The sequence below is a fragment of the Myxine glutinosa genome, chromosome 8, assembly GCF_964187855.1.
Source record: "Myxine glutinosa chromosome 8, kmMyxGlut1.1, whole genome shotgun sequence".
NCBI lineage: Eukaryota > Metazoa > Chordata > Myxini > Myxiniformes > Myxinidae > Myxine > Myxine glutinosa.
In genome coordinates, this window is record NC_136268.1 from 96,814,607 (window position 1) to 97,102,964 (window position 288,358).

The following is a 288,358-nucleotide window of genomic DNA, read 5'->3' on the forward strand; positions in this document are numbered from 1 at the left end:
GCGCGTGTGCGAGGGAGCACATGGAAGCGCGGTGTGGTAAGTGTTACAGAGGGTGTGACGGGAGAGTGTGCGCAAGAGTGTGCGCGAGAAAGGTGTGTGACGGACGGGTGCATGGGGAAAGAGTGCGCTGTCAAAGGCAAGGAAGAATGCACACCTGTGGTGAGTGTTACAGAGGGTGTAACGGGAGAGTGTGCGCGAGAAAGGTGTGTGGCGGACAGGTGCATGAGGAAAGAGTGCGCTGTCAAGAGTAAGGGTGAGTGCGCTGTCAGGAATGGAGGTGAAAGTAGTGAGAGTGACATGGAGCGTGAGTTAGTTGTGACAGGTGAGCGAGGATGTACACCTGGGATGGAAGGATGCACACCTGGAATGGTAGAGCGTGAGTGGGAATGCACGCTGGAGTTGGTGGTGAGGCACGTGGTTGGGTGTGCGAATGAGGGCACACCTGTGATTGTCACAGAGGAGGTGACCGAGGAGGGGGCGCGAAGCGGTGTATTGGTGAGGTGTGCGAGCAACGAATGTGTGCCAAAGTGTTCGGTGGTCAGGTGTGTGACCAAGGCTGTGAGTGGAATGGGTGTACCTGGGTGTGTAAGGAAAGGTACGAGGAGCATGGGCACGGCTGGATGTGTGAGCAAGGAACGGGCTGCGGGGTGTAAGCGTCCAGGTGAAGCATCGACGTTAGACGGGGTAGAGTTTAGAACGACTTATAGCCGAATCGGGCCCTCGGTGCGTGCTGGGCCTCGCTTTGAACGGCCGCGTCCGTGCTCCACTAGGCGGAGCGGGCAGCCCGATAGAAAGGGTCGTCATGGCGACCACTTTTTGTTGAGGCAGTCCGGCAGGTCGAGATCGGGACATTGGATGGCTCCGTGCCGAGATGGTGCGTGGGATCTCGGCACGGGTAAGCCCCCGTCCCTGCACCGAATGCCGGACGCATCCAGCCGCTGGCACGGAACAACCCGCATTCATTGCTCGGCTTTACGAAGCTGGGCTTTGGACAGGAATTGGCGCACCGAGAGGCATTAGTGAGTAGACTGGGTGATGAGGTTAGTGTTTTGGACCCAAAATTAGAGAAAAACAAAATTTGATGATTGGCAAGGGATTGGCAGCAGTGATTGGCAGATGATGGGCAGTGATTGGCAAATTTTTGATTTGTGGAAATTTGATGTGCAAAATTGGTAGTGAGCGATGGGCCCGGTGGGTAAGGGGGGCATCCCTGCCACCCTTCCCATGTGGGGGCAAATGCGCAATAGTTTATGGGGTGTATGGCAGTGAAAACTAGCCCGGGTGGGTTAGGTTATATTGTAGGGATCTAGCGAAGATGACATTAGGTGACGTTAAGTTTAGTTAGTGACTGATACCTGTAGTGGGGACGCAGGTAGATTAGTGTGGATGATAATGACGAGGGAGCGCAATAGTTTAAAGGGACGACTGGGAAGCGCAAGTTTCAGAGGGGAGTAGTTAGATGAGATGATGCTGTGTGAGAATTGAACAGGTGTGATTGCACAGGTGTGCAACTGGACAGGTGTGATTGCACAGGTGTGCAACTGGACAGGTGTGTGGAGCAGTGTGTGAGTAGTGAGTGTGTGGATCAGCGCGAATGCGCTTGGGGAGAGAAGGGTGCAGGTGGCACCAGGTGTGAGAGCACAGGTGTGCAGGTACAGGTGTGTGGAGAGAGTTGGAGTGAGTGGTACGGAGTGGTGTGCATGGTGCGAAGGTGTGAATGGGGGAAGAGTGGACCCCCATCACGGATACCCGGGGCGGGTAGTGTAAGTGTTAGGTAGAGGGTACAGGTAAATTGTGGTTGGATATTGGCATCTGTGGTGCGGGTGACAGAATGGTGTTGTGGATGGGTGCATTCGTGTTGTGGAAATGGCTGGGCGTGTAGCCTGTTAGTGTGTGTAGTTGGTTGGGCACTCCACCACTGTGAGGATGTCGGCCAGGTGAGGCCGCAGGTGGGCTCTGGGAGCCGGTAGAGTTGTGAGTGGGTGCCTGAGGATCCCGGGTGTGGATCGGGCAGCCCAGTGCCAGAGAGGGCACCGAGTGGGGAGAGTGCCAGAGGGCCTTCCCCAGGTAGTTAGGTTAGGGTAAGGAGCAGGTAAGCTCGGAGGCAACTGCAGTGGTGGAGGTGTGCAGGTGGGTAGACCCGCTGGGAGAGGTACACGCCACAGCCCAGAAATTGTGCGAGGGCACCGAGAGATGAATCGGGGGAGTGAGACCCCAAATTGAAAAGCACCACAGTTTGGCCAATGGGAATTGGTTTTTAGAACCCATAGTGTAAGAGGGCCAATGGTTTGGCCGGAGAAAGACCCCGGGTAGTGTAAAGTTGTTAAAGTCATTTAGGAAATAGTTAGGATTGATGAACCTGTCGCACCATACGCAGCCACTTACCTGTGGTGATGATGATGACTCCACACCTGTGTTTTCTTTGTTTTGGTGCAGGAAATGAGAATTGCTGTTGGATTTGTGAGACGCATCACGACGTGGATGAGACATTGGGGTGATTCCATCTCTCCCTCCCTAGGAGGGACTGATGATGAATTGGAGATGGCAAATTTTGATGAGAGTTGAAAATGGCAAATTTGATTGGTTAGGAGGGAGAGAAGACGAATTTGGTTTATGGGAGGAACGGGGAAGACAGTAGGGACGTTTGTTGATTTGTAAAGTAGATGTTTATGGGTAGTGTTGTGTTTTGTGGATGCAGTAAGGGGTAAGGGAGGGGCCATGTAGGTTACCTGGTGGGGGGGGGGGCGTACGATAGGAACGTACCTGTCTCACCTGGTTCCCATGTGCCCCCAGTGTGCATCATCTTGTATTGCGTGCACTTTTGCGCCCTTACCACCTTACTCACTTGTCTTCTTCTTTTGTCTCCCACCTCCGAGGATCTGGCATTGGGGTAGAGAGAGAGGAGAGAGAGGTGCTGGCTACGCAGTTGTGGGCCTGCACTTTCGCTGCTTGCTGCTTGGATCGATACACCATATGGACCGCAATGTTTGTGGCCACCCACAATGGACCGCAGTTCTTTTGCGGCCAAGCACCACCCGTGGAAGGACCTATGGGTCAACGTGGCACCTATGCCAAACAGGTGAACCACTCTTAGTTGGCCCCTGACGGCCACAATACAGAAATGGACGCGGTTGGCGCCTTTCTTGATTTTTTAAAGAAGTAAGAAGGCCAAGTGCACCACACGAAGGCAAGACCAGCGGCAGAACATCGGCCGGCTGCGACACCACACAATGATTTATAGACACTTTATTGGTGCACCGGATGGTGCTGACTGTGTGATGGGGTGGTGCTTTTGATGCTTGGAAGGGGTGCTCTGCACATTATTAAAGGCCGTAGGCCACAGAGCACTCGTGGGTTGGTGTATCGATGCTGGCATGCGTGCTCTCTCTATGCATAACATCTGCATGTGTTCCTCCAAAAACAGGTCCTGGATCGTAGTGTAAATATCAGCGTAGTCTTGTGTAAATAATGCTCCCTACCGGCTGTATGTTTAGTTTGAGAATTCTTTCCGCGATTCGGTTATCCTGTGGGTGTGTTTCTGTGAGGAGAAGGGTGCAACGTCGCAGGGGGACATATTTACTCATTTGTGAATATCTGTAAAACTGTCGCACTCAGGGTAGAGTTAATAGTAGAGGGAACTACATCTGCGTGCCACACTAAAGTAGGTAAAAATTTATCGGGTCGGGACGCCCCGAGGGTAGAGAAGGGTGCAATGTTGCGAATATGGCATTTGGCCTCCATATCCGCTTGTAAATATTCCCCTATTTCCCCAATACTCCCCAACTATCCCCAATCCCCCATTCCCTCGTCCCATTGCCTGTAAATAACACTCTGTAGAACCGACCTTCCCCTTTTTCCCCCATTAAATGTCGTGCCCAGGTCCACCGCATCTCACGTAGACAACTTTCGGACATCTTGCTAGTTATTCTTAGTCTATGTCAGTTAAGGACTCGTTTCCATTAATTCTGACTCTTCGTTGCACCAGAATGTGATTATATGGCACCAGTAGTGAGTTTAGGACCTTCCCATACCTCCTCCCATCTTCTTCCCCAAACAACAACAACAACAACAACTACAGCTACAACAACAACTACAACAACGGCGCGCGGGGGGAGTGTGCGTCCTCACACCGGCTCGGTTAGCCGCCATGACCATGCGCTCCACGGGGTTACCACGAAGGGGCTCCCTGTCAGCCCCTCATCAAGGGCGGAGCCGGTAACCCCCCCGCACGCACCCAATGAGAAGCAACGAGCCGATTCCATCTGGGGCGGAGCTAACGAGCCGAGGGCGTGTCACTCCCCGCCGGATATACGCGGCGACTTACCGGATGTGAGGTCAGATGCGCCTGAACTACGGAGAGCAGAGGAAGCCACCGCCACCCCCGCGCGACGATACCTCCCCGCATCTTTGGACCGGACCGAACCGGGTCGATTCTGCCCTGAGCCCAGGTGCACCTGGAGCCATCGATCCTGCCTTTCCTTGCCATCAATCCCCGTGTGAGTCAGTTTTTGTCCCGTTTATCTGTCGTCTGTTGGGGTGAATATAAGAGTGTGTCTAAGTGCTTGTCTTTCTATGCTGTCCCTCTTGTAGTTGTAATCTAACCTTCCGCCATAATATAACCTCCTCCGGAGGTCTTGAGAACTGAACCCTTGGTGTCGTGTCATTTGAACCCCAGCCGTTGTGTCTTTTTCCTTCATTGACCTAGCGTAGCGCGACTCGTCAACGTTCGAGCATAATCGGGTAAACTGTGCAGACGTGGTCATACCAAACCGCTCGGTAAACTAACATCCACAACCGCGTCTGTAACAGTATCAACGTCTACAGGACTAAAAGGTAAGGGGTCTAATGGGTAAGGGGTCTAATAGGTAAGGGGTCTAATAGGTAAGGGGTCTAATAGGTAAGGGGTCTAAAGGTAAGGGGTCTAATGGGTGGAAATAATCAACATCCACAAGTCTAAAGGTAAGGGGTCTAATACGTGGAAAGTCTAAATGTCTACAGGTCTAAATAATCCTTTGCAATAATACGTAATTAATAGACATTATTATGTAGACATCATGGAGAAGATTGTCATGGGGACCGCAGGGCTAACCCCCGCTCTAGCAGGGAAAATGGCCTTAAAATGCATATTGTTGTTGTTGTTTGTAATAGACATACTCACGTGGGTCGACCGAGGCTTCACACACACAGACAGATTTTCGGATTTATCAAGGCGTATGTATGGTGGTACTCCATATGTTATGTAGGGATGGCATGGGGAAAGATGGCCACCCCATCAAATGCATATCTTACTATAATTCACCAAATGTCCGTCCGTCTGTCGGTCCGTCCATCCGTTCGAATGTACCGCAAAACTGCTAAACCGATCGCAACGATATTTTGGGTGTGTAATCCTGGGATCCCCTAGACCTAGAGTAAAATAGGCTATATTGTTTTTCCAATTTCAGCTTTGGCCTCCAGCATTTTCAGGTTTGGACTCCTGCATAACGTTATTTTCCCGGGTGCCGCACAAACGGCTGCACCGATCGCTGCACAGATTGGACTCGGTGACCTCGGACAAAGACCTTTTATAAGGACATGGGTTGAATCCCTGCTTGAGAGAATGCCAACTCCCTCCCCGCCATCACGGTCGTCTCTCCAACTCGCAATCCCACGAGATATGCGGAAAGGACGACCTAAAACCAATTATCTTCTTTTTGATTCGTATATAAACATCATTAAAAGTAAATAATGACCTCGGCCAAAGTTCAAACGATGTGAGTTTAATCTCTACATGAGAGAATTCCACATAGCTATTTGGGCGGTGTATAAGCCAACAGATCGCTGTCTCCATCGACCTTGCCAAGGCCGTAACACCTATCGGCTCAAAATCCTTTTAACTTTTGACTTCGTAGTTTTTACTACGAAGGAACCATCAACAATGTTGTTAAAAGTTTATTTTGTGATTGGAGTTATGTTGTTTGGAATGAAAAAAGAGATATCGAGTTCAAGTGAATGGTGGTTTCTCCTTTCTGAACGTGAACTTCACAGATCGCCATATGCAGATTCGCCACGGACCCACAATCGATGTTTCTACACGTGAACGTACCCGTTTGTTTGCGAACGGGTACGTTTTTCATGGAAGTCCTTCACGAACTTGCTGCCCGTGTCTGACGTCTCTGACGTCCGTGTCTGACGTGCGACTGAAGGTGCTACAGGAATGTGGAATTTATTGGTTTCATGCTTTGGCATTCGCCATATCTGCATTGCCTGTTTGCTTCTGGCCTCCCAGCTCCCACCCGTGCGTCGCACGGGTATCTCACGAGTATATATGCATAATAAACTAGAACGGCACTCAGTAGAGTGCATACCTCCACCAGAATGAACAATTTACGTTTTGGATCCCACTGATAGGCCGGATCTGGATCTGAACCAAAATCTAATCCGGACCTGAACCAAAATCTAATCCGGACCTGAACCAAAATCTAATCCGGACCTGAACCAAAATCTAATCCGGACCTGAACCAAAATCTAATCCGGACCTGAACCAAAATATAATCCGGACCTGAACCAAAATATAATCCGGACCTGAACCAAAATCTAATCCTGACCTGCACCAAAATCTAATCCTGACATGCACCAAAATCTAATCCTGACCTGCACCAAAATCTAATCCTGACCTGTACCAAAATCTAATCCTGACCTGAACCAAAATCTAATCCTGACCTGAATCAAATTCTAATCCTGACGTGTACCAAAATCTAATCCTGACCTGAACCAAAATCTAATCCGGACCTGAACCAAAATATAATCCGGACCTGAACCAAAATCTAATCCTGACCCATACCAAAATCTAATCCGGACCTGAACCAAAATCGAATCTGGACTTGAACCAAAATCTAATCCTGACCTGAACCAAAATCTAATCCGGACCTGAACCAAAATATAATCCGGACCTGAACCAAAATCGAATCCTGACCTGAACCAAAATCTAATCCGGACCTGAACCAAAATATAATCCGGACCTGAACCAAAATCTAATCCTGACCTATACCAAAATCTAATCCGGACCTGAACCCAAATATAATCCTGACCTGTACCAAAATCTAATCCAGGCCTGAACCAAAATCTAATCCGGGCCTGAACCAAAATCTAATCCGGACCTGAACCAAAATCTAATCTGGACCTGTACCAAAATCTAATCCGGTCCTGAACCCAAATCTAATCTGGACCGGTACCAAAATCTAATCCAGGCCTGTACCAAAATCTAATCCTGACCTGCACCAAAATCTAATCCTGACCTGTACCACAATCTAATCCGGACCTGAACCAAAATCTAATCCTGACCTGTACCAAAATCTAATTCGGACCTGAACCAAAATCTAATCCAGACCTGAACCAAAATCTTATCCTGACCTATACCAAAATGTAATCCTGACCTGTACCAAAATCTAATCCGGACCTGTACCAAAATCTAATCCGCAACTGTACCAAACTCTAATCCAGGACCTGTACCAAAATCTAATCCGGACCTGAACCAAAATCTAATCCGGACCTGAACCAAAATCTAATCCGGACCTATACCAAAATCTAATCCGGACATGAACCAAAATCTAATCCGGACCTATACCAAAATCTAATCCGGACCTGAACCAAAATCTAATCCTTTTCAAAATTTTGGTACAGGGGTCTTTTGGGTCCTCAGATTCTTTTGGGTCTTTGGGTTTTACCAAAATGTTGGGTCTTCGGATCGTTTGGGTCTTCAGATATTTTGGGTCATTGGGGTCCATTGGGTCTTCAGGGTCTTTTCAGTCTTTTGGGTCTTTGGCGTCTTCAGTGTATTTTGGGTCTTTAACAGTCTTTTTTTTTTTTTTGTATACTGAATCGAGGCTCATGAAAGAGCTAACATTTACTTCACAAACAAATCAACCAGAAAAAACAAAATATATAAAAAGAGGGAGCGTAAGACAAGATGGGGAGAGAAGGGGAAGCACATAAACACAACATTTGAGAGCAGGGAGATGTGTGGGAGGGAGAGGGCTTGGGGGGAGGAGGCGTGGGAAGGGGCGGGGTGGGAGAAGTATAAAACACAAGGACACCAAGGACTTCCAGGACAGAAGTTGGTATTTCAAAAAAGTGGAATTGGGGTGAAATTAGCGGGGGTAGAAAAGATCAAGATCAGGGGTAGAAAAGATCAAAGATCTTTGAGGTATTTTGGGTCTTCAGGGTATTTTGGGTGTTTGGCGTTCATTGTGTCTTCAGGTTCTTTTGGGTCTTCGGGGTATTTTGGATCTTCAGAGTTCTTGGGGGTCTTCTGAGTCATTGGGTTATTTTGGCTCCTCTTTTATCATTTGGGTCCTTGGGATTGTTTGGGTCTTTTGGATCCTCCTGGTCTTTTGGAGCCTTAGGGTTTTTTGGGTCTTTGGGGTCCATTTGGTCTTCAGGCTCTTTTGGGGCTTCAGAGTCCTTGGGGTCTTCTGGGTGTTCATGGTCTTTTGTGTTTAACAGTCTACAGGGTATTTTGGGTCTTTTTTTTTTTTTTTTTTTTTTTTTTTTTTTTTTTTTTGTATACAAGATCGAGGCTCGTGAAAGAGCGAAAATTAATCACACAGAAAGACAAACAGATACATAAAACAAATAACATCGGGAGCGGTAGACAAGATGGGGAGAGAGGGGGAAGGACACAAACACAACATTTGAGAGCAGGGACCGAGAGACATGGAGACATCGAGAGATCTGTGGGAGGGAGAGGGCTTTGGGGGGAGGCATGTGAAGGGGGGAGGCATGTGAAGGGGCGGAGGCATGTGAAGGGGGGGGGGGGGGTGGGAGAGGTATAAACATATGGACACTGCCAGGATTTCCAGGAAATAAGTTGGAATTTCAAACAAGGTGGATCTGGGGTGAATTAGTGGGGGTAGAAAAGATCAAGGTTATGGATGGGGGAAGATAAGAGATGGTGGTGAACAGCTGTTTTAAAGACCTGGAGGGAGGAGAGGGATTGAAGGGAGTGTGGGAGTTTGTTCCACAGGCGGGAGAAAAGAGGAATGAAAGAGTGAAGGTGAGCAGAGAGCCGAGATTTCGGCAGTTTAACCATCAGAGGGTTGCTGGCAGATCTTGTGCGACCTGTAGGAATATTTGGGGGACAGAGCACGGAGAGAGCTGGGGGAGCAAGGCCGGAGAGGAGTCGGTAGAAGACAGAAAGACCACCTACCTGCCTGCGGTGAGTGAGTGAAAGGCCCTCAGAGATAGCTTCATCGCGGGAGATTCCAATGATTTTGAAAGCTTTGGATTCAACAGCGTGAAGCCGAGCCAGGTGTGAGGCAGGAGCACCAGCCCATAGGGGAGAACAGTATTCCATTGAGCTGCGGATGAAAGCCTTGTATGTGGTGAGGAGCTCAGGTGTGCCGAGGAAGGACTTCGCACGACGGAGGATGCCCAGTCGGCGACTGGCTTTGGAGGCCAGCTTGGAAATGTGGTTTTCCCAAGAAAGATCATGGCAGATAGTGAGACCCAAAAGCTTGAGTGACAGAACTTCTTGGAGAGGATTGTTGAGAAAGTAGATGGGAGGGTTGTCCAGTCGATCTTTTCGGAGAGACATAGTAAGAGAGTGAGATTTGGCAGGATTGAAAGACATGTTCCACTTGTTTGACCAGTCTGTGATTTTGTGCAGGTCTTCAGAGAGTGAGGAGGCTGCAGACTGCCTATCTGAGGGAAGAGGAATGGAGCGGCAGAGAGTGGAGTCATCAGCAAAGAGATAGAGAGGATTTTCCAGAGAGTCAGAGAGATCATTGATAAAGACCAGAAAAAGCACAGGGCCCAGCACACTTCCTTGGGGAACTCCAGCCTGAACAGGAAGGGGAGATGAGAGAAATCCATTCAGGGCCACACGTTGACTACGACCAGAGAGGAAGTCCGCAAGCCATGCATGGAGATTTCCATGGATACCATAGGAGGAGAGTTTGGTGAGCAGAGCTGGGTGCCAGACCGTATCAAAGGCCCTTGATATGTCAAGGGAGACAGCTCTGATTTCCTGTTTGGCATTCAGGACCTCCATCCATTGTTGAGACAGCAGAAGCAGCATGTCCAGAGTAGAGTGACCTGGTCTGAAACCAAATTGATGATCAGAGATCAAGCCATTGGAGAAGAGGAAAGATTTCATATCCGAAGCAATGATGGATTCCATGACTTTGCTGATAATTGGGAGCAGGCTGATTGGTCTGTAGTTGCAAGGATCTGTTTTTGCACCTTTTTTGTGTAAAGCGGTAATGTTAGCTGATTTCCAGGATGCTGGCAGATGACCTTGAGCAAAAGATAGGGTGAAAAGAAAGGAGAGAGGGTGAGATAGAGCGGCAGAGCAGGATTTTAGGACCCGTGGGCTGATGCCGTCTGGTCCAGTTGCAGAATCAGAGTCGAGGTTTGACAAAAACTCCTCCACCTTGTCAGGAGAGAAGGACACAGAGTCCAGGAGCATTTGGGTTCGACTGGGAAAGGTGGGAACAGAGAGAGATGGGTTTGGGACTAAGGATTTCGAGGCGAACACAGAGTTGAGGCATTCGGCTTTGTCACGTGCGATGTCAACTGTGTGGCCATTTGAGGTAAGGGAGGGGATGGAGGGGGAACAAACACCAGAAACGGATTTGACCAGACGCCACCAGGATTTGGAGGAAGGAGACAGGTTTGAGAGTTCATTCTTGAGTGAGGAGAGATAGTGCTTCCTGGCACTCCTGAGGGTAGACACACACTTGTTCCGAGCTTGGTGGAAGGAACTGAGATTTCCTTCAGTTGGATTAGCCTTCCAAGAGGCAAAGGCAAGTTGTTTCAGGGCAACTGCCTCGCCACAAGATTCAGTGTACCATGGACGGGAGGAAGGGTAAGACAATTGAAGGCGAGATGGGATAAATCTGTGCATGAGAGAGATCAGTTTGCTTTGGAAGAATTCCCAGGAAGAATTGATGTCAGAGGCAGTGGAGATGGGAGACCAATCCAGACGATTGATGGCTGCTTGAAGACCGTCCCAGTCAGCCTGAGTGAAATGCCAGACTCGTCGACGCTGAGGAGGCTCTCTGAGAATGGCCAGAGAGATGTCCACTTTGACAAGCACATGATCAGAAGAACCGATTGGAGCAGAAGAAGAGCAGCAGACATTAGCAGGGAAGTTTGTCATAACCAAGTCTAGAAGAGAAGATACTCCATTGGCTGAGATCCGGGTCGGGAAATTGACAGATTGTGTCAATCCCAGTGAGTCACAGAAGTCCTTTGCTGAGGTGCCATGACTAGTGAGAGAGGAACCCACACCCAACCAGGTGGCATGATGACAGTTGAAGTCACCACATATGAGGAAGAGAGAGTTGGGATGAGTGGATAGAAGTTGGTCCATGTTGTCAGACATTGAAATGTAGATGGAGTCATCACTGTTTGGGGGACGGTACAGAACACATATGAACAAAAGGTGGGAGCGGAGAGGAAGCCGTAACCAGAGGTACTCCTGCGGGTGAGGAGGAAAGAGAGCAGTGCAAGGAGAGTGAGGAAGAGAGTTTTTGACAAAGATAGCCACCCCACCACCAGGCCGAGGCTCAGGTCTATCATACCGGAGGAGGGAGTAACCAGGAAGAGATATTAAGGAATCAGAGACATCTTGAAGGAGGAAAGTCTCTGTTAAGCAGATCAAGTCTGGATTGTCAGAAGCAACCTGTATGGAGAGATCAGTCAGGTTTGAGCGAAGGCCCCGGATGTTTGAGGTCCATACCGTTAATGAAGAGAGAGGGGGAGCATCGGGTACAGGACAGGGGAGGGGAGGAGTAGGGTAAGATGAAGGATGAGAGGGGGAGGTAGGGAGAGCAGTTGATAGTGTTTCAGATGTTGCAGAAGAGTTCCAAGAAAGGGAAGGATGAGGAGGATGAAAGGTTTGCTGGTGAAGGGATGCGGCACAGTGAGGGGTTGTTTGAGGGGGGGCAGAGGAAAGTAGAAGGTTTTGGGGGGTGGAGGTATGAGATAGAAGGGAGACGAAGTGGGGAGGAGGCAGCTTGGAGGAGGAGGGTGGAGGAGAGAGAATTGGAGAGGAATGGTACGGGGGGAGAATTGAATGGGAGGGATTGGGGGGGAGTTTTGAAGGGGAGGAGTGAGGGGGGAGTTTAGGAGGGGAGGGGCAAGGGGGGAGTTTTGGAGGGAAGGGGAAAGGGGGGAGATCAGGAGTGGAGGGGCAAGGGGGGGATTAGGAGGGGAGGGGCAAAGGGGAAGTTTAGGAGGGGAAGGGCAAGGGGGGAGTTCAGGAGTGGAGGGGCAAGGGGGGAGTTTAAGAGTGGAGGGGCAAGGGGGAAGTTTGAGTTGAGAGAATTGAATGGGAGGGATTGGGGGGGAGTTTTGAAGGGGAGGAGTGAGGGGGGAGTTTAGGAGGGGAGGGGCAAGGGGGGAGTTTTGGAGGGAAGGGGAAAGGGGGGAGATCAGGAGTGGAGGGGCAAGGGGGGGGATTAGGAGGGGAGGGGCAAAGGGGAAGTTTAGGAGGGGAAGGGCAAGGGGGGAGTTCAGGAGTGGAGGGGCAAGGGGGGAGTTTAAGAGTGGAGGGGCAAGGGGGAAGTTTCGGAGGGGAATGGTACGTTTCAGTAGAAGGTGGCTTTGTCACGATTTGTGGGTATTTGGGTCTTTGGGTATTTGGGTCTTTGGGTATTGTGGGTGTATGGGGTCCATTGGGTCTTCAGGGTCCTTGGGGTCTTTTGGGTCCTTGGAGTCTTTTAGGTCTTTTAACCAGAGGACACACAGTCATGTTCAAAGATTGCCCATTAAACCCCCCTAAAAACCATTAAACCTAACCGTAACAGAGCACAGAGGGAGCTGGGGGAGCAAGGCCGGAGATTCTGTAATATTAACAGTGAATGAATGAATTGTGGTGACCAAATACTTTAGTCAATTTCAACTTATTTTGGAGAGAATTGTGAGTTATTTGAAAAAAGTGCAAGGGTGCCAATATTATTGGCCACAACCGTATCTACAAAGGCTCAGGCACCATAGAACGATTTTTTTAAACCCCAAAAACGAACTTTTTTTCTTCCAAATTTTCAAAAAAAAATTATTTGGTCTAAAACACTCCCCGGCACTCACTGATGAACCTCTGAAAGGTTGACGAAGATCAGTTCAGCCATGTCTGAGAAAAATGTCGACACAGACAGATAGTACAAACGGCTCTCCTAAAGTAAAGATAAGTGATTATCCAGAATCTATCGAGTCTATAATTATGATTTTATTACCATATATAATTTTATTGATAATGCATTCATGTATATGCGGGAAGCAGCTACTAACATAGTCACCTCCTTGTCAATTGATATAAAATTAATGAAAAAGTACACAGTAATTTAGTAATGTTTACATTTCACGCACATGCCAGGCAACTCGTTACAACTGGTTTTTTTTCTTTCTTTTCAGATATTAACTACAGTCATTGCTGAGTATATCATGGAAATATGCCAAAACGCTGTGCAGCATTTGGCTGTCGTGGGCAACTACAGAGGTGAGCCTTACAGCAGAGTAGTTAGTTTCCTCGCTGATCAAGTGGAACGTGCCGTATGGATGGACATGATGGCAAATAGTGCAGGCAGTCTTAATGGACGAGATGAACTATTTGTCTGTGCATCATAATTTGACTGCAAGTAGATCTCAGCAAGAGGAGGAGGAAAGCGACCTGTGGGACCTCCGACAGTTTTCATGGGAGTGCCAAAGTCAGGCATGAAGAAGTCGATTCCCTCCCCCAGGCCAACAACAATGACTTCTGCTGCTGTTCGTGAACAACTTTGCGAATAACACCTCGACAACAATGATAAGATTTGTAGCTTTGAAAAGTTCGCAGGAGGACATTGACAGACGTTATTCGGATTTCAGCATAAAGCGCGATGGAGATGATCTTTCCATGTTCATGGTGGACAGCATTGGGAGAATAGTGGTCCATTTTCTCTCCTTCAAGAGAGTACAGTCACCCTTTGGATTCCCCTGAATAATGAAGGTAGAGAAGTACGGTTATGAGATTTTGAAAGAAAAACTTCAGATGGTCTCAGATAGAGGAGGTCCTTAGTGTTATCAACAATCATGAAGCCACGAACACCGACCATCTGGCCAGGGTGATGAAGGAATTTAATTATATAACAGGGTTACCTGCATTGGTCATTTCTCCAAAAATCATATTATCTGACATCTCATTTATATATATTTTTTACATATAAAACGTTATAAGTATATATTTTTGTTTGGTTCCAGGGCCACAAGATAAATCGTACTGGACAAATAAGTTGCACGTGCCCGCAGGGTAGGGATGGAGGAGGCAAAAATCCAAATGGCGTCTTCTGTCATTGAGTTGGCAAGCTGGGAGCAACAATTCACATTTATTACCACATCTGTTGCAATTTAAATGCTCCTTTTGAAACTTTGTGCAATATATGTAACTTTTTGTGTCCATAATATAAACTTTGTATTGGTGTCAAAGCCAGTCACCAATTGCAAATCGATAGTAGGATATTTGCATCTATTGGTGAAAGGAGAAGTGTGTGTGTGTGTGTGTGTGTGTGTGTGTGTGTGTGTGTGTGTGTGTGTGTGTGTGTGTGTGTGTGTGTGTGTGTGTGTGTGTGTTAGTTATAACCACGGCTGCCATTAGCCAATTGTATTAACAGGAAATGAAAGGAACCTGACTCCTCTCATCCATGGATATTTCTCATATATCCCATGTTCTCATGTCAGTTTTATTTTCAGGAACAGAACAATTATGGTTATTATGGCACTCTTTCATCGAAATGCTGAAAAACTTGTTTAAAAGACTATTTTAATTTATTTTGTGCTAGCAACAGCAAGTAAAAAGTGCCCGGTGAGCCAAAAAAACCGGCTTGGTGTAAACACACACACAAAGCATGTGCAAAAGGCCTCATTTAGCATTCATACATCATTTTGAAAGTCCTGTATTGAGCTATGTAGGCCGTGAGTACTGAGTTTTCAATAATGCATGATTTTGAATGACAAAGTATGTTTATACTGTAGCTGGCTTTGGAGGTCAGCTTGGTAATATGGTCAGCCTTGGATTTGCCCTGGCTGGTGATAAAAATAAAACCTTTAGAGGCCATTTTTCCCCGCAAAGCAGGGGGTTGGCCTTTTTCGGGCACCGTGGTTGTTGTTGTTTTTGTTGGTCCCCTTTTTGAAGCAATGTTTTACGGCTGGATGCCCTTCCTGCCGCCAACCCTTTTTGTCGCCTTTTACGACAAACAGGGAATTACCAGTGAACTGGTACTCAATTAGCCGACCTCGGAAAGATGACAGGCTGAGTCAACCCCCCTGGCGTTAATTCAGCGATCGACCGGGATTCGAACCCAGGATCCTGGGATCCTATGCTGGCACCCTAGCCGCTAGCCCAACACCAGGCGTCATCATTGCCCTGGCTGATGATGAACCAGAGTAATTTGAGAAACTGTCTGTGACTAGAGAATAGACAGGTTGGATTGGTTGATGATAAACCTGATGATTATCCAAACATTCGCATACTTTTGCCACTCCCATTTAAATTGTTGGCCAGGAATTACCATCGCAGAACAGTAAACGACAGAAGCCTATGGTGAGTTATGAAACTAGATGAGATATTGATGGCCTTTTCTGAACAAAGTTCAAATTTCTGCCCGAGTCAGGTCCAGTCGACCGCAAGGCTTGTCCCCAGACGTTTCTTGAAAGACATGTGCCAAACTTCCCCCTCAACAAATGAAAAGGTGGGATTATGTGGGGGGGGGGGGGAGGGTTGTTAAAGTCGTTGAAGGGTTTGGAGTCATGCGAAGGGCAGAAAGGTAATACGATGGAGGTGCGAAAAGCAAAGTGGGACAAAAGGTGGATGTAAGAAACCAGGGAATAAATTATGAAACAAAGAGGAAAGGGTAGGGACACAGTGAACTTGTATGTACGCACATTTTTGGGTTTCAAAGCATGAATGTAGAGTATTTAATGTCATTTTTCATGCCAAGCTGCACATTATTGTCCCCCGTCGCACAGCGTAGCGAAAGGGGGACTATGGCTTTCCCCTCCGTCCGTGTGTCCGTGCATGCGTGCGTGTTTGCGTGCGGGCATGCATGCGTGCGTAATTGAAGGACCGCATTCGAATTTGGTGTGTGGGTGCAACCCACGTCAAAATCCAAGATGGCCGCCGCCATGTATGTCTGATGCCATGTATGTCTTAACCTTGTGAGATGAATATCTTGAAAAATAAGCGAAGTACCAACTTCTAATCTGGTGTGTGGGTGTATCTAGGCATAAGGAAGAACACTGTTTAAAATTGGGTCGCCACGTCAAAATCCAAGATGCCGCCGCCATGTATGTCTGAACCTTGTGAGATGAATATCTTGAAAAATAAGCGAAGTACCAACTTCTAATCTGGTGTGTGGGTGTATCTCGGCATAAGGAAGAACGCTATTGAAAATTGGGTCGCCACGTCAAAATCCAAGATGGCCGCCGCCATGTATGTCTGAACCTTGTGAGCTGAATATCTTGAAAAATAAGCGAAGTACCAACTTCTCATCTGGTGTGTTGGTGTATCTCGGCATAAGGAAGAACGCTATTGAAAATTGGGTCGCCGCATCAAAATTCAAGATGGCCGCCACCATATATATGTCTGAAACTTGTGAGCGAAATATCTCGAAAAATAAGCGAAGTACCAACTGCTAATCTGGTGTGTGGGTGTATCTAGGCATAAGGAAGAACGCTGTTTAAAATTGGGTCGCCACGTCAAAATCCAAGATGGCCGCCGTCATGTATGTCTGAACCTTGTGAGCGGAATATCTTGAAAAATAAGCAAGGTACCAACTTCTAATCTGGTGTGTGGGTGTATCTAGGCATAAGGAAGAACGCTATTGAAAATTGGGTGGCCACGTCAAAATCCAAGATGGCCGCCTCCATGTATATCTGAACCTTGTGAGCGAAATATCATATCATAGCAGGTTTTCCGCGTCTTCCACTTTGTCAACTCACATCACTTCATCGACGGGGGACCGAGGCGTAACGCTTGTTTTTCTTTTTGTTTAACCTCTCCCACACCCCCCCCCCCTTCCCGCACCTCCTCCCCCCCCTTCCCACACCTCCTCCTCCCAAGCTCTCTCCCTCCCACAGATCTCCCCCTGTCCCTGCTCTCAAATGTTGTACTTGTGTGCTCCCCCTCTCTCCCCATCTTGTCTCCCGCTCCCTTTATTTTGTCCTGTGTCCGTTTGTTTGTTTTTTGTCATTAATTTTAGCTCTTACACGAGCCTCGATCTTGTATACAAAAATTTAAAAAAATTTTTAAAATCACAAATGGGGGATAGCAACTTTGGGAGAGTTATACTGCCAGTCGAAAGTTTATGGACTTTACTGGTGTACTTAACACTTAAAAGTGTACTTAAACTTTTGACTGGGCGTGTATATTAATTATTTCTCTTACTAATTGCACGAAAGAAGCTTTGTTGTCCTACATCAGAATGCAACAGACTTCTTTTTCCTTTCTAACAGCCACTATTATCCCACTTTTTCTTGTGGGGTTGGCCGGGGGAAGCTTGGCCAGAGTCTCCTGCACCAGTTGGCCAAGTCTGACATTCGACTATTTATGGTTGGAATTTGGACATAGTGCCGGACACGAACCTACTATATCGACATGACATGGACATCAATGAATGAATGAATTGTGGGGAATCGACATGAATGATGAACTTCATGAACACGAACCTACTATATCGACATGACATGGACATCAACTTCATATAGCTCGCCTACTCTTCGAAAAGGACACCATGGAATCTTTAACGTCCACCAACTAATGGCGCCAGATGTTATTCTCCCTGCTTGTGAAACATGGGGGCTGACAGTGTATAGGTGAGTCGATCCAGGCTAGACAACATATATAGGCAGTGTGCATACCTCTAGGCCATCCTGCCAGCCCTAGAATGCGATAGACTACCTGACCTATAACAACTTGCACAATTGATCAATGGAACGCATTATTTTTGTCAGAATAACAAAGTAAGTAAAAATAATTTGGTGTGATTAAAAGTTGACCAGGCTTTCATGAGATTTTAAAGTTTATTGCAACTCAGTGTTCTTGCGTACCCACAAGGGGTAGCTGCAGAGCTGAGTCAGAGTCCAATAAATATACCGAGTGAACTCGGGTCTACTTCTACTCGTGTCGCTACACTTTTCCCAGCTACTGCAAAAACAGTAACACTCCAGGCTCTGGTAAGAAAGAAGCAATCTAGGAATGAAATGCTCCATTGTCACAATGGATAGGGCCATTTTGATTATATCACCACCTCTGCATACATAAGGGCTCTGCAGCATCCAACCCCAGTCTTTAGGCGATTGAGATACAGCCAAGTTGGTCATGTCTTCCTGGCTCCTTTTGGCAAGGACTCCTCAGGGTCAAGCGAGAGCTTCTGAGGTGTTGATTGCAGGTGCATTGACCAAGCATCTATCGTGCAGCTGTGGGGGTTTCCATGCGGGGGCTGAACAGCATGAAGGAAGCCATTCCTGCACTTCAACCTCTTGGGTGCTTGTTCATGTTGTTGGAAGAGTGGGTGGCGAGAATCATATTCCTGCTTGGTTCTTTCTACAGCAGACATTGTCTTTCATGCTTAATTTTTTTTTTCTGCTCACACATAATGATCAGGTATTATCACTCTGGCTATAAGAACAAATAAACATGAACCCTGGTGTTGGGCTGGCGGCTAGGGTGCCGGCTTAGGATCCTAGGATCCTGGGTTCGAATCCCGGTCGATCGCTGAATTAACGCCAGGGGGGTTGACTCAGCCTGTCATCCTTCCGAGGTCGGCTAATTGAGTACCAGTTCACTGGTAATTCCCTGTTTGTCGTAAAAGGCGACAAAAAGGGTTGGTGGCAGGAAGGGCATCCGGCCATAAAACATTGCTTCAAAAAGGGGACCGAAAAACAACAACAACCATGGTCCCCGAAAAAGGCCAACCCCCGCTTTGCGGGGAAAAATGGCCTCTAAAGGTGGTTTTATAAGAACAGGAGGCTTTCTGTGCGAAAAATCAAGGAACATACAGAAATGGATAAACAGGTGGAATTGCACCAGAATGAAATAACTCGTTGACTCTCCTGATAATAATAAAAGCAACAATAACAACATTGGTAAATGCATGTCCGAGAAATGGTCGAGGAAGTGTTCAATACTAGGTTTTTTTTAACAACTAAAATGGCCGCCAGTCGGCCATCTTTGATCAGATCGCACAATAAAGTAAGGTGCACATCTATTCCATCATGTACTGTGCTTGTGCCAAGTTTGAATATAATCCAACCATGCATATCTGAGAAATTGTTGGGGACATGTTGAAGTAACAAAATAGCCACCAGTCAGCCATCTTGGATCTGATCTAAAAAATAAATGATGTGCAAAAGTAAGGCATCATTCCTTATCTGTGTGTCAAGTTTGAACAAGATCGGTAAATGCATGTCCGAACAATGGTTGAGGACGTGTTCAACATTGGGTTTTTTTACAAATAAAATGGCTGCCAGTCGGCCATCGTTGATCGCATCACGAAACAAAATGATGTGCATATGTACACCATTATGTATTGTCTTTCTGCCAAATGAATAAAATCGGTCCATACATCTCCGAGATATGGTTGTGGACGCACGAACGGACGGAGGAGACCCAATCCATAAGCCCCCGTTTTGGAGTAAGTCCAACATGAGCTAATAATAACTTGAGAGTTCATAGAACATGATATCCTATGCAGTGTCCAAGTACAGTGCCTTCAGAAAGTATTCACACCCCTTGACTTTTTCACATTTTGTTATGTTACAGCCTGAATTTAAAATGGAATGAATTGATCTTTTTTTTTTGTCAATGATCGACACATCGTACCCCATAATGTCATATAGTGTAGCAGCATAGCAAACCTGTTGTGCATTTTGTGATACAAGCACCAAATTTGGCACAAATGTACATTAATATGTTGCGAACATTTTCAGATATTGGGCCACTTGAAATTCCGTAATTTTTTTTTTCAAATTTTTTCAAATTTCGTAATTTCAAATTTTTCGGGTGACACCGTCACAATTTCGGTCTTCGAGGCCGGCCGATATAGTGGGGCGGCTTAGCCCAAATATTCAAAAGAATTGTGCATTTTGTGATACAAGCACCAAATTTGGCACAAATGTACATTAATATGTTGCGAACATTGTGTGGTCAGCAATGAAGACGAGAGTCTGAATTACATGTATGCAAAAGACCTTGTGAACCAGTGAAGCAAATACACGGGTAAGCATGAATTAAATCTAGGGCATGATATAATTTCCATGATGTTTACCTCTACACTCAATGGTGGAAGGAGGTAATGTTTTGATCCCAGCTTGTCTGTATGTCTGTTTGTCTGTTAGTCCACAAAATTCCAGACAAAGCTTGTAGTAGTGGTAGTTGTAGTGGTAGTGGTGATAACAGAAATTGTTATATAGAACTGAACTTATATTATTATTATATGCAGAAAATAACTTCATTTCTATATGCCCTGCAGTGGACAGGTTAATTGGTTTATGCACTGAAGGGGTCACCCTGGTGTGCACTGCTGTGTTCTGCCTCACTGAGTTGTTCAGGTATGATGTACTCAGCACAAGCTTCCGGTCGGCCCGGAGGTAGGGGTGCGGGGCCTGTCACGGAACGTCAAAACAAAAGTCGGGCGTGAGGGGCGCGTCCACTAATGGAACGCCTCTCGCTTCCCAGATCGAGGGCCACGTGGTCAGGAGAACCTCGTCCCTTCCGGTCACACTTTGCCTGTCGGCCGGCCTCGAAGACCGAAATTGTGACGGGGTCACCCGAAAAATTTGAAGTTACGAAATTTGAAAAAATTTGAAAAAAAAAATTACGGAATTTCAAGTGGCCCAATATCTGAAAATGTTCGCAACATATTAATGTACATTTGTGCCAAATTTGGTGCTTGGATCACAAAATGCACAATTCTTTTGAATATTTGGGCTAAGCCGCCCCACTAATAGTGGAATTTTATTTTTTAGAAATTTTTACAAAATAATAAAAAATGAAATACACAAATATCTAATTTACATAAGTAGCCAAATCCGAGTCAATACTTTGTAGAAGTGCCATTGGCAGTGATTGCAGCTTTGAGTCTTCTTGGGTATGTCTGCATCAGCCTTGCACATCTGGATTTGTGGAGTTTCTCCTTGCAGATTTGTTCAAGCAATGTCAAGTTGGATGGGGAGTGTCAGTGAACAGCAATCTTCAAGTCTTTCCACAAATTCTCAATGGAATTCAAGTCTGGGCTTTGGCTGGGCCACTCAAGGACTTTCACGCAGGGCCGCCAAGAGCCAGAATGGGCTCCGGGGCAATACTAAGTCTTGGGCCCCCTTCAACCGGGCCCTTTTCCCAAAAAATTTTTTTAATCAACCTATACCTATGGAGGTTTCAATATTTTCGTCAGAACAAAGCACATGCCATGGTTAAAGGAAATTGGGGTGTCATTCATTTATTAGCAGGAGAACCCGGCGTTGCCCGATGATGTTCTACCTGTTGGCATTTTGAAGAAATCAATTTGTTAGGTGCCTAAAACACTCCCCTACCTGCAGCCAATAAGGAAAATTTATATTTAATTTGATATTACACACACACAAACACACACACATATAAACACACACATACACACACACACACCGATACACACATACATAAACATACACACAGACACACACACACACTCATATAAACACACACACACACACCGATACACACATACATAAACATACACACAGATACACACATACATGCACACTCATATAAACACACACACACAGACACATAAACACACACACACATAAACACACACACACACACACACATATAAACGTGCACAGACACACACACACACACAACCCATTTCTTAACCTTAATTTCGTTACTTAATCAATTTCATCCGGATGGCATTTGGCCATTGGCCAACTCCTGTGTTAATTTATGTCATTACGTCAATACCGCAATCATCATTATATAAATTCTACCCACAGTAGCTTATTCTATGTGAGAGGGTGGCAATAGCATAATACTCCCCATGGCAATGTATTTATATTTATAATGATACTTCCATAATGAAACAAAAAATTGAAAGAATAATTACGGGCCTCTATTAGGTCCGGGCCCCAGGGTGGTCACCCCCTCCCCCCTAACCCTCCCTCCACCCTCTTGGCGGCCCTGCTTTCATGTTGTTGTTCTGAAGCCATTCCAGTGTTGCTTTGGCTGTATACTTGGGGTCATTGTCCTGTTGGAATGTAAATCTTCACCGCAATCTAAAGTCTTTTGCACTCTGAAGCAGGTTCCCCTCAAGGATTTGCCTGTATTTGGCTCCATTCATTGTTCCCTATATCCTTACAAGTCTCGAGTCCCTTTTGCTGAAAAGCATCCCCATAGCATTATGCTGCCACCACCATGCTTCACGGTAGGGATGGTGTTGGATGGGTGATGAGCTGTGCTCGTTTCCCACCAGAGTCTTTGACGTACCTTTTGCAAACTCCAGGCGTGCTGTCATTTGCCTTTCTCTCAAGAGTGGTTTCTGTTTGGTCACTCTCCCATAAAGCCGAAATTTGTGAAGTGCTGCAGAGACTGTTGTCGTTCCGCCAGGTTCTCCCATCTCAGCCAAGGAACTATGTAGTTCTGTCAGAGTGGTCATTGGGTTGTTGGTCACCACCCTGACCAAGGTCCATCTTGCCCGGTTGCTCACTTTGGTCAGACGGCCAGCTCAATGAAGAGTCTGGGTTGTTCAATATTCTTTCCATTTCCTAATGATGGAGCTTACTGTGCTCTTAGGAAATTTCAACTCTAGAAATTGTTTTATACCCTTCCCCAGATCTATGCATCTTACTATAAATCACCAAATGTCTGTCTGTCTGTTCCCAGGTACCACAAAAACGGCTGAACCGATCGCAACGAAATTTTGGGTGGGTAATCCTGGGACCCCCTGGAGTAAAATAGGCTGTATTGTTTTTCCCAATTTTTCCATTTTCCAATTTTTCCAGTTTTTCCAAACACGATGGAATAATATTTACCGATATGAACAGTGATGTGGCTTTTATTGAAATTCTACAAATACTGTTTAGATTTTGATGATTTGTGTGTGATATGATTTAACGGATGTTGATCTAAATCGTTTAAAATAAAAAAAGCCTTCAATTTCTGATATTTTGCCTTTTCATTTGGGCCTCCCAATTGAAGCCCCGACCTTAGGGCGGGAACCGTTGCTGGTCCTTTCAATGCTAACTTGAAGTTCTATGGACAGTTCCTTGGACTTCAGGGTAGAGTTTCTGCTGCGACATAAACTGTCAACTGTGGGACCTTATATAGAAAATATTGTTTCTTTCTAAACCATGTCCAACCAATTGAATTGGCCACAGGTGGACTCCAATAAAGTTGTAGAGGCATCTCAAGGATGATCAAAGGAAATTGGATGCACCTGAGCTCAATTTGGAGTGTCATAGCAAAAGGGTTGAATACTTATTGACTCAAGATATTTCAGCTCAAGCAAGACATAAAAATACGATCTGACTGCGCATGTGCAATCAGGATGAATTCAAAGCTAAAGTACGGTAAAATGGCAAACTTTTCTTTCCATGCATGCTGTGATTCGTGTGCAAAATATAACATTTGATTTAAACAAGTTGTTCCTCGATTACAAAATGACGATCATAAACTGATCAGACGGACAGACGGACGCACAGACGGACGCACAGGAAACAAATTGCTTAACCCCACACTCTTTGCTTCACGTGCGCAGGGATATTCTCCAATGATTGTTTGTAGCCTTTCATTTTATCCAGGAATTACTCTTATAGCAGTGAAAAACAAATTACCCATTAGACAAGACTTTATGTTATCATGGAATCTTCAACTTCTCCAGACCATCCTTTATAGTTTATACCCTGGTGAGAATTGAATGCAAAACAGTGAATAGCAAAAAATTAATTGCAGTTATTGACTCAAACAGTTATTGAATGACTGAAATAATTTGACATGGGATGTACTTTTATTTTTGTAACATTTTGCACAGATACATAGTAATCTTCATAGAAATAATGCATTTCCTAACTAACTGCTGTATTATAAGAGATAACTGATGAGGGAAGATGTATTTTTAACTTATAATGTATTTATTGTGCATTGCAGACATTGAATCAGCTTTCATAGTATTAAATGGTTGGCTGGAAGAATTGTAGTAGTAATTGCCAAAAATAAAATTTGATAAAATAATAGATTATCTCTTGTATCGACTTGCTTTGTGGCCGACCTGCATCACTTCAAGGCATGGTCTGAGATGGTCTGATAGATCATTCCTGGGTGTGATGGGCAGAGTATGAGGAGGGAATAGTATGGTCTGGAAGGGTATGCATCAAAAGGAAAGGAAACTATTACAAAGTTATATATTATTATGTAATTGCATTGTTTCATCCATGATGTGAACAAGCTTGTGCAAATGGTTAGAGGTTTTCAAAACACTGGCATTGTGGACTATGTTAATGAAGGCCTTTGAAGAAGTTGGGTAATGCACCTAACCTTCAGTGACCTCAAATTGTTAAACTTCATCTAAAACAAATTGCATTGTTAAACTGTAAATGAGACTTGAATTCCTGGTTAAAAACAGGAATATTCCATAAACCATTTAATATTTTGTCACGTGTTATCATCACACTGTGGTAACTTTCAATAACAGTGCTATTATTTTCCTAAGAACTCGGAAATGATCCACCGACAAGGCTTCCATCAGCAGCTTGATGGAGTACTGCTCTCCGCTCTGAGCTGGCGCCCCTGCCTCACATGTTGCTCAGCTTGACGTCATGGAAACTAAGGCTTTAAAAATTATTGGATCCTCATGCGATGAAGTTGAAGTCTATGGACCTATCACTTTCCCATCGTAAACAGGTCGGTGTTCTCTCTGTCTTTGACCGCCTCCTTTCTGCGCTTGCACCCTCTACTGTTTCTAGTCTGGTGTTGGCTTAGCGGTTAGGGTGCCGGCTTGGGATCCTAGGATCCTGGGTTCGAATCCCGGTCGATCGCTGAATTAACACCAGGGGGGTTGACTCAGCCTGTCATCCTTCCGAGGTCGGCAAATTGAGTACCAGGTCACTGGTAATTCCCTGTGTGTTGCAAGAGGCGACTAACAAGGTTGGCGGCAGGAAGAGCATCCGGCCATAAAACATTGCTTCAAAAAGGGGAACACGGTGCCCGAAAAAGGCCAACCCCTGCTTTGCGGGGAAAAATGGCCTCTAAAAGTGGTTCTTTCACCCTCTACTCTTTCTGTGTTTTGTCCCTCCCTCCTCCCCCTCCCAGGTTTCTGCAGGGCTCACACGGACACACGGTCCACCATCAACCCCCTTACAGTGAAACTACATAAATCCAGGATCACTGATCATCTCCACTCGTTTGTTACTCTTTTTCCAGCTTGTGGAACCAACTGCCACATCCTCTTCAATATCATTCTTCCCTCTAGGTCTTCAAAAAAATCTGTTCACTCCCATCTCAAATCATCGCCAATCCAAAACCATAATCTTTTCTACCCTCGTTAACTCCGACCTCAATCCCTCCTCCTTCCAAATTTCCAGTTTTCCCTCCTGAGAGTTTCTTCTGTATCCATCTTGTCCACCCCACACACCCTCTTCCACCCCCAATTCCTCCCCACACCCATTGTTTGTCCGCCTACTCTGTCTTGGCCTTTGGCCTTGCTGATGGTATTTCCCCCCTCTTCCTGCTGTTCCTTTTGTCCTGTTGCATCCTGCTCTGTTCACTGTAATAGTACGAGCTCTTGCACCAGCCTCAACTATGTATACAAAAAAATGACAGGATGAACTTTCAACAACATCAAACTGGAGTTTACGATGTTAGGCAGCGATATAGCGCACATATTTTTATGTAGTTTTTGTTTATGACCGTTGGAAGTATATTTTGACTAAGTTGCGCATAACTATGGCCCATTGACCATGCTCTACCTTGAAACTTTTTGCTGTGAGTAGGGCACCGCACCACACTCAGTCTCAGCACTATCGAAATGCATCCATCTGAAGCTGCCATGGAGCCACTGGCTCTAAGTACAGCCTCTTCAGTGTGGTGCAGCGGTGTCACACCCCTACTGCAAGGTACAAAATGCACCAACTCTGTCCGTCTCGGCCACTTAGCATATTTCTGTCACCAACTAATGCCAAAGGACCTCTCAATGCATGGTTAGAGTAGGCACACAAAGTGGGCCTAAAGATGCACCTGTTTAGCGATATAATCGCATTGGGGCTCAAAACGTTTACAGCCCATTGATCTTGCAAGAGCAAGATAGTAAGAGATGAAGTCAAGCTTGCATGGTGTTATAATAATTATTGCCACAAGACCAAGGGTGGACACAGGCAAACTCAGAAAGGAAAACAGGAAAGTTGGAGAGAGTTATTTTTCATTTTGATGTACCATACTCTTCTTTTTTTTTGCCAAGCATTGGTGCTGCGGAAACAGTTTATTGGTAGGTGTTATACTTGGTGGTTTGCCATTGCCTTCCCAGCATTGCTTGTTCATGCTCTGTCCCTCAAAAAGCTGAGCATCAAGCAAGGAAGCAACACGCACCGTTTTTTTAAGTCTTTGGGATGATTCGGTCAGGGTTTAAAACACCGACCGCCCAGACTCGGAGCAGACACTCAAACAATTACGCCAGTCTGGTGGGGAGGGTTGACCAGGATAGAAAAGATCATGGTTTTGGATGGGAGATGATCTGAGATTATAATGAACAGCTGTCTTGAAAACCTGGAGGGAAGAATGACATTGAAGAAAATGTGGAAGTTTATTCCACAGGTGGGAGATTAAAGAGGAACGAATGAGTGGAGATAAGCAGTGATTCGGGAAGTGTGGAGTTTGATCAGAACGAGGGTGGGGTAGGGAGGGGGGGTTGGCGCCCTGCAGAAGCTGGGGGAAGGAATGGGGGGCGATGGGGAAGAGCATGGAAGAAGCGGAGCATGCAAGACCAGAAAGGAGGCGGTACAAAACAGAGAGACGACCAACCTGTCTGTGATGTGAAAGTGATCGGCCCATAGACTCAGCACATATAACAACTATTGTCATGTTTGTGTACCAAAATCTAAAATATCATAATCTTTGCTCCAGAGCTCAGATACTTGTATCTGAAGCTTGCTAATTTTATCACATGTATCATACGAAAGCTCATTATATGGTTTATTCTCTCCAACAATGCTCATGTTGTACATCATGCACTTTGCCAATGTAAGGCAATGCACCTTCACATCATCCCCTACTATTCTCTCAGTGTGTGAATGATGCAAATCAATGCCATCTGATATTGCAGCTTGAAAATGCTATCACCAATGACCTGGAGTTCCTTGCCATAATCCTGAGAGTCAAATCCTATTATCCTATTGCAGTTGAAGGCACAATACAGAAGCTCTCACAATTCCATGAGAGGTACACCATTCACACGCAAGCTATCATTCTTCAACATTACACTCTTTGCACACGAGCTCAAATATACTTCACACGTGTGGGTTTTATTCCAGATCCATGTCCTAGCAGTGTCCATGTGTTTTATACCTCCCCCCCCCCCCCCCCCTTTCCCATGCCTCCTTCCCCCCAAGCCCTCTCCCTCCTACAGATCTCCTGATGTCCCTATTCTCTCCTGTTGTACTTGTGTGCTTCCCTCTCTCTCCCCATCTTGTCTCCCGCTCTCTTTATTGTATGTGTTGTGTGTCGGTTTTTATTATTATTTTTTTTTTGTGTGATTGATGTTAGCTCTTACACGAGCCTTGATCTTGTCTTCAAAAAAAAAGGAAAAAAAAGATGGTTAATTCGCCTGGGCTTTTATCATATCTCCTTGTGTTTCGTTGTAAGCCCCTTAGGTTGGAATCCATGGAGAGCAGGAAATTCCATCTTGATTGTTCCGCTGAGTGCGGAGAGATTATTTTCCGATATCCAAAGTGTTTTGGAAAGTAACATCATTTTCCCCAATCTCAGCGGCTGTGTTTGTGGGTGAAGTCAAGCCTGGTTGTCTCATGTATTTACGTGCATGTGTGTGTGATTTGTGTCACTGCTCCTCCAAGAGCCTTAGAGCCTGCCATTAAATAAATAAATACATCTGTAAAAAGAACACATTCAGCCGATGCAACGGTAGCAAAAATAACATACATCACAACTTCAACCTGGACTTCCTACATGAAGATGATGATGTTGATGATGAAATTTCAAATTTACCCTGATCTCTTCCTTAATGTTGAAAATCATCATATCCTTCTTTTCCAAAAGTGTTTCTTTGAATGTTGTCAAGTTGTGAATCTGTCCGAAAACTGGGAAAACTGTAATCTGCAAGATAAAAAAAAACTGAAATTGCATTTTAAAATAGTAGATAAAAAAACAATAAAAAGATTTTTAAAACCTAAATCAGACTGATAGATGTGAACAGAGCTGCTGACTTTGACCACATTGCTACCCACCACTGGAAACCACCGATCACTTTTACAAATGAATTGTTCTTCAAAATGTTACACTGTTAAAGCAAGAACACCAAAACCACAGCATTCAATCTCCAGCCTATACAGTGGCCTGAAAAAGTATTGTCGTGTTCACCGGGGGGATTAAGATCCCCGAGGTGATGAATGGCCGATCGAGCTTTACACTCCGAGGCGTTCAGCCAAACTATGGCGGTGTTGCTTATACGCGTGAGGGTGTAGTGGAGGGCAGCGAAGCTTACCTGGACGGCCGGACGCGAAGCGGGTTTTCCGAACCACCAACAAATTAACGGGACAGGACAAGAAATTTAAATTCAACAATTTACAGGTTTAATGAAAATAATGCCAAGTACAAGTAAATGTGTGGTTATACTAATATTCCTAATTGGGGTGCCCCCACACGGACTCGTAAAACAGGCACAGGGATACATAAATGAAATTAATTATTGTGTGTGTGTGGTTAAGCCTGGTGTTAGCTTTGCGGTTAGGGTGCAGGCTTGGGATCCTAGGGTCCTGAGTTTGAATCCCGGTCATTCGCTGAATTAATGCCAGGGGGGTTGACTCGGCCTGTCATCCTTCCGAGGTCGGCAAATTGAGTACCAGGTTGCTGAGATGAATGATCCCGGTGTGTAGCCCGATTTAGAATAGGTACACCGTATCCCTGCGCATCGTAAGAGGCAACTAAGGGTTGGTGTCAGGAAGGGCATCCGGCCATAAAAACATTGCCTCACACAGGGAACCATGATTGTCATGGGGCCCGCAAGGCTAACCCCCGTTCTAGCGGGGAAAAATGGCCTTAAAACTATCATTCATATTCATTCAATTATTGTGTCTGTGTGGTGCGTTTGCCTGCGGTCCCCGAACTCCGCCGTATGTGAAGCGAGCAGGCCCGCACTCCTTCCTGCTCGGCTGCACCGAGCCCCAACGTTCCTCTCAGCACCGAGGTGAGACAAGGGAAGGATGCGTCCGCCGAGGGTATGCACGGACTGCGCCTGCCCGCGTTGCCAACCACAAACCAAGTGAGTCAGAGCGCACGAGCCGCGACTGTCTGCAGTAAAACCCAAAGCCAAGAGAGGGACCTGCGGCTGCACGCTATAAAATCCCGAGCCAAGAGAGGGAAAATGCGACTGCTTGCTTGAACACCAAGACCCGAAAGAGGGAAAATGCCGGGACACGTCCTTTTTACTCCTCAGTCTCGAACGTTCTCTGATGTCGTCCGCGCACGCTCCAATCAAAAAGTCCCACCGCATAGCTCCACAGCCATGACCAATAATCCCCTCTCGGGGTGGGGCCTCATGGCCCTTGTGATGACTCGGCTGGTGGCGTCATTGGTGTTTGAATGTCCTGGTTTATTTAGTGTTTGTTTAGTATAGGTTTGGTATAGGTGCACGGCTTATTTGGTATAGGTGCACGACTGGTGTTGCATATGTCATAAGGAACAAGGGAAAAACCCAGAGGCAATTTACATATAGGGAATTACCCCTATACCCTACGTACTTAACATAGCTCCACCCCTCTCATGGAGACAATCCAAACGGATTCCCCACTTAGTTGCATGGGTGTTTCTTCTTCTTCACGACAGTCGGAGCACACTACCCTATACAATCCTATCTGGCCCTAAGGTATTTCATTGGTACCCCCCACAAACGTAGCAGTATTCACCCCACACCCCATTCCTCCTCCAAAGTTTTCACATCTTGATGCCACCTGAGCTTATTTCACAATGCTTTCAAATCAAACTTATATAAAGAGCTTTCACAAACTACTCCAAAGTGATAAACAAGAAAATGCAGATAAAATGTGAATAAGTTAGATTAACAGAGAAAACCATATGATTCTCAGTTACATAAGTATTCAAACCTTTTGCCTATAACCTGAAATCACTTGAAGAGCAAATTATTTGTTTGAAAGTTTAAAAAAATAAGTATAATAGGTTTCACCTGAATGTATTCAGTGGTTTAACTTAAAAATTAAGCTTCCCCGCTTATCTAAGGAGTTTTAGGGTGCAACTCACTTAGTCAACCAACAAGGCAAACATGAAGAACAAGGAGCTTTCCAAAGAAGTCAGACATAAAGTGGTGGAGAAGCACCGTTCAGGAGAGGGTTAAAAGAAAATTTCAAAGTCACTCATTATCCCTTTGAGTACAGTGAAATCCATCATAAAGAACTGATCTATCCAGATCAGATCACCTATCAAAACTCAGCATCTGGGCAAGCAGGAAACTGCTTCGGGATGTCACTGTAAATCCAACAATGACTGAAAGATCTGCAAAGCTCCATGTCCGAGATGTCTGAGATGGGGGTCGACAACACCATCCCTACTGTCAAGCACGGTGGTATCAGCATCATGTTATGGGGCTGCTTTTTATCAACAGGGACTGCCAAGCTTGTCAGGATAGAAGGGACAATGAACTGTGCAAAGTACAGGAGAATCCTTGATTAAAACCTGCTTGAGTCAGCCATGAATGTGAAACTGGGTTGAAGATTCACATTTCAGCAGGACAATGATCCGAAGCACAAAGCTAAAGCCACACTGAAGTGGCTGAATAAGAAGAAAATAAAAGTTCTTAAGTGGCCCATTCAATTTCCTGACTTGAACCCAATTGAAATTTTATGGAGAGACTTCAAGACTGCAGTCCATCGACGATCCCCATCAAACTTGGCAGAACTAGAGCAATTTTCACTTGAAGAATGGGCAAATATTTCTCCATCTCACTGTGCAAAACTGGTAGAGGCCTACCCAAAAAGACTCATAGCAATCATTGCTGCCAAAGGTGCTTGCACCAAGTACTGGCCGAAGTGGCTGAATACTTTTGTAACCAGTGAATTTTGATTTGTACATGAGTTTTCCAAGTATTCCTGACATGTAACCTCCTTCAACTTATGTGGCATTATTGGTAGGGGATGAATACTATTGCAGGCCACTGTATATCTTCCTGAGTATATTGTCACAAACTTCCCTAAAGGATTTCAAGCTGTCCGCCCACCACCATCTTATGGTCTCTCCAATTTTCACTACTCAGCTTTGCTACATTCTATTTACACCCTTATCTGACAACTTCCACTCCTTGTGCTGTGGAGAATCCATTGATTGTCATCCCACTGCTTTCCTTTTGTCCAATTTTTCCTGTTGATCTGTTTTGCTCTTCCATGAACCTCAAAACCTGTACAATCCAAAAAAAAAAAAAGGTATCGCAATGGACAAATCTACAGTTGTGGTCTCAACTCCTTCCCCAGAGATGGTTTTCTGTAAATATGACACCAAAAGTACTGACTGTAATACAACTTTGAAAATTGTTTTGACTTCCTGCATGTACAAGAAAGCGAAGTTGTTGTTGATGTTGATGTTACTCCTCCCAGGGGACTAGGCTTCCATTTGGGGATGAAAAACAACAACATGCTATTCATAAACTGTGGTGATTGATTGTTGTAGCCCTTGTTAGTCAGAAATAAGTCTTCTGGCATCATTAAGTTAATTCACAATGTCACTGCCCGACAGAGATCATGAAGACAAAATAAAATAGTTGCAGTTCCAAGCTTGACAGCCTCACGCTCTGCCTCTCATTCCTGACAAGGCCCCACCCTCATTCACAACAATCACTTGTGTACTTGACAATGTGCCAAGTTTCACATTTTTCCATTCAGCAGTTTCCGAGAAATAATTTTTTCATTATTTGCTTTTCATCCAAGATGGCTAACATACCACGTGACCTATGATGTCACAATTATAATAAAAACATTCTGCATGGGTGTCACTCCTACCCTGAAAGTTTCATCTCAATTGGACATATGGTTGCTGAGAAAAACGAGGTTTAGCCCTTACGGACATATGGACGGAAGGATGGATGGACACGGACAACCTGAAAACATAATGCCTCCGGCGACTTTGTCGGCAGAGGCATAAATGGCGCGACAACTTCAAGTTGTTCTTGCTCCTCTTTACCACCGAGTTGAGGTTCTTCTTCATTTTCATTCACCTTACAGTTATATTTGCAATTGGGATTGTGCCCCCAAGGAATTGTACAAACGGGAGATCTTTCGCAGACTCCACCTCTTTCGCAGACTCCACCTCTTTTGCAGACTCCACCTCTTTCACAGACTCCACCTCTTTCGCAGACTCCACCTCTTTCGCAGGCTCCATTGCACGTTTTCAATCCATCGAACCTCAGACCAGATGGACCCACATTTCTGGCCGCTCCCCCCTTTTAAAGCCTCGGCTCTCATCTCACCCTGTGATGTCGCTGGGCCCTGCCCACTCAGTGCTTATTGGCAGGCCCTGCCTGGCGTGAATCAAGCAGAGGTCCAGGCCCTAAGCTTCTCAGCTCACCCCGAAGGTTTACAAATGGCGGAACCGTGCCAATACTTGTGCCTTGGTGGTTTTAAGGCTGCTACTATGCAAAGCACATTCAGGACAGATTACAAGTGATAATACATTAAAAGGGCATTATGGAATGACCGGTTTTAAACAAGCATTAGGAGCGGAGACGACAGGCTTTCCATACAAATACTGACTCATGTTCTATTACAATTAATCTACCCCTCATACGCTAAACATGCACTATGGAAATAACTATTTCTATGCTATACATTCTTAATCCCTAGAACCCATCTCCACAACAGTATGTGTGAGCTAATATGGAACAGCATGGTCTTGTAACAGGATATCACCACACCCGAAATGTAAAGTACAGTGGGTCACAAATAATAATTTGTCAGGTTGTTGGATGTTTAAATGTACTTTTTGTACCTGATGATGAAGGAAGAATAAGTTGAATGCCATTGCTAAGATTGAATCGTAGTGTCTGGCATTTTATATCTGTTAAAGGAAAAGCAACATTTTTAGTATTATTTTCTACGAATCAACTTTGAAATTATTTTCATCTTCCATACAGTATTTCTATTGTTTTTTTGAAAATAATCCTCAAATATCTGCCATTGAGAATTGCCAAAAAACGACGACAAACGAGTGCTATTATGCAAATAGTAAAAATATTCTTGAACATGGATATAAGCATTGTGAGCCTGGTGTTGGCTTAGCGGTTAGGGTGCCGGCTTGGGATCATAGGATCCTGGGTTCGAATCCTGGTCGATCGCTGAATTAACGCCAGGGGGGTTGACTCAGCCTGTCATACCTTCCGAGGTCGGCAAATTGAGTACCCGTTCACTGGTAATTCCCTGTGCGTCGCAAGAGGCGACTAACTGGGTTGGTGGCAGGAAGGGCATCCGGCCGCAAAACATTGCTTCAAAAAGGGGACCACGATGCCCGAAAAAGGCCAACCCCTGCTCTGCGGGGAAAAATGGCTTCTAAAGGTGGTTCTTCTTTTAAGGATTATCTGAAGCACAGAAAACTTTCAATTGCAGCTCGTTTGTTTGTGTTTCCTGGTATCACTTTCAACGGCCCTACAATGTCGTTTTTATCACTCCATTCGCTTCAACTATTTTTGGTATGATGTAGATTGTCTTCAGTCTCCAAGATATCATGTGTTTCTCCTTTTTAAATTCCTCATACTTGATTGGGTTTGCAGGACAGCATAGCTAGATTATGCACACTCGCCTCTCAGCTGTCCAGCCTGGGATCAAATTTTGTCCCAGGCATAAAATGCCACCTTGGAGTTTTGCATGCAGGGCAATTCATCAATGTGTGTGCCCTCCGTCGAATGGATGGTAAACTGGGCGTCCTGTCTGCCGACATTAGTTGGTCGATGTTAACGATCGCGTGGCTTCATTCACGGAAAGGTTGAGCAGTCAAGTCTCCGGCACACCCCAAATTAATTGAAAACTGGTGGTTATGCTCATTGGATGTGTGTTAGGGTTTAAAAAAAAATCGTAGTCCCAGAGGTTCAGGATGGGGGGAGAACCCCAAGTATCTCTTTGTAAATGTTATCATATATCGCCACCTGGCGGAAGCCGGTATTACAAGTCATTAATCATAAAAGTTGGGGAATTACCCCTGTCCTTAAAGATGTTTTTTTTGGTTAGTTCTCTCAATTTTTACCCTCGCCCGATGAGAGGGTATTGCATTTGAGTCCGTTTGTCTGTTTGTTTGTCTGTTTGTCTGTTTGTTTGTTTGTCCGCACAGAATAAATATGATTTTCTCTGCAAGCGTTGGTCCAATTGACAGGAATTTTTCACCATACGTACACCTCCACCTGTAGAATTATTTAATGATAATTATGACGTCATCGGTCACGTGGTTCTGCCGCCATCTTGGAAAAACCGAAAAAAATTTGCACCTCCATATCTCCGAAAGCGCTGAACAGAAAAAATTGAGATATGGCTCATTGTAAACAACTCTCCATGGGGAATAAAATATGTTAATGATGATGTCATAGGTGCCTCCATGATGACGTCATAATTTGACAAGTACAAAACTTCATCCTATCAAGATGAAATTTCTTGAGCGTCATCGAGGGATAAATTGGTGGAGAAAAAAATCAATGATGACGTCATAGGTCACGTGGTTCAGCCGCCATCTTGGAAAAACCGAAAAACTTTGCGCCTCCATATCTCCAAAAGCGCTGAATATAAAAAAAATTGAGACATGGCTCATTGTTAAGAACTCTCCATGTGGAATAAAATATGTTAATGATGATGTCATAGGTGCCTCAATTATGACGTCATAATTCGACAAGTACAAAACTTCAGCCGATCAAGATGCAATTTCTTGAGTATAATCTAGGAATAAATTAGATTAGAAAAAAAATAATGACGTCATCGGTCACGTGGTTCGGCCGCCATATTTGTTTTAACACAAAAGCCTTAAAAACCACTGAAAATACATCCTGGTGAGGGTTTGCAATCTCTGATTGCTCTTTCTTGTTGACATTTGTGTTTGTTTCAGCAATCTTCCTTTATCATCTTTGCACCTACTTGGACTGTTTTCCCTGACATTTATCTTCCGGTTGTTAATGTACAGTGTGGAATTATGTACGAATTTTAATGTAAAATGCAAAATCAGGACAATATGAAATGCGAAGAATGAAAAGTACACCTTCAGTTGAACTCGCGTAGCATAGATCCGAAGGCTCATTTAGTCTCGTCTTGAAGTAGTTGGCAGCATTCGTATTCTGTACGGTTGTTTTGTCCTTGTAGGTCTCCATAGCTCTGAATACCGTGTATCTGAAAGGTGAATATCAATAGAAATGTAAAGATCTTCAAACAGTTTCTTCAGAAGTCATGAATTAACAGCAAAAGTCACCGTTTTTGATAATAATCAGCAAAAGTTCTTTCAAAACGTAAAGGATAAAGACAACTTTTGAAACATGAGGATAAAGACAGGGTCATCTGGGTGAGATTTTACACTTTGGTAGGGTTGCACAAACACATACGTACTTCCTCCACAATGGGATGAGGATAGAGATGATGGATATTGTGCAGTTGTGAAAAAGAGAGCGCGTCACTGCGCCGTGCTGGACAGCCTCCGATACCATCCGTGCCTGATAATCCGGCACATTCACCTGGTGTTTCAGTGAAACATCCAGGAAGTCAATGCACAATTATTACAATGCATGCTCTTAACTGATGGGCTCATATTTCTGAGCATGTTGCTAATTATCTGGTCAAAAAATATAATTAAAACAAGTGCAAGTATGAACAGCACTGAAACAGAATGGTAGACCTTGCATTTTTATTATTATTTAAAAGATATTTATTTATTTATTTGGGTTTTTCAAATCTTGGACATTTTCTGCAATGTTGTGCAAAATAAAGTCATTGAAAGCATCTGCACAAGATTATTTTCTATCCATTTTTGGTGCGTTAATGTTATGCACCAAACATTTATTTGTGTTCCACATGATGTTTGATGTTTATGAGCTCCAAAAAAATTCCTATGTATCAGGACTTACAGCCATGATATGACTGCAGGCACAACTGTTATTCAAATAAATGTGAAAATGCCTGTTCAACAATACACCAGGTTCAAACCACATTTCAGAGTTGGCCTTCAAAGCAGGCGCTGACTATGCATTCTCTGTCATACAAAGTCCTTCTTTAGCACACCTGAATTCCTATCCACCTGCAGGGCCTCCATTCGCAGCTCGATGGAGTACTGTCCTCCCCTCTGGGTGGCTCCCCTGCCTCACACCTTGCCCCTCCTCAGGAAACCAAGGCCTTCAAGGTCATTGAAATCTCTCGCTATGAAGCTGAGTCTATACGTCTATAACTCCACCATCACAAACAGGTCGCTGGTCTCTCTGTCTTCCACCACCTCCTTTCTGGTCTTGCACCCTCCGCCATCTATGTGCTTTGTCCCTCCACGCCCATAGGTTTCTGCAGGGCACCCACGGTCCACCACCAACCCCCTTCTAGTAAAACTACCTAAATCCAGGATCATTGCTCACCTCCACTCATTTGTTCCTCTTTTCCCCACCTGTGCAATCAACTTCTACATCCTCTTCAATCTAATTCTTCCCTCCAGGTCTTCAAGACAGCTGTTCACCACCACTTCAGATCATCCCCAATCCTAAACCATGATCTTTTCTACTCTCGTTAACCCCCTAATCCCTCCTCCTCAACCGGAATCATTTAATCCAATCAGAGAATACAGATTATGGTGTTAAATAGAGGAAATCCATGCATGATCAAGGTGCATTTGTGATGGGATAAAGGTAGTCATAAAGATGCATTTTATAATATACTCACAAAATAGGTACATCTGTCGGTAGAGCCTGGTGAAAAGTCATTTTTTGAATCTCTTCAAAGTGCGTTGTCGGGTTAAAGTAGTTTATATAGTTCAATAGATTATAGTTGCAGGCAATGCTAACACAGTACACCTCCCATTTAAACATCCACGAGAAACCACACTTTGACATATGACGTCCAGAAAGATTCCATCACATGAAATTCCAAGGAAAAACTACACAAACTTAAACAACTACATCACCAGACCTGGTGGTACAATGGTTGGAGCTTCTGCTCTGGTTAAAGTCTGGGAGGTTGGCAGTTCGAATCCTGTCCGAACAGTACCAAAGACGTTACATTTTAAAGGATAGAACACAGACAAACAACAATAGCTTGGCAATACCAGTGCAGGCTCGATTTGGCCAAATGACATTCCTCCTGCAATAAAGTTCCTTGTAAGGAAACATTTATTACAATAATTTCATAACACCAAGCATGATTCTCTTTTCATGAAAAGGAATCCAAACAGCTTGGGTTTTACTCAGCCTTCTCACTCTGCAATGAACAATCTTCAACACATAATTCAATTTGAATCAGGGTTGGCCTCATTAGTTGTTCCCATCCGAAGCCATTGCTCATGATGCTGGGATCTCAGGTTCAAATCGCATTTTCCATTTCAATTTGGCCTCACGTCCTCGTTATTCAAAATTTGAATATTTGGCATCAACAAATTTTCATTATTTATCCTAATAATATTATTATTTAAATAATAACTTAAATTATTAACTTGGTTTTTATTACTTGGGTTTTCAATAATATTATATTGAATTATTAATTTAAATAATAATTTGAATTTATTAATTTATTATTTAAATTAATTTTGGTTCAAATTTGGCATGAACAATGATTTATCCTGCAAGTGATGTATTTAAAAGGTCCACCATGGCACTCTAGCTGGTATTAAATTTTTTTAAACCTCAATAAGATCAAATGGCAGTCTGATGTGATTGCCTTGATAAATACATGGGTACGTTTTTGTAAAGGTCATTAAGGTGCACAAACATTTCAGTATTACCTGCCATACATGGAAACAACCCAAAGTGAACAATTAAGGTTAGAAATGATGTCAAAACGGCTTCTGGAAGTTTGATTCCATCGACCTAGCATTAGTCGATTTATTTGACAAGACATCAGATTCCTTGGCTCGAAAATAATATGCCGGTACTTTCAATTGTGAATTGCCAAACACATAACCGAGGGTCGTGGAAGAGCTAGTGCGGGTATTGTTACGGATTCGTCACTTCCGTCTTTGTGGTTTTCATCCATTTGAAGCATTTTTTGTTTCATGTACTATTATTGTTACAGTTTGAGTGTGAAATGGAGATAACTGTCTTAAAAGATAAAAATTAGTGTTTCAAAAGAAAAACGAAATGGATCGGGAGAAACCGGAAGAGGAAGAAGAAGAAGAGGCTGCAGCGGATGAAGTGAGATCGGGAAAGAAAGGCCGATCTGCTTTGAGGTGTCGAGCGGACGCGGGTGGACATTGGTCATGAGTTAATATTGGTTTCCCCGGGAAAGGGATTCCTGTGACAGTGTCGCTATTACTGTGGCAGATAAACCTGCGGGACGGGTTTTGCTGTTGGTTCCGAAAGTGAATCATTGTTGGAGAGCAGGTACGCCTCCATTACGGGCCCGTCCGCCATTTCACCTCGCACCAGCCATTTCACCTCGCACCAGCGATTCGCCTGGTTCTCGTGTGTGTTGTGGATTTCGCTTGGGAATTCGCGGTTCTCCGCTTGGGAGCCGCTGATCGTTCATGTCAGCGTCATTGTCTGGTGAACCGAAGGTGTGAATTCCCAGTCGCCTTTTGGGTGAACCTTTGCCTGACCGACGTCGGCCCGACACCTCACCAGGCGGCTCTTCGGCAGCGTCGACTGTCGGCCGTCCTGGGTTCGGGTCTCAGTGCGACCTTTTTTCTTGTGATCACCGGAGCGTGAATCGACTTTGGCCTGGTGTCGTGACAGTGACTTTGGGGGTGCTACAGTTCGCTCACGTGGAGTACCGTAAGTTATTGAGTTAAGAAACTGGTGGTACCATCATAGGAATTATATGGTGTTTGTTGTGCAATTGAGGTTTTATTGTACTTGTGCAAGTTGTTATTATTGTGTGATATTAATACAATACTTGGTTTTGGTATCGATTGATTGGTGTGGTTTCACCATTGGTCATTGGCACACATAATAGCACATCTTTCTGCCGTGACTCCTTTCGGAGCTCGGAGGTACACCGTGACTGGGGTTTGGGGAGGAGCACGTAACAGTATACTGAATGGATCAGGATGCAACTGGACAAAAGGAACAGTAGGGAGAGGGGGGAAACACCAACAACAGAGTTGAAGGCTAAGATGGAGGCAGACTTGGACAAACAATGGGTGTGGGGAGGAATGAGGGGCAGGAGAGGATGCATGGGGTGGACAACATGGATACACACAAAAACTCTCAGCAGGGAAAACTGGAAACTTGTAAGGAAGGGGGGTTGCAGTGGGTGGCAGGGGGGGATTAATGAGTGCAGAAAAGATCATGGTTTGGGATTGGGGATGATGTGAGATGGTGGTCTTGAAGACGTGGAGGGAAGAATGAGATCGATTCAGGTAGTTTCACCCGAAGGGAGTTGATGCCCTGCAGAGACCTGGACGGGACAAAGCGTGGAAAGAGCAGAGGGTGCAAGACCAGAAATGCAGCGGTCGAAGACAGAGATAGACCACCAACCTGTCTGCAATGGCAAAGTGATAGACCCATAGATTCAGCTTCGGCACAGGAGATTCCAATGATCTTGAAGGCTTTGGTTTCCACGGCGTCAAGCTGAGCAAGGTGGGAGGCAGCGGTGCCAGGCCAGAGGTCTTCTTAAAACTAAAGCAGATATACTTGCTTTCTTTTTATTTCAAAATAATGACTTTGCACTTTGAGTTGTTTTTGCACATGTGATGAAAATGAGAATAGGTATACATAGTCCTTTTAGATATTTTTTCTATAAAATAAGCAAGTGATATGAAGTGTGCTTTGACAGGTATAGTTGATCATAAAACCAAAAACATAGTTCATAATGGCATATCTCAGCAGGAGACCAAGACCCCTGATCTGCTCTTCAACCAGCCCAGGCAGATTGATGGAGTTGAAGGAGCTGCGCTCCAACGCGAGTCGAAAGAATTGACGCGACCAAAGACGGAATTCGTCCGAGTTGCTTTATTGAAACAAAACAGCTCAGGTATTCTCACAAGCCCGTTTATCGGGCAGCAATATATATACACATTTATGCCGGGGCGTTTGCCCGGGAAAACCGAGACCGGGCATGCCCGGGTGTCAAGGGCGAGTCCTGGAAAGGCGAGTCTGGACATGCCCGGGCGGCCTGGCAAGTCGAGGCTGGGCGTGCCCGAGCGCTCTGGGCGAGCCCTGGAAAGGCGAGAGCGGGCATGCCCGGACGCTCTGGGTGAGCCCTGGAAAGGCGAGTCTGGACATGCCCGGGCGGCCTGGCAAGTCGAGGCTGGGCGTGCCCGGGCGCTCTGGGCGAGCCCTGGAAAGGCGAGAGCGGGCATGCCTGGGAAAGACGAGACCGGGCGTGCCCGGGAGGTTCGGGCGTGCCCGGGAACAGCGAGTCCGGGCATGCCCAGGAGAGGCGCATCTGGGCCCGTCCGGACGAGCCCGGCATGGCGATCGAGCCCTGGCCGCGTCCTGGCAGGTGCAAGGCGATTGTGTACATTCAGCGGGAACCGCTACACACGCCCCTCCAGAATCGACCTGCACCGGCAGGGTCAATTTAAGGGGGGTCTGGATGACCCGGCCGAAGCGACCCCTGGAGGGTCGTGGGGGGGGGGGGTCCGATCCGGTGGTGGGTGGTCGAGCAGGGGGAACTGTAGATGGGGGGCGGCCTCGCTGCGAAGGAAGGGCCAACCGTGGTGGTCGGTCGACGTCCACGTGCGCCGGTTTGAGGCGGTCCACAGAGATCCGGTCCGACCGGCCGCCGACGTCGACGACGACGGACTTGTCGCCCCGTCGCAGGACCCAGAAGGGCCCGTCGTATGGCGGCCGGAGTGGCCCCCGGTGCGCGTCATGACGCACAAAGACGTACTCCGCTGTGCGAAGCGCCGGGGGGACATAGGACTGGGGGCCACCGTGGCGGGACGTTGGCACGGGGGCAAATCGTCGGGCGGCCTCCTGGAGGTCCGAGCGCTGGTGTGCGGCGGCCCAGGGACTGGTAGCGTCGGGCACGAACTCACCCGGGACGCGGAGCGGCTGGCCGTAGACGAGCTCGGCGGCGGACGCCCGGAGGTCCTCCTTGGGGGCCGTGCGGAGGCCCAAAAGGACCCACGGCAGCCGGTCGGTCCAACCGTCGTCCTGAAGGCCGGCCATGAGTGCGGCCTTCATGGAGCGGTGAAACCGCTCGCACAACCCGTTGGCTTGGGGGTGGTAGGCCGTGGTGCGGTGCAGCGTGACCCCCAACGAGCGGGCGACCGCGCCCCAAAGTTCGGACGTGAACTGTGGGCCGCGGTCGGACGAGATGTCCGCCGGTGTGCCAAAGCGCGCGACCCAGGTGGCGATGAACGCCTGCGCCACATTGGCGGTGGTGGTGGAGGTGAGGGGCACGGCCTCCGGCCACCTGGTGGTCCTGTCCACCATGGTGAGCAGGTGGGTGAACCCCCGCGATGGGGGCAGGGGACCCACCAGGTCCACGTGGACGTGGTCGAAACGCCGTGCAGGCACGGTGATAGGTGCAAGCGGGGCCTGGGTGTGGCGGTGGACCTTGGCCCGCTGGCAGGCCGTGCAGGCGTTGGCCCAGTCGCGGACGTTCCGTCGAAGGCCGTGCCAGACGAAACGCGCCGACACCAGCTTCTGAGAAGCTTTCCGGCCCGGGTGAGAAAGGCCATGGATGGAGGCAAAGATGCGGCGCTGCCAGGAAACGGGCACGATGGGGCGAGGCTGGCCCTGGGAGACGTCGCAGAGCAGGACGGTGCCCGCGAAGGGGCTGTCGGCCAGGCGGAGGCCCGTGTCCGCCGCCCGGAGGGCCTGCACCGAGGTGTCGGTGGTCTGGTCGGCCGCCATGAGCGCGAAGTCCACGCCGAGGTGGACCGTGTTCGCGCTGGCCCGAGAAAGACAGTCGGCCACGGCGTTGTCTTTGCCGGCGACGTGCCGGATGTCCGTGGTGAATTCCGACACGGCGGAGAGGTGGCGCTGCTGGCGGGCCGACCACGGCTCCGTGACTTTGGCCATTGCGTAGACCAACGGCTTGTGGTCGACGAAAGCCGTGAACGGGCGGCCCTCCAGGAGGTGTCGGAAATGGCGAACGGCCAGGAATAGACCGAGCAGCTCGCGGTCGAACGTGCTGTATTTTAACTCGTTCGGCTGGAGCTGCCGGCTGAAAAAAGCGAGTGGCTGCCAAACCCCGTCCACCCATTGTTCATGGACGGCGCCCACCGCGTAGTTGGAGGCGTCCGTAGTGAGGGCGATGGGCGCGTTGAGCACCGGGTGAGCCAGCAGCGTTGCGTCGGCGAGGGCCCGTTTTGCGCTCGCGAAGGCCGCGTCCATGGCCGCGGACCAAACGATGTCATGCTTGGCCGGCTTGCCCCGGAGGGCCTCGTAAAGGGGCCGCATGAGCTGAGCAGCGCGGGGCACGAATCGGTGATAAAAATTCACCATGCCGAGGAACTCTTGTAGGGCCTTGATGGAACGGGGACGCGGGAACGTGGTGATGGCCTCGACCTTGGTCGGCAGCGGCACGGCCCCGGTCTTGGTGATGCGGTGGCCCAAAAAGTCAATGGTCGTCGTGCCGAAGTGGCATTTGGCCGGGTTGACAATTAAGCCGTGCTCGCTGAGGCGACCGAACAGTGTTCGGAGGTGGAGGAGGTGCTCGGCGCGGAACGTGCTGGCAACGAGGATGTCGTCCAGATAGACGAAAAGAAATGGCAGGTCGCGCAGCACGCCGTCCATTAAGCGCTGGAACGCCTGGGCCGCGTTCTTGAGGCCAAACGGCATCCTCAAAAATTCGAACAGGCCGAACGGCGTGATGACGGCCGTCTTCGGGACGTCGGCCGCCCGGACAGGTACCTGGTGGTATCCCCGTATCAGGTCAATTTTGGAAAATATGACCCGTCCCGCCAAACGGGCGGAAAAGTCCTGGATGTGCGGGATCGGGTACCTGTCGGGGGTGGTAGCGTCGTTGAGGCGGCGGTAGTCACCACACGGGCGCCATCCGCCCCCCGGCTTTGGCACGATGTGCAGTGGTGAGGCCCATGCGCTATTGGAGCGCCGCACGATGCCGAGGTGCTCCAACGCGTCGAACTCGGCCTTTGCCACGGCGAGCTTGGCCGGGTCGAGGCGGCGGGCCCTGGCGTAGACCGGCGGGCCCGTAGTGGGTATGTGGTGCTCGATCCCATGCCGCACTGCGACGGCCGAAAACGTCGGCCGCGTGAGGGCCGGGAATTCCGCGAGCAGGCGAGCGAACTCGTTCGCCGTCGGGAGGGCGCACGCCAGTTCGGTCGGCGCGGAGCTGCTCATTGTGCACGCCAGGGAGCTGAAGGTCTCGGCGTTGACAAGGCGACGACGTTTGACGTCGACCAGCAGCCCGTGCGCGCAGAGGAAGTCGGCGCCCAGCAAAGCCATGGGGACGCAGGCGGTCACAAAGGTCCACTGAAAGCGCTGGCTGCCGAAGCAGAGGGTGACGTCGCGTGGGCCGAAAGTGCGTATGGCCGAGCCATTAGCAGCGACCAAAGAGGGGCCGCAAACGGCGTCCCGCCTGTCCTGCTCGGAGGCGGGTATGACGCTCAGTTGGGCGCCGGTGTCACAAAGGAAACACCGCCCGGACGCTTTGTCCCGAATAAAAAGCAAGTTGCCCGAGTGGCCGGCGCTCATGGCTGGGAATGAACGCCGGCCCGGCCGTTTCCCGACTTGCTGAAAGTGCATGGGGGTCGGCACGTCCGAGCCTTGTTTCCGAACCTGGCGTGGTAATAACACCACGCCTGGTCAGGTGGAGGCCCCGGCCGTCGTGTCGGAAGCGGTCGGCGTGGCGTGGCGGCCGCCAGTTGCACCGGCAGTTCGGCCTCCAACCGCGCAGGGCGCTCGGGCGTCACCTCGGACGGCGGCAGGCTCCAGGTAGCCGCGCCGATGTGTTGGCCCGCAGAGGAGATCTTATTGGCTTCCCTGGCGAGGGCGCGGGGATCGGTGATCGACGTGCCAGCCAGGGTGAGGCGTACGGGTGAGGCAGCTGGCGAAGGAACAGCTCGCGGAACAGAAAATCCGGAGAGTGCTCACCGAGCAACGAGAGCATATAGTCCATGCACTCGGACGGGCGCGTGTCGCCGAGCTCGGGCAGGTCGAGCAGGCGCCGTGCGCGTGCCGCCGGTGAGAGGGCGAAAGCGTCGAGGAGGAGCGTCTTCAGCGCGTCATACTTGTCGGCAGCCGGCGGGTGCTCGAGGAGGCTCAGGGCGCGGGCCGCGGTGGCGGAACCGAGCGCTGCCACGACGTGGTGGAAGCGGGTGTCGTCCGCGGTGATGCCTCGCAGGGCGAACTGGGAGTCCGTCTGGGCGAACCAAACAGCCGCGTGAGCCTCCCAGAAGGTAGGCAGTTTAAGAGTCACTGCCGTGTCCATGTCGGTAGGTCACCAGTGAAGGAGCTGCGCTCCAACGCGAGTCGAAAGAATTGACGCGACCAAAGACGGAATTCGTCCGAGTTGCTTTATTGAAACAAAACAGCTCAGGTATTCTCACAAGCCCGTTTATCGGGCAGCAATATATATACACATTTATGCCGGGGCGTTTGCCCGGGAAAACCGAGACCGGGCATGCCCGGGTGTCAAGGGCGAGTCCTGGAAAGGCGAGTCTGGACATGCCCGGGCGTCCTGGACGCGGCCTGGCAAGTCGAGGCTGGGCGTGCCCGAGCGCTCTGGGCGAGCCCTGGAAAGGCGAGAGCGGGCATGCCCGGACGCTCTGGGCGAGCCCTGGAAAGGCGAGTCTGGACATGCCCGGGCGTCCTGGACGCGGCCTGGCAAGTCGAGGCTGGGCGTGCCCGGGCGCTCTGGGCGAGCCCTGGAAAGGCGAGAGCGGGCATGCCCGGGAAAGACGAGACCGGGCGTGCCCGGGAGGTTCGGGCGTGCCCGGGAACAGCGAGTCCGGGCATGCCCAGGAGAGGCTTGTCTGGGCCCGTCCGGACGAGCCCGGCATGGCGATCGCGCCCTGGCCGCGTCCTGGCAGGTGCAAGGCGATTGTGTACATTCAGCGGGAACCGCTACAGAGTCTCCCTTTTACAGCTCCTCAAGCTTCCCATCCCTCTGTCCTTCCCCAGCCCACACAGTTCACAAGCATTCTTACAAGATCCCATACCTGGTTACCCTCCAAAATTCCTTCATCCCTCTATTCTCTCAAATCTGTGAACCACTCCCTCTGTCTCGTTTTGTGCTCCTCCCTCTACCTCCTCCATTTCTTCAAGAGCGCAGCCGATATCGTGACGTCATGCTTTCTGCCATACCAACCCCTGCTCTCTTGCACTCGACCTGAACCTATCCTCCCCTTTCCCTCCACCAAACCTTTCTGCACTCATCCACTAATGTGTGACATTCTTGTCTCCCTGGTGTTCCCCCTTGATCCTCTGTCAGTTGTGTTTGGTGTCATCTGTCGTTTAGCTCTTCCACGATTCCTCGATTTCTGTTCAGCAAATAAACATTAAGAACACAAAGAAGGGTCTTGCACAAAAGAACACAAAAAAAAAAACTGCACAAAAGTCTCAACTTTAACTCAGTTAAAGTTCAAAAGTCTCAACTTAGTTCAAAGACAACGTCACAGCTCCAGCGCCAGGAGCAACATAGGAATTCTGGGAACATGGATGAAGACACAACACTTTTAATGGAAAAGCAGATGCCCGGAGATGCAGAGAAAGAATCAGTTGGAGGTGAGCGGTCTGTGGATTTTTTTGCGTTCTTACAGGTTTTTGTGTTCTTTTGTGCAAGTTTCCCCCTGTTTTCCAGGGGGTTCTGCACCCCCTGCTCTGGCTGTGCTCAGTCCCCCAAATATTCCTGCAGGACACACAAGGTCTGCCAGCAACCCTCTTCTAGTGAAACTGCCAAAATCAAGACTCAATGCCCACCTTCACTCTTTCATTCCTCATTTTTGACCAACCTATTTAATCCACGGCATGATGAAAGTCTCCCGAAACATGGACCATTCTGTTCAAATCAGTGCAATTCGAGGCCACTACACTCCAATTATATTTTTCAATTTCACTTCTCCATCTAATCTTTGATCTGCATCTAATTTTTCCAGAGCCTTCTTTAGGTTGCCAGATTGAAACTATTGCTGTCGGCTGGTTGTCGCTTCTTCTTGCGACGTGTCCAGCCCAGTTACATTTCAGTTTATGAATTTGGCAAAAAAAAAGGTGACCAAAAACAAAAAAAGGTGACCAAAAACAAAAAAAGGTGACCAAAAACAAAAAAGTGACCAAAAACAAAAAAGTGACCAAAAACAAAAAGGTGACCAAAAACAAAAAAGGTGACCAAAAACAAAAAGGTGACCAAAAACAAAAAAAGGTGACCAAAAACAAAAAAAGGTGACCAAAAACAAAAAGGTGACCAAAAACAAAAAAGGTGACCAAAAACAAAAAAGTGACCAAAAACAAAAAGGTGACCAAAAACAAAAAAGGTGACCAAAAACAAAAAGGTGACCAAAAACAAAAAAAGGTGACCAAAAACAAAAAAAGGTGACCAAAAACAAAAAAGGTGACCAAAAACAAAAAGGTGACCAAAAACAAAAAAAGGTGACCAAAAAAAAAAAGGTGACCAAAAACAAAAAAAGGTGACCAAAAAAAAAAAGGTGACCAAAAACAAATAACCTAATTTTCTAAATATACCTGTGGCAACAAGTAAGTAATAACTAATAAATATTGGAATTCCCAAGTGTGGGTTTTGAGATGATCCATGTGATGCAGCATCATTGGGGCCACAATGTGCCCGCCATCTTTGAGGGCATATGCTGTAAGCCCGTACTCCGTGCCACGTGTATACAACGTGCCTGGAATATGGTACAAGCTCTGAGAGATATTTACACAATGAAAGGTAGTTTCAGTAGTTGCATCGGATGGATTGTTTTGAGAAGGATTCAAATAGCAGAGGAAGACACGCAAAATGCAAAATGCAGTGACGATGAAAGTGAAATGATAAAAACATACACGAATACGAGGTAGGATGTCAGAATCCAGGAAAAGCTTGTTGATTGTGTAGGCCTTGTTCCACAACAGAGACCGAAAGCCTTCAATACATAATCCAGCTTCCTCCAAGTCTGAAACTGCTTCGCAAATCATCTTAAACCTCAAGGGCAAAGTAGGGAATTGGGGGGAAAACGTCAATCATACGATAAGCTGGAAATCGAATGCACCGATTACTATTTCTTATGCAGCCTGATGCTGCTGGTCGCATCATTACTGGAAGAGCGGCTGTGCCACTGATGCAGTGCCCCTGTTTCCAGTAAGCTGGTACTCATTTTTCTGACCTCAGAAGGAAGACAGGCTGAGTCAACCCACCTGGTGTTATTTAACGGCTGATTGGGGCTCCTAGTATGGCAGATAGGTGCAGAATTGTTCCTTTGATGATACAAGCATGGCATTTGGCACACAGTCAGAGTATGTCCTAAGGAAGACATTTGGCCAAAGGGCCATCGCAGATTTGTCCTTTTTGAAAAATGGCCGCCATTGTTGTCACAGGACAAATCTGCGCCCTATAGCCAAATGTCTTCCTTAGGACATACTCGAACTGTGTGCCAACTCTCGGGCTTGTATCAACAAAGGCACAATTCTCCCAAATATTTCACCTATCTCCCGTACTATCCAACTCAAGACTCGAATCAGTTAAAGTTCTGATTTTAGTAGATTAGATTTGGAGATGACTTTAGTAAAAGGTGAAAATAACTGTTTGTGAAGGAGAAAGGAAGACGCGGAAAAGAGGCCGGCAGAGGAGAAATAAAAAGTCGGCAGAGAGAGAAGGAGATGGCCATGAGAGAGATACAACCGTAAAGTCACATCGGGGCTGCGAGCGGACATTTTTGATATTGGTCGCGAATATCAAGTGTAATGATAACGTTTAACCTCAAATAAGCTGAAGATCAGACTTCTTCCTCTAGCCCCGTGGTTCTTAACCTGGGTTCGACCGAACCCCAGGGGTTCAGTGAGCCAGTCTCAGGGGTTCGGCGGAGGTCCTCCGAAACGCATTGCAATGTTTTTTTTATTAATTTTTTTGTATCAATTTTGAATCTATGTGTAACTCCTAGAGTCTAGGAACTGATAAAAAAAAACATCCGGGATGGAAACACTTTAACATTCATAATGACGCCATTTCCACCATTGATGTCTGTCTCTGACCACCAAGAACCTACGCTTTTCTTATAATCTCTCCAGAAAGTAGAACAAAAATGAAAAGGTTTATACACGTTTTATATTGATATTGAGGAATAACAAATACAGTCGTGGCCAAAAATATTGGCACCCTTGCACTTTTTTTTTTTTCAAATAATGCACCATTTCTTCCAGAAGATTGTTGAAATTAAAAAATATTTTGTTCTCAACATATGTATTTCTTTGGTTTTCAGGGGAACAAAACAAAAAAAGCTGAAAAAAACTACTAAATCTTAGCTTATTCCACACAGAAATCCTAAAATGGCCTGGACAATATTATTGGCACCTTTAAGAAGCTGTTAGAAATCATTCGATTTCAAGCAGGTGATACTCCTTTACTTTGGAATTGAACTTACCTATGGTGACTTGCAGGTGCCTCCAATATAAAAATCACTCATTCAACTAGTTTGAATAGAGAAAAGGAGTCATTCTGCTGTTTTGTGTCACTTTATGTACCGCAATGAGCATGGAGAAAGGAAAGAAAACCAGAGAATTGTCTGAGGAGGTCAGACACAAGATTGCAGCCAAGCATGGACAATCTCAAGGCTACAAGTCCATCTCCAGAGACCTTGATGTTCCAGTGTCCACCATACGCAATGTTATCAGGAAGTTTAAGGCCCTTGGCACTGATAGCCAACCTCCCTGGACGTGGCCGCAAGAGAAAACTTGATCGAAGATTGCAGTGTAGGATTGTTTGAATGGTGGAGAACGCACCTCGATTAACTGCCAAACAGATTCAAGCTGACCTTCAGACACAAGGTACGACAGTTTCAACTCACACCATCCGTCACCAACTCAATCGAAGGGGTTTCTATGGTAGGAGACCCAGGACGACCCCAATGCTAAGACAGCCCAACTGGAGTTTCCAAAACACACCTGAACAAGCCATCCTTCTGGGAGAATATCCTGTGGACAAATGAGACCAAATTAGAGCTTTTTGGTAAAGCACATCATCTCTATGTTTACAGAAAACAAAATGAAACCTTCATAAAAAGAACACCTTCTCTACAGTCAAACATGGAGGAGGTTCAGTGATCTCCTGGGGTTGCTGTGCTGCCTCTGGCACTTGGTACCTTGAATGTGTGCATGGAATCATGAAATCAGGAGATTACCAAGGCATTTTGGAGCGCAATGTTGAACCCAGTGTCAGAAAGCTGGTCTTCGTCGAAGGTCATAGGATTTGCAGCAGGACAATGACCCCAAATACACTTCAAAAAGCACCCAGGAATGGTTCCAGACAATACGCTGGACTCTTCTGAAGAGACCAGCAATGAGTCCAGATCTAAATCCCATTGAACACCTGTGGGAACATCTGAAAACAGGTAGTTGGGAGAAGGCACCCTTCAAATCTGGGGGAACTGGAGTAGTTTTCACAAGAGGAGTGGGCCAAACTCCCAGTAGAGAGGTGTAGGAAGCTCATTCATGGCTATAGGAAGCACTTGACTGCAGTTATTTTGTCCAAAGGTTGTGCTACCAAATATTAAGTCGAGGGTGTCAATAATTTTGTCAATGCCATTTCTTTTTATTTTCTGATTTAAAAGGATATATTAAGTTCTGAATCAAAAACAAAGGTTCTATAACATGAACATTGAAATAAAGAATTGTGGAAACCAAATACTTTTGTCAATTTCAACGTATTTTTAGAGAAGATTGTGAGTTATTTGAAAAAAGTGCAAGGGTGCCAATATTTTTGGCCACGACTGTATATATGCAAAATTAGGAGATTTTATGACACTAGAAAGATGCCGATGCCCGCACAGGATTCTAAGCAGGCGGGATCGGGATAAAGGAGGCAAAAATGCAAATGGCGTCTTCTGTCATTGAGTTGGCAAGCTGGGAGCAACAATTCACATTTATTTCCACATCTGATGCAATTGAAATGCTCTAATGTCTACAAAATGCTCCAATTGAAACTGTTTGTTCGATATATATATATATACTGTACATATTGTTGCGGATATGGGATTGGCATCCATCCATATCCGCTTGTAAATATTCCCCTATTTCCTCAATACTTCCCAACTATCCCCAATCCCCCATTCCCTAGTCCCATTTTCTGTAAACAACACTCTGTAGACCCGACCTCTCCCTATTTCCCCCATTAAATGTCGCATCCAGTTCCACCGCATCTCACGTAGACAACTATAGGACATCATGCTAGTTATTCTTAGTCTATGTCAGTTAAGGACTCGTTTCCATTAATTCTGACTCTTTGTTGTACCAGAATGTGATTGTATGGCACCGTTAGGAAGTTTAGGACCTCCCAATACCTCCCCGCAGCTCTTCCTCACGGTTCAGCAACAACAACAACAACAACAACAACAGCGGCGGCGGCGCGGGGAGTGTGCGTCCTCACTCCGGCTTGGTTGGTAGGGGGTGTTGGGAGGGCACCAAGCCTTTCCAACGAGCCGCCATCGAACATGTGCTCGACGGGGTTACCAAGTAGGGGCTCGCTGTCAGCTCCTCGTCAAGGGCGGAGCCCGGTAACCCCCGCACCCAATAGAAGCGGCGGACCGATCCCATCTGGGGCGGAGCCAACGAGCGGAGGGCGTGTCACTCCCCGCTGAGCATGCGCAGGAAGAGGGAGGTGACGTGAGATGCGCGCTAAGCTTGGAGAGAGAAGGACGCCACCTCCGAGCGCTGTGACACCTCCCCGCATCTCTGGACTGGACCGTGCGTTATCCTGTCCCTGAGCCAAGGTGCACCTTGTGCTATCGAATGCCTGTCCTTCCCTGCCATCAATCCCTGTGTAAGTCAGTCTTGTTCCGTTTGTCTGTGGTCTGTCGGGGATAAGATAAGACTGTAACTAAGTGCCCATCTCTTCTGTGTCTTTACCTCATTACCTTGTAATCTACCCCTTTTCTCCACCACTAATTATATCCTCCTCCGGAGGTCTTGAGAACTGTACCCCTGGCATCGTTTCATTTATCCCAGTCGTTGTGTCCTTTCCATCATTGATTTAGCGTAGCGCGATTTGGCCAACGTTTGAGTGGAATCGGGTGAGTTGGGGGTAATCGGGTAAACTGTGCGAACACGGCGGCCATTCCACTCGGTCAAGCAACATCTGAAGCCGTGTCCGTAACAATATATATATATATATATATATATATATATATATATATATATATATATATATATATATATATATATATATATATATATATATACATACATACATACATATATATCGCTTTTTGATGCATAGGATCAAATGTTTAAAAATATGTATTGGTGTCAAAGCCAGTGACTAATTGCAAATTAATAGTAGGCTCTATTTTTAGTTTGGGTACCACGAGGTTTTGAAAGCTGGTCAGAAAATAACTTGTTACTTTAATTACTTCTGTCTATACTTCCAAAGATTTCTCCAATGTGCGAAAATGTGCACTCAACTGACTTCTCAATTTCTCGAAAGAACTTGAGGTCATTGATGACAAGGTTCAGTGTAGATTGCTGCCTTTTTGAGCTGGATAGTTTTCTCTGAAGAAGTTTCCCACTCGTGTTGTCAATGGACATTGCAGACTTCATAGTGTGCAAATGAAAGCTGGATGCCTCAGGGCCAATCTGCTGACCTGAAATGTAACAGAAGAATGTTATATCATAAGACAATGCAAGTAAAACATTGAAAAACAACATCCCAGAGGAAACTTTTCGTTAAATTATGTTTCGATTTTTGTGGCAAATTTTTGAAAATATAATTATTTTTTTCAATCAAAGGAAGACCGAATACTGCATTGGAGTCATCAGAAGGAACCTGAATCAGTAAAGAGCAAAGATGGAGTCATCAGGAGGAACCTGGATAGGAATTGGGTTCAGCCGCTACCCCACAACCCTCAAACCCATCCAGGAGCAAACCCAAGTGAGCTTTACAGAAAAAAAATCGCTGCAAGAATTCACTTCTGTTTAGACAGATACAGAAAGAGAACACAACACATTTTGCACCTTCCTAATCATGTTCATGAAAACATGTGTCATAAGGTGACTTCTCAAGAGTCGCAGTCGTCACTCAGATAGCTAATTTACTTAAAATGCAATGCATGTCAGGCAATGCACAGAAGATGCAGGAGAGGAGAAGACACACTTCGTTTAAGTTGGTGGACGTTAAAGACGGTATCCTTCACAAGGAGTAGGTGAGCGATCGTCGGCACCCTGCCAAATTCCAAATTTCTGCTCTAACATACAGGGGGAACTGCATCAGCGGCACAGCTATGCCCCCAGCAAATAGTACTACCATCAGACATATGCTGCATCAGAAAGAAAAGGAGGAACCCTTAAACAAAGCAAAGGAAGACATTTTATGAAGACAAAAGAGAAAAGTGGGGCTCCGACATGGCTTTTCCTGTGCATTCCACCCATATTTCACTTTAATTTTCCAACAAAAAGAGACACGTTAATATATCACGTGTACAAATATATAACGATGAAATTTGCTCATTTGGATGATTAAATAGCAGAAAAGATGTCACAAGCTGGGGCCTCTGGCACGACTCCAGATGTCCAATCAATATATGGTTCGAAAGACCTCTTGCCACAACCAGTTAATCGCAAGTTTGGGCGAGTCCTTACAAACGCGGGTTGCCTAATTTGCACTGCTTAATGTCAATCTCACACCATGGATGTGTAGTAAAGAACAAACAGAGCCAGAACAATTGCAAAAATGAAAAAATTATACATGTAGTTGTAAAGACAAAGGGGGATTTGTTCCTGGGCAATGCTGCGAATGTCGAATCCGCAAATGCTGAGGCATTGTTTTAATGGGGAAAAGGGGGATAGGTTCCTGGCGGTTCGTGATTCATAAGGGAAAACCTTGAAATTTCACGAACACAAATGCAAATCATTGCAGCTTCATCAAAAATGCTTACGAATAAAAAACAACAGCAGGTACAGTTTACAATTTTTATTTAAGACAAGACATACATTTTGATGTGAGGATGATGATGATGAGTTAGAATCCAGTGAACTCTTCTGAAGAGGATGTCGGTGAGGGTGCTGATGAGTTATGCACCGGAGGGGATACCAGCTCATTTGCAGCCTTGAACCCCGATGCTGTCCTCTCTCGCTTCGAGATGAAAGTTCTGGTGTTAGATAGGTGATGAGCTGTGCTCGGATTTCAGACGTAGCGCCTTGCATTCCAGCCAAAGAGTTCAATTGTCTTCAATTTTCTTTTTCTTTGTGGGAGATGGTTTATGCACAGCTGATGGAAGATGGTTTTAGAACTGTTATGCATGTGGCTGGTAGGAGATACGTAGTTTATGCGTGACTGGAGGTAAAAACCGCGAATACGCGAAGCACAGGGCCGCAAAGGTCACATTTTATGAACCGCATATACGTGGGGTCCGCTAAAGTCGGGGTTTCACGATACTTACTAAACTTGTCCTTGTTACTTAACTCAAGTCATAAAGTAATCCCGTCATCATGATATAGCAAGGAATGTCAAAGCGAACTGAGCTTTTATTTGAAGTATTTGTGCATTGACATTGAAGCATGAGAGACATACAGTAAAATGATAACACATGGAAGGGATGTTTGTTAGGAGCTTCTTTCCTTTTACTGGCTGCTCGTTACACAAAAGAGGAAGGTGCCATGCATCTCAATAAATGCAGGATCAGGCAAGGAGGATGTTGGTGGGAGAAATGTGGGAAAACCTTAGCTCATGGTTTCTTCAGTACTATGTATCAAAACTGTCGATGTCAGCAACGCACAACCACTGCTGTGCTTTCTTCATAGACCCAAACTAGGGTGGGAAAACTGCCTATTGGGCACAGACTTGGCCAGATTCTCATCCCAGTAGGGCCCAATAACACCTCGGTCCCCCGCAGGCTGGGAGTAGATCACCTTGGTGAGGGTACTCTTATCCTGTGCTCTGGTCTTTCATGACCTCAACCTCACACTCATAATACTGCAACGGTGGACCGTGGGTGGACACGAGGTCAATCTTCCACAAGGATGGTCACCAATTTAGGGGCAAAGAGTCCTTGGGATCATCCACACCCCCACACCGCCTGCCCCCCACTACACCTCCACTTAGACCTACACCTGCCATAGACCACCCTCCCAAACACAATTAACCTTCTTCAACAAATTCCCTTCCCTCTAACAATTCCTGCAGTTTTGTCCCTTTCCTCAACTCTTCTACTAAATCCATTACCGCAGAAAAGACCATCAGTCACCCCAAACCCTGACACCACCTTCATGTAACACTGAATACACTATTTATAACCGCTCATGCATTTGTCCCTGGCCTTGCACGCATCCAGTGACATCTGATTCGTCTCGTCCTCTTTTTCTTCAGGCTTATACCCTTTGGTTACACTATCGGTGGCAGATTAATTATCATCATGCTCAATCGATTTGACATTTGAGTGACCTATCTCTCCGATGTCATTCTCTGGTGAGCACCAGTTGTGAGATAGACTCCATCCATGCTTGCCTTCATTTAGACACTTGACGTTCCAGAAAACAGAGCTGGACCAAAAAGTCTCTGATCAGGCTGAACAATTCTCCTGTCGGGAAGAGAGCCAGATCACAGCCCCGGGTGAGTCTGAAAAGACGCCACACTTGGACCTGCTGTTTCGCACAAAGGAAATCCCCATTGAAGCACCAGGTACATGTAGGCCAGAGCCCCAGCAAACACACCACAGCTGCTCCCTCCCAGGCCCAGCAGGTACAGACCGACTTGGTGATTCCAGCTCTGCAAAACGGCTCAGCGGAGCTGCTTTTTTGTCTCCTGGTGGCTCTATGGCCACTGCCGATGCCTTGTAAGGTGCTCTGGATTCCCTCTTCACCTTCATGGTATTGAATGTACCCAACTCATCATTGACTAAATGGTCAAATCACTTATTGATGGTGCAGCAGAATCTCTCAGGCATATTTGATGGCATAATGACTCGCTCAAGCGCAATATTGCACTCTGATTCAGTGTGTTCGACTTGTGCCGCCTTTACATGGTGCGATGCAAAATGGCAGCCACCCTGTCCAAGGCACCATAAACTTGTTTCACATGGGACAAGCAGGCTATGCTCCTCCTACACACGGCAGACAACAAAAGGAAGGGTTCTGGGATCTGGCACACAAAACCAGCACACCAATGCATGGGATCCGAACGGCTTCCCCTCCTCTGCTGTGATGACCTGTAGTTCGGTCACAGTGTAACGTTGCACAGCACATCCCACTGCTACATTCCCAAATCCCAACTTCCAATCCAAGACACAGGTTCCAACGCATAACCTGAAATATGCATGAACTCATAGTTCCCATCTTGTGTTCCTTTGCTGCCATGTCACACTCCTTAATACCTTCCTCATTTCCAGCCCATAAGAAAGTGTAAAATTTCTAATTTTCCTTCTCATTCATCAAGTGCAGCACATTTTTTATGAAGAAGCAAACACACACACACAAACACACATGATGAAGAAGCAACGGTAAACGGTAACAGATACAGTTATGCATAAGTAAATGCGAAATGGGTTCGGAAAGTTTGACTTGTACCCATTTTGTAATTGCCGTAATTGTTTGAAAATGTTAATGCAATTCCTTCAAAAGTAAGGTATACAAAATGTTTTGAGTTTTTTTTCTCTCTTATTTTATAGGGATTTAGATTATGTAGATAAAACAAAAGGATGAAATGTAATTTGATTTGTATAAAAATGTAATGCGTTTTCATGTATATTTTAAAGCGGTGAAGCCGCTTCAGTATTTAGCTATGTCCTTCCTTCCATCCCGTCCGTCAAAAATGAAGAACCACCTTTCTAACCATGTTTCCAAAGGGTTCGAAAGTGTCATTCTCGGGGTTTCTAAGGGGTAATTCTAATGGGCTCCAAAAGGTAATGCTAATGGGTTCTAAAGGGTAATTCTAATGGGTTCTAAACGTTAATGCCAATGGGTTTAAAGGGTAATTCTAATGGGTTCTAAAGGTTAATGCGAATGGATTTTAAAGGGTAATTCTAATGGGTTCTAAAGGGTAATGCTAATGGGTTTTAAAGGGTAATTCTAATGGGTTCTAAAAGTTTATGCGAATGGATTTCAAAAGGTAATTCTAATGGGTTCTAAACGTTAATGCCAATGGGTTTTAAAGGGTAATTCAAATGGGTTCTAAAGGTTAATGCTAATGGATTTTAAAGGGTAATTCTAATGGGTTCTAAAGGGTAATTCTAATGGGTTCTAAAGAGTAATTCCAATTGGTTCTAAAGGGTAATTCAAATGGGTTCAAAATGTTAATACTAATGGGTTTAAAGGATAATTCTAATGGGTTCTAAAGGGTAATTCTAATGGGTTCTAAAGAGTAATTCCAATTGGTTTTAAAGGGTAATTCTAATAGATTCGAAAGGGTAATGCTAGTGGATTTTAAAGGGTAATTCTAATGGGTTCTAAAGGTTAATTCTAATGGGTTTTAAAGGGTAATTAAAATGGGTTCTAAAAGTTAATGCTAATGGGATTGAAAGGGTAATTCTAATGGGTTCTAAAGGGTAATTCAAATGGGTTCTAAAAGGTAATTCAAATGGGTTCTAAAGGTTAATTCTAATGGGTTTTAAAGGGTAATTCAAATGGGTTCTAAAGGTTAATGCTAATGGGTTTTAAAGGGTAATTCTAATGGGTTCTAAAGGGTAATTCAAATGGGTTCTAAAGGTTAATTCTAATGGGATTTAAAGGTTAATTCTAATGGGTTTTAAAGGGTAATTCTAATGGGTTCTAAAGGTTAATGCTGATGGGTTTTAAAGGGTAATTCAAATGGGTTCTAAAGGTTAATGCTAATAGGGTTTAAAGGGTAATTCTAATGGGTTCTAAAGAGTAATTCCAATTGGTTCTAAAGGGTCATGCTAATGGGGTTTAAAGGGTAATTCTAATAGATTCTAAAGGGTAATGCTTGTGGATTTTAAAGGGTAATTCTAATGGGTTCTAAAGGTTAATGCTAATGGGTTTTAAAGGGTAATTCAAATGGGTTCTAAAGGTTAATGCTAATGGGGTTTAAAGGGTAATTCTAATCGGTTCTAAAGGGTAATTCTAATGGGTTCAAAAGAGTAATTCCAATTGGTTCTAAAGGGTAATTCTAATAGATTCTAAAGGGTAATGCCAATGGGTTTTAAAGGGTAATTCAAATGGGTTCTAAAGGTTAATGCTAATGGGGTTTAAAGGGTAATTCTAATGGGTTCTAAAGGGTAATTCTACTGGGTTCTAAAGAGTAATTCCAATTGGTTCTAAAGGGTAATGCTAATGGGGTTTAAAGGGTAATTCTAATAGATTCTAAAGGGTAATGCTTGTGGATTTTAAAGGGTAATTCTAATAGATTCTAAAGGGTAATGCTTGTGGATTTTAAAGGGTAATTCTAATGGGTTCTAAAGGTTAATGCTAATGGGGTTTAAAGGGTAATTCTAATCGGTTCTAAAGGGTAATTCTAATGGGTTCAAAAGAGTAATTCCAATAGGTTCTAAAGGGTAATTTTAATAGATTCTAAAGGGTAATGCTAGTGGATTTTAAAGGGTAATTCCAATGGGTTCTCAAGGGTAATTCTAATGGGTTCTAAAGGGCAATTCCAATGGGTTCTATGGAGGTTGTATTGCACTATATGGAACCCTATCAGTTGAATGCATCCTTCTGCGGTGGATATTTATATTCTATGAATGAGAAAAGATTGGCGAACAGGGAACAGCCGATAAACAGACAATTTAGAGGATGAAAAATTACTTGTTTATTGGATGCCATCATTATAATCTGTGACTCAGTTAAATACAGCTCTGCCTTGCTACTCACTTAACGTCTTAGTGCTTCTCATGAAGAGAGTGCTTGTGTTTATAGTCGAATTACAGGCCATTTTAAAATGCATTGAATGGTTGGAATGTGGATTGTAGTTAACAAACAGCATTCTTTTAAGCAAGCAGTGGTGTAGTATTATGGGGAGTGCTGTTCTTCAGTGTGAACAACAAACTATCTTGAAAGCATTTGTTGTGGATGTTCACTGCGGCATGACCTTTTGGTAGACAAACTATTTGTTCTGGTGTCCTGGTCAGTTTTTCTGAAAGGGTTTAGATTATCATCATACGAAAATACACAATTTGGTGTCTGTCTGTGCATCTTTTACCACGATACATTTGATCTCTACTTATCAAATCTCAACCAAACTTGACATGAGGATTAATTAAGGGTCACACCATGGAGGTTGTAGCGACTTCATTTCCTCCCCTCGCCACAGGCCTGTTGCCAGCCGGAGCATCCAGGGAGGGGCAAATGACATTCAACAGGGGCGTTTAAAAAAAACATCAAAACAACTGGAGACGATGGTGCTTCTGCGAGAACCCGCTAGAAAGGAGCTAGTCCAATAAAATTATACCCCTTTATACGAGAGTTGATGTACTAAAGATATGTTAACGCCGATGACAAAAATCAGAGCCAAAATCCTCCAAAAAAGCAATTACTCTTTCTCAGATTAATGAAGTTTAGATTTTATACCTGACACCATGGTCAAGCCTCATTCCATGCGAAATGCTCAAGGATTGTTCTCATGCTAACCTTTCTTAATCTAGGACGGGCAGATTCTAGAGGGGCGGAGCAATTCACCACATGTCTGTCCCCCTTCATTGGGGTAGGTTTTAAAGGCCAATCTTTTAACACGTGTGTTTTCACTACGGTCTGCTTTTGAGGGTAAAAGAAACTCGGAAAACATTTTCCATAAAAGACTAATTATGTCTCTTCTATTGGAATTGTAGACGGTGGCTTGCAAACCGAGCATCAAGGGCGGTGTACAGAGGCGTTTTTTTTTTTAAATAAAAATAAATACAGGGTGCAGTAAGGTGAAATTTGCTGCACGTGATGAGCAACACACGTAGAGTAAAACGAGTGTTTATTTACATCCTTAGGATGTCTAATAAATAAAGAAGATATAAGCACACCTGACACTAGGCCTCAGCCTCAGACTTTGGCATGCTCACGAGGCTACACCGTCGATTAAACTGTTCCAACCCATCATTTAAACCCACTTTATACGAGGATATTATGAACCACAAACACATAAACAGTCACTACCACTGAAAATACAAAACTGAAAGAAATCTGAAGGAATCCCAACATCCTTGAGAAATTATATGTTTATCGTGTCCACCATAGAGAGAGCGGAGCAGGGCCGAGATCGAATGTAATTGATATACCCCAGATAGGACAATAACATGATCCAACCGCTCCCGTAGGGAGTGGACATACTAGTAAATAAAATGTACAAATTGGGAGGCATGTGTAAATGCGACATTGCAAATTTGAAAAAGAAGAGTACTGTATATATATATTGTGTACAAGATCGAGGCTCGTGTAAGAGCTAACATCAATCACAAAAAAAAAAAAAAAACGGACACACAAGACACAAAAAAGGGAGCGGGAGACAAGATGGGGAGAGAGAGGAAAGCACACAAGTACAACAGCAGAGAACAGGGACAACGGAAGATCTGTGGGAGGGAGGCGGCTTGGGGGGAGGAGGCATGGGAAGGTGGGGGGGGGGGGGGGGAGTATAAAACACGTGGACACTGCTGGAACCTCCAGGAAAGAAAAAAGTCGGTATTTCAAGAAAAAAAGGAGAGTGGATTTGGGGTGAATTAACGGGGGTAGAAGAGATCAAGGTTTTGGATGAGGGAAGATAAGAGATGGTCGTGAATAGCTGTTTTAAAGACGTGGAGGGAGGAGTGGGATTGAAGAGAGTGAGGGAGATGGTTCCAGAGGCGGGAGTAAAGAGGAATGAAAGAGTGAAGGTGAGCAGAGAGTCTTGATTTTAGCAATTTCAAAAGAAGAGGGTTACTGGCAGATCTTGTGCAACCAGTCGGAATATTTGGGGGACAGAGCACAGAGAGAGCTGGGGGAGCAAGGCCAGATAGGAGTCAGTAGAAGACACAAAGACCACCTACCTGCCTGCGGTGAGTGAGTGAAAGGCCCTCAGAGTTAGCGTCATCGCGGGATATTCCAATGATTCTGAAAGCTTTGGTTTCAACAGCGTGAAGACGAGCTAGGTGTGAGGCAGGAGCACCAGCCCAGAGGGGAGAGTAGTATTCCATTGAGCTGTGGATGAAAGCCTTGTATGTGGTGAGGAGCTCAGGTGTGCCAAGGAAGGACCTCACACGACGGAGGATGCCCAGTCGGCAACTGGCTTTGGAGGCCAGCTTGGAAATGTGGTTTTCCCAGGAAAGATCATGGCAGATAGTGAGACCCAAAAGATTGAGTGACAGAACTTCTTGGAGAGGATTACTCAGAAAGTGGATGGGAGGGTTGTCCAGTCGGTCTTTTCGGAGAGACATCGTAAGAGTGTGAGATTTGTCAGGATTGAAAGACATGTTCCACTTGTTTGCCCAGTCTGTGATTTTGTCCAGGTCTGCAGAGAGTGAGGAGGCTGCAGACTGCCGATCTGAGGGATGAAGAATGGAGCGGCAGAGAGTGGAGTCATCAGCAAAGAGATAGAGAGGATTTTCAAGAGAGTCAGAGAGATCATTGATGAAGACCAGAAAAAGCACAGGGCCCAGAACACTGCCTTGGAGAACGCCAGCCTTAACAGGAAGGCGAGATGAGAGAAACCCATTCAGGGCCACACGTTGACTACGACCAGAGAGGAAGTCCACAAGCCATGCATGGAGATTTCCATGGATACCATAGGAGGAGAGTTTGGTGAGCAGAGCGGGGTGTCAGACCATATTGAAGGCACATGACATGTCAAGGGAGACAGCTCTAATTTCCTGTTTGGCATTGAGGACCTCCATCCATTGTTGAGACAGCAGAAGCAACATGTCCAAAGTAGACTTACCTGGCCTGAAACCAAATTGATGATCAGAGATCAAGCCATTGGAGAAGAGGATAGATTTGATATCTGAAGCAATGATGGATTCCATGACTTTGCTGATAATTGGGAGAAGGCTGATTGGTCTGTAGTTGCAAGGATCTGTTTTTGCACCTTTTTTGTGTAAAGCGGTAATGTTGGCTGCTTTCCAAGCTGATGGAATTGCTATTTTTTGTTGTTTGATAGTTATTTAGAATCAGGTTTAATTTGAAGTTTGTATGTTCAATAAATTATGAGTACACAGGGTGATTCAAAACCACATTGTTCACTTGTGAAATGGTTATTTAATGAGTGAATGCATTTTAATTTTATGATGCACTAAATATACTTGTCACAAGTGTCCAAGGTACCTTTGCATATATCTCTTTTTTAGATATACAGTGGCCTGCAAAAGTAGTTACCCCCACCCGTCCAAAGTTTTCATATTTTGATGTCACCTGAGCTTATTTAATGTTTTTTAAAATCAAACTTAAAATATCGAATCTTCACAAACTACTCCAAAGTGAAAAGCTAAACAAATGCAGCTAAAATGTGAATAAGTTAGATTAACAGAGAAAATCAGATGATTCTCAGTTGCATAAGTACAGTATTGAAACCTTTTGCCCCAATTAACCCAATATCACTTCAGAAGCAAATTAATTTGTTTAAAAGGTTACAAAATAAGTGTAATATGTTTCACCTGTATGTAATCAGTGGTTTAAATTAAAAATTAAATTCCCTCATTTAGCTGAGGAGTTTTAAGGTGCAACTCACTTGGTCAACCAACAAGGCAAACATGAAGAACAAGGAGCTTTCCAAAGAAGTCAGAAATAAAGTGGTGGAGAAGCACCGTTCAGGAGAGGGTTATAACTTATAAGATTTCAAAGTCACTCATTATCCCTTTGAGTACGGTGAAATCCATCATTAAGAAGTGGAAGACGTATCGTACCAACCAGACTCTACCCCAGACTCTGCCTACCCATAGTTTGATCTCTTCAGTTATGAATGAATGAATGAATGAATGAATGATCGTTTTAAGGCCATTTTCCCCGCTAGAGTAGGGGTTAGCCTTGCGGGCCCCATGACAATCATGGTTCCCTGTTTGAGGCAATGTTTTTATGGCCGGATGCTCTTCCTGACGCCAACCCTTGGCTCTTACGATGCGCAGGGATACAGTGTGCCTATTCTAAATTGAGGTACACACCGTGATCATTCATCCCAGCAAGCTGGTACTCAATTTGCCGACCTCGGAAGGATGACAGGCTGAGTCAACCCCCCTGGCGTTAATTCAGCGATCGACCGGGATTCGAACCCAGGATCCTAGGATCCCAAGCCGGCACCCTAACCGCTAAGCCAACACCAGGCACCTAGGATCTTCAGTTATGAATGATAAAGTCAATTTGCAAAAATTGTTTTTCCATAATTCGTAATTCATCTAAATCTGGCATTATTGGAAAGGGGTGAATACTTTTGCAGGCCACAGTATATTTATAGACTAGCAGATAACCCAGTTCCACTGGGCTGTTGGAAGGGTATTTGTTCCCAATAGAGTGTGAAGTATTTAGGGAGTTTGCTTGGAATATCCTTTGACAGCATAATAGCAGGGTCCCACGGAAATGCTGTGTAATGTAAAATTTGACTTTAAGTCAAAAACCCCTTTTGTGATTCTGATTATTTCAGAATAAAATCAGCTCTTCCTGTAGGTTTCCTCTCCAGGGTAGTGCATATTTTTTTTTTTTTTTTTTTTTTTTTTTTTGTATACAAGATCGAGGCTCGTGAAAGAGCTAACAATAATCACAAAAAAGACAAACCGACACACAAAACACAAAAAAACAAGGGGAGCGGCAGACAAGATGGGGAGAGAGGGGGAAGGACACAAACACAACATTTGAGAGCAGGGACATCGGGAGGACTTGGGGGGAAGTGGGAGAGGAATAAAACATATGAACGCTGCAAGGACTCTGGGGTGAATTACCGGGGTAGAAAAGATCAAGGTTTTCGATGGGGGAAGATAAGAGATGGTGGTGAACAGCTGTTTTAACCCTCCCATCTACTTTCTCAACAATCCTCTCCAAGAAGTTCTGTCGCTCAAGCTTTTGGGTCTCACTATCTGCCATGATCTTTCTTGGGAAAACCACATTTCCAAGCTGGCCTCCAAAGCCAGTCGCCGACTGGGCATCCTCCGTCGTGCGAAGTCCTTCCTTGGCACACCTGAGCTCCTCACCACATACAAGGCTTTCATCCGCAGCTCAATGGAATACTGTTCCCCCCTCTGGGCTGGTGCTCCTGCCTCACACCTTGCTCGGCTTCACGCTGTTGAGGCCAAAGCTTTCAGAATCATTGGAATCTCCTGCGATGTAGTCAACTCCGAGGGCCTTTCACTCACTCACCGCAGGCAGGTTGGTGGTCTTTCTGTCTTCCCTCCCTGGGAACCCTCCCATTTCACAGCAAAGACTCAACCATGAGCATCAATGAGCTTTCAAAAGACCTCTGGGATAAAGCTGTGGAAAGGCACAGCTAAGGGGATAGGTATAAAAAAAAAAAATTGAAAGACCTTGAATATCCCTTGGACCACAGTCAAGACAATCATTAAGAAGTGGACGCGTATGGTACCACCAAGATCCTGCCTAGATCAAGCCACGTGTGTGACTCTGTGTATGCGTGCGTGTATGTGTGTGTGTGTGTGTGTGTGTGTGTGTGTGTGTGTGTGTGTGTGTGTGTGTGTGTGTGTGTGTGTGTGGGTGTAATATTATACATATATATATATATATATATATGTATATATATATATATATATTCTGTTACGTGGTCCTCCCGGTGACTACCTGGTCTCGGTGACCCCCGGACCGTGAGAGGAACCCCGCCAGAAAGATATATGATTTATACGCTTTCGTAACGCAATCAATATGAATTCCAGTCAATAAGAAACCCCACACCAAGGATCCGGATTAATCAATAATATATTCCCAATCAATCAACAACAATCAACAATCAATCAACAATATTACTAAGATGGCCATCTCATATATTTCCCCCCTTGACCCCACTCACTGCACCCTCAATGGTCACTGTCCCTCACAATGTCTCTGGGCCCCTCCAGACCAAGGTGAAGGTCGACTTCTCCGCACACGGGTGGTTGAACGGACCCCTGGCTGACGTGCTCCAAACGTGCACGTCCCGTACCGGGAACGGCGGCTGCAGCGAACACCTCCTCAGGACGCCACCGGGGTCGGAGGCCGTATCGCGGCCTCTGGGCTGTGAACGGCTCGCAAAGCGCGCGAGGCCCAAGGTGCGACCCGTACACGCACTCGTAGGCGTCGAGGCGAACAGTGCCGGATGCTTGGTTCCTTCCAGGAACCCACGGCAACCTGACACGTAACAGGCAATCACCCCGCGCAGGTAACTCCTCTCGCCAGACGGGCTTTTCAAACGCAGCGTTCCAAAGCAGATAAAGATCGACTCAGCTCGCGTCGGAGCTGGTCGAGGATCAAGATGGCCGCTTCTCTCCCGACCTTGTCTTTTTTCTTCTTCCGGTTCACCATCCCGTTTCCGGTCTCCTGTTATCAGGAGCGCTTCTAACCATTTAACCACAACAACCTTTAATAGAATAAACATTAATAAGCAATGACCTGAATAGTAAGTCACATAAATCTGGAATCCGTAACAATATATTGTTGCGGATATGGGATTTGGCCTCCATCCATATCCGCTTGTAAATATTCCCCTATTTCCCCAATACTCCCCAACTATCCCCAATCCCCCATTCCCTAGTCCCATTGTCTGTAAACAACACTCTGTAGCCCCGACCTTCCCCTTTTTCCCCCATTAAATGTCGTGCCCAGGTTCACCGCATCTCACGTAGACAACTATAGGACATCTTGCTAGTTATTCTTAGTCTATGTCAGTTAAGGACTCGTTTCCATTAATTCTGACTCTTCGTTGCACCAGAATGTGATTGTATGGCACCGTTAGTAAGTTTAGGACCTCCCAATACCTCCCCGCATCTCTTCCTCATGGAACAACAACACCAACAACAACAACAGTGGCGGCGGAGCGGCGACGGCGCGGGGAGTGTGCGTCCTCACTCCGGCTTGGTTAGCCGCCATTGAACATGTGCTCCGATGGGGTTACCACGCAGGGGCTCACTGTCAGCTCCTCGTCAAGGGCGGAGCCCGGTAACCCCCCGCACCCAATAAGAAGCGGCGGACCGATTCCATCTGGGGCGGAGCTAACGAGCCGAGGGCGTGTCACTCCCCGCTGGACATGCGCAGGAAGACGGAGGTGACGTCAGATGCGCCTCAGCTTGGAGAGAAAAGGACGCCACCTCCAGCGCGACGATACCTCCCCGCATCTCTGGACCGGACCGGGTCGATTCTGCCCCTGAGCCAAGGTGCACCTTGAGCTATCGACTGCCTGCACTCCCCTGCCATCAATCCCTGTGTGAGTCAGTCTTGTCCCGTTTGTCTGTGGTCTGTCGGGAATAAGATAAGACTGTGTCTAAGTGCTTACCTTTCTGTGCTTTACCTCTTGCTGTGTAATCTAACCGTTCTGCATAACCAATATTATATCCTCCTCCGGAGGTCTTGAGAACTGTACCCCTTGTGTCGTTGCCTTAATCCCAGCCGTTGTGTCCTTTCCTTCATTGATCTAGCGTAGAGCGATTCGGCCAACGTTCGAGTGTAATCAGGTAACTTGTGCGAACACGGCGGCCATTCCGCTCGGCCCATCATAACATCTAAGTCGTGTCCGTAACAATATATATATATATATATATATATATATATATATATATATATATATATATATATATATATATATATATATATATATATATGAATGATCCTTCATTGCCTTACCAGGCTCCTGGGATTGTATCATGGGACGAAGAAACTTTTCAAAAGCTTTCCAAGATGTCCGATCAGAAATAGCCCTTTGAAAATGAAAAACGCTGATGAAGAAACTCTTCAAATTCAACCATATCCTTTCCTGTGTGGAAAAAAGAATTAAGGAAGGTAAAATGAAGTTTGCACATTCTAATTGCTGGGAACAATTTTGCCAAAGAGGTTGTAATGAGGGTGGGACGTGGGAGTGGGAGGGGGAGAGGATGGGTGGAGATAATAATATATGTCTGTCTACTTGATAAAACTCCGTCTTCCTTTTGAGTATTAGATAATACTAGCAACGGTACCCGCCCTATAGGCGGGGCTTCAATTGGGAGGCCCAAATGAAAAGGCAAAATATCAGAAATTGAAGGCTTTTTTTATTTTAAACGATTTATGTAAACATCCGTTAAATCATATCACACGCAATTCATCAAAATCTAAACAGTACATGGCGCCCATTTTGAAAAAAGATTGAATTCTGCAAAACGGAAGTGGCCGCTACACGTCTTTCTCAGTCGCACTTTTATGTGTAAAGAGTGCGCACCAAATCTGTAACACGGAAGCGGCCGCTACACCTGTTTCTCAGTCACTTTGTACATGCTGCCACGTTACTTCGGAGCCGCACGTTTATATAGAAAGAGTTCGTCAGGAGTCGATCTACTCTCTCCTGGTACGTAGAATTTCAACAAAAGCCACATCACTGTTCATATCGGTAAATATTATTCCATCGTGTTTGTAAAAACTGGAAAATTGGAAAACTTGGAAAAATTGGAAAAACAATATAGCCTATTTTACTCCAGGGGATCCTAGGATTATCCAACAAAAATATCGTTGTGATCAGTTCAGCCGTTTTTGCGGTACCTTCGAACGGATGGACAGACGGACGGACATTTGGTGAATTATAGTAAGATTGTTATGTGTGTGGGGGTAGGTAATGAAATACCTTAGTCGAGGTAGAATTGTATAGATTAGCGTGCCCCGAATAACGCGAAGAAGAATCTTCATGTATCTAAGTTAGGCCGACTGTCCGGTAAGATCATATATGTGTCTCCATACGAGGGGGGGAGCTATGCTAATTAGGTAGGGCTTAAGAATAATCCCCAGTGTGTAATTGCCCCTGTGATTTTTCCCTGTTCTTATAGAATTCACTCGGCCAGCCATGTAATCGGAACATTGCCACAACCACAACGACAAGCTCGACAGAAACCCAGCATATTGGCCGATCAGCCCGGGAGCCCCGCCCCCGAACATTCTCGATGGTGAGTGGTTGAGAATGTCCATGAGGTCACACCTCGAATGAGGATTGGTTGAGGAATGATTGAATCACGCTTGGTGATTGGAGCGAGTGTGATGTGAGAGGTAACAATCTAGAACGGAGGAAGGAAAGCGAAGGGATCGCCTTTGTTCTCTCTCTCTTGTGCTGGCTTTGTGGAGGGCGAACGCTGTTGCCTCTGGCTCTTGGCTGCAGCTGGCTCGTGTGCACCTTTTGTGAAGAGAACATTTCAGAGCTTTGGGGAGTCTTTGCCGCGTTGAAGGAGGGGAGGTTGTTCGACTTCTTTTTTTTTTTGTATACAAGATCGAGGCTTGTGTAAGAGCTAACATCAATCACAAAAAAAAAAAAGACGGTGCTCTTCAGGGGAGCTGGGGGCCGTGTTATGCTGGCTGGGCCGGGATTGAGCGCTGGGACGTTTGGCTGCCTGCTGCACGGTTCAGGGTGCTCACGTGATTGACCGGCGACATTGTTTGAGTGCTACGATGCGTGGTCCTCTCATCGACCGACCCCGCCAAAGTGCTCGTCGAGACCAGAGCTGAGTGCCGGCAAAAAGGGGGATTTTATTTTATCATTCCCTTGTCTGTAATTGTGTCTGAGTGGAGGATCCTCAAATTAGGATATTAGCAATTTACCTCACCGTTCATTTTTATTATTTGCTTTATTTCATTAAATTAATCTGTGTTGCCTTTTCAATTGTTTATTGTGTTTCTCCGTTCTGTGGGTTTCGGTTAAACCCCCGTCGTGTCCGTCTGTCCAGGGAAGGCCACGGGACCTCCGTTTCCCTCGCGCACCATACAGAGGAATCGCCATCGATTCGGCTCATACGCCTCGGAGTTGAGGACTGATCGGCCATCTGTCACTGGGGATCTTAATCCCCGGCGATACGACAATATCCAATGTTAAACCAATACTCAGAGGCTTTAAATAGACCGCCAACTTGCATGTGCAGAAGTGTCCTGCTACAGAAGTCAAGGTTTACCAGGAGTTGAAATTGATAGACATTGTCCAGGATACCAGAACTATTATAACTATTGGAACTGGAACTATTATTTTTATTCTCTGCTCATGTGAAAAAGTATGTACTGCAGCAATATCTCACCTTCTCATGCACTTCTACTAGTTTGGGTCGGGACACCTTTTTTTCAATAACCTGCACTGAAGGAGCTTGGTCAAATGTCTCCTGATAAAGAAGAAACCTTTGGGGCAAAAAAATGGATCATGCTCCACTAATAGGCACTTAAATAATTACATAAACAACTAATGAACACCACAAATGTGAACAGTTGAATGCACATTTTGTTACTCTGCTAGTTTGAACAGAATTTGCATATTGGGTCACTGAATTGGTTTACCAATCAAAATCTAGAAGCATATTGTTTTTCAAGGTCAAAAGGTCAAAGGTCAGGTTCACATAAAATCTTCTATTTTCATCTGATTGACTTGAAATTTTAACAGGGTTTGCATATTGGGTCGTAGCAGGAAATTTCATCGTAGCAGGAGATGTCATTCAGCATAGAACGCTTCAATCCGGTGCTGCTTTCCATTTCTGGGTCATTGTCGGAGATGATCTCAAGCACTTCAGACAACTTCAGGAAGACGTCAGTTAAGTCTTTGGTGCTCAGGAATCTCTCCGGCTAAGTCTCCTCTGTAGCAGTGTACTTTTGCGGTGCTCGTCAAGCTCCTGCAGCTCCTCGTTGGTTAAGCTGCTCCCATTTGAGGCCAGTAGCTCCACCACATCGTTGACGTCCACTTCCTGCAGCGCAGATTGGTTGAAAAACTGGACAATCTCCCTCCCTGTTCACTTGAACCCCGTGAACTCATAACAGACATTTGGCCACACCTTCTGCCACTCACTGTTCATGGAGATGTTGGTGATGTCCTCCCAACTCGCCCCATCAATGTTTTCAATTGCATTCCTGATGTTAAAATTCCTCCAGAACTGCTTGATTGACTCCTGACTCGGACAATTAGTTACGTGGAACAGCAGTCTGAAGGTGTGATGGAGGCAATTAGCCTTGAAGTTGGCGATTATCCCCTGATCCATGGGTTTGAGGAAAGAAATTGTACTGGGAAGCTATTTCAACAGCTAGGGGACTCTGGAAGCTGGTGAGGTGTTGTGGGTGGCCAGGAGCATTGTCCAACAGCAACAACGCTTTCACTTCGAGGTTATCTTGTCTTTTTTTTCTTCTTATAATTGATTTTTTTTAATATCATGTTTTTTTGGCGAGTTTCATGCGAAAAAGCGTTATCACAGACAGTGTTATAAGAGGTATGTCTGTATCACACGATATCTCCTAAGTATATGGACGGATCCTGACAAACCTTGGTAGACAGGTTGGGTAGACAGGTTGGGTGTGCGATAAGGACGAATTGTTTCGATTTTGATGACGATCCAGATCCCGATATGAGAATTTTTAAAATTCTTTAAATGATTCTTCATTATTGAGATATGCGGCCAAAAACGATGTACAGCATGATTTTTTCAAAAAGTTGTGGACGGTTCAGGCCAAAACTTGGTGGATGAGTTGGGTAGGGGACCAGAACAAGCCGATTAGATTTTGGTTAAGGTCCGGATGCAGATCTGGCCTATCAGGGGATACAAAATGTAAACTGGAAGCCTGGCAGAGGAATGCGCTATACCAAGTGCTGTTCTCGTTTGCTCTTGCTTTTCTCCCAATTATAGCAGGGCAGAATGATTAGGTGCAACAACATGTAATCACGTTGGATATAAAACATGTCATCAGGTTGTGTCGCAAGAGACTATAAAAGATCTGAGAGGAACATGAGGTGTCAAAGGATACTTTAGCATCACTTCTCGGAACATCATTTCTGCCTTGTCATGTGACCATTGCAGAAAGCTCTATGTTGGCGAGACTAAGCAACACCTGGCAGACTGTGTGGCTGAGCATTTCCGATCAATACGACTAAATGCAATGGGTATTCCTGCAGCAACACATTTCAATTCTGCCAACACACCAAGGACGATCTCCAGGTGTGTGTTTCGCAGAGAAAACCATATTTCAGCTTTATACTATACACCTACATGGCATTAAAATTACACTTTGGGCCTTTCCTTATACCAATACGTCATGCAATCAATTACACACACACACACACACACACACACACACACACACACACACACACACACACACACACACACACACACGCATGTACGCACACACACACACACACACACACAAGCTGGGCAATATACAACACGTGAATTACTATTGATAACTTCTTATGTCCATGCTTCCCTGTACGCCGACAGAGGGCGTCACCCGGAACTTCATATATTTTATTCACCTATTATGGTTAACATTTTAACCTTTATTTCTCCTTTCCCTTTTAATTCACCAACACGGATTATAGACACAGCATATAATATGTGTGTATGTACATGTATGTATGTGTGTATGTACTCTGTGTTACATGAGTCACTGTGTTACATGTTACATGAGTTACAGTGTATGTACTCTGTTATGTCACTGCTTATACATGTATGTGTGTGTGTGTGTGTATATATATATATATATATACACTGTGTGTATACATACTGTTACGGTTTTTAGAACCTTCACTAGTAAATTTTAGTAAATGTTTCCCTTATAAATGATCCCGTGTAAATATCCCCATCAATTGGCTTTGTTAAAGATCGCACCCTAGTTAGTCCATGTACAACACGTAGCGAACCATAGGACCTCTCCGTAGTTATTTCATTATTGTGTGTTTCAGTTAAGGATCTGTTCCCAATAGTTGAATCTGCGTTGCATTAATCAAATAAGATAGGCCCCTTTCAATTTCCCCAATCGTCTCACCCGCTCTTCAAAGTAACAGTAGGACAGCGTTCACTGCTCCTTGCCTTGATTCGGTTGTTGGCCCCAACCCGCCATTAAACATGATATGCGGTCTCAAGCCGAGGAAGAAGGGGGCGGGACCACAAGAACAAGGTGTGGCACGTCGACGCACCATCAGAGATGGAGCCAGCGAGCCCTTACCAGCCAACCAGGGCTGACGAAATACCATCACGGGCGTGGCTCTATGAAGTGCGCATTGATCTGGAAGCACGTAATATAAGCGCCAGCGCGAGCCTTTTGAGAGAGTCGACTTGGGTTGGAGACGGCGTTTGGTGGGGTCTGGCTGAGAGAGACGAAGCTGCGCGGAGCTCTTTGACGAGCTGCTTTGGAAAGCCCCTACCGCGTGAAACGAATATGTGCAGTTGCCGCCGGGTTTCGCCTCGAGCCAGGAGCGTGGACTGGAGCCAACCTCGACGCTGCGCACCGGCCCGGACCTTCCTACCCTATCACCTGCCTGAACCTTCTTCTCCTTCCAGCCATTTCTTCCTGCCATTCCCTGTCGTGTGAGTCTGTTTGTTTTGTCCTGGGGTATAATACAGGGTGTCTCAAAATACATGGAACCCATGTCACTGCTAATAATTCTGCCAATATTAATGTTCTTGTTCTTTTTCTTTCAGATTTGAAGAGAGGAGACCATGACAACTAATAATTTTATCAATCAAAATGCCTTGGACAAAGGAGGAAAAAATATTTTGCGTCACTACTTATTTGGAGACAAAATCATTCAAAATTTTGCAGGAAGTTCAACTTCTCAACAACTATCCCCAGAAAAACCAAATTTATCGTTGGGTACACAAATTTCAAGCCACTGGATCAGTAAACAACCTCAACAAGAAGGCAGAAACACCCAGTTCTGGCAGGAAGCTGACTGCAAGATCTCCTGACAATGTGAATGCGGTGAGACATTCTGTCGGAAGGAGCCCGAAAATGTCCATCCGAAGACGTAGCCAAGAGCTGGGTCTTTCACGTGCGTCAGTGCAAAGAATCTTGATCAAGGATCTTCAGCTGTACCCATACAAGATCCAGATCAAGCATAAACTCACACCAGCTGACATGGCAAAACGTGTTGTGATGTGCCGGTGGTTCGAGAACAAGATCGAAGAGGATCCTGACTTTCTTGATGATGTTTGGTTCAGCGACGAAGCACACTTCTTGCTCTGTGGGCATGTCAATAGCAAGAACAATGTGTTCTGGGGCACACAAGCCCCAGACGAGGTGCTTCAAAGGCCCTTGCACTCTGAAATGCACGGCCTGGGTGGCGATCTCAAAACATGGCATAATCGGACCGTTTTGGTTTGAAGACACAGACGAGGAGGCAGTCACTGTCACAAAGGAGCGTTACATTGTGGTGCTCAGCAAGTTCTGGAGGGGACTTGGGAGACGTCGTGGCGTGAATCGAGATGTGCAATGGTTCCAACAAGATGGGGCAACTCCACATACAGCAAACATCACGATGGAGTGGCTGGACCACCGATTCCCCGATCGGCTGTTCAGCAGGCGCTGCGAACCCGAGTGGTCTCCGCATTCACCCGATCTGAACCCCCCAGATTTTTATCTCTGGGGGTTCTTGAAGGACCACGTGTATGAGAATCGTCCTCAATCCATTTTTGAACTGAAAGTGGCCATCACCCAGAAGATTCGTGCCATCAGGAAGGAAGAGTGTGTCAGGGTGATTGACAACTTCGCTCGTCGGCTTCAAGTGTGTCTAAGGCGCAAAGGCGGTCATTTGGAACATGTGCTCTAATAAATGTATCCTTTGAGTTAGAGACCTCAAATCTTCAGTTTTTAAATTGTTATCATATCAGCTTCCAGGAAATGTAATCTTTTTTGGAGTTTCTTGTCTGAGTAATAAATTATTATCATGTTAATGGGTTCCATCTATTTTGAGACACTCTGTATAAGACTGTTTTAAGGTTTGCCCTGTGTATCTGCTTCTTCCTCTTCCTGTACAGTCTCACCTTTCGTTTCTTCTTCATTTCTTGTAGATAGTAAATAAACCTGTGTTCTTCCTTCACCCTTTTTGGTTCTTTGGCTTCCTCTCATCCAGTCGCTTTAGTCTTTTCCCCATTGAGTACCTGTGGCGCGATTTTGGCCAAATGCTCGGAGTCGGGTTAATCCTTTGTTAATGGCTCGAGCTGCGGATTGCTAAACCGCTCGGCATTCTTCCATCTTGTCCGTGGCTCGAGCAGAAGTAGCGCCCTGCTTTGCGGCGAGGTTGGCGAAGGTATCTGGGACTCCATTGACCAGTCACCCTGGTCAACCTCACTCCCCGCAAAGGAGCATGTTACCTTCTAGGACTCGGACGGCCAGTGTGAAAGACGAGGGGATTAAACCCCCCTCGGTAAGGGGAGTGCCGAAACCGAGATCCACAACAACACTTATACATGCACACACGTGTAGGCGCACATGCGCGCACGCACACACATGACGGAGGTGGATACTTTGAGACCTGGGAGGGCTCTGTTCCACCTTATGAAACCCGCATATGGAGATGACAACCAACAACAACACACACACACACACAGTCACACACACACACACACACACACACACACACACAAACAATATAATTTTCGGATGCATCATGATTTCACCATCTGCCAGATCATTTGTCATCCTTCAGACATGCAGGTGGGCACAGCAGCCTCTTCCCTCTCTGCAGACCTTGATAGAGTCAAGAACTGGTCCAACACTTGGAATATGTTTTCCATCCTCAGCAAGTCCCAAAACTCACCCTGTCCCTCCAAAATGACCGTCTGAAAAAACCCTTCCCATCTACTTCCTAAACAAACCACTTGAAGAGGTTATGCCACTCAAACCTTTGGGCCTCACCATCAGCCATTATCTTCCTTGGGCAGAGCATATTTCCAAGATGGCCTCCAAAGTCAGCTGCCGACTGGGCATCCGGCCTTCATTGTGGAAGGTCTTTCCATGGCCAATCTAAACCTTTGACAATCTACAAGGCCTACATTCACAGTTGGATGGTGTACTGCTCCCCCTCCCCCCCACCTTTGGACAGGTGCCGTGGAAAGTAAGGCCCTCAAAATAATTGGGACCTCCCATAACGAAACTGAGTGTCTCGGCTTGTTACTTACGGATCGTAGACAGGTTGGTTGCCTTTCTGTATTATACTGCTCCTTTTTGGTCTTGCACCCTCTGCCCTCTCTTGTCTCTGTCCCTCTCAGGTTTCTGCAGGGTGAACATGGTCTACCAGTAACTTCCAAAACCCAGGCTCACTCCTCACCTCCATTCGTTTATTCCTCATTCTTTGGCCTGTGGAATCATCTTCCCCAGTCTGTCCAGTCCCATTCTTCCCTCCAGGGATTCAAGGCAGCTGTTCACCACTACATCAGGTAATCCCCCATCCATACTCGTGATCTCTTCGGCCCCAAATTGCCCCATTCCCAAGCACTCTCTTTTTCGTGCTTGTGTGTAGCTTGTTCACCATCGCGTGTCTTTCTCCCGCACCCTTAATCGCACTCGCACCTCTACTCTGCTGTTGGTGCTTCTCCCTTTCCATTTTGTTCCCTTCCATTCTGCTCTAGCTCTTCCACGAGCCTCGATCATGGATATAAAAAGGCAAGTACAGACAGACGGACCAACCGAAAACATAATGCCATCGGCAGAAGAGGCATCATAGAGATAGATGCAATCCGGTAAAACAAAAAAAATACTTCTGGTTTGTCCACATTTTTTAGTTTTAAACACTGATTTTGTTAATGCAGGAAATGATGTCAATGTGAATGAAATTTCCCTGGAGAATAGTTCAGATTCCCACCAGTATGATCGTATCAATGGCAAGCATCGTGCCATTGTGTTAAATCTCATAAATAATCGTCTGGGGTCATACAGATGAATCTTTCTGTGTGTTGCAGGTTTACAGGTGCAAAACAATTCAAAGAAATGTTAGCAGGAGCAATTGTAACTTTTAGTGGTGGATGATGAGTATGGTTAACCAAAGAAATGCAAATCAATTTCACAACTGTGACGGTACGGATTCTGGAAAATGTAAACAACACAAAGCAAATAAAACATATTTTGTTCCATGAAAATTATCTTCAAATGCCTCATTTTAAGTGTTTGCAGCTAATTATGGTGAGTATCATGCTCAAGCCCATCGTAAAAGTGTGCCTACCACTCTCCATTGGGTGTCCAGCAGCTATTGTTCCCACACCCTGACGAGCATGTATAAAGAGAGCGGCAATTCTACAACTGAGTGCAAAATGGCATTTTGAGGGACAGTTGGAAGTTGCACAACTGATCTCAGAAAAAAAAGTCTTGTCACAATGTTTGTTTCTTTTAATAAAACTAGAATGACACTCTTAGACGTCGCAACATCCACCAATATGCCTCCGCCCACATTATTACATCATTATACTGTACATACTTGAACCAAGTTTGATTTAAATCCCTTCAGCTGTTCTCAAGTACCGCATTTTTACCTGACATGACCTCTGACCTTTGATGCCAAAATACAATCAGTTCATCATTGCACCATAATATATATGTACTTATAACAAGTTTGGTAAAAAAATCCCATCACTGGTTCACAAGTTAGCTTCGTAACATAATTTTTACCTAACTGGACCAATGACCTTTGACCTCTTGACTCCATAATCTAATCTGTGAATCTTTGCATCATGATAATGCTTTTACCAAGTTTTACCAATATTGCTTCAGCTGTTCTTAAGTTCTCGTGTTGTCGATAACCTATCACGGACAGACACACGGACGGACGGACAGCCGGACGGACAACCCTAAAACATAATGCCTCCGGGCGACTTCATTGGCGGAGTCATAAAAAAAGATCTTTCCACGTTACCATTTGTCAACCATGGCTTTGTAGATAAGTGTCTGAATCTTCATTAATTGCGAGTAAGTCGCGCTCTGTGTTTCCTGGACATCCTTCAGCAGTGGCGAATTGCAGTACAGAAGACCTGCTGAATGGGGATGAATGCAAATACGTAACTGACTGAGATGACCCACAGAGGGGAAAAAAAGAATAAGAACAAGTTGAAATATTATTTTCAAAGTTAAAATATATTGAGAGGGAGTCAAATGAAAACAGGACATCAATGGAAATTACCTTCAATACCTCTTTGATGTCTCCGATTCGAAATAGCAAATTCGAAATAATTATCTTTATTAACAGTAGACCCCTTGGTGAGGAAATGGGTCACAACAATGCCATCAGTCTTTCAGAACACCATCAGAATAAGTTTTCTTCGTGATAGACCGAATTATTAATTTTGAAGAAAATGAGTTGCGGTGCCCCAATTCCACGCTTGCTTGTTTGCTTTCCAGTGTACCGTAATGAATTCGCGTTTTGTTTCCAGTCATGTTCTGGTTCAGGAAGTCACCGCCTTCGGTCTCAAAACGGCAAGTCAATAAGTGTGCAGTGGCCAATAATCAGTTATTGATTTCATCAATAAGCTGTCATGAGGCCAACCAACCACATTTTGTTGATATCTAGCACCTCACTCATTATATAGTGCAGAACCATGGTTATTGTCAATTAAGGTGGCAATTTCCTCAATGGTAATGCACCATCTTCCTGGATTAGTTCTTCAAATTCATTAAATGCAAGTAAATGTGACTGCAATTACCTGTGGTATTACATCACAATGGGTTTGGCTGGAACGTAGTGTTTCAGCAACACTAATTGTCCCATTTTGGAGTTTATGCATCCATGCATAAATACTGTTTCTGACAAGACACTTTTCCCAATATGATGCTTAAAGCCTGGTGTTGGCTTAGCGGTTAGGGTGCTAGCTTGGGATCCTAGGATCCTGAGTTCGAATCCCGGTCGATCGCTAAATTAACACCAGGGGGGTTGACTCAGCCTGTCATCCTTCCGAGGTCGGCAAATTGAGTACCAGCTTGCTGGGATGAATGATCCCGGTGTGTACCCCGATTTAGAATAGGTACACCGTATCCCTGCGCATCGTAAGAGGCGACTAAGGGTTGGCGTCAGGAAGGGCTTCCGGCCATAAAAACATTGCCTCAAACATGGAACCATGATTATCATGGGGCCCACAAGGATAACCCCTGCTCTAGCAGGGAAAATGGCCTTAAAAGGATCATTCATTCATGCTTAAAGTCTTTGATAACTTTTGTTGCCATGCATACCCTCTGAAAGACTGCAATAAAGAAACGGATCATTGAGCACATCTCTTCCTTGAAGCACTCCATACCTGCTGCTATTATCTGGAAGGTTGTGCACGGTGGCCACAGATGGCAGTACCATCCAAAATGCAAGTTTGGATGGTGCTGCCATCGGATGGAACAAGACCAAATGGAATGAGATCTAACCCTCTACTTTTTTCGTGACATTCGTCATTGTCCGTTTTGTCCACCTTCCCTCTGACAAGATCGGAGACGGGGGACATTAAAATGAGCTCTGTCCGACTGACTGACCGATAATCTGTCCAGGTACTTTTGTGTAGGCAATATTAAAAAATTAGATTACAGCTGCGATTGCCTGAATTATGTTGCAATGACAGCCATCTCGGTAATTTTGCTTGTGTATGCGATATTGCGATATTTCAAAAAACATTCAAGATTTAGGTTTCATATTGCAGATATCTAATCCTCATACCACCCAAAAGGCAAGGGACCTAGAGTATCAGCTCCTTGTTTTCATTTGACTCCCTGGGATATTTTCCACTCAGTGCATGGCCCAGCTTACCAATGTCAGTATCTTTTTTGAAAAATGTTTGCACAATAGACTGTATGTCATCAGAGCAATATCTGCTCTTAGGAGCATTTCTTAGTTTCTCCAATGCATTCCACAGCTTCAGTGGTGCCTCGGCATCATAGATTTGCAAGAAGTACCGAAAAAATGCTGAATGAACTGGATGTTTCAAGATTCGCCGCAGATCTCTGGGGTAGGTGAGGCAGTTTAATTCATCAGTCATCATCAGGGATACATTTTCAAATGTCCATTCAGTCCATTTTGTTGTGATAAATAAATATATACCAGTCATGGTGCAAATTCAGATATATCCCCCCCACTCCCCCACAACCTCGTATTCTTCCAGCCAAAGAAAGCTGCATAAAACAACCAAGACAAGCGTTACGCCAAGGTCCCCCGTCGGTGAAGTGATGCGAGTTGACAAAGTGGAAGACGCAAGGCGGCCATCTTGGATTTTGACAGGGCGACCCAATTTTCAATAGCGTTCTTCCTTATGCGTAGATGCACCCACACACCAGATTAGAAGTTAGTAGTTCGTTTATTTTTCAAGATATTTCGCTCACAAGGTTCAGACATATATATGGTGGCGGCCATCTTCGATTTTGACGTGGCGACCCAATTTTAAATAGCCTTCTTCCTTATGCCTAGATACAACCACACACCAGATTAGAAGTTGGTACTTCGCTTATTTTTCAAGATATTCCGCTCACAAGGTTCAGGCATACATGGCGGCGGCCTTCTTGGATTTTGACGTGGCGACCCAATTTTCAATAGCGTTCTTCCTTAAGCGTAGATACACCCACACACCAGATCAGACGTTAGTAGTTCGTTTATTTTTCAAGATATTTTGCTCAAGGTTCAGACATATATATGGTGGCGGCCATCTTGGATTTTGACGTGGCGACCCAATTTTCAATAGCGTTCTTCCTTATGCCTAGATACACCCACACACCAGATTAGAAGTTGGTACTTAGCTTATTTTTCAAGATATTCTGCTCACAAGGTTCAGACATACATGGCGGTGGCCATCTTGGATGTTGACGTGGCGACCCAATTTTCAATAGCGTTCTTCCTTATGTGTAGATACACCCACACACCAGATTAGACGTTAGTAGTTCGTTTATTTTTCAAGATATTTCGCTCACAAGGTTCAGACATATATATGGTGGCGGCCATCTTGGATTTTGACGTGGCGACCCAATTTTCAATAGCGTTCTTCCGTATGCCTCCTTACACCCACACACCAGATTAGAAGTTGGTACTTTGCTTATTTTTCAAGATATTCCTCTCACAAGGTTCAGACATATATATGGTGGCGGCCATCTTGGATTTTGACGTGGCGACCCAATTTTCACTAGGGTTCTTCCTTATGCCTAGATACACCCACACACCAGATTAGAAGTTGGTACTTCGCTTATTTCTCAAGATATTCCTCTCACAAATTTCAGACATACATGGCGTCAGACATACATGGCGGCGGCCATCTTGGATTTTGACGTGGGTTGCACACACACACCAAATTCGAATGCCGTCCTTCGCTTACGAACGCACGTACGCACGTACGCACGCTCGCATGCACGCCCGCACGGACACACGGACGGAGGGGAAAACCATAGTCCCCCTTTCGCTCCGCGGTGCGACGGGGGACAAAAAGCTAACCAATGTAAGCCCCTTGCTATTTCAAACCCTACCCGGGTTCCTCGACAGCTGCAAAACATTCTCAAGTAGTACATACATGAAAATTACAATGCTACATGCCCCCCTCAGTCGCCGAAGGGAAGTATGTAGTATTGGGATTCTCATGTATGTACTACTTGTGAATGTCTGCAGCTGTAGGGGAACCCAGGTAGGGTTTGAAACAGCAAAGGGTTTACCTCGTGTGGCTTTTCTTCATTATTGTATGCAGCTATCTTTGGCTGGAAGAGCATATGGGTCGATTATGAAAATTCTAGCCACCTGGGGTAATTGATTAGGTAAGAGCTGATTGGTTATTTCCTCCAATTACGAGTGAGAAACGTGATTGAGTCTTGAAATTCAGATATGTATGCTTTTTTTTTTTAAATAACGATTATAATTCTGTTACCTTGGGCAGGTGGAAGGCCGATGAATCACAATGCTATTCTTGGTCATAACCTTCAGGTTAAACCTCTTCCAAGAATTTAAGGGAACATTTGCCTTTTGGGGGACTGCAGAATCAAACATTCATGAGTCAAAAATTAACAATGTAAAAAAAATGGGTTTTAACCATGTATTTAAAGCAAGGATGGAAGATCAGCAATTGCAACATTTGTCAATATTCAAATCAAATGAAGAAACACAACATACCTATGTAGGGTAAGTTGCTGCAGAACTGATGAAAGTTCTTGCTCAGCCTCTCAACAGCCATTGCTGGTTTGCAATGAACTAAGTCTCCAAGGGACATCTTTTCATAATCTGTAGATGGAATGTCAATTTGTTCGAATCAATCTTGAGGATAATGTGGATATAATATGGGGGATAATTCAATAATTCTTACAAATTAAAATGAATGTAACAGCGGGGGTCTCCAAAACTGCACTTTTTACAAACTTAAATCCCCAAATATATACTCACCCAAAAAATAAACTGTGCATGGATATAAATTGTCTTTGTTTTCAGACGAATCAACAGATAAAGAAAAAATTAAAAGGAAATAACCATTCAGTCACATCACCGCCCAAATATGTTGACAAAATGTCACAAAGTCTGAATAGGGTGGCAAGTTAAATGAAAGAGAGAAAGAGTTTGCCTCAAAATCTTGTGTCCCGAACCCATTTCTCTCTGTACCCACCTTTCCCAGTAGTCCTTGAGCCAACCGGCCATTTTTTGAAGTGAATGCTCCGGGGGGGTGGAGGGGGGGGGAGTAATTCTCATTATGATTTTCCATTAGACCAATGTCTCAAGTGTCAGAAAAGGTGTGATGGACATCTGAGAACGGTAGCTTAGTGCCCGGATGGACGCCATCTTTGAAACCACCCAGCTCGAAAATGCCCATTTGGTGGGGTACATTGTTGCACGTGTATCTGGACTTCTATACTAGCTATCGATGTGCGGTTGACGACTAAATATACGTCCGATGTGTACCGTCTAAATAAAAAATAATATGAAGCATTTTGTTTTAGATTAATTATTATAAAAATCAATTATCGAAAAAAAATCATATATTTTTCAATATTTTATTATTAGACTTGTACTTTTTTTAGTGAAACAACACTGGTATGATTTTCCAAATTATGCATTGTGCTACACCGTTTATCTGTCTATAAAAATAACTCAAAAACTAAAACATATCATCCACCACGAGTTTACACAAAAAATATATGAAAAGGCATGCACTTTCCACAAACCGAAACTATGTCAGTTGGAATTTCCCGCCGATAATCAACCCACAGAACCCAGTGCCGAAAGTGACGTCAGTCTATTCTATATCTATATTCTATATTCTATATCTCAGTCTGAGATTTGTTGCGGTGACCTGATTAATTTCTGAGGGGGGGTGGGGGGGGTGGGTGGCTTAAGAACTAAAAGTGAACATGTTAGATGGCGCCACATACAACTCTATTATAGAGTTGTATTGTGGCGCCATCTAACATGTTCACTGACTTGGATGAGTATGTCTATGTAAGCTGGCGAGCTTTTCGGATATCGGAGTAATCTAACGTCAGTCTTTTTGTTCTTTCAGCTGAGATGGCCGGTGTCGAGGCGAAACGGGCGAAGATTGAACCTGAGTCCGGAACGTGCATCCTGTGCAGCAAGAAGTCGCCACTCTCTGAACTAAGCAAGGCAGCGGGCAACAGTTCTTGGAAGACATTGTGTGACGCAGCCGCAGTTAGAAACTTTTATCCAATTCTAAAGCTAGTCCAAGAAGGCGCAGTTGAACTTCCTAATATTCCAATATTATACCATAGGGCTTGTAGATCAGACTTCACTCACAAAAACCACCTAGCTACTTTGACCAATGCAGCTAGAAGTTCTTCAGTTGATACTGGCGATGCTGTGCGACGGCGATCATCACGGGAAGAGACAGGATCAACTTCAACGGTCTACGATGATAAATGCATTTTTTGCCAGCGTGCTTCAAAATTCATAAAAGGCAGTCGTACCCGTGAAACAGTTGTCTTGGCTGTTGAACTTCGAGCAGATAAGACAATAAGAGATGCTGCGACAGCTCGCAATGATGAGAGAGTTTTGGCATTGACTACACGAGATATGGTTGCAGCTGAGGCTCACTACCACTTCTCCTGCTATAGAAACTACACACGGCCCCAAAAACCTCAAGTAGAAACTGACATTGAAGATAATATCGAGAAAAAAGAAATGATACGATGTATATTCAATTTCATTCGCACTGACTTGTTCTTGAACCCGAGGATTGTTCCAATAGTTGATGTTGCAACAGATATCCTGTCTTCAGATACATTTTCAGTTGATGTTCGTGACTCCATCAAGAAGAATCTGCAGCGCACATTACAAAGAGAGTTTGGAGAATCGCTCATCTTCTTCAATGTGAAACACCGTGTATACTTGATGCCCGATAATCTGACAAAGCGAGAGATTGCTGCAGAGTGCGTAAACCTGAAAGCAGAAGTGAAAGCATTTGAACGAACGGACGGTGAAAGTAACATTGTGCGTGCAGCTACTTCACTGCGACACCAGATCAAAGATGCTCATTACAATGAACGTTGGCCGCCTCAGCCAGCAGAACTCACTTCAGATTACGTGAAGATACCAGATTCTCTTCGTGTATTTCTGCATACTTTGATTTGCGGGAGTGGGGGTAGCTCTGCGCGTGCCGACACACTGGTATGGTCGATGGCTCAAGATATCATCAATGCTGTACACCGGGGTACCATCAGAACATCGAAGCATGTCCTACTTCCGTGGGTCATGAAAACGCTCACCGGTAATACAGAGGTCATCAGAATATTGAATCGACTCGGGCACGGATGTTCGTACACAGTTCTGGAAGAAATCGAGACAGCGCTATGCATAGACAAATTAGCAAGTGTGGAGAAAGATACAGTACCACTTCCGTCACATGTGCACCCTTCGGTCCCGACTGTATTAGCATTCGATAACATCGACAGGCTAGAGGAATCGCTGAGTGGTGGCGGAACATCGCATCGCGTCAACGGTATCATCGTCCAACCGAAGTCGCAGTCGTGTTTGCCGCCCCAACCTCCATCGGCAGTATCCAAAGCAGATAAGAAGCGATCTATCCCGTCATCCAGCGATTTAGTTCCAATATACAGCGGTGGGAAACGAGAGGGCCCACCTGCAATCAAGCCTGCAGATCTTTCTGACACTCTTGCAGGCGCAACATCCCTTGCGCAGCGCCGAAATCACGTATGGATTATGACTCGCATGCTGGAACCATGCGACCAGACAATCAGTTCGTGGACTGGTTTCAACATCATGACTAGAGATCGTGTTCAGGTGACGGAAGATGTAGTTGGCTACCTGCCGACTATAAACGCGCCTGCCACAGATATGGCAACAGTGCAAGAAATCCTCAGAGAAGCTCTGAACATCATGTCATCACTTCAGCTTGAGCGTATACCGGTGGTGCTAGACCAGGCACTATTTGCTAAGGCGACCGAAATAGCATGGAAAGATGTCGATCGATATGGAAGAATCGTGCTCATGATGGGGAACTTCCATACCATCTGTAACTTCATGTCGAGCATTGGGAAAATGTTTGGAGATGCAGGCCTTCGGGATGTAGCTGTTGAGTCAGGAGTAATCGCTGAAGGTTCCATCAACAGGGTTCTGGAAGGCAAGCAATACAACCGTGCTGTGCGACTCCACAAGTTGATGTACGAGGCACTAATGCGCATCATTTGGAAGGGCTTCCAGGTGTGGATAGAAAGCAATCATCCTGACAAGGAACCCCAGATTCGAAGCACTGACCTCAAAATTCGCAGCATCAAGGAGGATGTTTGCCACGAGACTCTCGCTGCTGCTCTCGATGATGATTCATGTGTACAGAGCTTTGACATGTTCGCGAAATACCTACATTTTCTGCGAACCAAACATGGAGACCTGGCTCGCTTCTGGATGATGTATATTGATATGGTAGAGACCCTGCTGGGGTTGATTCGTGCGGATAGAGAAGGCGACTGGATGCTTCACTTGGCTTGTGTCAGAAGAGTGATCCCTTGGTGTTTCGCAATGAACAAGGTGAACTATGCTAGATATCTACCAGTGTACTATGCACAGATGACGCAACTCCACGAAAAATGCCCCGAGTTGTACAGGCAAGCACTCGAATGTAGCCACGAGGAAGCAGACACGCGTATGTTTCTCCACGCAAAGCACGCCGCTACCCACTACAAGACGATCATCTTAGTGGCAGATGACACCGATGTTCTGATCATCAGTCTTCATCTCAGCAGAACCATCGATAGTCAGCTCTTCATCAGACGAGGAACAAAGGTTCGAGTCAGAATGATCGACGTTGGAAAGTTGGCTGCGGTATTGGGGTCTGGAGTTTGCAGTGCATTGCCAGGGCTTCATGCATGGAGCGGGTGTGACACTGTGAGTGCTCTGGCTAGCCAAGGAAAGATAAAGGCTTTGAAGCTTGTGCAAGCGAATGAGCTGTATCTTCAAGCATTCACAGATCTGGGATCTTCGTGGAATGTACCAACAGACGTCTTCAATAGCATTCAGGCCTTCACGTGTCAGCTGTACGCCAAGAACACGAAGATCGTCGGTGTTAATTCGCTCCGTTATCACATGTTCTGTGCAAAGAAGGGCCAGATCGAATCTGGACAATTGCCGCCTTGTGAAGACTCCTTGATGCAGCATACGCTTAGGGCCAACTATCAGGCGGCTATCTGGCGACGCAGCCTTGAAAACCTACCAGACGTCCCAACACCATCAGCAGGACATGGTTGGGAACTCGATGATGGCGGTTCGCTCACAATCCGATGGATGGCGGGTCTACCAGCTCCAGATGTCGTCTTGAATCTCATCTCATGCACATGCAGAAGGACGTGTCGATCGTCAGATTGCTCCTGCATACTGAATGGGTTGAAGTGCACTGTTGTGTGTAAGCTGCAGGGATGCTCCAACATGGTGCAGGATGATGCTATCGTGGCTCAGGATGCCAATGACTCTGATGGCGACTCTGATGATTAACTTTGTGTGCACTGTATATTGTATAGCATATGTTGTTCTCTATTATAATGCAGGCCAAATTGCCTGAAAATCTTTATAGACAGATAAACGGTTTAGCAAAATGTATAATTTGGAAGATCATACCGGTGTTATTTGACTAAAACATGACATGTTCAATGATACCTCCGCTTGCTTATTAGGAATATACATCGTATGGTGTTAAAATCAGCTCCATACGTCTTTCCAAACTCGAGTAATGAATAATTAATATAATTGGCGGCCATTTTGAAATCCAAGATGGCCACCAAAGTGCAGATTTCCTATGTAACAATTTCCGCCTGCTTATTAGATATCGTATGGTGTTAAAATCCTCTCCGTACGACATTCCTAACTTGCGTTATCGTCAGAATAGATAATGCCAGCGGCGGCCTAAGTCATTTTATGCCTCTTTACATTTATTTGTTGTAAACTCGTGGTGGATGATATGTTTTAGTTTTTGAGTTATTTTTATAGACAGATAAACGGTGTAGCACAATGCATAATTTGGAAAATCATACCAGTGTTGTTTCACTAAAAAAAGTACAAGTCTAATAATAAAATATTGAAAAATATATGATTTTTTTTCGATAATTGATTTTTATAATAATTAATCTAAAACAAAATGCTTCATATTATTTTTTATTTAGACGGTACACATCGGACGTATATTTAGTCGTCAACCGCACATCGATAGCTAGTATAGAAGTCCAGATACACGTGCAACAATGTACCCCACCAAATGGGCATTTTCGAGCTGGGTGGTTTCAAAGATGGCGTCCATCCGGGCACTAAGCTACCGTTCTCAGATGTCCATCACACCTTTTCTGACACTTGAGACATTGGTCTAATGGAAAATCATAATGAGAATTACTCCCCCCGCCGGAGCATTACTTTTGGTCTGGCTCAAGGACTACAGTCGAACCCAGCTGCTCCAGGACTCTGTGTCCTTCTCTCCTGACAAGGTGGAGAAGTTTTCGTCAACCCTCAACTCTGATTCTGCAACTGGACCAGACGACATCAGCCCACGGGTCCTAAAATCCTGCTCTGCCACTCTTTCACTCCCTCTCTCTGTTCTCTTCACCCTCTCTTTTGCTCAAGATCATCTGCCATCTGCTTGGAAATCAGCCAACATCACAGCTTTGCACAAAAAAGGTGCAAAAACAGATCCTAGCAACTACAGACCAATCAGCCTTCTCCCAATTATCAGCAAAGTCATGGAATCCATCATTGCTACAGATATGAATTCTTTCCTCTTCTCCAATGGCTTGATCTCTGATCATCAATTTGGTTTCAGACCAGGTCACTCGACTCTGGACATGCTGCTTCTGCTGTCTCAAAAATGGATGGAGGTCCTCAATGCCAAACAGGAAATTAGAGCTGTCTCCCTTGACATATCACGTGCCTTCGATACGGTCTGGCACCCCACTCTGCTCACCAAACTCTCCTCCTTTGGTATCCATGGAAATCTCCACGCATGGCTGGCGGACTTCCTCTCTAGTCATAGTCAATGTGTGGCCCTGAATGGGTTTCTCTCATCTCCTCTTCCTGTTCAGGCTGGAGTTCGCCAAGGCAGTGTTCTGGGCCCTGTGCTTTTTCTGGTCTTCATCCATGATCTCTCCGACTCTCTTGGAAATCCTCTCTATCTCTTTGCTGATGACTCTACTCTCTGTCGCTCCATTCCTCATCCCTCGGTTCGGCAGTCTGCAGCCTCCTCACTCCCTGCAGACCTGGACAAAATCACAGACTGGGCAAAAAAGTGGAACATGTCCTTCAATCCTGACAAATCTCACACTCTTACGATGTCTCTCCGAAAAGACCGACTGGACAACCCTCCCATCCACTTTCTGAATAATCCTCTCCAAGAAGTTCTGTCACTCAAGCTTTTGGGTCTCACTATCTGCCATGATCTTTCCTGGGAAAACCACATTTCAAATCTGGCCTCCAAAGCCAGTCGCTGACTGGGCATCCTCCGTCGTGCGAAGTCCTTCCTTGGCACACCTGAGCTCCTCACCACATACAAGGCTTTCATCCACAGCTCAATGGAATACTGCTCTCCCCTCCGGGCTGGTGCTCCTGCCTCAAACCTAGCTCGTCTTCACGCTGTTGAAACCAAAGCGTTCAGAATCATTGGAATCTCCCACAATGAAGCTAACCCCGAGGGCCTTTCACTCACTCACCGCAGGCAGGTTGGTGGTCTTTCCGTCTTCTACCGACTCCTCTCTGGCCTTGCCCCCCCCCCCCCCAGCTCTCTCTGGGCTCTGTCCCAAATATTCCTACAGGTCGCACAAGATCTGCCTGCAACCCTCTTATGGTTAAACTGCCAAAATCAAGACTCTCTGCTCACCTTCACTCCTTCATTCCTCTTTTCTCCCACCTCTGGAACAAACTCCCTCACTCTCTTCAATCCGACTCCTCCCTTCAGGTCTTTAAAACAGCTGTTCACCACCATCTCTTATCTTCCCCCATCCAAAACCTTGATCTTTTCCCCCGCTAATTTCACCCCAAATCCACTTTTTTGAAATACCAACTTCTTTCCTGGAAGTCCTTGGTGTCCTTGTGTTTTATACTTCTCCCACCCCCCCCCCCCCTTCCCACGCCTCCTCCCCCCAAGCCCTCTCCCTCCCACACATCTCCCGATGTCCCTGCTCTCAAATGTTGTGTTTGTGTGCTTCCCCTTCTCTCCCCATCTTGTATACCGCTCCCTCTTTTTATATATTTTGTTTGTCTGTTTGATTTGTTTGTGTGATAAATGTTAGCTCTTTCACGAGCCTCGATTCTGTATCCAAAAAAAAAAAAGGCTCGAAATGAACTTTGAAGGTCACAAAACCAATTAACATTTGCCTCTGCATGGGGTGCACGTGAAATGCTGGTTCCGTGCGTCACGTCTCGCTCATTCAAGTCATGCAGTGATGGAATGTGTTCAGCTGGGTGTGTCAGCTTTGTGCACATTCAGGCTTTTAAGCCTATTATGTCATATCAAGTTATATTTTCGTACATGATAATATCCTTAATTGTCTTCCACATCTCTATTACCCTATCCTGAAATTGCAAAATACAAATCAATGTTATTAAGGTTCTTTCTCATACCTTTCAAATCTGACTTCCTGAAATCTAACAACCTTGCCTTACAGTTATAAAATCCTTAGGATGACTTCGTCCTGACTATATTGTGATTCCTATCTCTCTCAAAAATGCTCTCCCAGCTCAACTCTGAAATGGTTGAATCATCAGCCACTGCGAACCTAACAATTGCATTATTAGGTACTAGCAGGAGTACCCGGCGTTGCTGGGTGGGGAAGAGGGGTAGGGGGAGGGAGGAAGCAGGAGAGGGAGGGGTGAGAAAGGGAGTGGGGGGAGTGGAAGGGGGAGGGTGCGAGAGGTGAGGGGTGAGGGAGGGGAAAGATATACTACATATACATCTATTGGGGGGGGGAGGGGGTGGCTTTGACAGGCCCCTCCGTTTTGGGGGAGGGGGGATGAGAAGGCGAAAAAATTTACCCATGCAAAGAGTGTTTTAACCTCAGTGTTTCCCAGGTGAAAAAGGAAATTGTAATACCCTCTAACCTTAGTGTTGCCCAGGTAATATAAGGAAATCGTAATACCCTCTGCCACTAACACCAGGTGGTGCTACACAATACACATTTACATGGAGAATTTACGCTCCTCTTCCAGTCCCCCACCCCCCCGCATGAGGCCGCGGCCACATAGCCTATGTTACCCCCCCAGACAAAGTTGTATTTGTATGTGTACCCCGAGGAAAGTATAAAAGCGTTTATAGCTGGAGTACCCGGCGTTGCTCAAGCAAAAAAGAAACATTAACATATTTGAAATGAGGGCAAATATAATGGAAAAGCAATTACATCCAAATCAGAATCCATCACAAATGTCAATCCATCATTTCACCTTTTTGTTGAATATCTGCTGGTGAATGTGCCGTTCATCACGTTTCTGAGTTAAGTATGATGACTTTCAGGAAGAAGAAGAAGCCTTACTACCAACTTTGTACACTTCCGGGATAGTTCGATTTATTTGTGTTCAAATGTTTGCAAATTGTTTTGTATTTATTTACGTGAATGTGAACTTGTATATAATTATAACTGTCATTAATCAAAAAGGTTTAGGCACTATAGTGCGATTTTTTTTTTATCCAAAAAAACGAACTTTTAATTATTTCAAAAAAAATTTTTTTTTTTGCCTAAAACACTCCCAGGCACTCACTGATGAACCTCTGAAAGTTTGACGAAGATCCGTTGAACCATCTCTGAGAAAAATAGCGACACAAGCACACACAGAAGTAGACGTGCTGTAAAAAAAAAATCTGAGTGAAGTAGCATTTATAGCACAGCTAAATTTTAAATAGCAGAGCAGTTAAGAGGAAGCATCGTTCATTTTTTCAGGAAAGCACCAAATTTGGCACAGATGTAGTATGGACCTATTTGTTTTGTTTTGTTTTCCTGAAACAATTGTTTTTCTGAGGGGCGCCCAAAAATTCAGAACCCCTGGTGGCCACCATATTGAATTTCAACATGACCGCCCTCTGTGACCTATTTCCTTCAATAACTTCTATACTATGGGTGGTCTTGGTCTTGTATTGTGGTCTTGGCAATAGCACACTACTTTACCTACCAGTCACACGGTGTGGAGGAACTCTGGATTGCCATTGGCACTGGTAAAAGCTACCGCAGCCTTGCCATCCATAAAATTGCCACCAGCCTTGGCCGCAGGAAGTCCGAGTCTTTGCCATTATTTCATGCCTTCACTGGCTGCGACACAGTGTCATTTTTTGCCCAAATTGGGAAAAAGACAGCTTGGAAGGCTTGGGAGGCATACCCCAGCATCACGCAGACCTTTCATGCTCTCGCTTATAGGCCATCTGTGGACGCTATTACTATGGAACTACAGAGCATAGAAAGATATGTTGCCATCCTCTATGACCGGACTACCGAGATAAAGACAGTGAATGACATGCGCCGACACTTGATCATGAAGAAGGCAAGAACAATTGATCACATTCCCCCAACAGCAGACACCTTCGAACAACACCTAAAACGTGCATGTTTTCAGGCTGGACACGTATGGAGTCAGGCACTTGTGCCCTACCCAGAACTTCCATCACCAGCTGATTGGGGCTGGATGAAAACAGGGACTTCTTGGACACCAATTTGGACCACAATACCACTGACACAGGAGGCATGTTCAGAGCTTACAAGCTGCCATTGTAAGTCGGCCTGTAAAGGCAACTGTAAATGCTCCAGGGCAAATCTGCCCTGCACATCACTGTGTGACTGCGATGGACAGTGCTTGTAGTACTACGCGTCTGTGCGAGAGCCTCCACCTTTCAAGTGCCCACAATATTTTAAGTTAAAACTGCAACTGTGTGTAACTTTGATTAATTAATACCATTCCATTGTTATCAGAGACCAATAAAACAATGTATATCACTTGGAATTGAAATTTTACCGAAAATACTATGAGAGATTCAAGGAAAATGGAAACACCATGGCGGCCATCTTGAAATTAAAGATGATGGATGCCAATATTTATGCAATTGATCCCATTGGATTCAGAGACCATGAAAACATGGGGTAAGACACTGGAACTGTGGTGTTATCGCTCATAGTATAGAAGTTATTGAGGGAAATAGGTCACAGAGGGCGGTCATGTTGAAATTCAATATGGCGGCCACCAGGGGTTCTGAATTTTTGGGCGCCCCTCAGGAAAACAATTGTATAGGTCCATACTACATCTGTGCCAAATTTGGTGCTTTCCTGAAAAAATGAACGATACGCCCTATTTTTCGGTCTTAATTGCCTAAGTAAAACTAAATTTAGATAAATTATAAACTAAATACATTTAAAACTCCACTAAATACGAGTATTTTCATCTTTCCTTCATGTTTTTTCCTTTGTTTATTTATAATATTGGCAACTACTATTGCCTAATACTATTTACTATTACTCCTACTAATACTAATACTATTTACTATTACTAATACTAATACTATTTATAATATTGTATATGCCTAACAGGTTAAAGTCTTCCACATAATAATGGCAATGTCTTTCCTTCTAACTTTCTTCCTCATGCAATTTACTCAATGTAATGGCAGTCAGAAACAACAATGCAGGATAACTTTACTGCTTCTGCTTTCCTTGATCTCAATCCACACTGTTTGCCCAAGATCAGATATTTCCTACTTTTGAAAAATGAATGAAGAGTGTGAAGGCTTCTGACCGTAAAAGTGAATCGTGGGTTCTTGTGGGTAGACGATGGAGCCCCCGTTGCCCAAATCCTCCCAAGCATTGAGCAACAAGTCTTCACATCCGACTCGATGATGATCTTCCTTTGGGTGGGCTGCGAGTTCAGTCAATAGCAAGGCCAGTTTAGCTTGGTGAAGTGCAGTAGTCCCTGAGCAATGGGCCCACTTTATTGTCCTACGATTGACCACAGGGACCTGAAGGAATAAAAATGTAATATTTTAAATAATTTTACACATCATCTACTTCTGCGGATCACAACAACCTGTGTTGGCCTGCCTCGCCACTACCCCCTCCCTCCCCGCTCCTGATATAAATGAATACAAACTGAGTAATATAACTGATTCATAAATGAATACAAAATTTCTGATAAGCCATCAATTGAACGGAAAAACAAAACCTCCCAATCTGCTGTGAACATGTGACCGGCGTTTTTATTTGCACTACTAACACCACCATTTTCACGAACACCATCTTTGTCTGAATCGCTCGCACAAAGCTCGAAACAACATGGCTCCACAATTCCATCGAAAGCGTTTCCATCAATTATTTTGTCTCAAATAAATAGTTTCTTCAAAATCCCACTGATCAGTTTCAACATACTGAAAACCTTCAGAGTTGCTCATGGCAGTGGAATCAGTATCGGAAACTGAGCTCGAAATACACTGTTCTCTATGTAAAGCCGCCATTTGGATCAATGTGAGTTCATAGTGTGACATCACTGGTGAAATAAAAAATCGACACTCTCGGGCTTTTTCTACACTTTGTGATTGGCAAAAAAAATTCCCTTCAAATTAGACCGTGATTAATGATTTTCAATGGTTTTCAGAAAAAGAAAATTGCATTCGGGTTCCCCTTTAAACAAAGAGGGACTCTCCATGGAGAATATTTTATTGCTAACTCTGAAGTCATAGGTCACATGGTATGGCAGCCATGTTGAATTAGTGGAAATAATTGGACTGATTTTCTCCAAAACCGCTCAACGAAAAAAATTGAAAGTTCGCATATGTCATCAACTCTCCATGGGGTATATAAGGTGATAACAATGATGTCATCGGTGAAGTGGTATTCCAGCCATTATGGGTTGAATTGAAATTGTTGTCCGAAAAATCTGAAACTTCATATATCTGATCTATGATCTGATGTAAGTGGATAATAAAATTTATGAGGTACATAATCAATGCCAATAAACTATGTGACATAATAGTGTGCATGGATAATAGGGGTATATGGGCCATAATAGCAGGGGAAAGAATAGTATCGTGTTCAGCTAAGGATGGTATTGTTGGTCAGAATGAACGCACGAGGCAAGACTATGCGATTTGCGAGTGCCTTTCCAGGTACTGAGTGTTTATTCGATTTTTTTTATTTTTTTTTATTTTTATTTTTGTATACAAGATCGAGGCTCGTGAAAGAGCGAACATTAATCACACAGAAAGACAAACAGACACACAAAACAAATAACATCGGGAGCGGTAGACAAGATGGGGAGAGAGGGGGAAGGACACAAACACAACATTTGAGAGCAGGGACCGAGAGACATGGAGACATCGAGAGAACTGTGGGAGGGAGAGGGCTTTGGGGCGGAGGCATGGGAAGGGGGGGGGGGGGGGTGGGAGAGGTATAAAACATATGGACACTGCCAAGACTTCCAGGAAAGAAGTTGGAATTTCAAACAAGGTGGATCTGGGGTGAATTAGTGGGGGTAGAAAAGATCAAGGTTTTGGATGGGGGAAGATAAGAGATGGTGGTGAACAGCTGTTTTGAAGACCTGGAGGGAGGAGTGTGATTGAAGTGAGTGTGGGAGTTTGTTCCAGAGGCGGGAGAAAAGAGGAATGAAAGAGTGAAGGTGAGCAGAGAGCCGAGATTTCGGCAGTTTAACCATCAGAGGGTGGCTGGCAGATCTTGTGCGACCTGTAGGAATATTTGGGGGACAGAGCACAGAGAGAGCTGGAGGAGCAAGGCCGGAGAGGAGTCGGTAGAAGACAGAAAGACCACCTACCTGCCTGCGGTGAGTGAGTGAAAGGCCCTCAGAGATAGCTTCATCGCGGGAGATTCCAATGATTCTGAAAGCTTTGGATTCAACAGCGTGAAGCCGAGCCAGGTGTGAGGCAGGAGCACCAGCCCATAGGGGAGAACAGTATTCCATTGAGCTGCGGATGAAAGCCTTGTATGTGGTGAGGAGCTCAGGTGTGCCTAGGAAGGACTTCGCACGACGGAGGATGCCCAGTCGGCGACTGGCTTTGGAGGCCAGCTTGGAAATGTGGTTTTCCCAAGAAAGATCATGGCAGATGGTGAGACCCAAAAGCTTGAGCGACAGAACTTCTTGGAGAGGATTGTTGAGAAAGTAGATGGGAGGGTTGTCCAGTCGATTTTTTCGGAGAGACATAGTAAGAGTGTGAGATTTGTCAGGATTGAAAGACATGTTCCACATGTTTGATTATTACTCTTCTGTATTTTTCTGAGACGTACTTGGTTTTCAAAAGCTAAGAACCCAAACACTTAATCGTGCTGCTATCTGCTGGATTTGACACCATCAAAGCTTGAAATAGTGGTCCCCCATCCTCACCACTATGGTCGTTTTCATTCTGAGACATTGCCTTAGTTAACACTAGTTTTTACCTGAAAGGTGGAAGAAAAATGCCATCAATAACACATTGCTTGAACGTGTTAGAAATAAACATCAGATGCACTTGATGCGGCAAGGTCGAGGAGACCATGTGCATTATTGGCAGAGAGTGGAATATTGGTGGAGAACATTATTGGGAGAGTGGAATATTGGTGGAGAACATAATTGGCAGAGAGTGGAATATTGGTGGAGAACATTATTGGCAGAGAGTGGAATATTGGGGGAGAACATTATTGGCAGAGTGGAATATTGGTGGAGAACATTATTGGCAGAGTGGAATATTGGTGGAGAACATTATTGGCAGAGAGTGGAATATTGGGGGAGAACATTATTGGCAGAGAGTGGAATATTGGTGGAGAACATTATTGGCAGAGTGGAATATTGGTGGAGAACATTATTGGCAGAGAGTGGAATATTGGTGGAGAACATTATTGGCAAAGAGTGGAATATTGGTGGAGAACATTATTGGCAGAGAGTGGAATATTGGTGGAGAACATTATTGGCAGAGAGTGGAATATTGGTGGAGAACATTATTGGCAGAGAGTGGAATATTGGTGGAGAACATTATTGACAGAGTGGAATATTGGTGGAGAACATTATTGGCAGAGTGGAATATTGGTGGAGAACATTATTGGCAGAGAGTGGAATATTGGTGGAGAACATTATTGGCAAAGAGTGGAATATTGGTGGAGAACATTATTGGCAGAGAGTGGAATATTGGTGGAGAACATTATTGGCAGAGAGTGGAATATTGGTGGAGAACATTATTGGCAGAGAGTGGAATATTGGTGGAGAACATTATTGACAGAGTGGAATATTGGTGGAGAACATTATTGGCAGAGAGTGGAATATTGGGGGAGAAAATTATTGGCAGAGAGTGGAATATTGGTGGAGAACATTATTGGCAGAGAGTGGAATATTGGGGGAGAACATTATTGGTAGAGAGTGGAATATTGGGGGAGAAAATTATTGGCAGAGAGTGGAATATTGGTGGAGAACATTATTGGCAGAGAGTGGAATATTGGGGGAGAACATTATTGGCAGAGAGTGGAATATTGGTGGAGAAAATTATTGGCAGAGAGTGGAATATTGGTGGAGAACATTATTGGCAGAGAGTGGAATATTGGGGGAGAACATTATTGGCAGAGAGTGGAATATTGGTGGAGAACATTATTGGCAGAGAGTGGAATATTGGGGGAGAACATTATTGGCAGAGAGTGGAATATTGGTGGAGAACATTATTGGCAGAGAGTGGAATATTGGTGGAGAACATTATTGACAGAGAGTGGAATATTGGGGGAGAACATTATTGGCAGAGAGTGGAATATTGGGGGAGAACATTATTGGCAGAGAGTGGAATATTGGGGGAGAACATTATTGGCAGAGAGTGGAATATTGGTGGAGAACATTATTGGCAGAGAGTGCAATATTGGGGGAGAACATTATTGGCAGAGAGTGGAATATTGGTGGAGAACATTATTGGCAGAGAGTGGAATATTGGTGGAGAACATTATTGGCAGAGAGTGGAATATTTGTGGAGAACATTATTGGCAGAGTGGAATATTGATGGAGAACATTATTGGCAGAGAGTGGAATATTGGTGGAGAACATTATTGGCAGAGAGTGGAATATTGGGGGAGAACATTATTGGCAGAGAGTGGAATATTGGTGGAGAACATTATTGGCAGAGAGTGGAATATTGGTGGAGAACATTATTGACAGAGTGGAATATTGGTGGAGAACATTATTGGCAGAGAGTGGAATATTGGTGGAGAACATTATTGGCAGAGAGTGGAATATTGGTGGAGAACATTATTGGCAGAGAGTGGAATATTGGTGGAGAACATTATTGGCAGAGAGTGGAATATTGGTGGAGAACATTATTGGCAGAGAGTGGAATATTGGTGGAGAACATTATTGGCAGAGAGTGGAATATTGGTGGAGAACATTATTGGCAGAGAGTGGAATATTGGGGGAGAACATTATTGGCAGAGAGTGGAATATTGGTGGAGAACATTATTGACAGAGAGTGGAATATTGGGGGAGAACATTATTGGCAGAGAGTGGAATATTGGTGGAGAACATTATTGGCAGAGAGTGGAATATTGGGGGAGAACATTATTGGCAAAGAGTGGAATATTGGGGGAGAACATTATTGGCAGAGAGTGGAATATTGGTGGAGAACATTATTGGCAGGGAACAAGTCGTGAATATTTTACAAGCAAGGTACATAAATAACTTACAACAGTGTTCAGAAATTTTTTCTTTTCTTCATTGAGAAACATCTTGTAGGCTGCTTGCAGAGCCTGCAAATGAAAAGTGGAGATGTTAAGCAGGACTACACACCTGACGTCTATCTTTGGAAATCTCATGAAGAACTTGAATGGCACTCTGTAGAGCACATACTGTACCTCCACCGGACCGAACAGTTTACGTTTTGTATCTCACTGATAGGCCGGATATGCATCCTGACCTTAACCAAAATCTAATCGCCTTGTTCTTGGCAACTACCCACCTCTAGATTTGTCATAATCCGTCCATAATTTTTTTTTTTTTTTTGTATACAAGATGGAGAACATTATGGAGAAGATGGAGAAACTCGTGAAAGAGACGTTTTGATATTTTGAGATATCATGCTAATATATCGTTTTTGGTCCCATCTCATGGGTGAAGAATCACTGAGGAAACAAACAATTTTCGTATCCAGATCCGGCTTCAGATGTTCATCAGAGTCGAATCAATTCGTCCATCTCACACACCCAACATCTCCATCAAGTTTCGTCTGAAACCGTCCACAACTTTTTAAGACATCCTGCTCACAGACAAACAAACAGACAAACAAGAGACAGACAGACAGGGGTGAAAACATAACCTCCGCCCACCTTTGGTAGCAGAGGCAAGTAAAGACTGTCAAATACAGATTCGAGACTTTCCTTGCTCCAAAATACTAAACCCAACACAAATAACCCTTCATTAGTCTGCACAAATATTTACAATTCGTTAGAAAAAGAAAACCCATTAGTGATAGATGTTGTATGGAAGAAAAATCATTTCATTTCTTCGGTGCCATAAAAGTATCACACACAAAAGTACTGGACGATGTAAAAAAAAAAACTTTTATGCACTGCACAGTGAGTTAAACTGCATGTAGGCATACCTGACTAATCCCGTGCTGAGTTGCACGCATTCGAGGCACTGTTGCACGCCTCGCACGATGACACTTGAGGCCCGCACAATGGGGCTGCTCCATGAGGCCAGGGGACTCGAGGCACATGTGGATCCGCGATGCCAAGTGCTTGCGGTACATAACTGCATCGCCCCACTGGTCACTCTGCAAAAAACATTGGCCTGTACACTTGCTGCTTCAACAATCCCTCAAGACAAACCTCAACAAAACCAATGTAAAACAATATTACTATGCCATTATCTCCTTTGGATCCCTCCGGATCACATCCCTCCACCTCCTTCTGTGTGTGGGTTTTGGTTGGGGTCAGGCATCCTTGCAATATGGCCTAACAATTCTACATGACACTTCATAATCTTTATGGCTCCTGTTTCGGGGTCGCCCATCGTTGCCCGATACGTTCCGATGTTATGCACTGCAATCATTGTTGCTTGTTTGCGATACCCAAGACGAATCTCGTACATCTATTGTTGGAAATAATTCAGCTTCCTTAATGGTTTATTCAATGGTACTCAGCACTCAGATCGAAAGATGAGTATTGAAAGCACATATGCTTGGCGTACCATCCACTTTGTGTCAATGCTCAAGTTCCAGCCCAAGAAGACAGGCTTCCTCAGAGCAGCAAAAGCCTTAGAGGCCTGTGCAATTTGTCACTAAGTTGGAGTCCATTATCCCAGATGAAGATATAACTGACCCTAAGTATGGGAAATAGTTGACTGATTCAATCACCTTATTGTCCACACACACGGGGGAACCTTCTGTTCTGCTGTAACCTCTCTTACCAGTTGGCATGAGTTTGCTCTTTAGAATACCAACAGGAAGTCTAAAGTCACCCACTACCAGTATATACTCTGTCGTGGCCTTCTCTGCTCCACATCTTATTGTTACTAGAAGCGCAGCGTTAGTGGCAAACTCGCAATGGGTCAGTAACTTCTGATCAGCATTTCTGCTCTATCTTATAAAAAGCTTCCAGTCCTGCTGGTATCTGAGATAGACCCCAACTTCCAAGATAGACCCCAACGCCAACTTATCTGAGATAGACCCCAATCCTTCCTTCCATATGGTGTGAACAATATGTAGCAGTAACTCAATAAACTAATCTCCCCAACAACCTGCTCTGACCATTTTTGGAAAAATGTCAGAGGCACCTCCAGCCTTGCCATTCTTGAGCTTGCCCATAGCCCTTTTCAACTTTGCCCTCGTCAGCCTCGTGGGCAGTTCAGCCATTTTTGCAGTTGAGCAGGTCTTTGACAGACTCTCTCTGATTCTTCCATATTGGATTGACTCTGCATGTTTAGAACTTTAGTGAAGTGTCTTCTCCACCACTGGTGTTACACATCAACTGTAGTGCATGGGTTGTGATCCTCATCTAACCGTGATAGTAATAACCCTCTTCGGCCACACTGCATATCTCTAATGCAGACTTTCTCTGCCCCCCCCCCCGCACCCCCACCAAACCTGCCTTGCTGAGCATCTTCTGCCTTGTTCCCAAACCAGGAGTTCTTGATTTCACTCACTGCTTGCTGTGCTTCTTTATGAGCTTTGCCAAACTTCTGTCAGTCACTCTCATGTCCACTGTTCAATAATCTCGAGTATAGTCGGCTTCTCTTTTGGAAAAGGGTCTTGAGAGAGAGCATGCATTCCACAGGAACCATTCTAGGTACTTGCGTTCCTCAGTGCCGAGTGCCAGCTCGACTGCTTCTATCAGCGCTAATCATAACTCTGACAGTTTCTCTTCTATCATCCTCCTTCCATGATTCCTTGGCTTTAGAACTCAAAAGTTCCTGGAAATGACCTCTGAGAGGGTTCTCTCCAATCTCACTCTTACTCAGACCAGACAACTCGGAAACAACAGACCTTGCCGAGGCTCAATCTCAGCTTCCATTACAGAGCTTCCTTCTTGTCATATTCAGCTTGATACAGATCAATCGATGGCCTGGACTCGATGACGGTGGCATCCAGGCACCTCCTGTGGTCCTAATGACGTGCAATGGCAAAGTCAACACAATGTTATTTTTTTCTGTTATTTTTGGTGCTGCCAAGTGTGTTTATGGATGTTCTTCTGTATGTTCTTCTGTAACCACGTGTCACAGAAAGGAGCTTCATTCAAAGATGGGAAGTTCAGAAACTCCTCTCCTGCATCGTCAATGTCACCGCAACCATGGGGACCTCAAACGCGTTCGCACTGCTGATTCTTCATATAACTCCCTGAAGCAACAACAGCATTAAAGTCGCCCAGCATTACATATGGCTCATCTGATGGCATCTCAGACAGTGCTTGCTGTAGATTGTCAAATAAATAATCGTTATCAGTTCTGCGAGCGGCGAAGGTTGGGTCAAAGCAGGACAGGATGTGTCGGCATCACCCCGATCAATCTGAAAACCCATGCCCTCCGATGTCCCCCCCAACCCCCTTTGCCTTCCAAGCAGCTGCATCTGTAAGAACCACACGCAATGGCCACACACTTCCTCTCTCTCCAAGCTGACCTTCCTGTGGTGTTTCTTTTGGCCAGTGGCCTGCACAGTACTATTTCCGACTTCATATATGGCTTCACTAAACCCTTGGGGTCTCCTGGAAAGTAGCAACTTTAATTTGCTGCTTATTCAGCTCTCCAATGGCTAAGTCATGTGACCTTAATTTTCCACCAATGATCTTACATTCCACGATCCAAAATTCTGCAACAAACATATGTTCCTTGTTTTACGGTGTGCAGGGTCACCTTTAACCACCTGGGAGGTTTGCTCATTTTCCACAGGGGGACACACGATGGATGCACTGAGAGGTGCCATCAGATGACGCAATATAATCCAAACCCGTATTACTCCTCGACTGCAATACCATAGCCCAGTTAGCCATGGGCAATGTTGATGATGTGGCCAATGTTGTATTGCTACTTCCAAGCAGATGAACAAACAGGAAGAGATGTATTCAAGTATAATGGGAAGAGATTGCAAAACGATATAATGTAAGAGATGCAAGTTTTCAATGGCCACTTGCTACAAGGTCTCATTTTCCTCTTTTCAATCATTATTAATTACTGCAACCCAAATAAATGCTCCTCCAAACATTGGATGGCATCAGCCTTGGCCAACTAAGGGGTGTAAAAAGAATGAGGAGTAGGGGGGAATGCATGGGGCGGATGAGATGGACACACAATCAAACTCATGCAAGGGAAAATCTGGAAATTTGGAAGAGGAGGGCTTGGTGGTGGGCGGTGAACAGTGGTAGAAAAGGTCATGCTTATGGATGGGGGATGATCTGAGATTGTGATGAACAGCTGCCATGAAGACCTGAAGGAAGGACTGAGATTGAAGATGATGTGGAAGTTGGTTGGTTCCAAAAGTGGGGAAAAAAGAGGAACAAATGCGAGTCTGGATTTTCGAAGGTTCACCAGAAGGGGGGTTGATGGTGGATCACGTGCGGCCTGCAGAAAGTTGGGGAGAGAAGGGGGGGAGGGTCAGAGCACGAAAAGAGCAGAGGGTGCAAGACCAGAAAGGAGGCGGTAGAAGACAGAGAGACCACCATCTTGTCTTCAATGGGAAAGTGATAGGCCCATAGCCTCAGCTTCGTCACGAGAGATTCATTTTTTAAAATTAAAATTCGCCCTGAACAAAGACGCGAGCCACTAAATGTAAAGGGCGACAGAGAAAAGGAAGAAGAGGAAAAACTGGCAAAACCTTCACCGAGTCCTGAAACAAGGAAACCTCTTCACAGGACCACTGTGCAGGAGGTGATAACGAGGGCAGGTGGAAAAATCAATTTTGCTACCCCCATTGGGTGTTTTTGAGGAGACACCATCGCCGAACTGAATGGCCATTGGCTCCCAAAGGGGGCTCATCCGCCCTTTGTCAGGTGTTGTTTTTAGTCCTGGCAGGTGTCAGTCACCTTCCCCACGAGCAAAGCCAGTGAGGGATGTTTGTTTCTTCGACGGCAACCCGACAAAAGAGCATGGAAAGGTGTGAGGTGCCAGGCAAACAGCAAGGTGTGAGGTGCCAGACAAACAGCAAGGTGTGAGGTGCCGGGCAAATAGCAAGGTGTGAGGTGCCAGACAAATAGCAAGGTGTGAGGTGCCAGGCAAATAGCAAGGTGTGAGGTGCCAGACAAATAGCAAGGTGTGAGGTGCCAGGCAAATAGCAAGGTGTGAGGTGCCAGACAAATAGCAAGGTGTGAGGTGCCAGACAAATAGCAAGGTGTGAGGTGCCAGGCAAATAGCAAGGTGTGAGGTGCCAGGCAAATAGCAAGGTGTGAGGTGCCAGGCAAACAGCAAGGTGTGAGGTGCCAGGCAAACAGCAAGGTGTGAGGTGCCAGGCAAACAGCAAGGTGTGAGGTGCCAGACAAATAGCAAGGTGTGAGGTGCCAGGCAAACAGCAAGGTGTGAGGTGCCAGACAAATAGCAAGGTGTGAGGTGCCAGGCAAATAGCAAGGTGTGAGGTGCCAGGCAAATAGCAAAGTGTGAGGTGCCAGGCAAATAGCAAGATGTGAGGTGCCAGGCAAATAGCAAGGTGTGAGGTGCCGGGCAAATAGCAAGGTGTGAGGTGCCAGACAAACAGCAAGGTGTGAGGTGCCGGGCAAATAGCAAGGTGTGAGGTGCCAGACAAATAGCAAGGTGTGAGGTGCCAGGCAAATAGCAAGGTGTGAGGTGCCAGACAAATAGCAAGGTGTGAGGTGCCAGGCAAATAGCAAGGAGTGAGGTGCCAGGCAAATAGCAAGGTGTGAGGTGCCAGACAAATAGCAAGGTGTGAGGTGCCAGGCAAATAGCAAGGTGTGAGGTGCCAGGCAAATAGCAAGGTGTGAGGTGCCAGGCAAACAGCAAGGTGTGAGGTGCCAGGCAAACAGCAAGGTGTGAGGTGCCAGACAAATAGCAAGATGTGAGGTGCCAGGCAAATAGCAAGGTGTGAGGTGCCAGGCAAATAGCAAGGTGTGAGGTGCCAGGCAAATAGCAAAGTGTGAGGTGCCAGGCAAATAGCAAGATGTGAGGTGCCAGGCAAATAGCAAGGTGTGAGGTGCCAGACAAATAGCAAGGTGTGAGGTGCCAGGCAAATAGCAAGGTGTGAGGTGCCAGGCAAATAGCAAGGTGTGAGGTGCCAGGCAAATAGCAAGGTGTGAGGTGCCAGGCAAATAGCAAGGTGTGAGGTGCCAGGCAAATAGCAAGGTGTGAGGTGCCAGACAAATAGCAAGGTGTGAGGTGCCAGGCAAATAGCAAGGTGTGAGGTGCCAGACAAATAGCAAGGTGTGAGGTGCCAGGCAAATAGCAAGGTGTGAGGTGCCAGGCAAATAGCAAGGTGTGAGGTGCCAGGCAAATAGCAAGGTGTGAGGTGCCAGGCAAATAGCAAGGTCTTTTGTACGATGGAAGATGTCCAGTCGGCGACTAGCTTTGGACGCCAACTTTGAAACGTGGTTTGCCCAAGAAAAATCATGGCGTTCACTCCATTTGTCTGCTTTAGCCCGATTTGTGTGCATATCTGTCTTCAATTTTTTTTGATGAGACCCACGTGTTTGTGTGACGGAACGTGCAGCAGTCTTCGCAGTTCTGCTTTCGGGCCCGAGACATGGACCATCAAATCAGAGCAGGCACCTGAACTCTTTCAATAGTCGCTGCATTAGGACCATCCTCAGTGACCAAGTACCTACCAACAATGGACAGAACATATCTCTTCTAACCAACTAACTGCTACCTCTGGAATTTTTAAAAAGTCAACACCTGACAATGTTATGGCACGCTGTGTTTGTTGGCTTGGACACCTAGGCCGCATGGGCTCAGATTGTATGCCGAAACAGCTGTTGTTTGGAGAACTTGAGAAGAAGAGGCCCAGCTGTGGCTCAAATAAGAGATGGCAAGATGGCATTGCATCTGGTTTACAGGTCATTGGGATCAAAGATAGATGGCATGAGCTTTCACAGGAATGATTGCAATAATGCACTGACGTAATTGGAAGAACTGTGGGACAGCACCATTGCCAAAATGCATGCACAGCCAACCAGAGAAGTAGAAAGGGCAACTACCCCTGCCTCCTGTCACAGGTCGTTTTGCCACAAAGGAGACCTCAAAAGGCACAGTCTGTGACAGTGCCTATGCAGCAACCTGGACATCCATGTCATTTTGTCCAGGGGCATTTCACCCTCAGACACCACTAACATTGCTTCACAATGGGTGGCCTCAAGGTCTGCGTGTGTATGTGTGTGTGTCAAAATGGTTAGTTAAGAGGACACTCAACAGTTCTGGTCACTTTTGAAACGCCCCTGATACATTTCATCTAACTTTTCCACATTGCCAGCAGGCAGTTCGAAACATTATTGAAGGAAAATGAGGGATCTCTCACTTTTTAAAATTTATATTGTTGTGGATTTGAGAATCTTGTTGTAAATATCACCCTGAGTAGTGTAATGAATTCTTTGTAAATATCTCCGTTTTGTGTGTAAAGGTCAAAGGTCGTCCTCTTAGTTAATCCATCGCATACACGCAGGCCACCATATACCCTTCTAAATAGTTATTTCTTTATTATGTGTATTAGTTTAAGGCTGTGTTTCCCATTAGTTGACTCTACATTGCACCGAATTCAAATAAGATAGATCCCCTTTCAATTCCCCATTTGTCCGCAATTGCCAACTGCATTCGCCCTCCATTGAACACGCGGTCGGTTCGGAGAAGAAAGGCGTGTCTCCGCCCTCGTCATCGGAAGGAGGAGTGAGCCAGCCCTTGCCGACCAATCAAGCACGAGGGGTTTGGCTTGAGAGGGTGGAGAAAGAACGATCGGGGAGGTTCGCAAAGATTTTAGGGTGTGGCATATATAACCCGTCACGCGACGCCCCCACCGAGATGATTGAGGGAGAGAGATGCACAAAAAGAGTCCACCGAGAGAAGGGAGAAGTTCATCAAAAGGAGTTTACCGCAGCTTTGAGCAAACCGCAGGTTTGAACAAACCGGAGCTGAACCAACGGCAGTTTTGACCACAGCAGCTTTGAGCGTCGAAAGCGGTTTTCGGCCGCGGCTACAAAGCGACGCCGCCGTGCGAACACGCCTGTGGAGGGGCGGCGGCTGCTCACTCCCGGCCCGACCATTCTCCTGCTCCAACTGAACCTTCCTCTCCTTCCAGCCATTCATGCCATTCATCCTGATCATCATTCCACCCGTGTAAGTCTGATTGTCGTCCGTCTTTTATGTTGTCCTGGGGTATAAGTAAGACTGTTTAGGTAAGTTAATATTGCACTGTGTCTTCTGGTCCTTCCATCCTTCTGTATTTATTTTCTTATCTTTCCTTCTCCTTGGTTACTTTTCATTGTGTACATAATAGTAGTAATAAATCATATTTGTTCTTCCTACTTTTGCCTTCTTCTTCTTCACATCCGTTCGTCTTTGAGGTTTCCACATTGAACACCTGTGGCACGATTTGGCCAACGTTTAAGAATCGGGTCAGTTACTTGCTAATGGTTCGTGCCGTGGCTGCTAATCCGCTCGGCAATTAACATCTTGTCCGCGGTCGCGAACGAGGTTGCTCACCTGCCTCTCCGGAGGAAGCTTGGGCAACTTCAGGACTCACGTCGGTCAGTCATACACAAGGGGATTAATCCCCCCTTCTTAAGGGGAAAAAGGCTGACGGAGAGATCCGTAACAATATATACAAAGTCGAGGCTCGTGTAAGACCTAACCCATTAAACGCAAAAAAGCATAACCGGACACATAAAACATAATAAAGGGAGCAGAAGACAAGAGGGGGAGAGAGAGGGAAGCACACAAGCACAACAGTAGAGAACAGGGACATCGGGAGATCTGTGGAAGGGAGAGGGCTGGGGGGGGGGGGGTACACGGTATTAAAAAAAAAGGACACTACAAGGAATTTCAGCAATGAAATCGGAGATTGAAAGAGGTGGATTTGGGGTGAATTAACGGGGGTAGAAAAGATCAAGGTTTTGGATGGCGGAAGATAAGAGATGGTGGTGAACAGCTGTTTTAAAGACCTGGAGGGAGGAGTGGGATTGAAGGGAGGAGTGGGATTGAAGGGAGTGGGGGAGTTTGTTCCAGAGGCAGGAGAAAAGAGGAATGAAAGAGTGAAGGTGAGCAGAGAGTCTTGATTTTGGCAGTTTCACCAGAAAAGGGTTACTGGCAAATCTTGCACGTCCTGCAGGAATATTTGGGGGAGCTGGGGGAGCTAGGCCAGAGAGGAGGTGGTAAAAGACAGAAAGTCCACCAACCTGCCTGCGGTGAGTGAGTGAAAGGCCCTCACAATCCGCTTCATCGCGTGAGATACTTAACCTAACAATTAAGTTGAGGAGAAAAAGAGAAAGTATGATCATCATGGAAGTAAACACACATCAATGTGCAGACTATACTCACTCATATGCAAGAGACAACAGTAAATGCAACAGTAAACATTACTAATATGCTCACCGTGGTAGCCAGTCGGCAAAAGGTTTCACATTCTTGCCAAAGGTCAAGGTTTGCAGCCTGCTTGTCCAAACCATTGTTCTTCAAGAAGCAATGGAAAGGAGATCCTGCAAGGCTGTCTGCAACCAATGCCATGTCTACTTCAGTCGGCATGACAAACACAATCTCAGCTTCTGATTTACTGAGTGTGATCTCTGATTGCAGTCGAATCATGGGAAATAATGTTTCCTGCAGAGATTCACAGCAGCAATAAAACAATATTATCTACTTCTACTAGTTCGACTACTTCTTCTACTTCCTGTACTACTTCCTCTACTACTACTACTACTACTACTACTACTACTACTACTACGACTACTACTACTACTACTACTACTACTACTGCTGCTCCCATTTATCCCCACATTATGGAGTCAGCCAAAGAACATTTCTGGCCCAAGTCTTTCACGAACCGGATGGCCAGGCCTGCCATTCCAATGAACGTAGTCGGAATTTGTTCAGAGTGCCAGCAACGAAGGCTGGAAAGGGTGGAAATGCGAATGGTTCGGTGGATGTGCGGAGTATCGTTGAGAGAGAGAGGAAGACAAATGATGAATTGCGAAAGATGATGGGAATATTGCCTGTGATGGATGCTGTGAAGAGAAACAGGTTGAGATGGTTTGGTCATGTGTTGAGGAAGGATGAAAGTGACTGGTTGAGAAGAGTGATGGAAATGAACGTAGAAGGAAGTAGAGGACGGGGAAGACCGAGAAAGACTTGGCTAAAGATGGTGGAAGAAGAAATGCGGGCAAGGGGGTTAACAAGGGGAGATGCAGAAAATAGGGCAAAATGGAGAAGATCGTCATGGGGACCGCAAGGCTAACCCCCGCTCTAGCAGGGAAAATGGCCTTAAAATGCATGTTGTTGTTGTTGTTGCCAGTGATAAATCGCCTCCTCGTCGCGAAAGACACAGTGTGATCTTGAATACCCACCAACAAGAAGTGCCGTTAGGCAAGTCCTGCAGCTTTACTTCCTTCCAATGGATGGTTCTCACATTAATACATCATTGCGCTTGTGAAATACCAGTTTATAGCAGGGTCGAGCTTCAAACCCAGGCCAGACACCTCAAACACACTTTAAGCTATCCTGATTATATTGATATATTTGTATTGGTATGTACCAAAGCTTGTTCCTGGCATTACGTAAATCAGGGTCTAAGGTGGTCTACGTGGGGTCAAAGTGGGTCCAGGTTTGATCCCCCAAAGTAGGTATTTGCTCTCTTCTCCAAAACTACATACTCGAGTTTGATGAAACTTGATCACAACCTTCATCACCCATGATGTATCAAAGTTTGTTCACAGCATTAGAAAAATCTGAGTCTGAGGGGTCAACGGGAGGGGAGGGGGGCTGGGAATAGGCCTGAAAAAACCCCAAAATAGTTTTTTTTTGTTTGTTTGTTTTAAGTTTTGTGATTACGTTGGTATGATACTACATGCTGCACTGTCTCCTAGCAACCATTGAAATTGGTTTAAAATACCGTGATACTGTTTGAAATACCTTTATTCGCTATGGTAGACTGCTTTATTCGACCAGGTGAGCGCCCAGGAGTATTGCCCCTATTTGTTACAGAATTGTTCCAAACCCCAACCATATTTTTGCAAATTTAATTATATGCAGTCCCTGTGACCGGAAATACTTTGTTCCACAAATGGGGAAATGCACTTAGCAGTTGGTCACTATTTTTTGGAGAGAAATGACAAGGGGCTTGAATTTATTGTATCCTTATGATTCACCTTGACAACAACAGTTTCTTCTTCTTCAGCCCCATTTGTGCTAACTCCATGACTGTCCACATTCTTCTTTCTCTTGCCAATGTCGAGGTGTCCAATTAGTTTCTTCATTTCAGTATCCCTCTGGTGATCCAAATCTCTCTCTGTTGCAGGTTTTGAACATTCCTGCCGATCTTCCACAGGTGAGACATCAAGGGGACTTAACCCACCGGGCTTTTGACAACTGCAGTGAATGTCGTGCACCCCAACCTGGATCTTGATGCCATGATAAGGGAACTGTGATGCAGTTTCTATACACGGGTTAAGAGGCTCAGAAGGGTTGCGAGGTTGAAGAGGAATCTTTGGCATCTCTGAACAAATGTGAAGCAGTAGCTGGGGCACCCAGTATGCGTGCAGTTGAGTCATGATGTTGCGCTGCACGGTGCGCAAATGCTCACCCAGGATCACAGTAGGCTGAGAAGAAGTTTCCGTGTCAGAATCTGTTTGGGACAAAATAAACCGACAGAGGCGAAAGTATAACAGCATTATGATTACTTACAATTTCTAGGCCTTTCTATTGTGCACAATAATCAATGTTTGTTACCCAGACAAATATGTTTGGAAATGGGGGAGACACAATTTTGGACAAACAGTTTAAAGATCATCCGAGTCAATGTGCTGTGGCCGCCATTGCTCTTTGACCATTTCAAAGGTCACTTTGAAGGCCAGGATTTGCTTATCCTGACAAGGTATGAAGGTCCTGGATGGGACCTTGAACCTCAAGCTTGGTAGATTTTTAAGATTCCCCCTATTCGGAGCTGCCTGGGGCTTTCGGAATAAAATTTTGCATCAACGAGGGGAATCCAAAGTACGCGGGGTTGACAAAACTTTTTGACCCTGACCTAATTTTAAGGTCATGACAATTATAGACTCTTTCACCATAACTCGACTAAGTTTTGTCCGGTCAGATCGAAATTTTCCTCTCTAGATAGTCGAGAGCAAGGTACATTTATGCTTAATTTACATCATACCCCTTTGAGTTAAAGGTAATTTATTTTATTTTATTGAAAATACAACTTCCCTCCAATTGTTGACATATTTGTTTTTAATATTGACCTCATTTTAATGTCATGACCCAATTATGGACATTTAAACATTTTCACCTTGACTCAACTAAGGTTTGTTTGATCAGAACTAAATTGGCCTCTCCAGATGACCTAGCATGAGGAGCATTTACGCGTAATTTACACCATACCCATCTGAGATAAAGGTCAAGGTCAAATAGCAGTCTCAAAAAAAAAACGCGTTCTTTTTGTCATCGTCAATTTGCCAACGAGAAATCCCAAAGATCACTTGGTCTTCCAATATGTTCTTGCATCGTAATAGTGTACCTGCACTGAAGTTGTGCACCTGATACTTCATTATTGTTGGTCCTTAACCTATTTTTTTCAGATCGTGATCTAATAAACAAAAAACACGTTTTTGATCATAACTTGAATAATTTTCCTCCGATTTTCATGATGTTTAGTTTTATGGATAGAATGTACATGGGGACACATTTTCTTAATCTACACTCTATCCCTAAATGTTGAAGATCAAGGTCATATAGCAGCCCAAAAAGAATATGGCCATTATTGGATTGGGAGTACCGGGGGAGGTTTACCCTTCGGCGATCACAGATATCTAGTGAAAGAGGTGGATGATGATGCGAGCAGCATAACATATTTACATCTGAAAGAGAAAATAAAAAACCCACAGGGAAGGTGCACCGAAGGTAGTAATTTGCAAAAATTAAAATAAAAAGGAGCAGGCCTTTCCACTTCACAAGAACTACGTTTAGAGGCCATTTTTCCCCGCAGAGCAGGGGTTGGCCTTTTTGGGGCACCTTGGTCCCCTTTTTGAAGCAATGTTTTATGGCCGGATGCCCTTCCTGCCACCAACCCTGTTAGTCGCCTCTTGCGACACACAGGGAATTACCAGTGAACTGGTACTCAATTTGCCGACCTCAAAAGATGACAGGCTGAGTCAACCCCCCTGGTGTTAATTACAGCGATCGACCGGGATTCGAACCCAGGATCTTGGATCCCAAGCTGGCACCCTAACCGCTAAGCCAACACCAGGCTCTTCCACTTCACAAGCTTTTGCAGTAATTTCATTCGAGATTCCAAAGGTCAACATTACCAAGGTCATTGTATTGCAGCAATCTCCTTCTGAGAATGTCATGCATTGAATGTGTCTGTTGCAAAGGCCATGCTGCGTCTTTCCCTTCCGTGTGATCTTTCTGCAGGCGGCTCCAATATTCAGCTTCAACCCAAAACACCAACAAATTTTCTCCTGTACAAAATGCAATGCAAAATAAAGATGAAAAATTATTCTTTGCATTCCTGTCATAATAATTTGTAAACTATTTTTTTTAAATAACTTGCGTACTTGTAAAAATAGGCGACATAAAATAATTTAAATACTAGTCATGAAAAGAAAATGGAAAAGAAACATGAAAGATGTGGTAGGTGCTAACAAATCTCAAAAAAAATAACATTGATGATTGCAGTCTAATTATTTAACTTCTTCTCTACGCCTTAATCCAAACAGTTAGTGGTTGGTCACTCATATCCGCCTTCTGAAGTCACCTCTCCCATCCGTATCTTGCTCTCTCAATCCCACCCTCTTCAAATCTCTTTCCACAACCTCCCTCCAACTTAATATTTGTTGTCCTCTTGATCCCTCTAATTGGCTCATTCTATGCTTTCTTTATTGGTTCTTCATCCTTTTTCCTCAGATGTCCAAACTACCGCAACCTCGTCTCTCTAATCCTTTCTGTGATACTTGCAACTCAAACTCTCTTGCGCATCTCTTCATTCCTCAACCGCCCACCGAGTGATAATCAGAATCCACCAAAGCATTCTCATCTCTGTCCTCTCCAGCTGCACACTCTTCTCTTTTTCTCAAAGCCCATGTTTCTGCACCATACGTTATACAGGAGTACAGGAATTACAGGAGAATGGTGGAAGCAGGGTCACAGCGGATGTAGTAAAGCTGAGTAGTAGAAATGGCAGCAGACTTTAAATACTATAGGGAAGAACTCAAGGCAACGGACACAGAGTGACAGTTCCACAGGTGAGAATAAATCAGGGTTTTGAAAGAATGGAGGTGAACGTTGGCTTTAGAGATGGAAAGACTAACAAGGAAAGGGTTTCTGGCAGAAGATGTGTGACCTGGAGAAGCGCGAGCTGGCCAGAGAGGTAAGAAGAGCAAAAACTGGGAAATTTCAAAGGCCATCAACCTGCCTATGATGAGCAAGAAGAAGACTCTGCAACTCAGCTTCTTGATGCACGATTCTACAATATTGATGGCACTAGGTTCCCGGGCTTCAGGAGAAGGGGTGGAGGGGGAGATGAAAAGCAGCAACACCGGTTCTTAGTCGGGAGCCACATTTTATGACAGTGCGAATGAAGACTTTGTACACTGTTATAAGCTGAGGACAGTTCCCACCAGTGGTTTCGCTTTCTGGGAGAAAAAGAGAAGTTGCTTTCTGGCAATTACCTCACCTTGTGAATCATTGTACTCGGCACAACATATTGGGCAAGATAACTGGAGGCATGAAGGTATAACTGATGTGAGAATGAGAGAGAAAGAGAGGAAGAGAGTGAGAGGAAGAGTGGGAGAGAGAGAAAGAATAGCATTTTGAGAAATACATCTCATGCACTGTATATTTTCAGAGATAAAGAGGTTGAGTTTGTGGTTGGTAGGAAAGCCTAGAATCGTGCACACTCGCCTCTGAGCCGACTAGCAACAGGCAACAACAACAACATGCATTTTAAGGCCATTTTCCCTGCTAGAGCGGGGGTTAGCCTTGCGGGCCCCATGACAATCTTCTCCATTTTGCCCTATTTTCTGCATCTCTCCTTGTTAACCCCCTTGCCCGCATTTCTTCTTCCACCATCTTTAGCCAAGTCTTTCTCGGTCTTCCCCGTCCTCTACTTCCTTCTACATTCATTTCCATCACTCTCTCTCAACCAGTCCCTTTCATCCTTCCTCAACACATGACCAAACCATCTCAACCTGTTCCTCTTCACAGCATCAATCACAGGCTCTATTCCCATCATCTTTCGCAATTCATCATTTGTCTTCCTCTGTCTCAACGATACTCCGCACATCCACCGAACCATTCGCATTTCCACCCTTTCCAGCCTTCGTTTCTGCTCTACGTTCATTACCCATGTCTCACTCCCATAAATCATAACACTTCTCACACATGCAGCATACACCTTTCCCTTCAGCTTCAACGACACTCCCCTCCTCGTCAGCACGCCACTCAGTTCCCGAAACTTCATCCATGCACATTTCACTCCAGCAACCGTTGCCGTCTAGCCTGGGTATGAATCTCGGTTGGGCTACAACTGTCTTTCTGGTGTCTGGCAGGCAGGGCAAGGCATCAATGTGTGTGTCGTCCCCTGGATGAATGTTAAACTGGGCGACCCATCTCTCAGCATCAGTTGATGGACGTTAAATATTCCACAGTGCCCCTCGCAAAGAGTAGGCAAGCTATCGCCCGCACCCTGGCCAAATTCCAAATTCCTGCTCTAACCTACAGGGGAGAGTTGCATCAGCGGCACAGACACAGTCTCAGCAGATGATGCTACTCCCAGCCATGTGCTGCATACGAAAGAAGAAAAAGAAGAGGAAGGTAGAGTTTGAAACAATCCTATTATCAACACGAGACGAACGGAAAAAGTGCCTGTGCATCATTTACACCATCATTTACATCAGAAATGAAAAATGAAAAACAAACACATTATGTTTGGTCATATCAATATTTGTTTGAAACATGAGAGGGCAACACATGTGTGCAAAGCATGCTCCAGAGGGTCAAATAGAGTTGTGGTCAAATGTCAGTTAACAGCGCAGTATCTGGTGCGACCACCATTTGCGTGGCACATGCTTGGCAATGGTGCCTCATAAAGGACACAAGATGGTTGACGAAGGCTTGAGGGATGTCATTCTAAATCTGTACCAAGGCCTGCCGCAGTTGGGCCAACATCACCTGCTTGTTTTGAAGACGGTGCAATCATCGTTCCATTTCATCCCAAACATATTCTATGGGAGAAATATCAGGTGAAACAGCTGGCATGGGAAGTGTGGGAATGTTCTGTTATGTGATGAAGTCGGTGCCCACTTGTGCGACGTGAGTGCACGCGTTATCCTGTTGAAGTGTGATGTGACGTCCATGAACCATGCAGGAACGGGAGGACGGGAGGATGGAGAACTTCATTATGGAACTGAATACCTGTCAAATTGCCACTAATGACCTCCAGCTGAGATCTCTGATGTGCGGTGATGCCTCCACATACCATCACGCTTCCACCACCAAACGACAAACATTGCACAACCCATGTGTCAGTGCAACGTTCCCCTTCCTGTCGATAAACGCGACAACGCCCATCATTACTATCAAGATGAAACCTTGACTCATCTGTGAAGAGAATAGGAGCCAGATCTTTTATCTTGAACCTCAGATGTTGTCTACACCAAGCCAGGCACGTATGTCGATGACGTGGCAACAAATTCAGATGTACTGATGGACGCTGTGGTTGAATGTTGTGCTTGCATAACTGACTCTTGACAGTTTTGGCACTGATTGGCCGCAAGCCAGGTGTGCTGCAAGTTGTCAAACCTGCTACCTGGAACAGATTCCAAAAGTGCATCGCATGTGGGTGCCCATAAAGTGGACAGTCTCTGATGTTGCCAGTTTGTTGACAACATCTCCAGAATAACTGTAAGGCATTCCAATTGACTCCAAATCGCCTATCGACAACGTTTTGTGGCATTCCTGTCTCAAGCATGCCAATAGCACGTAGACGTTCATTTTCGGAAAAGCGTACGGATAGTCAATTTCGGCAATTTGTGCGTGCATGCACAGTATGAATGTGCAAATTCTGGATAGTCATGGGTAAACTGGGGAACATGTCAAGGCACATGTTGGCTGACCATTGTATTGGTAGGGTACACGTCGGTCTCATTTTGTGGAATCTTTTATGGTACACAGGAACATTTTCTGTTATTATACAAGACATGTTTGTCTGTCTGTCTGTGTCATATTTTTCTCAGAGATGGACAAACAGGTCTTCGCCAAACTTTCAGAGATTCATCAGCGAGTGCCGGAGAGCGTTTCAGACCAAAAGTTGGATTTTTTAAAAATGCCCTAAGCCTTTGTAATTATGTGAAAAGTAGCATTAAATGATCCCCAACCCCATTCCTTAGCGGGTGTAGGGAAGTGTTTTACGCCCCCCCCCACCCCCCACAAAAAAAATAGAGAAAAAAAAACAAAATCTGATTTCTTCAAAATGCCAACAGGATTAGAACAGCGCCAGGCAATGCTGAGTACTCCTGCTAGTAATTCTCTATGTATGTGTGGTATGTGTACATATGGGTGTATCCAAATTACAGCATGTTCCAAAATAGAGCAGAGACCAGTGATCTTTAGCTACGTCTGACCTCAACAGTAATCAAACCCAGATGACAACTCGGTGGTACCAAATTAACTATCCTAGTACCTCTAATCAATGTAAGAAATAATGGATGACATCAACAGGACATTGAATGAGGTATACTAACGACGATGGGAATCAAGGAGAAGCTGCTGCTTTGGGTGTTAACCATTTGTTGGAGCAAAAGTACATTAACCCTGCCATTTGCTCAAAAACAGCAATACTCCTGCAAATTTGTTCCGATGAAGGGTTAAGGCCAGAAATGTCAGCTTTTCCTTGTTTCCCATGGTGGTGAGAAAACCTCGATCAACCTCCTGTTCATTCCATCCATTGTTCTACCTGTCTGCCGCCGACACAGATCGGCACTAGCCTTCACCAACAAGACTAGTTCTTCATTATAATGGAAGATATACATAATCACAGCATTACTGAAGCACAGAAAATTTTCAATCAACCTTTTGTGAAATATTTCTACATCCATTTTTTTTTTTGGGATACCGAATCTAGGCTCGTGTAAGAGCTAACATATTGAACATGAAAACATGCATAGACACATAAAACATACAATGAAGGGAGTGGAAAGCACACAAGCACAACGACAGTTGAGAACAGGGACGTCGGTTGATCTGTGGAAGGGAGAGGGATGGGGGAAGAGGGAGGGTGGGGTACACTGCATAAAGCAAATTAACACTATTAGGAATTTCAGGAAAGAAGTTGGAGATTGAAAGAGGTGGATTTGGGGTGCATTAGCGGGGGTAGAAAATATCAAGGTTTTGGATGGGGGAAGATAAGAGATGGTGGTGAACAGCTGTTTTGAAGACCTGGAGGGTGGAGTGGGATTGAAGAGAGTGTGGGAGTTTGTTCCAGAGGCGGGAGAAAAGAGGAATGAAGGAGTGAAGGTGAGCAGAGAGTCTTGATTTTGGCAGTTTCACCATAAGAGGGTTGCTGGCAGATGTTGTGCGACCTGTAGGAATATTTGGGGGACAGAGCCCAGAGAGAGCTGGGGGGGCAAGGACGGAGAGGAGTCGGTCGAAGACAGAAAGACCACCAACATGCCTGTGGTGAGGGAGTGATAAGCCCTCAGAATCAGCTTCATCGTGGCATTTGCCTGGCGGTGAGAATAAATACACCAAAACAGCTCTCTTAAACATTTAGACTGTTACCTTTGAAATTAAGAACCAGAAAAGTAAGTATTTTATCTGATTCAAGCTAATCGTAGCTTTGCATGCTAGTTCATGAAAAAAAAAAAAGTGTAATTTTACCTTGCTTGTCCTTAAGAAATGCCCTGAACCTCTGCATACCCCGAACACTGCCGACATAGCAGCGCAGCAGGTTCCTTTGTTCCTCCCTGGTTGTGGCATCTATTAAAGGTCAAGGAATGGTTGTCATTATATTATGTACTCCATTATGGAGGCCAAAAGAAGGAATCCAATGACATAATTATGACAATGAAAAAAAAAAATACAGTTAAAATTGGTTTCAAAAGGTTAGGGTTAAAATTGAAACTGATAAAGCGTAAATTACTTATCGTAGTCATGTTTTAAACAAGGACATACATGGAAACTACAATTAGACACAGGAGAAGGGGATTGGTTCCATCAGGCCTGCATTTCATCCACACCCTGTCAACTTGATCAAATTTAACATCAACACTACTTTCTAAATATTAACCATTATTTAAGGAAGACTCCTTTTTAAGGAAGACACAGAAATACAAGTTTGTGTGGCAAGGGTGCCCGGAGGGCGTGAATGGTGTTGGTGTCCTGTTTTCTGAGGAGTTTGTAGACAGTGTGGTGAGTGTGACTAGAGTGAGTGATAGGTTGATGATGGTGAAAATGATGATTGGAAAGCTCTTGGTGAACGTCATCTCGGGATATGCTCCGCAGGTTGGTCGAAGCGATGAAGAGAAGGACAAGTTCTGGTGTGCGATAGAGAAGCTGATGGAAAACGTGAAAGATGAGGAAGTTGTTGTGGTGGGAGGAGACCTGAATGGACATGTGGGAAGGAGTATGGACGGTTTTGAGGGAGTTCATGGGGGTTACGGATATGGTGTGAGAAATGGAGAAGGTGAAAGGATTTTGGAGTTTGCTGATGGAGCTGATTTGTTGATTTGTAATACTCAGTTCCAGAAAGAGGACAATAAGCTTGTTACATACACGTCAGGTGGGTCGACGACAACCGTTGACTACCTGATGGTGCGTCGGCGAGATAGGGGGCACCTCCAGGACACAAAGGTGATCCCGGGGGAGGAGGCTGTTTCACAGCACCACTTGGTTGTCTGCGACATAAGGGTGAAAGGTGCGAGGAGAGCTCGGCGGGTGAAGTACCAACCGAGAATGAAGGTGTGGAGGTTGAAAGAGGTGACAGTAAGGGAGGCATTAAAAGAGAGGCTGAGTAGGGTAGAGGATGATGTGGTTGAGCTTGAAAGTGGTTGGATGTCAATGAAAGCTAGTCTGTTGGGAGCCGTTGGTGAGGTATGTGGATGGACAAAAGGACCACCGAGGCACTCGGAAACATGGTGGTGGGATGTTGAGGTTGGAAAGAGGATTGACGAGAAGAGGAAGAAGTTCAAAGAGTGGCAGAAGGCGAAGGGTACGGGAGCAGAAACAGCAGAGCATGAAAGTTATAAGGCAGCCAGGAAGGCTGCAAAGAAAGAGGTAGCAAAGGCGCAGGAGGCATGTAGGAAAATGTTCGGAGAACGCTTGGATTCGGAAGAGGGTCAGAAAGCAGTATTCAGGATTGCAAAGCAGATAGCGAAAGAGAGTTGTGATGTGATGGGGGTGAGTTGCTTGAAGGATGAAGTGGGACAAATCGTTGTCGACCCAGATGGAATTAAAGGAAGATGGAAAAGATATATGGAAATGCTGTTGAATACAGAGAATGAATGGGATGGCAACATAGAGAGTAACCCAGTTTTAGGACCGGCAGAGAAGATAACTGAGAAGGAAGTTGAGGAAGCGATAAAAGCAATGAAGAGTGGAAAAGCGGGAGGGCCGACGGGAGTTGTGGGAGATATGTTGAAGGCAGCAGGAAGTTGGGGTGTGAAGAGAATGACAGAGATCTGTAATCTGGTGGTGAAAGAAGGCCGCATTCCAGTGGATTGGGAACTGAGTACCCTCGTCCCTCTATACAAGGGGAAAGGTGACCCTCTGGAGTGTGGCTCGTACCGAGCGATAAAGTTATTGGAGCATGGAATGAAGGTATTGGAAAGGGTGTTGGAGAGGAGGATAAGGAAGAAAGTGAAGATCGACGAAATGCAGTTTGGATTTATGCCAGGAAGAGGAACGACAGATGCGCTTTTCATTGTGAGGCAGTTGCAGGAGAAGTACATGGATAAGAGGAAGAAGTTGTTTTTTGGGTTTGTTGATCTGGAGAAGGCATTCGATAGGGTTCCACACAAAGTATTGACATGGGCATTGAGGAGGTTGGGAGTGGAGGAGTGGTTGATCGGAGTAGTGATGGCAATGTACAAAAGAGCACGCACAGCTGTAAGGACGAAGGACGGGAACAGTGGTGAGTTTGAGGTGAAGGTGGGAGTGCATCAGGGGTCGGTACTAAGTCCACGACTATTTGTAGCTGTGATGGAGGTGCTGGCTCAGACCGTAAAGGAGGGTTTACCGTGGGAGTTGTTGTATGCAGATGATCTGGTGTTGATTGCGGAAAGTATCGATGGACTGAAGGAAAAGATGAACAAGTGGAAGGAATGTATGGAGACAAAAGGTCTGAAGGTGAATATCGGAAAGACAAAGGTGATGGCAAGTGGTAAAGCATGTGGTGAGGTGGAAAGAACTGGGAAGTGGCCGTGTGCTGTGTGCAGGAAGGGTGTCGGAGTGAACTCCATTCAATGTACAATGTGTGCTGAGTGGGTTCATCAAAAATGTAGTGGTCTGAGAGGGTCATTAACCAGTGTGGCAGCTACATTCAAATGTAAGGTGTGCACAGAGGGAGCTGCAGATGGAGGAAATGTTGAGTTGGATCTTGGAGACGGCGTGAAGCTGGAAGGTGTGAAAACATTTTGCTACCTCGGAGACATGCTGAATGGAGAAGGTGGATCAGACTCGGCAACGGTTGCTCGAGTGAGATGTGCATGGAAGAAGTTTCGGGAACTGAGTGGCGTGCTTATGAGGAGGAGAGTGTCGCTGAGGCTGAAGGGAAAGGTGTATTCTGCATGTGTGAGAAGTGTTATGATTTATGGGAGCGAGACATGGGTAATGAACGTAGGGCAGCAACGAGGGCTGGAAAGGGTGGAAATGCGAATGGTTCGATGGATGTGCGGAGTATCGTTGAGAGAGAGGAAGACAAATGATGAATTGCGAAAGATGATGGGAATATTGCCTGTGATTGATGCTGTGAAGAGGAACAGGTTGAGATGGTTTGGTCATGTATTGAGGAAGGATGAAAGTGACTGGTTGAGAAGAGTGATGGAAGTTAATGTAGAAGGAAGTAGAGGACGGGGAAGACCGAGAAAGACTTGGCTAAAGATGGTGGAAGAAGAAATGCGGGCAAGGGGGTTAACAAGGAGAGATGCAGAAAATAGGGCAAAATGGAGAAGATTGTAATGGGGACCGCAAGGCTAACCCCCGCTCTAGCAGGGAACATGCTCTAGCACTGAGTGCATGTTGTTGTGTTGTTGTATTTAAGGAAGACTCATAGGTCCAACACAACACAATGCTTATGTAACCACGGCTACTACTATCACTTATTCAACGACCCCAGTTATTCACACCGACTTGTGGGCTCAGCCAGGGAAAGTTCCTGACACAACTCTTGAATGAACTGGCTGCACTGGCCTGATGTTCCATGGAAGGTGGCAGGAATTTGTAATATGGGCAGGAACCACCTATAGAGGCCATTTTTCCCCGCAGAGCAGGGGTTGGCCTTTGTTTGGGCACCTCGGTCCCCTTTTTGAAGCAATGTTTTATGGCCGGATGCCATTCTTGCCACCAAACCTGTTAGTCACCTCTTGCGACACACAGGAATTACCAGTCAACTGGTACTCAATAGTACTCAATATGGGCAGGGTGCCAACGACAATCGGCCTCCTCAACCTGAACGACAGTGGAATTTTTAACATCCACCAACTAATGCTAGCAAACGAGTCCCGAGAATAACATCCATCCAAGGGACCACGCACTTTGTGATGCAAGGCCTTGCCTGTGAAGCACCTATGCGACCGTTTATAGTCATGTCGAGAATCGAATACAGATTGGACAGTTCAAAGATAAACGTGTTACTTCTGCACCATCCTAATTAACTTGGTTAATTAGGGATTTCATTTGGCCTCACAAACACGAGACACCTTGAGAAAGTTCGAAAGTATATGGTTCTGAAACAAAGGAGAAACTCACAAAGTAAATACGGAAATCTCAGCATAAAGTATAAGGTTTTCTCAAATTCCAGCAGTCTTCATCTCAAACTGTGGGTTTATCCGTGCTTAAGAATGCACTTGAGAATATGAAACTACAAACAATCAAATGTCAGAAACAAAATGGCGTTACGCATCCACTCTGAATCTGGGAGATTGGAGGTTTGAACCCCGGACGAGTCATACCAAAGACTTACAATGGTACATGCTCCGTCCTTGCTTGATGCCCAGCATTTAAAAAAGCATAGAGCACGGACAAACAACCATAAACTGGCAACTGCGTGGAATTTCTATGCATACCTACATGATTGAAGACGGCCTCAAAAAACATGGAAAATCTGAGACAACTTTGAGAAAATGATTCAACAACTGGTTTGAGGATACTGTTGCGGTTTTGAGTTTTTGTAACAGTTTGTATAATAAAGGTTAAATTTCCCCCTCATAGTTAATCACACAAGCAAGATGTAGCCTCGCGATAGTGTATTTATCTCTTAGTATTAGTGACCTTATTCCTTTTCCTATGTTAGTTCTGCGTTGAGTAGAGTAAGGAGAATAGGTCCTACTTCTACTGATTCTCCAGCCTCCCTAGCCTCATGCTTCTTTTTGCTGCCTTTGGTTCATTTTGGCGAATTAACACGAGGCAGGCCTAGAAGGGTCGGGGCGGGACCGAAAGAGGGCGGCAGAGGAGCTGACGGTAAGCGCGAGCCGCCAATCAGGGCTCAAAGGGTGTGGCGGCAGCACTGCGCCACAGGGCGTGGTTGGAAGGTTCGAGAGGGTTCGAGAAGGTTCGGGGCGTATCAATATAAGCGGTTGCGCAAAGCCCCCAAGAGGACTGACGAGGCAGACTCGAGAGTTGAAAGAGCACGTGAGCAGATGGACTCGAGAGAACTCACGAGCAGCTGGATTGAAGAGAGGTACGAGGACTGAGTTGGCATTGAGTGAAGAAATACACGCATGAACCAGGATACGCACTCACATATAAAGCGACGCTCGGTTGAGCTTAAAGCCGAGCCGCATACAGTGCATTAAGTTACGTGAGTGATAACGCGCTGTGTAACCGCCAGCCGCGCTGAGAGACGCGTATTTTCCTTTCTACCTCAGCGGCTGCCTTTTGTTCGGGAGACGCGCTACGAGGATCCTCCCACTGCCTGCTTGCCATCTTCACGGGACGTGCTGGGACTGTGGAGAGCCGGACAGGGCCGTTCCTGGACGACCACATCAGCGCGTTTGGCCGGAACATCAACTTGCCTGCAATTCCCTGTGTGAGTGTGACAGGCCCGAGTCTGGGGGTTAAGAATAAGACTGATTAAGTGCTGCTCTGTGTCTCTGCGTCTACCGATCATTGTATATACGTGTGGGAATAATAATTAAACCTGTGTTCTTCCTTTCCATTTGATCGTTCTCGTGATTTCCTCATTGGCTAAGCATGGTACGAATAGAACCGCTCGAATCGGGTTCCACTACTAAAAACTGCACGGACCACGTGGTACTCAATCCGCTCGGTGTACCCAAATCACACGTGGCTCGTGCGAGGCTTGCTTCCCCGCTTCCGTGGTGGCGCAGGGATTTAGGTACGAGCGAGACTTGGTCCCGAAACCCTACCTTGTGTTTGCCCGGAAGAGGCATTTCAAGTCTCTCGGTTCCGCCAAGCCCAGAAAGAACAAGGGGATTAATCCCCCCTTGGTAAGGATAAGAAGGGCGGCGGAGAACCGTAACAATACTATCATTGACTGACCAGATTAATTCCGAGATTGTTATTCTAAGGACAAGAGACAGACAGCGTCATTGTCAGAATTCACAAATCGCTATGCAAATGGAGTACTGCTGGATAAACATGGCAGTGCCATTTGTCGATCATATTCTCCAAGAGATTTCAATCAGATTCCTGTGTGATGGTACAGTCGAGGGTAAACTTTTCAATTAGAACTGATGTTTGGAACTTGCAACCTGTAATCAAAGGACAGCTCTTTAATAAGAATGACCTTCCACTTCCATATTCTCTTAAAGTAGAGCTGAAAGAACATCAGATATACTGGCAGATTCCTGACAGTTCTGGCAGTTCTGGCACTGATTTGCTCAGTTCCACGAGTAGCACTGGCTGTTTGTTATGACGCAAATTTTAAAAATAAAATTGTCATATGTCGATATGTCTGTGAGTGCAATAACTCGCGAACGCGTTAAACTTACCAGAAGATTCCGAAGGAAAAAAAGTGAGGCTGTCAATGTGATTTGACTATATATGTCAAAGGTCAAGGTGACAGTGGCGTCATTTGCATAAAACACATTTTGGGCTCTATCGCGCTTAATATTTGGTGTAGCGAGATGCGGTAGTCAGCAAAGAAAATTGTTAATTTAAGGATAAATCTATTTCATTGAGAGAAATCGTTCCTGAGCCACTGGGGGGAAAGATATCGTCAAAGTGACCTTGCTCAAAGGTCAATGTTCTCTCCATTTTCGTCATATCGTTCAGGCTACTGCCTCTCTGTCTGTCAGTCTGTCTGTCTGTGAGCAGGATATCACAACAAGTTATGGCCTGAATCGAACGAAATTTAGTGGACAGGTTGGATGTGTGACAAGGACGAATTGATTATATTTTGATGAAAATCCGAATCCAGTTACTAGAAATATTTAAGTGATTCTTCACCATTGAAAGACGGGGCCAAAAACAATATATTGTATGATATCTCAAAACGTTGTGTACGAGTTATGACAACACTTGGTGGACGAGTTGAGTCGATGAAAAGAACGAGTCTATTCGATTTCGTTTCAGTTGTGGATTTTTCTGGATGGAGTTTCACCCCTGTTTGTCTGTAAGCCGGGTATCTCAAGAAGTTATGGATGTATTCGGATGAAACTCGGTGGACAGGTTGGGTGTGTGACGAGGACAAATTGATTCGATTTTGGTCAAGATCTGGATCAGGATCCAGCTACAAGATTTAAAAATAATTTGCAAGTGATCATTATATTTTCGGGTTGTCTGTCCATCCGCCCATACGTCCGTCCGCCCGTATGGGCTAAACCTCGTTTTTCTCAGCAACCACATGTCCAATTGAGACAAAACTTTCAGGGTAGGAGTGACACCCATGCAGAATGTTTTTATGATAATTGTGACATCATAAATCACGTGGTATGGCAGCCATCATGGATTAAATTCAAATAATTAAAATATATATTTCTCGGAAACCGCTGAATGGAAAAATTTGAAACTTGACACATTGCCAAGTACTTCCAATAGGGAACAAAAGCATGATAATTATGACATTGTCACGTGGTGTGGCAGCCATATTAGCTTGAAAGCCAATATTTAAAAAAAATCCCTTCTCTGAAACCGCTTCACCGATCAATGTGAAACCTGTCCTGGCTGGTGAAAATGTGATACTTGAAAACAGCTGAAGGGATTTAAATCAAACTTGTTTATGTTTAGGACAGTGATCGAGGGCATCTACCCATTGTGGGACTATGCAGAGGCATATTGGCGACACAGCCACATTGCTCTAGTTACCATTGAGAGATGGGACCAAAAAACGATTATATAGCACAATATCTCAAAAAGTTGTGGACGGATTAAGCCAAAATTTGTTGGATGAGGTGGGTAGGTGACAAGAATAAGCCGATTCAATTTTGTTTGAGGTCTGGATGCAGATCCGGCCGACCAGTGAGATACAAAACAAAGTATTCAACCTGGCTAAAGTATGCGCTCTACTAAGTGCTGTTCTAATTTTTTATGCAATACTGTACATTGGAAATTGCTGCGACTGTTTAAATGAGTACAATCATTGTGAGGGAGAGCTTAGAAATGAAATTTCCCAAAAAAAACAAAAAACTTTTAATAAAGTAATGGTGTGTGTTCGTGTGTGTGTGTCTGTGTGTGTGTGTGTGTGTGTGTGTGTGTGTGTGTGTGTGTGTGTGTGTGTGTGTGTGTGTGTGTGTGTGTGCCATTACCCTGCTTCCACAAGTTCATCTAAAACCGCTTTGGAGCGAGGATGGATTTAGATTGTGGGTCGGCTCAACGAGCTGTATTGTAACCTGATCACTGCAGGTTCAACTCCGAACCCGAGTGAGTTGACAGTGGTGAAGGCAAACTACTGATTGTGTTATTTGCCATGAGACACTACATCTCTAGCATAGCCAGTACACCCCAATAATAATGAAGCAACCTGCAGATGATTTCATGTGCATATTTAGATGGAGGGTTGAATTGAACTCTGTGCATATACTGTATACTTGTAGAATTCCACCCTGGGGAAAGATAATTTTGGAAAGGTTCTCACCTGTGGCAGGAAGAACAGGATCTCGGAGAATTTCTTGGCATAGGGCCAGTTCTATGGAGAGGTGTGAGTTGTGGAAAAGTGGCAATCGCTCCTCTTGCAACCAGTGAATGAGCCCCGTCACACTTGGTGCCTATGCACACATTATAAAACAAACTGTTATAAAGCACCTTATTTACCACATCGTGCACAAACACTATAACCCTATATGTCTATGTTTTATTTATTTTGCCTCCATTTAACTTCTGCTTTTGTATTACTAGTGGGCCTGTTGGTCCATTCGACAAAACTTTCATTGGTCTTCAAGGCCTTGTAGCATACATGCCTGCTGTACTGCTTTAGCTTACCTTTCAGCAAGCCCAGATGTGCCTGGGCCAGGACGGAGGTAGTTAGAGGGGATTACACATTCATTAATTATTCTTGCCAAATGATGCTGCTATTATTGTTGTTCATATTATTAGTATGAATTAATAAATGCTTTGTTAGAATGCTATCATTCTTTTCTTATTGACTTTGTAATTGGAATGTCATCCCATGGAAGGAGCTTTAAACTGCTCGACACTCCTTAACATGGCGCATGTTTAAAAATGTGGGAATATTCCAGATTATTTGTTGTTAATTAGCCTAATAAACTCAAGGAATCATGACATGATCATTTTAGTGTATCCCATTCCACATCACAAAGCTCCAGTGGAACTCCACAAAAAACATGACACACACACACACACACACACACACACACACACACACACACACACACACACACACACACACACACACACACACACACACCTTTGAAGGTGGAGGTGGCTCCATCTCCTGAAACACACCCACATGTGGAGATAGCAGGCAACAACTTACACAAATACACGGAATACAAACACGTTTAAAAATGTAAAGGGATGTCGGGATGTTACTCCAAAAAGAATGTAAGCAAGGTAGGGATGATCACAAGAAATGATCATGTGAAACCATCCCCACATCTTTCTTTGAATAATGATTGTTCCGAGAAAAGACAAAGTTATATTGAACACACATACTCACACTCACACTCACACACACACACACACACACACACACACACACACACACACACACACACACACACACACACACACACACACACACACACCTCATTCATTTGTAGTAGATACTTGCCATTGGCATCGACTTTTGATTTTACGCGGAGTATGCTTTTAAATACAAATGTCACGTGGAGGGGATGGGGCGGGGGGGAGGGGGATGGGAGGAGAGCGAGGATGGAGGTGAGGCGAGAGGTGAGTAGTATTACATAATTATTAATTAAAGTGTAATTATATTAAAGCGATCTGGATACCCATTTTCAACACGTTGTTCTTTTTATAATCTAGTAAGATTTGAAACGCGAAAGCAACAGACTGGATCCAAGTATAAAGTGACCTCCTTCTCTTCTACCCAGATAAAGGATGCCCCAACCCATAAAAATATGACCATGTAATCCCTATATCTGAGAGGCTTCCATAGAGAGGTGAACAGAAGTGCACCCTACTCCCCTGGGTAGGAGGTAACCTCCCCGCTTGTCACTACCTTTATTATGAGGAATCTCTTGGCAGTATGCATTGTGTTGTTGTGGACTTATCATCTATCTATAATTCCAGTAATCTCTGTCTGTACGTTTGTACGTTTGTACGTTTGTACGTTTGTCTGTTTGTCTGTGACCGCTGTTTCTCGACAACTACCGGTCCGATATACTTGAAACTTGCCAGGTATATTGCTGGGGACCCGAGGATGTGCCTTTTCAAGGTTTGAAATTAATCGGACAAGTACTTACCGAGCTATGGCGATTTAGCCGTTCGCCGTTCGCCGTTCGCTTTGCCGTTGCGAATGGACCAAACCATTCATGTAAATAGAGGGGGGGGGGGGGGGTTCTGTGGTCGTTCGCTTTGGCTTTGCGAATGGACCAAACCATTCATGTAAATAGAGGGGGGGGTTCTGTGGTCGTTCGCTTTGGCTTTGCGAATGGACCAAACCATTCATGTAAATAGAGGGGGGGGTTCTGTGGTCGTTGCGAATGGACCAAACCATTCACATCGAATCATCGAATCACATCGAATGGACCAAACCGTTCGCTTTGGACCAAACCACTGCATGTAAATAGAGGGGGGGGTTCTGTGGTCGTTGCGAATGGACCAAACCATTCATGTTTTTTTTTCTTCTTTTTTTGGCAAGGAACGGGCACCCACGTACGGGCACGTCCTAGCTTATATATAGTACGGGCATGCCCTAGTCTATCTATAATTCCAGTAATCTCTGTTTGTACGTTTGTCTGTGACCGCTGTTTCTCGACAACCACGGGTCCGATATACTTTTAACTTGCCAGGTATATTGCTGGGGACCCGAGGATGTGCCTTTTCAAGGTTTCATATTAATCGGACAATTACTTACCGAGCTATGTCCAAAAAACGATTCAACCAATCAGAGAGCAGCGAACTATCGCGTGTGCCGAACGTGGCGGACACACTCTGCCTCGGATGGCACATTTGAGAGCGTATTCATTTATTTCACGTTTGCAAACTATGTTGGCGTTAAACTATGTTTTAAAACTAATAAAAACGAATTTGCGATTCATTCGCTTTCCTGCGCGTTTGTGCACGCGATGGCGATTTCTTTACCAAACTCCGGAAGCCGTTCGCTTTGGACCAAACCATTTCATGTAAATAGAGGGGGGGGATATAATTTTAGATATAGATATAGTACGGGCAATGCCCTAGTCTATCTATAATTCCAGTAATCTCTGTGTGTTTGTTTGTTTGTACGTTTGTCTGTGACCGCTGTTTCTCGACAACCACGGGTCCGATATACTTTAAACTTGCCAGGTATATTGCTGGGGACCCGAGGATGTGCCTTTTCAAGGTTTCATATTAATCGGACAATTACTTACCGAGCTATGTCCAAAAAACGATTCAACCAATCAGAGAGCAGCGAGCTATCGCGTGTGCCGAACGTGGCGGACACACTCTGCCTCGGATGGCACATTTGAGAGCGTATTCATTTATTTCCCGTCGGCAAACTATGTTGGCGCTATGTTGGCGTTAAACGATGTTTTAAAACTAATTAAAACCCCGGGGGGATTGTCACTGTACTCGCAAGCCGTTCGCCGTTCGCTTTGGCGTTGCGAATGGACCAAAACATTTCATGCACCAAACCATTTCATGTAAAGCGTTCGCCGTTCGCTTTGGCGTTGCGAATGGACCAAAACATTTCATGGACCAAACCATTTCATGTAAATAGAGGGGGGGATATAATTTTAGATATAGATATAGTACGGGCATGCCCTAGTACTATTAATTAGAGAAATGTACCCCCTTTTTTTTTTCTTTTTTTTTTTTGTATACTGAATCGAGGCTCGTGAAAGAGCTAACATTTACTTCACAAACAAATCGACCAGACAAACAAAATACACAAAAAGAGGGAGCGGAAGACAAGATGGGGAGAAAAGGGGAAGCACACAAACACAACATCCGAGAGCAGGGAGATGTGTGGAAGGGAGAGGGCCCGGGGGGAGGAGGCATGGGAAGGGGGGGGGGGGGGAGGGAGAAGTATAAAGCCCAAGGACTTCCAGGACAGAAGTTGGTATTTCAAAAAGTGGAATTGGGGTGAAATTAGCGGGGGTAGAAAAGATCAAGGTTTTGGATGGGGGAAGATAAGAGATGGTGGTGAACAGCTGTTTTAAAGACTTGGAGGGTGGAGTGGGCTTGAAGAGAGTGAGGGAGTTTGTTCCAGAGGCGGGAGAAAAGAGGAATGAAGGAGTGAAGGTGAGCAGAGAGTCTTGATTTTGGCAGTTTAACCAAAAGAGGGTTGCAGGCAGATCTTGTGCGACCTGTAGGAATATTTGCGGGACAGAGCCCAGAGAGAGCTGGGGGGGCAAGGCCAGAGAGGAGTCGGTAGAAGACGGAAAGACCACCAACCTGCCTGCGGTGAGTGAGTGAGAGGCCCTTGGAGTTAGCTTCATCGCGGGAGATTCCAATGATTCTGAATGCTTTGGTTTCAACAGCGCGAAGGCGAGCTAGGTGTGAGGCAGGAGCACCAGCCCAGAGGGGAGAGCAGTATTCCATTGAGCTGCGGATGAAAGCCTTGTATGTGGTGAGGAGCTCAGGTGTGCCAAGGAAGGACTTCGCACGACGGAGGATGCCCAGTCGGCGACTGGCTTTGGAGGCCAGATTTGAAATGTGGTTTTTCCAGGAAAGATCATGGCAGATAGTGAGACCCAAAAGCTTGAGTGACAGAACTTCTTGGAGAGGATTATTCAGAAAGTGGATGGGAGGGTTGTCCAGTCGGTCTTTTCGGAGAGACATCGTAAGAGTGTGAGATTTGTCAGGATTGAAAGACATGTTCCACTTGTTTGCCCAGTCTGTGATTTTGTCAAGGTCTGCAGAGAGTGAGGAGGCTGCAGACTGCCGATCTGAGGGATGAAGAATGGAGCGACAGAGAGAATAAGCCTCCTGCCCTTAGTTAAGGTGGGAAAAGGTGAGGTGAAGTCGGTGAGGTGAAAGGTCATGCGAGGGTCGCCTTGCCCCCGGACCGGACCATCAACCAAAGGTGTTTATTGCATTCTCGCATCGTTCCCCTTTCAAATTTAACTTTCAGATGTAACCTCATGCATTGATGAAACGAAGTAATCTTTTATAAGCTTTCACAAACAAAGCTTCAAAACTTTTTTCCCATTGCATATTAATTGCGTATTTTCCCATTGAGCTTCAAAACCGCATTCTTTGCAAAAAAGAAAAGAAAAAAAAAAGCATACCATATGTAATGGAAACAAAAACAACAATACATGAATGAGAAACATAACACCTCAACAATTATAGAGAGCCAAATACCAAGTGTCAACTAACAAGAAAGAAACTCTTAGATCACAGGATCTCGATTTTCCATTCCACTAAAAACACGGGGAAAGGAGGGGAGGGTATTGGGGGAGGTGGGGGTTCAAACATTCAAAAAAATTTCCTTTGTGTCGTGGAAAGTAAAGCACGCACACACTGAACACTGAAAGCGAGCACGCACACAGGCGCAGGCGCACACGCACACACGGCATAAACTCACTGGTTCTGCTGGGCATCCGGGTCTCAACAACCACAAATTTTCTCGCTTCAGAAACAGTGGTCTTTGTCCAAACACCTTGCATGATAAAAGAGGAAAATGGACAGGGTGAAGTGAGCCATTCACGGTGAGAACGAAAAACAAAAATCTCTTCAAGGAATTTTTTTCAACATATACTGCAATTTGCTAAAAAGGCTTTAACTGAACATCAAGAAAGGGCAGCGATAATGTATGTGAAACGATATACAATGTTTGCTAATCAACATTAACACACTGCATTAAAATACAGGCTGCTGCATGAATTTCTCATTCTTATATCATCATTCATCAGATGCTATCAGGTGTAACCGTTAAGCTCCGTTGGGGCCGGTTCAGTGGACAGTTCAGTTCAGTATGAACCACGATCGGTCTCTCGTTATCTCTCGTGATCTCGGGTTGCATTGGTTGCATGACCTCATTGGATTTGGGGGCCCTGGGCACGTGCCCAGTGTGCCCGTGCATTAATCCGCCGCTGACCACCACCACCATATGGGAAAGCAAAGCAAAGCCACACCACATTCAACGCCTTTGAGGAAGATAACTAGTTTGCTCTCTAAACGTCAGGCTGTTAATAAAGACTTTAAATTATTTTACTGCTCAGTGTGCTATCTTTTACAACGTGAATCCTGAGCTGCAAATCTTTCGACATATCGATATATATATATATGGGTCAGAATTTTGAACGAGGTACATTTGGGCCTCCCAGGGGTCAAATTTTTTTTTTGGGAATAGCTAAAAATCACCTTGATATCCTTAAAGCCCTAAGCCTGGGCTATCAAACGCAGCCAAACTGACACCGATCGGCCCAGAGGTTCCGTTTTTATTCATGGTCAAAGTTTCCCTTCCTTGTTAGCATAACGTAAGAGACCAAAATAAGATATATGAATTCCTTCCTCTTCTTCCCGAAGATGCTGTTTCGGCTAGTTTTGCGTACTTAACGCACCAGGAGCGTCCCGATCTTTTGAAATGGCATAGAATTCAAGCTAATGTGATGGTCTGATGGTATATTTCACTTCGATATGCACTTACCTGGCTTACAGGGAGCATGACGTGCGTAACGTAAGAGACCGTTATGGTTTCTAAATTCACACTCTAGCTTGTTGTGTCTCAGAGAAACAAAGGAGGTCAATGATTTTTACAGAGTTAATACATACGTATAAGTGCTGTTTGTTGCGCCCTAAAGAAGAACTATGGAACACCCTGATATGTGTAAAACAGGGCTTATATAAATATCTCTTACGTTACGGTTCATCTGCTTCATCCTATATGAGGAGGAGCTGTGACTCAGGAACTGACATGAGTAACACAAAAACACATTCAGTAGAGTAGTTATATAGATCTACTTTTATTCCAGCTGTGAAAAGTATCTGAAAAAGGCTTTTATAATGAATGCATGGCTTTGAAGGGTAACGAAATACTAAAAAAATGCCCTTTTTCACCATTCTTTGAGGTTCAGAGGCTTATAACATGTAGATAATTGATAGAAAGTATATAAAACTATACATTTTCTGAAAGCCGTGATTGTGTTCTACAAGATGACACCTAAATGTACTAATTCAGAACATTTGGGACAAAGTTATATAGGTTTAAAGCAATCAATGTGTGTTTTTTGGGATTTGTACCTCGTTCAAAATTCTGACATATATATATATATATATATATATATATATATATATATATATATATATATATATATATATATATATATATATATATATATATATATATATATAATCTATGGAGGAGGAGAGGTGATACACCAGGGATGCAATTAAACTTTTGCAGTGAATTAAACTCTTTAATGTATGGTTTTACAAGGTTCCTCTGATCCTCCTATGCGCTGCATGTTACTCATCCTGTCACACTGTTTTTATTAACTTTTTTTTTGTGTGTGGAAATGACTTCTAGGGAAATGCTTCAAGTAGTTATTTCCCATATTGCACGATTTAACACAGTAGGGAGGCTCGTTGGTCCATTGGATTACATTTAATCTTGGTATTTTGGGTCCTCAGGGACTTCTAGGTCTTCTGGGTCCTCAGGGACTTTTGGGTTATCTGGGTCTTTTTGGTCCTCTGGGACTTTTGGTGCGTCATTGGTCGCGCCTTACTTTGGAGTTACTGATTAATTGAAAAGTAAGTTGGAAATGTTTATGGATATGCAGGGCGGGTTCAGAGTTATATTAAAGTCAAAAGTGGATGGTGATTATAAAATATGATTGAATTTCTCAGAAAATTAGGTGGAGGTGATATAACTCCTTTGGTCGCAATTCAAAACTAACAATTCACAGTTTTCTATGTAATATTATAATGGGATTTGAGGTGACATAGAGTTGAGTAGATTATAATAAATCCCGTCATCATAACTATAAGTTATGTTTTCTTCGTTAAAATTTCTCAGTTTTCAGAGGGGTACTGATTATATTTAAGCATGTTCCTTTTTTAATTTTTGTCATATAATTATTTGCCCGAACTCAATTAAGATCAATTTGTTACTTTTTTTTTTTTTGCAGTATGTCGAGCAAAAAAAGGAAGTGGTCGGAGGATTACGTGCGGTACGGGTTCACGTGTTTGACGGAACGGGATGGAAGTCAGCGTCCTCAATGCATGCTTTGCAATGTCAAGTTGAGCTACTCCAGCCTAGCACCAGCAAAACTGCGGGAACACTTCAAAAAAACTGCACGGCGAGGGGCAGTACAAAGACGCAATGCTGGATGAATTCAAATTGAAGAGAGTCCAATTCGACGCAAGTGCTACCTTGCCCACTCTCGGCTTCGTTCCAATTGATAAACCGATCCTCACCGCGTCGTATGAAGTTGCGTACCTGATCGCAAAGCAGGGCAAACCGCACACCGTTGGCGAGACACTCATCAAACCGGCCGCATTGAAGATGGCCAACATTATGCTGGGAAAAGCTGCTGAAAACAAGTTGTCTCTCATTCCACTCTCAAATGACACCATCAGATGCAGAATCGCCGACATAAGCGACGACATCCTCGCCCAGATAGTTTGCAGATTTAGTCACGAGCCCGACGAAATTCAGCCTTCAACTCGACGAGACCACCGACATTTCGAATTTGAGCCAGCTCATCTTATTTGTGCGTTATGTCAAAGGAGACGAGATCAAGGAAGACTTTCTGTTCTGCAAGCCTCTCACAACAATGACGAAGGCAGCTGACGTGAAGAAGCCTGTGGATGACTTCTTCAGAAGCATCGGCCTCTCGTGGAACATGGTGTCTGCAGTTTGCTCGGACGGAGCTCCAGCCATGCTGGGATGCAACTCCGGTTTTGGAGCGCTAGTGAAGGCTGATGCACCACACATCATCGTCATGCACTGCGTCCTGCACAGACACGCGCTGGCATCAAAAACCCTGCCTCAAAAACTGGCCAATGTTCTGAAAATCGTCGTTGAAACTGTGAATTACGTGCGAAGCCGTGCTCTGAATCATCGCATCTTCAATGAGCTGTGCAATGAAATCGGCTCTGAATTCGAAGTCCTTCTCTACCACTCTAACGTTCGATGGTTATCGCGAGGGAAGGTAGTGAGCCGTGTTTTTGCCTTGCGTGTAGAATTAGCCCTGTTTTTTGCGAGAACACCAGCATTGCCATGCAACGCACTTCCAAGAGTCAGAGTTCATCCTTGCCTTGGCGTACTTGGCTGACATCTTCGACGCACTCAATCATCTCAATTGCCAGATGCAGGGTGGTGGAGTGAATGTCATCGAATCTGAAGAACAGCTGAGCGCTTTCCGAAAGAAGTTACCGTTGTGGAGGCGGCGAACAGAGAACGACAACTTCGCGAACTTTTCGCTACTGGACGAGTGTGTGAGCGGGATCAAAGATGAGTCTGAAGTTGGAGGCACTGCTGTACCAGGGGAGCTGAAGCAAGCGATTGCCACGCACTTGGATGAGCTGGGAAAGTCATTCGACGGCTACTTCCCCGACCATGAGCAATACCCAGCTTGGGTGCGGCAGCCGTTTACTTTCGACGTTGCAACGGCAGATGTCAACGACCAATACCTCAACGACCTCATCGAACTTCAGCAGAGCCAGACTCATCAACAACTCTTCGGCACAACAACGCTCTCAACGTTTTGGTGCCGCCAAATGGAAGGGTATCCTCACATCGCTAAAATTGTCCTTGAGATCCTCACGCCGTTCATTACAACGTATCTCATGCGTTTTCGAAACTGGTGGACATTAAAACAAAGAAAAGGAACAGGCTTGCATGTGAAAATGATTTGAGGGTGGCCCTTGCCAAAACAAAACCACGCATTTCCCAGATCGCCTCCTGAAAAGAAGAACAGAAAGCGCATTAAGATGCAATTCTTCTTAATTTTTTGGTCAAATTTGAGGGGTTCCGCGAGTGTTCGGTGGGTTTCGTTAGGGTTCGGCGCCTTTAAAAAGGTTAAGAACCACTGGCCTAGCCTAATGCTACTCAAAGTGCTGTAAAGATTTCCTAGTGAAAAGACTATGAGAGAACAGAGGGACGGAGAAATCCGGCTATTATATATATTCTTGGGGAAAATGCCAGGGGCATAGAAAAGGCCCCTTTATATGGTGTGCGCCATGTGGCAAAGTAGAGAAAAGAAGGGACATTCCATAGCTTGTCGAAAATGCCAAACAATACAAAATATGGGGCATTCAAAAAAAACAATCTCATGTGCATGCTGGACTACCCTTGTGTTCTTCGGAAGAACCAAGTAATGCTCTACAAAAGTTAATATAAAGGGGTGCCAATTTGATTCGTACACCTGCATGAAGAAGTAAATGTATTTTATTTGCCAGATGTCGGGCGCCCCTTTATGCACATACCAAATATAAAGGAGCCTTTTCTATGCCCCTGGCATTTTACCCAAGAATATATATATATATACATATATATGTATATATATATATATATATATATATATATATATATATATATATATATATATTGTTACGGATTCGTCACTTCCATCGTTGTGGTTTTCATTCAATGTAAGCATTTTTGGTTCCATGTACTGTTATTGTTATCGTTTCAGTGAAATGGAGATAACTATTTGCAAAAGGTAAAAAATTAATGTTTTAAAAGAAACCGGAAACCGGATCGAGAGAAAACCGGATGAAGAAGAGGAGGAAGAAGAAGCGGAGCAAGTGAGGTCGAGAAGAAGCCGAGCTGCTTTGAGGTCTTGAGCAAACGCTGGCGAACGTGGGTCACGAGCGAAATTTGGGTTTCCTGGGAAAGGGATTCCGGTGACAGAGTGGCTATCGCTGTGAGAGATAAACCTGCGTGACAGGTTTTGCGGTTGATTCCGAAGAGAACCGTTGTTGAAGTGCAGGTACGCCATCAGTACGGGCCCGTCGGCCATTTTGCCTCGCTCCCAATTTCGCATCGCTCCGGGCTTTTCACCTCGCTCCAACCATTTCACCGCACCCAGCCGTGAGCCTGGTTTGCGTGTGTAACGTGGATTTCGAGTGGGAATTTGCGGTTCGCCGTTTGGGAGCCGTTGAACGTTCATACCCGAAAGTGTGATTTCCCAGTCGCCTCTTGAGGGCACCTTTGCGCATCTTTGGCAGCATGACTGTCAGCCGAACGGGATTCTGGTCTCGATACGACATCGTTCTTACGATCACCGGAGCATGGATCAACTTTGGCTTGATGCCGGGACAGAGACTTTGGGAATGTTCTTTTCGCTCACTTGGAGCACAGTGAGTTATATTGTATGAAACTGATGGTACCATCATCGGAATGATATAACATTGGTTGTATAATTGATTAATATTGTTCTTGTGCTGTTATTCTTGTGTGACCTTAATGCAATACTTGTTTTTTGGTAACAATTGGTGTGGTTTCACCATTGGTCTTTGACACACAGAATAACACATCTTTCTGCCGTGACTCCTTTCGGGGCTCGGTGGTACACCGTGACCGGGGTAGGGGCGGTGCACGTAACAATATATACACACACATATATAATAGCCGGATTTCTCTGTCTGCCCTGCACAGACGTCACACACACACACACACACACACACACACACACACACACACACACACACACACACACACACACACACACACACACACACATATAATAGCCGGATTTCTCCATCTGTCCAATACAGACGTCACACACACACACACACACACGTTAAAATTAAATGCATGATTTGTAACTATTTCAGGTGGTTTATTTGAGTAGGGACTCACTGGAAGATTTAAGAAAGTGTTGAAAAAGTCCAGACATATTTCATCTTCAAGGAATGCCAAGAAACAATCTTCATTTCCCTCTGCAAAAACAATGTTACACACGTTATAAATTGTTACACACGTTAATACACACATTATAAATTGGCAATAATCTATTATGTCAGTCAATAACCAAATCTGTACCCATTTCTGTCCCAAGTATATTTTGCTAAAATATTGAATCCTACTTTAAACACAAAAATATGTGTTTGCTAAAAAAAAATTAGATTACATTTTTTAAAGAAAATTTTTGAACAACTTTTTAGATTAAATTGATAATTTTTCAGATGAAAATTGATGATTTTTCAGATGTAAAGTGACGATGTTTCAGAAGAAAATTGACGATTATTCAGATGAAAAGTGACGATGTTTCAGATGAAAATTGATGATTATTCAGATGAAAAGTGACGATGTTTCAGATTAAAATTGATGATTTTTCAGATGAAAATTGATGATTTTAAAAGTTTGAACTTGTGTTGACTCTTGCCCTTTTTACCTCAAAATAGTTGTTTTCCCAATTTAATGACTCAATGTGGAAATGCTGTTCAGCTTTCACGTCAATCGGATGAAAATGCCAATTTCAGAAATTTGACCTCAAGATGACAGTTGACCTCAAAATCAACAGGCTTCTTCCTTTTGACCAATCAATAGGCTTCTCAGTTATGACTGCCTCCACAACTTCGTGAAGTTTCATGAAGATCAGTTTAAAATTGTGACCTGTCGGCGATTGATAGACAAACAGACAGACAGAATAACGCACAAGACCAACCAATATAATTGCCGGCGAAGCCGGTGTTGTGAATGAACGCGTATGTATTATGTTGAAAAGCCAGATTTTGCTGGATCCCTTGAGAATTTCGAAGCTTTGACGCACCAAATCGCTCAATGGAGGCCGCCATCTTGTGGATGCGGAAGTATGCATAACAAATTGAAAAAAGTTCAATAGGAGTTTGTTTCACCCGTCTTTTTTTGATTCACAATCCTATGCACCTCCAATTTGTAATTAAAATACTTTAAGACCAACCTCGGCCCGCACGGGCCTGGTTATCTTCAACGAAAATCGTCACCAAACACCGGAACCAATGAGATTCGAGCATTTGAAAAAATATTTCAAAAACCAAATCACTCAATGGAGGCCGCCATCTTCCAGATGCGGAAGTATACATAAAAAAATTGCGAAAAAGTTCAATAGGAGTTTGTTTCACTCGTCTTTTTTTGATTCACAATCCTATGCACCTCCAATTTGTAATTAAAATACTTTAAGACCAACCTCGGCCCGCACGGGCCTGGTTATCTTCAACGAAAATCGTCACCAAACACCGGAACCAATGAGATTCGAGCATTTGAAAAAATATTTCAAAAACCAAATCACTCAATGGAGGCCGCCATTTTCCGGATGCGGAAGTATGCATAAAAAAATTGCGAAAAAGTTCAATAGGAGTTTGTTTCACCCGTGTTTGTTTGATTCACAATCTTATGGACCTCTAATTGGTAATTAAAATACTTTAAGACCAACCTCGTTCCCCGTGCCCACACGCGCCCTGGTTATCTTCAACGAAAATCGTCACCAATTACCGGAACCAATGAGATTCGAGCATTTGAAAAAATATTTCAAAAGAGCTTATTACCGCGTTTCGGAGGCTGAAAACGGCGTCAAATATTCAAAAATTGACGAAGAATTTTTTTTTTAAAATCTCGCGGCCGTAGGGCATAGTTTTTCACGGCCGGAAATATCCGAAGTTGCTTAATTCACCGAATTAATCAAGAAGGAATTTTTATAAATTTTAATCTCATCCAGAATGCAAATGGTGTCATTTTGAACTTGGTACGGTAACTACTACACCGACCTACCCCCAACTACCTAACCTACTGATGCCATAGTGATGGGTAAAATAGTGGCAAGAGGCTTTGGCTTCGCCGGCTCATTGCGGCTTTGCAGTCGGGTACTAGTAATTATGAGGAGAAAAAGAACAACAATGAAATCGCGCTACTGCATTTAAATTGTATTTGGAAATCAAGAAAATGGTCTTTCTTCCACGTTGATGTGTTTTTATCATATTTTGCCACCAAAACAGCATGCAATCACGTGACCAGAATTCATTATTTTCTCAGAATTGAACCGACCGATTCGCAAAAAATGGAAACAAAATGGCGCACATGGCCCACGTGACCAGAATTTTCCGGACGCGTCATATCGCCATTTTGTGCATGGACTCTACCAAAACCCCCACTCGTACTCCCCCTAATTCTTCTCCTCAACATGCGACCTACACTATTCTTCAAAGGTTTGGTCATGATCGATTAAAACGGTTGATTTGATCACGCTCCCCCCTTTTCCAAATCCTTTAGTTTTTCATCATCAACAATGATCAAATTTTCATCATCAAAAGTTTGCTCAGGTATCCATCTCGTCCACCCGTTGCGTTCTCCCGTACCCCTCATCATTACCTGCATCCATTGCCCTTTTGCCTTCGCGCTCGGCAAGCGGAGCAGATCATTAATAGCTTCGTTATATTAGCAAAAAATGGCCGCCGTAGTCAGATTCTAAACGATACCACAACCAATGAAAGTTTGAGACAAATATCCCTGTTATTGAAATGTGCTGTTCATACTTTTATTGTTCCTTCTACTTTTCATCCGAATTAGTTAACATCTCAAAACATGCAAAATCCTTCCATCCCCTTCCCAAAATGCATCGTGATGGTTGGTGGTCCATCGATAAGCTCGGCAGGGGGTTCCTCCTTCTAATCTCCATTTCCTTTATTTCCCTCTTCCTCGTAGCCTACTCTGGAGCCACTGCTAGTGCTAACACAATACATAAATTTGGGGAAGTTGTTGTCACAGGAAGATCGAGTAAAACTGAAAATGACGACCCGGACAGAATTTGTTCGAGTACCAAGATAGCATTGTTTACATGGAGACCGCCATGTTGTTAAGCGGTGCCGAAAGGCGAGCACTCCATTCCTTTGAGCGCTTTGAATCAAGCGAGCTGCTTGGCAAGCGTAAAGCGCACTGTACTTAACGGGATCGTTTCACACAAAATTAATGTCCCAAGACTCGTTTCATACCTTTCTGGGACCCCATTTGTCCCGTTTCTTCAGTACTTCAAACAGTATTTGAAAAGCGAAAGGCGGCACGTAACGCAGGCGCGTACGCTTCCATCATGGCGACCGTACACCGGCCAAATATCTCATCGATCGATAGACGTCATGGGACTTATTGATCGGGAGTGATGTCACCGTTAATAAGCACGTTCAATTCCTTTCATTTTTTTTTTTTTTGCAAATGAGATTGTGCGTTAATTGTGGAAAAAGCGATGATGAAATGCAGTTGTGAAAACTGCACGAACAATTAATAATGCACTTTAGCAAGTTACATTTCATTTTTATTTTATAACATTTATTTATACATTTCAAAATCCGACATTATAAAGGAGATGAGTACACAAAATAAAACGTAAAAAAGTACACTTCTCACAATAACATATATGTGGTATTGTGGTGCCTTGCCACATTATACACCATGGTGTATTATATTGCATACATTGTAGCGGCTACCGCTGGGTTTTCACAATCGCCTTGCACCTATCAAGGACGCGGAGCGATCACCATGCCGGGCTCGCCCAGGACGCCCGGGCAGGCCCGCGCTCAACTTGCCAGGCCTCGGTCGGGACGCCCGGGCATGTCCGGGCATGCCCGGGCAGGCTCGCCCTCAACTTGCCAGGCCGCAGCCAGGACGCTGGGCCACGCCCCCTCTCGCCTTTCCTGGGAAAACGCTCCGGGATAATATGTATATATATTGCTGCCCGATAAACGGGCTTTTCAGAGTGCCTGAGTGTTTGGTTTGATTAAAGCAACTCGGATGAATTCCAGCTTTTTGTCGTGTCCATTCTTCCGATCGACGTGGGAGCCCCAGCTCCTTCATTGGTGACCTACCTACATGGACACGGCAGTCGCCCTTAAACTGCCTACCTTCTGGGAGGCTCACGCGGCGGTTTGGTTCGCACAGGCGGATTCCCTGTTCGCCCTGCGAGGCATCACGGCCGACGACACCCGCTTCCACCATGTGGTAGCAGCGCTCGGTTCGGCCACCGCGGCCCGCGCCCTGAGCCTCCTCGAGAGCCCGCCAGCCGCTGACAAATACGGTGCGATTAAGAAGCTTCTCCTCGACGCTTTCGCCCTCCCATCGGCGGAACGCGCACGGCGCCTGCTCGACCTGCCCGAGCTCGGCGACACGCGCCCTTCCGAGCGAATGGACTACATGCTTTCACTGCTCGGCGAGCACTCTCCGGCATTCCTGTTCCGGGAGCTGTTCCTCCGTCAGCTGCCTAACCCGGTACGCCTCGCCCTGGCAAGCACGACGATCACAGATCCCCGGGCCCTTGCCAGAGAAGCCGACAAGATCTCCGCCGCAGGTCAGCGCATCGCAGCGGCGACATGGGACCCACCGCCGTCCGACGCAACACCCATGGCGCCCAAGCACCCGGCACGGTCGACGACCGAACTGCTGACGCAATTGGCGGCCGCTACACCGAGCCGACCACCTCCAGCACGACGACCGGGGCCTCCACCTGACCAAGCGTGGTGTTACTATCATGCCAGGTTCGGACAGAAGGCCCGGACATGCCGACCCCCGTGCACCTTCGGCAGGCCGGGAAACGGCCGGGCCGGCGTTCATTACCAGCCATGAGCGCCGGCCACACGGGCAACTTACTGTTCATCACGGATAAAGCATCCAGACGGCGCTTCCTGTGCGACACCGGCGCCCAACTGAGCGTCATACCCGCCTCTGACCAGGACAGGCAGTCCGCGGTTTGCGGCCCCTCCTTGGTTGCGGCCAACGGATCGACCATCCGCACCTTCGGCCCGCGCAACGTCACCCTCTGCTTCGGCGGCCAACGCTTTGCTTGGACGTTTGTAACCGCAAACGTGCCCATGGCTCTGCTAGGCGCCGACTTCCTCTGCGCACACGGACTGCTGGTGGACGTCCAACGGCGTCGTTTAATCAACGCCGAAACCTTCAGCTCCCTGGTATGCACATTGAGCAGCTCCGCGCCGACCGAGCTGGCATGCGCCGTCCCGGCGGCGAACGAGTTTGCTCGCCTGCTCACGGAGTTCCCGGCCCTCACGCGGCCGACGTTTTCGGCCGTCGCAGTACGGCATGGGATCGAGCACCACATACCAACCACGGGCCCGCCGGTCTACGCCAGGGCCCGCCGCCTCGACCCAGCCAAGCTCGCCGTGGCGAAGGCCGAATTCGACGCGTTGGAGCACCTCGGCATCGTGCGGCGCTCCGATAGCGCGTGGGCCTCGCCACTGCACATCGTGCCAAAGCCGGGGGGTGGATGGCGCCCGTGTGGCGACTACCGCCGTCTCAATGACGCTACCACCCCCGACAGGTACCCGATCCCGCATATCCAAGACTTCTCCGCCCGTCTGGCGGGACGGGTCATTTTTTCGAAAATTGATCTCATACGGGGATATCACCAGGTACCTGTCAGGGCGGCCGACGTCCCTAAAACGGCAGTCATCACGCCGTTCGGCTTATTCGAATTCTTGCGGATGCCGTTTGGTCTCAAGAACGCGGCTCAGGCGTTCCAGCGCTTGATGGACGGCGTGCTGCGTGACCTGCCGTTCCTTTTCGTTTACCTGGACGACATCCTCGTCGCCAGCACGTCCCGGGCCGAGCACCTCCTCCACCTCCGAACACTGTTCGGGCGCCTCAGCGAGCACGGCCTCATCGTCAACCCGGCCAAATGCCACTTTGGCACGACGGCCGTTGATTTTTTGGGCCACCACATCACCAAGAACGGGGCCGTGCCGCTGCCAACCAAGGTCGAGGCCATCACCACGTTCCCGCGTCCCCGCACCATAAAGGCCCTGCAGGAATTCCTGGGAATGGTGAATTTTTATCACCGCTTCGTGCCCCGCGCTGCTCAACTCATGCGGCCCCTCTACGAAGCCCTCCGGGGCAAGCCGGCCAAGCACGACATCGCCTGGTCCGCAGCAATGGATGCGGCCTTCCAAAGCTCAAAGCGGGCCCTCGCCGACGCAACACTGCTCGCTCACCCGGTGCTCAACGCTCCCATCGCCCTCACCACGGATGCCTCCGACTACGCGGTGGGCACCGTACATGAGCAATGGGTGAACGGGATTTGGCAGCCACTCGCTTTTTTCAGCCGGCAGCTCCGGCCGAACGAGCTCAAATACAGCACGTTTGACCGGGAGCTCCTCGGTCTACACCTGGCCGTCCGCCATTTCCGCCACCTCCTGGAGGGCCGACCTTTCACGGCGTTCGTCGACCACAAGCCGTTGGTTTACGCCATGGCCAAGGTCACGGAGCCGTGGTCGGCCCGCCAACAGCGCCACCTCTCCGCCGTGTCGGAGTTTACCACGGACATCCGGCACGTCGCCGGCAAAAACAATGCCGTGGCCGACTGTCTTTCCCGGGCCAGCGCGAACGCGGTCCACCTGGGCGTGGACTTTGCGCTTATGGCGGCGGACCAAACCACCGACACCACGGTGCAAGCCCTCCGGGCGGCGGACACGGGCCTCCGCCTGGCCGACATCCCCTTCGCGGACACTGTCCTGCTCTGCGACGTCTCCCAAGGCCAGCCTCGCCCCATCGTGCCCGTCACCTGGCAACGCCGCATCTTCGCCTCCCTCCACGGCCTTTCCCACCTGGGCCGGAAAGCTTCCCAGAAGCTGGTGTCGGCGCGATTCGTCTGGCACGGCCTTTGTCGGGACGTCCGCGATTGGACCAGCACCTGCACGGCCTGCCAACGGGCCAAGGTCCACCGACACACCCAGGCCCCGCTGGCACCTTTCACCGTGCCCGAACGACGTTTCGACCACGTCAACGTGGATCTGGTGGGCCCCCTCCCCCCGTCACGGGGGTTCACACACCTGCTCACCATGGTGGACAGGACCACCAGGTGGCCGGAGGCCGTTCCCCTCGTCTCCACCACCACCGCCGACGTGGCGCAGGCTTTCATCACCACCTGGGTCGCCCGCTTCGGCGCACCGGCAGACATCTCGTCAGACCGCGGACCACAGTTCACCTCCGAGCTGTGGGGCGCGGTCGCCCGCAACCTGGGGGTCAAGCTCCACCGTACTACGGCCTACCACCCCCAAGCAAACGGGTTGTGCGAGCGATTCCACCGCTCCATGAAGGCCGCGCTCATGGCCGGCCTTCAAGACGGCGGTTGGGCCGACCGGCTGCCGTGGGTCCTTTTGGGCCTCCGCACGGCCCCCAAGGAGGACCTCCAGGCATCCACCGCCGAGCTGGTCTATGGCCAGGCGCTACGCGTCCCGGGCGAATTCGTGCCTGACGCTACCAGTCCCTGGTCCGCAGCTCACCAGCGCTCGGACCTCCAGGAGGCCGCCCGACGGTTTGCCCCCGTGCCAACATCCCACCACGGTGACCGCCAGTCCTACGTCCCCCCAGCACTTCGCACAGCGGAGTATGTTTTTGTGCGTCACGACGCACATCGGGGGTCACTCCGGCCGCCGTACGACGGGCCCTTCCGGGTGCTGCGACGGGACGACAAGTCGTTCGTCATCGACATCGGCGGCAGGTCGGACCGGATTGCGGTGGACCGCCTCAAGCCGGCGCACGTGGACGTCGACCACCCACCACGGGTGGCCCTTCCGCCGCGGTGGGGCCGCCCCCCGTCCACAGTGCCCCCCACTCGACCGCCCACCACCACACCGGACCCCCTCCCACGACCCGCCAGGGGTCGCTTCGGCCGGGTCATCAGGACCCCCCTCAAATTGACCCTGCCGGTGCAAGTCGATTCTGGGGGGACGTGTGTAGCGGCTACCGCTGGGTTTTCACAATCGCCTTGCACCTATCAAGGACGCGGAGCGATCACCATGCCGGGCTCGTCCAGGACGCCCGGGCAGGCCCGCGCTCAACTTGCCAGGCCTCGGTCGGGACGCCCGGGCATGACCGGGCATGCCCGGGCAGGCTCGCCCTCAACTTGCCAGGCCGCTGGGCCACGCCCCCTCTCGCCTTTCCTGGGCAAACGCTCCGGGATAATATGTATATATATTGTTGCCCGATAAACGGGCTTTTCAGAGTGCCTGAGTGTTTGGTTTGATTAAAGCAACTCGGATGAATTCCAGCTTTTTGTCGCGTCCATTCTTCCGATCGACGTGGGAGCCCCAGCTCCTTCAACATGAGATCCCGTGCTGTGTGGATAACGGAATGACGTCATTACGCCAACGGGAGAGGAAGGATGGGAGGGTTGGTTGTGCACTTGTGTTTTCGAATATAACGGTTGCTCTTGGAGTTACGATGGTTCTCCTGCTTCCTTCATGCTTTATCAACACAGCAATCCACACACAGTACATTCACAATGGGCCATTAGGGCCTGCGGCAGCCCGCTTTACCCGTGGCCATGCCCTAGTGTCCCACATTATTTTTCCTCAGATCTTGGTCACCCTGCTCCATTATGCAATCCACATTTGGTAGCACGAAGACCCACAGGAACCAGCGTGATTACGGGTCACCACTATCACTAGCGGTGCTCGTTTAATCAGCCATATGGAATTAGAACATCCCCCTTCCAGTTCTTGTTGTTTCCCAGCATCGTGACAGTACAGTACAGTACAGTCCAGTAACATGTGTTCAAAAGCATACAAACTCAACACAAACCATAACATCCCTCCCCCATTTGAATAGGTAGACTGTGCATGAGTTTACTGTTCAATCATTCAAGCTACTCGACCTTCCAAATTTCCCAAAAAAAATTCACAACATTCAATTCAACATTTCACCTTCTTCCATTAAATCTCACCTGGATTCATTACCTCCCACCAAAGGTGGATGCAGGTTATGTTTTCACCCATGTCGGTCCGTTTGTGAACAAAATACCTCAAAACGTTGTAAAAATTCAGACTGATTCAGACGAAATTTGTCAGACATGTAACGTATCAAGGACGAAATGATTCGATTTTGGTGAAGATCCGGATTCGGCTCCTATATATTTTAAGTGATTCGTCACCATTGGGAGATCAGGCCAAAAACGATACATAGCAGGATATCTCAAAACGTTATGGACGGATTTGGACGAAACTTGTTGGACAGGTTGTGTGTCTGACAAGGACGATTCGATTCGATTTTGGTGAAGATCTGAATATGGAGTCGAATATGATAATTATTTAATTTTTCGTAAGTGATTCTTCACCATTGAGAGATAGGGCCAAAAACGATACATAGCAGGATATCTCAAAACGTTATGGACGGATTTGGACGAAACTTGTTGGACAGGTTGTGTGTGTGACAAGGAAGAATCAATTCAATTTTGGTGAAGATCTGAATATGGATTCGGATATGAGAATTATTTAATTTTGTAAGTGATTCTTCACCATTGGGAGATTGGGCCAAAAACGATACATAGCGGGATATCTCAAAACGTTATGGACGGATTTGGACGAAACTTGTTGGACAGGTTGTGTGTGTGACAAGGAAGAATCAATTCAATTTTGGTGAAGATCTGAATATGGATTCGGATATGAGAATTATTTAATTTTGTAAGTGATTCTTCACCATTGGGAGATTGGGCCAAAAACGATACATAGCGGGATATCTCAAAACGTTATGGACGGATTTGGACGAAACTTGTTGGACAGGTTGTGTGTGTGACAAGGAAGAATCAATTCAATTTTGGTGAAGATCTGAATATGGATTCGGATATGAGAATTATTTAATTTTGTAAGTGATTCTTCACCATTGAGAGATAGGGCCAAAAACGATACATAGCGGGATATCTCAAAACGTTATGGACGGATTTGGACGAAACTTGTTGGACAGGTTGTGTGTGTGACAAGGAAGAATCAATTCAATTTTGGTGAAGATCTGAATATGGATTCGGATATGAGAATTATTTAATTTTGTAAGTGATTCTTCACCATTGGGAGATTGGGCCAAAAACGATACATAGCGGGATATCTCAAAACGTTATGGACGGATTTGGACGAAACTTGTTGGACAGGTTGTGTGTCTGACAAGGACGATTCGATTCGATTTTGGTGAAGATCTGAATATGGAGTCGAATATGATAATTATTTAATTTTTCGTAAGTGATTCTTCACCATTGAGAGATAGGGCCAAAAACGATACATAGCAGGATATCTCAAAACGTTATGGACGGATTTGGACGAAACTTGTTGGACAGGTTGTGTGTGTGACAAGGAAGAATCAATTCAATTTTGGTGAAGATCTGAATATGGATTCGGATATGAGAATTATTTAATTTTGTAAGTGATTCTTCACCATTGGGAGATTGGGCCAAAAACGATACATAGCGGGATATCTCAAAACGTTATGGACGGATTTGGACGAAACATGTTGGACAGGTTGTGTGTCTGACAAGGACGATTCGATTCGATTTTGGTGAAGATCTGAATATGGAGTCGAATATGATAATTATTTAATTTTTCGTAAGTGATTCTTCACCATTGAGAGATAGGGCCAAAAACGATACATAGCGGGATATCTCAAAACGTTATGGACGGATTTGGACGAAACTTGTTGGACAGGTTGTGTGTCTGACAAGGACGATTCGATTCGATTTTGGTGAAGATCTGAATATGGAGTCGAATATGATAATTATTTAATTTTTCGTAAGTGATTCTTCACCATTGAGAGATAGGGCCAAAAACGATACATAGCGGGATATCTCAAAACGTTATGGACGGATTTGGACGAAACTTGTTGGACAGGTTGTGTGTGTGACAAGGAAGAATCAATTCAATTTTGGTGAAGATCCGGATGCGGATCCAGCTAGTAGAATTTTTTTAAAGTGATTCTTCACCTTGGAGTGATATGGCCAAAAACGAGGGGTAGATCAGGGTATGAAAGACTGGACCTACGGTGATTCCTGTGATTGATTTTGATTAAATGTGATTCTGTATTGTGATTTTCTGGTGTACTTTGATATACAAAACGTAAACTGTTCACCAGGCGGAGGTATGCTCTCGACTGAGTGATGTTGTAGTATTATTATGAAATAATTACAATCTCACAAAATCTTTGTATTTCCTTGGCATTCTCTTCTCTCGATGTGGTCCGCCTGGAGCATAAGGCAGCAACGATGCATCCTCAGCTGCATAAAATGATCAATTTTCATTTTGATTTTTTTTTAACTGTCCTCGTTATTTTGAGCACATGGAGGAAGAAGAAGACGTCTACATACAAACAGACGCAAACTGGCTTTGTATTTTTAGATAGTTTATCGTTTGAATTTGTGATACAGATCGTGATCGATACGTGACCACACCATCATATTCGGCTATCCCATCCCCTATCCTGTCTACCTCGTCTTCCCCGTCTGCGCCTCCCCGTTTTCACATCACCCACGTGGCTGCAGCCCATCGGGTCGCTCATCCCCCGCGTCGTTCGCAGATCCGTCGCGACGAGACTCGTGCAGGATCCCTCCAGGAGAAAGGGCGCGAAAAATAAACGCTCAGGGGTTTACCGGACCCGCCGACCGGGGTCGCGCCGTTCGTGCGTGCGCGTTGAAGCATCATGTCGCCCGTCGTGCTCATCTTCCTGCTGTACGTGCTCATCGTGCACGAGCTCGTGACCGGACTGCTGGAGAGACGGCACCTGGCGAGCAAACCGCACGGGAAAGGTTTGCACGGAATCCGTGTGGCCAGGTAAGGATCGTCCCAATATGACCTCTTCTTCCTCCTCCTTGCCATATTCAAATACGTGCAGCAGCTCTTCTGCGGTATTTTTAGAGCAAAACATAAATACTCGAGCCAATTAATGCTGCTTGTGAATGATGCATCCACCACGGCTGAGCGTACCTTCTAATCAACAATGATTTTGGTTGAAAATACACATTACTGATAGCTTTGGTTAAATGTTCGTTTGGTTCACTGGTCTTGGGATCAGCTGACTATGGTTGTGTCGATGTATTCACCTGCAGGTCGACCGTATCAATTACATCCATACAGTGCATATGCTGCTTTATTCTAATTGGTACCCAATCTGCTCCAGCTGGGGGCTCCATTATAGCGGCCCAGCCCAGGTATGCTATTAGATATTGATAATGTATCATATTTTATGTGGGAACAGCTACCAGGGGGCAGTGAAGGCATCTGGTAGAGATATTTAAGATAATGAATGGGTTAGAGAAAACAAGGGCAGAAGGGTCTTTCAGTAGAATATAGACAGTGGCAGCACCAGGAACCACAGCCTGAGAGTAAAGAACAGGAGTTTGAATGTAAGGCAGGGGTCTTTCACTCAGAGTAGTGAATGAATGGATGGAATGGTCTCACTGGAGAGGTAGTGGCAGCACAAACCGTAGTTTGGTGAAACAGGATTTAAATAGGTAGTTAGAAGCATTGGGGATTGAGGTACTGGAGATATTGGCAGTAATGGAAGGTGGCTTGTGTTAGTTGATGCACACCTGCCTCTAAGCTGTCCAACGTGGGTTTGAATCCCGACACAGCCATAAACTGTCATCCACGTGTTTCACAAACAGGGAGATTCATCGATGTGTGTGCCGTCCCTCGGATAGACGTTAAAAGGCGTCCTGTCTGCTAGCACTATTTGGTGGACGTTATAGATACCATGGTGACCTTCACGAAGAGTAGGCGAGACATCTCCGACACCATGGCCAAATTCCTGACCTAACCTATAGGGAGCTGACCTAACCTATATACGTTATAGATCGTTATAGAATATACGTTATAGAATATATAAATTCCTGACATAACCTATATAGGTTATAGATCCCATGGTGACCTTCACGAAGAGTAGGCGAGACATCTCCGACACCATGGCCAAATTCCAAATTCCTGACCTAACCTATAGGGAGCGCTGCATCAGTGGTACAGCCACGCCCTCAGCTAATGTTGCTACCCCGCAGCCTTTTGCTGCATACTGAACGAAGAATGGGACAGTTAATATGAAGCAAATGTTTGTGCTTATTAGACGAGTATAATATAATTGATGTGCCTATTGTCTCATTTGAATAAATGCTAAAATTCAAACGTTTGAAAAACTTCTTACCGTAATCCGATGTAAAGCTAGTTGTCAAAATGAGTTAGTACTGTCCTGTCCATGGCCGATGAAGACCGGCCTCAGACAAATAGCTGAAACAAGCTTTAACTCCGAGGCGTATTTCAAACCTTGGCGGGATTGTCTTTGGTGCACGTGGGATAGGCCAGAAGCCTTATCTAATCGGGAACACACGGGGTTAATCTGAACCCACAGAACAAAGAAACTAAACAAGACAAGAAATTGAAAGTCAACAAATAATGATTTAATGAAAATAATGGAAGCAATTAAAATGAATGTAAGGGAAAAACTATTGCTTAATTTGAGACGTCTCCACTCAGACTCATATACAAACAAGGGGGAAAGATAAATAAAAATAACTTCCCTTACTGTAGGGCTGACCCTCAGCTCTGGCCCCAAAGAGTGCTGAGGGTGCGTTGGTCGTTGCTGCCGGTTTAGCCGCTGGTGCGGGACGCGCCCCAATAATGGCGCCGAACCCGCACGTCAGAAAACGCCCAGGCGCGACCAGGCAATCAACCAGCCCTTCCTCACTTCCACCGACAAGTGCAGCGCGGCCCCAGCTCCCCCAAAAGACAGTCCAACAACACCTCCCTCCTCCAACGTTGCAAAAACTCCACAATGCGCCGAAGGTTCTCTGCATGAGCGTGCACAAGAGGAGCGACCGTCCGCCACGCAGCCAGGACAAGAGAGAGAGAGAGAGAGAAAAAGAGAAAGAGAAAGAGAAAGAGAGAGAGAGACACATTTCGTTCCTCTTTATTACTGGGAAGTCAGTGTACATGATGAAAAGTCATATGACACATTTCATATAAATAAGGATGGGGGTTACATGAGGGCAAGGACTAGAATTTACAAATGAACTTGGAGGACACCATCAACCAAGCTGCAAAGGGATTCCTTCACGCACCATCGCTGTGAGAAGAGCGTACATTCAATGAATTCAAGGCTCCAGATGTAAACGAGACGTAACTAGACCTTTGAAAATCACTAAAACATCATCATCAGATAAAAGTGGTGCACGAATGGTTTGCATTTTGTGCTTTCTTGATAAATAAATAGCAAGTTTTGCCTCCGCAAACAGATAGTTGGCTAAAATACATTCTTCTTTACACCGGTAAGAAAAATTAAAGCCAAATATAAAAACACAATGTGTGAACACCAAGCCTAGCCCTTCAATCACACGTGATAAAACTGAAAAAAGAGGAGCCAACCTCGTACATTCAATAAAAGCATGAAAAACAGTTTCAGGGACATCACAGAAGGGACACATTTCCGAGTTGTCAGGGCATATGCGGTGAGATAAAACGTTTGAAGATAAAATATAATGTGCCAGTCGCCATTGCAGGTCCCCAGTGCGTTTGACAATGGGTGCCCTATACATGGTGAGCCATTTGATTGTTGCGGCAGCGCCAATTTGGAGCAGAGGTCTCCAGTGTGTTTGAGGTTCTGTCGGTTTACAGGGAACAATAATTCCAACACACATGGAATAAACAGAGGATTTCTCCATTGTATTAAAAGGAATAATACCTTGGAAAGAAATTAAAAGTTTTGGAAAGGGGCATTGTGACAAAGAGGGGTTAGCTTCCACCAGTGGGTCCCATTTTAGCCCGGTTTGTTTAAAAAGGCGTAAAATCAGAGAGAAGATCCTCCCAATGACTCTGATAGAACGAACACCAGTAGCCACAGCAACGTCAGCTGCTGACTTCCATTTATGGAGAAAAGGGTCTCGAAAGTTTTTGACCTTAGTGCAATCAATATCAATGAATTTTTGCATAAAAGATCGGTCACTACAGACCCCTTTAAAAACTGGGTTTAAAAAGACTGGCTCATTTAAAAACATTGGGAGGGAATAATCACATGCATCACGCTGAAATTGAATCGCCTGCCATGCTTCCAGCATGCTCCTGTAGAATAGGGGGACCAAAGTTAAGTCAATGTTCTTGATGTTGATGAGAAAGAGTTGCTGGTCAAAACCAAGTTTCCCGGCTTGCCTACGTAGGCAGTGAGCAAAAGCTTTCCACGGGACATCCGTGTACAAGAGCCGGCATAGTGAGAGGAGGCGAAAAGCCATCACCTTACTGTTGACATCGACCAACCCCTGTCCACCTTCAGCAACGGGCAGGCTTAGCACGCCTGACCGGAGCCAGTGTTTCCCCCCCCCCCCCCCCAAAAAGTCAATGAAAACACTTGAGAGTTTTTTAAGAATAAAAGCTGGGGCTTGTAGTGCCTTAAGCTTATGCCACAGCATTGATGCCGCAAGATTGTTTATTATCAGGGTGCGACCCCGATAAGAGAGCTGATTCAGTAAACCTTTCCATTTTAGAAGCCGCTGCTCAGTTTTAGTTATAAGTGTTTCCCAGTTCTTCGAGACGAAGTCCGGAGTGCCAAGAGAGACCCCGAGATAGTGTATCCCGTCTCGTGCCCACACAAGCTGGCCGGGCAAGGTTGGAGGAGGGGCGTCACTTGGCGGACCCAAGTAGAGAGCATTGCTCTTGAGCCAGTTGATTTTTGCAGAGCTTGCTGAGCTAAACTCCTGGACACAATGAACCAAGGAAGAAACATCTTCATCAGAGCGAACAATTATGCACAGGTCATCTGCGTAGGCAATTGTCTTGACCGGGTTTACTGCTGGAAGGGGGGCGAAACCAAGAAGGCGCGCACGCAATCGAATAAGCAGAGGCTCAACTGAAAGGGAGTACAAAAGACCAGACAAGGGGCACCCTTGGCGAATTCCTCTACAAACAGAGAATGGCTGGCATAAAATATTATTTACTTTTAACAAGCTAAAAGTATTATTTTACAATCATTTAGTGTAAGAGATAAAAAAATTCCCCGATACCAAAGCCACGTAAAACAGAAAAGAGATTTAAATGATCAATTGCATCAAAAGCTTTTTCCTGGTCGAGGAAAACCAAACCAACATTCCTTTGTTCAATGGTACAAATATCGATAATGTTGCGAACGATAAAAATACTATCATGTATAGTCCTTTTGGGAATGCAGTAGGATTGGTCGGGGTGTACAATCTCCCCAATCACCAGCTTGAGGCGGTTTGCAAGAGCTTTGGCAAATATTTTATAGTCAGTACAAAGTAACGAGATTGGACGCCAGTTTTTCAAGTTCTGAAGGTCTCCTTTCTTGGGAATGAGGGCAAATACAGCCCTGCGACAACTGAGGGGTAGCGAGCCAGATCGCAAGCTGTCGTTTAAAAGACCAAGTAGTTCAGGACCCAAAAGGTTCCAGAAGGCCCGGTAGAGTTCCATTGGGATCCCATCTAAGCCTGACGCCTTGCCAGTGGGTAAAGTTTGCAATGCGGAAAAAAGTTCTTCCGAAGTAACTTCCACATCCAACTGTTGGCGTGCCATTTCGGAAAAGGTGGGCAAAGAGGCAACCAGAGAGTCAATCATTCCATGATCAATGTTCTTGGCACGGTACAAGTCAGAGAAATATTCCTTGGCGGAACCTCTGATACATTTTTGATCGTATGTCACTCTCCCTTCTTTTGTCCGAAGCGAGGTTAGTTGCTGGCTTCGTTTGGTTCGGGTTTCCAATCCAAAGAAGAACTTGGAAGAGGTATCGAGAAAACACAAATTTTCCATTCGGAGCCGGACCAAAGCTCCTCTCGCTTGCTTTACACACAATTCAGCAAGAACGGCCTTTTTCTTAGCCAACAAAAGATTAGTCCGTTCAGCATTAGAAGCTGAGAGGTTAGATTGTAAAGTTAGAATCTCCTTGGTAAGCAGGGATTGAAGAGCAACATCATTCTTGGTATGAAAGGACCCGTACTGCTGGCAAAACATTTTTATCTGGACTTTTGCATTGCCCCACCACTGTCCGAGGAGAGGGAAGGAAGCTTTCCGCAGGAGTAAGGTCTCCCAGAAGATTTTAAAAGCATCAATAAAACATTTGTCTTCCAGAAGACTAACATTGAATGTCCAATAGACAGCACCACGATTACAAATCGGGGAGAAAGTGCGAAACACAACCATGTGGTGATCTGAGAAACCACTCGGGACAATAGCAGTATGGGTCACAATATTTAAAAAATCACTATTAATATAAAACCGGTCTAACCTTGCGAGGGACAGACGGCCATTTAAACACCGACACCATGTATACTGGCGTGTGGATGGATTTCGAGTTCTCCAGATGTCAACAAGGGAGAAGGTTGTCAAAGTCCTAGTCAGAGGCACAATACTTGCTGGATGAGGCTCATTCCCATTGCGATCAATGGTAGAGTCCATCGTACAGTTAAAATCCCCTCCTAAACAAACAAATCCATTAAAATCAAAATGTGCAAGGGAGGTTTCTAACTGTGTGAAAAAAGCAATTCTATCCGTGCTGTCACTGGGTGCATAGACGTTCACTATTGTGTGTTTAAAACCATTAAGGGTGAAAGTGAGAGAGTTTAAGTACCCTTTAATTATTTCATTAAAATCAACAATGAGATTACAGAGAGAAGGATGCAGATAGATGGCTACCCCAGCCCGAGGACACTCTAAGCTACTGAACAACCACCTTCCTTTCATTATTCTTTCCCATTCACTCATACAGGAGGAACTACATCTGGTTTCTTGTAAGAGTAAGATATCGATGTGGTTCTGCAAAACAAGCTCCTTAACTTCAACTTTTCGTAAATACGAGCGTCCTCCGTTTATGTTTAAAGTGGCTATAGAAAAAGCCATAGTGTGGAATTTGGGGAAGGGTATCAGTCAATTGGGTCATGATATGCCTGCAGGTGCTTCCTTGCTTTCAGAACCCATTTCCTGAGACGAAACATTTGTGGTTCAGTCAAACCAAACTGCTCGGACTGAAGGAGCAGTCGCTTTGCGGAGATGATAAAACTGTGCAGATCAGGGAAGGAATCCTGAATTTTAACATTTCTCTTACGGAAGGTGTGATGTAAAAACTTTAGGATCTCCTGGGGGGGCACAGTCGGACCACTCTCCGGTTCCTGGGATAAGCCTGGATCATTCCAGACCTCGGTGCTACCACCAGAGGCAAGCGACGACGCGCCATCGGAGTCGTAGTTTAATTGGGGATCTACATTAGTATCGTGCTCCCCCGGTGGAGCAGGTATTTCCATTTCTGCCGGGAGGGGAAAAACTATTTCCGAAACAGAACACACACACTCTGCTTCCATCATGTACGGGGTTGTCTGTGGCGCAGACATCTCAGACACTTCACCCTTAACAGGGAGAGGGACCAAAACAGGTTCATTGCTGACGTCCATGGTTGTGGTATCGGCAACCACAGGGGTAGTCACAGCTACCTCTTGGAACACGACGCTACCTCCTTGTACCTCTTGGGGTACAACACTACCTCCTTGTACCTCTTTGGGCATGACACTACCTCCTTGTACCTCTTGGGGCACAACATCACCTCCTTGTACCTCTTGGGGCACGACACCACCTTCTTGTTCGTGCTCGTGTTTGTCTTGCTCGTTATCAGGAGCGTTATTATTATCCTCCGTAGCTAACACGGCAAATCTGTTTTCCGTTTCCACGGCAGCAAACGGGGCAGCTGCTTCCAAATGGGAGCCATTTAATTTGCCCGACGCCGCCAGTTTTTTCGGAACGCTCACCGTGACATCGTGACCATTGACGTTTGGGCGCTTGTTTCTCCGAGATTGAACGGTGATAAAACCCTCGTCATCCGCTTGAGGTCCCTTTAGTTCTGCACTCGCACCGCGGGGCTGATTATGGGAGGCGTCTGTACACTCCGCTCTAGATGTGCCACTCGTGTCTGGCTTGGGCTCCGCGACTCTAGATGTACCACCGGTGCTTGGTTTGGGTTCCAGGTGTTGAGATTCCCGGTTAGATTCCACACGTTGAGATTCGTCACCGGGAATATTTGGTTTCGGACAAGCGTTCTTTAAATGTCCGTGCTCGCCACAAATAAAGCACGTCATTGCCTCAGTAGCGATGTAAATTTGGTAGCTGCGATCTTTGTGCTTCAAAGTCACAGCAGCACTAAGCGATTGTGCATTGTTCTTTAAAACAATATAAGTGACGCCGGAAAGACATGATGTGTCTAACCGAAGCGCCAGAACGCAAACGTAAGGGGATCATTGAGATCCATGACACGACCGTCCCAAAACGGTTTAAAGCACAGGTAATCTCCTCGCTTTTAAAGAAAGGTGGTAAATTCGAAATAATAATTTTGACGGCAGGTGTGTCCAAAGGACACACAGTAAGAAAAAGATCCGGTGCGACAGACAAGCCGGTTTCGACTGTCTGAGCAACGTATCGCTCTTCGGACAGGAAGAGCACGACACGTTGATTCATTTTCGATGCTGCGAGAATGTTTTCGAGCCCAATTTGTTCTCCGAAACCCATTACAACGTCGTCAACACTAACTCCGTCCGGCGGACAAACTATGACCCCGTTCTTTGGAGTAAGTGCCTCGTACACACTATTGTGCAAACGTACGTTTGCCATAGTGTAAAATTAACAAATGAAGTAAATTGAAAAAACAAAGACAAACCTGCCACAAGCAAAACTAGCAAGTGGAGGAAAAAGGAAAAGTAATAATATGGATGAAGTATTTAGCCAAAAAAAGGCTAAACGTATAAACACGGCAAATGGAAGAGCAGGCCCAAACCAGGGGGTCCTGAACAGGCCTGCTAATCACTTACCATGTGCGCTCTCTTTCTCTCTCCTGTCTCAACAAAGAAAGGAAACACGGGGAAAACTTCACAAACACGTACAAGGACACAAATGGAGTGAAATGGAGGATGGGAAAGACGCCAACACAGCACAGCCAACACAGCACAGCTCCTCACACACAGCAGCCATGATTGCCACACCCATGCACGACGAGACAGAGACAGAGACAGAGACAGAGAGAGAGAGAGAGAGAGAGAGAGAGAGAGAGAGAGAGAGACAGAGGGAGAGACAGAGAGAGAGAGATAGAGACAGAGACAGAGAGAGAGAGAGAGAGAGAGAGAGAGAGAGAGAGAGAGACTTTGACTTTTTAGTCCTTTTATTACAAAAATATAAAAGTAACAATATACACGTTTTGCAATGAAATCAATAATGCCAACAAAAAGAAAAAAGAAAAAGAAGAAGCACCCAATGATCATCAAATAAGAAACAATCAGTATCTCACAACAGTATTCTAAATTCGTTTTCTTTAACCTCACAAAACCCACCAACACACCAAGTATCAACAAAGCTTTGAAAATTTCCGGCCTAGTTGGAAAGGGTAAATTCCAGTTTCAATCTTGCTGAGACTAATGCATTCAAACACAACATGATATTGCAGTGCTCTATCGGTTTGCCAGATAGTTTGTCTTTTCTTGTCAAATAAACAGCAAGTTTCGCAGTTGCTATTAGGAAACTAAACAGTTTAGATGCAGGATTCTGTTTAGGGGCAAAACCAAAGACGAAATTTCTCAAAGAAAAAGTAACATGCATTTCATGTGCAATGTAATTCAACCAATGAAACAAAGGAAATAATCGGATACAGTCTATGAATGCATGAAACAAGTCCTCATTGACTGTACAGAAGGGACAACAAACAGATACAGGAGAAAAATGTCTAATAAACGTGTTGGAGGGAACAATCCAGTGGGCCAAACGCCACTGGAGATCACCTGTTCTTTTGGATGTGGGCTCACTATACATGGCTTCCCAGATAGGTTCGGAGGGGGGTCCTCCGGGTAACAATCCTTTCCATCGGGTAACTCCATTTAACGAAGGGTTCCCATTTAACAGCTTGAGGCACATCTTGTAGATGCCCTTGCTGTCCATTGTCTGGAAAAGCTTTGACCCATCGCTAACAGGGGGCAAATCGTTTTGAATGGGTTCAACAATCAATTTAGGCACTGTCGGCTCATTTAGATCTTCTTCTGTACCTCGAGTCCAAGTTAGGCCAAGTTGCCGTCCCAACTGAATCATTTTCCTCAAAATTTTTGCAATCATCCTATGGGACCAAATCCCTGTCAGGTCGGCGATTTCACTTACGGATTTCCAACCATACCCTGAGTCATGTCGGAGATGCCGCACCTTCACGATACCAGCTGCTATAAAGTGTTGGCAAAAATCTCGACTCTTTGGAATGTCGGGAAAGAGAGGGTTATAGAACAAAGGCTCGTGTGCCAGCATTTTCGTTACATATGTGTCCGCCTGACGACTCACAGAAAGGCTCTGCCAGGCATTTAAGAGGCTTTGGTAAAAAGCAGGGAGAACCGATATGTCGACATGTTGGAGGTTCATTTGAAAAAGTTCAAACCCGTACCCGAGCCTACCCGCTCGCTGCAGTACAAGGCGTGCAGGGAGCCGGCCTGGCAGATGTTCCATGTAGAGGAGACGTTGAATGGACCGCAGCCGGAAGGCCATTAGGCGGGCTTTGATGTCGACGAGGTTGTGGCCACCCTCAGCCGAGGGGCGACATATCACATCGGGTCGTAGCCAGTGGTAGCCTCCCCAGAAGAAGTCCACCAGTTTGCCCTGGAGTGCTTTGAGTAGGGCCTCCGGCGGTTGCAGGCAGATGAACCTATGCCACAACATTGTGGCAACTAAGTTGTTGATCACTAGCACACGGCCCTTGAAGGACAAATGAGGTAAAACCCTTTTCCATCGGTTCAATCTTTCTCCCACTTGCTCAATTACCCCGTCCCAATTTCTCTGAGCATACTGTGGGGAACCAAGGAATATGCCCAAGTACTTAATTCCCTCACTTCCCCACAGCAACCCTGCGGGGAGGGATGGGGGCGGCTGTGGTACAGGCTGAAGAAGGTTGCGATAAAAGGAGGGTATCCATAACGTCTTGCTCTTGTTCCAATTGATTTTTAAAGAGGAGGCAGCGTGAAACTTTGACAGGCACTCAACAACGATATCAATATCATCCTTATCTTTTACAAAGATGCAGACGTCATCCGCATAAGCACATAGGGTTAGCGGTGCACTCATGGGAGAGAGTGCTATTCCAGAAATCTTCTTTCTCAGTAGATTGAGAAGAGGCTCTAATGAAAGAGCAAACAATAAACCAGAGACTGGGCACCCTTGCCGAACCCCTCTCCGAACCTTGATGGGGGGAGCCAGCACATTATTAATCTTAATTAAACTAAATACATCCGTGTATAGCAAGGAAATGTAGGAACGAAAGTTTGCTCCGAGGCCGCATGCCTGTAACACATGATGCATAAACTTATGGTCGATACTGTCAAATGCCTTTTCAAGATCAAGCGACATCATTCCAAAGTCTTCCTTAACACGGTTACCATCAATGAGATCTCTGATTAAAGAAATATTATCATGGATGGATCTTCCAGGAACACAGTAACTCTGTTCTGGCAGTACTAGATCACCAATAACCTTTTTTAGTCGATTAGCTAGTACTTTTGAAAAAAGCTTGTAGTCCGTGCACAGCAGGGAGATCGGTCGCCAGTTCACCAAAAGTCGGGGATCTTCAGTTTTCGGGAGCAAGCACACTACGGCTCTTCTTAGACTCAGCGGCATTATACCAGTCTGTATAGAAGTGTCCAAAACATTCAGCAACTCAGGGCCTAAAAGGTCCCAAAATGTCAGAAAGAATTCGGGAGGTAGACCGTCAATACCCGGAGCTTTCCCTGAATCCATGGCAGCAAGAGCACAGGTTAGCTCAAGGAGGGTGATTGGTAGGTCAAGCTCCAACCGTTGAGCCTCAGTTAGGGAGGGGAGGTGAGAGGTTAAATCCATCATTGTATCATTACAAACAGTCTGCTCCTCAAAAAGTTTTGTAAAGAATTCAATAATGTTTATTCTAACATCATCCTCGTTGACAACAACGTTGCCTCTTGAGTCCAAAACAGAAGAGATTAGCCGTGATGGCTTGCTTAAGGATTCTAAATGAAAGAAAGACTTGTTTGGGGTGTCTGATAACTTTACATTCTGTATTCTAAGTCTAATTAATGTTCCGGCTGCTTTCTCTTGAACCAACTCCCTTAAAAGAGCTGTCTTTACAAGCAATAACCGGTAATTGGCATCATTGTTTTCATGAGCCAATTTACTCTCCAATTGTAGGATATCCAATTCCAACCGGGCCATTGTAATGTGCTTGTCGTTTGTGCTGTGTGATTGGAAACATTGACAAAAAACCCGAATTTGAGATTTCATGTTATCCCACCATATGCTGGATGAAGAAAAGGAAGATTTCTTTGCTACTAGACTTGCCCAGAAAACACGAAAGGCTTCTTTAAACATACCATCTTCTAGAAGTCTAACATTAAACTTCCAATAAGCGCTCCTATTTGCGGGTTGAGGAAAGGAAAGGTTTAGGGTTACCATATGATGGTCTGAAAACACGGAAGGAAAAAGATTTGAAGAAACCGCAGTATTTTTAAAGGGTACGTTGATGTACCATCTGTCAAGCCTTGCCAAGGATACTCGACTGTTGGCGCATCGACACCAGGTGTACTGGGATGTGTTTGGGTGGTGCAACCGCCAAACATCAACGAAGCCCATTGTGCTAAAAAAATTGGATAAGTGTACATGGGACTCAGGATGGGGTTCGACAGAGTTTCTGTCAACCGATGGGTCGAAGGTGCAATTGAAATCACCTCCGACACACACACAATGATCAAAATCAACCGATCTTAAGTGATTTATCATTGAGGTGAAGAAGGACTTACGCTCTACGCTATCACTTGGCGCATACACATTAAAAATGGTGTAATGGAAGTTATGGCTTACTAGTTTGAGAGAACTAAGCCGACCATTTATTACCTCCTGAAAATGGCATGACTCACACACGAGGCCTGGCTTCAGCAAGAAGCCGATTCCAGCAGATGAAGCTGATAAATTGCTGAAATAGCATTGGCTCTTAAAAAGTTGATGCCAGTTATGTTCCACATTTGGTGTGATGTGAGTTTCTTGAAGTAAGATCACATCCACCTTTTTCCGTTGAAATATGTTTTTTACTTGAACCTGGCGGAGGTGGCTAGCACCACCACCGTTAATATTTAAAGTTGCAAGTTTTATAGTTTTCATCCTGTATTGATGAAATCAGCCTGTGGCTGGGAACACTCTACACCTGCACGTGTGATGAATTTTCTTAACCTGTGGTATTGTGACTTATTCAGGTCAAATTGTTCAGGCGTTTTAATTATGGATTTTGCAGTGTGGATGAATGCAACCAAATCGGCAAAATAGTCTTTAATGACTATGTTACGCTGTCTGTACGTTTCGGCTAGAAACGACACGATGTGTTGGGGGGGTATTTGTGACTGAGATGCTGATGACTGTGACAGCTCAGTCACTTCCACCTCGTCCTCAGACTCTGACAGGTCTGATAATGTCCCGCCTGGATCTTGGGCCTTACTTGCAGCTCTCATGAGCTCCTCTGGATGCATCTCCTGAGATTTCGTTGGGTACTCTGGTACACACTCACGAGCAGACTGGTGCTTACTTTCTTTATGTATGCTTTGGCAAATGGCTGCAGATCTCTGCGTAGCCGGGGTTACGATTTCTGTTTGTAAGACAGAGCAATTTGTTTGGTCACCAGTCCGCTCAGCTACTGGAGGGGGAACCGGTAGGGCTTCGCGTTCAGGCTCAAAAATGGCCGCATTGTTCGGATCAATGTAGGCTTTATTCTCAGAGCCTGGGAAATCAGTAACATCCTCTTTTCCACTTTGGCGTTCGATATTTTCGTTTGCTGTAAACGTTTTGCCCTCTTTTGCAGAGACAGTGTCTCTGCCCAAGACAGCCTTCTTTATCGCACCATCGGGGCTATTTGTTAGTGGTGCTTTCCGTTTTTTGGTCAGTATGACAAGTTCTTCATTCATGGGTTCGCCAGCAGTACTAGCATCACCAAGTGCCATCTCACTGGGTTTGGGTAGCACCGGCGTCGGGAAGCACGGTCGGGGCGTCGGGAAGCACAGTCGTGGCGTCGGGAAGCACAGTCGGGGCTTCGGGAAGCACGGTTGGGGCTTCGGGTAGCACGGTTGGGGCTTCAGGTAGCACGGTTGGGGCTTCGGGAAGCGTAGTCGGAACCTCGGGAAGCACAGTTGGGACATCAGGAAGCACAGTCGGGGCGTCGGGAAGCAAGGTCGGGGCTTCAGGTAGCACGGTTTGAGCGTCGGGGAGCACGGTTTGAGCGTCGGGGAGCACGGTCAAGGCGTGAGGAAGCACGGTCGAGGCGTGAGGAAGCACGGTCGAGGCGTGAGGAAGCACGGTCGAGGCGTGAGGAAGCACGGTCGAGGCATGAGGAAGCACGGTCGGGGCGTTTTCTTTTTTACAGCCCACATTGGTGTGTCCCAATTTGCCGCACTTCGTACAAGATGCTTTGGGACAAAACCTTTTAACGTGTCCGAAGGCTCCACAAAGGAAGCACGTTAAGGTGCCTGACGAAGCGTACATTTGATATTGACGATCATTTACCGAAATTTTAAACGAGATGTTTAGTCCTGTATCGTCGCCGCGATCAGGAAGCACCATGAATACTTGTCTCCGGAAACTCATAACATGTTTCATTCGTTCATCCCGACATCCCAGGGGAATCATCGAGATTCGGGAAACAACAGTTCCATACCGGGTCAGAACAGCCATTAACTTATCATCTGTGATAAACGGAGCGACATTTGAAATAATAACTTTAATCGCCGGTGTGTCCATCGGGGAAACCATGACGAACTGCCCACCTTTCAATGACAGACCGGTACTAACAACATCATGCACGAACTTCTCGTCCGACACGAAAACAACAAACTTTTGGTTCATCCGCGACGCGGCGCGGACATTTCCATCGCCGATAACATTCCCTACAGCTAGGATAATGTCCTCGGTAGGAACACCTTCGGGAGGGACACACACGAAAGCATGCTTCCTTGTTAGGGTTTCAAACCCTTCCTGCCGTGCACGAACACTCGCCATAACGGCGATGTCTCACCTTTCCACCTTGACCAGGCGGAAAGGACACAAAATAAATAAAGTCGAAATGAAATAATGAATAATAAAGTTCTCACGACGCGAGTAAGGTAAACAGCACCGACGGAGCAGGTAAACTGAACCGAACGGGTCTGCTCTCACCTTTGGGCTCTTCTCTCACTCTCTCTGTCTCAAGGGAGGGAAAGGGGCACAGGTGGTAAAGAAGGACACGACAAAGGCGCGATGGGAAAGGAAGGAATGGGGGGGGGGGGGGACAACACAACACAAGCACGGAGCTACAGCACACGAACACCAGTGCACGCCATCTTGCCACGCCCAACACACGAACGGCCAGCAGGGGGCGAGAGAGAGAGAGAGAGAGAGATATATATATATATATATATATATATATATATATATATATATATATATAGATATAGATATATAGATGGTGTCTTTTTCCCTTCAGCTCTCGAATGTTCGACTGCTGACGTCACACTCTGTCCAATCACAAAGCGCTACTCAATCGTCCCATCGTGCCTCCACCAATCACGAAGGCCGGGATGTGGCCTCCTCGTTACGAGTCGTCGGGGGACGGAGTCTAATCTCTGTTCGGGAATGTTCGGATGACATCGGGGTTTACTTGCCGATTGGAAAATGTGCTAGGTCTGTCGGATCTGGCGGCGTGGTGAGCGAATGAGTCCATTGCCTGGCCAACTGAGTTTTATAAGAACATTTAGGAAACCCTGGTGTTGGGCTAGTGGCTAGGGTGCCGGCTTAGGATCCTAGGATCCTGGGTTCGAATCCCAGTCGATCGCTGAATTAACGCCAGGGGGGTTGACTCAGCCTGTCATCCTTCCGAGGTCGGCTAATTGAGTACCAGTTCACTGGTAATTCCCTGTTTGTCGTTAAAGGCGGCAAAAAGGGTTGGCGTCAGGAAGGGCATCCGGCCATAAAACATTGCTTCAAAAAGGGGACCAAAAAACAACAACAACCACGGTTCCCGAAAAAGGCCAACCCCCGCTTTGCGGGGAAAAATGGCCTCTAAAGGTGGTTATTTATTTTTATTATTTGGGAAAAATCACAGAGAGGCAAGCATGTACAGGCGAATTTAACTTTACAGACCCTACCAAGATAGCACACCTCCACTCCTCCATGTGGAGACGCCCAAACACTTAACCGGACATTCGACCCTACTTAGATACATCGAGATGGCTTCTTCTTCTTCGCGACACTCAGTCCATACTAAAATCTACACATTCCTGACTTTCCGAAGGTATTTCATGCCTACCCCCCACAAAGTTTGAAAAACTTCCTACTGTAATCTGATGTAAAGCTAGTTGTCAAAATGAGTTAGTACTTTCTTAATGTGCAATGTATTTAAATGGCTTTACAGGAGACCCGTTGGCACTTCTATGCCTATCCAAGGATGGAGACTGGCTGATGTCGGCAAAACTGGAGAACGATCCAATCGAGACTACAAGAAAAGCAGCTGCCGATTTGTCCGAAAGGTTTAACAAGAGAACCATTCTCTGTCGCAACATGTGTCCGTGATGGAAATGTTCGAAGTCTGTACCTGAGATATGTTCACAAGATGTTTGTGATTTTTTTTCTTTGTTTATAGAAATGGTTTAATTGTGACACTTATTGAAGCATTAATGAGATAGTAATATGATGTTTACATGATTATTGATTGCATTATGTTAAACTCCAAGAGAGAGTCTGTCTGTTACTTGTGTAAAATATAGAAAATTATTTGGTGAAATTTTCCTATTGGCCCGAAACAGACCATTGAATTTTTCGTCAAGGCTTGCTTATGTTAATTTCAAGAGGAGAGGTCACCTAATCTCAGTGTTGCATTTTGGAAAGGAGAAACCGAAGTGATTATTATCAGCCAAGAGCTACAACAACTGCATTTGCTAATACTCAAAACCGCCCTTTGTGGGAAGTGGCTTTGAACGGTCACCCAAACAGGATGCTACACCAGATCTAGATGTTATTAATGAAGGATACAAACCTTTTATTATGGAGGGTTTGTGTCAGCCAGAGGCACACCGCCTATCAGCAACCTGTTGAAATATTGAGAAACACGGGGGCATCCCAGTCCTTGATGTTAGAGGGCATCTTACCAATATCCGAGAAAACGACGACGGATTCCAGTGTACAGTTACAAGGTGTTAGTGGCTTTGGTAATGCACCTCTTCAGGTGGTTCAACTAAAGTTTGAGTTGGTGTCAGATCCTGTTACTGTAGGCTTACAGTCTACGCTTCCCTTAGAAGGAGTTTCTTTTACTCATATTATCGGAAATTACTTAGCAGGTGGTTGAGTCTCGGTTAACCTGCAGTAAGTAGGTTAGTTTAAGAACTGAGTGCTAAGTGTAACACAGAGCAGCTGGAGTAGGAGATTATTTATGTTTTCCCATCGGGTGTAGTGACCCGCTCCATGTCCAGGAAGTACTCTGAATAGAGTACAGTGAAAAAGGATTTGGATTCAGAACCTATGTACACTTTAGAGGATACCTTTATGGGCCAGGTCAGTGATGACTTTGACGCCTGTGAAACTAATGTTGGCCAAAGCACGGATAGAGCAGGGGGTACAAGACCAGAAAAGAGGTGGTAGAAGACAGCGAGCCCACCGACCTGTCTGCAATAGCAAAGTGATAGGCCAATAGACTCATCTTCATTGCAGGAGATTTCAATAATCTTAAAAGCCTTGGTTTCCACAGCATCAAGATGTGAGCCAGGGGAACCAGCCCAGAGGAAGAGCAAAACTCTGAAACTGCAGATAAAGGCCGTTTAGGTGGATCAGAGTTCAGGTGTGCCGAGGAAGGACTTTGTACGACGGAGGATGCACAGTTGGCGGCTGGCTTTGGAGGCCAACTTTGAAATGTGGTTTGTAAAAAAAATACCATGGCTGATAGCGAGACCCAGAAGTTTAAATGACTGAACCTCCCCAAGAGGATTATTTATCCTTGTTGGTCTACCTTAGGGCATACAGTCTGATCAGGGATCAAATTTCATGTCAAAACCCTTCCAACAGGTTGTGCACCAGGTGGGAGTGAAACAGGTTAAGTCAAGTGTTTACCATCCATAGTCAATAGTGAGGTACCTCAGTAACAAAAATGCCAAGGATTGTTACACGGTGGACAAAAGCGCCATTTTTCACCAAAGCTTTGCCCATGTGTTACAATCAAAAAGAGGGTAAGCTGCAAAAAATCGGATGACAGGAAGTGTACTTTATGACGTCACAATCTACTACCGAGCTCGTAGAGCAAGTAAATATAGAAAATAAGGTTGTGAAGCATTGTGATGAGATTCCAAGTCATTAATTTGACATTTTGAGGGTCAGGGAATTGAGGAGTGATGTAATAAATGACATTTAAGCAACCATAAGCTGATTTGCTGTTGTAGTGACGTCACTATATTCTAATTTTGTCGAAAAAAAACAAAGAATCTTCAATGTTGATGACACTCAGACAATGGCTCAGTCATACCTCCACAATTTAAAGAAAAGATGCAAGAAAGGGGCCACTCCCAAAAAACAGTCTCCAGAGCGAGAGCCTCCACTTCCTGTCTACATTGGTTTGAATATTCACACACTGACGAGGAACGGAACACTTGTTGACCAACTGGCTAAACTGGGGTTGAGCATCTCCTACAGCCGGGTCCTGCAGCTGGAGAATAAATTGTCATCTGCAATGTGTGACCAGTTCACTGCTGATCAAATTGTGTGCCCATCTATTCTCAGGAAAGGTCTCTTCACTGTCCGTGCACTGGATAACATTGACCATAATCCCTCGTCCACGACAGCCAAAGGATCTTTTCATGGAAGTGGTCTACCCTGCACAGAACTTTGCAGTTGCAACTGTCAGAAATAATTTGCTCGCAGCTGCAGCTCATCACGGACACTAAGCTATCAATCTTATTCCACATCTGGGCAAATGTCAACTTTGAACAATGAATTACTTGCCTTGAGTATAAATAGGGTGTTGAAAATCAATCCTAATTGCAGAATCAATGAGGCTGGTAATACTTCGTGATATTCTCTCACAAATGCATGAGTAACAATTACAACAATGATATGGCATAAAACAGGTGTGTGTGTGTGTGAGGGGGGGTTAGGGGCTGGGGCTGTCACTGTGTTTTTGTGAGGTAATAATGACATGACATCGTTATTTTTTTACATCTCGATGGAATCATTGATCACGACAGGGGAGAGGAGCAGACTATGATGTTGAAGTATATACATATTTAATTCAATATGTTTAATTTTGAACCATCAATCCTTTAATTCAACTAGCAGATGGCATAATGATGACGTCATAAAACGTAATAGCTCAGTCTAAATAAAAAAGTGCGGCTGCGTTAAATTCTGTGACACAACAAGCATAACCTTAAGAACTAAAGACTCTCCATATGTCAGTGTTGACTAACCAATCCAATTTGTGTGTCATATGAGCTTATTTTTAATTGATGATGTCTTAATGAAATCATAAATCTTTTAAAGAAAGTTCAAGAACAATATTGGCAACTGCATTGAATTCCTTCACCTCAGAAACATATGTAAGGTAAAAATATACGCCCCACGGCTTACTCCTAACTAAACGATTTTTTATATATAATTGTGTAATAATTAGCTGATGACGTCATAAATTGCCCTTCCCATTATCCAATTTTTTGCAGCTTACTTTTTTTCTAAAAGGTATACCATGGAGATGCTTTGGTTAAAAAATGCTACTTTTGTCCACCGTGTAATTATATTTTCACTAAGGTACCTCACTACAAGGCGTCATAGAAAGATTCGTAGGTGAGGCCACACCAGTAAAACAGCACCCATACAGGATGAATCCTGTCAAGTTGGAACATTTTAAAAGGAGGTTGAATACATGCTCAAGAATGACATCATTGAACCTCGTTCATCATTGAATCCAGCCTCCCCCCCTCCCCCCCCAACGCCCCCCAGAAAGGATGCCATTGATCCATCAAATTGTCTATTTCATCCAGATTAAAATTGATGATCTCGATCAAAGCTCAGGTTTATAGGATGAAAAGTGACGATTTCCAAATGAAAATTCATGATTTTAGAAGTTTCACCTTGAGTTCACCTTTTGACCTCAAAAACAGTTGATTTTCCAATTTAGTGAGGCGTCATGCAAATGCTGTTAAATTTTCAAGTCAATCAGATGAAAATTGATGATGTTGGAAGTTTGACCAAGAGTTGACCTCAAAAATAGTTGGTTTCCCAATTTATTGACTCACTATACAAATGCTGTTCAATTTTCAAGTCAATCGGATTTAAAATGGCGATTTTAGAAATTTAACCTCAAGATGACCTGTGATCTTTGACCTCAAAATCAATACGCTTCTCAATTGTGACAACCTCTACAACTTGGTCAAGTTTCGTGACGATCGGTTTAGAATTGTGACCTGTAGGCCAGTGACAAACAGACAAACAAACAGACAGAATAACAAGAAGACGTCATGCGGAGCACGATACTTGCAAAATCCGCCCCCCACCCCCAAGAAAAAAAAATTCCATTGATACAGTAAATTGTCCATTTCATCAAGATTAAAATTGACAATCTTGATCAAAGCTCAGGTCAACAGGAAGAAAAGTGACGATTTTTCAGATGAAAAATGATGATTTTGGAAGGTTGACCTTGAGTTGACCTTTGATCCTTTGACCTCAAAAATAGTTAGTTTCCCTATTTAGTGACTCAATGTGCAAATGCTGTTCAATTTTCAAGTCAATCGGATGAAAATTGAGGATTTAAAAAACTTGGCCTATGTTGACCTTTTGGCCTAAGTTGACCTCAAAAATAGTTGGTGGTTGAATTCAATGACCATATATGTAAATCCTCTTAGAATTTCAAGTCAATCAAATGAAGATTGGTGATTTTAGAAATTTGGCCTATGTTGACCTTTTGGCCTATGTTGACCTCCAATATACTTGGTGGTTGAATTTAGTGACCAGATATGCAAGTCCTCTTCAAATTTCAAGTCAATCGGATGAAAATTGAGGATTTTAGAAATTTGGCAAAGTTGGTGACATTTGGCCTATGTTGACCTTTTGACCCCAAAAACAATAGGCTTCTCAATTGGGACGATCTATACAACTTGGCGAAGTTTCGTGACGATCGGTTTAGAATTGTGACCTGTAGGCTGGTGACAAACAGACAAACAAACAGATGAAAAATCACTCATAGAGCGACACTTGGCAAAAGAGAACAAAGCAGAATGGCCCTCAGTAGAGCATCCTTTTGACCTCTTATATAATTGGTGGTTGAATTCAGTTAGCTGACATGAAAATCCAATTCAAATTTCAAGTCAATCGCATGAAAATTGAGGCATTTAATAATTTGAAAAAAGTGGTTGACCTTTCGCCTATTATAAACTTTTGGCCTATGCTGATCTCAAAAATAGTTGTTGGTTGAATTCAGTTAACTGATATGTAAATCCCATTCAAATTTCAAGTGAATCGAATGAAAATTGAGGATTTTAGAAATTTGAAATTGTTGTTGACCTCTGACCGATGGTGATCTCAAAAATAGTTGGTGGTTGAATTTAGTTTGCTGATATGTAAATCCCATTCGAATTCCAAGTGAATCGGGTGAAAATTGAGGATTTTAGAAATTTGAAATTGTTGTTCACCTTTGGCCTATGTTGACCTTTTGGCCTATGTTGATCCCATCAGTAGTTGGTGGTTGAGTTCAGTTTGCCGATATGAAAATCCCATTCAAATTTCAAGTGAATCGGATGAAAATTGAGGATTTTAGAAATTCGAAATTGTTGTTGCCCTTTGGCCTATGTTGACCTTTTGGCCTATGCTGATCTCAAAAATAGTTGTTGGTTGAATTCAGTTCAGTGATGTGTATATCCCATTCAAATTTCAAGTGAATCGGATGAAAATTGAGGATTTTAGAAATTCGAAATTGTTGTTGCCCTTTGGCCTATGTTGACCTCTTGGCCGATGCTGATCTCAAAAATAGTTGGTGGTTGAATTCAGCTTAGTGATGTGTATATCCTATTCAAATTTCAAGTGAATCGTATGAAAATTGAGGATTTTAGAAATTTGAAATTGTTGTTGACTTTTGGCCTATGTTGCTCTTTTGGCCTATGGTGATCTCAAAAATAGTTGGTGGTTGAATTCAGTTTGCTGATATGTAAATCCCATTCAAATTTCAAGTGAATCGGATGAAAATTGAGGATTTTAGAAATTTGAAAAAAGTGGTTGACCTTTGACCTATGTTGACCTTTTGACCCCAAAATATATAGGATTTTATCGGAACACGAACTCTACCGTTTGTTAACGTTTCTTGAAGATCGGTTTAAAATTGTGACCTGTAGGCAAGTATAAGTGAGCGGACAGACAAACAAACACACAAACCGGAGTGATCAACAGACTTGCAAAGAAAAAAAAAAAATTTTTTTGCCAAGTAATGAACAGACAGACAGACAGAACCACAAACACAACCGACCAATATACTTGAAAAATCTTCGATTTTGCAAGTAACAAACAAACAGACAGACAGACAAACGGACTCAAATGCAATACCCTATACTCTGGCGAGGGTAATAAATTCCATATGCAAACATCCTACAAGCTGTCTGAAATTAGGTTCAGCAGTTATGCATGGGCTTATGATGAAATTATCATGCATTTGGACACGTGAACTTGAATTCACCAACAATTTTACTGCCTTTGTTGCTATGAGAATTAAAATCCGTGGAGCTCTGGATAAAAAACACAAATTATGATCTGCAAAAGGATTTTCAAATGGCCCATGACCTTTGAACGGTGGCCCCCAAAATTGAATCAGTTCATCTTTGTATTAGAGTTCATACTTTTTCCAACTTTGGTTGGAATCCCTTTGCCGGTTCACAAGTTATCAAGGTAACAAAATCTGCTACGGACACATGCACAGCCGGACGGGCAACCCAAAAACATAATGCCTCCTGCACCTTTGCTGCGGAGGCATAAAAAGGGAGCCAGGAATTATGGGAGTGTGATGGAAGATGGGCCCTGAATGATTGAAAATTTAAATAAATGATGCCTTGGAAAATATCCAGGATTGCTCAAAGTAGGTGAAGGTGGTTGGGATTATCCATTATTACCTCCGCCACCAAAGGTGGATGGAGGTTATGTTTTCACCCCTGTCTGTTTGTCTGTCCGTTTGTTTGTGAACAAAATATCACAAAAACGTGCCTTCGATACGGTCTGGCACCCTGCTCTGCTCACCAAACTCTCCTCCTTTGGTATCCATGGAAATCTCCACGCATGGCTGGCGGACTTCCTCTCTGGTCGTAGTCAACGTGTGGCCCTGAATGGGTTTCTCTCATCTCCTCTTCCTGTTCAGGCTGGAGTTCCCCAAGGTAGTGTTCTGGGCCCTGTGCTTTTTCTGGTCTTCATCAATGATCTCTCTGACTCTCTTGAAAATCCTCTCTATCTCTTTGCTGACGACTCTACTCTCTGTCGCTCCATTCCTCATCCCTCAGATCGGCAGTCTGCAGCCTCCTCACTCTCTGCAGACCTGGACAAAATCACAGACTGGTCAAACAAGTGGAACATGTCTTTCAATCCGGACAAATCTCACACTCTTACAATGTCTCTCCGAAAGGACCGACTGGACAACCCTCCCATCTACTTTCTCAACAATCCTCTCCAAGAAGTTCTGTCGCTCAAGCTTTTGGGTCTCACTATCTGCCATGATCTTTCTTGGGAAAACCACATTTCCAAGCTGGCCTCCAAAGCCAGTCGCCGACTGGGCATCCTCCGTCGTGCGAAGTCCTTCCTTGGCACACCTGAGCTCCTCACCACATACAAGGCTTTCATCCGCAGCTCAATGGAATACTGTTCCCCCCTCTGGGCTGGTGCTCCTGCCTCACACCTTGCTCGGCTTCACGCTGTTGAGGCCAAAGCTTTCAGAATCATTGGAATCTCCTGCGATGTAGTCAACGCCGAGGGCCTTTCACTCACTCACCGCAGGCAGGTTGGTGGTCTTTCTGTCTTCTACCGACTCCTCTCCGGCCTTTCTCCCCCAGCTCTCTCTGTGCTCTGTCCCCCCAATATTCCTTCAGGTCGCACAAGATCTGCCTGCAACCCTCTTATGGTTAAACTGCCAAAGTCTAGGCTCTCTGCTCACCTTCACTCTTTCATTCCCCTTTTCTCCCGCCTCTGGAACAAACTCCCCCACTCCCTTCAATCCCACTCCTCCCTCCAGGTCTTTAAAACAGCTGTTCACCACCATCTCTTATCTTCCCCCATCGAAAACCTTGATCTTTTCTACCCCCGGTAATTCACCCCAGAGTCCTTGCAGTGTTCATATGTTTTATTCCTCTCCCACCTCCCCCCAAGTCCTCCCGATGTCCCTGCTCTCAAATGTTGTGTTTGTGTCCTTCCCCCTCTTCCCCCTCTCTTTTGTGTCCTTCCCCCTCTCTCCCCATCTTGTCTGCCGCTCCCCTTGTTTTTTGTGTTTTGTGTGTCGGTTTGTCTTTTTGTGTGATTAATGTTAGCTCTTTCACGAGCCTCGATCTTGTATACAAAAAAAAAAAAAAAAGTTGTGGACGGATTCGGACGAAACCTGGTGGACCGGTTGGGTGTCTGACAAGGACGATTCGATTTTGGTGAAGATCTGAATATGGATTCGAATATGAGAATTATTTAATTTTTCAGTGAATCTTCACCATTGGGAGATTAGAGCAAAAACGATATATAGCAGGCTATCTCAAAAAGTTATGGATGGATTTGGAAAAAACTTGTTGGACAGGTTGGGTGTGTGTGACGAGGAAGAATCGATTCAATTTTGGTGAAGGTCTGAATATGGATTCGGATATGAGGATTATTTAATTTTTTAAGTGATTCTTCACGATTGGGAGGTCGGGCCGAAAACGATACATAGAAGGATATCTCAAAAAGTTATGGATGGATTTGGACGAAACTTGGTGGACCAGTTGGGTGTCTGAGAAGGACGATTCGATTCGATTTTGGTGAAGATCTGAATATGGATTCGGATATGAGGATTATTTAATTTTTTAAGTGATTCTTCACGATTGGGAGGTCGGGCCGAAAACGATACATAGAAGGATATCTCAAAAAGTTATGGATGGATTTGGACGAAACTTGGTGGACCAGTTGGGTGTCTGAGAAGGACGATTCGATTCGATTTTGGTGAAGATCTGAATATGGATTCGGATATGAGAATTATTTAATTTTTAAGTGATTCTTCACCATTAGGAGATCTGACCAAAAACGATAAATAGCAGGATATCTCAAAAAGTTGTGGATGGATTTGAACGAAACTTGTTGGACAGGTTGTGTGTGTGACAAGGAAGAATCGATTCAATTTTGGTGAAGATCCGGATCCGGATCCAGCTCCTAGAATTTTTAAAGGGATGCTTCACCATTGAGTGATATATGGCCAACCAAGCGGAGGTATGCTCTCTACTGAGTGCCGTTCTAGTTCAATTACAGAAGTGCACGACCAAGCCATAAATTGTGTCAAATACTTCACCGATTTTGTAACAAATAGGAAAGAGGAGACAGCCTCAGACGATGGATGTTTCAACCTTGATCCTTGGGGACCTAATCTGCCTTCTATCCCAGTCTGCTGCAAAAAAAAGTCGATATGAGAGATGACACATGTGGGTAGTGGCCTAGTGATGGTTTGTGGTGCTCAGGGCGAAGTCCAAAAATCTCGCCCCCTGCAGGTACTGACAAAGTCAGAAATTCGAATTGAGGGGGCGATATGAAAGAGCTTCAGCTTCCCCAGCGGGCTCAGCAGCAGAGTCCTGGAACCTGTTCAAAATGAGAATAGATTTAGTTATGATCTTCTGAGATGATTAGGGGTTATAGGATGAAATTAATTTAACCACAAAGAATCTCGAAGAATTCCTATGTTTCTAAACACGCGCCATGTTCAGGTGCATAGAGCAGTTGAATAGGTCCTTCCATGGAATGGTATTCCTATTACAAAATAAATAACAAAAACAATGATAACATTGTAACAAAGCATTTATTAATACAAAAATATTAACAACAATAATCATATTAGTACCATTTGGCAATGATAAAACGAATGTATCATACCCAGCCTGGTCCAAGCAGATCTGGGCTTGGTGAAAGGTAAACTAATGCTGAAGCAGTGCAGCAGGCAGGTGTGCTACAAGACTGTTAACAAAAGCTACATCAAACATGTATGTAGCATGGTGTGGTATTTATATGGCCGAGAGACGAGAGCTGATGAGACAGAGCAGCAGAGGAAGGCAAGGAAATTAAAGAACTCACTTGATACGAATTGATCCTGGCCTCGCTGATTGGGAAAATAACACCAGAGATATCTAGATTTGATCGACGTAATTACATAACAAATGTCCAACAGTTACACCCCTCCGTCCCTTGGGCCAATGAGCGATCTCCATGTGTTACTGAGTGCATAATAAACCTCATTATACAAGATAAGAGATCTAAACAGCAAACACGGTAACACGGATTTATTTACTGTGAGAGGTGTCCGTGCAGTTATTTTTTATTGTTGTTTTTGTATACAAGATCGAGGCTCGTGAAAGAGCAAATATTAATCACGCAAAAAAATCAAGCCGACACATAAAACATATCGTAAGGGGAGCAGTACACAAGATGGGGAGAGAGAGAGAGAGAGAGAGAGAGAGAGAGAGAGAGGGGTGGGGGGGCACACGAACACAACATTTGAGAGCAGGGACATCGGGAGATCTGTGGGAGGGAGAGGGCTTGGGGTGAGGTGGGAGAGGCATAAAACATATGGACACTGCAAGGACTTCCAGGAAAGAAGTTGATATTTCACAAAAGTGGATTTGGGGTGAATTACCGGGGGTAGAAAAGATCAAGGTTTTCGATGGGGGAAGATAAGAGATGGTGGTGAACAGCTGTTTTAAAGACCTGGAGGGAGGAGTGGGATTGAAGGGAGTGGGGGAGTTTGTTCCAGAGGCGGGAGAAAAGGGGAATGAAAGAGTGAAGGTGAGCAGAGAGCCTAGACTTTGGAAGTTTAACCATAAGAGGGTTACAGGCAGATCTTGTGCGACCTGAAGGAATATTGGGGGGACAGAGCACAGAGAGAGCTGGGGGAGCAAGGCCGGAGAGGAGTCAGTAGAAGACAGAAAGACCACCAACCTGCCTGCGGTGAGTGAGTGAAAGGCCCTCGGAGTTGACTACATCGCAGGAAATTCCAATGATTCTGAAAGCTTTGGCCTCAACAGCGTGAAGCCGAGCAAGGTGTGAGGCAGGAGCACCAGCCCAGAGGGGAGAACAGTATTCCATTGACCTGCAGATGAAAGCCTTGTATGTGGTGAAGAGCTCAGGTGTGCCAAGGAAGGACTTCGCACAATGGAAGATGCCCAGTTGGCGACGGGCTTTGGAGGCCAGCCTGGAAATATGGTTTTCCCAGGAAAGATCATGGCAGATAGTGAGACCCAAAAGCTTGAGTGACAGAACTTCTTGGAGAGGATTGTTGAGAAAGTAGATGGGAGGGTTGTCCAGTTGGTCTTTTCGGAGAGACATAGTAAGAGTGTGAGATTTGTCAGGATTGAAAGACATGTTCCACTTGTTTGACCAGTCTGTGATTTTGTCCAGGTCTGCAGAGAGTGGGGTGGCTGCAGACTGCCTATCTGAGGGATGAGGTATGGAGCGGCAGAGAGTGGAGTCATCAGCAAAGAGATAGAGAGGATTTTCCAGAGAGTCTGAGCGATCATTGATGAAGACCAGAAAAAGCACTGGGCCCAGAACACTGCCTTGAGGAACTCCGGCCTGAACAGGAAGGGGAGATGAGAGAAACCCATTCAGGGCCACACGTTGACTACGACCAGAGAGGACGTCCACAAGCCATGGGTGGAGATTTCCATGGATACCATAGGAGGAGAGTTTGGTGAGCAGAGCTGGGTGCCAGACCATATCGAAGGCATGTGATATGTCAAGGGAGACAGCTCTAATTTCCTGTTTGGCATTGAGGACCTTCATCCATTGTTGAGACAGCAGAAGCAACATGTCCAGAGTCGAATGACCTGGTCTGAATCCAAATTGATGATCGGAGATCAAGCCATTGGAGAAGAGGAAGGATTTGATATCCGAAGCAATGATGGATTCCATGACTTTGCTGATAATTGGGGGTAGGCTGATTGGTCTGTCGATGCAAGGATCTGTTTTTGAAAAAAACAAACATTTAAAGTTAGCAACCATTGCCCTAAAAAGTTAGCGCCCTTTACCCTTTACCCTTTACCCGATTCAAAGTTAAGGTTGTACCATTACAAAAATGGGGGATGTTGTGGAAATCTTTGTACAAAAGGCGGATGCGAATGCGTAAGTAATGGTAATCCGATAATGGTTCGAATCCTGTAAAGGCCTGAGAAATGGTGTGAGACGCCAACAGGGCAATGGTTCGAATACACTAATGGACTGAGTTGGTTAATCGTTCGAATCCGGTAAACGTTTGAATCGGTTAAAGGTTCGAATCCGGTAAACGTTTGAATCGGTTAAAGGTTCGAATCCGGTAAACGTTTGAATCGGTTAAAGGTTCGAATCCGGTAAACGTTTGAATCGGTTAAAGGTTCGAATCCGGTAAACGTTTGAATCGGTTAATGGTTCGAATCCGGTAAACGTTTGAATCGGTTAATGGTTCGAATCCGGGAAACGTTTGAATCGTTTAAAGGTTCGAATCCGGTAAACGTTTGAATCGGTTAAAGGTTTGAATCCGGTAAACGTTTGAATCGGTTAAAGGTTTGAATCCGGTAAACGTTTGAATCGGTTAATGGTTCGAATCCGGTAAATGTTTGAATGGGTTAAAGGTTCGAATCTGGTAAACGTTTGAATCGGTTAAAGGTTTGAATCCGGTAAACGTTTGAATCGGTTAATGGTTCGAATCCGGTAAACATTTGAATCGGTTAATGGTTCGAATCCGGTAAATGCTTGAATCGGTTAATGGTTCGAATCCGGTAAGTGTTTGAATCGGTTAAAAGTTCGAATCCGGTAAACGTTTGAATCGGTTAATGGTTTCTTTCCGAAAGAATCGGTCTTTCAAATCAAGGGTGGAAGGCAATGGCAAACCACCCAGTAATAACTCTTGCCTAGAATCTGTTTCGGCAGCACCAGCGCTCAATAAAGAGTGTGTATTGGTGGTTGGGGTGGAGGTTGAGTCCATTTGTGTGGGACCACTCCTCCCTCCAGGTCTTTAAAACAGCTGTTCACCACCATCTCTTATCTTCCCCCATACAAAACCTTGAAATACGATTGTCGCCAAGAATGGACAATCTCAAGGTTGCATTTCCATCCCCAGAGACCTTGATGCTCCTGTGTCCACCATACACAATGTTATCAGGAAGTTTAAGGCCCATGATACTGTAGCCAACCTCCTTGGACGTGGCGGCAAGAGAAAATTTGATCGAAGATTGCAGTGAAGGATTGTTCGAATGGTGGAGAAAGCACCTCGATCAACTGCCAAACAGATTCAAGCTGACCTTCAGACACAAGGTACGACAGTTTCAACTTGTACCATCTGTCGCCAACTCAATGAAAGGGGGTTCTATGGTAGGAGAACCAGGAGGACCCCACTGCTGAGAGAGAGACAAAAGAAAACCCGACTGGAATTTCCAAAACACACCTGAACAAGCCAAAATCCTTCTCGGAGAATGTCCTGTGGACAGATGAGACCAAATTAGAGCTTTTTAGTAAAGCACATCATCTCTATACTTACAGAAAACAAAACGAAGCCTTCAAAGAAAAGAACACCTTCCCTACAGTCAAACATGGAGGAGGTTCAGTGATGTTTTGGGGTTGCTTTGCTGCCTCTGGTACTGGGTGCCTTGAATGTGTACATGGCATCATGAAATCAGGACATTACCAAGACATTTTGGAGCACAATGTTCAACCCAGTGTCAAAAGCTGGGTCTCCATCGAAGGTCATGGGTCTTGCAGCAGGACAATGACCCCAAACACACTTCAAAAAACACCCAGGAATGGTTCAAGACAAAACACTGGACTGTTCTGAAGTGGCCAGCAATGAGTCCAGATCTAAATCCCATTGAACACCTGTGGGGAGATCTCAAAACAGCAGTTGGGTGAAGGCACCCTTCAAATCTGGGAGAACTGCAGCAGTTTGCACAAGAAGAGTGGGCCAAACTGCCAGTAGAGAGGTGTAGGAAGCTCATTCATGGCTATAGGAAGTGCTTGACTGCAGTTATTTTGTCCAAAGGCTGTGTGTGCTACGAAATATTAAATCTAGGGTGTCAATGATTTTGTCAATGCCATTTCTTTTTATTTTCTGATTTAAAAGGAAACAAGTACAGATACATTCAAACTACACCGCCCCCATGCCAAATAATTAAATATCCTACAGCGCGGCATTGCCGGGGCGCCTTTGGCGCCCGGCAATACCGCAGAGCAGCTCATAGAGGATGCATTAGGAGGGAGAGGTGTACACTAATTGATTGATTAATTGCATAATTAAAATCAATAAAAGATTATCACAAAATATTTTCATAATCAATTGGCTAATAGGATAACTAAACCACTCGTGCTTCATCCGAAGATGTATCTTTTAGAAATATAATTAAATAAGTCATTAAGAAAAAATTAAATAATTAATTGATTAATCAATAAATAATTAATCGATTAAATGATTAATCAAAAATCAAAAATATCCTTGATAGCCACATCACTTGGTCACTCATGTCCAAATATTAGCTTCCCAGCTCAAAAGGTGCCTGAGATATTGGCCAAATGAGAAAGAAAATAAATAAATGATTAATAATGAAAAGAAATAAATAATAATCATTAAAAAATTTAATTATTAATCAATTCAGTCATAGAACACACAAACCACCACCATTTCATCAGAATCTGTAACTAAAAAAAAAAAATTAATAAATAGGCATTCATCAAATAATTAAATAATTAATCGATTAATTGATTAATTGATTAATTAATTAATTAATTAATCAAAAATAGCATTTGCAGCCAAATCACCTGGTCATTGGCATGTCCAAATATCAGCTTCCTAACTCAAAAGGTGCCTGAGTTAATGGTCAGAAGAGAAAGGAAATTTGATTAATTAAATAAGTACTTAATTAATCGCTAATAATTAAATAACTCCTCAATTAATTGATTAATCAAAAAACAAAAAATACCGTTTTTGACAAAGGACTTGTTTTTTTCTTTTTTTTCTTCTTTTTTTGGATACAAGATCGAGGCTCATGAAAGAGCTAACAATCACACAAAAAGACAAACAGACACACAAAACACAAAAAACAAGGGGAGCGGCAGACAAGATGGGGAGAGAGGGGGAAGGACACAAACACAACATTTGAGAGCAGGGACATCGGGAGGACTTGGGGGGAGGTGGGAGAGGAATAAAACATATGAACACTGCAAGGACTCTGGGGTGAATTACCGGGGGTAGAAAAGATCAAGGTTTTCGATGGGGGAAGATAAGAGATGGTGGTGAACAGCTGTTTTAAAGACCTGGAGGGAGGAGTGGGATTGAAGGGAGTGGGGGAGTTTGTTCCAGAGGCGGGAGAAAAGGGGAATGAAAGAGTGAAGGTGAGCAGAGAGCCTAGACTTTGGAAGTTTAACCATAAGAGGGTTACAGGCAGATCTTGTGCGACCTGAAGGAATATTGGGGGGACAGAGCACAGAGAGAGCTGGGGGAGCAAGGCCGGAGAGGAGTCAGTAGAAGACAGAAAGACCACCAACCTGCCTGCGGTGAGTGAGTGAAAGGCCCTCGGAGTTGACTACATCGCAGGAAATTCCAATGATTCTGAAAGCTTTGGCCTCAACAGCGTGAAGCCGAGCAAGGTGTGAGGCAGGAGCACCAGCCCAGAGGGGGGAACAGTATTCCATTGAGCTGCAGATGAAAGCCTTGTATGTGGTGAGGAGCTCAGGTGTGCCAAGGAAGGACTTCGCACGACGGAGGATGCCCAGTCGGCGACTGGCTTTGGAGGCCAGCTTGGAAATGTGGTTTTCCCAAGAAAGATCATGGCAGATAGTGAGACCCAAAAGCTTGAGCGACAGAACTTCTTGGAGAGGATTGTTGAGAAAGTAGATGGGAGGGTTGTCCAGTCGGTCCTTTCGGAGAGACATTGTAAGAGTGTGAGATTTGTCAGGATTGAAAGACATGTTCCACTTGTTTGACCAGTCTGTGATTTTGTCCAGGTCTGCAGAGAGTGAGGAGGCTGCAGACTGCCGATCTGAGGGATGAGGAATGGAGCGGCAGATAGTGGAGTCATCAGCAAAGAGATAGAGATGATTTTCCAGAGAGTCGGAGAGGTCATTGATGAAGACCAGAAATAGCACAGGGCCCAGAACACTACCTTGGGGAAATCCAGCTAGAACAGAAAGGGAAGATGAGAGAAATCCATTCAGGGCCACACGTTGCCTACGACCAGAGAGGAAATCCGCAAGCCATGAGTGGAGATTTCCCTGAATACCATAGGAGGTGAGTTTGGTGAGCAGAGCTGGGTGCCAGACCGTATCGAAGGCACGTGATATGTCAAGTGAGACAGCTCTGATTTCCTGTTTGGCATTGAGGACCTCCATCCATTGTTGAGACAGCAGAAGCAACATGTCCAGAGTAGAATGACCTGGTCTGAATCCAAATTGATGATCACTGATCAGAGATCAAGCCATTGGAGAAGAGGAAGGATTTGATGTCTGAAGCAATGATGGATTCCATGACTTTGTTGATAATTGGGAGCAGGCTGATTGGTCTGTAGTTGCAAGGATCTGTTTTTGCACCTTTTTTGTGTAAAGCGGTAATGTTTGCTGATTTCCAAGATGCTAGCAGATAACCTTGAGCAAAAGAGAGGGTGAAAAGAACAGAGAGAGGGTGATATAGAGCAGCAGAGCAGGATTTTAGGACCAGAGGGCTGATGCCATCTGGTCCAGTTGCAGAATCAGAGTCGAGGTTTGATAAAAACTTCTCCACCTTGTCAGGAGAGAAGGACACAGAGTCCAGGAGCAGTTGGGTTCGACTGGGAAAGGTGGGAACAGAGAGAGATGGGTTTGGGACACAAGATTTTGAGGCAAACACAGAGTTGAGGCATTCGGCTTTGTCACGTGCGGTGTCAACTGTGCAGCCATTTGAGGTCAGGGAGGGGATGGAGGGGGAACAAACACCAGAAACGGATTTGACCAGACGCCACCAGGATTTGGAGGAAGGAGACAGGTTTGAGAGTTCAATCTTGAGTGTGGAGAGATAGTGCTTCCTGGCACTCCTGAGGGTAGAAACACACTTGTTTCGAGCTTGGTGGAAGGAACTGAGATTGCCTTCACTTGGATTTGCCTTCCAAGATGCAAAGGCAAGTTGTTTCAGGGCAACTGCCTCACCACAAGATTCAGTGTACCATGGACGGGAGGAAGGGTAAGACAACTGAAGACGAGATGGGATAAATCTGTGCATGAGAGAGAGCAGTTTGCTTTGGAAGAATTCCCAGGAAGAATTGATGTCAGAGGCATTAGAGATGGGAGACCAGTCCAGTTGATTGATGGCTGCTTGCAGACCCTGCCAGTCGGCCTGAGTGAAATGCCAGACTCGTCGGCGCTGAGGAGGCTCTCTGAGAATGGCCAGTGAGATGTCCACGTTAACAAGCACATGATCAGAAGAACCGATTGGAGCAGAAGAAGAGCAGCAGACATTTGCAGGGAAGTTAGTCATAACCATGTCCAGAAGAGAAGATACTCCAATGACTGAGATCCGGGTCGGGAAATTGACAGATTGTGTCAGTCCCAATGAGTCGCAGAAGTCCTTTGCTGAGGTGCCATGGCTGGTGAGAGATGAACCCACACTCAGCCAGCTGGCATGATGACAGTTGAAGTCGCCACATATGAGGAAGAGAGGGTTTGGATGAGTTGATAGAAGTTGGTCCATGTTGTCCGACAGAGAAATGTAAATGGAGTCATCACTGTTTGGAGGACGGTACAGAACACATATGAACAAAAGGTGGGAGCGGAGAGGAAGCCGTAGCCAGAGGTACTCCTTTGGGTGGGGTGGAGAGAGGGCAGTGCAGGGAGAGTGAGGAAGAGAGTTTTTGATAAAGATAGCCACCCCACCACCAGGACGAGGATCAGGTCTATCGTACCGGAGGAGGGAGTAACCAGGAAGAGATATTAAGGAATCAGAGACATCTTGAAGGAGGAAAGTTTCTGTTAAGCAGATCAAGTCTGGATTTTCAGAAGCAACCTGAATGGAGAGATCAATCAGGTTTGAGCGAAGGCCCCGGATGTTTGAGGTCCATACCGTTAGTGAGGAGAGAGGGGGAGCATCGGGTGCAGGACAGGGGAGGGGAGGGGTAGGGTCAGATGAAGGGTGAGAGGGGGATGTAGGAAGAGCAGTTGATAGTGTGTCAGAGATTACAGAAGAGTTACAAGAAAGGGAAGGATGAGGAGGTCGAAAGGTTTGATGGTGATGGAATGAGGCACAGTGAGAGTTTGTTTGAGGGGGGGCAGAGGAAAGTAGAAGGTTGGGGGAGGTGGAGGTATGACATAGGAGGGAGAGGAAGTGGGGAGGAAGCAGCTTTGAGAAGGAGGTGGGAGGAGGGAGAATTTGGGAGGGATGGTTGGGGGGGAGATTTGAAGGGGAGGGGCAAGGGGGTAGTTTAGAAAGTGGATGATTAATGAAAGATGAACATATATGACAAATTGGGTTTGTTGTGATTTTCAAGTTAGCGATTCGTTTAAGAACGATGGAGGAGGGATGGAATGAATGAGAATTTAGAGCATGGAGTGATTTGGAATCATAAGAGATTGAATATTTTTTTGAAATGGAATGAGTTGAAGAGGAAATTGAAAGGACCCTTTTAAATAAGAAGAAAAACAGCGTGTTGTAATAAACCACTGAATAAAACACTGAAGGGGATAGTTGAAACATATTTAAACAGAACTGTGAAGAACAATCTTATATTCACAAAAATACCAATGGGGAGAGGAAGCCTAGAGCGACGACCACGAGTCACTTGAACAGGGCAAAAGGTGGAAGGCAAGGGGAAAATGGGGGCGGGGCGAGACAGCGCACGTGGGCAGAGGCAAAAGCACACGAGGAGAAAGGGAAATAAAAGTTTTTTTTGTTTGTTTTTGGGGGGGGGGTGGGGTTACAACGTTAGACAAATAGTAGATGTTTGGTGAAGCTTGGTGGAGAAGGGGAAATCAAAAAAGCTAGCAAAACAGCGAAGGAAGGAACAACGTTCGACGGGGGAAGCCTGAGGCTGCAAGGCCTTGCTCGCGACGCGGCAAACAAACGATTAATTTATGAAAGATAAACACCGAGAAACTTCCAAGGGGGACACTATAAGTTCACACACCGAACGATAAATACAGTTTCGACAAAATACAATTGTGAACAGACTTAACTTTGAAAAACGTGGAGACCATGTGGACCGTCGAAAACCCCTGCCACCATCTCCAAGATCTCGCGAGATCTCAAACTTGCTCACTACTGTGCCGAAATTTCAGCTTCCTAGCTCAAAGGATGGCTGAGATATCGTCTGGACAAACAAACAAACAAGAAAGAAAACAAACAAACAAACAAGAAAACAACCAGAGTGAAAACTGAGTACTCCCTTTCAGCGTGCGTCACTGCCGAGCCCCCTTCTGTGCCCATCAATGACGATTTGCAATGCCTGGAGATGGCATAGGAAAGGTGCGGTGTGCAATATTAAGTTCTGAATCAAAAACAAAGGTTCTATTTTTATTTATTTTTATTTTTTTATTTTTTTTGTATACAAGATCGAGGCTCGTGAAAGAGCGAACATTAATCACACAGAAAGACAAACAGACACATAAAACAAATAACATCGGGAGCGGTAGACAAGATGGGGAGGGAGGGGGAAGGACACAAACACAACATTTGAGAGCAGGGACCGAGAGACATGGAGACATCGAGAGATCTGTGGGAGGGAGAGGGCTTTGGGGGGGAGGCATGTGAAGGGGGGGAGGCATGTGAAGGGGGGGGGGATTGACATTACAGGGGGGGGGGGGGGGATTGACATTGACATAACATGAACATTGAAATAAAGAATTGTGGAGATGAAATACTTTTGTCAATTGAAACTTATTTTTAGAGAAAATTGTAAGTTATTTTTTTAAAGTGCAATGGCACCCTTGCACTTTAAAAAAAAATTTTTTAGCCACGACTGAATGCAGATAACAATCAACAACACACACCTTTACTGCGACCTTTCATGTGACCTTTCATTTGAGGAAAAGCGTCATCATGATGAGGCATCTTGCCCCCGAGATGGGCACGACTGCCTTTTCCTGCATCTTTCTTGAAGTAGATTAACTTTACAATGAAATTTCCTCATTCGAATAATCTTTTCCAGATTTAAATTTTTTTTTTTTTGCACTGTTGTGAAAATGCCTTTTTAATGTGAGTGAACTTTTTTTGTTTTTTAATCTGGAAGAACCGGTTGAGTTAGAGTCAGTTGTTGTCCCATGGTTCCCTTTTCTCCTGCAAGCAGATTTCTTTGATGGAGGTTTTTTTTATGTCTCCGCAGGCCGAGGCATCATGTTTTCGGGTTGTCTGCCCGTACATGCCTACGTGCATGCGTAACATATTTTCGTCACCAAGATAATTTGTGAACCGCTGAAGGGATTTTTGACAAACCTCGCTAAAAGCATGTAGCAAATATGAACGCAAATATGCAAATATGAACGACGCAAATATGAACTGATTGGATTTTGGGTTCAAAAGGTCAAACGTCGATGGTCTTGCGCCCTTGAGTTCGGTCGCATACCCTTTGACAATCAGTTTCCAGATCACAACTCGAGATGGAATCATCTGATGTTTTCTCTCTTCTACTGATCTCTTTTTCTCTCTTCTCTCACATTATCTCCCTCATGTGACCTTTAATTTTTCATGTGACCTTTTTGTCCCCCGTCGCACCGCGTCGCGAAAGGGGACTATGGTTTTCCCCTCCGTCCGTGCGTGCGTCCGTGCGTGTGTGCGTGTGTACGTGCGTCGTGCGTGCGTCCGTAAGCGAAGGACCGAATTCTAATTTGGTGTGTGGGTGCAACCCACGTCAAAATCCAAGATGGCCGCCGCCATGTATGTCTGACGCCATGTATGTCTGAACCTTGTGAGCAGAATATCTTGAAAAATAAGCGAAGCACCAACTTCTAATCTGGTGTGTGGGTGTATCTAGGCACAAGGAAGAACGCTATTGAAAATTGGGTCGCCACGTCAAAATCCAAGATGGCCGCCACCATACATGTGTCTGAACCTTGTGAGTGGAATATCTTGAAAATAAACGAAGTACCAACTTCTAATCTGGTGTGTGGGTGTACCTCGACATAAGGAAGAACGCTATTGAAAATTGGGTTGCCACGTCAAAATCCAAGATGGTCGCCACCATATACATGTCTGAACCATGTGAGCGAAATATCTTGAAAAATAAACGAACTACTAACTTCTAATCTGGTGTGTGGGTGTATCTACGCATAATAGTAGACCAGCTATTTATGAAAAAGTGCTCTAAAAAAACTTTGGATGGCATTTTCTGTTAAAAGCAGGCATCCATGCTGGATCACTTGGTTGGGGTGTGTGGAAAATTATGTGGGTGGATGCCACCCTGGATTTTGACCATGAAGGTCATTTTCAAGGTCAAATGGACCTAAAACATGCAAAAATGGGTATATCGTTAGCCTATTTTTCATAACAGTTTCTGTTGCACTTAGAAATTTATAACCTTATTAGGTCAATTGCCCGTAGGATGTAGAAGAATATGTGAGTCGATTCCACCCTCAATGTTGACCTTGAAGGTACTTTTCAAGGTCAAATCGACCAAAAAGTGCTAAAAATGGGTATTTTCGAGCCTATATTTTATATTACAATAACTTTCTGTTGAATGTAGAAACAGGCATCTGCATTGCATCAATTGCCTGTAGGTTGGGAACAAATAAGTGGTTGGATGCAACCCTGGTTTTTGACCTTCAAGGTAAATTTCTAGGTCAATTGACCCCCTAAAATAGAAAAAAAATGGATATTTTCTCGCCTATGTTTTGACAGCATTTTCTGTTGTGTGTAGTAAAATGCATCCATGTTGAATGCTTGGGGTGTGTGGAAAGCTTGTGAAAAAGTGGTGTTCTTTGTCAGACCTGAAGATAAACACAGTGATATCATTATAAATAAATAATTATAAATAAATAATCGTGAATTTATACTTTAATTGTACAAAGGTATTCTCGACAAGTTTGCCATGAATGGCAATGCCTACATCCCAGATAACATTGCCATGGGGAGGATGGTCCACTATTCCTGTGACAACATTGACGTCCTTGAAGCCGCACTGGATGGAAAGAATACCTTTCACTGTACACAGATGATGGTGTGGCAGAGAGGACCAGCACCATCAGATGAGAGTCCAACAGAAAGGGGGATCGTGAGGTCCAGGGCAATCAAATCTGATGCTCTGAAAGCATTTCAAGCTATTGATCAGGCTCGACTACCATCTGGCCAGAGACCCTCACCCTCCTTCAGTGAAGCTAACAAGATAGACATAGATGGCTGGTTCGACAATGACAAAGAAAGGCCGGAGGCAAGGTTGAAAAACTTTGCGTGGGTGGTCTCCCGCTTTCATGATGAGGTTCATGCAGTTCCAGCATGGAGGGCCTTCAATGAGGCAACCAGTCTCACTGACCCACCCGCAACTACAGCGGGTATGCTGCCAATTCTTCAGGCCCAAGCTGATGACAATGATACCATGACCACTGTCATCAATCGGTTTGCCAGCATTTCAGATCACCTTGGCCTGAAGCATACAATCATCACTGCAGATCAACCATTGTACAGCCGGGGCAAGGATCTGGTATGGGCCAACCCAGAGTTTGAAAACGTCATTTTCGTGATGGGGGGCCTACACATCTGCTTCAACTTCCTGAAGGCCATTGGGCAACATATGGAAAATGCTGGTCTCGATGATTTGTGGACTGAATCCGGCGTGTATGCCACAAACACCACTGAGACCATGATGGAGGGAAAAGCATACTACCGTGCTGTCCGGGGTCACAGGCTGACCTATGAAGCACTTTGGCATATCCTGTGGCCACAGTTTGAGATGTGGTTGGTAGAAAATGGTCATGCCGATGATGCTAAATTCAAGGAACTGGCCCAGCTGGTGTCTCAGAAGTTCAGACAGAAAGACGGTAACCGGGACGATCTCAACACGGCCGTGTACAAGCTATCACAAGTTCTAGGAGGTACCAACATCCAAGACCTCCTGGAAGAATTTTCTGCGCAATATGCAGAGAACCCAAACTACAGATTCTGGTTGACGTACATGAAGATGGTGGAGGTCTTGTTAGACTTCATCCGAGCTGAAAGGGATGGCAACTGGAACCTGCACCTGGAGGCATTCACTGGAATGCTACCGTGGCTCAAAATATATGACCACACCAACTATGCACGATGGGGCCCAGTCTACTTGGCTGACATGAAGGGGCTCGAGAAGACAGCACCAGAAGTACATGCAGAATTTCTCAAAGGAAACCTTGTGGTGAAGAGAAGTCAACGGCGTTTCAACCAGGTCCCAGCTGATCAAGCCACAGAGTGGATCAACAGAACATGCAAGATGCACAACGGCATTATTGGCATCACCAGAAACGACCAGGCCAGGGACAAGTGCTGCATCACATGGTCAGAGCGCTCACGTATCTCCCACGAGACGAGGTGTCTCTTTGACCTTGAAGACGACGAGAAAGAGACTACATTTGTACGCTCAGACACTCGTCCATCCAGCATGAAGCGTGATGCTGATGATGTCAAGAAGCTGATGACACAGCTAGTCAGATTCGATGTGTTGAAGATGAAGGCATCAATGGCTTCTGATACAACAGAAGATGTAGAAGAATCAGACATGACTGCCAGGGCCTCACTTGTCTCTTTGGCAACCAATGACATCGCCTCTTGCGAAGTGGAGACTGATCTGTTGACCGCACTAGACAGAGGGAAGCAGATGGTGATCAACAATGTCAAGCAACGGCTGATTGATGAAACAGGCAAGTTTCATGATGTCCTCAAGAAGAACTCGAAGACGTTTGCGTACCTATACAAAGCAAACGTTTCCACAAGGCAGAGTGTGCAGTCGACCATCAAAGCTGACCGAAAGCTGATGCAGCGGTTGCTGAATGCCGTAAATGCTGGCTGGATAGTAGAGATGCTAGAAGTTCTGAGGCATGAGCTTTCTCCAGTGCCACTGGCATTGGCTAAGCCAGGGGGCGTGATGAACTCCACACCAAAGGAAGAGCTGATTAATATTCTGTCAACTACAATGGAAATTCCTTCCGAAATTCCAGATGCTGACATGAAGGCATGCGTCCTGATCGATGGCCATGCCCTCATCCAAGCGATGGGAAAGCCTCATGGGTGCCACACATTTGGTGACTATGCTGCCGTCTTCCAGCAGTCAGTGACGAGGCACTTTGGTCAGCACACAACAAGGGTCGACATTGTGTTTGACCACTACATTGGAGTCCACTCTACAAAGGCAGCTACAAGAGCCAAGAGACTTGGGAAGAAGAAGCCCATACAGAAGATCATTAATGGTCCGCAAGTCCCACTCCCGCAGGTCTGGAACCAGTTTGTTGCATTGGATGAGAACAAGGCCAGCCTTGCATGCTTTCTTTCAGAATCCCTCATGAAAAGTGCGAAGGAGCTGCCACAAAGATACGAGCTGGTCGTAGGAGGCGGTTTCGCTGATGTCAAAGATGCAAGATCAACCAGGAGAGATGACGTCAGACTCCATGGAAACCACGAAGAAGCAGACACAAGGCTGATCCTGCATGGATGCGAGGCAGTTGCTGCAGGCTATGAAAGAGTGCTGGTGATCTGCAGAGACACTGATGTCATGGTACTCTTGGTGCACTTCCTGACGCCGAAGGCATGCCAGGTATGGATGGTTTCAGGCACTGCTAAGAAGCGGAAGTGTTATCCACTGCACACCATATCGGAGAAGCTTCCACAGCATTTGAAGGAGAACCTGGTCAGCTTCCATGCTCTCACTGGGTGCGATACGTCATCATCCTTCACGGGCCATGGGAAACAATCATGCTGGAAAACCTTCCAGAAACAGCCAAATCTTGTCAGTGGGGTTGGGCGTGATGGAACCCTGGAGAACGTTGAGCGGTTCGTTTGCCACCTGTATGGCACTGCAGAGCAACCCACCATTGATCACGCTCAGCTACATCTGTTTGCTAAAGGCAAGAAGGGCCTTGAAATGCTGCCCCCAACGAAAGATGCCCTGGAGCTACACATAGCTCGTGCTAACTACCAGGCCAAGATATGGTTACAGGCAGACCAGGAGAACATCATAGTCCCCTCTCCAAGTGAAACACCAGGATGGAAGCTGGAGTCTGGTAATCTGCAGGTAATCTGGACCAGGATGCCATCTGTTCCAGGTGCCTGCATCCAACTTGTCACCTGTGGATGCAAATCAAAGTGCAGAACTGCTCGTTGCAGCTGTTACAGACAGGACCTCAAGTGCACCACTGCCTGTGGCTGTGACGCCATTGACTGCTGCAATCCTGCAGGCCAGTGAACACTTAAACATTTGCAGGATATCAAGCACATCAAATCATGCCCAAAGACACTTGTGTATTCACCTATTAGTATAGTTAGTGAGAAAATGCCTATTTTAAACATTATTCTTTGTTCAATTTGACCTTGAAAATGACCTTCAAGGTCAAAATCCAGGGTCACATCCACCCTCATATTTTTAGCCATCCCACAGGCAATTGATTTAGTATGGATGCTTGCTGCGACATGCAACAGAAAATGCTGTAAAAAAATAACAGAGAAAATACCTGTTTTTACCCTTTTTTGGTACATTTGACCTGCTGCTCCTGGACTCCGTGTCCTTTCCTCCTGACAAGGTGGAAAAGTTTCTGTCAACCCTCGACTCTGATTCTGCAACTGGACCCGACGGCATCAGCCCACGGGTCCTAAAATCCTGCTCTGCTGCTCTATCTCACCCTCTCTCTGTTCTCTTCACCCTCTCTTTTGCTCAAGGTCAACTGCCATCTGCTTGGAAATCAGCCAACATCACCGCTTTGCACAAAAAAGGTGCAAAAACAGATCCTAGCAACTACAGACCAATCAGCCTTCTCCCAATTATCAGCAAAGTCATGGAATCCATCATTGCTTCGGATATGAAATCTTTCCTCTTCTCCAATGGCTTGATCTCTGATCATCAATTTGGTTTCAGACCAGGTCACTCTACTCTGGACATGCTGCTTCTGCTGTCTCAACAATGGATGGAGGTCCTCAATGCCAAACAGGAAATTAGAGCTGTCTCCCTCGACATATCACGTGCCTTCAACACAGTCTGGCACCCCGCTCTGCTCACCAAACTCTCCTCCTTTGGTATCCATGGAAATCTCCACGCATGGCTGGCGGACTTCCTCTCTAGTCGTCGTCAACGTGTGGCCCTGAATGGGTTTCTCTCATCTCCTCTTCCTGTTCAGGCTGGAGTTCCCCAAGGCAGTGTTCTGGGCCCCATGCTTTTTCTGGTCTTCATCAATGATCTCTCTGACTCTCTCGAAAATCCTCTCTATCTCTTTGCTGATGACTCCACTCTCTGCCGCTCCATTCCTCTTCCCTCAGATCGGCAGTCTGCTGCCTCCTCACTCTCTGAAGACCTGGACAAAATCACAGACTGGTCAAACAAGTGGAACATGTCTTTCAATCCTGACAAATCTCACACTCTTACTATGTCTCTCCGAAAAGATCGACTGGACAACCCTCCCATCTACTTTCTCAACAATCCTCTCCAAGAAGTTCTGTCGCTCAAGATTTTGGGTCTCACTATCTGCCATGATCTTTCTTGGGAAAACCACATTTCCAAGCTGGCCTCCAAAGCCAGTCGCCGACTGGGCATCCTCCGTCGTGCGAAGTCCTTCCTCGGCACACCTGAGCTCCTCACCACATACAAGGCTTTCATCCGCAGCTCAATGGAATACTGTTCCCCCCTATGGGCCGGTGCTCCTGCCTCACACCTAGCTCGGCTTCACGCTGTTGAAACCAAAGCTTTCAGAATTATTGGAATCTCCCGCGATGAAGCTATCTCTGAGGGCCTTTCACTCACTCACCGCAGGCAGGTAGGTGGTCTTTCTGTCTTCTACCGACTCCTCTCCGGCCTTGCACCCCCAGCTCTCTCTGTGCTCTGTCCCCCAAATATTCCTACAGGTCGCACAAGATCTGCCAGCAACCCTCTGATGGTTAAACTGCCGAAATCTCGGCTCTCTGCTCACCTTCACTCTTTCATTCCTCTTTTCTCCCACCTCTGGAACAAACTCCCTCACTCCCTTCAATCCCACTCCTCCCTCCAGGTCTTTAAAACAGCTGTTCACCACCATCTCTTATCTTCCCCCATCCAAAACCTTGATCTTTTCTACCCCCGCTAATTCACCCCAGATCCACCTTGTTTGAAATTCCAACTTCTTTCCTGGAAGTCCTGGCAGTGTCCATATGTTTTATACCTCTCCCACCGCCCCCTTCCCATGCCCCCCCCCCCCCCAAAGCCCTCGCCCTCTCTCAGATCTCTCCATGTCTCCATGTCTCTCGGTCCCTGCTCTCAAATGTTGTGTTTGTGTCCTTCCCCCTCTCTCCCCATCTTGTCTACCGCTCCCGATGTTATATGTTTTATGTGTCGGTTTGTCTTTCTGTGTGATTAATGTTCGCTCTTTCACGAGCCTCGATCTTGTATACAACAAAAAAAAAAAAAAAAAAAAGAAAAAAAAAAAGACCTTCAGGGTCAAAATCCAGGGTGGCATCCACCCACATTGTTTTTCCACATCCCCCAAGCAATTGATCCAGCCTGGATGCCTGCTTTTAACAGGAAATGCCACCCAAAGATTTTTTGTGTGACTTGGCTGGTCCAATATAAGGGAGAACGCGATTGAAAATTGGGTCGCCACGTCAAAATCCAAGATGGCCGCCTTGCGTCCTCCACTTTTGTCAACTCACATCACTTCAACGACGGGGGACCTAGGCGTAATGTTTGTTTAATTGACGTCTAACATGGCCTGAGGCATATCTAGTGATGCATTGGTGTCAAATTATATTTTGTTGTTTGTCTTGTTCAAAAAAAATGCAATCATTTCCAGGACATTGCATTCTCACTTACGACACGTATTTCTTCCTTCTTGTGGGGAAATTTGACCCGAGTATTTCAGGAATCTGCTTCGACAGGCCTAATAAACAACAACAGGCATTTTAAGGCCATGTTCCCTGCTAGAGCGGGGGTTAGCCTTGCAGTCCCCATGACAATCTTCTCCATTTTCCCCTATTTTCTGCATCTCTCCTTGTTAACCCTCTTGCCCGCATTTCTTCTTCCACCATCTTTAGCCAAGTCTTTCTCGGTCTTCCCCGTCCTCCTCTTCCTTCTACATTCATTTCCATCACTCTTCTCAACCAGTCACTTTCATCCTTCCTCAACACATGACCAAACCATCTCAACCTGTTCCTCTTCACAGCATCAATCACAGGCTCTATTCCCATCATCTTTCGCAATTCATCATTTGTCTTCCTCTGTCTCAACGATACTCCGCACATCCACCGAACCATTCGCATTTCCACCCTTTCCAGCCTTCGTTGCTGCTCTACGTTCATTACCCATGTCTCGCTCCCATAAATCATAACAATAAAGTGACTGGGTGAGTCAGACATATAAATCGATATCGACATAAATAATCAACATAAATCGACAGGCCTAATAAAGGTGGGAGGAATTTGTTGTTTGTTGAGGGTGGTCACGATGCCTCGACTGCTCCTTGCGAAGGACGCCGTGTGATCTTTAACGTCCACCATCTAATGCCGGAACACGGGACACCAGTTGAACATCCATGTGAGGGAGGCACACACACTGATGAATCGCCCTGCGAGTGCAACACCATAATGACAGTTTATAGCTGGGCTGAGATTCAAACCCAGGCTGGATAACTCAGAGGAACTTCACATTCCCAGGCCTACTTCTCAGCCATCCTGTGAGCTCGACACGTGTATGGTGTACTCAGAGGAGAGGGGTGATAATTCTGGCTATGACATGGTGTTGACATTGTGGATATCGTGGTACTAGTCCACAAAGTCATTTGACATGAATACAATTTTCATTAAACTGAACACTCTAAACAGCCATTACACACAAGGATACACAAGGAAAGTAGACAAAGGAGGAGGCCATTCGGCCATTCGGTTCAAGCCCTGTTCCACATCAACACCAGTCCGATCTTATCCGTCAAAACGACACAATTACATTATGGGAATGGGGGCAGAGATGCGGGCGAGACAATGTGGCATGCCCAGGACCAGCCTAAGGGTGTCAAAATAAAATTGGGGACATGTATTTATTTTAATTATTTTAATATATTTTAAAAAGCAAAATATTTATATATTGTTTTTGTTTGTTTTTTCGTTTTGTTATTTTTTGTGTTTATTTTTATTATTATTTCCCCCTTTTTTGGGGAGGAGAGGCGGGGATGTGGGGGGAGAAATTGGCAAAGGGGGTTCTTGGGTGAGAAACGCACATCAACCACACACCACCCCCTGATGAGACTCCTACAGACACTCCGCACAGATGCAAACAATCACCAATCTGTACTCCAGCTACCTAAAAGTCCTATCAACATCCCTATACGCTTGTATCTCCAATGCTTCTAGGTGCATATCTTGTTATAATTTAAACGTATCTACTGTTTCTGCTGCTACTACCTTTCCAGGGACAAAATTCCATGCATTAACTTCTCTCTGAGTGAAAGACCCCTGTGCGCCTGAACTCTCATCGTCCTTACTCTCAGGACTCAGGTGATGGCCGCTGGTCCTATCACTGTCTATTGTGCTGAATAATTATTCTTCACTTATTCCTTTTATACCCTTCATTATCTTGAACATCTCTATCATAACCCCCTGTAACCGCCTCCTTTCTCAAGTCTAAAGCCCTGTCTCCTTCCACCACTCCTCATGGCTTAGACTAGCTAGGGCCGGAATAAATCCAGTTGCTTGACGCTGTACCCCGCTCATTCAATCTAGGGTAGCTATATATCCTTCCTCAGTTGTGGTGACCAAAACTGCACACAATATTCTAGATGGGACCTAAAACTAAATTCCTATACAGTGTTAACACCTATTTTGATATATAATGCATCCCCTACGAATACAACCTAAACCCCTGTCTGCTTTACCGATAGCTGCCTGGCACTGCCCTCTCTGCTTTCCTCCCGTATCTATATTACCACCCCCAGATCAACAGGTCCTTCTCTTATGTGTGTCAAGCTCCAAGACTGCTCCTTGCATCATGTAATCTCTATCTTACTTGTTCTTATCCGAAGCATCTGTATACTCGTTTAGGTTAAATTGCATTTGCCAATTTTTTGCCCAAGCTCTGCAAGTATCAATAGTTTCCTGAATCTCAACACTGTGCCACCTCTGTTATCTACCTTACCTCCAAGCTTTGGATCACATCTGCAAATTTGGAAAACCTACTCTTCACTCCACTATCCAAATCATTGCTGTAAATTATGGATAATAATGGAGCTAGAGTGACCCCGAGTGGGCTGACGGTCATCTCTCGAGGTTGTAGTTCTGCTGATTTTTGGGGGGGGGGGGTGGGGGGGCCCTGGGAGCTCCCTGATCCCTTGGGAGCCCCCATGATCCAAAATCGAAAAATCCAAGCCTGAGCTATTGTGCAGGATACCCTCTTGGATTAATGTGTCAAGTTTCAGAACAATCAAACCATATGTAATGGAGGAGTAGCAAAAATAGGAAAAGGTTAACCGACCGACAGACAGACATCACGACCCATTTTCTCGAGAGTCGAGATGAGATGACCTAAAAATGGTCTTAGTACTGACCCATGACTGAGGAATCCCACCACTTCCACAGTTCCATCTGAAAACGGCTCTCATCTTCTCGCAGCTCTGAAAACGTCATTTACATTCCCACAAGAGGAAGAAGAAACCTTTTCAGGTGACGTCACGCAAAGTAGGTCATTGAAGCATCTCGTTTCTATGTTGTTTGGGGTCGCCAGGCGGGGATCGGTATGGGTAAAAAGACGACATACCGGTACCTGAGTCAGTTGTACTTATTTGATCGTGCCAGGATCCGGTTAACATAGTTTTGAGTTGGAGCAAAAGCAGAACGAAACTAAAATGACGCTGTCGCCGAGTTCGACGATGAACAAGCAGCTGAAAGGACAATACCTGGCTCTTCCTCAGGGCAGGAACGTGCAGGTGATGTACGTGTGGATCGACGGCACCGGGGAGGGACTGCGATGCAAAAGCCGCACACTGCCAGAGGAGCCCAAGAGCGTTGCAGGTAAAACTCCGATCCATGTAGGTGTAACTGATCTCGCTCCGGTCATGGAGACTATCGGCACGGGATTAGGTCACACTTTATTCCTTCCGCCAAAGCGCTGTGTATGCGCCCCCACCCTGCTTCTAGACGCGGTGTCCCCCACCCTGCTTCTAGACGCGGTGTCCCCCACGCTGCTTCTAGACGCGGTGTCCCCCACGCTGTTTCTAGACGCGGTGCCCCCCACGCTGCTTCTAGATGCGGTGCCCCCCATGCTGCTTCTAGACGCCGTGCCCCCCATGCTGCTTATAGACACGGTGCCCCCCACGCTGCTTCTAGACGCGGTGCCCCCCACGCTGCTTCTAGACGCGGTTCCCCCCACGCTGCTTCTAGACGCGGTGCCCCCCCACGCTGCTTCTAGATGCGGTGCCCCCCATGCTGCTTCTAGACACGGTGCCCCCCATGCTGCTTATAGACACGGTGCCCCCCATGCTGCTTCTAGATGCGGTGCCTCCGACCTTGCTTCTCAATGTGGTGCACCCTCCCTACTGCTAGATGTCGTGCCCCCCTCCCTACTGCTGGACGTCGTGCCCCCCTCCCTACTGCTGGACGCCGCCCCCCCCCCGCTCCCTACTGCTGGACACCTTGTCCCCCCAACCCTGCTGCTGTTTGACACCGTGCACCCAAATTTGCTGCTGGGTGCCGTGCCCCCAAATTTGCTGCTGGACACCGTGACCACAAATTTGCTGCGGTAGGCCATGCCCCCAAATTTGCTACTGGACGCCGTGCCCCCAAATTTGCTGTTGGACGCCATGACCCCAAATTTGCTGCTGGACGCCGTGACCCCAAATTTGCTGCTGGACGCCGTGACCCCAAATTTGCTGCTGGAGGCCGTGCCCCCAAATTTGCTACTGGATGCCGTGACCCCAAATTTGCTGCGGTAGGCCGTGCCCCCAAATTTGCTACTGGACGCCATGCCCCCAAATTTGCTGCTGGACGCCATGACCCCAAATTTGCTGCTGGACGCCGTGACCCCAAATTTGCTGCTAGACGCCGTGACCCCAAATTTGCTGCTGGAGGCCGTGCCCCCAAATTTGCTGCTGGACACCGTGACCCTAAATTTGCAGCTGGATGCCGTGACCCCCAACCCTGCAGCTGGATGCCGTGACCTCCAACCCTGCTGCTGGATGCCGTGCACCCCAACCCTTTAGCACTATTGAAGTAGGCTTATACACCACCTTATTTAACACGTCCAATTACTGTACTGCAAAATTGGAGGTTCTTTGAAGTGACAAGAGGGCGATTTGTGTTCAATACTGTTCAAGTATATAATTCAATTTAAATTAAATCAAAGTTGTAAAATAAAGATTGTCCTTTGTGTCTGTTGTTTGTGTTCTTTATAACGCCCTTAAAAACTAAGTTTTTGTTCGGAATAGTTTTCAATTTTGTTTGACTGCCAGGCACGCAGAGTAAAAAAAGACCGAAAGTCTAACAGCGGCGTAGTAAAGAAACCGAGAGTTAGGACAGTAGTACGGCACGGGTGTTTCGCTGAAAGACTAGTTAACACGTCAAAAGGTAGTGGTGGACAAACAATACGTAGGTTTAACTTACTTGAATTGTATGGGTACCGAGAAACATTATTCAGGATAAAATGGTAGATGGCCATCGGCAGGACAGGTATGTCGTTTAGGTATGGATGGGTAATTGTACACACTAGAATACAAGATCCGTCGCTTCGCTAAGAATACCAATCTTTATGCAATTGCTAGAAAAAACAGTTGTTATTGGGGAAAAATAAGTTATGCGGTATATAGATACCGGCCGAGGCATACACCCAGGGAACAAGGATATTTTAAAGAGGATGTTCATTAGGGCTTCTTTTTTTTTATGCTGAATTGCGGATAAAATACAATGCACGAAGAGGAAGATGAAAATAGAAATAATTTCTCACCCTCCCCCTCTCCTCTTTTTGTTAATTAAACTGTCTGGGGTCCGTATTCGGCACGGGCCATCACAGGATGAGTTCTCCTCGTCTGTCTTTGTGTAATTTTCCAAAAAAAAAAGGGGCTTTCCGTTTCCTCTGCATAACTGCGATGGCTAATATATGGAGCAAACACAAACAAGAGAAAAATGACCACAGTGTGGTCACCGGCTGCGACGTGCAGAATCATAAGGATATCCGTTGCAATATGCGCTACCAAATTCGACCAGTCATTAAATTATACGCATGCACCGGCGTCTTTTTGTCTTTCAGCTAAATTTATTCTGGTTTCTTCAAACAAATCGCGATTTTAGTCCGCGATGTTCTTACCTCATACCAACGCACGTCCGAGTGTATGCGCATGCGCTATTCAATAATTACACATAATTTGTATCAGGTTCTGTGAAACGAGATTGATATGAAAACATTCATGTTGTCTTTGTTGCTAAATTTATTCTGGTTTCTTCAAACAAATCGCGATTTTAGTCCGCGATGTTCTTACCTCATACCAACGCACGTCCGAGTGTATGCGCGTGCGCAATTCAAAAAGGCACCCCAACAACAAGAACAACAACGCGGTCCTCTCATAGAGCTGCTCGTCGCAGCTAAAAAGGATTCCTGGGAGATCCTGTCCTCTGTGCGGAAATAGCAAATGTCGCAAGTTGGCGTTTACAGTTTTGCCACGTGTACCCATCCACACAAACCAAGCTTTTTGTTCTTTTTTTTTGGCATCACGACCCTTCCTGGGAGTTCCCTGTATCCACTGTCATTTGTTTCATTTAAATTCGTTAATCCGTTTTCAAGTTATAGCACGACAAACAGACAGACAAGGCTCCTTTTATAACAAAGACATGTGTAATGGCAGTGATGTCTGTGAGAGGTTTTTGTCAAATGATGGTTGTGCTGGGGAAAAGACACTGTGGACAAAAGACGAAACTTTGTGGGCAAAATTTGTATTGCTTGTATTTATCCAGTATTTAGTACTCACTCTTCATTTATTTTTCTTTCTGTCGCAGACATTCCTGAATGGAACTATGATGGCTCAAGCACGCATCAGGCGAAAGGGTTCAACAGCGATATGTACCTCATTCCCGCAGCAATGTTTCGTGATCCCTTCCGACTGGATCCCAACAAAATTGTTCTGTGTGAAGTCCTCGACTACAGCCGGGAGCCTGATGGTATGTAATCAGGGTAGAGCAATACCCTCCAGCGGAATGGGGGTGGGAGGGTGGAGACGCAGGTCTTTGTGCCGTTCAGGAAATATGTGAAAATCTCAGAAATTTTGCTTCAAACTTCATAAATCACCGGATTCAACATACAGTAGGGACTTTTTTGAAGTTTTACTACTTCGGTATGCATAGGTGTTGTATAGATGTAGTTGGATATTGACAGGTTTGAGGAGATGTGGTGGGATAGGTACTTGAACCGCATTTTAGCTGCTGCGGCCTGACCTTGATAACTGTGGATGAAATTGACTGGAAGTTGATGTGAAGCAAGGGAAAGCTGGCGATTTTGGCAATAACCCTTCATCGGAGCGAAAAGCAAAAAAACGAGTGAAGGGTTAATGCCCAAAATGTCAGCTTCTTGCTTCCCACGGCGGTTTGCATAGCTCAGTCAACATCTTGTTCATTCCATCCATTGTTCTACCTGTCTACTGACACAGATCGACACCAGCTTTCACAGAAAGAATATGTCGTTATTCTACTTTTGATAACTGTTGGGTAATGAACGTAGAGCAGCAACGAAGGCTGGAAAGGGTGGAAATGCGAATGGTTCGATGGATGTGCGGAGTATCGTTGAGAGAGAGGAAGACAAATGTTGAATTGCCAAAGATGATGGGAATATTGCCTGTGATTGATGCTGTGAAGAGGAACAGGTTGAGATGGTTTGGTCTTGTGTTGAGGAAGGATGAAAGTGACTGGTTGAGAAAGAGTGATGGAAATGAATGTAGAAAGAAGTAGAGGACGGGGAAGACCGAGAAAGACTTGGCTAAAGATGGTGGAAGAAGAAATGCGGGCCAGGGGGTTAACAAGGGGAGATGCAGAAAATAGGGCAAAATGGAGAAGTTTGTCATGGGGACCGCAAGGCTAACCCCCGCTCTAGCAGGGAAAATGGCCTTAAAATGCCTGTTGTTGTTGTTGTTCTACTTTTGATAACTGTGCCATTTGAGCATTTTTAAAAGCTTTTGATTGGCTTGCAGGATGTGGCCCACATATATTGTTGAAAGTGATTCTTCACCATTGAGAGATTGGGCCAAAAACGATATATAGCACGAAATTTCAAAAAATTGTGGACGAGTTATGACAACATTTTGTGGATGTGTTGGGTAGGTGACAATAACAAGTCATTTAGATTTTGATTGGACCAGATTGGAGATTTCAGACTTCGGGATGCATATCCGGCCTATCAGTGGGATACAAAACGTAAACTCTTCAGGCTGGTGGAGCTTTGCGCTCCCGAGTGCCATTCTAGTTACCACCACCACCAAAGGTGAATGGAGGTTATGTTTTCACCCCCTGTCTGTCCGTTTGTGAACAAAATATCTCAAAAGGTTGTGGACGGATTCGGACGAAATTAGGTGGAGAGGTTGTGTGTGTGACAAGGACTAATCGATTCGATTTTGGGGAGGATCTGAATATGGATTTAGATATGAGAATTATTAAATTTTTTAAGTGAGTCTTCACCATTGAGTGATATGGCCAACCAGGCGGAGGTATGCTCTCTACTGAGTTTGTAAATGTGTAGATACTTTGACCTGGTTACCTTCTTTCAAAGCATAGTATTTGAAGTGCGTTAAATAGTATGTTTATCGTGACACATGCTCTCGTCGGATATCAAGGGGGAAAATGTTTTCATGCCTAGATTTTGTAATTAATTCCTCATTTCAGGTGGAAGTTGCTGAATGTCCGAGCTTGAACAAAAGGTTAATCTTCTTCAAATCAATTTGTTTAAGGTAACATTTATCACATGGAAGGAGAATGGAGTGTTTGTGAAGAAAAGGCTTTACTCGGGTTATTTGACTAAAACCATTGTGCAGAACAATATGGATACCCAAAATATGCATGAGCTAATATGGATGCCTGTCTGGTTGTTTTTACTTCCACCACCAAAGGTGACAAAAGGTTGTGGACTAATACGGACAAAATTTGGCAGAGTGGTAGCATATGTGACGAGGACGAAATGATTCGATTTTGGTGAAGATCCAGATCCCGATCCGGCTAGTATAATTTTTTAAGTCATTCTTCACCATTGAGAGATCGGGCCAAAAACGATACATAGCGGGATATCCCAAAGTGTTATAGACGGATTTGGACGAAATTTGGTGGAAAGGTTGTGTGTGTGACAAGGACGAATCGATTCGATTTTGGTGAAGATCTGAATGTACATTCGGATATGAGAATTATTTAATTTACTAAGTGCCCATCTAAGTAAGACTGTATTTAAGTGCCCATCTCTTCTGTGTCTTTACCTCACTCTGCCTTGTAATCTACCCCCTTTTCTCCACCACTGTAATTATACCCTCCTCCGGAGGTCTTGAGAACTGTACTGCGTCGTTTCATCTTTCCCAGTCGTCGTGTCCTTTCTATCATTGATTTGGCATAGCGCGATTTGGCCAACGTCTGGGCCCTGGGTGAATCGGGTGAGTCGGGAAGAAACGGGGGAACAACTGTTCGGCCGCGGTTACCTCCGCTCGGTAAATAACATCCAATCCGCGGACCGTAACAACTGAGATTCTTCACCATTGAGAGATCGGGCTAAAAGCGATATATAACATGATATTTTAAAAAGTTGTGGACGAGTTATGAATAAACTTGGTGGACGAGTTGGTTCAGTGACAAGAACAAGCCGATTCGATTTTGGTCCAGGTCCGAATCCAGATCTGGCCTATCAGTGGGATACAACACGTAAACTGTTCAGCCTGGTGGGGGTATGTGCTCTACCGAGTGCCGATCAAGTTTTGGATTATGATCAGTATTTGGTTGACAAATGTAAATTGGATTTAAAATGTCCTTGGAGGGGATTGAGTGACATGCCACATGTACTGTATGGTGTACTGTATGGGTGTGGTTGATGAGCTGCTGAGCTGTCGATCCGTTTTGATCATGGTTTATGTATTCTGTGGTGTGGTGTGGTGTGATGTGGTTGGGGTAGGGAACTCAACTCGTTTTAGACATTTATTTACTTGTATATGAATTGGAAGCAGGTTTTCTTCTTCTTGTTGATTCCTCTTGGAAGAACTGCTGCTACATTGCAATGACGTGAAACTTGGACAGTGATCGGTTTGCAATTATGAACCCTTGGCGTTGTTGAGGTGAAGAATGTCTTGATCTGTTTGAATTGGGGGGTGTTATTGTAATGTATTTTTAAAATTATCAACTATTAAAGTATTCTGCCTGAAATGTTCTAATTTTCCATCAGCAAAGAACCTAAGATCGTCTTGCAAAAAAGTGATGGACTTGGCCAAAGAGAGTCATCCTTGGTTCGGACTTGAGCAAGAATTTGTGTTGCTGGGTATAAACGAGAAGCCTTTTGGATGGCCAGAAGGTGGATTTCCTGCACCTCAAGGTGAGTGCTACAAATGGGGAGATCATTTCTTTGGCTTGTTTTCAAGGTGATGAGCAAAACTAGAACTTCCTCTCTAGTCGTAGTCAACGTGTGGCCCTGAATGGGCTTCTCTCATCTCCTCTTCCTGTTCAGGCTGGAGTTCCCCAAGGCAGTGTTCTGGGCCCTGTGCTTTTTCTGGTCTTCATCAATGATCTCTCTGACTCTCTTGAAAATCCTCTCTATCTCTTTGCTGATGACTCTACTCTCTGTCGCTCCATTCTTCATCCCTCAGATCGGCAGTCTGCAGCCTCCTCACTCTCTGCAGACCTGGACAAAATCACACACTGGGCAAACAAGTGGAACATGTCTTTCAATCCTGACAAATCTCACACTCTTACGATGTCTCTCCGAAAAGACCGACTGGACAACCCTCCCATCCACTTTCTGAATAATCCTCTCCAAGAAGTTCTGTCACTCAAGCTTTTGGGTCTCACTATCTGCCATGATCTTTCCTGGGAAAACCACATTTCAAATCTGGCCTCCAAAGCCAGTCGCCGACTGGGCATCCTCCGTCGTGCGAAGTCCTTCCTTGGCACACCTGAGCTCCTCACCACGTACAAGGCTTTCATCCGCAGCTCAATGGAATACTGCTCTCCCCTCTGGGCTGGTGCTCCTGCCTCACACCTAGCTCGTCGTCACGCTGTTGAAACCAAAGCATTCAGAATCATTGGAATCTCCCGCGATGAAGCTAACTCCAAGGGCCTCTCACTCACTCACCGCAGGCAGGTTGGTGGTCTTTCCGTCTTCTACCGACTCCTCTCTGGCCTTGCCCCCCCAGCTCTCTCTGGGCTCTGTCCCGCAAATATTCCTATAGGTCGCACAAGATCTGCCTGCTACCCTCTTATGGTTAAACTGCCAAAATCAAGACTCTCTGCTCACCTTCACTCCTTCATTCCTCTTTTCTCCCACCTCTGGAACAAACTCCCTCACTCTCTTCAATCCCACTCCACCCTCCAGGTCTTTAAAACAGCTGTTCACCACCATCTCTTATCTTCCCCCATCCAAAACCTAGATCTTTTCTACCCCCGCTAATTTCACCCCAATTCCACTTTTTTGAAATACCAACTTCTGTTCTGGAAGTCCTTGGTGTCCTTGTGTTTTATACTTCTCCCTCCCCCCGCCCCCCCCCCTTCTCACGCCTCCTCCCCCCAAGCCCTCTCCCTCCCACACATTCCCGATGTCCCTGCTCTCAAATGTTGTGTTTATGTGCTTCCCCTTCTCTCCCCATCTTGTCTACCGCTCCCCTTTTTATATACTTTGTTTGTTTGTCTGTTTGATTTGTTTGTGTGATAAATGTTAGCTCTTTCACGAGCCTCGATTATGTATACAAAAAAAAAGGAAAAAAAAGAAGATGTTCTCCAACCATTATACCACCGAGTCTAGTTTTGACAAGGCTTGGTTATTTAATCACGTGATGTAAATAATGTGATTGTACTTTGCCCACTGCAGGTCCATATTACTGTAGTGTGGGAGCAAACCATGCCTATGGACGAGATGTAATTGAAGCTCATTACCGTGCATGCCTATATGCGGGTGTCAATATTTCTGGAACCAATGGCGAGGTCATGCCTTCCCAGGTTTGTTTTGCTTTCTCATAATGATGAAAAGTGAGATAATTGTACAAGACCTGTGGCGCTTGAGAGAATGAGTGTGCATTGAAATGGTGATCTTAAAAAATAAATAAATTGTAATCCTGTTTTTTTTTTTACTTTATTAAAGACACTTGAGGTCATACTTGGAAGTAGGAGTTATAGGAAAGGCGTTTTGCATGCAGTAAGCCTGGGAAAACCCTCTCTTCCTTTCAACAGATGATTTGACATTGTTGTGCACTACCCCCACGCCAATGACAGTCAGAGACTGCAACTGCACCACTCTTGCCAATCTGAAACGTATTTCAAGTAGTTCTGATAATTGGAAAAATGGATTTCAATCCTTGCAAACCTCTCATCTCGCCCTGTCGCTCCGGAAGTATCATCAAATAAACTCGTCTATCTATTCCCATTGCCAGTCACTTGCAGTGGCGGTGTTAGTCATTTGGAGGCTCCATGCAAAACACAATTTAGTGGCTCAGTTGGGGTCCCTGTTGTCATGCAGGAAATTCCAATTTGGTGTCCGTCTCTGCATGTCTGTGCCTGATGCAGTGATGCATTGGGTAGTTAATTATTCAATCTCCACCAACCTTGCCAGGGTGACTAATTGTGTCATAAGATAGAGGCTGAAGCTACTTTGTACTCCTACCACCCCTCATCCCTACCTACCCCACCCCTCATCCCCAACTCCCCCCCTCCCCAAACCTCCCCCGGGTTCGGAAGATGGCATTGATGCAAATTCTCTACCGCTCGCTGTGTACCGAAAATGAAGTTAATTTTGGGTGATTTTAAATCATTTTTGCCTTCTGTTGAGCTTCCGTTTAGCTTTTCAGCATCGTTTAGAGATGACCAACAGTTTAGAGATGGTCCCATTCTATAAATTCGAAAGAATTTCGTCAGTGGCATATAGGTCTCTAAATAGAAATTGAATAAAAGATAAAGCCAGAGGACAAGCAGCAGAAGATGAGGAGAATGGGAGTCGAGGACTTGCCGGGAGGTGGACAGAGGGAGGGTGGGGAGGTGTCCAAGATAACATAGGGAGAGGCTAGGTGGCAAAGCTGGGACTTGGAACACAGAGTGGCACCAGAGACCTAGTGGCGGGGATGACAAATGATGGTGGGAGGTGATACGGTCCCACTGCATGGAGAGGAACGGACCCGGCGTTTGTCATAGATTGAGGCACCTGCATGGCCAACAAATCAGTGGGGATGAGATTGATACCACTCGGGGAAAGACCACAACTCTATCGAATAGAAAATAACAAATGGACAAAATAATAGTAAGATGAACCAACAGAGCACTCAGAAAAATCATATCAAGGTCAGCTGAGTTGAAGGACATCAACACTATGAGCTTTGCAGCAGCACATTGCTCATTCAAGAAAAAGTGACAGGCAAACATCACCACAAGAAAAATAAACCAAGCTCTACAGACAAAGATCATAAACCAATGGAGACAAATGAAACATAGAACAATTGAGAAGGGAAATTGGACAAATGCAGCTGTTCATATGAGGAAACAGGTCCAAAGCTAATAAAGGGAATCGAAAAAATAAATAAAAGGCCGAAGCAAAGGCTCGTTTGCATAAAACTTCCTTAACCTTAAGAAAGGATTTCCCCCTAAGATACACTATAATTCCTTAGCTAAGGATTTCCATAAACAACCTTAAGGATAAGGATCTCCTTAGAGTTGAGGAAATCCATAGGAGCCGTTGCTATGCCAGGCAACTTCCATCATTCCATGTTAAAATGCATGCATGTGCACAAGATTCACCCCAAATATTCAAAATGATGAAGAAAGCAATGGATCTCTGGAATGGCACATTGATGCTGCAGCACTCGGAAGGAAAAATCGAAATACCAGAGATGAAGATACGACGTGGGATCTTCTAGGAAGACAGCCTTTCCACCCTCCTGTTTTGCCTGGCCATGGAGGCATGGACCCACTGAGAAACCTCATTAATAAGCAAAGACACGGATACACCTTAACATCCGATAAGAGCACATCCAAATAAACAGGAAAGGCGATACATCTACTGTGAAATGATGATTTAAAAGTCTTTGCACGAAACGATGAAAAATTGATGGAATGACTGAATTTAGTGAAGCGGTGCTCCACCGACATTCACATGGAATTTGGCCTATATAACTGTGCCAAGTGCACATTCATCTCAGGTCGACCAAAAAAAAACCGACAACATAAAAATTGGCCGCAATACAACAATGCACGATATTGACAACAACGCTTCATACAAATACCTCAGAATATAAGAGGGTGATCAAATATGTGTTACGTGGTCCTCCCGGTAACTACCTGGTCTCGGTGACCCCCGGACCGTGGGGAGGCACCCCGCCAGAAAGATATATGATTTATACGCTTTCGTAACGCAATCAATATGAATTCCAGTCAATAAGAAACCCCACACCAAGGATCCAGAGTAATCAATAATATATTCCCCAAGGAATCAACAACCATCAACAATCAACAATCAATCACTAAGATGGCCATCTTACATAGGTGTCCCCCCCTGTCCCCACTCACGACCACTTGGGCCACTGTCCCTCACAATGTCTCTCTTCTCCGCACACGGGCGGTGAAACGAACCCCGGGCGGACGTGCTCCAAACGTGCACGTCTCGTACCGGGGACAGCTGCTGCAGCGCACACCTCCTTGCCACGCAACGGGGCAAAACCAAGCGCGGCTTGCAACGCGCGCGAGGCCCAAGGTGCGACCCGTACGCGTCCTTGTAGACGGTGAGGCGAACTGTGCCGGACGCTGGGTTCCGTGCACGAACCCACAGCAACTTGACGTGTCAAGGGGTAAGTACCCCGCGCAGGTAACTCCTTTTGTCAGACGGGCTTTCAAACGCAGCGTCCTCCACGCTGCTCAATATCGATACCAACTCTCGTCGGAGCTCGGCGAGGAAGAGGAAGAAGATCGTCGCTTCTCCAGGACCTCGTGTCTTTTCTTCTTCCGTTTCCGGTCTCCTTTTTCCCAGAAGGGCTCCTGACCCTTTAATCACAACAACCGTTACTCGACTACACATTGATAAGCAAAGACCTGAATAGTAATTGACATAAATCCACATAAATCCGTAACACTCCCCCCCTTCAAGAAAGAAAGTTTGAACCCAGCGAAAACTTTCTTTGCCGGCGAACTTGGATAAACAAACCAGATAACTCACCCCCCCCCCCCCCAAAAATCATCAGTTCCCCCCGGGCACAGTCATCACTTAAAAATAAAGCAACAAAATTTCACACAATCCCCTAGATTAATTCCCTCTGGACCAAGCTTCAACCACTTCTAGTTTCTCTTGAATGACGGTTAAGAGGTGGTGACCAAAGCCCCCAAATTTAAACCTCTCTATAGCACTTTTTCGGGAGGCCCAGCGGAGTATTCCCTACATGGACGCCTTAAGGAATGTGGAGTTCACGGTTAGTCCAGGGAGGAAAGTTCATTACATGGACGCCTTTAAGAACGTGGAGTTCACGGTTAGTCCGTGCAGGAAAGTTCACTACGTGGACGCCTTTAAGAACGTGGCGTTCACGGTTAGTCCGTGTAGGAGCCCCGGCTTGGCGGCTCCACCGTATATAGGGCTTCAACTTCTCCAGACTCCTAACAGTTACGATGGGACCCCTTGTCCCAGCCGTTACCTGACTGGCGGTCTCCTTCTCGGCCAGTGCTCTGACCTTCATTCTTTCGGGAGGTGCCGTAACTCTGGGAGCCTCCATAGTAATATCGGCTGCTGCCCACACCAAAACTACCGCCAAGTGGTCCTCTTCTGTAGACCTCTCGACGCCTACGAAATGCCTTCCCTACTGTTATGGTCCGACCTTCCAAATCCTTACCATTCCAAATCTTCTCTGCCTCCCTGGCGTCTCTTGTGCTTGCAAACGTGACAAAGCCGAACCCTCTTGACCGTTGCGTTTCCCTGTCTTTTACCACCCGCACTTCCACCAGCGGCCCATATCTGTTGAAGACAGAGGTCAGAACTTCTTCCTCTGTGTTGAAGTTCAGTCCCCCTACAAATAACTTGGAACTTTTGTCGCCATCCCGAGCTGGTGTGGTGTTATATTCCCTGCTGTGCTCTTTACCAACCCTCGGGTTACCATAAATTTGCCCCCCGGCCAAATCATTCCCGATAATCACAGATACTCCCTCTACAGGAAGCGTGGCTTGTAAACCGACGGTGACCGGTCCCGACACCAAATCGGATTCCAAATGGATGACATGTAACTGAACTAACACTAACACAGCCACCGATCCCTTGTAACTGAACACTATCACCAGTTGCGGTACTCTTTGACAATGGCAAAATGCCTTCAAGCATTAAGGATTGATGGGCTCCTGTGTCCCTCAAAACCCTAACCGGTCTTGGGTTAGTCAAGTCTCCCTTGAGTGAGACCAACCCCTCATAAATAAATGGTTGGTAACTCTTCTGTGGGTGATTTCTTACGCTTGCCATCGCATTCGGAGTGGTAATAGTCGGACTCCGCTCTGGGTTTTCCCTTTTCATGAGGTAACAACTGGACATCAAGTGTCCAGGTTTCTTGCAAAAAGCGCAAGTAGGCCCGGAGGAAAAACTCGTGGTCTGCCTCGGGCCCCCCGAAAAATAAGTTTGTCTTGGGCCCGTAGCCCCCTGATTTCGAACAGTTCGGGTATCAGCGTTGTCCCCATATTCATCTCGAGGCCGCCGCCATGTATTGTCGTTCTCCGCACCTGCTGTTCCACACCTCCCCTGCGGAGATCTAGGCGAGGAGTTAGGTTCGTGGACCCCTATCCGGTGTGTTAAGGCATAATCATCTGCCATGGTGGCTGCGTCCCACAACTTCGGTACTTTCTTTTCCTGCAGGTACTTTGATGTCCTCGTGGACACACTGTTGAAATTCCTCCACCAGCATCAGGTCACGCAATGCTTCGAAGTCGTTCCCGACTCCTTTTGACTCACACCACCGATCAAACATATTTTCTTTCACTCTAGCAAACTCCACATGGGTCTCACTCTCCCTCTTCCTGGCATTCCTGAATTTTTGCCGGTAAGCTTCCGGAACCAACTCATAGGCTTTGAGGATGTGCTTCTTCAATACCTCATAATCTGCACATTGGTCCATTGGTAGCGCCGAATAAATCTCTTGAGCTTTACCCACCAGCACACTTTGCACTAGTATGGTCCAGGCCTCCTCCGGCCAGTTTAACTGTCGAGCCACTTTCTCAAAGTGTGGAAAAAATTTAGCGACTTCCTTTTCACTGAAGGGTGGAACCAGCCTCACATGTCTGCCCACATCCCAGGTGTTCTGGCTAGGTGTCGACCCCGTCAGCAAGGGTGGTACCTCTCCCCGTTCTCTCATTAAATCCAGCTCCTTGAATTTAATCTCTTGCTGAAGCGCCAGATCACGTTCCTTCAACTCCCTTTCGGCTTTTCTCTCCTCTGCTTCGAGTTCCCTGGCAGCTCTCCTCTCCTCTGCTTTTCTCCCTTCTAACCTTTCCTGGAGTTCTCGTTCCACTCTCCTTTCCTCTGCTTGTTTCTCTTCTCTCCTCTCTTCTGCTCTTTCCTTTTCTGCTTTCCTTTCTTCTTCTGCTCTTTCCTTTTCTGCTTTCCTTTCTTCTTCTGCTCTTTCCTTTTCTGCTTTCCTTTCTTCTTCCTTGATCCGTTCCTGGCTCCGTAATTGCAACTCCAGTTTCCAGAGCTCAACGTCTTCTGGTTCTTCGGGTAGCCACTGCCAGGCTAACTCGTCCCATGTTCCTAATCCCACCATAGACTGTATCACCGTGGTCTGCAACTCTGCCTTCCTCAAATTAGTTCGGACCTCCAAGTTAAAATGTTTGGCCAATTTCAAGAGGTCCACTTTTAGTAACGCTCGGAACTGTGCCTCACTAGGTGTTACCGCAAAGTTCTGTGCAACAAACGCCATGGTGACTATCGTTAACACCTGTTAACCTTCACCCAAGACTTTACCACAATTCCTCAAAAATTTACCAATTAAGAATTAATTAATAAATTTTAATTAATAAAAATTATTATTTTATTATGTTACACAATTTTAAATCCCGGAATTCAATTGGACGAGCCCCCAATTCTGTTACGTGGTCCTCCCGGTAACTACCTGGTCTCGGTGACCCCCGGACCGTGGGGAGGCACCCCACCAGAAAGATATATGATTTATACGCTTTCGTAATGCAATCAATATGAATTCCAGTCAATAAGAAACCCCACACCAAGGATCCAGAGTAATCAATAATATATTCCCCCAAGGAATCAACAACCATCAACAATCAACAATCAATCACTAAGATGGCCATCTTACATCGGTGTCCCCCCCTGTCCCCACTCACGACCACTTGGGCCACTGTCCCTCACAATGTCTCTCTTCTCCGCACACGGGCGGTGAAACGAACCCCGGGCGGACGTGCTCCAAACGTGCACGTCTCGTACCGGGGACAGCTGCTGCAGCGCACACCTCCTTGCCACGCAACGGGGCAAAACCAAGCGCGGCTTGCAACGCGCGCGAGGCCCAAGGTGCGATCCGTACACGTCCTTGTAGACGGTGAGGCGAACTGTGCCGGACGCTGGGTTCCGTGCACGAACCCATGGCAACTTGACGTGTCAAGGGGTAAGTACCCCGCGCAGGTAACTCCTTTTGTCAGACGGGCTTTCAAACGCAGCGTCCTCCACGCTGCTCAATATCGATACCAACTCTCGTCGGAGCTCGGCGAGGAAGAGGAAGAAGATCGTCGCTTCTCCAGGACCTCGTGTCTTTTCTTCTTCCGTTTCCGGTCTCCTTTTTCCCAGAAGGGCTCCTGACCCTTTAATCACAACAACCGTTACTCGACTACACATTGATAAGCAAAGACCTGAATAGTAATTCACATAAATCCACATAAATCCATAACATATGTCACAAACAAATGCGCAAAATCATTGCCAAAGAATACCTGCGTAGAACGAGACTGATCCTGAAAGCATAGCTCTCACTGAGAAACAAATCAGTGATTAATCAACCAGCAGTAACAGTATATTCCAGTACAGCTACAGAATAATAAACTGGCCCATCAACAAACTAGATATCAAAACAAGGAACTCCTTACCATCCACAAGATGTTCTGCAAAAATCAATGCATCCTGAAAGTGTACGTGCCAAGACAAGGAGGTAGTGGCCTCATTGAACTCAACGAAATGCACAGAATGACAATTGTAGGATTGGCGGAGTACAGGAAAAGTTCAACAGACTACAGAATCCAATTTGTGTACCAACATGAAGACAGCAAACCAGAGACGGTATCCCTAATCCAACCAGCAATTATTTTTTTTCCATAGACAGGTGCAAATGGAAAATGTCACACATAAAACCGAAACAGAAACGAATACAGCCCCATCAATTGCATAGCTAAGAAGAGGTAAGCTCAACTGGGATGGAGAATGATTTATAATACATTCCAAGGACATGACACCAACGGCTTCAAGAAGATGTCAGGACGAGGTAAATTGGAGAAGTGTAGATTTTGCAATGTAGAAATAGAACGAGCCACCTCCTATCAGAATGTAAATGAAACTCGTGTCAGAACAGCTGTACACACAAAGGCACAACGGTGTTTGTACAGTAATCCACTGTACGCTTAGTTACATACCACCTGATGATCCCATCGAGTGTGAACACAGAAAACAAAGCATTGCGACCAGATAAATAAGAAAATAACACATTGTTAATTGAGGTGTCGGCACCCAATGATTTTTGGCCTAAACGATGCAGAAATCAAGAAAATGACCAAAGACCAGAATCTCAAAAGTGAAGTGAAAATATCCTGGAAGCTGAAGAGTGCCAAAGATGTACCAGTGATAATTGGAGCAACTGCAATGACAAAGAAGAACCTCATGGAGATCTTAAAAACCATTTCTGGGAATATTACTACAAACAAACTGCAGTTGGAAGCTGTCCGGGCTCAGTGACGATCCTGAAAAGAGCCCTCGGAACAAAACTTTTAGAACTAGAATGACACGCAGTAGAGAGCATTTGTAACAAAGATAGGGGCAGGGCCACGAGACACATCTCTCCACTGCCAGGCTCAACAGTTTACATTTTGTATCCCACTAATGGGCCAGATCTGGATCTGTACCTGAACCAAAATCTAATCGGCTTGTTCTTGACCCTAAACAAAATAATCTCCCGAGTTTTGGCAGAAGCCTTGCACAACTTTTTGAAATATCATGCTATACAGTCAGACCCCGCTATTCGCGGGGGATACATTCTTGGAAAATGCCGCGAATTACGAAACCGCAAATGGCGGAGCATTGTTTCAATGGAAAAAGGAGGGATTGGTTCCCGAATTGCGAAAATCCACAAATATCGAGGAACATACCGCGAATGGTGAGGCAAGATCCACAAATGGTGAGGCAAATACCGTGAATGTCGACGATAATCTGCGAATGTCGATGAAAATCCTGCAAGTTGCGAGGGAAATCCCGCAAATGTCGACGATTAGCCGTGAAGGCACAGTGGATGAAGATCCCACGAATGTATGCGCCTCAGCTTGGAGAAAGAACGTCGCCTTCCGAGCGCTGTGACCTCCCTGCATCTCTGGACCGGACCGAGTCGATTCTGCTTTGAGCCAAGAGTGCACCTTGAGCCATCGATACCCGCTGTCCTTTTCATCAACCCCCGTGTGAGTCAGCCTTGTCCCGTTTGTCTGTCGTCTGTCCGGGGTTAATATAAGAGTGTGTCTAAGTGCCTGTCTTTCTGTGATTATAACTCTAGCCCCTGTAATCTGACCTTTCCGTACGAATATAATCTCCTCCGGAGGTCTTGAGAACTGAACCCTTGGTGTCGTATTGTGTTATTGTAATCCAGCCGGGTGTCTTCTTTTTCTTATTGAGCCAGCGTAGCGCGACTTCGTCAACGTCGAGTATAGTCGGGTAATTTGTGCGGACACGACGGCCATTCCGCTCGGCCCACCTTAACATCAAAGTCGTGTCTGTAACAATTGGTTGTACAGTGAGGTAAGTGTAAATGGCCATTGTTTCAATGGGGAAAAGGGAGACAGCTAATTGTACTAATAGATACTGTGGAGTGTTTTCATTCTGTACAGTAACTCATAGAAAGCCTGGTGTTGGCTTAGCGGTTAGGGTGCCAGCTTGGGATCCGAGGATCCTGGGTTTGAATCCCTGTTGATCGCTGAATTAAGGCCAGGGGGGTTGACTCAGCCTGTCATCCTTCCGAGGTTGGCAAATTGAGTACCAGTTCACTGGTAATTCCCTATGTGTCGCAAGAGGCGACTAACAGGGTTGGCGGCAGGAAGGGCATCCGACCATAAAACATTGCCTCAAAAAGGGGACCACGGTGCCTAAAAAAGGCCAACCCCTGATCAGCAGAGAAAAATGGCCTCTAAAGGTGGTTCTGCAGTAACTCGTAGGGATGTTGCGTTATGTAGCTGGTGTAATATCCTGCGAAGCTATTCAGTGTGAATGGCGGGATATCCCGTGAAGCAATGTTTAACTGTGAACGGCGGCGGGATATCACATGAAGGTGTGCACAATGTGAATGATGGGATATCCCGCGAAAGCCATGAAAACGCGAAACACAGCAGTGAATGTAAAGTAGGTCATGCTCGTGCTCCTAAATGTTTTTTTTTTGTTTGCATACGTCCAGCTGCTTTATGCATTTCTGGTGAAAGATGAGTTTTATAAATGTGTCAAGCTAGCGGCTAGTGGAATTTTTTTTTTCCACCCCCTGAAAAACCGCGAATTCTCAGGACACGGCCGGATATGACGCTTTGGTCTAGGAATTTGTGTCCATAGGAGATTGGGAACACACTCGTCACGCTGTATGTCGTTGATTTTTATCTCTGTCAATCGCACCCCCTGGTTTTGATTTGCATTGGTGGGAACGATGGTCTGGGTGGTAGACAGGCTGTTCATTCTTTACGGATAATGCAGTTTTCACTGTGTGAGATATAATCCGGGGCTGGTGCTCACCATTAAAACCAGGAGGTGCCTTTTTCATATGTATAAAATTATAATAATTACTTATTTATTAAACCCTACTGTTCTGATTTTTAATCAAGTTAGGAAAGAGCCGACGTAACCTCAGGCGACATTTCATTTGTTTTTGACCACCTTAAGCCTAGGTTCTGTCACATGACTGCCATTTGCATCCAATTCGCAGCTCATTTTCGGCCATGTGCCAAACGTGGAATTTTATGGAGTGTCTGGATAAAGCCAAGTCCTCGTCATTGGGATTCTGCTTTTTCTCAAATAGCAATTGGCATGATCTAGGTCACCACCGATGCAAAATCAAAACTCAACCCACCATCCTAACCGTTAATCATCGTGGCATCCATTATTCTCAATGGTCGTTATCTTGGTTAACTTGATAATTTTTTCGGATACTTTTTATCAATGCAAAAATTCTGCAAATTCACCCCTGCTCTATAGGAATATGCATTAAAACTTTATTCAGACATCCTTTATCATAGACTGATCCACTCCTGGCCTTGCTCATCTACAAGCAACACCATTTCTGTTCATCTTCTTTGCCATGCAAAGTCTGTGTTCATAATGAAATGTGATGGTGGGAGGGAAATAATTTTCATGATAAGGAAGAAATGCACATATTTTGGTTGTTTGCATTGGAAATATGTGGGCCTTGTGGCAAATGTGTTCAAGGAAAGTGTTGGTGCTTTTTCTGCCTGGTGGCTGTCTTTGAATATGGTACTCATCCTTGAGGGTGCAATCTGCACAAGAACCAAATTTCTGTGTTCAAATGTATGTTTTATGCGGGATTAGCCACATCGTTTTGTAGTTGTATTTCTTAACCTCATAGACATGCCATATGCCTGTCTTTGTACGTAAACACTGTTTGCAAAATCCTCGAGGATCCCCTCGATTCCCATCGGGTATCGTGATTTTCTCGCATGGTTTGTTGAGCAGCTGCACTCTGAAAGTGCTTTTCATGCACTTGGCTTGCAAAATAAAATGTGATTCTTTATTGATGGCAGCAGCACAGCTGTACCCCCAACACGTCATCCATTTCGATACACCAATAAATGTACCCTCTGGGTCAAAAAGTTTTTTATATCACCATGAAGTGAAACAGCACATGCGTCGGTCCTTTTCTCTGGTACTTTTTTCCAGCTGGTCTCTCTCGTGGTGGTGAGTGTTTCCTGATGACATTGGAAAAGTCCTGAATGCTTTTGGCTCGGAAAACATGTGGGGAGAAACCTTGACTGAGTGACTAACTCTCTTAGCTTTAACCTCCTTGGCTGCCATTTTACTCCATGTCCATTTGCGAAGCCTGAAGTGCTGCACACAAGTGACTCATTCCATAAGTAACTCTTTCTACCTTTGCTGGAGCAACCCAATTGTACCTTTAGTTGTGCATCTGGAGTGATAATAGTGTGAGCTACTTATCTTACAATCTACAATAGTGCAAGCGTAAGTGTAATATTTACTTATTTATTGCAGTGGGAATATCAAGTTGGTCCATGTGAAGGAATTGAAATGGGGGACCATCTTTGGATATCACGTTTCATCCTGCATCGCATTTGTGAAGAGTTTGGTGTCATTGCCACATTGGACCCAAAACCAGTGTGTGGAAACTGGAACGGCTCAGGATGTCATGCCAACTACAGCACGGAATTAATGAGGAAAAAAGGAGGCATGAAGTAAGATTTTTCTTGACTTTTGCTTTAAAAAAAACAAAAAAACTGTGCCTATTTTCTTTCCCATGACATTCAGTGTTACAAACACCTGTAATGTTGCAAAATACACTCTAGTGATTGTTTTGTACAAACAAATGGTACTCAATGCATGAAGAAATACACACTCACACACATGCACATTAAACACATCCAACTTTGCTTACCTGTCCATAAAAAAAAAGAAGATATCAGAAAGTGCGCTCGTGCTCTACGCAGGGATGTCGCAGAAAAAGAAATGCCAATGCCAATGACTCTGGTACCATCCGACAGAGTTTTGCTTGGTGCAGCATCCTTTACTTTCATAATTTTAATATCTTGAAAGGATTCCCTGAAAAATGCGCAAATCTGCATTCCATTGCAAAGAAATAGGAAGGAAACAGAGGTGTGGGCGGGAATATGACTGTCAATCAGTCTGATAGGGGCAGGGCCACAAGACACATTTGCCCAAACATACTATTTAGAATGTTAGAATGTTAGATGTTAGAAGGTAGTCTATAAAGTTTGTACAGTATCATTACAATGTCAGCACATCCATAAAGTTGGTACGGTACAGTATCATTACAATGTCAGCACGTCTATAAAGTTTGTACAGCACCATTACAACGTCAGCACGTCTATAAAGTTTGTACAGCACCATTACAATGTCAGCACATCTATAAAGTTTGTACAGTATCATTACAATGTGAGCACGTCTATAAAGTTTGTACAGTATCATTACAATGTCAGCACATCTATAAAGTTTGTACAGCACCATTACAATGTCAGCACATCTATAAAGTTTGTACAGTATCATTACAATGTCAGCACGTCTATAAAGTTTGTACAGTATAATTACAATGTGAGCACGTCTATAAAGTTTGTACAGTATCATTACAATGTCAGCACGTCTATAAAGTTTGTACAGTATAATTACAATGTGAGCACATCTATAAAGTTTGTACAGTATCATTACAATGTCAGCACGTCTATAAAGTTTGTACAGTATCATTACAATGTCAGCACATCCATAAAGTTGGTACGGTACAGTATCATTACAATGTCAGCACGTCTATAAAGTTTGTACAGCACCATTACAACGTCAGCACGTCTATAAAGTTTGTACAGTACCATTACAATGTCAGCACATCTATAAAGTTTGTACAGTATCATTACAATGTGAGCACGTCTATAATGTTTCTACAGTATCATTACAATGTCAGCACATCCATAAAGTTGGTACGGTACAGTACCATTACAATGTCAGCACGTCTATAAAGTTTGTACAGCACCATTACAACGTCAGCACGTCTATAAAGTTTGTACAGTATCATTACAATGTCAGCACATCTATAAAGTTTGTACAGCACCATTACAATGTCAGCACATCTATAAAGTTTGTACAGTATCATTACAATGTCAGCACGTCTATAAAGTTTGTACAGTATAATTACAATGTCAGCACGTCTATAACGACGTTTGTACAGTACCATTACAATGTCAGCACATCTATAACGTTTGTACAGTATAATTACAATGTGAGCACGTCTATAAAGTTTGTACAGTATCATTACAATGTGAGCACGTCTATAATGTTTCTACAGTATCATTACAATGTGAGCACGTCTATAAAGTTTGTACAGTATAATTACAATGTCAGCACGTCTATAAAGTTTGTACAGTATAATTACAATGTCAGCACGTCTATAAAGTTTGTACAGTATAATTACAATGTCAGCACGTCTATAAAGTTTGTACAGTATCATTACAATGTCAGCACGTCTATAAAGTTTGTACAGTATAATTACAATGTCAGCACATCTATAACGTTTGTACAGTATAATTACAATGTGAGCACGTCTATAAAGTTTGTACAGTATCATTACAATGTGAGCACGTCTATAAAGTTTGTACAGTATCATTACAATGTGAGCACGTCTATAAAGTTTGTACAGTATCATTACAATGTGAGCACGTCTATAAAGTTTGTACAGTATCATTACAATGTCAGCACGTCTATAAAGTTTGTACAGTATAATTACAATGTCAGCACGTCTATAAAGTTTGTACAGTATAATTACAATGTCAGCACGTCTATAAAGTTTGTACAGCACCATTACAACGTCAGCACGTCTATAAAGTTTGTACAGTATCATTACAATGTCAGCACATCTATAAAGTTTGTACTGTAGCGGCTGCCGCTGAGTTTTCACAATCGCCTTGCACCTATCAAGGACGCGGAGCGATCACCATGCCGGGCTCGTCCAGGACGCCCAGGCTCGCCCTCAACTTGCCAGGCCGCAGCCAGGACGCTGGGCCACGCCCCCTGGCACCGGGCCTGGGCAAACCCCCTGGCGGAATAGATATATATTGCTGACTGATAAACGGTTTTTCAGAGTGCCTGAGTGTTTGATTTCATTAAAGCAACTCAGATGAATTCTAGCTTTTTGTCGCGTCCATTCTTCCGATCGCCGTGGGAGCCCCGGCTCCTTCATTGGTGACCTATCGACATGGACACGGCAGTCGCCCTTAAACTGCCTACCTTCTGGGAGGCTCACGCGGCGGTTTGGTTCGCACAGGCGGAGTCCCTGTTCGCCCTGCGAGGCATCACGGCCGACGACACCCGCTTCCACCATGTGGTAGCTGCGCTCGGGTCGGTTACCGCGGCCCGCGCCCTGAGCCTCCTCGAAAGCCCGCCAGCCGCTGACAAATACGGCGCGATTAAGAAGCTGCTCCTCGATGCTTTCGCCCTCCCATCGGCGGAACGCGCACGGCGCCTGCTCGATCTGCCTGAGCTCGGCGACACGCGCCCTTCCGAGCGCATGGACTACATGCTTTCACTGCTCGGCGAGCACTCTCCGGCATTCCTGTTCCGGGAGCTGTTCTTCCGTCAGCTGCCTAACCCGGTACGCCTCGCCCTGGCAAGCACGACGATCACAGATCCCCGGGCCCTTGCCAGAGAAGCCGACAAGATCTCCGCCGCGGGACAGCGCATCGTAGCGGCGACATGGGACCCACCGCCGTCCGACGCAACACCCAGGGCGCCCGAGCACCCGGCACGGTCGACGGCCGAACTGCCGACGCCATTGGCGGCCGCTCTACCGAGCCGACCACCTCCGGCACGACGACCGAGGCCTCCACCTGACCAAGCGTGGTGTTACTATCATGCCAGGTTCGGACAGAAGGCCCGGACATGCCGACCCCCGTGCACCTTCGGCAGGCCGGGAAACGGCCGGGCCGGCGTTCATTACCAGCCATGAGCGCCGGCCACACGGGCAACTTACTGTTCATCACGGATAAAGCGTCCGGACGGCGCTTCCTGTGCGACACTGGCGCCCAACTGAGCGTCATACCCGCCTCTGACCAGGACAGGCAATCCGCGGTTTGCGGCCCCTCCTTAGTTGCGGCCAACGGATCGACTATCCGCACCTTCGGCCCGCGCAACGTCACCCTCTGCTTCGGCGGCCAACGCTTTGCTTGGACGTTTGTAACCGCCAACGTGCCCGTGGCTCTGCTAGGCGCCGACTTCCTCTGCGCACACGGACTGCTGGTGGACGTCCAACGGCGTCGTTTAATCAACGCTGAAACCTTCAGCTCCCTGGTATGCACATTGAGCAGCTCCGCGCCGACCGAGCTGGCATGCGCCGTCCCGGCGGCGAACGAGTTTGCTCGCCTGCTCACGGAGTTCCCGGCCCTCACGCGGCCGACGTTTTCGGCCGTCGCAGTACGGCATGGGATCGAGCACCACATACCAACCACGGGCCCGCCGGTCTACGCCAGGGCCCGCCGCCTCGACCCAGCCAAGCTCGCCGTAGCGAAGGCCGAATTCGACGCGTTGGAGCACCTCGGCATCGTGCGGCGCTCCGATAGCGCGTGGGCCTCGCCACTGCACATCGTGCCAAAGCCGGGGGGTGGATGGCGCCCGTGTGGCGACTACCGCCGTCTCAATGACGCTACCACCCCCGACAGGTACCCGATCCCGCATATCCAAGACTTCTCCGCCCGTCTGGCGGGACGGGTCATTTTTTCGAAAATTGACCTCATACGGGGATATCACCAGGTACCTGTCAGGGCGGCCGACGTCCCTAAAACGGCAGTCATCACGCCGTTCGGATTATTCGAATTCTTGCGGATGCCGTTTGGTCTCAAGAACGCGGCTCAGGCGTTCCAGCGCTTGATGGACGGCGTGCTGCGTGACCTGCCGTTCCTTTTCGTTTACCTGGACGACATCCTCGTCGCCAGCACGTCCCGGGCCGAGCACCTCCTCCACCTCCGGACACTGTTCGAGCGCCTCAGCGAGCACGGCCTCATCGTCAACCCGGCCAAATGCCACTTCGGCACGACGGCCGTTGATTTTTTGGGCCATCACATCACCAAGAACGGGGCCGTGCCGCTGCCAACCAAGGTCGAGGCCATCACCACGTTCCCGCGTCCCCGCACCATAAAGGCCCTGCAGGAATTCCTGGGAATGGTGAATTTTTATCACCGCTTCGTGCCCCGCGCTGCTCAGCTCATGCGGCCCCTCTACGAAGCCCTCCGGGGCATGCCGGCCAAGCACGACATCGCCTGGTCCGCAGCAATGGATGCGGCCTTCCAAGGCTCAAAGCGGGCCCTCGCCGACGCAACACTGCTCGCTCACCCGGTGCTCAACGCTCCCATCGCCCTCACCACGGATGCCTCCGACTACGCGGTGGGCGCCGTACATGAGCAATGGGTGAACGGGGTTTGGCAGCCACTCGCTTTTTTCAGCCGGCAGCTCCGGCCGAACGAGCTCAAATACAGCACGTTTGACCGGGAGCTCCTCGGTCTACACCTGGCCGTCCGCCATTTCCGCCACCTCCTGGAGGGCCGACCTTTCACGGCGTTCGTCGACCACAAGCCGTTGGTTTACGCCATGGCCAAGGTCACGGAGCCATGGTCGGCCCGCCAACAGCGCCACCTCTCCGCCGTGTCGGAGTTTACCACGGACATCCGGCACGTCGCCGGCAAAAACAACGCCGTGGCCGACTGTCTTTCCCGGGCCAGCGCGAACGCGGTCCACGTGGGCGTGGATTTTGCGCTTATGGCGGCGGACCAAACCACCGACACCACGGTGCAAGCCCTCCGGGCGGCGGACACGGGCCTCCGCCTGGCCGACATCCCCTGCGCGGACACTGTCCTGCTCTGCGACGTCTCCCAAGGCCAGCCTCGCCCCATAGTGCCCGTCGCCTGGCAACGCCGCATCTTCGCCTCCCTCCACGGCCTTTCCCACCCAGGCCGGAAAGCTTCCCAGAAGCTGGTGTCGGCGCGTTTCGTCTGGCACGGCCTTCGTCGGGACGTCCGCGATTGGACCAGCGCCTGCATGGCCTGCCAACGGGCCAAGGTCCACCGACACACCCAGGCCCCGCTGGCACCTTTCACCGTGCCCGAACGACGTTTCGACCACGTCAACGTGGATCTGGTGGGCCCCCTCCCCCCGTCACGGGGGTTCACACACCTGCTCACCATGGTGGACAGGACCACCAGGTGGCCGGAGGCCGTTCCCCTCGTCTCCACCACCACCGCCGACGTGGCGCAGGCTTTCATCGCCACCTGGGTCGCCCGCTTCGGCGCACCGGCGGACATCTCGTCAGACCGCGGTCCACAGTTCACCTCCGAGCTGTGGGGCGCGGTCGCCCGCAACCTGGGGATCAAGCTCCACCGTACTACGGCCTACCACCCCCAAGCAAACGGGTTGTGCGAGCGATTCCACCGCTCCATGAAGGCCGCGCTCATGGCCGGCCTTCAAGACGTCGGTTGGGCCGACCGGCTGCCGTGGGTCCTTTTGGGCCTTCGCACGGCCCCCAAGGAGGACCTCCAGGCATCCACCGCCGAGCTTGTCTATGGCCAGGTGCTACGCGTCCCGGGCGAATTTGTGCCCGACGCTACCAGTCCCTGGTCCGCAGCTCACCAGCGCTCGGACCTCCAGGAGGCCGCCCGACGGTTTGCCCCCGTGCCAACATCCCACCACGGTGACCCCCAGTCCTACGTCCCCCCAGCACTCCGCATAGCGGAGTATGTTTTTGTGCGTCACGACGCACATCGGTGGCCACTCCAGCCGCCGTACGACGGGCCCTTCCGGGTGCTGCGACGGGACGACAAGTCGTTCGTCATCGACATCGGCGGCAGGTCGGACCGGATTGCTGTGGACCGCCTCAAGCCGGCGCACGTGGACGTCGACCACCCACCACGGGTGGCCCTTCCGCCGCGGCGAGGCCGTCCCCCGTCCACGGTGCCCCCCACTCGACCGCCCACCACCTCACCGGACCCCCTCCCACGACCCGCCAGGGGTCGCTTCGGCCGGGTCATCAGGACCCCCCTCAAATTGACCCTGCCGGTGCAAGTCGATTCTGGGGGGACGTGTGTAGCGGCTGCCGCTGAGTTTTCACAATCGCCTTGCACCTATCAAGGACGCGGAGCGATCACCATGCCGGGCTCGTCCAGGACGCCCAGGCTCGCCCTCAACTTGCCAGGCCGCAGCCAGGACGCTGGGCCACGCCCCCTGGCGCCGGGCCTGGGCAAACCCCCTGGCGGAATAGATATATATTGCTGACTGATAAACGGTTTTTCAGAGTGCCTGAGTGTTTGATTTCATTAAAGCAACTCAGATGAATTCTAGCTTTTTGTCGCGTCCATTCTTCCGATCGACGTGGGAGCCCCGGCTCCTTCAGTACAGCACCATTACAATGTCAGCACATCTATAAAGTTTGTACAGTATCATTACAATGTGAGCACGTCTATAAAGTTTGTACAGTATCATTACAATGTCAGCACATCTATAAAGTTTGTACAGCACCATTACAATGTCAGCACATCTATAAAGTTTGTACAGTATCATTACAATGTCAGCACGTCTATAAAGTTTGTACAGTATCATTACAATGTCAGCACATCTATAAAGTTTGTACAGTACCATTACAATGTGAGCACGTCTATAAAGTTTGAACAGTATCATTACAATGTCAGCACATCTATAAAGTTTGTACAGTATCATTACAATGTCAGCACGTCTATAAGGTTTGTACAGTATAATTACAATGTCAGCACGTCTATAACGACGTTTGTACAGTACCATTACAATGTCAGCACATCTATAACGTTTGTACAGTATAATTACAATGTGAGCACGTCTATAAAGTTTGTACAGTATCATTACAATGTGAGCACGTCTATAAAGTTTGTACAGTATCATTACAATGTCAGCACGTCTATAAAGTTTGTACAGTATCATTACAATGTCAGCATGTCTATAAAGTTTGTACAGTACCATTACAATGTCAGCACATCTATAACGTTTGTACAGTATCATTACAATGTGAGCACGTCTATAAAGTTTGTACAGTATCATTACAATGTCAGCACGTCTATAAAGTTTGTACAGTATCATTACAATGTCAGCACGTCTATAAAGTTTGTACAGTATCATTACAATGTCAGCACGTCTGTAAAGTGTGTACAGTATCATTGCAATGTGAGCACGTCTATAAAGTTTGTACAGTATCATTACAATGTCAGCACGTCCATAAAGTTTATACAGTATTACAATGTCAGCACGTCTAAAAAGCTTGTACAGTACCATTACAATGTGAGCACGTCTATACAGTTTGTACAGTACCATTACAATGTGAGCACGTCTATAAAGTATGTACAGTACATTACCATTACAATGTGAGCACGTCTATAAAGTATGTACAGTATCATTACAATGTCAGCACGTCTATAAAGTATGTACAGTATCATTACAATGTCAGCACGTCTATAAAGTTTGTACAGTATCATTACAATGTCAGCACGTCCATAAAGTTTGTACAGTATCATTGCAATGTCAGCACGTCTATAAAGTTTGTGCAGTATCATTACAATGTCAGCACGTCTATAAAGTATGTACAGTATCATTACAATGTCAGCACGTCTATAAAGTTTGTACAGTATCATTACAATGTCAGCACGTCTATAAAGTATGTACAGTATCATTACAATGTCAGCACGTCTGTAAAGTGTGTACAGTACCATTACAATGTCAGCACGTCTATAAAGTTTGTACAGTATCATTGCAATGTCAGCACGTCTATAAAGTTTGTACAGTATCATTACAATGTCAGCATGTCTGTAAAGTGTGTACAGTATCATTGCAATGTGAGCACGTCTATAAAGTATGTACAGTACTGTGGCGGACACGAAAGCACTGACGTGGTGACATCACCCCGCACACCAAGTGGGGGTGGGCCACGCCGGGGAGAGAGGCGTGGCCTCAAGATATACACGGGGCGCGCAGCCCTGAGCAGCTCAGTGTTACAGTGAACTCTTGAAATAAAGACTCTTACAAATTACCGCGTTGTCTGCTTCCTCCTTGCTTACAAGTAGCGCACGTAACACCGCGCTTTATTGGTGACCTCGACGTTGGATCTGCCATAGCGATCCTTCCAAACACGACGCCATTGCCATGGCCAACAACGCGATGTCGGTTAAACTTCCCGAATTTTTGGAGGCCCAGGCCGAAGTTTGGTTCGTCCAAGCCGAAGCCCAGTTTCAGCTTCGGCGCCTCACCGGCGACGACACGCGCTACTGCCACGTCGTCGCCTCCCTCGGGCCCGGCACGGCCGCTCGAGTTGTGTCCGTCCTTCGCCACCCACCGGATGGCCACAAGTACGAGGCACTCAAGCGGCTGCTCCTAGCCACGTTCGGCCTCACGGAGGACGCACGGGCCGACCGCCTCCTGGATCTCCCCGAGCTCGGCGACACGCGCCCGTCGGTCCGAATGGACCATATGCTGTCGCTGTTGGGCGACGAAGCCCCTGGTTCTCTATTCCGGGCGCTTTTCCGTGGCCAACTTCCAGCACAGGTACACCTCGCGTTGGCCGGGACCGTGCCAACGGAACCCCGAGCATTGGCCGCCGAGGCGGACAGGTACTTCGCGGCTTCGGACACGCGGGCGAGAGTCGGTGTGGCCGTCGCAGATCTCGAGGCTGATGCTGCTGCCCACCTCGTGGATCCCGAGGCTGATGCTGATTCACAGCATCAGCTTACACAGCATACACAGCATGCTGATACGCACCTCGTGGCCGCCGCCACGCCCCGCCCACCGCCGCGGCGAAAACCGCCACCGCGGGGAAAACCGCCGGCTCCACCGGCCTGGCGGAGCCAGCCGCGCTCCTCCAGCTCCACCAGTTGGTGCTGGTTCCACGCCAAGTTCGGCCATGAGGCTCGACAGTGTCATCCGCCATGCTCCTTCGACAGGTCGGGAAACGCCCGGGCCGGCGCTCGATAGTGGCAATGAGCGCCGGCCGTTCGAACAGCCTGCTGTTCATCACGGACACCTTATCCGGGCGCCGTTACCTGTGCGACACAGGAGCGCAGGTGAGTGTCGTTCCTGCCGGTACGTCGGACAAGCACGCCGCGGGCGGGGGCCCCGCGCTGCTTGCCGCGAACGGGACGCCCATCCGTACATACGGAAAACGCTGCCTCTCTCTGCGGTTCGGAGGGCAGGTTTTCCGATGGTCGTTCGTCACTGCCGACGTGCCCATGGCATTGCTTGGCGTGGACTTCCTGTGCGCAAATGGGCTCCTGGTCGACGTAAAGCACAGACGTCTTGTCCAGGCCGAGACGTTCAGCTCGCTCGCTTGTGCGCTGCCCAGCTCGTCGAGCAGCCCACTGAGCGGCTCACCGAGCGGCTTGCCAAGAGGCTTGCCGAACGGTTCGGTTCTGGCCACGTTGATCTGTACGCTTCCGGCAGCGGACGAATTCACCCGCCTCCTCGCCGGCTTCCCGGCCCTCACGCGGCCCACCTTCTCGGCGGGGGCCGTCAAGCACGGGGTGGCCCATCACATCCCCACCGTCGGGCCACCGGTCTACGCCCGGGCACGCCGCCTCGAGCCTACGAAGCTGGCGGTAGCAAAAGCGGCGTTCGCTACCCTGGAGTGACTCGGCATCGTTCGGCGCTCGGAGAGTGCTTGGGCGTCGCCGCTGCACATCGTGCCGAAGCCCGGCGGGGGATGGCGACTGTGCGGGGACTATCGCCGTCTCAATGACGCCACCACCCCCGACTGCTACCCCGTCCCCCACATTCAGGACTTTTCCACCCGTTTGGCGGGCATGTCCTTCTTCTCGAAGGTGGACCTCATACGCGGCTACCATCAGGTCCCCGTCAGGCCGGAGGACGTCCCGAAGACGGCGGTCATCACGCCGTTCGGACTCTTCAAATTCCTGCGGATGCCCTTCGGTCTGAAGAATGCGGCTCAGGCGTTCCAGCGGCTGATGGACAGCGTCCTGCGCGACTTGGATTTTGTATACGTCTACCTGGACGATATCCTCGTCACCAGCGCGTCCCGCGAAGAGCACCTACACCACCTCCGCATGCTCTTCGAACGCCTGGGCCAGCATGGCCTGATTGTGAACCCCGCAAAGTGCCGGTTCGGCATCGCCGAACTCGATTTTCTAGCGCACCGCGTCACCAGGCACGTAGCCGTCCCCCTGCCGGCCAAGGTGGAGGCGGTGAAGGGGTTTCCGCGCCCCCGCACGATCAGGGGGCTGCAGGAGTTCCTGGGCATGGTGAACTTTTACCATCGGTTCCTGCCCCGTATCGCCCAGCTCCAGCGCCCCCTGCACGAAGCTCTCCGAGGTAAGCCGGGCAAAGGCGACGTTACCTGGATCGAGCAGATGGACGCAGTTTTCACGGGCGCGAAGCTCGCCTTGGCTAACGCCACCATGCTCGCGCACCCGGCGCCCGATGCGCCGATCACCCTCACCACCGACGCCTCGGACTACGCGGTGGGCGCGGTGCACGAGCAATGGGTGCGTGGAGCTTGGCAACCGCTGGCGTTCTTTAGCCGGCAGCTTCGCCCGCCCGAACGCCGTTACGGTACCTTCGACCGGGAGTTGCTCGGGCTTCACTTGGCGGTCAGGCACTTCCGCCATCTGCTCGAGGGCCGTGCGTTCACGGCCTTCGTCGACCACAAGCCGCTGGTCTTCGCGATGGGCAAGGTCACCGAGCCGTGGTCGGCTCGGCAGCAGCGTCACCTCTCGGCCGTGTCCGAGTACACGACGGACATCCGGCACGTTGCGGGGAAGGACAACCCGGTGGCGGATTGCCTTTCCCGGGCCGTCGCCTACACAGTCCACCTCGGCATCGACTATGCCCGGATGGCAGCGGACCAGGCCGCTGACCCCGACGTCCAGGCCTTGCGGACCGCCGTCACGGGCCTCCGCGTCACCGAGGTGCCGTTCGACGGCGCGGGCGCGGCCCTCTTGTGTGACGTCTCCCTCGGGCGGCCTCGCCCCATCGTGCCCGCAGGCTGACAGCGCCAGGTGTTTGACGCCATCCACGGCCTGTCCCACCCGGGCACGAGGGCCTCCCTAAGGTTGATCGCCGACAAATTCGTCTGGCATGGCCTCCGGAAGGCCGTCCGCGGCTGGGCCAGGACGTGCCTCGCGTGCCAGCGCGCCAAGGTGCACCGGCACACCCAGGCCCCGTTGGCCCCGTTTACGGTGCCGGAACGCCGGTTTGACCACGTCCACGTGGACCTGGTGGGACCTCTGCCCCCCTCGCGGGGTTTCACCCACGTCCTCACCATGGTGGACCGCACCACCCGGTGGCCGGAGGCCGTGCCCTTGGCATCGACGACGGCGGGGGACGTCGCACAGGCTTTCATCGCCACCTGGGTCGCCCGGTTCGGTGCCCCCTCAGACATCTCGTCCGACCGCGGCCCCCAGTTCAGCTCGGAGCTCTGGGGGGTGGTCACACAGGGGCTCGGGGTCCGGCTGCACCGAACCACGGCCTACCACCCCCAGGCTAACGGCCTGTGTGAGCGATTTCACCGTTCATTGAAGGCCGCGCTCCGGGCCACCCTCCGCGACGGCGGCTGGGTCGACAGGCTCCCCTGGGTCCTGCTGGGCCTCCGGACGGCGCCCAAGGAGGACCTGCGCGCATCCGCGGCGGAGTTGGTCTTCGGGCAACCGCTGCGGGTGCCGGGCGAGTTCCTCCCCGACTCCACGGCACCATGGTCCGCGGCACAGCAGCGCTCCGCTCTGCAGGAGACCGCCCGGAGGTTCGCCCCGGTGCCGACGGCACGCCACGGGCACCCACCGACGCACGTCGCCCCGGAGCTTTGCACGGCGGAGTACGTCTTCGTCCGCCACGATGCCCATCGGACACCACTGCGGCCCCCGGAGTACGACAGGCCTTTCCGCGTGCTGGAGACCGGGGTGAAGCACTTCACCCTGGACATCGGCGGTACTCCTGACCGCATTTCTGTGGACCGCCTCAAGCCGGCCCACCTCGACGTGGACCATCCACCGCCGGTGGCCCTACCCCCGCGTCGGGGCCGCCCCCCTGCGGGCGGACCCCCGGCACCGCCCAGCCCCGACGCCACGCCGCCCCCCGGTCCTGCACCCATCCCAGGAGCAGCCGGAGGCATTCCAGATGGCATCCCTGCATCCCGGACGCCGCCTGTCGCCAGGGGGCGCTTCGGCCGGGTCATCCGTTTGCCCCGCAAACTGACCCTTCAGGTGCGCGGGGATTCTGGGGGGGCGCGTGTGGCGGACACGAAAGCACTGACGTGGTGACATCACCCCGCACACCAAGTGGGGGTGGGCCATGCCGGGGAGAGAGGCGTGGCCTCAAGATATACACGGGGCACGCAGCCCTGAGCAGCTCAGTGTTACAGTGAACTCTTGAAATAAAGACTCTTACAAATTACCGCGTTGTCCGCTTCCTCCTTGCTTACAAGTAGCGCGCGTAACACCGCGCTTTAGTACCATTACAATGTCAGCACGTCTATAAAGTTTGTACAGTACCATTACAATGTCAGCACGTCTATAAAGTATGTACAGTACCATTACAATGTCAGCACGTCTATAAAGCTTGTACAGTATCATTACAATGTGAGCACGTCTATAACGTTTGTACAGTATCATTACAATGTCAGCACGTCTATAAAGTTTGTACAGTACCATTACAATGTGAGCACGTTTATAAAGTTTGTACAGTATCATTACAATGTGAGCACGTCTATAAAGTTTGTACAGTATCATTACAATGTCAGCACGTCTATAAAGTTTGTACAGTACCATTACAATGTGAGCACGTTCATAAAGTTTGTACAGTATCATTACAATGTGAGCACGTCTATAAAGTTTGTACAGTACCATTACAATGTGAGCACGTCTATAAAGTTTGTACAGTACCATTACAATGTCAGCACGTCTATAAAGTTTGTACAGTACCATTACAATGTGAGCACGTCTATAAAGTTTGTACAGTACCATTACAATGTGAGCACGTCTATAAAGTTTGTACAGCACCATTACAATGTGAGCACGTCTATAAAGTTTGTACAGTACCATTACAATGTCAGCACGTCTACAAAGTTTGTACAGTATCATTACAATGTCAGCACATCTATAAAGTTTGTACAGTACCATTACAATGTGAGCACGTCTATAAAGTTTGTACAGTACCATTACAATGTGAGCACGTCTATAAAGTTTGTACAGTACCATTACAATGTGAGCACGTCTATAAAGTTTGTACAGTACCATTACAATGTGAGCACGTCTATAAAGTTTGTACAGTACCATTACAATGTGAGCACATCTATAAAGTTTGTACAGTACCATTACAATGTGAGCACATCTATAAAGTTTGTACAGTACCATTACAATGTGAGCACGTCTATAAAGTTTGTACAGTACCATTACAATGTGAGCACATCTATAAAGTATGTACAGTACCATTACAATGTGAGCACATCTATAAAGTTTGTACAGTACCATTACAATGTGAGCACGTCTATAAAGTTTGTACAGTACCATTACAATGTGAGCACGTCTCTAAAGTTTGTACAGTACCATTACAATGTCAGCACATCTATAAAGTTTGTACAGCACCATTACAATGTCAGCACATCTATAACGTTTGTACAGTATCGTACCATTACAATGTGAGCACGTCTATAAAGTTTGTACAGTATCATTACAATGTCAGCACATCTATAAAGTTTGTACAGTACCATTACAATGTGAGCACGTCTATAAAGTTTGTACAGTACCATTACAATGTGAGCACGTCTATAAAGTTTGTACAGTATCATTACAATGTCAGCACGTCTATAAAGTATGTACAGTATCATTACAATGTCAGCACGTCTATAAAGTTTGTACAGTATCATTACAATGTCAGCACATCTATAAAGTTTGTACAGTACATTTTGGCCAGGCGGCCAGCTGTAGGAAGTCATGGTTGTTCCAAACTTCTTCCATTTAAGAATTATGGAGGCCACTGTGCTCTTGGGAACCTTCAATGCAGCAGAAATTTTTTGTGGGCTTCCCCAGATCTGTGCCTCGACACAATCCTGTCTGTGAGCTCTGCAGGCAGTTCCTTCGACCTCAGGGCTTGGTTTTTGCTCTGATATGCATTGTCAGCTGTGAGACCTTATATAGACAGGTGTGTGCCTTTCCAAATCATGTCTAATCAATTAAATTTACCACAGGTGGACTCCAATCAAGGTGTAGAAACATCTCAAAGATGATCAAGAGAAATGGGAGGCACCTGAGCTAAATTTCAAGTGTCATAGCAAAGGGTCTGAATACTTATGGCAATGTGATATTTCAGTTTTTTCTTTTTGATAAATTTGGAAAACTTTCTAAAATCCTGTTTTCTCTTTGTCATTATGGGGTATTGAGTGTAGATTGATGAGGGAAAAAATGAATTTAAACGATTTCAGCATAAGGCTGCAACATAACAAATGTAAAAAAAGTGAAGGGGTCTGAATACTTTCTGAATGCACTGTAGATTACAATATATCTACAGACAGGCCTGAGGAACATTGGGGGAGGAAGGGATGTTAATTTACCAAGTTTCTTGTAGAGAGCTTGCCAAGTGATTTATACATTTGAGCAAGCACTTCATTCAAACCGTTGATAAGGAACAGCCGGTTTGGCAAGCACTAGATTGCTGCTTGGTAACTGAACACACCCCAGAATTCCTCCCTTTCAGTTTCATGTTAAACAGCAGTAGTGACTGTTTCAAAAGGCCGCCATGAAAAATGCCACATCAGCGGCAGGAAGTGTCATGTTATTAACCCTTGTTGGATATATAGATTACAGTAGATCTTCGCTCAATTCCGCAAGTGAAATCTGCCTCAAGATTGTCAGGATTCCTCCAAATTTCTTTCAGTTTAGTGTTAAACAGCATTAGCACCTGTTTAAAAAGGTAATCATATGTGCTTGTGCTTTATAATAGTTTTACTTCTGGTATGGGCCGGTGCTCCCACGAAATACCACAATAAGCTATTTATAGACGTTGGCACAGCCTTGATCAGGGATCAAGAAGGAAACACCCCTTGGGGAGGGGAAGATATTAGTATTAATATTGTTTTGTAATAACATTAATATTATGCTTTTGTTATTAGAATCGGCCTTGGAAAAACGCCATGATAAAGCTCTCTTAACATGGATATACACCTCAACACGCAACCCCATTGGCGGGGGAAAACCCACTTGGTGGAGAAAACCCCCTTGAGGAAGAAAACCCCCTTGGTGGAGAAAACCCCCTTGAGGAAGAAAACCCCCTTGTGAATGGGGGCAAATTATTTCGCTACCATCATGTGTGGCCCTTAGTCCTCCTGTCAAGTTTGGTTGAGATTGGATACGTAATGACCCAATGTATTGCGGTCAACAATCATCAGACAGACAGACAGACAGACAGCAAATTGCATATTTTAGTATGAAGAAGACTGAAATATATCTGTTTTACTTGTGTCTTTGAAATAAAAGACAAAACACAACATTGGAGATATCAGAAGGAACCCGACTCGGAAAAGATGGGTAATTAGGAGAAACCATGATAGGATTTGGGTTTCAACTGCTACTCCTTTGCCCTCAAGCCCATCCAGGTGTAACCAAGCGAGCCTTACAAAAACAATTTGCAAGGGTTAATTTCTCCATAGACACAAAGAAAATGAAAGAGAAATAAAGACACAAGAAACTAAGAGTAAAACGCATACCAAAAACATACATAATACTTGAAAGGAATTCGGTAGAGCGCATACCTCTGCTAAGCTGAACAGTTTACGTTTTGTATCCCATTGATAGGCTGGATATGGATCAAGACCTGAACCAAAATCAAATTGGCTCGTTCTTGTCACCTAACCAAATCATCCACCAAGTTTTGGCATAACTCGTCCACAACCTTTTGAGATACCATGCTATTTTTCGTTTTTGTCCACCAAGGTTGATACTAATCCATCCATAACGTTTTGAGATGTCGTGTTATATATCGTTTTTAGCCCTATCAATTATTGGTGAAGAATCCCATAAAAAAAGTTCTCGGATCTGGATCCAGATCTTCACCAAAATGTAATCCTCCTTGTTTCATACTCAACCTGTCCACCAAATTTTGTCCGAATCCGTCCATAACTTTTTGAGATTCGATCTCGGATATCAGATCAGGGCTCTCTCTCTCTGGACATATCTCGAGCATTTGATAGTCTGGCACCCTGTCTTGCTCTCCCCACTGTCTGCCTATGATATTCAAGGCCACATCCTCTCTTGGCATATTGACTTACTCCACTCTCATAACCAAAATAAATTTTAAGCCACATTTCCAATCTAGCCTCCAAAGCCAGTCGTCAACTGGGCATCCTCTTCATGCAAAGTCCTTCCTTGGCTCTATTGAGCTACTCACCACTTACAAAGCTTTCATCAAAATAGCTCCCGTGATGAAGCTGATTCTGAGGGCCTTTCACTCCCTCACCACAGGCAGGTTGGTGGTCTTTCTGTCTTCTACCAACTCCTCTCCGGCCTTGCTCCCCCAGCTCTGGCTGTGCTCTGTCCCCAAATATTCCTACAGGTCGCACAAGATCTGCCAGCAACCCTCTTATGGTTAAACTGCCAAAATCAAGTCTCTCTGCTCACCTTCACTCCTCTTTTTTCCCGCCTCTGGATGTTTTTCTGGTCTTCAAAACAGCTGTCCACCACCATCTCTTATATTTTCCCATCCAAAACCTTGATCTTTTCTACCCCCGTTAATACACCCTAAATCCACCTCCTTCAAATTCCGTTTTCTTTCCTGAAAGTCCTCGTAGTATCTATTTGTTTATCCCATGTACCCCACCCAAGCCCTCTCCTTTCCACAGATTTCCTGGTGTCCCTGTTCTCTGCTGTGATTGTACTTCCCTCTCCGTCCCCTTCTTGTCTCCTGCTCCCTTTATTATATGTTCTATGTGTTAGGTCTTACACGAGACTCGACTTTGGTATACAAATGTATAGTATACAAAAACATAGACATACAGTACAGTATTCAGGTTCTGATTAAACGTAATTAATAGACGTACTCCTGTACCATTATTACCATGTACCATTATCAATTATTATGATCATCAGTATTATTATCATTATCATTGTTGTCGTTATCATTGTTGTTGTTATCATTTTCAATATTGTCATTTTTATTTTCATTATTATCCTAATGTACCATTATCATTATTATTATGTAACATTGTCATTATCGTTATCCTTGTTATTGTTATCCTGAAGTGCTAACATCACCATCATTATGTAGCATACATACTACTTGTGATTTTTGCCTGTGCAAGTGGTTTACTGACACCTGTTGGAGAAAGGGGAGATTACTAATCATGGCACAAAATATATTTCCTGCAATCCACCCCCCAGCCCCCCTCACCCCCTCCAACCCCCGGACCACTCCTGGAGGGAGCTGATGTTTCTAGCTATATCTTAGCCTGTACATATGGAATAGTGCAAATGGATTAACCCCTGATCTCTGTCTCAGGAAGGAGGTTATACCAGAATCAGGCATATCCAAGTGTTGTTCCCATATCACAGGCAGGTTGGTGGCCTCGGTTTTTATTTCACCTCCTCTCGTCTGGTTTGGTGTCCTCTGATCATTCCCGCCAACTCCAGGATGTGCATGATTTTTTTTTCCAGCAATTCCCTTCTGATTTGACTTCCAAAATCTAGACTGACTGCGCACCTCAACTTCGTTTTTCTGTTCAACGTTTCTCCCGTTTGTGAAACTGCCTACCTGAGGCTGTGCTATCCCACCGTTACCTTCAGGGCTTCAAGATGGAGGTGTACTGGCATCTCAAGTCATTTTATTGTTATTTGCAGTGGTTCCTTCCTTCCTCTCTCTCATCTTTTCCGATTCATTAATTCCCTTGCTTATTATGTTCAAAAGTTGCCGTGCTGCCCTGCTTGTTAATTCGTACCCTCCTTCACCTCGCTCTTCCATGACCCTAGTCATTGTGCAGGAATTTTTTTATTTTCCAGTCCACTTGGCATATTGAATATCACGTGTGAATAAATGATGGCTTTCACCATTCCAAGACTGATGCACAGTTCTGCTACAATATTACACAAAATGATGCGGTATTTTCCAAAAGTTGACCATTTGACACTGGTAGTGTTTGTGGGGCAGGGGTTGCCACACTTCATATTCATCATCCTTATTAGAAATTGATAATTTAAAAAACTGCTCAACTCAATCTTCTGCTTATGAAAAATTTCACAAAACTCTACAGCTCATGTTGTCCCCCGACCCTTCCGCCCCAATCCTTTCCCTCAGATACATTGAAGAAGCAATTGAAAAGCTCAGCAAGAGACACAAATATCACATCAGCGTTTATGATCCAAATGGAGGAAAGGATAATATGCGCCGCCTCACCGGCTCGCACGAGTCTTCGTCCATAGATCACTTTTGTCACGGAATGTCTGACCGTGGTGCATCTGTCAGAATCCCTCGTCATGTGGCCCATGACGGTCATGGATACTTTGAGGACCGACGTCCGTCAGCCAACTGTGATCCATACTCTGTTACCGAAGCTCTCGTCCGCACAACCATCCTGAATGAAGTGGACGATGGTGACAAAGCATAATTTGGGAATGCATTTTAAACCAATTATGAGGGGTTTTTAAATTATGAATTCACAACCGTAATCGCTATGGTGACAGGGGACCAAGGGGTTGTTTCTTCTAATTCTGTTTCTTTTTAGTCTGTCGCTGTTTACAGTTTTTCCACGTCTGAAATGCAATTGCATAATGCACAAATTGGGAGCACTGCTTGCTTCCATTGAATTCTATCTCTAACCACTCCACTCTGCAAGCTTGCAAAATACGAGTATGTACACTCAAGTGTCTCACTGAGGACTTGCAACACGCTTGCTTTACAACATAGGACATTCTCCGAGTGGAAACAAAATGTGCAGGTGCTTTGATGAACGCCATTACCTCTCCTCCTACAAGGTTCATACAAAAGTTGGCATTTTGCAACCATTGTTTGAGCCTGTAGCCACTTGTTCGCCCCGGGTCCTCCTCCCCTCCCCTTTTGTCTCATTATACCTCCAAGTCTACCTCTTTTGTGTCCCTCTACCCTGCTGTTGGTGGGTTACCTACATTTTTTCACTCTATTCATCGTGTTCTGATCCATTATTTTCTAGCTCTTCCATGTGCGTCGATTTTTGTATACAAAAAGGGGAGCTAGGCCATCAAAAGAAAGGGGAGCTCAACTAGGCCAATATGTTTATGCTTTACTTGTATATGCTCACAGATAAAGATGGAGTCGAAAGCAGTAATGGGAGATATATCCTAGAATGCAAGAAATGGCAGCTCTGGGAGTACCTTATGCTTGTGAGAAAGCTGGCGATGCAGAGTGGTCATGTTCATGAAAGACCGGATTTGCATGAAAACGTTTCAGAATATTTTGCAGCTGCCTTGGCCACAATGCAAAGCAAACTGCTATGATATGGTCAAAGGAGCTGCAAAGTATTCTGGAAAGTGCAATGATCAAAAAGTGACCAGGCAACGTCAAAAGTGTGTGTCGATTGGAAGCTTTCTGAGGTTCAGAAAAGGCCCTGTGTTTTTTTGGGGTTTTTTTGAGCATCCTCAAAAAAGAGCTCTTGGAGGAAATGTGTATGGCAGAGCACCTGGAAACGTTCTTAAGATGAAATGAGAAAACATCACAACTTGATTCTGGAAACGTAATCCGAGTAAAGAAAACGAGCTGGATAATTTGTGCCTTGAGAGAACCTCATTCCTGCCTTTTGATGGCCGCTTCTGGAAATTACAACCAACTGTGTAATAGCCATTACCGTTATTAAGTAATCTGGGGAAAGACCTATTGAAAGCGAAGATGTATTAAAAATTGATGCCACTTGAAGCGTAGCTTGAGAACCACTGTAAACGCACGGAACATGTGAAAGTATCTTCAGAAATACATAAACGGGTTTCGCTTCGCATTTGAGGTGATTGACTTGCTTTGTGCGACGTGTCTGTGAATTGGACTCCGCTGTTTTAAGGCGAAGATTCTTCAGCGCGATGAAGCAATAAAGGGATGTCAACCGACCTTGGCTCGTAACGGTCGCAACGAACGGTCCTCCATTATGCTCTCGTTATTAACTGCAAAATCGAAGATTTTTTCTAAGTATATTGGTCAGTCGACCATGTTAGTTTGTCCGTCACTCGCCTACAGGTCACAATTCTAACCCGATCATCATGAAACTTCACCAAGTAGTAGAGGTCGTCACAACTGAGAATCCTATTGATTTTGAGGTCAAAGGTCATCTTGAGGTCCAATTTCTAAAATCGTCATTTTTCATACGATTGACTTGAAAGTTGAACAGCATTTGCATATTGAGTCACTAAATTGGGAAACATCATTGGAATTCATTCGTTCATCATTGAAATCATCATTGGAACTGAATTGGGAATCATCTGAGAATTCATAAATTTTTATCCTATTAACTTGAATATTAAACAGCAATTATTGCATAGTGCCTCAATTAATTGGGAAGGCAATTATTTTTGAGGTCAAAAGGTCAAATGTCAACTCGAGGTCAAACTTCTAAAATTAACAATTTTCATCTGAAACGTGAATTTTCATCCGATTAACTTGAAAATTAAAGAGCAATCACACATTGCCTCATGAATTGGGAAACCAACTATTTTTGAGGTGAAAAGGTCAAATGTCAACTCAAGGTTAAATTTCTAAAATCATCAATTTTCATCAGAAAAATCATCAATTTTCTTCTGATTAACCTGAAAATTAAAGAGCAATTGCATCTTGCCTCATTAATTGGGAAAGCAACTTTTTGAGGTGAAAAGGTCAAATGTCAACTCAAGGTTAAACTTCTAAAATCATCAATTTTCATCTGAAAAATCATCAATTTTCTTCTGATTAACCTGAAAATTAAAGAGCAATTGCATCTTGCCTCATTAATTGGGAAAGCAACTATTTTTTATGTGAAAAGGTCAACTCAAGGTCAAACTTCAAAAGTCATCAATTTTCATCTGAAAACTAATCAATTCTCACCTGATTTATCCGAGCTGTGATTAAGATCGTCAATTTTAATCTTGGTGAAATGGACAATTTGATGTCTCCATGGCAACGTTTTTCTGGGGGTGAATTTTGCAAGTATCGTGCTCTGTCTGCACTTTATTGGTGCATTGCAAGTATTCCTATTGGATGTTTATCTATATCACTACTGATTGATGCATTATTTTGTTGATATTTTTGGAAGGTTTCTGGTCTTATGTGCAATGCAGACATTTTATGGAATAAAATTGTGGTTATAATTTATATGCCCTGATGGTGAGTTTTTGAATATCCCCTTAACTGCACACTTCCCAACAATGCGTTACTGAAAAACAGCTGCTGCAAAACAGGGCCTTAATATATCGTCGTGTCGACCCTGTAGTGAAGACCTCAGGGTGACAGATGGCCAAAACCGAGCTTAACTCCGAGGTGTATGAGCCGAATCGATGACGATTCCTTTGTATGGCACGTCAGGGAGCCAGAGGTCCCGTGGCCTTACCTGAACGGACGGACGCGACGAGGGTTTATCCGAACCACGAACACAGAAACGAACAAGACAGGCACAACAACGGAATGCAATAAATACAGGGTTTATTAAAATAAGGCGAAGTAACAGGGAAGGTGAGGTAAACTAAAAGTTCTAAATGAGGGTCCCTCAATCAGACGCAAAGACACAAACAGGGGAAACATAAACGAAAATAAACGTTCAGTGTCATGCAGCCACTTAGCTCCGGTCTCAACGAGGGTTTGGTGTGGTTCACAGGTCCCATGTCCCTGCGCGGGAAAAACACGTTGGCACGAAGTCACATCCACAGCCAGCCGCCGGTGCGAGGCAAACAGGCAAGAGCTCCTCCCTTGATTCTTCACGTTCGGCTGCACCAAGCTCCGACCGTCTGTTCGGCGCACCCTGCAGCGCAACACGATCGCGTCCTCCTTCGTCGGCGACCAGGCAAGAAGAGACGAAGCGGGCAAGCGAGATCAGGCACGAAGAGCGCGAGAATGTGCATGACCGTCCACCAAGAAGCCAGGGCAGAAGGAGAGAGAGTCAAAATGCGGCCGCTCGCCACGAATCCCAGGACAGAGAGAGAGAGAACAATGGCGGTCCCTTCACTTTCCTTCCTCCATTCTAGATCATTCCCTCTGATGTCACGCTCGCTCCAATCACCAAGCGTGATTCAATCACTCCATCGTTCCTCAACCAATCCTCATTCGTGGCATGACCTCACGGCCATTCTTGACTACCCATTGATAATGTTCAGGGGCGGGGCCTTGTCAATTATGGTCCTTAGAGGCGGAGTCTAGCTGTCCTTCGGGAATGTTCAGCTGGGTGGGGTGTACTTGCTGGTCGTAATATCTGGGTACTGTCGGCAATTATGGTTATTGTTGTAATTGTTGTTGTAATGGCGGCCTTTTTTAGATGAAATAAAACGTAAGGGAAAATCACAGGGGCAATTACACACTGGGGATTATTTTTGTGCCCTATCTAATTTATATAGCTCCATCCCTAGTATGGAGACACATCGACGATCATACCCGGACAGTCGGCCGAACGGATTCCCTACTTCGTTACATGAAGGTTCTTCTTCTTCGTGGCTTGCTAATCTTACTATAATTCACCAAATGCTCGTCTGTCTGTTCGAAGGTACCGTAAAAACTGCTGAACCGATCGCAAAGATATTGTTGCGGATATGGGATTTGGCCTCCATATCCGCTTGTAAATATTCCCCTATTTCCCCAATACTCCCCAACTATCCCCAATCCCCCATTCCCTAGTCCCATTGTCTGTAAACAACACTCTGTAGAACCGACCTTCCCCTTTTTCCCCCATTAAATGTCGTGCCCAGGTTCACCGCATCTCACGTAGACAACTATAGGACATCTTGCTAGTTATTCTTAGTCTATGTCAGTTAAGGACTCGTTTCCATTAATTCTGACTCTTCGTTGCACCAGAATGTGATTGTATGGCACCAGTAGTGAGTTTAGGACCTCCCCATACCTCCTCCCATCTTCCTCATGAAACAACAACAACAACAACAACTACAACAACAGCGCGCGGGGAGTGTGCGTCCTCACTCCGGCTTGGTTAGCCGCCATTGCCCATGTGCGCCGACGGGGTTACCACGAAGGGGCTGACTGGCGGCCCCTCGTCAAGGGCGGAGCCCGGTAACCCCCCGCACCCAATAAGAAGCAACGGGCCGATTCCATCTGGGGCGGAGCTAACGAGCCGAGGGCGTGTCACTCCCCGCTGGATATACGCAGCCACTTACCGGACGTGACGTCAGATGCGCCCCCAGCTTGGAAAAGAGAAGTCGCCACCTCCGAGCGCTGAGAGACCTCCCGCATCTCTGGACCGGACCGGGTCGATTCTGCCCCTGAGCCAAGGTGCACCTTGAGCCTCGACTACCTGCCCTTCCTTGCCATCAATCCCTGTGTGAGTCAGTTTTGTCCTGTTTATCTGTGGTCTGTCGGGACTACTATAAGACCGTAATTAAGTGCCCACCTTCCTATGCTGTCCCTCTTGTCCTTGTAATCTAAACGTTCCGCATATCCCATATTATAACCTCCTCCGGAGGTCTTGAGAACTGTACCCCTGGTGTTGTGTCATTTAATCCAGCCGTTGTGTCCTTTCCATCATTGATTTAGCATAGCGCGACTTAGTCAACGTTCGAGTATAATCGGGTAAACTGTGCAGACGCGGTCATACCAAACCGCTCGGTAAACTAACATCCAAAACCGCGTCTGTAACATTTGGTGTCGAGGAGTTGGATTCGGACCTGGGACTAAATTTGTTAGGCCCAAATTTTGGAACACCAATTGTACCATTAGGGTAACATTTGGTGTCGGGAAGTGGGATTCGATCCGGAGCGCGTTTCACGCGCTCGAAATTATAACAGCGAAATTTAATTGTGTTTTACAAAAAAAAATAAAAACCCGAATTTTGAAAGTCGCGCTATGGCAGACCAAGACGGCTGGGTTCCGGTAGAAGAGAGTGAGGCAGGGTCGATCCAGGACCAAATTGAGGGACAAGAGGAGAGCGAAGCAGTGAGGGTAGCAGATTCGCAAAATAGCGTCGTCACGCACGAGGGTGCGGGCGCGCAAAATGGCGCCTCGCAGATGGCCACGGCGACCACGCCCGCGACAGTAGTAGCGCCGCTGGTAGATTTGAACCTTTTTTTTCTACAAATGAAGGCCCTTATGGACAAGAATAGCGAAGAAATGGAAAGCAGAATGATGGGGGTAATGGGGAACCGGATGGATGCTCAGAGTGAGCGATTGGAGGGCCAAATGGGGGTAATGGGAAACCAAATGGGGGTAATGGGAAACCAAAGGGGGTAATGGGAAGCCAAATGGGGGTAATGAGGGACGAAGCGAGGGGTACCGGTGAGGGATTAGACAATAGATTAGGGGAAATACAGGATGGGTTAATGGGGGTAGAAAACAGAATGGCCGCTCAAGAGAATCAAATGGAAGGGATGCAAAAGGGGTTAGAGGGGTTAGAAAACAGTATGGAAGGCAAATTGAGGGACATGAGGGACCAAGCGGAAAGGGAAGTTAAACAAATGGGGCAGCAGATAGAGGGGGTCAGAATGGGGGTAGAAACCAAACTGGATGCTCACAGGGAGGAAATGGAGCAGATGAGGGTGGCATCTGGGCAGGAGATGCAAGTGATAGGAGAGGAGATCAGAAGAGGTGTGAGTGAGGAGGTCGGAGGAGTGTGCGAGGAGGTGAGGCACTGTAAGGAGCGCATGGAGAAGGAGGTGAGAAAGGGGACTGTAAAATTGCAAGGGGGTATAGAGGAGTTGACGCTGGGAGTAGAACAACTGACAGTGGGACAAAAGGAGTTGGGGGACCAGGTAAAGAAGAACACAGCGGTAATAGAGGGTTTAAAATCGACACAGAAGGAGATGAAAAAGGACGTAGGGGTAATTAAAAAAGAGTGTCAGACGGTACATGAGGACCTCACGAGGAAAATGAACAAAGTGGTAGAGGTGATGGAGGTTAAAGAGCGGGAGGTGCGGGAGCACATAGAAAAAAATAAAGTGGAGTTAGAGGAAGAACTTAAAGGGGCGCACGAGGAGATGAAGGAGGTGAAACAGAAATTAGAGGAAGTGGAAGAAGGGGTGAGCGAAATTAAGAAGCGACGGAGAGAGGATAAGAAAGAGATAAAAGAGGAGATAAAAGAATTGGTCCGAAGTCTGTGTTCGGATCGTGATGATGTGCTCATTAACCGGATGAGGGATTCGCAGGTGATGGAGGAGAAGCGAAGAGGAAGAGGACCCGGTGTAAGTGGTGACCAATATGGTCGTGCGTATGATGCGCCAGGTGATTTAATGAGCTTGGGGGTCGAGATGGACCCGGGTGTTCGTGAGAGGCCGTTGGTGAAGTGTGCGACAGGTCTGGTGTGCGAAAAAGGAGGTGTGCGAGAAAGTCAGACTCTGGGGTGTGTGAGGAAAAAGTGCGTGCCAAGGAGTGAAGGTGCTGGCGAGAGTGAGTCGGTCGTAGCGCGTGTGCGAGGGAGCACATGGAAGCGCGGTGTGGTAAGTGTTACAGAGGGTGTGACGGGAGAGTGTGCGCAAGAGTGTGCGCGAGAAAGGTGTGTGACGGACAGGTGCATGGGGAAAGAGTGCGCTGTCAAAGGCAAGGAAGAGTGTACACCTGTGGTGAGTGTTACAGAGGGTGTAACGGGAGAATGTGCGCGAGAAAGGTGTGTAACGGACAGGTGCATGAGGAAAGAGTGCGCTGTTGGGAGTAAGGGTGAGTGCGTTGTCAAGAGTGGTGGTGAGAGTAGTGAGAGTGACACGGAGCGTGAGTGGGTGGTGACAGATGAGCAAGGATGCACACCTGGAATGGTAGAGCGTGAGTGGGAATGCACGCTGGAATTGGTAGTGAGGCACGTGGTTGGGTGTGCGAGTGAGGGCACACCTGTGATTGTCACAGAGGAGGTGACAGAGGAGGGGGCGCGAAGAGGTGTGTTGGTGAGGTGTGCGACCAACGAATGTGTGCCAAAGTGTTCGGTGGTCAGGTGTGTGACCAAGGCTGTGAGTGGAATGAGTGTACCTGGGTGTGTAAGGAAAGGTACGAGGAGCATGGGAACGGCTGGATGTGTGAGCAAGGAACGGGCTGCGGGGTGTAAGCATGCAGGTGAAGCATCGACGTTAAACGGGTTAGCGGTTAGAGCGACTTTTAGCCGAATCGGGCCCTCGGTGCGTGCTGGGCCTCGCTTTGAACGGCCGCGTCCGTGCTCCACTAGGCGGAGCGGGCGGCTGGATAGGAAGGGTCGTCATGGCGACCACTTTTTGTTGAGGCATTCCGGCAGGTCGAGATCGAGCCATGGGATGGCTCCGTGCCGAGATGGTGCGTGGGATCTCGGCCCGGGTAAACCTCCTTCCCTGCACCGAATGCGGGACGTATCCAGCCGCTGGCACCAAACAACCCGCATTCATTGCTCGGCTTTACGAAGCCGGGCTTTGGACAGGAATTGGCGCACCGAGAGGCATTAGTGAGTAGACTGGGTGATGAGGTTAGTGTTTTGGACCCAAAATTAGAGAAAAACAAAATGTGATGATTGGCAAAGGAGTGGCAGTAATGATTGGCAGATGATGGGTAGTGATTGGCAAATTTTTGATTTGTTGAAATTTGATGTGCAAAATTGGTAGTGGGAGATGCCCGATGTGGTGGGATGGCATCCCTGCCACCCTTCCCAGGGGGGGCAAATGCGCAATAGCTTATGGGGTTTATGGCAGTGAAAACTAGCCCGGGTGGGTTAGGTTATATTGTTAGGGATCTAGAGATGACATTAGGTAACGTTAAGATTAGTTAGTGACTGATACCTGTAGTGGGGACGCAGGTAGATTAGTGTGGATTATAATGACGAGGGAGCGCAATAGTTTAAAGGGACGACTGGGAAGCGCAAGTTTCAGAGGGGAGTAGTTAGATGAGATGATGCTGTGTGAGGATTGAACAGGTGTGATTGCACAGGTGTGCAACTGGACAGGTGTGTGGAGCAGTGTATGAGTAGTGAGTGTTGTGGGTCAGCGCGAATGCGCTTGGGGAGAGAAGGGTGCAGGTGGCACCAGGTGTGAGAGCACAGGTGTGTGGAATATATGGAGCAGAGAATGAGTGGTGTGGAGAGAGTTGGAGTAAGTGGTACGGAGTGGTGTGCATGGTGCGAAGGTGTGAATGGGGGAAGAGTGGACCCCCATCACGGATACCCGGGGCGGGTAGTGTAAGTGTTAGGTAGAGGGTATAGGTAAATTGTGGTTGGATATTGGCATCTGTGGTGCGAGGTGAAAGAATGGTATTTGGATGGGTGCATTAGTGTTGTGGAAATGGCTGGGCGTGTAGCCTGTTAGTGTGTGTAGTTGGTTGGGCACTCCACCACTGTGAGGATGTCGGCCAGGTGAGGCCGCAGGTGGGCTCTGGGAGCCGTTAGTGTCAGTGGGTGCCTGAGGATCCCGGGTGTGGATCGGGCAGCCCAGTGCCAGAGAGGGCACCGAGTGGGGGGAGCGCCAGAGGGCCTTCCCAAATTAGATAGGTTAGGTAAGGAGCTAGGTAAGCTCGGGTGGCAACTACAGTGGTGGAGGTGTGCAGGTGGGTAGACCTGCTGGGAGAGTTACACGTCGCAGCCCAGAAATTGTGCGAGGGCACCGGGAGATGAATCGGGGGAGTGAGACCCCAAATTGAAAAGCACCACAGTTTGGTCAATGGGAATTGGTTTTTAGAACCCATAGTGTAAGAGGGCCAATGGTTTGGCAGGAGAAAGACCCCGGGTAATGTAAAGTTGTTAAAGTCATTTAGGAAATAGTTAGGATTGATGAACCTGTCGCACCATACGCAGCCACTTACCTGTGGTGATGATGACTCCACACCTGTGTTTTCTTTGTTCTGTGTGCAGGAAATGAGAATTGCTGTTTGGATTTGTGAGACGCATCACGACGTGGATGAGACATTGGGGTGATTCCATCTCTCCCTCCCTAGGAGGGACTGATGATGAATTGGTGATGGCAAATTATGATGTTGAGTTGGAGATGGCAAATTTTGATGAGAGTTGAAAATGGCAAATTTGATTGGTTAGGAGGGAGAGAAGACGAATTTGGTTTATGGGAGGAACGGGGAAGACAGTAGGGACGTTGTTGATTTGTAAAGTAGATGTTTATGGGTAGTGTTGTGTTTTGTGGATACAGTAAGGGGTAAGGGAGGGGCAATGTAGGTTACCTGGTGGGGGGGGGGGGGGCGTACGGTAGGAACGTACCTGTCTCACCTGGTTCCCATGTGCCCCCAGTGTGCATTACCTTCTATTGCGTGCACTTTTGCGCCCTTACCACCTTACTCACTTGTCTTCTTTTGTCTCCCACCTCCGAGGATCTGGTTTTGGGGCAGAGAGAGAGGAGAGAGAGGTGCTGGCTCCGCAGTTGTGGGCCTGCACTTTCGCTGCTTGCTGCCGGGATCGATACACCATATGGACCGCAATGTTTGTGGCCGCCCACCATGGACCGCAGTCTTTTGCGGGCAAGCACCACCCGTTGATGGACCTATGGGTCAACGCGGCACCTATGCCATACAGGTGAACCACTTTTAGTTGGCCCCCTGACGGCCACAATACAGAAATGGACGCGGTTGGCGCCTTTCTTTATTTTTGAAAGAAGCAAGAAGGCCAAGTGCACCACATGAAGGCAAGACCAGCGGCAGAACATCGGCCGGCTGCGACACCACCGGTGATTTATAAACACTTTATTGGTGCACCGGATGGTGCTGACTGTGTTATGGGGTGGTGCTTTTGGTGCTTGGATGGGGTGCTCTGCACATTATTAAAGGCCGTAAGGCCACAGAGCACTCGTGGGTTGGTGTATCGATGCTGGCATGCGTGCTCTCTCTATATGCATAACATCTGCATGTGTTCCTCCAAAAACAGGTCCTGGATCGTAGTGTAAATATCAGCGTAGTCTTGTGTAAATAATGCTCCCTACCGGCTGTATGTTTAGTTTGAGGATTCTTTCCGTGATTCGGTTATCCTGTGGGTGTGTTTCTGTGAGGAGAAGGGTGCAACGTCGCAGGGGGACATATTTACTCATTTGTGAATATCTGTAAAACTGTCGCACTCAGGGTAGAGTTAATAGTAGAGGGAACTACATCTGAGTGCCACACTAAAGTAGGTAAAAATTTATCGGGTCGGGACGCCCCGAGGTAGAGAAGGGTGCAATGTTGCGGATATGGGATTTGGCCTCCATATCCGCTTGTAAATATTCCCCTATTTCCCCAATACTCCCCAACTATCCCCAATCCCCCATTCCCTAGTCCCATTGTCTGTAAACAACACTCTGTAGAACCGACCTTCCCCTTTTTCCCCCATTAAATGTCGTGCCCAGGTTCACCGCATCTCACGTAGACAACTATAGGACATCTTGCTAGTTATTCTTAGTCTATGTCAGTTAAGGACTCGTTTCCATTAATTCTGACTCTTCGTTGCACCAGAATGTGATTGTATGGCACCAGTAGTGAGTTTAGGACCTCCCCATACCTCCTCCCATCTTCCTCATGAAACAACAACAACAACTACAACAACAGCGCGCGGGGAGTGTGCGTCCTCACTCCGGCTTGGTTAGCCGCCATTGCCCATGTGCGCCGACGGGGTTACCACGAAGGGGCTGACTGTCGGCCCCTCGTCAAGGGCGGAGCCCGGTAACCCCCCGCACCCAATAAGAAGCAACGGGCCGATTCCATCTGGGGCGGAGCTAACGAGCCGAGGGCGTGTCACTCCCCGCTGGATATACGCAGCTACTTACCGGACGTGACGTCAGATGCGCCCCCAGCTTGGAAAAGAGAAGTCGCCACCTCCGAGCGCTGAGAGATCTCCCGCATCTCTGGACCGGACCGGGTCGATTCTGCCCCTGAGCCAAGGTGCACCTTGAGCCTCGACTACCTGCCCTTCCTTGCCATCAATCCCTGTGTGAGTCAGTTTTGTCCTGTTTATCTGTGGTCTGTCGGGGCTACTATAAGACCGTAATTAAGTGCCCACCTTCCTATGCTGTCCTTCTTGTCCTTGTAATCTAAACGTTCCGCATATCCCATATTATAACCTCCTCCGGAGGTCTTGAGAACTGTACCCCTGGTGTTGTGTCATTTAATCCAGCCGTTGTGTCCTTTCCATCATTGATTTAGCATAGCGCGACTTAGTCAACGTTCGAGTATAATCGGGTAAACTGTGCAGACGCGGTCATACCAAACCGCTCGGTAAACTAACATCCAAAACCGCGTCTGTAACAATATTTTGGGTGGGTAATCCTGGGACCCCTGGGAGTAAAATAGGCTATTTAGTTTTCCCAATTTCAGCTTTGGTCTCCAGCATTCTCAGGTTTGGACTCCTGCATAACATTCGCGTTCGCATAACGTTCATTGTGACAATGTCCTCATTGTGACGATCTTGCTATAATTCACCAAATGTCCGTCTGTCTGTCTGTTCGAAGGTACCGTAAAAACTGCTGAACCGATTGCAAAGATATTTTGGGTGGGTAATCCTGGGATCTCCAGGAGTAAAATAGGCTATTTAGTTTTCCCCAATTTCAGCTTTGGTCTCCAGCATTCTCAGGTTTGGACTCCCGCATAACATTCGCGTTCGCATAACGTTCATTGTGACGATGTTGTCATTGTGACGATGTTGTGACGATGTATGTGTTCACGGTAGTGTTTGACGTGACGGTGTGAACGTAATTTCGTAATGTTTTTCGTTTCGTAATCCTTTTATGAACGTTTCATGTTTAATGAACGTTTAATGCCCTTCGATGCCCGGGGCCGCACGTGCGCTACACTGGACAAGCCAGCGTGTACCTTGCCCTTCGCCATCAGGCTCGGGCAAACTGCTGAGCCCCATCTGGGATGGGGACTGGGGCTTGAGACAGTGTCCCACAAACGAGGAATTCCCAGTAAGCGCGAGTCATCAGCTCGCGTTGATTAAGTCCCTGTCCTTTCGTGCGCTAACACAACTAATGTGTGCTAATGCTAATGCTAATGTGTGCTAATGGGTGTGCTAATGGTTTCGTGTGTGTTTTTCTAATACGCTAACAGATCGCTGTCTCCATCGATCTTGCCAAGGCCGTAACACCTATCGGCTCAAAATCCTTTTAACTGTTGATTTGGAAGTTTTTACAATGAAGGAAACACGTATCGGGAGTACATACGACATCTAGGAGGACTCTAACTGCACGCGTCTTCAGTATCAAGCTTATATCTCTCATGGCGGATCTGAAGAGCGGAATGTTTGGAGAAGTGGTGGGCTACTTCGGCATGAAGGAGGATCAGAAACATGGACTCCCACACTGCCACATCCTGCTGATACTTGCTCCTACATGACGTTATTTTCCCGTGTGCCGCACAAACATCACAATGAAACACAATCGGAAGTTCTAAGCTGAAGAAGAGGTACAAAATCATTCAACTCTTTTCCCTAAAGAAAAGCTTACAGTTGATATCACGATTTGAAACACGATGGAATAATATTTACCGATATGAACAGTGATGTGGCTTTTATTGAAATTCTAAAGATACTGTTTTGATTTTGATGATTTACGTGTGATATGATTTGACGGATGTTTATATGAATCGCTTAAAATAAAAAATTTCTGCCTTCAATTTCTGATATTTTGCCTTTTCATTCCGGCTTCCGAATTGAAGCCCCGCCCGTAGGGCGAGAATCGATGCTAGTCTATACAATTCTATCTTGACTAAGGTATTTCATTACCTACCCCCACACACATAACAATATTTTGCAAGTCTCATCAATTGCAAATTTTGAGCCATTTTAAATTTTCTTACCTTATCACCCCCGCCACCAAAGGTGGATGGAGGTTATGTTTTCACCCCTGTCTGTTTGTCTGTCCGTTTGTCTGTGAACAAAATATCTCAAAACGTTGTCGACGGATTTACGATTTACGATTTCGTAAATGCTGTTTCATACGAATAAATGTAACTTTACAAATCGCTGGATTCAACATTAAAAAGTAAGCTCTTGTTGGAAACTTTACCTCTGCAGTACATACAGGTTTTGTGCAGGTGCCGTTGGATGTTGAAGAGTCAGAGGAGATGCAGTGGGGGAGGTAACTGCCTTTTGTGCATTTTAATAGTTTAGAAATGGCTGTCTTTATTTACTAAGTCAAGACGCGTTTTGTTCGGAATTTGATGTTTGATACTGTCTAAATATTCTCGTGTTGCTTTTGACGTGCAATACAATCCTTGGACGGTGACATTTGCTTATGGAATATTGAGTAAAAATGGCTAATTCATTGAGGTTTGGATTTTCTTGTATCGTATGGAGACACATAGACGATCGTACCCGGACAGTCGGCCTAATGGATTCCCTACTTAGTTACCTGAAGGTTCTTCTTCTTCACGGCATTCGGGGCACGCTAATCTATTCAATTCTATCTTGACTAAGGTATTTCATTACCTACCCCCACACACGTAACAATATTTTGCAAGTCTCATCAATTGCAAGTTTTGAGCCATTTTAAATTTTCTTACCTTATCACCTCCGCCACCAAAGGTGGATGGAGGTTATATTTTCACCCCTGTCTGTCTGTCCATTTGTCTGTGAACAAAATATCTCAAAAAGTTGTGGACGGATTTGCATAGTGCGATATATGTGCTCTGCAGACCTCTGCCACCTAGTATCTCATTCCTCATGTTTGTGATAATCAGATGCATATGCAAGCTGTGCTCCTAACCTTTCCTCTCCTAAATGGGCCTAGATTTTGAAATCACAAATCTTTTGCCTGTTTTTTTCTGCCTAACCAGAAGATGGCGATATTGCTTTAATTGCATCATTGAAGCGGCATCTACATATTAGGTACACAGAAGTAGGGGTGTAGATTTGAGTAAGAGAAAAGGAATGTAGAGAAGAAATGGAAATGTAGGAGAGTACAAGTGGAAAGATTAGGAGGAGCAAGATGAGGCAAGGGATTTTCCTTTTTTTCTGGAGAAGTGGGACCTTTTTAAAGCATTATGTGGAGATGGTTTCCAAATGAATACATCAGTCGGAATGCAGCTGTTTTGTCTTCAAGATACAGGAAAAATGTGTCGAATAAACCTTGCAGGGTTTCCTCCCGTGCTTGATGCATTGCTATTCTCAACATAGTGCTGGCATGTTGGCCAAGCTAAAGGTATGTGCACTCACCCTTTGAGCCGTCTAGCTTGGGATGGAATTGCGACCCAGCTATAAACTGTCACCCTGGTGTATCACATGCAGGGTAATGCAATATTGTGTGTGCCACCCATCAGTCTGTCAGCCTTGGTCGTAACATTGGAGGATGCTCAAGGTCTCACGGTGTATTTTGCAAATAGTAGGCAGGTCACCATGAGCCAATTCGAAATTCCTGCCTAAACTGCAGGTAGCAATTGTGGTCCGGTATTCTTTGGCATTCCTTGACACCAACTTAAACTGCAGAGTGTCGTTGCTATCTGAGCAGCTGCTTCAGTATTATAAACCACCAGGTAGTTCCAGTTCCCGTGTTTCATATGAACGGACATTTTCGACTGCAAAGGGCAACCATTACTTTCGACGTACTGTATCTCTTTTTACAGTTGACGGAGCAAAGTTTCTTATCGCTGGATCATTTTACATCATGCTATAGTTTCAATACTATTGCTGGGCAAATGAGCAACCTAGTCAAACAGAAAGTTCCTTCTTTTCTCGTGACTCGTGTGCATAACAGTTCGAAGCTTTTTGTTAATTTTGTCCTTCTAATGTAATGGTCCAACGATTAACTGAATGCAGAAAACTTTAACACTTTCGGTCCTTCGCGGGGGTCTTCTACCCCCGGTTCAGAAGTGTCTGTGTTAACCGACGCCTGTGACGTGACAATATGTTACCAGAGCGGAGTATCTTCCTCCAGCAGCTGGGTTGAGAGGACCGGGATGGGGAAAGAGGGATACATGTCACTCTCCTGTTAGGCTTTGTTGAGATGTGGATAGAATTGTGGTTATGAGCATGTTGCAGTGGTATTTATGTCTTTGGGTCAAGGCTCGTGGAAGAGCTAGAACATTGAACAGATCAGGATGCAACAGAACAAAAACGACAGTAGAGAGAGAGGGGAAACACCAACTGCAGAGTTGAAGGACAAAATGGAGGGAGACTTGGACAAACAATTGGTGTGGGGAGGAATGAGGGTTAGGGGAGAAAGCATAGGGTGGACAAGATGGATACAGAAGGAAACTCTCGGGAAGGATAAACTCGAAATTTGTAGGGTTGGAGTTAACGGGGGTAGAAAAGATCACGGCTTTGAATTGGGGATTGTAATGTAACTCGACTGAATCAACAAACAATGATCAATTGTCGTACATTTATTAACTCTCGGCATACAGAGCCGTTTCACGTCCGCGCCATCTGCACTCTTAGTCAGGGAGCTTAGCAAATGGATGTGGAAGTTGTGGAGAAAAGCACGAAATGTTCCCCACATGGTACCCATAGCCTTAGCTTTCCATTTTTGGTAGGAACCACTTCCTCCGAATACATTAATTTTATGTAGTATTTTCAGTGACGATGGTACATTAACAGTATTCCTGTTTTGTTTTTTTTCCAAGTTTTATATTCAGTTTCTTTTTGTGTTAATAAAAATCGTCTGTTGCTTTTCTAAATGGTATAGTAGTATTCTTTGACGCACAAAATGTATGTTTAGACACCAGGATTGTGATCCTAAGTGGCTTAGAAACTGAGATATTGGTAAATATAGGTTTTTACATGGCGGCCATCTTCAAAATCCAAGATGGCCGCCATAATGTATTTGGAGGAAATGGTTCCTATCAAAAATGGAAAACTAGGGTAATGGGTAACATGTGGGAAAAAAATTAGCGCTTTCGTCCGGAACATCCATATGCATCTCAAATCTGGACCTAAGCTGCCTGGCTATCTGATGTAACTCGCCGGAAATGGAAAGAACTCCATATGAACATGGGGAACATTTTGTAAATCCATTCATGAAATCCTCCCCTTTAAGTCCAAAATTACCAAGAGCAATATTTCCAAAAAATATATCGCAATATGCGTGTGTAAATAAATACAGGCTTACTTTGGCAGTTAAGACCGAAAAATAGGGCGTATCGTTCATTTTTTCAGGAAAGCACCGAATTTGGCACAGATGTAGTATGGACCTATACAATTGTTTTCCTGAGGGGCGCCCAAAAATTCAGAACCCCTGGTGGCCGCCATATTGAATTTCAACATGACCGCCCTTTTTCCCATTTTCCTTGAATCTCTCATAGTATTTTAGGTAAAATTTCAATTCCAAGTGATACACATTGTTTTATTGGTCTCTGATAACAATGGAATGGTATTAATTAATCAAAGTTACACACAGTTGCAGTTTTAACTTAAAATATTGTGGGCACTTGAAAGGTGGAGGCTCTCGCACAGACGCGTAGTACTACAAGCACTGTCCATCGCAGTCACACAGTGATGTGCAGGGCAGATTTGCCCTGGAGCATTTACAGTTGCCTTTACAGGCCGACTTACAATGGCAGCTTGTAAGCTCTGAACATGCCTCCTGTGTCAGTGGTATTGTGGTCCAAATTGGTGTCCAAGAAGTCCCTGTTTTCATCCAGCCCCAATCAGCTGGTGATGGAAGTTCTGGGTAGGGCACAAGTGCCTGACTCCATACGTGTCCAGCCTGAAAACATGCACGTTTTAGGTGTTGTTCGAAGGCGTCTGCTGTTGGGGGAATGTGATCAATTGTTCTTGCCTTCTCCGTGAACAAGTGTCGGCGCATGTCATTCACTGTCTTTATCTCGGTAGTCCGGTCATAGAGGATGGCAACATATCTTTCTATGCTCTGTAGTTCCATAATAATAGCGTCCACAGATGGCCTATAAGCGAGAGCATGAAAGGTCTGCGTGATGCTGGGGTATGCCTCCCAAGCCTTCCAGGCTGTCTTTTTCCCAATTTGAGCAAAAAATGACACTGTGTCGCAGCCAGTGAAGGCATGAAATAATGGCAAAGACTCGGACTTCCTGCGGCCAAGGCCGGTGGCAATTTTATGGATGGCAAGGTGGCGGTAGCTTTTACCAGTGCCAATGGCAATCCAGAGTTCCTCCACACCATGTGACTGGTAGGTAAAGTAGTGTGCTATTGCCAAGACCACAATATCAGAATCTACAGTTCGAATCAATACCCGTTTTCTCCCCTTTTTCACAGCGCCCCTCAGGATTTAATTTTAATTTCAAAATTTCTGAATTTTTGGGCGCCCCTCAGGAAAACAATTGTATAGGTCCATACTACATCTGTGCCAAATTTGGTGCTTTCCTGAAAAAATGAACGACACTTCCTCTTAACTGCCTAACTAGGCTACAGCCTGTGATAAAGCTACAGACTGTATTGACTGACAGTGACGGTTGGTCACATGGTCCTGGTGTCGATGAATTTCAGAAGTACTGACGCAATTTGGTGATGCTAAAAACAATTCCGAATCCTTTCTTGTGAAGTTGGAAATAGTTATTCTCTGCCCGGGACAGCATTCTGGAAGCAAATGCAAAAAGTCTTTCTGAGGCATCACGTGAGATAACACACTACCCACTCCACACCGACAGGCATCGCATGTCAGCATTAGATCGATCCTTCAATGGATCAAAATGAACAAGAATGTTGGATGATTTCATCATATCCTTGGAGGTCTGGAATGCTGATTGCTCAGTGGACCCCAACTCCAGGAGACTCCCTTCTTCAACAGACAACAAATAGAGCCCAAGAAGTTGGTCATATTTGGAATGCAATGACCATAGAACTGAACCAAACCGAGGTATGACTTCAATTCGGTCACGTCTCGTGGAGCAGGAGCATCCTTGATAGCTCGAACTTTCTCATCTGTCAGGTGTCGACCCTCAGCATCAATCGTGTGCCCCAGGTAAGTGACAGATGGCACCATAAACTTTGCATTTGTTTCGACGTGTGTGATATCTTCACACAGTGTCATATCTTCTACAGAACTTGATCCAGGTTTTGTAGATGTTCAGCATCTGTATGACTGGTAACTAGAATATAATCCTGGTAGCAAATGACATTGCGTTGGGTGGAAAATAAACTGTCCATGACGCGTTGATAGATGCCAGGCACAGATTTCACTCTGAAACTGAGTTGATGGTACCTGTATAACCCACAATGAGTGTTCATTGCAAGATACTGTTTCAAATTCTCATCCAAGCGAAGCTGTAAATCTAGGCAGATTTGAGATCGAGTTTAGTATAAGTCTTGCCTCCAGTGAGACGAGCGTAGAGATCTTAGATCCTCGGGATTGGATATTTATCCAATGAAGAACACTTGTTCATGGCAATTTTAAAATCTCCACATATGCAGATGGACTGGTCCGGTTTTTTGAACGGAATGATAGGTGCCGCCCATTCGGCGTACTGAATTGGCGTGATGATCCCCAGACTTTCAAGATGATACAGTTCCTCGTCAATCCACTCCCGTTGGGAGAAAGGGACTGGGTGAGCTTTGCAAAATATAGGTTTGGCGTCCCGGTAAACACTGAGTTTAGCCGTCTGTACTTTCAAAGCTCCAATCTCATCCTTGAAGACCTCTGGATGCATATCCAGCACATTTTTGAGTGTTTTTTAGCCGTAGAAGAAAGGTTGGCTGCCTGGAGCTGAGGAATGCTTTCCCATTTCAGCTAAATTACGCTCAACCAGGTCCCTGCCTAGTAAGGTAGGCCCCTTTCCAGGGATGACAATCAGGGGTAGGTGAAACCCGTGATTAGCGTAGCCACCGTGACGCCACAGGTTTCGCAGGGAACAATCGTCTCACCTGTGTAGGTGGAGAGCTTATAGGTAGTAGGTTTCAGGTCGGGTATGTCAGCATTACTCCACAGGTTTGTGAAAACAGCACGGCTGATGAGCGAGATAGCCGCACCAGTATCGACCTCCATTTGCAATGGTCTATTGTTGACAACAACAGTGGCAAGAAAAGGGTCTCACTTGTCGCGAGAATCAATATAAAGTACTCCATACAATTCTGAGTTATCGGAAACAGAACTCACCTGGTCAACCTCAGGTTCCACCGACCTGATAAACTGATGAATCTTCTTGTCAGCAGCTTTCTCTTTCCTGCATTTGCAAGTGATGCAAGCTGGAGCAACATGGCCTGTTTTCAAACAAAAATGGCAAGTTGCATCTTTGAACCGACACGGTTCTGGTGAGTTGTTTCAGGTGTGCAACAAAGTCTGCGATCGACTGACATTGCTGCTGTCTGCACATATAGAAATTGAACCGACACGTGATGACTAAAGGAGACTGATTGCAATGTTCCTTCAAAGCAGTCTTTAGCTCTGCATACGTGAGCTTCTGCTTGATCCAAGGACTAATCAGGTTTTTTAATGAGTGTGAATGACTCTCCCCTGCAAACGGACAGAAATATGCCCTTCATCCGGGTTTCCATCATGATTCTGTTCGCCTCAAAATATAAAGACTCAGTAGTGATTAGCCAATGCTGCACACATGGTTCCGCTCGGCCGTATTGAGTACTCGGATGCGCATTGAGTGTGGGGGCCTTAGTTGAGGCCTTTAGGTCACCAATAGGTAACATGACATTAAAAGTGTGAGGACCCTGTTCGACATAATTACCCTAACCGGCGTCCGTGGTTGCTTAACAACTCGTCGTGCCGCAGAGTTATCCGTGGCCTTGTGGCCTCAGGGTTGGTAGTGGTGGCAGGTCAGAGTACGCACCTCATGAGCCCGGCATGTGTGCCGAGAGCCGAGACCTTGTTCAAGAGCCTAAATGCTGATTCCTTTTCTGCATTCCTCATTTTATTCCTTCCTACCCCTCCTCCCTCTCCTCATGGCTCTGAGATCCTCACTGGTGGAGAGTCCACGAGGGCAGTCTGACCCTCACCCCCTGGTAATTTGCCGTGTCCCTTTCTGCCCAGTAACTGAGCCCGATTGGTGGGACGGGGTCTCTGCTGTGAACTTTCCTCAAAGGGGGAGGAGCGAGAATTTGCTGTGCACCTGTCAATTCTGATGATTGGTGGCTAACTATCAAGGGAGAATGTGGATGTTCTTTGAGTGGGCTGGCATGCCTTTTTTACGGAATTCTCTGCAAGAGGAGGAATGCCGCGACAATGGCATGATTGATGTAAGTGTGGTGTAAGGGCGTGAAATGGATCGAGTCTAGAATGTATAAAGTAAATATCATGTACTAAAGCTAACGACATTCGCAACACATACAGTGCTTTCAGAAAGAAAGGTGCAAAAAAGGTGCACAAAAAAGGTGCAAAAACAGATCCTAGCAACTACAGACCAATCAGCCTTCTCCCAATTATCAGCAAAGTCATGGAATCCATCATTGCTTCGGATATGAAATCTTTCCTCTTCTCCAATGGCTTGATCTCTGATCATCAATTTGGTTTCAGACCAGGTCACTCTACTCTGGACATGCTGCTTCTGCTGTCTCAACAATGGATGGAGGTCCTCAATGCCAAACAGGAAATTAGAGCTGTCTCCCTCGACATATCACGTGCCTTCGACACGGTCTGGCACCCCGCTCTGCTCACCAAACTCTCCTCCTTTGGTATCCATGGAAATCTCCACGCATGGCTGGCGGACTTCCTCTCTAGTCGTCGTCAACGTGTGGCCCTGAATGGGTTTCTCTCATCTCCTCTTCCTGTTCAGGCTGGAGTTCCCCAAGGCAGTGTTCTGGGCCCCGTGCTTTTTCTGGTCTTCATTAATGATCTCTCTGACTCTCTCGAAAATCCTCTCTATCTCTTTGCTGATGACTCCACTCTCTGCCGCTCCATTCCTCTTCCCTCAGATCGGCAGTCTGCTGCCTCCTCACTCTCTGAAGACCTGGACAAAATCACAGACTGGTCAAACAAGTGGAACATGTCTTTCAATCCTGACAAATCTCACACTCTTACTCTGTCTCTCCGAAAAGATCGACTGGACAACCCTCCCATCTACTTTCTCAACAATCCTCTCCAAGAAGTTCTGTCGCTCAAGATTTTGGGTCTTACTATCTGCCATGATCTTTCTTGGGAAAACCACATTTCCAAGCTGGCCTCCAAAGCCAGTCGCCGACTGGGCATCCTCCGTCGTGCGAAGTCCTTCCTCGGCACACCTGAGCTCCTCACCACATACAAGGCTTTCATCCGCAGCTCAATGGAATACTGTTCTCCCCTATGGGCCGGTGCTCCTGCCTCACACCTAGCTCGGCTTCACGCTGTTGAAACCAAAGCTTTCAGAATTATTGGAATCTCCCGCGATGAAGCTATCTCTGAGGGCCTTTCACTCACTCACCGCAGGCAGGTAGGTGGTCTTTCTGTCTTCTACCGACTCCTCTCCGGCCTTGCACCCCCAGCTCTCTCTGTGCTCTGTCCCCCAAATATTCCTACAGGTCGCACAAGATCTGCCAGCAACCCTCTGATGGTTAAACTGCCGAAATCTCGGCTCTCTGCTCACCTTCACTCTTTCATTCCTCTTTTCTCCCGCCTCTGGAACAAACTCCCTCACTCCCTTCAATCCCACTCCTCCCTCCAGGTCTTTAAAACAGCTGTTCACCACCATCTCTTATCTTCCCCCATCCAAAACCTTGATCTTTTCTACCCCCGCTAATTCACCCCAGATCCACCTTGTTTGAAATTCCAACTTCTTTCCTGGAAGTCCTGGCAGTGTCCATATGTTTTATACCTCTCCCACCGCCCCCTTCCCATGCCCCCCCCCCAAAGCCCTCGCCCTCTCTCAGATCTCTCGATGTCTCCATGTCTCTCGGTCCCTGCTCTCAAATGTTGTGTTTGTGTCCTTCCCCCTCTCTCCCCATCTTGTCTACCGCTCCCGATGTTATATGTTTTATGTGTCGGTTTGTCTTTCTGTGTGATTAATGTTCGCTCTTTCACGAGCCTCGATCTTGTATACAAAAAAAAAAAAAAAAAAAAAAAAAAAAAAGTATTCACACCCCTTGACCTCTTTCACATTTTGTTGTGTTACAGCCTGAATTTTAAAAAGATTCACTTGAGATTTTTTGTCACTGATTTACACATTATACCCCATAATGTCAAAGTGGAATTAGGTTTTTTAGAATCTTTACGACATAGCCCGTCGGGTGAAGCTGTCTAGAACAGTGTTTGTCCCTCCATATGTATGTCCCTTCAAACGTATACCACTCAGAGCTGAGGATATGGTCACATGACAGGATGATGTTATTACGTCTGATGTCATTTCGGCATACAACGGCCGACTCCACACTCCGCATTTTGATTCCAATTTCGTTCAGGCCGAACATATCGTCGAACCTGTCATATCATATATCACAATCGCCATGCTCTACCTTCACGTTTTTCATTCAGTATGAAACACAAACAAACCGATTGTTAAAATGATCATGAAATATCGAAAGCATCGGCGTTATGGCTCTTCCAACAATACGGTATGTTTAGGCCTTAGGTGTTATGTTACAGATTCTTGACTTCCGTTATTGTGGTTTTCACCCACTGGACATGTTTCTGATATTATGTATTATTATTATTAGTTTCACAAGGTTTATTATTTACGAACGGTTATCAAAAGTTAAAAAGGATAACTGTAAGTGAAACAGGAAGCCGAAGGAGAAGACAAGGAGGTGAAGAGGAAGAAGCAGCGCACACAAAGTCGGAGAAGACGGTGACGTCAGCTCTCCGTAACGAGCCAGGTTTACCGACAGCCGCGAGGGGATTTTGAGTTCCTGGAAGGGACATCCGGCGATAAGAATATTCGCTGGAGTGGAGAAATCTGCGTAGACAGATTTGGGGCGCTGAGATTCCGACGAATCCTTGCCTCGTCGCATCGGCTCAAGCCAGAGCCGTCAGCCATTTTTGAACCCCGTGCTTCGGACACCGGTGAACGTTTGCTTCGTGTCATCGTCATCCCCAACATCATACGGTCTGTCGGGCATGAGGGGGTGCGACCGCTTCGTCTCCAATTACGTTGCGGTTTGCTGAGGGAGCGGTGAAGGTGCACCTCTGGAGGGCGCCGTTGTACAGTTTGGCGGGAAGAGCACCCTTGCCCACTGTACACGCTTCGGATATCGACTGGAGAGCGAGATTCGGGCTTCGACCGGATTTCGTTCCATCGACCGCTGGAGCGAATCCCATTCACCTTGGGAAAAGTCATAGAGACATTGAGGAGTGTCCGTTCTTTGCTGGCAGAGCCGTGAGTCACTTGACTTTATATAAGATATATATGGAGTGCACTCTGAATGGCCATTTACTGTACTGTATTACCTGGGTGTGATTTATAATACAAGTTTGTTCATTTATAATCATTGGTGTGGTTTCACGATTGATTTTCAACACAGGGTAATATATTTTTCTGCCGGGGTTCCTCTCGGGGTTCGGAGGTTTACCGAGACCAGGAGATCAGTGAGGACCCCGTAACAGTTATGACATCTTCAGAGCGCTTCGGACAAATTAAGCCCAGGTTTCTTAATACAGTAGTGTATCATTTCAGCAGTATCGTTTCGTAATAATACTAATAATATAATATAGTAAATATAACCTTAATACTTTAATCCCAATATCGTGAATGGAAAGTTAATGGATTGAAGCGGTGTATGGTTCATGATCAGTGATAAGCAAGTTGTTCGGCACTAATATTAATAACCGAGGAAGTAGGGAATTAGCCTCAGTTTTTTAATGGTAATATCATTTTCGAAATAATGATAACGTAACGTTAATATTACAGTAAATATAATCGTAACACTAATCTCTTCGTAGTGACTGCAAACTTACTGGAAGTTAAAATATATCAGTTTTGTGTACGATACGTTATTAGGTCGATGATGTCATTACGACGGCTGAGTCCACCGACCAACTTTTTAATTTACAAGTACACCCGCTCACTACGAGAGTGGCAGGAAGGGTCATTCCTCTTTGGGGTATATAGATTACAGTCGATCTATGGTCGGGTCTCAAGAACATTGGGTGTGTGTTCATTTACCAAGTTTCATATGGAGAGATCGTCAAGTGGTTTAAGCATTCGAGCAAGCACTCCATTCAAAACCCTTAAGGAACGGCTGGCTTGGCAAGCGCTAGCTAGCTGCTTGGTAAATGAGCACACCTCCAACCCTTGTGGGTTATATAGATTACAGTAGATCTTCGCTCAGTTCTGGAAGTAAAACGTACCTCATGGATGTCGGGATTCCTCCAAATTTCTTTGTTTAATGTCATAAGCAGCATTAACGACTGTTTGAAAAGCTAAACATATGTGTTTGTGGTTTATAATATTGTTGCGGTTCTCCCGAAGCCCGTTCCCGTTACAAAGGGGGGATTAAACCCCTTTTGACCCCTGGGTCTTCGGGTCCGCGAGACCGAATCGCCACTTCCGGGCAAACGTGAAAAAGGGTTTCGGGACAAATTCACACGTACCTTTGGTACCCACGCTGCCACGAAAGCGGGGATCGAGCCTCGCACGAGCCACGCTTAATCGAGTACGCCCGAGCGGAATGCGTATCACGTGACTCGTGCTGTTACTTTTTTTGGAACCCGATTCGAGCGGTTTTATTCGTACCATGCGAAGCCAATGGATGGAAGGGACAGGACGGTCAAATCAGAGGAAGAACACGATTTATTTACACTATTATGTACAATGGTAATGATGAAGGAAAGGGGGACACAGAGCAGAAGCTTAACCAGTTTAACTTATTTCCCAGACACGGGCCCAATCACTCACACGGGGAAATGGAAGAAGAGCAGGTTCGCGCGCCAAACGTGCCTTGCTGCCGGTCGCTCCCGGACAGCTCACTCGTGGTGTAGCCCTCTGGCGGTCACGGCACGTATGTAGGAGAAATGCAGGCAGGAGGAGATCGTGCGTCTGTGATCCGGCGTGGGTCGTCCTCTCGAGCGCACGATTAACACAGCGCAGAGCGCAGGGCACGGGGAGAGTTCGTGTACAATCGGCAATTCAATTCGTTCGTCCTGCAGCTCCACTCGCTTTCTCAAGCTCAACCCAACTCACTCTCTCGGGGAACTGTAAATCGTCTCACAGGGAACTGGTAACTTGCACACGACTCTGACCAAGAACTTCTCTTACTCAACTCAAGGGCTGCGTGACACATCTGCTTCTGAACTGCCGTCTCGGAACTCGGGACTGAGGGGGGGGGGAGGGGGCTCGGAGCAGGGTTATATGGCCCCGCCCCGGCCCGACTCAAATGTTCCAAACCCCGCCTCTGGTCGTCGTGGCTAGCCACTCCCCTCGAGCCCTGATTGGTGGCTCGTGCTTACAGACCACTCCCCCTGCAGCTCGTCCCTTTGGCCTCAGTAGACTTGCCCAGGCCTGCCGCGTGGCATCCCAGCACCAAACCAAAAGCACCAAAGCAAAGCGCCAAAAGAACACTTAAGCTCACTGGCCTACTCAATGCAAAACTAAACACAGGAAAGGACTACGCTTACATTTACTAAGAAATAACTGAACTAAGTGAGGCTACATGTTGTGGTGCAACTTTATTCCAAAACCGCAACAATATTTTACAAGCCCGGCTATGCCGCTGTTAGACTTTTGGTCTTGTTTACAAAATAATTAATCATGAAATACAGAAATATCTAATTACCTCGCCACCAAAGGTGGATGGAGGTTATGTTTTCACCCCTGTCTGTCTGTCTGTTTGTTTGTTTGTCCGTTTGTGAACAAAATATCTCAAAAAGTTATGGATGTATTTGGACGAAACTTGTTGGCCCAGTTGGGTGTGTGACAAGGAAGAATCGATTCAATTTTGGTGAAGATCTGGATCCGGATCCAGCTTGTATAATTTTTAAGTGATTCTTCACCATTGAGTGATATGGCCAAAAACGAGAGGTACATCAGGGTATGAAAGACTTAGTCAGGTTTGTTATGTAATTTCGTTCTTTTTTTGTGGAGATTAGCAAAACTATACATTTTTGGAAAGCTGATAGCACCAGGAATCCGAAAAACCATGTTTCCATTTGCGCAAATTTTTCTTTGGCGGCCATATTGGATTTTCAAAATGGCCACCATCGGAAACCTATTTTTCGCGATATCTCAACATCCGAACCACCTAGAGTGCTGATTCCAACACCTATACCCACATTTTTGGGGATGAGGAATCACATGAAGCCATCTAAAATAATCTACACCTACCCTGGGATACCAGGTGGCAGCCTACAGCGGATTTTCAAGATGGCCACTTTCAGGAAACATGTTTTTTTCTGAATATGTATACCACATTGAGTGATGTTTCGCTACATTGTGGCACACGGATCATAATTATGAAACCACATCCCTCATATATCCTAAACAGGTGATTTATGTATTCAAGAGGTAAGTATATAGAGATGAGGCTATACAATCCATAATTATACATGTAATAATTACTTTTATTTGAACATAGAATATTTCCCATAGATGAAATTTTATCTTTGTCAACATTCATCAACATTTTGTCCTCATAGGTTTTCAAATGTCCTCATCACTGTCGTCAGAGCAGAGAACAGGTTGACAGTCATCGTCGTTTTCACATTCGGAGCTGCACAAACACAAGTCTGTGCATGCCAAGTCATTGGCACGGCACGAACACCGTCTCGATGAGCAGTCTCCTTTGCACTGACATCTGACCATCTCAAGTATTGCTTTCGGTGCTGGTGGTACATCTGTCATTAGTGGTTTCAATTCCCCATCGTTGTCCTTGAAGTAGCCATGTTGCTGTGGATCCAGGAACACTTGATGTGCGATAGTAGCCTGAGCCCATACCCTTGCCTGAAGATGTACACGATCAACATGCTGATTTAGAGCCCCTAGCGTTGGAGGTAACTTGTGACTTTCAGTCATGTGTTTACAGAAGAGGTACCAGTGCAACTCCGGAATGCTGTTGATACATATTCCCTTTGGTACGTACACTGCACATACAAATCTTGCCAAGTTGGACATCTGATCTGCGGTCACATCTGCAGCATCACCGAGCATTCTCATGGCCTGTATCACGTCACTATCGGCTCTGACGAAAGCTTCAAACCATGTTGTTTTGCCTATTCGCGAAAACCGTCCAGTATTGTCTGCTCCTGTGAATGTGTGGAATGCTGGCAATGCCTTGGCCTTTTCGACGCCAAGATTGTTCCAGATTGGTTGTACTTGCACAAGGCCCGACACAAGGGAGACAGCAGTGTTTTTGAGCAGAACATCATAGTTAGCTATGACCAAGACCAGGACATCCGTATCAGGAGAGAAGAAGGTAAGCTGTTCTGCGTTGGGATTGCGGCGAGTTGCCAGCACTGCTTGGTGAATCATCAGAGTGTCTGCCTCCTCATGATTATTGTCTTCAAAATGCACGCCTTTGTTACTCTTGGCCTTTCCTGCTGCACATATAATTATCAGCTTGGAGGCATCTCTGTTGTACTCCAACGTTTTCTCAGCCAGATATTCTGCCAAATCTGACTTTGTCTGATCGTGTGACAAGAACCGCTTCATGGTGATGTGTTGGATCTTGGTATTGTCCTTCACTTGGTACTGGACTGGATTGTGCCCCCCTCGTCTTTTTTGTCTTGTGCTTTGCTTCAACGAATCGGCCTTGTAAGTATCAAACACGAGGATAACTTCGTCAAAATGTCTTGTCAGTGACATCAATCTGGTATTAAAGCTGACACTGAGATCTTCAACGGTTACTGTTGCAGCTGGTTTTGTCGACAATTTCTGTACAAGAACCATGGCGTCGACTACTGCTACTTGCATAGCTGCAGAGTTATGGACTTGAGCTTGAGGACCTGAGGTCGGAGCTAAGTCACCCGGAGCTAAGTCTCCATGTTTCACAAGGAGATGGATTAACTTTGACTTGTCAAGGCAAGGAAGCAGGTCACCGTTTGGTGCGAACAAGGCGCGAGGTGTAAGGGTGAATTCGTAGTTGCCTATTGCGTCTTTCTGGTCAACATCACGGCTTGATTTTGTCAATATCATCAGCCTTCCATACAAGTCTTTTGTTTCCTTCAAGTCGACTGACTTGTCCCTGAGCATGATCTTGGTCTTCTTCACACCAGACAAGTACATTGTGTTGTTTTCTTTTTTCACGGGTGCAAATAAGCTGACTGTTCCGTTGATTCTTTCGTCAACATACTCTTCGTACAAGTGTTGACCAATGTTGTCGATATTCAGGATTTGTGACGTGTGCTCCTCTGGGACATAGGCATGTGTGATCAAGTTGTATATGCTATTTCCTTCTGTGGTAAATGGATTGCCATGACTCATGATAGCAGCCTTGATCTTTTCAACCGCTGTATTGTTCAGATTCACTGCCCTCGGACTAAGTTCGTGGTGTTCTGTCACTTTGTCTGTTTTGGTGTCGAACTGATCTTTGAATTCTCTGGTCAGCCGTGACAATTCTGGAGAGGCCATAAAGAATCTCTGCCTTGCATTGGCATTATTGGAGATGCCTGGAAGTCCAGAATGAACCTTCATTGCTCTGTTTTCCTGTTCACAAGCGTGGTCTGCACCGATTGATACAAAGGGGATGCTAGATTTCGTTACTGAGATATTTCCATTCTCGAGTTCCCTGTATGTGGCCGGATGCGTCTTCCTCAGGTCATACATATCTGCTATGTATCGCGGCCAAAGACGTTTGTATTTGATACGATCCATGGAGAAAAATAGCTTGCTGAGTGCCTCACCAGATTCGAGGTGGAGTTTGAGATCTGCGTCCCGAGAAGCTTCCACAAAGAACAGAATTGTCTCCACTCGATGCAGGTAATTCATCAAGGACTTGAACATGGCTTTTTTGGATTGTTCTGTTTCCCAAGTCTTGAATATGTTCACAACATCAGCTGTAGTGATGACATTCAACAGTTTTGTGTTGGCTTCTTTCACACTTGTGGCTTTGGTGAACTTGTCCTTTTCTGAACATGCCTCGTCTATTTCTTCTGACATATCTGAGCAAACGGCTTTCAACTGTGGATAATCTTTGAAGAACAGGTCCAGCGCCATTTCATAAAGTGCTATATATGAATAAATATGAGCACGGAGAGTGCGTTTGTAATGCGAACATCTCAGGATCTGCCTTGTTGTTGAAGGTCCGTAGAGGTCGGCCTCTATCCACGCGTCATCAATACCTGAGTTCTCAATGGAAGTACCCAGGGCTCTCAAAGCAGCCATGACCACATGCAGCTCGCCAAGCCGAGGTACAACGGTACCTTTCAGGTCTGGCCTTGCATCCAGCAGCCTTATCACCTTTTCATAGAGGGCCATATCCCAGGAAATGACTGTAGGGTGGCTTGTACCAACAACTAAGTTCTTTAGCTGAGTTGTCTGAGAGATGACGGTCAGAAGAGTCGACCACTCGTGTGCTACTTCAGGTAGAAGGGGTAAGACTCCGACTTGTGTCAAACTGTGACTACCCGACAGCAATGAGTGGTATCCTGCCCAACCAGGTATATATGTGCTGTTTGATTTCTGCATTCTGGTGATCATAGAAGCAACCAACCATCCTAGATGTGTAAGGTGATACGCTGGTGATATACCATCCTTGCTGATATGGAATGTGTCTGTTCTCTTTATGGTTTTCGGCACCGGCTTGTCACAATGAAGCATAGGAACCTGGTACGGGGTCACTGACAAACTGGTAGTGTCAGCTATGCTCAGTTGTGGCGCCAATGTTTCTCCTTGAGTGTCACGTTTTTGATAAACAGCAATGATTGTTCCATGGGTTGTCCCTTTGCCATCCACGCTGTCTTCAGCAAAGTCTGTGTTATCAGCTGCAAAAAACACAAAAGTTCCCTTCTTCAAAAATGGAGGAACATAAAGTCCTTGGAACTTCAGGGTGTTTTCCACAATGGCATTTGCTAGGGCTGTTTCGAGGTGCATAACACGACTGTACGAGACACAGTAACCTTGAGAGCAGAGACTTTCCAGGAGTTTCTTGTTTCTTGTGTCATGGTGAACTGCCAAGGCTAATCCTAGAGACTGTGGAGTTTCTTGTGATTTGGTTGATCGGAAGGTCGCAGAATCAGTTTTGGGCCTATAGTTCACTTGCTTGTCAGATTTGAATCCACCCAATAGCATCTGACTAACAGTGAGTACTTCTCTGTTAACGTGAGTGGTTCGTTTTTCAGTTTCTAGTGTTTCTGTTGGCCCCACCATAACCCATCTGATCATTGCGTGGAGTGCTGCTGGAACATCATCTGTGCTGCTAGTGACCTGTATAGCATCGGATGAGTTTTCCTGTTGGTGGAAGTTCTTGATAATTCTGCGCAATGCCTTTGCTGCTTTATAGATAATATTCAGATCGTCTACTTCACTTTCTATCATGGCAGACTGAACCATATCGGATTCGCATGCATCTGGGGAGTAAAGAACAGAAGGTTTTCTCCTGTCCTTTTGCCTAACAGACGTTACGTGTGGTAGTTCTAGAAGAATTCTCTCCTTGAGCCAGTGTCTACTATATGCAGGGAAGTGGTGCGCCAATGCATCTGTGCCACCAAGCAAGTTGATGTATGTTGTTTCAATATGTGCCATGGATAAGTATTGTTTATTCTGAGTTTGACAGTCGACAAGGCTAATCAACTCAATCAAACATGATGTTTGAAACGGATGACCTCTCTCTGTTGTTCCCTTGTTATCCTTGGTACGTAACACATGGAATACATTTGTTGTCCAACATGACTTGTGGTATTGAACATCGATTGCATGTGCATCAGTGGGTGAGATGGATGTGTTTAACCTAGTTTGCAGGGTGAGATTTCCAGACAGCTCCACAGCATCGTGTAATGCTTTCCCACCGTTTTCTGTTCTCAATGTGTACAATTTTTGCTCGTTATCTTCCTGGCAGAAAAAGCAATGTTCCTTAATGAATGGAGCTGTTGCAGAACGTGTAAACGGACTGGTGGTGGAAGTTGATGGTTCGTCCAGTTCTGTGCTTTTTCGCTTTTGTCCACGTTTTTTCTCTGTGTAGGAGCCGGCTGAAATGTGATATTGATGGCGGTCTTTGGCACGTTGTACCTTCTCTTTGTTGGTTGCATTTGAATAACAGATACGATGCCAAACTGCATTATTGAATTGCAGACTTTCACTTGTTTCATCCTTTAAGCGACTGTGAATTTTAACATATTTTCCATCATGGTAGGCTGCTCTATCATTAAGGGTTTGTAGCAAGTGTTCAAACGAGTCCGGTTTGGGCTGCTGGACAAGCGTTCCATATTTTGCTGAAGCGGTTTGACAAATTATGCAGTGCTGCCACTGTGTGGGCTGAGTCGTAACTTCACTCATCTTCTCTCAAGACCTGCAAATATATAAAACGACAACAGGTAAGTAATTGTGAGCTTCATGAGGTTTATTTTAAATGAACTATTAGGTCTGATATAATGACTTTCCATGTACATGAACTGAACATGTTGAAATGATCCCATTTATGACTATGACTGTACTGAGGCGAAACATCACTCAATGTGGTATACATATTCAGAAAAAAACATGTTTCCTGAAAGTGGCCATCTTGAAAATCCGCTGTAGGCTGCCACCTGGTATCCCAGGGTAGGTGTAGATTATTTTAGATGGCTTCATGTGATTCCTCATCCCCAAAAATGTGGGTATAGGTGTTGGAATAAGCACTCTAGGTGGTTCGGATGTTGAGATATCGCGAAAAATAGGTTTCCGATGGTGGCCATTTTGAAAATCCAATATGGCCGCCAAAGAAAAATTTGCGCAAATGGAAACATGGTTTTTCGGATTCCTGGTGCTATAAGCTTTCCAAAAATGTATAGGTTTGCTAATCTCCACAAAAAAAGAACGAAATTATAAATCTGAACATAATGAACCTGACTAACTGGACCTACGGTGATTCCTGTGATTGATTTTGATTAAATGTGTATTCTGTATTGTGATTTTCTGGTCCACTCTAGATACAAAACGTAAACTGTTCACCAGGCGGAGTATGCTCTCTACTGAGTGCCGTTCTATTTCACACAAGTATTCAACCCCCTGAGTCAATACTTCGTAGAAGCGCCTTTGGTAGTGATTACAGCTTCGAGTCTTCTATTCTTGGATATGCCTACATCAGCATTGCACATCTGGATATGGGGAGTTTCTCCCATTCGTCCTTGCAGATTTGCTCAAGCTCTGTCAAGTTGGATGGGGAGGAGGGAGAAGGCAGGAGCGTCTGTGAACAGCAATCTTCAGGTCCACAGAATCTCCACAGAATCTCAATGGAATTCAAGTCTGGGCTTTGGCTGGGCCTCTCAAGGACCTTCATGTTCTTGGTCTGAAGCCATTCCAGTGTTGCTTTGGCTGTATGCTTGGGGTCATTGTCCTGATGGAACGTAAATCTTTGACACAGTCATAGGTCTTTTGCACTCTGAAGCAGGTTCTCCGCAAGGATTTGCCTCTATTTTGCTCCATTCATTGTTCCCTGTATCCTTACAAGTCTCCCAGTCCCCACTGCTCAAAAGCATCCCCATAGAATGATCCTGCCATCACCATGCTTCACGGTATGGATGGTGTTTGATGGGTGATGAGCTGTACTAGGTTTCTGACAGACGTAGCGCTTTGCCTTTGGGCCAAAGAGTTCAATTTTTATCTCATCAGACACCAGAATATTTTGCCTCATGCTCTCAGAGTTTTTCACGTGCCTTTTTCCACATTCCAGGTGTGCTGTCATGTGCCTTTTTCTCAGGAGTGGCCTCCAAGGCCACTCTCCCATAAAGCCTAGATTTGTGAAGTGCTGCAAAGACGGTTGTCCTTTTGGCAGGTTCTTCCATCTCAGTCAAATAACTTTGTAGTTCTGTCAGTGGGTAATGGGTCTTCATCTCCTTCCTGGCCATGGGCCTTCTTGCCTGGTTGCTCAGTGTGGTTGGACGGCCAGCTCTAGGAAGATTCTGTGCAGTTCCATATTCTTTCCAGTAGCCAATGATGAAGCCCACTGTACCCTTGGGAACTTTCAACACTCTAGAAATTGTATGATCAAAGGAAATTGGATGCACTTGAGCTCAATTTGCCAAGGGGTTGAATACTTATTGACTCAATGCATTTCAGCTTTTCATTTTTCATTATTTAGTAAAAATTTCTAAAAAAAAAAAAAAATTGCACTTTGACATTGTGTGGTATTATGTGTAGATCAGTGACAAAAATTAAAATTAAATCCATTTTAAATTCAGGCTGTAACACAACAACATGTGAAAAGATCAAGGGTGTGAATACTTTCTGAAAGCACTGTACCTCTAAACTATCCTGCCAGCCCAGCCTTTCAGCTGTGCTTATAGGTCACCCAAACAGGCAAAGGGGGTGAAGAAGAGGGATGGAGAGCGAGGGGAAAGGGAAGGTGCAGAGAGAGAGAGAGAGATGAGAGTTTAGATCGAAAAAAGAGGGTGATGGAGAGAGGGAGGAGAATGGGGAGATGGAAAGGAGAGAAAAGGAAGATGTTTCCACACAAAGGTAATCCCAAACATTCTGGCACCTGGTGTACATGCAAGACATAGCACTATTTACAAACTGTAACCCTTTTGCTCTCAGGACAGAAGTCTTCCTTCTTGTGTTTCGTTAATGCAGTGGATGTAGCTGTGTAAACCTTTTAAGCAAAAGCAAAACATGTTCTACCAAAGCTTGTTTTTTTCCGAGTAATAAGTTGGTCGCATGGACTTGAATCCGGTGAAAGATCCCACTCTCCTGACTCTACCCAGATGTGGATATTCACATTTGGAATGGCATTGTCACACAGAGGGATAACTTTTTTGTATACATAGTCTAGGCTTGTATGAGAGCTAACACATATAGTAAGGGCATTTTATGAGATATTTCACAAATCTGTTAACTAAATTGTTACCAAAATATTTCTTCACCAATATGTTTGTAAAGGTGTGTAATAACATGTGTTAAAATGTTGAAGTTCAACTCCCGTGGGAAACCCAGAAAAAAAGCTGTTGAATTCGGGTACCGAAAAATTATTTTCGAGAATTTTTATTTTTTAAAATCGGCCCTTAAGTAACTTATGAGGGGTCAAATAAGGGTTTTTCATGATTCTGAGTTGATTGTTAACATTTATATTTCACCACAGACACTCCTTTGTGGAAAAATAATTTCTAAATATATCTCATTTTCTACTTTGCAGGACATGGAGTCTAGCAATATGGATGAAGACGTTACTCCACCTGTGCTCAATTGCTTCATCTGTGCACGCTCGGATACACCAGCTGAAAGGCTCATACAAGCAACTGGCACTTTGGCTGTCATCACTGATTGATCCTCAAGCGCAGCATCAACCGCAACCTCATCATTGATCGGTTTCCTCCACAATGGTGTCAAGAGTGCCAGAAGTATCTGGAACATCATCTCCACTCCTACTATTAAGGAAGCAGTATTTGTAGTTTTGTGTCTCCGTGTAAGACTCAGTGTATCCCAGCCGGTGGAACTTGTTGAGCATCCATTTTGACCCAAATCTATGATCAAGTTGTATGGCAAGCCCCATTTGGTGTGGCAATACTCCAGACCGAGGTCGACAGGCCTTAATAAAATTCTGCCCCCAAACGGCAACTCTTTCGTCTGTCTTGACAATCGGTCTCAAGAACATCTGAAGGCTTGCAGGAACAAGTGTCAGCTGACTATCGATGTCAGTCATACTGTGTGTGGTGGGGTATGACTTTGGACCTAAATCATTCAAGGCAATATCATTGGATATGAACTTGAGTGCCGTCTTTATGATCTGAGTCTTCTCATCTCCATGGTGAAGATTAGCATGATGCTCTCGCAGAATATTGTCGGTGCCATCTTTGAGACAGAGTACATCTGCCATTCTTTCCTGTGTTGTGAAATACAAGGTGTCTTCGTATTTCTCTAGAAGTTTTATCTTTAGCCAATGCTTTGAATAAGAAAGGCTCTTCTCTGGTGACTGATCAAACTCCTGCAGCTTTTCATGGACTTGGTCCATGTTCATTACCCCATGCTCTAATTCTGAGTCTAACCATTCGCAGAATTCAATAAAAACTGCCTCTCGCTCCTCATCAATACTCCTCTGTCCTCTCTTCCTTTTTCCTTCCTCATCAGTCTTGGACAAACTGTCACCTCTCGCAAACATAAGTTTGCATCGCAAATGGTACAGTGTTTCTTCTGCTACCAAGTCGTTGATCCCTTCCAGGCGTCCAGTGACTTCAGTGCCCCAGTCATCCCCGCGACTCCGTGCTGTCTTCAGCAAGCTTGCCTTCAGTGTATCTGCAGTCAAATTATCTGGCACTCTGTATTTCTTTCTAGCTTGTGCTGGATTATTTTTGTAGAGCTGGGCTGGTTGGTTGCAAAGAATGCATACATCCTTATACAGGAGGTCAACTGACTGTGATCTTCTAGAACTGCAGCCAGTTGATGAACTGAACTCACAAGTAGTGCGTCTTCTCTTCAACTTTGATGACTCTTTCTCTGCCTTTGAGGCTTGAGCTGACTTCTTGGTGGTTGCAACAAAGTTGTTGTACAGATCATTTTTACACTTCTGGTGGTACCTCAGTTTTCCTTCCTTTTGAGCCTCCTTCATACGTTCCACAACAGTAACATTTTCGACAGTTTCTGCTTGTTTCAATAAAGTTGAGTATCCCTTTGGAGTTGTCTGTATGAGCCTTTCAGCTGGTGTATCCGAGCGTGCACAGATGAAGCAATTGAGCACAGGTGGAGTAACGTCTTCATCCATATTGCAAGACTCCATGTCCTGCAAAGTAGAAAATGAGATATATTTAGAAATTATTTTTCCACAAAGGAGTGTCTGTGGTGAAATATAAATGTTAACAATCAACTCAGAATCATGAAAAACCCTTATTTGACCCCTCATAAGTTACTTAAGGGTTGATTAAAAAAAATAAAAATTCTCGAAAATAATTTTTCGGTACCCGAATTCAACAGCTTTTTTTCTGGGTTTCCCACGGGAGTTGACCTTCAACATTTAACACATGTTATTACACACCTTTACAAACATATTGGTGAAGAAATTTTTTGGTAACAATTTAGTTAACAGATTTTCATATGTTTCCCTTACTAATAGAACTTATAATAAAGGGAGCAGGAGACAAGAGGGGGAGAGAGAGGGAAGTACAACAACAGTAGGGAAAAGGGACATCTTTGGAAGAGATAGGCCTGGGGCACTAGGATAAACAAAATGGACACTATAGGGGTTTTCAGGAAAGAACAGGGAATTTGAAGGAGGTGGTTTTAGGGTGGATTAATGGGGGGTAGAAAAGATCAAGGTTTTGGATGGGGGAAGATAAGAGATGGTGGTGAATTTTATTTTGGATACTTCGAAGACGTTGTTGTTGTTGAGAAGAGCTGAATGCTTGTTTGTTTTTGTGTACAGGAGCGAGGCTCATGGAAAAGCGAGGTAGATCTGACAGTGGGACAAACATCAAGGGAATCTTCTTCTGCATGCCGCACCCAACTAAGGCTAGCTGAGGCTGAAGCCGAACTGAGGGCGCAGCTGTGCCGTTGATGCAATGCTCTCTGTCAGTTAGGGCAGGAATTTGCACTCTGTTCATGGTGCCGGCGTTAGCTCGCCTACTCTTCACGAAGGGCACTGTTGGATCTTTAGCATCCACCAGCTAATGTCTGCAGACGGGGTTATCAGTAACTCGGTCAGAAATTTCAGTAGGAGCTGAAATTAGTTGAGTAAGGTCAAAGTGACACAGCAAAATAAAATGCATTGACACAAGTGAGTGTGTCAATGAATGGTAAACTCACATTGACACAAGTGAGTGAGTTTACCATTCTTTGTGAGGGAAATTCTCCAAAGGAATTCTCCCCCAAAAAAGTCTCCAAAGATCACATCAGCAGTTAGAAGTCGCGAGACAGTGTCCTTTGAATACTGTCCGTGATAGCATCGAAAATAGTACAATTGGGCAATGATGGAGATCGGTACAAAAATATCGATAGACATGGAATGCAAAAGTGCCTGGTAAAAGCACATGCGGATTGAGTCGCATCCTTAAGAGAGATCTCAAGGCCAAGAGATAGTGAGGCCTTTGCATAAATACTGTGAAGTGAAAGGGTTGTTGGGGATCCATAGATATATTTTGTTAAGAGAGGTATGGACCAAGTGATCGAGTAGGGTAGAATTATTCTTGTGTTCGGTAATTTGTATGGGCAAACGTGTGATTGGAAACTTTCGAGCAGAATATGGAAAGGTTGTATTGTGTAAATGCCTTCTGTACATGCTCGGCCAGGTGAAGGAGGTATGGTCATAAAAAGTCAATGGAAATTGGAATATCTCTATAAATGTTTACGGGACTTTATGGACGCTTTGAAAGCACCACAAACAGGTATGGCAGTTCTGCTGAGGACTCGCAAAGGACTGCGGGATAAGCGGCCTTGTGTGCTTTGGGGAGGTCCCAGGTAGGGGGTGTGGTGGATGCTGTCGAATAGCGTCTCCCTCCTCCCCATTCTGTGAAATGGCCAATAGGGACCAGCCATGGGCGGTCCGATGGGGATGATAAAAACTTTTGTGTGCATGCGCGCTCTCTCTCTCACTATTTTGTCGCTCCCCATGGAAGGACAGTTTTCGAGAGTCGCGCAGACATTGCTCCTGATTGCCATCCCCTCTTCTCTGGGCCTCCTCATCACCATCGCTCCCCGAGCCACACTTTGCCCTGTGTACGCCACCCTGCAGGACCACAACCCCCACAGCAACACAAGCTCATACCTGCCTAAAGTCCTTGCCTGCTGCCCCATTGTTCAGTTTGAGTCCGTTCCATGTTTTTGGCCGCTAGCTGTGTTTTAGTATGTTTCTTTCATTTTACATAAGCTTGCGTGTTCTTTCTTTCCTTTTATCTTGTGTCTTTTGAGCGAAGGTCTGTTCCGCATAGTCATTTGCGTCTTCTCCATTCCACACAATTCTGTATATATGATAAGAAACATTCTAACAAAAGAAACATCTTCCCACTTGCCATCCCGTGTGCGAACAACCGCCAGTTTCGGCTTCATTTGAACCATCCTTGGGGGAAGTATTACAAGTAATCTTTTTGGTTTTGGCATTCACAGAGGTCATCAGCACTCCTGCTCAGATGATCTGTGTTAGTGGACCCTCTGTTGCAAAAATACATAAACCATGAGAAAGTGGAAAATCAAGTCTAGGGAGGATGTAGCCAGGCACTGTAAAATATTCAAATAACATCTCACTGTGGAAACGAGCTTCACAAAGAGCAAGCATCTCTGAAGAATTTAAATTGCAAGTCTGGACTGTGCTGGAGATTATTTATAACTAACTAACCCATCTCCATGAGAGCAGTCGTGGTCACATTTACCGTGTAAGAGCGGGATCATTATTGTGCAGTAAAATCACACCTTGAAACATGGTGTTGGCCTAACAGTTAAGGTGGCTAGCTCTTCAGCTTAATATCCTGAGTTCAAACCTTGGTGGTGCAATAAATAACACCAAGATGGAGTGATTCAGCCTGTCATCCCTCCAAAGTCGGCAAATTGAGTACCAGCTCTGGGAAAATGACCCATTTTGAGTATCCTGCGTCAGAGTGGCGACCCGTCCAGGATTGTACCCCCGAGCTCATGAAACTGCCTTAGCAACCCAGGAGGGGTTATTATAATCACACCCTTAAAGACCCTACATGACCATCGTTTGAATTTTGCTTGTCTCACTTCATTGCATAACAGGTCACTCACTGTAGTACTATACATTGATGGATTTCACATGGAATAAAACCATTTTAAAGGCTCAAATCACGATTTCCATAATCTTTCTGGGTGCTACTTGAAACAAAGTACTTTTGGATGGTGGACCCCAGGGCTCATCACATGTCACATTCTTCTTTAATAAATCTTCCCCAATCCTCTACTTGCTTCCAGAAGCTATATTACAACAGCCACAGGAGTTGTCTTTTTTAAATACAAATGACATCCTCAGGTATGAACAGGATTGATATACAAGTGAAAGTAAATGATTGTTCCCATACTTTCAACACTAACATCCAATTACCCTGCAATTTCATGTACCGGTATACTAAAATAAGGATTCTCCAAAATTATCTGTTCAACACATTTAATATTCTCTCAAGAGACATCAGTTGGGTGCATTTAAGAAAACTCTAGGTCACACACCAACTTAGTGCTATTTTTAAACTCACTAAAAAAAAAAAAAAAAACACCTCTAGAGGCCATTTTCCCCCGCAAAGCGGGGGTTGGCCTTTTTCGGGCACCGTGGTTGTTGTTGTTTTTTGGTACCCTTTTTGAAGCAATGTTTTACGGCCGGATGCCCTTCCTGCCGCCAACCCTTTTTGTCGCCTTTTACGACAAGCAGGGAATTACCAGTGAACTGGTACTCAATTAGCCGACCTCGGAAGGATGACAGGCTGAGTCAACCCCCCTGGCGTTAATTCAGTGATCGACCGGGATTCGAACCCAGGATCTTAGGATCCTAAGCTGGCACCCTAGCCGCTAGCCCAACACCAGGCTATTTTTAAACTCACTGCACAATTTAAATACACACGTCTATGTGAAAGACATGCGGACCAAATAAGCGACTTTCAAAATGACATAATCGGCCCCCAGAATGCTTGTGCTCATGCGCAGGAATCTCTAGAAACGGCGGGGGTCGGAGCACCATAAAGTATATTTTGTGTGTGCGATAAGAACTGTTGCCTAAAATGTCTCACAAAGCTTCTAAAATAATCCGAAAATACTTGGAAAAGTACCTGAGAAAAATGGCTTTGGCTCTGCAGAATGAGAGACTTGGAGAACCTCCTCAGCTTCTGAATGGACACCTGCCAGTACTGCAAGCTCCCGACCATGTGGGCCAGTGCAAGACCGAGTGGACGGGCATGTACTATGCAAACCCCTGATGGATCACTACCAGTGAATGGACTTTTTAACTTTGTGGGAGTGCCTCTTGTGAACATGGCAGGCTTGGTGATTTATTTAATGGATGGCTGCAATTGGTAAGACAATCCTGTGCGTCATTACCAAGTAAGAGTAGCCAACTCTTTGGCAAAGGCCATCTTCGCAATGTAAAAATCCACAAAGCTTGTGCTAGCTTTACTTACGTGGAAGCTGTGTCTATCAGATGGACTTACATGAGTGAAACACCGTATCTGATTTAGGTGCTCCTGAAAATCGATGGGAAGGACATATCTGGGGCTTGTGAATGTACAGGGTAAGTTTTAAATGATGATACTAACTAATCATGTTGAGAGAGAGGAGGGTGAAGAGTACAATGAGACCTGTGAGGGCTGTTACAAAAATTGTTGTGGAATCGTGGAAATGACTCCTTGGCGTTAAATCTATAATAATGAGTGTATTTGTCAGTCAGTATGTCTGCTCCATAACTCCAAAACCACGAAACCTTGCAGCCCAAAACTTTACAACCATAGGAAGGGAACTCCAAATATAATAGTCCAAGATCCCAGACACTTTTATTCCCATGTCGGAGGCCAAAAGGATTGAAGGTGTTTTCTGAATCAGAATTTTATGGTGATTCTGAAATTGCATTTCTTGCTTGCCCGAAAAGCAGTGGTTAGGGTGAAAAATTACATTTTTGGAAGAAAAATGAAAATATGCAAATGTTAAGGGGAAGAATTAAGTCACACAATGTATTCAACACATTTCCTTGTAAATTTGCATTCTTTTTATCTTAGTGATATGCTATGTATGTTACATATATGATATGTTACACCTCCCCAAACCCCGGTTACGGTGCACCTCAGAGTCTCGAGAGGGAATGTGGCTGAAAGATTTGTTATTTTGAGTGTTCTAATAAACTATGGTAAAATCACACCAATACAATTGTAGAACAAAACAAGTAATATTGTATTAAGAACTCTCACATACACAATAATAACACTCTTACAGAAAGTACAATGAAAATATCACTTGCATCAAATGAACAATACATGTGATGGTACCATCATTCCCCAATGCTCTCAAAGCAAGAAACTCACGATACGCCAAACGTGAGTGGAATGTAACATTCCCTAAAGTCCGTGCAGAAATCCCAATGCGGTGAAGGCCAAAATCGTGCAGAACGGCAAAACAACAGGCAGGTATCGGCACGACGGCGACCGAGGAGTTACGAGGTGAGAGGTTGATATGGGAATTGAGCTGATATGTAAACCAATGGCAATCCACACGATGATGTCGATATGGAAATCCCAATGACAAAACAAGATGCACCAAGCGGACAGACTCTTCGAGGACAAAATGGCGTATAGGCTTGTAATGGAGGCGCTTGATTTTTCTCCAACAAACTCACGCTTGGTGATAAAACCTGAGATGAAGGTTTAATTTCACTCGCAATATACAGACTTGGCATTTAATATGGAATTTTTTTTTTCTTGACCTGGGTTTACTTTCTGAACTCAGTATATCAATCTGGTGAGTTTCTTTTACGCTTCGGTGATTTCTTTGTTAAAAGAACCATGTCACTGATTGTCTGTCGCAGCAAGAAGTCAATAACAGGATTACATCACAGGTGGCGTGACAATATGTACGGACAGGTACATTTGACGATTGGCTTCACAATCGGGTATATAAGGGTTGTTGCGTTCTGTATTCGTGGAAAACAACTGCTGCACGTCTACAAAAGTTATTGCCGCTTCCTCTGGAGATGGTCTGTCAACTCGACAATGCTGTTTGTCATGGAGTGGTGGCTTTACGAAATTCCGGCATGAAACAGCATGCTATTGCTTGGCAGTATAGCATCACTCAATATCAGGTGTCAAAGATCCTGAAACAAAATGCATAGAGGGGTGTCACTACTCCAATACTGAGGCCAGGACGTCCCGGCAGAACCACAAGGAGGGATGATCGCCAGCTGCACCGGTTAGTCCGCAATGGCCGTACCAAGTCAGCTAATCGGCTTCGGGCTGAGTGGCAGCAACTGACAAATGTGCCTGTATCCAGAAGGCTAGTCAAACAACGACTGGTTCAAGCAGGCTATCGTGCCAGGCGTCCCCAGAGAAAGCCACGGCTGACCAGACAACACCGCCAGCGCTGATTGCAGTGGGCCAGAGAGCACCGTCAATGGCAGCCAGGACACTGGAATCACGTGATCTTCAGTGACGAGTCTAGATTTCTGGTCTATCGTCAAGATGGCCGTGTCCGAGTGCGCAGACAAGTGCATGAAGCCTACAACAAAGATTGTATAGTGCCAAGAGTCCAAGCTGGAGGTGGTGGGGTGACCGTTTGGGCTGCTTTTCATGCAGGGGACAAAACTGACCTGGTTGTTCTGAATGGAAACCTGAACCAGTTCAAGTACAGGGCCATTCTGGAAGAAACATTGCTTCCACTTGCTCGTGCAGCCTTTCGAGGAAACTTTGTCTTCCAATATGACAATGCACGGCCTCATCGTGCTCGCATAATCCAACACTTTCTTGCTGACCGTGGTGTAGAGCACATGGAGTGGCCTGCCATGTCCCTGGATATGAATCCGATAGAGAATTTGTGGGCATAATTAACGCATCAAATCGACAACTTGGACCAACAGCCTGCCTCTGTGCGTGAATTGCAGCAGGCTATTGTCACTGCATGGCAAGCGATTCCTGTCCAAACCTTGGCAAATCCCGTGACCAGCATGCCTCAACGTGTACGTGCTCTCCTGCATGCTCGTGGGGGTTACATGAAGTACTGAACTGTAATTTTACTGTCTGTAATCCCAGTCGTAATTTAACTTTTGTTTTTGTAAAAAAAAATTTGGCTAATGTGCAAAATAAAGAAATACTTCTGGAAAACGTACAGAAGTTTAACACAGTACTGTCCGTGAATTGAGTTCGATATCAGTTTACATCACTTTCAAGGATCAATTTATTTGCTTCGAAATGTCAAATGTGGTTTTTGTTTCTTTTAAAGATCACATTAACAAAATCTAGAATAATTTCAACGTAATTCCAATGAACTTTTGGTTCTAAGTCATCTTGAAAAGTAAGTTCACCCCCACAAAAAAAATATTCCATATTAAATGCCAAGTCTGTATGACGATGTCGTGGGCCATCCCTTTCCCGGGAAGCCTCAACTCATTCACGACCAATATCAAAAAAGTCCGCTCGTAGCCTTGTTGCGACTTTACGGCTGTGTCTCTCTCATGGCCGTCTCATGACCACGCACAGGAATCGGGTTTCTCAGGTGGCTAAGCAAGTGTAGTTTTGGCTGTCAGTGACACATGATTGAAACATTGCCTGTAGACAGATTCAGGAAGTATCGATACTGCCGAGGCTGTATCTAACATTAGTTCAATGTCCATGGGCTCTCCCCCTGCAGCAGTAACATGTACATTGCACATTATCTTATCAGCATCTCGAGTCCGATTGTCTACACTCAACACATTCACATCCGGTACAGTCACTTTGTGAACGTGTTTTGAGCTTCAGCACACTTTAGCAAAATGTCCTCTTTTTGGAGCTGTTGCACTGTGTGTCCTTTGCTGGGCATCCATAGTAATTAGCTGTGTGGTTTACAGAACCGCATCTATAACACGTCTTCCCTTGAGCCGGTTGAGATCCGTGATCTGAAATAGCTCTCCCAGCGGGTCTAAGGGGTATTTTGCTGCTCTGCGAATCCTGTGTCTGCACAGGGTTTCTGGCCCGCATGGCGCTAGCAGTCCCTTGGCCTATTATTTTGGCCTCCACCATTGCCGACTCAGTCTGTGTAGCGATGGTTATAGCTTTCTGTAATGTCAGTCCCGTTTCTAGCAGTAACCGCTCTCTCATGCAAGGTGAATTCGTTTTCTTGACCACCTGGTCCCGGATCATTTTGTCTGCCAGCTCTCCAAATTCACATGTGACGACCATCTCCCTTAATGAAGCAATGTATTGTGACGTAGTTTCGCCATTTTCCTGATCACGTTGCCGAAATTTATATCGTTCTGCCACGACATGAACTCTTGGGACAAAAAAATTCCTCAAGGCCGCAAGTGCAGTCTCATAGCTATTATCAGCTACTGTTAATGTATAGAAGAGTCTCTGGCCTTCGGTGCCCAAGCAATGTATCAAAAGTGCACGGTTTCTCGAATCAGCAAGTGTCGTCTCCTGTATCGCCAGCACGAAGTTTTCAAAGACACGAGTCCAGGCCGTAAAAGGCATCGAAGGCTCACCCGGGTTTTGCAGAAAGGATGTCGGTGGATTCAAGTTCAATCCCATTCTCGTCGCAAGTTTGTTGTGTCGTAAAGTTCAGTAAGAAGAATTCAGTTAGGTCCAACTGTTTTATTCAATCCAACATCGAACGCACATCCCGTTCCAATCCTCTCCACGCTCCGTCCTTTACCCGGAACTCCTCCTCATATTGGCCACGCCCCTCTAGCGTAAATTCTATGTACAGCACCATAGGACCGTGTGTGAGGAGGAAGCAAATGTCAATGAAGGGAGTAAGGATCTGTTAGCTTAAGGATTGTGTTTGAATGTGCACAATACGAGGGTTGTGCTTGTGATAAGATAGAGAGGGATTAAAGTTAAGGAAACGTGTGTTGAACCTCATGTAAATATTTACCGGGCGTGCTGGGTGACATCTTTGTTGAACAATGTTCACACAAGCCCAGAAAATCGAAGCAGAAAGCCAGGCATTCTGCTAGCCAAGGAGAGAGGGGGTGGAGCTATAATCGTTAATCGTCCCCTGGATGGGGGTGGAGCTCAACGCCTGGAGGAGGGGCGGAGACTTGTCAAGCGAGACGAGGGAGGAGCAAGTGGCTGTGGGTCCTGTGAGAATTGAGCGGGAACAGAAGACAGAGGAGCTCTCAGGAGAGTGAGGAAAAATCAACCATGTTTTTGTGAGAGCAGCTCGCGTTTTGTGAAGAGAACTGTGAAGTTCTGAAGAGAAGTGGAAGGAGGTAATCGTGCCCGCCTGCCTTGGCCCTGGAGCTATTTTCATACCTTCCCCATTGCTTATGGATCATCCTTTTTGTCTCCTCATCACCTTGCCCCTCATCCTGCCCATCTCATCGTCTTCTTTGTGCTCATCTTCCTGCTCCTCCGTGGCCACACCACAGATAAGTCGCCCGGTTTTGTCCCTCTTCCCTGTCTGTGTTTGTGACTGGAGAGGCGCCTTAGATTTCATAGGATATATTTTACCTCCTTGTTTACCTCATTGTATATAGCGATTATTACCCGCGCCAGAGGAGAGGGTATTGCATTTGAGTCTGTTTGTCTGTCTGTTTTTCTGTCCGTTTGTCCGCACAGAATAAATATGCTTTTCTCTGCAACCATTGGTCCGATTGACAGGACATTTTCACCATGGGAGCACGTCCTCCTGCAGAATTTTTATTGATACTTATGACGTCATAGGTCACGTGGTTATGGGTGCCATCTTGGAAAAAACGAAAAAATTTACACCTCAATATCTCCGAAAGCGCTGTGTCGACAAAATTGAGACATGGCTCATTCTAAAGAACTCTCCATGGGGAATAAAATATGTTAATGATGATGTCATAGGTTCCTCCATTATGACGTCATAATTCGACAAGTACAAAACTTCATCCGATCAAGATGAAATTTATTGAGCGTCATCTCGGGATAAATTGGTGGAGAAAAAAAATGACCATCAGTCACGTGGTTCGGCCGCCATATATGTTTTAACACAAAAGCCTTAAAAACCACTAAAAACCCTTTTTCTCCTAAACGGCTAAACAGATTGAGGCAAAACATTACCTGCATGATCGCATACCCATGACGAACAAAAGGTTCCGTGATCATGACATCATAGGTCACATGGTTTGGCGGCTATTATTTTTTGAAAAATAAACCTTTAAAAAGCCACTCCTCCAGAACAGCTGAGCAGATCGAACGGATACTTAAAACATATGTTCCCCATGCCTTGCGTATACCATGCTGTCCTTGAATAATTCACATGTCATATGGTTTGGTGGCCATATTGAATTGAACGAAAATCTTTTTTAATTCTAGCTCTTGAGCCGCTTCATTGATCGATTTGAAACTTCAAAGTGATGTAGTAGTCGTAAAGCGGAACATGTGTTAAAAATTTCAATATGATTGGTCATATGGTCTTGCAGCCAGAAGTTGTTATTGTTTGAAGAAGAAGAAACTATTATATTATCTTCTCCAGCCATGTGAGTTTTCAATATATCTATCAATTATGTACTGTTTGAAGTCAGTGGCATCCTGTCTATGACTTGAATGAATGAATATGAATGATCGTTTTAAGGCCATTTTTCCCCGCTACAGCGGGGGTTAGCCTTGCGGGCCCCATGACAATCGTGGTTCCCTGTTTGAGGCAATGTTTTTATGGCCGGATGCCCTTCCTGACGCCAACCCTTGGTCACGCTCTTACGATGCGCAGGGATACAGTGTACCTATTCTAAATCGGGGTACACACCGTGATCATTCATCCCAGAAAGCTGGTACTCAATTTTGCCGACTTCGGAAGGATGACAGGCTGAGTCAACCCCCCTGGTGTTCATTCAGCGATCGACCGGGATTCGAACCCAGGATCCTAGGATCCCAAGCCAGCACCCGAACCGCTAAGCCAACACCAGGCTGTTTATGAATTACTTATGTGTATTATTTATGTACTCTCAGAATGTACCTTTCAACACTTTGGACTGCTGAGACCCATTGGACCTTTGAAGAACCTTTAAGACGCATTAAGACCACCAAGACCCAAACATACCCTGAAGATCCTTAAATACCATGAAGAACCAGTGGACCCTGAGGACTCAAAACACCCGAATGACCCAAAAGACCCCGAGGACCCAAAAGAGCCATAGGACCCTGATGACCCAAAAGACTCCGAGGATGCAAAAGACCCTGAGGAACAGCGTCATTAAAAAAAAAAACTCTTTAAAATACAATACTGAATTCAGTTTTAATAAAGAGGATGTCATGTGTCACATGTGTCTGATGAAAGTAGGGTTGTACAAAATAATGAAGGAATGTACAAAACCCCCACAAAATACACCTCACAAACACGTTGTGGCGAGGGTCTGAAATCTCTGATTGCTCTTTCTTGTTGAATTTATTTTCCCTGCTTGTTATTTGTTTTGGAATAAACCCATTTGGTTTATTAAAAGCTTTAAGGTTGTCGTGTTTCTCCTCAGCTGTCCGCGTGAGAATAATATCGCCACAATTCGGAACGCCTCGGAGATAAAGCCTGTTTCGGCCCATCTGTTCACGGGTCGGTGTTAACCGGCTGTGAACACAACAATATTGTTACGGTTTTGTGAATAAAGATAACCCCCCTCGTAGGTAGATGCACCACAACATGTAGCCTCACTTTAGTTCAGTTATTTCTTAGTAAATGTAAGCGTAATCTCCTTTCCTGTGTTAGTTTTGCGTTGAGCAGGCCAGTAAGTGTAGAGCTCAAGGGGAGTGGCTCACAATGGCAGCGAGAGGAGGGGCTTGGAACATTCGGGTAAGGCCGGGGAGGGGCCATATAAGACCATGCCCAGAGCCCCCCGCGTCAGAACCGCAGGAGAAGTCAGAACCGCAGCAGAAGTCAGACACGGTGAGAAGCAGAACGAGTCGGCGATCAAAGAGACATTGTAGCCACGAGTGGATTGAATTTCTTGTTATAGCCTCGCTGTACACGAACTCTCCCCGTGCCCTGTGCCCTGCGCTCTGCGGCTGTATTAAACGCGCTGTGTGAAGACGACCCATTCCGGGCCACAGATGCGCAATCTCCTTGCCTGCACTCCCAGCACACGTGCCGTGAACAACCGAGTGCCACGCCGGCGAGCTGTCCGGGAGCGACCGGCGTCAAGGCGCGTTTAGCGCGCAGACTTGTTCTTCCTTCTTTTCCCCCGCGTGAGTGAGTGGGCCCTTGTCTGGGAAATAAGTTACGACTGCTCAAGTGCCTGCTCTGTGTCTCTTCGCCCTGTACATTATAAATAAACCTGTGTTCTTTCTTCTCCTATTTGATCGTTCCTGTCCCTTCCATCTATTGGCGTAGCATGGCACGAATAAAACCGCTCAAATCGGGTTCAATAGAAGTAACGGCATGAGTCACGTGATACGCAAACCGCTCGGCGTACTCGATTAGCGTGGCTTGTGCGAGGTCCGGTCCCCGTTTTCGTGGCGGCGTGGGTACCAAAGGTACGTATGGAGTCGACCCGATACCCTTTTCCACGCTCGCTGCGGAAGTGGCGATTCGGCCTCGTGGACACGAAGGGGAAATAGAGGTTTAACCCCCCCCCCCCCTCCCCCCTTTGTACGTCGACGGGCTTCGGGAGATCCGCAACAATATTCTTTACTGTGTTTGCCTGCCTGGCAGTTAGACAAAATTGAAAATCATTCCAAACAAGTTTTCCAAAATTCCAAACAAGATGACGATGGTTCACGAGCGAGCGGTATTCAATGACAAAGGACAGACTGTAACTGAAACAGGCCCAGACAGGGCAGGCCCGGAAATGTCAAAACGAAGGTTACTGACCTTTAAATGAGATAGAAAATAATGTATAATCAGTTATGAGGTTAGTTAGCTACACGATACCGAAAATTCGGTGAAAAATGAAATGAAAAAAATAAAAAATAAAAAAATAAAAGAAATAAATTAATTTTAAAAATGAAAGAAAAAAAATGAAAAATCGAGCTCCGTGGGGCCAGACACATGACATTGGCCTAACCAAATATCGAAACCCCTGTCAAATTCCACCAAACCCCTCGGAGAGGATGTAGCTTGAACTCGATTACCCCCTAAAAAGACATCTTTTCGGGCGTGGCTCCGCCCACAATGGGCGCAATACGCCCACTCTACGCAGGACACAACTAGATCATGATGTCAACGTCCCACCCAAGTTTCATCAAGATCGGATGATATCATGGGGTAGTTATGCTGCGGACAGTCAGACACACACACAGACACAGACACACACACACACACACACACACACACACACACATGACGAATATAGTGGTCACTTGATAACTCGTGAACCAATGGAGAAATAAAATAAGAAGTATTACTTTTGCACTGACCGTTACTTGGCAGAGATACAAGCACTGATGTTCCGGCAGTGAAAAATGGTTTCTTGCAAAGAGGATGGCGCAAAAATTGATCACCACTCAAAGAGACACATAGAGGTGTTGTCTTGGCAAAACAAAAAGATCCGCGAGTAGAAAGCAATGGATACACAGAAAACTAATTTCAACAAGTACTGCTAAACAGAAGGTTTTTGAAAGTGCCAAAAAGGCAATTTGTGTTCTCCAGCGTTCAAGTATACGTATAATTGTAGCGGTTACCTTATTGGGACATAATCCACGGGCACGGGCCAGTGGGGCTTTTGATTGTGTGGGCGTGACGTGAGCGTGGTTGTTGAAGCCACGCCCTCCGAAGAGGGTTTTGGCGCTATAAAAGCTGTATGAGTTCCGTTCGCGAGGAGGAGTTCTGTTGGAATAAAGGAGCTTTGAACACCTAAGAAATGGCCTCGTCTTCTCGTCATCCGCAACTCCCACACTGGTGACCCCGGCTGCTCCCGAACGGATTAGGGGGCTGCAAACGAACATGGCAAGCACAGTTTCGATCAAACTGCCAGAGTTTTGCGAACGTTTTCGGAGGCTTCCAACGAGCATGGCGACACCTACATTGGTGACCGCGGCTGCTCCCGAACGTTTTCGGGGGCTTCAAACGAACATGGCAAACGCAGTTTCGATCGAACTGCCAGAGTTTTGGGAACGACGGGCAGCCGTTTGGTTTGCGCGCACCGCGCTCGGCTCCTCCTCTGCGACCAGAGGGGCAAGCCTGCTCCAGGATCCTCCAAAGGGACGCAGTTACGAGACGTTGGCGGCACTGCTGCTCGTCTCCTTCGCGCGCACTGACGTTGGCGGCACTGCTTCTCGTCACCTTCGCGCGCACTGCTGCTCGTAACCTTCGCGCGCACTGCGCTGGGCTCCTCCTCTGCGACCAGAGGGGCAAGCCTGCTCCAGGATCCTCCGAAGGGACGCAGTTACGAGACGTTGGCGGCACTGCTGCTCATCACCTTCACGCGCACTGCTGCTCGTACCCTTCACGCACACAGGCCGAGTACTGCTGCTCATAGCTTTCGCGCACACTACGATCAAGCACCTCCTCTGCGACCAGAGTGGTGAGCCTTCTCCAACGTGCGCTGCTGCTCGTAGCCTTCGCGCGCACTACGGCCAAGCACCTCCTCTGCGACCAGAGTTGTGAGCCTTCTCCAACATACCGCTGCTGCTCGTAGCCTTCACGCGTACTACGGCCAATCACCTCCTCTGCGACCAGAGTGGTGAGCCTTCTCCAACGGCACGGCTGCTCGTCACCTTCGCGCACACTGACCCGGGTAGCACGGCTGCTCGTCACCTTCACGCGCACTGACCCGGGCAGCACTGCTGCTCGTCACCTTCGCGCAACTACATATTACAACTACAACTCGCGAAAACTCTACAACTACAGCTACAGCTCGTGTGTAGAAAGCTGCAACTCGCGCAACTACTACTCCTACTTTGCAACCTCGGGAGGCCTGCGAGGAACCTCAGCAACCTCCCCCGAGGCCTTGACCAGCCCCCTCGGTTGGCTCAACCCACGGCGGGGCCGTCCCCCGTCGGGTAAGTCTCCGGTTGGCCCGCCCAGCGCCAAGCCACTCACAGCCCCTGCTCGGGTCATCAGTCGTTTCAGCCGGGTGGTTAAGGCCCCTCGAAAACTGACATTGCCCGTGCGAGTGCATTCTGGGGGGGCGCATGTAGCGGTTACCTTATTGGGACATAATCCACGGGCACAGGCCAGTGGGGCTTTTGATTGTGTGGGCGTGACATGCGCGCGGTTGTTGAAGCCACGCCCTCCGAAGAGGGTTTTGGCGCTATAAAAGCTGTATGAGTTCCGTTCGCGAGGAGGAGTTCTGTTGGAATAAAGGAGCTTTGAACACCTAAGAAATGGCCTCGTCTTCTCGTCATCCGCAACTCCCACATAATGCAATTTGTTACGGATCCGTCACTTCCGCCTTTGTTGTTATTATGTACTGTTAGGATTTTTAGTTTCAGGTAATATTGTTGTTTCGATTTTTGAGTGAAATGGAGATGACTTCAGTAAAAGGTGAAAAGAAGTGTTTGTGAAGGAAAAAGGAAGATGCGGCAAAGAGGCCGGAAGAGGGGAGGAGGAGCTTGGCAGAGAGGAGATGGCAGGGAGAGGAGGATACAGCCATGAATCGCATCGAGGCTGCAAGCGGACTTTTTAAATTTTGGTAGCGAATGAGTTGAGGCTTCCCGTGAAAGGGATTGCCCATGACATTGTCCTATATTGCGATTGTAATTAAACCTGCGTCTCAGGTTTTATTACCAAGCGTGAGGTATCAAGCACCTCCATTACAGGCTGATACGCCATTTTGTCCTTGAAGAGGCTGTCCACTTGGTGCATCTTGTTTTGTCATTGGGATTCCCATATCGACATCATTGTGCTGATCGCCGTTGGTTTCCATATCGACTCAATTCCCATATTGACCTCTCGCCTCGTAACTCTTCGTCCGCCGCCGTGCCGATGCCTTCTTGTTCTCGTCGTTCTGCACTGCTTCAACCAGCGGGGGGATTTGTGCACGGACTTTGGGGAATGTTACATTCCACACACGTTTGTCGTATCGTGAGTTTATTGCTTTGAGAGCATTGGGGGAATTATGGTACCGTCACATGCATTGTTCGTTTGATGCAAGTGACATTTTCATTGTACTTTCTTTAATAGTGTTATTACTGTGTATGTGAGAGTTCTTAATACAGTTACTTGTTTTGTTATACAATGGCATTGGTGTGGTTTTACCATGGTTTATTAGAACACGCAAAATAACAAATCTTTCTGCCGCTTTCCATCTCGAGACTCTGAGGTGCACCGTAACCAGGGTTCAGGGAAGAACACATAACAAATTGAAATAAAATACAGATTTTAATGGTTGTCGAACTTTCTTTGGAAGTTTACCACCATTGCTGCAGTCTTTTACACAACCTTATTTCACATGTTTCATTAGTGGTGGGGGTTTGTATGCAGCCTGTGGCTGCTTGGCTGCATCATTTTCTGAGGATGCGATGCCACGTTAACCATTAAGACAACACCAGACTTCTGTTATATTAGTTCTTTGTGCCTGTTGTTTGTGTCCATTATGACGTCCTTAAAAACAATAGGTTTCCTGTTTTTTAATGATTTTCAATTTTGTTTGACTGCCAGATAGACCGCACTGTGATTATGACCTGTGATAAAATCCGGTAACAGGCCTATTTGGAAATGCGCATTTAAAGCACTCTTCACAGATGAACAGTGTGAATGGGAAACACATATTTAATGCGCTATTAAAAGATTAACTTGACACCTATCATCCATGTCATCCTCTCCACGGTTATATCAGAACGAGCTGATTCGTCACATGGTCATGGATTGCTTAACCCCAATATGGGGCTGTTCAAAAATTATGTAACACTATTTTTAAACTACACGTTATGGCCATGACAGAATAGTTAGCAATAGTTTTTTTTGTTTGTTTTAGTAATTTGTGTAACCTAACGCTTGGTATCGTAACGCTTGATTATGTAACTTGAGTTACTTAATGGAACACTTTCTTACCAGCTTTTTGTGTCGGCGCTAAGGAAGGTGGAGTCAAGCGACAGAGGTGGGTGTGGTCTGGCAGCTGTCCGACCAATGGGTGCACATTTCAAAAATCGACCCCCAACAAGAATCCCAGCAACAACAGCAACACAAAGCTCTTGAAAATCTGGGACATGTTTCAGGTAAAAATTATCTTACTCCACTGTGCGCATGCGTGATCGGGATGGTTTCAGAGCTAAAGTAATGCTGAATATATATGTTTGTTTTCCAATTCCTGTTCAATTCATGTTCAAAATATAACATTCAATTGAAATCAAGTTGGTGCTCGATTATAAGCTAATGTTTGTAGACAGACAGACAGAAGTGAAGCAATTGTTTAACCTCGCTTTTTACCTCTGCCACCAAAGGTGGATGGAGGTTATGTTTTCACCTCTGTCTGTCTGTCTGTTTGTTTGTTTGTGAACAAGATATCTCAAAAAGTTGGATTCGGATGAAATTTGGCAGGGATGTAGCGCATGTGACAAGGACGAAATGATTAGATTTTGGTGAAGATGCGGATTCGGATCCTGCTACTAGAATGTTTAAGTGATTCTTCACCATTGGGAGATGCAAAAAACGATACATATCAGGATATCTCCAAAAGTTATGAACGGATTTGGACGAAACTTTGTGGACTGGTTTGGTGTCTGACAAGGATGATTCAATTTGAATTTGGTGAAGATCTGATATATGGATTCGAATATGAGACTTATTTAAAATTTGAAGTGATTCTTCACCAATGAGTGATAGGGCTAAAACCAACATACGTATAGCATGATATTTCAAAACGTTATGGACGGATTTGGACGAAACTTGTTGGACAGGTTGTGTGTGTGACAAGGAAGAATCGATTCAATTTTGGTGAAGCCCCGGATCCGGATCTGTCAAGTATAATTTTTTAAAGTGATTTTTCACAATTGGGAGATAGAGCAAAAAAAATCGATATAAAAATTCCCTTTTTAAGGCCATTTTCCCTGCTCGAGCGGTGGTTATACTGAAGCCTGATTTAGCGAAAACATTCAGTGAGGATGCAGAACTCGTATTCCTGTCCTATGTTCAGACTCAGCTTAGGAAAGCCAGCAGAGTAGATATTGTTTGGGATGAATACATTCCAAATAGTCTTAAGGCAACAGCAAGGCAAAAGAGGGGAAAAGGTACAAGGAGACGTGTGCAGCCAAGCACCAAGATACCAGTTAACTGGCAAGCATTCCTTAGAATCGATGAGAACAAAATGGAACTCTTTGCGTTCCTGGCTCAACAAGCTGTCACAATCCATGGTGAAAGGAAGGTCATCTCTACCTTTGGCAAACTGATTCTGCTGAACTCCCCAGTGGAGGATATCAACCGCTTATCTCCTTGCACCCACGAGGAAGCTGATGCAAGACTTCTACTGCATGCAGCAGATGCTGCTGCGACTGGATGCCAGCGAGCGATGCTACGGACTGTTGACACAGACGTGGTCGTTATATGTACAGCTTTGTTTACCCAAACGAACCTCGAAGAGATGTGGGTATTATTCGGCACCGGCAAGCATTGTAGACTGATACCAGTGCATACAATCGCCAAGTCCTTAGGACCAGAGAAATCTATGTCTCTACTGATGATTCACGCTTTCACTGGCTGTGACCAAACATCCTTTTTCCTTAACAAAGGAAAGAAAACTGCATGGACAACGAGCAAGGTATTCCCGGATGTGCTGGATGCATTTGCTGCTCTCGGTCGAGTTCCACCGTCCGAAGAAGAGTTGAGAGCACATATTCCGACAATTGAGCGGTTTGTTGTTCTCATGTACGACAGAACAAGTTGCTGTGAGAGTGTTGATGATGCCCGCAAAGAACTCTTCACTCAAAAGGGAAGGTCAATTGAATTCATCCCACCGACCTCAGCAGCACTCTTCCAGCATGCAAAAAGAGCAATATTTCAGGGTGCATACATCTGGGGACAAGCCTGACTACGTGCCCCAGAGGTATCTAATCCATGTGATTGGGGTTGGACAAGAGGATCGTCGGACTTGTGGCAGCCTCTGTGGACAACACTGCCTGGAGCTTGCAAATCTTGCCAAGAACTTATCAAGTGTGGCTGCAATGTGGACAGAGGGTGTCTTGGCCAGTGCAAATGTGTTCAGGCCAGAATGCCATGTACAACCTATTGTAAATGTCACGGAGACTGTGATTGACAGTAAAGTGGCAGCCATGTTAAGCTACCTGTCATTTTAGATGTACTTTGTGCTCCGATCACAAAAATTACAATTATAAGTCATAAAGGAATGCATTTCATAGGTAATGATTAACAGTAACAATAATTCTGCTTTCATGTATAAACTTGCTACAAGTTTGCAAGCGTGATATTAGGTGCGGCCATTTTGAATTTAGAGGTCATATCTGATTCTGGGACTGACATTGGAATGCCCCCTTATCAAGATGTGTTTAGGAGACGCACACCTACCTTTGTGGCAATGTTCATGCCTGTCATTTAAAATAAACATTAAAAGTGGCAGGATTTCTGTGTAAGTGGCGGCCATTTTGAATTTAGCGGCCATATTCGATTTTGGGACTGAAATTGAATTTGCCCCTAATCAAGATGTCTTTTTGTATACTAAGACCTAGCTCTGTGCCAATTTTCACACTTTTTTCTCAAAATGAACAATGTCTTGGTGCACCTATCTGCAGCACTATTGGCCTTGCGGGCCCCATGACAATCATCATGGTTCCCTTTTTGAGGCAATGTTTTTATGGCCAGATGCCCTTCCTGACACCAACCCTTTAGTTGCTTCTTACTTTAAGTGATTCTTCACCAATGAGTGATGGGGCTAACACCAACATATAGTTAGATCCACCTACTAACGAAAGCAGGGATATGTTGTCCCTATTCTAAACTGGGGCACATTCATCCCAGCAAGGTGGTACTCAATTTGCCGACCTCGGAAGGATGACAGGCTGAGTCAATCCCCCCAGCTTTAATTCAACGATCGACTGGGATTCAAACTCAGGATCCAAGGTCCCCAAACCAGCATCCTAACCGCCAAGCCAACACCAGGCTACAGGGCCAAAAAAACTATATATAGCAGGATATCTCAAAAAGTTGTGGACGGATGATTTTGATTTAATGTGATTCTGTATTGTGATTTTCTGGTCTACGCTGGGATACAAAACGTAAACTGTCCACCTGGCGGAGGTGTGCTCTCTACTGAGTGCCGTTCTATTGCTTTGTGTGCCCAGGGTAATGAGATTTTGGTCACAATGAAGACAACTGAAATGGAACAGCATTGAGCACATTACGAGAAGAACACGTGCAATCGATGGAGGACAGAAATTACAAACTAGAAATCTAGAGAAGGACCTGCAAGCGGCAGAGAAAGACTAAAGATTGGCTGAAGACAAAATTGAAAAATTCACTGAGGTGTAATTGCCTGGAATTGCAGAGGATAGAGAAGAATGGACCATGTTGAGGGAGGCCTTTATCCTGCAGTGTATGGCAATAGGCTGGGCTCATCAGGACAAGGCACGTTTGTGCAGAAAGTCAAGCTGGTCTGCCAATTTTAGTAGCACTTCCTTTGCCAAAAACACATGTAGTAAATATTGCAATACAAAGTAAGTTATGTAAAAGTTTGTGTGTGGTCTGATTCACAAGTAATTCCTGTATCATCAAGCTTCTTTGAGAGAATTGGCTACTTACAGTAAGAACTTAGCTAATTTTCAAATCAGGATGGTTTGGCAAAACCCAATGGAACTGTAAGGGTTACGTACACTGAATTTGCCTTG

At 45.8% G+C, this 288,358-nt stretch overlaps 2 protein-coding genes and 1 long non-coding RNA gene across 10 annotated transcripts; 2 read left to right on the forward strand and 1 right to left on the reverse strand.

Annotated features, from left to right (window-relative positions):
• Nucleotides 1-23,977: 23,977 nt before the first annotated feature.
• On the reverse strand, nucleotides 23,978-150,014 carry LOC137432745 (regulator of G-protein signaling protein-like). Of its 8 annotated transcripts, XR_013624353.1 has the most exons (24): nucleotides 146,155-150,014; nucleotides 145,856-145,943; nucleotides 134,795-134,874; nucleotides 128,570-128,644; nucleotides 115,117-115,215; nucleotides 109,548-109,700; nucleotides 107,391-107,866; nucleotides 105,622-105,846; nucleotides 97,208-97,381; nucleotides 96,294-96,356; nucleotides 91,399-91,618; nucleotides 80,314-80,421; nucleotides 80,072-80,174; nucleotides 77,983-78,176; nucleotides 76,117-76,234; nucleotides 68,534-68,630; nucleotides 66,135-66,264; nucleotides 51,895-52,069; nucleotides 47,283-47,421; nucleotides 35,788-35,912; nucleotides 35,447-35,574; nucleotides 33,203-33,271; nucleotides 28,136-28,309; nucleotides 23,978-24,303 (listed from the first exon to the last, which is right to left on the reverse strand). XR_013624353.1 is itself a non-coding variant. In XM_078783562.1 (23 exons), exons 2-22 carry the CDS (start codon nucleotides 134,829-134,831, stop codon nucleotides 28,215-28,217), a joined length of 3,003 nt encoding a protein of 1,000 aa, XP_078639688.1. In that variant the 5' UTR covers nucleotides 134,832-134,874; nucleotides 145,856-150,014; the 3' UTR covers nucleotides 23,978-24,303; nucleotides 28,202-28,214. The 8 variants fall into 8 exon arrangements, 5 of the variants coding, with proteins under 5 accessions (XP_078639688.1, XP_067981010.2, XP_078639690.1 ...); XR_013624354.1 differs by having other exon boundaries at nucleotides 23,978-24,344; nucleotides 145,856-150,014; XM_078783562.1 differs by having other exon boundaries at nucleotides 28,202-28,309; nucleotides 145,856-150,014.
• On the forward strand, nucleotides 146,366-164,109 carry LOC144893306 (uncharacterized). Its single transcript, XR_013624356.1, has 2 exons — nucleotides 146,366-146,496; nucleotides 162,110-164,109. It is a non-coding gene; the product is annotated as an uncharacterized LOC144893306 (long non-coding RNA).
• Nucleotides 164,110-192,684: 28,575 nt separating this feature from the next.
• LOC137432742 (glutamine synthetase-like) lies at nucleotides 192,685-234,455 on the forward strand. Its single transcript, XM_068124898.2, has 6 exons — nucleotides 192,685-193,030; nucleotides 196,004-196,165; nucleotides 199,407-199,553; nucleotides 201,042-201,169; nucleotides 212,637-212,836; nucleotides 231,447-234,455. The coding sequence occupies exons 1-6, from the start codon at nucleotides 192,865-192,867 to the stop codon at nucleotides 231,754-231,756; spliced, it is 1,113 nt and encodes a 370-aa protein (XP_067980999.2). The 5' UTR covers nucleotides 192,685-192,864; the 3' UTR covers nucleotides 231,757-234,455.
• The last annotated feature ends 53,903 nt before the right edge of the window (nucleotides 234,456-288,358 follow it).

Bases quoted from the DNA above. Each gene is read 5' to 3' on its own strand.
- LOC137432742 (XM_068124898.2), top strand. From the start codon at position 192,865: ATGACGCTGTCGCCGAGTTCGACGATGAACAAGCAGCTGAAAGGACAA. The intron at 196,166-199,406 runs GTATGTAATCAG...ATTTTCCATCAG, and splicing joins CTACAGCCGGGAGCCTGATG to CAAAGAACCTAAGATCGTCT. The intron at 199,554-201,041 runs GTGAGTGCTACA...TGCCCACTGCAG, and splicing joins TGGATTTCCTGCACCTCAAG to GTCCATATTACTGTAGTGTG.
- LOC137432745 (XM_078783562.1), bottom strand. From the start codon at position 134,831: ATGTCTGGACTTTTTCAACACTTTCTTAAATCTTCCA. The intron at 76,235-77,982 runs GTAAGCTGGGCC...ATCCCCATTCAG, and splicing joins CAAAAAAGATACTGACATTG to CAGGTCTTCTGTACTGCAAT. The intron at 68,631-76,116 runs GTAACGTGGAAA...TTTGCCCCAAAG, and splicing joins AAAGCCATGGTTGACAAATG to GTTTCTTCTTTATCAGGAGA.